This window comes from Lampetra fluviatilis, chromosome 5, assembly GCF_964198595.1.
Source record: "Lampetra fluviatilis chromosome 5, kcLamFluv1.1, whole genome shotgun sequence".
In the NCBI taxonomy this organism is placed as follows: domain Eukaryota; kingdom Metazoa; phylum Chordata; class Hyperoartia; order Petromyzontiformes; family Petromyzontidae; genus Lampetra; species Lampetra fluviatilis.
Genome location: NC_136279.1, coordinates 20,301,673 through 20,590,030, shown reverse-complemented (window position 1 = coordinate 20,590,030; position 288,358 = coordinate 20,301,673). Strand labels below are relative to the sequence as shown.

The 288,358-nt window shown below is 46.7% G+C and overlaps 1 protein-coding gene and 1 long non-coding RNA gene across 7 annotated transcripts; one reads left to right on the top strand and one right to left on the bottom strand.

Moving 5' to 3' along the window:
* Positions 1-57,657: 57,657 nt before the first annotated feature.
* LOC144932285 (uncharacterized) lies at positions 57,658-59,808 on the bottom strand. 3 transcript variants are annotated; one of them, XR_013636888.1, is made up of 5 exons: positions 59,525-59,808; positions 59,226-59,385; positions 58,943-59,083; positions 58,663-58,801; positions 57,658-57,763 (listed from the first exon to the last, which is right to left on the bottom strand). It is a non-coding gene; the product is annotated as an uncharacterized LOC144932285 (long non-coding RNA). The 3 variants fall into 3 exon arrangements; XR_013636889.1 differs by having other exon boundaries at positions 59,292-59,385; XR_013636887.1 differs by having other exon boundaries at positions 58,943-59,385.
* An 18,356-nt stretch (positions 59,809-78,164) lies between these two features.
* Positions 78,165-278,930, top strand: LOC144932749 (roundabout homolog 2-like). 4 transcript variants are annotated; one of them, XM_078857153.1, is made up of 30 exons: positions 78,165-79,315; positions 143,111-143,437; positions 217,932-218,089; positions 221,832-221,952; positions 222,769-222,907; positions 224,695-224,822; positions 227,340-227,464; positions 228,051-228,222; positions 231,095-231,300; positions 233,843-233,924; positions 237,316-237,484; positions 240,316-240,482; positions 242,014-242,135; positions 243,203-243,434; positions 243,648-243,772; positions 244,507-244,678; positions 247,366-247,557; positions 249,109-249,135; positions 251,258-251,300; positions 251,844-251,998; positions 255,176-255,433; positions 256,108-256,212; positions 259,445-259,589; positions 263,883-264,047; positions 267,448-267,686; positions 269,942-270,046; positions 274,212-274,334; positions 274,931-275,074; positions 276,860-276,997; positions 277,392-278,930. In XM_078857153.1, exons 1-30 carry the CDS (start codon positions 79,141-79,143, stop codon positions 277,394-277,396), a joined length of 4,464 nt encoding a protein of 1,487 aa, XP_078713279.1. In that variant the 5' UTR covers positions 78,165-79,140; the 3' UTR covers positions 277,397-278,930. The 4 variants fall into 4 exon arrangements, with proteins under 4 accessions (XP_078713279.1, XP_078713278.1, XP_078713280.1 ...); XM_078857152.1 differs by having other exon boundaries at positions 274,209-274,334; XM_078857156.1 differs by lacking the exon at positions 78,165-79,315 and adding an exon at positions 124,510-124,934 and having other exon boundaries at positions 274,209-274,334.
* Positions 278,931-288,358: the final 9,428 nt, after the last annotated feature.

Sequence of the window (288,358 nt, the reverse complement as noted above, 5' to 3'; positions counted from 1 at the left end):
TTTGGGGAGCGGTGGCGCATTGGTTAGCGCACTTGGCTACGAATTTGATTCCCCTCCATGGCTAACATCAGTGGCGGTTATTTGAACCGGGCCTCCCCTAGGTTGACCCGGCCTTAAATTAGTTTCCTGGTTGCAGTGTGTAACCATCAGTTATTAGGCTGTACCGGCCTTGATAGGTGTTCGCCAACAGCACTTGCTCCAACAGTCTGTGTCTATAGGCTTTCCGTGGGAAGCTTTTTCTTAGATGAAAAACAAAAATTCGCGCAGCGCGTGCAGTCGCCCCTCACCACCAATGTAGTCGTGAGCCAGCAGTCACAGCCCGCGTGTACTCGCGGCCAATGCGGCCGTCAGCAGATCCTGCGGGCCCACAGGGACCCCCCCCCCCCAGTGGCATCATTGAGAAGAGGTACCCAAGTGACACGTGGGCCGGGCTTAACAGCAGAAAATAGCAATTCTCTTGCAAGGGGTTTGACGTATGCACAGTAGCTTAGATGGCATCATTATGAGGATGGTTGAGGGGAAAGGGGGAGCTGACCGATGGTACCGACTGGGCTCCCCCATAAAAGCCTGCTGTTGCACCGATAAGCATGGTCGGTTACGTACGGTGCGGAAGAAGTTCAGCGTACATACGTAATATAGACCACTATATATATACCCTCCAAAGTGGTTTAGTGTGTGTCCGATTCATCAACAACAGTCATGATCATCCTCTGTTATGTAAAGGTATCCATCCCCAAGCTGTTGCCATCTTATCGTTATCTCGCCATGGCCTGTATTTGTTTAGCACCCGTGCATGAGCTTATTTCATTGTTCCATCTCTACAGTGGGTGCCTCTTGGGCATGTTCTCTCCATAATTAGTCAAGCAAATTACCCATTAGTGTGTGCCATTGTGGTGCACCGTGTAATTGCCACTACCTTAATGTCTCAATCATTCTTAAGAATGCGAGGCCTCTGCGAACATATACGCCCTCCCAACACCTTACAATCACCAGAATATTTTTTCCATTTCAACGTTTAAATGTTTTATCATCTCACTGTGTCACCATGCCTCGCTGTAATTGGTTCAATTAGTGCTCTGTTGGCCAGTGCGGCCTAATTGATCCTTCCAACTTTTTTGTTTTTTTTGGTAGAAAGGAACATCGATTTATTACGTCCCGACAAATTTGCCCTCTACTTTATATGCCGGCAAGATTTTTTGCCCAATTAACACAGTAACCAGGGAACATAGCTTATTTAATGAGTAGCTCAGCGACCTCAATAATTAGCATGGTGTCCTTATAGTACACATTGCATGTAGGTCCCTGATTAAATGGATGAGCTATTCATAATAATTTTTAAATTACTGTCTAAAATGATTAATGGCACTTCTGGTGCTTCGCAGTATTGCACATTCGTCGTAATTTGGTGGCAACCGGAGTAAGGATCCCTAATTAAAATATATATTATAACATTTATAACGTGTTCTTGGTTCTTTCGGTAAAGTCACGTAGAAGGGAAATAATAAAATAATAAAAATAAAACATAATTAAATAATTCTCAGAAGAACAGGTCTGTCGGAAAGATAGACCTGTTCTTCACCTGAGCACGGCTGATTGCGTTGTGGCCGAAACGTCGTGAGAATTATTTTATTATGTTTTATTTTTATTATTTCCCTTCTACGTGACTTTACCGAAAGAACCAAGAAGATGAATCCCTGCAGTCACGAAAGCTTTAAATCGAAATTTGTAACGTGCACAATATTTCTTGGTCATGAATGACGGTGACTCTGCGGCACGGAGCCAAGTTCAGTGTCGCTCGAATACGATGGGCGAGAGAGGGTGCGGGGGGTGGGGGGCGTTTAAGTAGCCTCTGAACAGTCGGTGTGGTTTGAATGCTGCAAACCCTGCTGCAGGATGGCATTTCAGACGGCGGGGGGCCGCCACGGAGAAACGACACCCGTGCAACGATGGTCTTGGGCTGTCGTGCAGGGTGGCAGCAGAGCGACGAGAGAGATATTCTGCCTCTGGTGGCACAACCAGAAGATCTTGTAGCTGACCCTGCCGTCAATGCGAAGCCAGTAAGATGGAGCGAAGGAAGGCAACGGGCATCTAGTCGATGATGATAGGTGCCGAGGACCATTGCAGTTGCTTGAGGTTACTTGATGAAGATAGAACAAGGGCGGAGTTGCAGTCGTTGAGGTGAGACTCGAATATTTATGCAGGCAAGCGTTTTAGCGATGTGTGTACGTATGTTGAGCTTCTTTTGCACCGCACGTAGCCAGCCGTGCTAATCGGAGGTGCGGGGGAATGACAACGAACTCAACACAAAAATCAGTTCTAAAGAAATTAGTTTTCAATCTAGAATTAAAAGAGCATAGCTTCAGTGGCTTCTTAATATCAGAAGGAAGAGTGTTTCAGACGGCCGCAGAAGCGCATCTGAAAGCGCGCAATACGGTGATCATTTTTATTGGATGGTTATCCAAAAGTCGCTGCTGCGAGGATGATCGGAATGTGCCTTATGGCTTATGCTCCTTGACGTGATCATCAAGATCTTGTGGTTCATTTGTAGCAAGCACTTTGTACGTAATGAGTGCGACCCTATTTAATGTGTATTCGTTCGGCAACCGGTGGTGATGACTGGATGTAAATGACGGAGGGTCCAGATGTGGTAGTTGCACTATCTGACGATGTGCTTGGTATAGCTGTCGGAGGATAAGGTAATTGGAGAAATGGATAGTGGATAGTGGAGCACAGCGATTCGTGTGCTGGAATGGCGCGTAGATGTGGTCGATCGCCCTCCCCCGGTGCCCATCGGGGTGGCTTTAACATTTGGGGGTCGTGGGGCCCAGGCCCACTGGCTGCAAGTCATCCGCGCACTCCGAGAGCCTTTCGTGAATTAACGTAGAGCACACCAAAACAACGGATCCATATCGCGAGCCTTGTAATAGTGTAGAAATAAGTGTTGTTGAGCGGTGGGAGTGCTGGTGGTGCAGAAGTTAGTTCAATGGGTTATGAACCCTGAGTTTTAGTCCAGGCCAGTTATCTGGGTAAAATGTTTAAGTAATTTTGTCCACACCATGCTGCCCTTAACAGGGTGCTCAGGACACACTACTTTAAAAGTTAAAAGTATGACTATTTGTCAATCTACTGCCGGATGAAAGCCACCCCATGATGACTGAACTGCACCAGGATGACATTGCGGGGTTGATCAAGGTAGGAGTGTATGACAACAGCTTAGATAATACAAGCTTATGATATTAGCCGTGGCCGGGACTCGAACTCAAGTTTCTGGGGCTGTTGTAACACAGTGCACCACTATTCTGCCCGCGCCCATCCATACGTGTGTTCCTGTAAATATACATAATTGACAAAAGCCTGGAAAATAATTTCTCTCAGAGATTAATTTTGAGCACTTGAGTTGATATCCATATCAAGTGTCACTCAATCACACTACCCCTTTTTGTCCATCATCATCATCATCATCACGAGAGCCCCGTCACATCCCATCAGCGCTGCACTCAGGTTCCGCTACAACCGCTCATATAGTATGTATATGTTGCACTTCTTTCTCGCCGTATGTAGCCAACCGTGCTAATCGGAAGTAGCATCGTGAGCCAAATGGCATGTTTTTTTTTTACTTGTTCCTGCCTCTCTCTCTCTCTCTCTCCTGTGTGTGTGCATGTGAATGAATTAAAAATATATTGAATATTTTCACAACGCAGTTGGCAGGTGCACGCACGCCCATGGCTGCAGAACAATGTGGCCAATTCTTGGAAATCTTGCGGCCAAAATCTCCGGCACAGCCTTCTTGCAGTGGTTATACCTGCACACGTGCGTGCGTGCGCACACTGCGTGGCGCGGAGGGATTCGATTTGTTTTCGAAGGTAGAAATCAATGCCTTCAATTCTGTTTGGCCGCACAGAGCCAAGAACCCACAGCATGCAATATGCATGCAAATACAGATGAGTAATATATGTGCATAGAGTTGATAAAGTCTGTGTGTGCACAGCGTAGTGGAATGCTTTTGGTATGAATGGCGCTATATAAAATGAAAGTATTATTATTGTATCATCATCAGCAGCAGCTGTGATCAATCCACTGCTGGATGAAGGGCTCCCCAAGCCGTTACCATCTCTCTCACGGTGGTCTTTGCACGTAAAAAGCCATCGAGCAGCGGCACACACACGCGTCGATGGCATCGCTGCATATCCGCGACGAATGTCCTCTTCAATGAGTGTGGTGTGACCGAGTTTGGCTGTCACATCGTCGTCAGTGTTGACCACCAGCTGCTGGACCGGAAGCAAGTAGGTGTGCTTGGACAGGGCGTGTACACTTCGTGTGTACGTACAAGATTTATATGTACATGTGCCTGGACGTTTCCACGTCTTTCTGGCTGGACACTCCCGCACCTCTCCATATCAACAAATCAACATTATGCACGCGTTCAACTATCGTTATATAATTTCAGCGGTGACTGATAGGGTAAAGGGTTTTATTGTGTCTGAGCATACAAGGGTATTTTGAAAGATATAATTGCCTGACTGGAAAATAAACGCATCCTATTTGTAAATGCGGAAAACCATTAAATGAGGAAAAATACTCAAACGCGGGGATATGCAAAAAAAAAGTTCGACGAGCTGAACCATTGAATATTTATTGCGCTGCGTTTCCGCAGAGGATATAAAAATTAACCCTACACTGTTTCTTGCATAAATTATCCACGAGGTAGAATGATGTTTTACGGGCCTTTAAAATTGCCCCCCTTAATCGTTAATCAACGGTTTATTCATATTATGTTTTACTGTTAAGGCTCACGGTTGATCATCGTCAGGGGCATCTCTGCCACACTGGGGAATATTTGAGTTGTGTATTATTATTCTTTTTCTTCTCTTTCTGCTTACCAGGTTAAGTGTAGTGCGTAAAATGCTGACGGTGCCTGATTGATGATTTGAATAACATCTCCTATATGGAATTTCACACTCCATCGCAGTCCATAAGTTATTTTCTGCATATCAACAGACACGCGTCATTTACAAACACTGCACAGTCTTCATGTCCACTGTTAGACGCGGTCCTCCACCCACGATGCGGGACGTAGTGGTTATTTGATCATACTTCCCTAAGGGACCGTCCATAAATGATGTCACGCACCTAGGGGGGGGGGGGTCAGACATGTGACGATGTGTGACGAGGGGAAGGGGGGGGGGTTGAGAAATGTGACGATACGTAAAAATGCGCAACTTTAAATAAATATAGACAACACGTTCTACTTAATTAAATATACGTTTTAATAAATGTTTTCTCCTGCAACATCAGAGTGCAGCGCCACATTAAATAGGCACTACAATGGCAATAGCTTAAAGCGATTTGAAGCATGTTTTATTTTGGGGAGTGGGCAGAGCTTTGTGACTTCATATTTGAGGGGGGGGGGGGGGTCTGACTTTTTGTGACGCCGTGTGACGACGGGTGGGGGGGGGGGGATCAAAAATCGTCCAAAATCGCGTGACGTCATTTATGGACGGCCCCTAAGCTGGTCAGTGGAGGTTGATGAAGGTGGGAAGCAATAGTCGTGGGAGCGTAGACGCATAGTACACGTATTGATTTTGTTGCAATGCCCTTTGCTTCCCACGATGAAGGCCCCGTAGACAACTCTGCAAGGTGGTCACCCTTTAAAGCATTACCCCCTGGCTCAAAACCCTGCTTAATTTTGAAAATCTGATGGGATCGGGTGTACTCCGGGTGCTTAGGTTATAGGCTCATGTCATGTATCATAAAGCAATTTTCCCACGGAGAGAGAGCAGTGGTAAAAAAAAAATGTGATGGATCATACGACTAAAGTTTGGAAAGCTCCTAATCTGTTGAGTGAATAGACGTGACATTGCAAGGTATCGTGTCGGTGGTCATTTTTCATTGGCGATGCCACCGAGATTGTATCGATGTCAGTCTGTGTACATCCGTCCTGTAGGGCTGGCTTAGTAAGTTATATCTTTTCCTGAACAAATCTCGCTCGTGGCAGATATATTTCACGAATGTCTCTGTTGGATTTGGGTTTATTTTGTGGTCTAAAGTCTCTCTCTCCCCGCAGAATATCTTTGCTCACCTTGTGATAGATATGTTGCCAACCCTCGTCATATAGTTATCACAGTTTGAGTTATTTCTGTGGACATGTGTAGAGCTTAAGTCAGTTAAGGCATTCGGATTCTTCTAAAAATGAGCAGGACATTCACAAACAGTGGATCATGGGTTTTGCGTGAAACGATTAGCACATTCCACAAAGTGTTCAACTTTGTTTGGGAAACACACAAGTTAATTCAAGCGAAACATGAGCGTCATAGGGAACCTGACTCTTTGGTTCTTTCGGTAAAGTCACGTATAAAGAGAAAATAATGAATTAAATACTAGCATTCGACGTTTCGATTGTAACACAAGCAATCATCAGGTATCAATGAAATAGAAACACAAATCTAGTATACTTAGAAATGCAATGTAATACAACAGAGAGTCTGATAACATAACAGTCAACACCCTACCTGACTGTTATGTTATCCGACTCTCTGTTGTATTACATTACATGTCTAAGTATACTAGATTTGTGTTTCTATTTCATATATACCTGATGATTGCTTGTGTTGCAATCGAAACGTCGTATGCTAGTATTTAATTTATTATTTTCCCTTTATACGTGACTTTACCGAAAGAACCAAAGAGTAATTCCTGCAGTCACGAAAGCTCCAAATTAAGCATGGGAACCTGACGTTTAATTTATATCAAAGGGAAGCGCCCTCGGTTGAAACAGGCTCCAAGGCTCATGTGTCACGCCGGCGGATGAATTTTGTATTTCACTTGACGAACCTCACGTGAGCTGCAACGTGGCAGGTCTGTAACCTCCGGCCCATGTGACGCGATGCTGTCCAGGTTAAGGTAACCATCTTATTTACTGCGCTTGCTCGGAGCCCTAAGAGGGTGTGGGATCCATTCAACGCGGTGCGTCACGTCGTTAAAGCTGGGCTGCCTGCAGTGCCGTTTATTTGTAACCTCAGCCGCAGTACCTTCTACGGGCTAAACAGGTCGCTCGTTTCAGATTTTGCACTGCCCATTAAAAAATAATAAACGTGTTTGCGCAACACGCAAGTTCAGACTCCAAATGTTCCAATTCTCTGTCTATGAATGCCTGCTCTTCATCTATAAAATGTTAAGGATATCACCTCCATTTTTATCCTTGTACTTCAAATATTCCAGTCTTTGCACAGCATATTGATACACAGTTGCATTCGAACACCATTTAAATACAAATTGTATTGCATTTTAACGGGCGTGAATATAAAATGTTAAACAAAATTACAAGATCACAAGCAAATGTCAAAATTATACTGAAATAATTGGGAGTCATTTGTATTCCACTTTTACAACTAATTATACTTTTACATTGCTTGTGGGGTGCTGCTGCCAACTTTTTTGCTATTTTTTAAATCTGCTCACTGCTACTCCCACTGCTAATAATGTATTGGCTCTTGGGTCATTTTGCCTCTATTACTTTTTCAATAGCACATATTTCTTTGAATATTTTTCTCATATTCTAACGAGGAAGGTGTCCTTTAGATGGAGGTCTTCCATGGTTCACGATTTCCCTTCAGAAATGAGTAAGAAGTGCCCCCCTCCGCTGCCCAGCGGAGGCAAGCAGCCAGTCAGCATTTCCCATAATCCATTTAAAGGTTCGACCGCTTTATTAAATCCCTGCGTATTAACGAGGCACCACGCAGATACCACAATTCTACCCGTAATGGCAACGCCAATAACGTTTACCAGTTTGAGGATATTAAATAAATAAATAACGATTGATGTGAAGTACTATACACATCTCAAATGAATTGTGGGCGGCGTGATGAGGTGGTGGCGGCGGGGGGGTGGAATCGGGGTCCCTCAGAGGGGTGTGTGTGTGGGGGGGGGTGACGGAGGAGGCGGCGTCGGCGGTGGGCTGGGCTTAAATTCTTTCAGGCTGCCCACAGCTCCTCCTCGTGCCGAGTGGTGGATTGCAGCAGATGCTGCTGCTGCTCGCTACTATCCGTGCGCAGAGTGCATGCAGGGCGCGCGCGCGAGAGAGAGAGAGTGCGAGCGAGCGAGCGTGGGGCCCCCCTTCCCTCAAAGTGGCCACCCGGAGCTCTCCACAGGCGCAATGGTGCTGAAGTGAGTGGAGCAGGGTAAGGCCGTCCTTCTTTTGAAATCGAAACCGCGACGATCGTTCGACGCAGCATTGATGACCGTTCCGTAAATTGTTTAAACGCAGATTTGTTTAATTTGCTTATCTTGTTTTGTGCGAGCAAAGTCGGGTCGGATAAGACTTCATGTAGCGGTGCATAGCCTATAATTCTGAATGGGTGGTTGTGGTGTGGCTGTCCCCGTAAATATATCTTATTATCGGCGTAGGCTCATGCAAGCCTACGCCAATAATAATGGTCCACGTGTAAGCGTGTGTGCTCAATTAGAGAGGAGAGGAAATTATGCTCACGATTTGTGTTAGTTCAGCAAATTGATTTAATTGTAGATGATACTGTCGTGCGCTTGATATACTTTGGTGAAAATATAAAAGCTTTTTTTTTCATTTTGGTGTAAAAGGCTTCTTGCACGGCATTATTGCTTTGCGCAATGCCAGAGGGAACTGATTGTAATGTATTTTTTCCCATTAATACATTTTGACATTTCCATATAGCTGCTTGTTAAATAAATATGTACCAGAATGATGAAATTACACAGGACACATTTGTATGAAAATGTATTATCTCTCAGGTATTCTTATGCTTGCATATGTTTTAATTTTGCATCTCTTCTGCTGGGTAGTGATAAGTAATCATTGATGCCCAGCAGGATCACCGCATCCATCCATCCATTAATTTAAACCATGTTGTTGTTGCTGTTGTTAATGTAGTGTAAAATCTGTAATTGGATTTTAATCCAGGTAAACACGGGTTGTTGTTTTTTTGTTAATCCTATTTGTATTCTCACCAAGAAAAATAATGGAGTTGTGTCAAGTTAATTTGGTCCATGTGCGCGTGTGTGTGTGGGTTTTTTTTTCAGCTGCCATTGAAAATGTCATATCCTATGCGTGCGTTTATCTGGACAGATAATGCGATCAGAAGGTTGCACTGGAATTGCCGGTCAGAAGTTAAATAATCTCATCGCCCCTCCAGGGTTGATACAATGAATGCCACTTGTGCGAAATCAGAAATGTTTGTCCTTGGTAGCAGCTGACCCCTCTCCAACAAAAATGTGGAATTTCCAACACTTGTTCAACGCTATAAACAGAATCGAGTACTGCCGCACGCACGCGCTGTGGAAATTCCACAGCGAGGGTTTTGGATTTGTGTGGGGGGGGAGGGGGGCAGTAATGTAGCGGTTATGGCGCTGCGCTACGAACCCGGCGACCCGAGTTCAATTTCCGCTCACAGCCAACACCAGTGAGGATTGTCTGAACGGGTCCTGGGCCTCCCCTAGGTCGACTCAGCTGTCAAACGAGTACCTCGTGCGGTGTGTTAAAACATCGCCACTGAGGAGACAAAGGCGTTCGGGCGTGGTGTTGGCCACCCACCCCCTCGTGTACCGTGGCGGCCTTCATAGGTGCTCGCTAATAGCACTTACCCCAAAAGTCTTTGCTTTTGCCTTTGTGTGGACTTCACAGGACAGGAGTGAGACCCCCTGCTTCTTCCGTCTCAACCGTTGCTGCACAAGGATGGGTCGCTATTTGAGGGGTCTGTCCAGTGGAGTCGCCCGCTGGTCAGACTCGTCACCGTGGTGCTACTCGTGTCCCCCAGCAGCCTTGAGCATGGGACTCTTGCTGGTGGCTTCCTGGAGTTATGCAACGGCGGAGCCGAGAGGTGGGTTTGCGGCACGCCTTGACCTGTCCTTGGCTCGGCGAGTGTGCTGGTCCCCGCGTGCGGACTTTAATAGACCGCCGTCAATGTTTATGGAACAGCGTGCACCTCCGCCGATTTCCTGCTGTGTATCTACAGTGCATACGCTTTTATTTTGCTCTTAATCGTTTTGCACTATCCAAATCGGTGTTCTTTTTAGTCATTATTTTTTATTCATGCAAATGAAATTGCATCAAGTTTTTACTTTAAAAAAGGCAATTCTCTCAGGTTCCCTACTGAGTGCATTTTACGTAGCATTGCACTTATTTATGAAGGTGGTTTTGATGGATTTATTTGCTCTCTTGGCGTATGTCTATCGAGGCAATATTTGTATATTTCATACCTACGTGACTTTACCGAAAGAACCAAAGAGTATAATATTTGTGTAACTATCTGGGACTCGTCGGTTGAGTAAAGCAGCTTGCAATCACAGGTTTGCGAGTTCAAATCCTGGTCGGGGGGTTCAATCCAGCGATAATCCCTCAGGGGGCCATTCAAAATTATGATAACACTTTTGGGGAAGTCAGCAGTGGTTGTCATATGGAAAGACTCACCCTGCCATAGGAATGTGGAGTTTACACCACCGGCTGAGGACTATAAATAGGAGATGAGCACCCCCTCAAGGCTCAGGGCAGGAAATCGCTTTTTACATTTTTCTAATTATTTATAATGTCGCCACACACTTTGGCCCACGAACACACACACACACGTGTATTTCATATTTCTTCTGTGGCGTAAGCCCCTCCTTTTCTTAGGTATGGTCTACGGTGTAGTATCCTGGCTGGATGTAGTACGGTACCACACTATCTGCCCTGCGATTAGCTTGATAGAAAAAGTTACCCTTTGACCTGCTGCCCTATGATGCCTCCGGCGATGTTCCGGCCGTCCACTTTTAGCCAGGGATTAGCTACAGGAACGTAATGTATATTTCCAATCAATGTAATCTCAACAAACAAAAGCCGGCTTCGTGCAGAAAAAAAATCCAATAACTTGTGCAATGATTTTTAGATAAGGATTTATGTGCCTTGCACGAACCCCTTTGTGGAATTTATGGTCAGTGTGTTATGTTATTCCAATAACATAGGTGGGTCATGCAGTGACTGTTAAGTTTTTGGTGTTGTTTATGGTGCCTCCCCATTAAATATGAGTCAATTTGTGATCAAGGCTATACCAAGTCAAGTCTGCAACTATAAAAGGGACCATCCAGTGACTGACAGCTGAATAGATTTGTTTGTTATTTTAAATTGTAACATACACTGGCTACCTGCTGCCATCACTGGATTCCAGCAAAAATAGCGTGCAGAGGGCAATCATTCTTCCACGTAATAATCCATTTACTTAATGAATACATCGATAACATTTATTCAGGTAGCGTTTAATGTTTTTTTTTACGTGTGATATATGACAAATTAAACCAGGCATTCAAGTGGTAATATTTTAATCACCGTAGGATATACTATTTGTCATGTTTTATCTTAGCTTTGGAATTCGCAACTTCTCCGTTCAAATGAAGAGTACGTGAAAACGCGTTTCTGCAAAGAGGCCTTTGAACCAATTCAATTTCAGGAATATTTGCCCTACGTTCAATGAAGTAGGATAAACCGATGTCAACGAAGATGGCTTTGGAGTCATGTGGTCACGTGACTTCCAACTCGCACAATTCCCATTTGCTCACCAAAGGGTCAATTGCTGCTACCCACACACATGTCCAGAGATGAAGCAATGCCTCCCTCGCATGCCCCCATTTAATGTATCTTGGGGTATGTGGATGCAAGGCAGTGTCCTTGGTGGACAGACGGCAGCGGTGGCTTTGCAGGGAGCACGAGGAGGCGTGGTGTGTTGATATCGAAGTAGAGACTATCCGTCACGCAGGGCCCTGTGGAATGTCCCGTCAACATCAAAGCTTGGCCAGTGACACAGAGCTGTCATTTCTCCGGCAGTAATGGAATTGCATTTTGCTGCTTAGGATGTACGGTTAATTAAACTGGGCGGGCCTCCCCACGGCAGTAATCTTCTAACCACACAACACGCCGCAAAAACGTCTTCTTGCCACGACTTGCATCTTCCCGAATAAGCGACGCGCGGTCAATACGACGTGCCACCCCATCGCCTTGCTACAGGGAGCCGACGGGACGGGAAAGACCATCATTTGATGAGATCCTAGGGTATTAAAAGGCAAGGAGATCTTCCGCCTCCTAAGCACGGAAGACTGCTGCCTTCGAGGGCACCTTATTATTTATTCATCAGCACAGACCCTCCACGCAGTCCCTGCGACCACTCTCCTCCCCCCCCCGTTCCCAGCACACACCACCCGCCCCTGCAACTCTGTTGGTTCATCGCAGTAAGGAATTATTTATGCAGAAAAATCAAAGTGTGAGAACAACCTGAAAATAAGCAGCTTGATATCTCATATTCCAACCTTGCCGCCGTGGGGTATTTTTTGGGGGAGAGAAATACTGACTACACGTTTGCTATCATAATCCCACGATTGTAAGAAGTAATGTCATACATGTTATTTATGGATGATGTGGCACCTGTTTGTGCTGAGGTTCCATTTAGCATTTTGATTTCCCACTGTGAGAATTTGAATTATTGAATTTTGCCTTCAGGTAATGGTGCGATATTTAAGATTGGTTGTATTGTTATTTATACGTGTTGCATTACTATAATAATGTGTTTGATTACTGCTCATGGTTCACGTAACAATTATGATGCCAGTTGTTTACCAGTGGAAGCCTCGCCGAGTCTCAAGACTATATTTTCCACGAGGTTCCTGCATTGGAATGTTTGGACAATTTCTCTCGTGAGCATTTGGCATGTGAATAAAAACTAAATTGCAAAGGGCCAGCCACAGTGATGTTCTGTACTAGATTGAAAATTACTTTCTTTAGAACAGTTTTTTTGTGTTGTGTTCCTTGTCCTTCCCCCGCACCTCCAATTAGCATGGTTGGCTACGTACGGTGAGAAAGATGTTCAACATGCTACTTTTTTTCTCAGAAATGATAGCTCACGTGGAAATGTATAGCATCAGCCAAATACTCTAAACGCGCGTTGATTTTAAATGTGGAGGAAAAAACCGGAGGACCCGGGAGAAAAATCCACACGACCACAGGGAAAGAGAGAGAGACACACACGCAAACTCCAAATATACAGCAGGCATCTGGTTCTGGATCGAGCCCACGACCGCCTGTATACCAGGCGAGGTAGTTAACATCTCACCACCGGGGGAACCCGGAGTACCCAGAGAAAACCCACACATGCAAGGGGAAAATACTCAGGACTGCCAGCTTAACACGTAATATGCTTTCGCAACCAATATTATCCATAAGAGGTTTTGTTAGGTTATATCGCATGCATATAAATGTTTTGTTAAACCCTCCACCACCTTTCACAGACAAATGTGTAAGGTTTGTCACCTAAACAAAATGTGCCAACTAGTTACTAGTTCAACACACGGGTTGTGTGTTGGAGAGTAAACCCACAACATTTACAATTCGAGTACGACCTTTTGCCGGTAATTACAACCAGCTTCATCAGGCTACAGAGAATTCTGCCTCGAATTGTAAATGTTGTGGGTTTACTCTCCAACACACCGGTGTGCTGAACTAGTAACTGATTGGCATGTTTTGTGTATGTGACAAACCTTACTAATTTGGCTGTGTTGGGTGGTGGTGGTGGTGCTGGTGGTGGTTTTAACGACACATTTAATATGTACAGCGATCTAACTCAGGACTGCCATCTCCTGGCCAACTTGTGACCCCGCACCAACAACACCTGGCACCAATCCGAGGACTAACCAGACTCAACCTTGCCAAGTTTATTAAATCTGACGAGATCCGGCACATTCAGTGTGATTTGGGCTGCAGTGTTTATACTCATAATTCCTGTGTTGGGAAGACGGACAATTCATTTTAATAATCAAATATGGTTCAATGCACTGCTGGATGAAGGCCTTTCTATAACGTCGTTATCTCTGGTTGTACTGGGTTACCACAATCCATCTCATGAACTGATCTAATCACTTAATCTTCTTTTGCGGTCATCCTCTTGGCCACATTATCTCCTTTGCCTGCCATTCCATCACAAGTTGTGTCTATCGGCAGTCCATTTCTATAAATATATATAAAGCAAGGTTAGTGTGATTGCTTTAGATAAAGCCTAGAACATTGCACAAGTATGGTAGATGGATGCTTGAAACTTGTCAAAATCCATGCTTTACAGAGTCCGCGTGTATGCATGTGCATTGCCGACTCACTGAGCAAATATATAAATATGAAAATAAATGATTCACATTAATTAATATTAGCATAGAACGTGCAAATATTTAATTTATACTTTTCATATACATTTCTCCAGTAAGAATTTTACGGTCTTTTTGCAATATCACACCAGCGAATGCAGAGGTAAAGTCTGTCCGAATCCCATACCTTTGGGTAGGTGGCGGTGTAGCCTTGCGTTGAGCACAGCAACCAATAATCAATTTACATGACTAACGATTCGATTTCCACAAACTGACCAATAAATCCTACGGGGCTTTGAAGCCATTGACATGTCACCTTGTTTGTAAAGTGGACAATAAAGACCCCAGGAAAATCCTCCATAATAGTTACCCATTGTGTACCGGTATCTGGCTAAGAAATCTCTTTTTAACAAAATTATTCACGTTTTAAATTATAAAAAAGGAATAATTATTCTTGCATAACTATGTTATGTAGGTTTCACTGTGCCAAGGAGATAATATTAATGGGTTCCTTGCCATGGCCAGTTAAGCATTTAAGAACATTGCGTTTCCTGAATGGCATTTGTGAAATGTATAAGCTTTAATTAAAAAAATGACGTCCAACGCAAGATTGCAGTCAATGTTAATGTGCCACAAGATAAGGCTACATTTTGCATGGCGCCACAACATACTTGGTTGCTATTTTATTTAGCAATACTGCAAATGATGTTACAGCAGACAAATGAAAAAAATACATTACTAGAAACTCAATAGAAGAAATGTAACCTGATTAACAAACCAAAAAATGCTGCCAATCGGAAGTGAGATGTCTTGGGAGCAGCCGGCATTTAAATATCGAAGTCTTCAACGACCTACATTCGTCTTCATCTTACGGTTTTTCCGTGTTTTACTCATTCCTTCGCCATTTATCATCGGGATGTGACTATCAGCACGTCGATACAAGGAGCATTAGGTCCAACCAGTAACTGGCAGAGAATCTCCCCGGCACTGGGTTTAATTATTGGTGCAGGACACACAACAACCACCCTACACAATTGATTGACGACAGAGAGCTTGTTTATTAATAAGCAGTGCAATTTGTTGGCTCTTTGGAGAGAGAGAAAAAAAAACATTTGCATTCAGTAGCATTACATCTTGAAACATGTGCAATGAATGTAGACATCTCTGGCCGTAAACATGCGAAGCATGAAATCTGTTTGCAGAGTGCTCTGTGAAGCATAGTCTTGTGGCAGTGACCTTTTACGTTAGCAGCAATAAGCAATCCTCAAGCACAGAATTTTTGGCTTCGAACTTTCCACGTGTTACAAAACAGCATGTTACATGTCACTCAAAAGCCTCTTAGGGACAGATTTTGGTCAATTGTGGCATTTTTTTTCATTCTTCACAAGGGCTTTTGAAAAATGATCAGATGCACCGTTGATGCAAAGACGTATGAGTCTCTGTGTGCTCCCTCCCACAGTGCTGATGGCCTCGTAGATCTTAATAAAGTAGAATGGGAGAAAAACACAGTAAATCAATGGAGATGCACACTGGATTAAATCATACCCTTTCTCCACGACACTACAAATTGCCAGGCACTCTTGCCCATAAATCTGCATGGCAAAGCCACCCACTCCAGTTGATGGAGCCAATTTGTCTGCCTGATGTATTTCTTCCCTAAATATGGCTTTCTCGGGTGGGGTTTTTTTTTTTACAAGGTGACGCCATCACATCAGCGCAGAAGCTCCACTCTAATGGAAAGAGCCGCGTCGGTCGCGTCAAGTAGTTGCTGAATCAGGGTGGGTTTTTTCCACCTTTTTCCACCACTGCCCCCCCCCTCTCGCCCCCCCCCCAAAAAAAAAGGCCCCATTTACCTCCGTATAAACTCACAGTATTTCCTTTACAGTAGATCGGAGACTCACGAACGAGCACTTTCCCAACACATCACCTTAAAAGCAAGGCTAATTAATAGCCCTGAACTCTGGCATCTTCTCGGGGAGTGACGTAGGAACCTAGAGATTTCCCTGCGGCCGTGAAAACTGTAATCCTAAGCCTTCCCTCGGAATGTCTAATGCATTTTTAGACAACTGTGAAGCGTTATTTTTAAAACAAGCAAACACAAAAAAAACAGGCCGACCTGCGTATTAAACACCCTCATATTTGGCCACTACTTTCGTCGTCTGACGAACCGGCTGCCGTTGCCGTACTGCAAAGGGGTAAGTGCAATTCGGGGTTATGAACGGCATTCGAGCATCGTGTTATTGTCCTGTAACGTCTGTTTCACACAGCGCGTGGGATTTTTTGTTTTGTAAACAGAATAGTCGATGATGACAGAAAAAACATTTCATCTTGATGTAGCTTTATATAGACCATGCATATAGGGTGGAGCGGTGGCAGAGGAGCTATCACACTGAACCATGAAGACAGTAACCTGAGTTCAATCCCCGGCAACAGATAACATCGGTGTCAAGTGCAATCTGAACCGATTTGAGGCCCTCCCTTCGTGAACCCGTACTAACCATCATAGTGAGGTATGGTTAAACAACCCCCATGGCCAACTTGGCATGGGAAGGCCTTCATGCAACAGTGGAATGACAAAGGACTCTATAATATATATTGTCTTTAAAAATACATCTCATTGAGAATTCTGCGTGGCTTTGTCTAATTATATTGGGCTCAGGTGAAATATACGTTAATCTGCAAGGTTGGCTGTGTTGATGTGTGCAAATAGGAACGTGCAATGACTGTGACTACATTATAATTCTGATGAGGACCAAGATCTGTGCGCTTTAGACGCGGCGCAGTTTTGAGCAATCCGGCACACTGCCTGCTGTGTTGTTTGTGAATTAAATCATGTTGTAGCCTACAGATGATTGCGCCTTGCCAGCCCTGTACTTACACAGGCAAGACAGCAGCGCGGGAGGGGTGTGTGGGTGATGGATAAAATAATGTTTACTTGCAGGAAATAAGAACGCGACAGGCAATGTCGACGTGTCGGCCCCGAGCACACACACACGCACACACGCGCACACACGCACACACACACACACGCGCACACACGCACACACACACACACACGCACGCGCACACGCACACGCACACACACACGCACACGCATACGCATACACACACACACGCATACACACACACACACACGCATACACACACACACACACGCGCACGCACACACACACACATACACACACACACGCATACACACACACACACACACGCGCACGCACACACACACACACGCACACACACACACACGCACACACACGCACACACACACGCACACACACACGCACACACACACACACGCACACACACACGCACACACGCACGCACACGCACACACACACATACACACACACACCAAATCCTCCTGCAGAGATTTCCGCAGGATGTGAAAAGTGGAAATGCTGCACTCTCATGTCGGGCTACGTTGCATCGAGAACACATCGCATGAGTGCCAAAAAATATATAAATGAGCCAGCGAAGAAGAATGAAAGCAGAACAAAAACGGTTGCAGATGGAGTTACGAAATATTTAAAATCCATTGAATTTTTTTGGGGCAAATTCGAAAAATGTCAATTTCGCAGCGAAGCCTCAATAGGATTTAATACTCTTCGTCACGAAGGTTTTGCATTTGAGATATTTGGCCTTGTGCATGAATGAGTGACTAGGAGAAAAGCAGATTACCCGCAAAAAAAACCCAACAAGTATATGATGAGGACGACACTTAAGAATTCACACAGATGGATTTAAGAATCCATCGTTTTATCGTCATTTCCTGGCCCCCTCGTTGTGGGTGTTAAATGTTGAATATGATGCACCTGTAATCAGGTGCAGAGTATTGAACATAAAGCCAATCCTTAGGTCTCATGGGCTTCACATCTGCAGTCCTCTGATTATCTGTGAAAGGTGCTCAATGCATGTACGGTACTATCCTACAACCTCATTATGGACGAGTTATTATTTTCCAGAATGGTTTCTTGAAGGGTTAATCATGACAACGCGAAGAATGTACCTCTGATGCATGCACAACAATTAAAGTACGTCCTCAAACAGTTATACATTCACCCCAAAATGTAAGTTAAATTGATCAACTCTAAGCACACGTCCAAAAGGATGTGTTTAATATGGGGAGGTCATATGGTCCAGCGGTAGCGCATTTTCAGCTGGTCGCAGACGTTCACGGTTCTAATCCAGTGGCCTTCCTGGTTAACACATTCATGCGGAGGGAGCTGGTAGGAACGTTGGGTTGCTCGGTCAATGGCCAGGGTCAACGGCGGCGTGGTGTATTCCGCAAATATGCCCGACTGTGAAGTTGGGCACCACGGGGTGACCAGCCCCTCCCCACCCAACACCATCCCTCCCACCTCCCACCCAGCCCCACCCTCCCCACCCAGCCCCTCCCCACCCTCCCCACCCAGCCCCTCCCCACCCAGCCCCTCCCTGCACGACGGAAACAATAATCCCCTGTGGGCTGGTGTAGCCTGGCGGTTCCTACCAGTTAAACTACTGGTGTATCAACTGTAAAAAATAGTACGTGCAGTCTGCTTCACAGTGGAGGTGCAAGATCCCCTGATGTCAGTTGCAAGAGTAGGCTATTGTTCGTCGGCGTCACGGCCCAAACTTGCCAAATTTGAAAAGTCACCCACAAGCTACTCAATTGAAATCTACAAAGCAAATCGTCGAACACTTGGCAAGACCCTCTTGAAAAGAGTCTAGAGACTCAGTGAGGCATTCCACACACAGACAGTTGCACACTGACACGCTCACGCACAAGATTAGAATGATGCGGTTTCAAACAAGGACACGTGCACAATGGTACAATCTTTAGAATTTAGAACCATCTAGACTACAACTTTGTCCATTCCCTAAAGCAGTGTCAAAATATTACTGGACTATTATACTTACGTTTTTGCAACGTGCAATATTTGTTTTGTGATCCAATGCGAAATGTAGCCGAGTAGTTAATACAAATATGCCTCAAATGCACCTACCATGTGCAACGTAAATATACAACAAAACATCTCACCTGCTCACCATCTGCTAATTTACGGGTTAATATAATATACTAATTTTTTTCCATGAACTTTAGTAATTTATTTCTGAAACCCCATATTGTATGTGTTGGTGCTAAAATGTTCCTGTTTAGCTGCTTCCCGGAGCTGAAATGTCAAGGTTCACTTGCTTTAAAGTTCCCTTAATATGCTGCATATATTAGCATTAGTGTCACATACTGACCATCTATTCCGCGCATTAAAGTGTGCAGATTAAGGCATTACTTGCAGTAAAAACACACTGGTCGAATCACCGTCTGCCAATGTGGCACTTGCTTTGAATTTCACGAAATGAGCGCATGACTGCAGTGTGCAAATTACGAGACAACTCATCGTGACGTAAACATTTGTGTGTGTGGGCCTGCAAAAATCAAGTAGATTTAACGACGTACAAATATGTGCATCGCATTGCATAAAAGCTCTCAGCCTTAGCTAACAAAAAAACTCAATACATTTGTGAATAACACTGCCATAAAAGATAAATATATAATAGGTGACGTGTTGGATAATGCCCCTTCATAGCACATAATGCAGAATCAGCCTTAACCAGAAAACCAGTTCAACAGAACTGCACGTACGACAATTTTGTCGCTTAGACCACCAACTAAAAAAAAACATGTAGCCATTCCAAGAACAGACAGCAGTGAAACAAATACACAGCTGTAGATCGGTGTCAACCTCACTAGGACTCATCAGTACAGTCGCCAATGTTCGCTGCTGCCGGGCGCCGTGGTGGCGAGATGTTAATTACCTCGCCTGGTATAGAGGAGGTCGTGGGTTCGATCTTGAACCTGACGCCTGTATATTTGAAGTTTGCATGTTCTCCCCGTGGTCGCGTGGATTTTTCTCAGGGTCCTCCGGGTTTTCTCCCCACATTTAGAAACATGCGTTTAAAGTATTTGGCTGCTAGAAATTTGTCACGTGGTAAGCCAATTCGAAGAGCTATCATTTGCTGCCAGGTCGCATTTGAAAAAGAGCTATCGAGCTCAGCGGGCCATACCTGGTAAAAAAATAGATCTATGTATACCTCTCATATATGGAACGGACTCACGGACCCCTTATCTTGCCTAAACAGCAACAATAATTCAACACCTTTAAATAACGATACAATCCCATCACAACAGAAACAATAAGCGTGCCCTCCATTTGTGCGGCTGTTGATGAAAAAGATGCGCAGCTGCGCTCTTCACAGCCATGCGTATCTGACGTGACCACCCAATGAACGGGCCGGGAACGCAGTGTCAGGACAAATACAATTACATACAATCCGAGCCGCTGTGGCTTCACCCACCTTCCCCAAGCGCTCCTTTCCTCCCTTCTGCTTCTCCCCCGCCTCTTCCCCCAAATAAGCCCCCCCCCCCTCCTCCTCCTCCCCGCCTCTCAACTAAATTCACTTAACGCCAGGCCAAATCTTTGTTGCCACTCTCAAAGGATCCCGCTTCACTTCACCTAATTTGCGGCGTCTCTTCACCGAATCGGAATCCCCCAAAGTCGGGCAGAGTTGCCCGGTAATGAAACACAATTGCAGGGTAATTGTGTGCCCGGAAATGAGCTTCGTCGCACGTGTTCGTCGTGCAATTAGAAAGGAGGCTCTGGCGTGCTGCCCAAGCTGTGGTGGGGAGATGTGTATATCGGTTCGTCGCAAGCCGTGCCGAGGATCAACATTCCTATGACTCCAATGCAGTAGTAACTGCCATAAGTCATTCAAATCCTTGTGAGGTCAGAGCAGATGCCAGCATCACTGATGTTCAATTTTTTTTAAAGCAACCCCGATCTCATTTGATGGCCTTAAAGTGCATTCATGTTTTTTTTTATTTAAGTGGTCGGGCGGCAGTGGTTTGGTTTGTTGGACTTCACTATCTGACTATGCATGCGTAATTGTTTACGGATGCATGGTATGCCACCGGTTTGTGCAGTGGTTTAGGCAGCTGTGTGGTGATACAAAAGGCCACCTTTAACCCCCCTGTCCCAGCTATGGATCTGTTGTGAGAGGTATGAGAGCTAAGCCTTCAGAAGAGAGAATCTTGAAAGGCAGTTATTGTCTGCAGATTGTATGGGAATGGTGTATATGGTATGCAGAGTAATTTTTTATTTCCTATTTATTTCATTTCTCCCAGCAGCAGAGAAAAATATTCGCGGAGATAAATTGTTTCGCTATTATTCAAAACATGCATCAGTATAAAAAGAAGAAGAAAAAACCCCTCCTTACATAGCATGGCATGTTGTAAAACATGGAGAGGGAATGCTGTTATAGATTTCTGTAAGGATACTACTGCATCGCAATAGATTTTTCTATCAGATGTAATCGGAATTGCAGCTTAAGCATTGCCTTAGAATGCAGTTCCCTATCAGGACTTATGGTAATAACCGCTTAACCTTTTCCGTGTAGTGTAGGTAGCAATAAAATTGAAATTATAGTAATGGAATCGCAATATCGTGTTACAAAGCGTGTTGGGCTAATGCAAACGTAGTCATAAAACTGCTTAAAATTAATTGTTCCGTGTGTTGTGATATATGCAGTACTTGCATAATGAGCAAATACCCGTGTGTGTGTGTGTGTGTTTTCATTAACATAGTCTGCAAACATGATTAATATTAATTAAACCTAATGTCGTTTTTATATATATATACAGCTTGTTTTATAACGTGAATATGGACGCACAACACGTAATATGGAGAGAGAAATAAAATTATAATTTATTAGTTGTTCACTTGTTTGGCTCGGAAGCAATATCGCGTTTAAACAGAATAACAGTTTATATATATACACAAAGTTCTTTCTTTTTGCTTCACAGAAGCTGCATGGGTTATAATAAGAATAAAATAAACCCGTGGTTAAAAGCGTTTGATTGAACAGGTAGTGATGTTTTGATTTAAAGCTTTCGTGACTGCAGGGATTTATATTCTGGTTTCTTTCGGTAAAGTCACGTAGAAGGGAAACAATAAAATAATAAAATATAAAACAATTAAATTATCACGACATTTCGATTGCAACACAAGCAATCACCATCAGGTGTGAAACCCACAGCAAGAACATTTGAAAAAAGTGTCCGTTTTTGGTGCTAACGTTAAAAAAACGCCACTTTTTTTTTTAAATGTCCTTGCTGTGGTTTTCACACCTGATAATGATTGCTTGTGTTGCAATCGAAACGTCGTGAGAATTGTATTGTTTTATATTTTTATTATTTTATTGTTTCCCTTCTACGTGACTTTACCGAAAGAACCAAGAACAGGTAGTGAAATGTTAGCTGCCTGGCTTTTTTTTCCCCCGCCACCCCGCCACCTTGCGCCTTGATGAATGCAGACAGGTGCCGACCGCGCTGAACGTATGGATTTGCCATGAATCTGCAAGGGGCTGGTGGCCAGGGCATTGGCCACCACAGTGCAAACATTGCAGTCTAATTCAAACATTGGCCCCATCAACCCCCTCGCATGTTTTGGGGTGGCGCAAGCTGTCACGGCGGGCGGGTGCTACTCGTGCACCCCCCCGCCCGCCTCCCGACGAAGAAAAGCAGAGGCAGTAGCCGCCCTGTCATTCTCGCGGTATTTGCTCAGCAGATAGGGCTTCCAATTTACCATGGAAACTTACAGCCAAGCCTGATCCCTGACTCACCCCCCCCCAATCCACACCCACCCCCTCAACCCAGTCCATCTCCCATAATGGGGGACATGGTTTTGCTTGGACCGTGAGGCCATTTTGGTTGTAGATACTCCACTTGGCTTGACAGGATTGGACACTCTGCCAATGTGAAATATCTAAAAATGTTAGCGTGGTACTCGACGCGCATGATGCACACATTTGACAGCGTACAACATTGGTTGTATTACTCAATGCAATAGTTTGCAGCGGTCAGCAGACTGGCGACGGTTGACATCGGTGGCGAGTGATATCTGGACTAATCCTGCGTCCCTCTTAACCAATCCGCACTGACCAGCGTAATGGTGGCCAACACGGAAACCATCTAGCAGTGCAATGACAAAGGGTCGTAATTAATTCGTATGAACATTATGGGGGCCTCTATGACGTATTTCAGAGAGCTGTGGCATTATGTGCACCCGTTACCAGAATGTGTGACGGCGGCCATGGGTAAAAAAAAAAGACAAAATAAATTTAGCAAAAAATTCACAAGAAAGCGTGTAGCGATGCACGTTTGGCATCATATTGAGAGACATGAACGCGTATTAGATAACATAGACCGATAAATGACAATTCAAATAATTAAGAAAAGCAAAATGGAGCTTGGGTAGGAAACGTCACATAGAACGAGCCAAAGGTCAAGAGTAGTGACAGATCTGCAGCCAAATAATGGAAGGCACCCAAGAGAGTAGGTCGACTGAGGAGACGGAGAGATGAAATCAGCTCTTGCGCAGCTTCTCGGTGAATCGTTACATCGCATGATTGTGGGAGATGGCGACAGCTTCGGGAGGGAGGTGTTCATCCAGCAGTGGATCGATCGTGGCCAACGACGATGACGAGACTACTCGTATGCATGAGAAGAACGAAAAAAGTCTCACGTGAAAGCATTTTACTGTTTTGTTATGGCACTTCGATGATACATTCCCGCATTAGGGGTCCGCAGCGAAGCATGAGAATCGTAATGTAGAATTATACGACGTCTCGTAATACACTTTTGTGATAGGGGTCGGGGTCATTTTTCCGCAGGTGCTTTAACTAATTCTTTGAATTTACAGCTAATAAACCCGCGGCATAATTTGATGTCAATCAAATTGATCTAATCCTCGTGATTCTGGTACTTGCTAATCCAATTGGCGTTGTCTAAGTGACTTTGTCAGATCGCGCGCACCGAGGTCTAAATTTTTTTCTTAAAAATGATTAATCCAGATATAATCTGTTTCCAATTTATCGTGCTAATTTTCTGGGGGAGAAAAAAAGGAATTGATATTATGCGTTCAATAATTTCAACACGTTTTAAAACAGAGCCTAATTAACAAAAACAACAATAGGTGCAATGCATGCATAATTGTGTACGGATGCGTGTTGTGCAAAATCGGTCAAATGTGATAACATTGCATAATGTTAAAACGAAGTCCCACATTTTTGTCATTGTCGTTGGTTTGTAGCACGTGAAGACAGTGGGCGGGGTTGGTGGTGAAAACATTGATGAATGCTGTGGTGGAGATGCGGTTCAATTCGGAGAGACTACGTTTAATCATTCGCTTTCCCTCACGTAAAACCAAGTGCCAAATAAAAACAAGGAATTACATATATATTTTAAAAAATGGTGAATAAATACAGCCGTATATTGTGTTTTGTTCGCCTTCTTCATTTTAATAACAAGATCAGCAGTGTAGGAGTGAGGTGGAAATAATTGCGTTTTATTGGCCTCGGTCTGACTCATTAAAGGGAAGTATTAGAGCGCAATGCTGCTGAGGATGTTTTGCTCCTTAAGCTCATAAGCAGAAGCCATGTTTAATTGAGAAAGTGCTTGTAAAGATGTTTAATTGCGGCTCGAGGTGCTGCCCTCCCTCGAGAGGCAGCTGCCGGAGGGAGCTGTGTGCGCGCACCGCGAAGCCATCGTCCTAATTAAGTGTTGGGTTCATACGCCTCCCTTCCCCTGCTCCTTCACCCACCCACCCCCACCCGGCCTTCCCATTCCCATCTCTACCCCCCCCCCCCTCTACGTAGAACACGGCATCGTTAAGTGGTCGTGTTTGCACACGAGGCATGTTAGCGTCGCCTTAATGGGTGTGCGCCAGCCCACTCGTGGTGCCCACTGCGGCAGAGAGGGGTGAGAAGGGGTGGGGGGGGGACTTCGTGAGGCCCAGGGCTGGGCCTCTGTGTGTCGTCCGTCGCCTTTCTGCGTCGCCAAACCCTCCATTAGAAGGAAACAGCACGTGTTGATGCTTAACTGCACCAAACTACTGTTAGGTGTATACCAGTGTTCTTCCCTCATTTTCAATGGGGGCACTTTCGCCGATAAAACATCATCAGTGTGAGGGTCGCCATACATTTGAAACCATCGGGGTTTGTTTGACAGCATGATGGGGTGCCAGTGGCCCTTGGGCCTTGCAATGAAGAACACTGGTTTATGCCCTTACAAGCAGTGAATCACATTCACCGGGATTGTTATACGCCCAACCTACTTGGAGTGCCCAATTCACGATACGCAAGTTTGGAAAATTAAAATTCAGGTTGCATGTCAACTCAGTCCATCATCATCCCCATGGGGTTGATGACTAAGTCGCACTTTGTGGGAAGTTACAGTGGTCACGCCCTATATCGAGAGACTGGCTCTCACCGATGGAATGTTTCATGTCCACCATTGGCCCAAGGCCGCGTGATGCCCCAATGTTTCATCGGAGCAGGGACACACTTCGACATCTGACCAGCCACTATGCACCCGTGTGTTTGGAAGCGACTGCGTGTTGGGAAAATGAACTAAGCTTCCTGAAGGTAACTGTGCATTTTCAGATACATGTCACGTTGCCGTTTGGGTATTTGGTGCAACAAAAAGTAGTCTCAATTCGTGGGTGTCTGGAAGTCTGGGCTTTCAGGTGACTGCAATTCATTCATGGGGAAAAAGTCAATAGGGTATGAGCACACAGAACATCTACAGACTCTAAGAGTATTTCCCTTGCTGATGTCAACAGTTTAACAGCTAAATAGAGCCCAGAGACTTATAGAGATCGGCACGTGCCATGTAAGGGTTCGCGTGAATGCTGTCCGTATGTTCCTTAAGTAAAGAAAATGACGCACCGCGGTAGCGACATGTTATCTCTCTCGCCTGGTATGCAAGAGGTCGTGGGTTCGATCCTGACCTCCCAACGCCTGTAAATTTGGAGTTTGCATGATTTTCTCCCCGTGGTCGCGCGGGTTTTTCTCTGGGTCCTCCGGTTTTTCTTTCCACATTTAGAATCGGCATGCGTTTAGACTTAGAGTATTCGGCTGCTATAAATATCCTCACGATAGGCCATTTCATTGAGCTATCATTTGTGGTCAGGTTACTTCTAAACAAGAGCTATGTAGCTCAGTGAGCCTTACCTGGTGAAATAAAAATTGGTTAATAGTTTTAAAATGCAACAAATTCTGCTTGTTTCAGTTGGTGGCCAACACAAGGTGGTGCAGCATTTGAGCAAAAATGGTGATATATTGGCATGCAAGGCATTCGAGAATTCCTGCTATTGTATATTCCTATTTAAGACACCATTTGCGTATATATTGATATGAATGTATTTAAACATCACGTTTTGTTACCTGCACAAAAAAGTTTTATAAATTAAGTACCGTAAAATGCATTTGCATTTAAATCCTGACATTTTCTGCAAATGTGAGATTTTTGCGTATGTATCTTGCGAAGAATTTGCACGGATATTGCCATTTTCCTGAAAATGGATTTAAATGTGTCACAATAATTTACAGATTTCAGCTCTTCTTGTGTGAGCTGTAACACAAATAGGCTTTTCAATGCAGCTGGGTGACAGTGGGTTTATTTTACTCAGCAAACCGACTGAGGAAATGTGTTTTAATTAGTTAAGTTTGCATTGGTGATGGTTAAAATGTTGTAAGTTAGAATCCTAAAGAATGCACGGACAACGGTATTACATTTGATGAGAAACGTTCATCGCGCAGCCCTGTCAGGAGCACGTGATGTCCGATTAATGGTCCGAATAGTCGCGCATCATCTTCATTGATAGATAATGTTATTGCGTTTTGATTATAGGTACTCCGCCAACACCTGCTCTTGAAAGCTAGCTATAGCATGGAGGGGGCTTCATTGGACATGTGCATATGGCATGCTCATTTTCCCTATAACCCTATATTTCTTTGCATCCCTTCTACCGCAAGCAGATTTTTCACTGACGGCTAATCTAATGTGCTCCGGTAGGCCGATAGCTGCTGGCTATTGCGCAGGCTCCCTGCAGACTTCAATGGAATTCTCAGCAAGGGCACCCCATTAGATAGCAAGCATCATATCATACAGTGCACGAGGCGTGAAACACAGATTTCGCAATCTACCTTCCACCCCCCCTCCCCCGTAGCCTCTATTAGCGAAAAGAAAAGTGGCCCTCGCATCAATCAAGTTTGGCTGTTGTCAGCGGGCGACGTTTTGCACGGGCACAATTTCTCCTGAAATTTCCCCCCCTGAAATTGTGAGCATCTGCCCACCCTGTGATGCGTGCCACTCCGCGCTACCGGCAAGCCGGAGGCGCCGGCGAATGCTGCGAATGCTCCCGGCGGCAAAAAAAAACGTCGCGCACGGAACCAGCGAGCGTGTGGCCTCGTGCGTGCACTTCGAGAAAGCGCCGCGCCCAATGTGTAATTTGTCATGTCAAAAAATAATTATTAAAGTCCTCAAATGGGGGTGTGTGAGGGGGTGGTGAGGGCTCACATTGTACATTTCATTCCATGCGACTGAAGAGAAATAGGTCTGCGTGACATGATTAGGCTGTCTGAATGAGTAAAATAGCCGACAAGTGTGCTTGCACGTCAACAAAGGGGAGCCAAAGACGGCCGCGAGACCCGGGTCCGGGTCGGAGTGCTCAGAAGTTTCCCGTATCCCACAGTTTAGCGTGACAGCGAATTGACCCGTAATTCCTCCGTCAGAAAAAAGTCAGCTCGAAGAGCCTCCGCTCGCACTCGATTTGCACCGTGGGTGATTGTTAATGAGATGGTGCAGAGGGACAGGCAAATTACTTGCTGTGTTTACACAACTGTCGTCATCGCGCCGGTGGCTCTTACGGCAGCAATTTTTCGCTAATTATTGCACAAGACTCTGGGCACATATTATTTTTTTTTGGCCGCGCTCGCTCTCGCCTCCCGCCTCTCCCCGGCCGATGTCGTGATCGTCTCAAGCAAACGCGCAGGCACGATTTAGATTGTTAATCCGACGGTGGGTTTTTTGTTGTCGTTGTATTTTATTTTCTTCTGCGGCCCTGGCTTGTTCGGCAGGCTGTTGCTGGTTGCCGGCGTTCGTGCGCGTGTGCGATCTCTGCAGCAGGGGGCGCTGTGGTCGTGTTGTTGACGCAGCCTGCGTGCAATGTGACCACCATCCGCGTGTTGAACGTGATGCGTTTAGCGTCTTAGATGCTGCGTTCCACCTAACTAATGAAAACAAATATCCATTATAGAGGTTTCTTGGGTTAGATCGCGTAAATATATAAATGTGTCGTTCAAACGCGCCACCACCCGACACAGCCACCTAGTAAGGGTTGTCACGTGAACAGAACGTGGCCAATTCGTCACTAGTACGGCACACCGGTGTGTTGGAGAGTAGATCCACAACAATTACAATTTGAGTACGACGTTTCGCCAGTAATTACAACTAGCATCATCATGCGACAGCCAGTCATAACAAATCTGGGGCGGGTTTAACGACACGTTTATATTTAATCGATCTAACCCCAAAAAACTGTATTATGGATTATGGATAATATTGGTCGCGAAAGCCTACGTGTTAAACTAACAAAATGATGCTTTGCAATAACTTGCCGATCAATTGAGTACTCATGAAGCCGATTGTTCATTTAGGGATGGCTGGATTGCCGTGCTCGGGCCCGACAACTGAAAGTGAATTTCACTTGCGCTACATTTGAACACGTGACAGTATTTGTGAACCAGGGCTTATCAACTGAAACGTGAAATGAAACGGAGCAAAAAAGCTGAAAAGTCGGCAAATAAGCGGAGGGATATGCGTGCTTGGAATTTACACCGACGAACAGGAAGAGGAACACGTGGATTAGAAAATATACTCAGGTTTAAAAAAAAATATCATATTGGCTGTAAATAAAAGTCAGTGGGCTTGGGCAGGACGCGTCACAGGAAGTCACAGTAACCGGTGGTCGAGACCAATGACGGAATGGCAGTTGAAGGAGGAAGCATGCCCAGCAGAGATCTCGCGATGAAGTCTGCTCACATGCAGCTTCTGGGTCGCTTCGCAAGACGGAGAGAGATGCCAATGACTTAGGGAGGCATTCATCAAGCAGTGGATGAATCATGTCTAACGATGATGAGAAGGAGCATTCCACAAATCATGTGTATATGTAGGATCATGACTGCTTCCATAAATATACGTTAGTGACCAGAGGAAAGGGTCTGTCAGCCAATAACCTATGCAGTGAGGCTATTTAGTATGGATAACCATTGAGATGTACACGGAATCTCATAATTTAATGTGCGTCACCTTTGGTATCTCATCTGGCTCTCAAAGTACGTTTCATCTTTGTTTTATTTCTTTATCATATTACATTACAAAACGGAAATTTGACATCTCTCTGAGCCTAACATTATAATCGAATTCTGTGATGAATTTTATTTTCACACTCAAACGAGAAGGAACTGATTGACATGTTTTAAGCTCGCTTCAGTTTGCTTTTGCTATAGTCCATACATGCATGTTCACATAAATAATTCTGAAAATATAAACGTCTCAATACAATTACGAATGATCTTGTTTTTTGTTTGTTTATTGGCTAGTCCGTTAAAATTATCTGATGTTTTTTCCAATGTATGGATTTAATTAATGATCTATCCCTTGAGGCAATGCAAAAGCGATGCCCAATATTGCCAATTTGTCAACTTCTCCTGGCACTTCTCCGTTTAAATTGATCATACCGCTCAGCTCATGTCCAGTCTGCATAACCATACGTGTTCCAAATTTCTGTAGATATATTCCGTAGTTGTATTGACCATCGTCATTCAATAGAATAGCTCTATTTTTCAACTAAATCATTTGGTGATGCTGCGTTGGCAGTAGTGCACAACCACAATTCACAAAAAACTCAATACATTCGTCAATAACACTGTGGCCCTAAATGTGTGTGTGTAATATAATAGGTGACGTTTCGGGAAATGGCCCTTTTTCATAACTAAAATAAATGTTATTGATGAACGTCTTACATTTTTTGGGGATATTTTTTAATGGTTGCTTTCACAACTATGCAGTGGCACGAATTTTACACACACACGCGCGCGCACGCTCGCGAAAGATAAACCGAACCAAAGAGCTGCCTCTCCCGATGAGAAGGCAAACACGTGTTAAAGATGAGTCTCATATTTTAGCGAGTGCTATAAATCGGGCGTGATGGGCTCACATGAGCGCACTGTGCATACAGTAAGTGGCAGTGTGTGTGCACCGGATGATAAATACGTGAACGTGAGGGGGCCGTGAGTGATGGAGGTGTGTGTGTGCGCACACGCCAGTCGCACTCGACGGCACGTCCCCCGACGTATCGCACTTAACATGCATACCCGAGCGCTGCTTGGTGCTGTCCGCTTGGACAAAAAATAAAATACCCTTGCCTGCCGCTGTTGGTGGAAGCGGAACTGCGGGTGATTAAGCAAAGTCGAGACATTCAATATTGACGTAAAGCCTTCGTGACTGCGGGAATTCATATTCTTTGGGTCTATCGGTAAAGTCACGTGGGTAGGTTCAACAAATAATGAAATCATCTTGATTTGAAGCTTTCGTGACTCCAGGAATCCATACTTTTTGGTTCTTTCGGTAAAGTCACGTGGGTAGAAGATGGTTGCTTGTGTCTTCAGAAGATGTTTGCTTGTGTGACGATCGAAACGTCGTGATCTATTATTATTTTTCTACCTACGTGACATTCCCGACAGAACCAAAGAGTAATAATAAAATGAACAAAAACTACGACGTTTCGATCGCAACACAAGCGACCGTCATCAGGTGGAGGGAAAAAATACATTTAATTTGATAAAGTGAGACATTGCCTACGTTTTCCATTGTGCGAAGGCAAAATTAGATTCACATGAAAGTTGTTTGTGGCGGGCGGGCGTGCGGCTGGCGGTGGGAGGGTATTTTCGGGAAGTAGAAGGGTAGGGGGAAACGCGGGAGCTTGCGAAACAGAATAAATTAATAATAAATATTTTATAGGTCTTTCGGTAAAGCCACGTAGATAGAAAAAAAATAAAAAATATATCATGACGTTTCTATCGCAACACAAGCAATCGTCTTCAGGTGGTTTTGCCGAAAGACCCATAGAATATGTATTCCTGCAGTCACGAAAGCTTGAAGTCAAGAAATTAGTAAGAGTTACGGATCATGTGATGCGGCTCGTATGGGGGAAAAAAACTGCCACGAAACGTGCGGTGCCGTGAAATGACCCCCCCCAGGAAAATCCGAATGCAAAAAAAAGACGCTCATTCCAAATGCTCAATTCTGGCCGCAGCCTTTTCGTTCTTGTGATTCCTCTTGCAAGCCGTTGCGTCGACCTTTGACATATTGTGGGACCGTTTTGCCACCATCAATGTATGGAAAAATGAGAATAGATTTGTTGGCATGCTCACCACGAGTACTCTGTGTGGTTAATGTAGACTTGATCCGTTGAAAAAGGTATAAATTTGGTGTTTGAACATCTTAACACCTGATTTTAAGCTTTCGTGACTGCAGGGATTCATATTCTTGGTTCTTTCGGTAAAGTCACGTAGAAGGGAAAAAATGAAATAACAAAAATATAAAACAATGAAATTCTCGCGGCGTTTCGACTGCAACACAAGCAATCATCATCAGGTGTAAAAAAACAAAAACGTCATGATAATTGTATTGTGTTATATTTTTGCTATTTTATTTTTTCCCTTCTACGTGACTTTACGAAATAACCAAGAATATATTTCTTAACACATGTTTTATTACCAGAAAGGGTAAAACCTTTTCTTATTTGTCATACTTTGGTATTTTGTTGGTAATTGTGATACATTCGGTACGCTATACAATTGTAATTAGCAAACGTGAAGGACAAAATGTAAGTCGGTGGCGTTTTTTAAATTATTTACCGCTTCCCAAAATAATGTTTACAAGTAATTGACATTAAAGTGTAAGTAGAGTAATGATTCAAATATGACGCACCCTTTAATAATTATCCGAGGCTCACACCTTCCGAAACAGGGCAATGCATTCTCGCCGCAACGACGCGCACAAGCGATGGCGGACGACTGCACAGGAATGTGGTCCGAATATTGCCCATGAGTCTCATTTATCCTTGTCATTTTGAACCCTCTTCGATGAACGAACGTTTGACAGATCTCGATGCGGGGAAGTAGGGTGGGAGGGGGACGACACCCCAATGATATCAAGCCCTCTTGCGCCGCCCTAAGGGGGTAACACGACGCAAATTGACATTCTCGCGCTGTAAGTCCCGAAGAAATGCTGGCGCGGTCAGCGAAGAGGTGAGGGGATTAACTCGCCACCGCTCGGCATTGTTCTGGCAACAGGTCGGGTGTTGGGTTTCGCTCGCTCTTAAGGCCCGCGGCTGTTCGGGAGACAGCGTACGCTCGGGGGGGGGGCTTCTGCACCCGTCAAGCAGGGTGGCGGAGTGCGCGGTGTCTGTTTATTATGAGCTGCTGGGCTTTAGTGCATGGGTGGAGAGGGGGCAAAGGGGGGGGGGGGAGAGAAGGAGGGGGCCGGGGGGGGCAGTAGGAATGTGTCGCCTTTACTGAGCCGTTTGGTGAAGAGCAATAGACGGGTTAGTGTCCAGACTTCGTATGGTGTTGGTATGAACAATAACACACACAAACTAGATTAGAAGCTTCTCTCTCTGTCTGTCTCTGTGTGAGTCTCTCTCTGCTTGTGTGTGTGTCTGTGTGTCTCCGTGTCTATGTTTTGTCTCTCCCTCAAATTTAGCAATCTTTGGAAGAACGTAATCAACCGGGTGGGTTGTTGACTGTTGTGTTGGCCTACTCTCTGTATCGCATTATATTTTCTAGTTTACTATGTTTGTATTCTCATTCATTTGTACCTGATGATGGTTGCTTGTGTTGCAATCGAAACGTCGTATTCTATTGTTATTTTATTTATTTCTACGTGACTTTATCGAAAGAACCAAGGAGTAATAACACACACAACCAATGTGGATTGTGTGAGCGCTAGTGTTCAGCCTTCGTGGACTTTAGACTTAAGTGCATTTTTGTTGTTTAACCGTGCATGTTTTTAACATCACATTAATGCACTCGAAAAAAGGACGGGCTTTTCGCGAGCCATTGCTCGATGAGGGGAAGACCGGCTAAGACAGACGCACCTGGCATAGATCTTGAAAGGGCTTTGAACTTTCGAGCCCGTCAGCCGTCACTGTGGAAGGTGCAGAACCAATTGACTCTAATTTCGATGTCGCACGCCCGCGATGAAAGCTTGAGTCGTGAGTCAGCGTTCTTCTCATCTTGTATTAATTCAACACCCCCCCTCCTCCTCCCTCCACGTCTTTCCAAGTACGGCACTGGAGAAGGAGCCCGGCTGGTATTCCTCGTACCCCGCGGTGGCATGATAAGTGCGGGAGAACGGAGCGCACGCCCACTCAGAGGCTCCCTTGATTCGACCAAATCTCGTCGCACCCTGGGGGGGGGTGGATCTGGACAGGGACTGTGCTTTTGATCAATTGGTTCCCAACCCCACCACAAATGGGTGCATAGCACAGCTGCGCAATCAGGGCAAAACCAGCAGTATGACCTCGACATTGAGACCACAAAGAGGCCATATCTAAACAGACCCAGCCAACGGCGTTTTAGGAGGGGGAGTGTGGGGGCATAGGGGGTGGGTGGAGAAATCTCAAGGTTTTTTTTTTGTCCATGAGTCTCGTTTTTTTAATCAGCAGTTCTTTAAATTATTTGTTTTAGCAACACAAACATATCTCCAAAACCATTATACTGAAGTAATACGACTGGAATTTTGCATTAAATTGAGAATGAGTTTGAGTCTGTGAACGTTATTATCAGCACTGATGTTTTTTTTCCTTTTTATATTCATGTTTGCCAGAAGGGAAACTGTGTCATCTCCCGCGACGCTTGATCAGCTGAATGGCTGAAACTACTTCTTAAATTTGCAGAAGAGGCACTGGGGTGGACGATGCGCGCATTTCAGTTTGATTAGAAGCCCGGGAAAAAAGAAAATGCACCGCCTTTGTCTCGTGATTATGAATGACAGTATCCCGGGGGTGGCTATTAGGCCGCAGCGAATAGGATAGCATTTTAAATCCACATGTAATCCATTTTTCATTTATATCCCTAACCCGCAAGGCATCTTCGGATTGTGCCTGTGATCATTGCTGCATCTCTGCCCAGTTCTTTTAATCACTGTCTCCATTCCCATCCTTCATTTATTTACATTACAGCGCATCTTTCTATCGCTCTCTTGATATTTTGCCTGCAAATATTATTTATTTCGTGAAAAATGTCATTATTTTCAGGTCCTTTTTACCTTTATTTACGTTACACGTATATATATTTTTTTACATTGATGCACCGGATACTATTTCATATACCTATTCATCCCGAGCGAAAAAAGTTCAAATGTATATTCAATTACGGCAAAACATATATATTATTTTTCACCAAGGTCAAATACCACCCTTTCATATGTTTTTTTCATATAGACTGAAAATGTGCACACTGCCATTTCATTTCTCCGCATGACTGATGGCTACGATGCCATGCATTTAAACGACCCAGGGCTCCACAGATGTTGGAAGCGCGCTGCTTTGCTCTTGGATGCAGAGCACTCTGTTAGATTCACGTGAGCACATTTGCTCTCTGTTAGATTCACGTGAGCACATTTGCTCAACTGAACAGCACTCATGCATTGCGAACGAGGAGAGAGGGCCTCATTAACTACAATCAGCATTCATGCTCTACCCACCGCTGGCTGAAAGCCTCCCCAAGTCACTGCAAATTCCTCTTGGTTCTGCAATGCAACAGTTTAACTTGCTCCCGCATGTTTAATATTGTTCCATCTCCAACTGTGGTTGTCCCTGGATTCTCGGAATCAAAAATAATAAATCAAATACCATTATGTCCAGCGTCTTCGTAGACTACACAATATATTTGTCTTGGTGGAAGTGTATGCATTAATCCAAGCACTCTGAAAACCAAGAGACTAACCTAAATGTTATATATATAGAAGTGATAAACCCATTTTCATGGATGGCACCACTACAATAACATTGCATGAAGAAAATAACAAAATATTAACGCCACGAAAATGGAGGATTTCTCCACAAATCTGGCTGTCGCCTGATGAAGCTAGTTGTAATTACTGGCGAAACGTCGTACTCAGATTGTAAATGTTGTGGCTTTGCTCTCCAACACACCGGCGTGTTGTACTCATAACGAATTGACATGTTCTGTTTACGTGACAAACCTTACTAATTGGCTGTGTCGGGTGGTGGCGGGTTTAACGACACATTTATATATTTACGCGATCTAACCCAAAGCACCTGTATTATGGACCATGAAAATTCTTATGAAATTATTCTTAACAATGTGTGGAATTTGGGATTTTGTGTCACCCTCGTATAATTGGTTTTGTGAAAAAATAACCGTGCAGCAGAGTCTCGTGTTATTGGTGTGTAATTTGATTTCATTTGCTTGTGGGAAGTTGATCGACTGCGCGACACAGCACACGCACGCTTGCAGATGGCTTTCTGAAGGCGGACGCGGCGGCGTTTGTCGTTTCATTGGCCGAAGCCAGGGAAAATCTAAAGCCAAATACGGCCGCCCTTTAACGGCTGACCAAACGCAGCACCACGTCGAAGCCGGTGACCGTGACGCTGACGGGGCAGCCTGGGAGAGCTGGGGAGGGGGTTGCGGTGGCCGACTCCACGGCTGGGGCGTGGGGCCACGGAAGTGAAAGAACGCCGTACGGATAAAGCGGTTGGTTGTGCCAGCGGTTATGGCAATTGAATTTGGCCTCTCCCGAGCTTAACGCACACAATGACGCCCGGGCCTTTACATTCAGTTTATTACATCAAACGGCTGCCAAATTGGAAGAAAAAAAATCTAAAAAATTGTCAACGCAGCGTTTTTTTTTGTATCGTGAGAATCAAATCTTTATTAGTTTACCGAAATGAAGGTGGGATGGTTTGTTACATATTTTTACACAGCTAGTCTTTTATTTATCTAAAATCCTGATTACTCTTTCTTGCAACAGCATTATATATATGTGTGTGTTTTTTTTATTCCGTGCACTGCCCTATAAAAAAAGAAGACATTTACTTGTCACGTGAGAATACAGATCACGATGTCCTGACGTATCAGTGACATGGCTTCTAAGAACACAATTTGTGCAGCAGCTCCCCGTTTGAAATGTTGTACAGACAGAGAGAGAGAAAGAGAGTTCCATTGGCACACAGAGAGTGGTTCCTTGTGAGCAATGTAACAACAGAGATTAGAAACAGAAGAGTGTTACGCAAAGGCCAGGTCTGTCACCGTTGCTGTGATTTAACAGTCGGATGCTAACTTCGTTTGCCCTTTACTGCTGTGGCTAGATGTGTGCTGGCACGCAGAGGTCCGGATTTTGACATTAATTTGTATGATTATTCCCGATGATTTGCATCTCACTGCTCGGGAAGCATTTGGAGTTCTGTTCTCGAATAAATTAACTGGCGCACCGCGGTTTAATTAGCGCGATCAATCCACGCGCGGCTCTCCGCATTCCAGCTGGATTAGATGGATCGTTTCCTTTTTGTCCGTGTCGAAAATTATTTGCGCGATCTTCAGAGCAAAAGATAAGCAATAGGCTGTGAATGTCAACCGCTACCCAAATGTCGTGACCAAACGACGGTAAAACTGGCAACGTAAATGTTCAACACGATACCGTGTTCGCACCAACAGGTAATATATAATAAATATGAGACTGATTCCTTGATTTAAATGTGTTTAACAAAAAAAAACTCCCTATGCTGTGTTGGTCATGGGGGGGGGGAGGGGTGGGTTGTTTGACCATATCTCACTACACTGGTCAGTGTGGGTTGGTGAAGGAAAGATGCTGGGACCCAGGATCGGTTCAAATTTCACTCGCCACTGATGTTGCCCGTGGCCGGGAATCACACTCAAGCGGCCGTTTCATAGAGCAGTGTGCTAACCACTGCGCCACCGATCCACCTGCATTGAAATACCCACATTAAACAACTTGCTACCATGACTCGCTCATTATATGAGTTGGTATCAAACGTGGTACGGCGTGAGGACTCCGCTCTCAAGCGCCTTATCTGCTACAGAGGCAGCAGCTAGGGCCCCTCTCGTCTATCTCAATTACCCAGATACATTGACACCTCGCAGGCAAAAGCTGAGGTTAAGGATATACTCTCTAGAGCAATGGTTATCTTCCACACACATTTATTCTACACACAAGAGACCGCATAAACCTCTAGCAAACGGCACATTACAGTACACACAAACACACGGGTTGGAGCGGTGGCACAGTGATGAAGCTCGGCGATTTTCTTAATTCAATTTCCACCCATGGCTACGATCAGTGGCGACCTATATCTGAACTGGTCCTGCCCAACTCCCACCCACTAACCCCCCCCCCCCCCCCATTTTCAAACAACACTGACCAATATGGTAAGGTATGGGGCGCCGCGGTGGCGAAATGTTAACTACCTCGCCTGGTTTGCATTAGGTCGTGGCTTCGATTCTGTCCCTAACGCCTGTATATTTTCAGTTTGCGTATCTTTCTCCCCGTGGTTGCATGGATTTTTATTCGGGTCCTCCGGTATTTGCCTCCACATTTAGAATCAACATGCGTTTAGAGTATTCGGCTGCTGTACATTTCTACGTGATGATATGCCACTTCGTTGAGCTTTCACTTGTGGCCAAGTCGCTTCTGAAATAGAGATATACAGCTCAGTGGGCCTTACCTAGCAAAATAAATAAATAAATGTTTACTCGTTTAGTTTAAAAAAATTATCACCATGACCAACATGGTATCTTAATCCAGCAATGGAATTGTTCAAAGGGTTGAACATTATTATGGCTAAAAATATAAAACAATAAAAATTCTCACGGCGTTTCGACTGCAACACAAGCAATCATCATCAGGTGCGAAATCCACAGCAATTGATTGCTTGTGTTGCAGTCGAAACGTCGTGAGAATTTTTATTGTTTAAAAAAATTTATTTTATTATTTCCCTTCTACGTGACTTTACCGAAAGAACCAATAATATGAATCCCTGCAGTCACGAAAGCCTTAAATCAAAATTATTATGGCTGTTATTATTGTTGCTGTTTTTATTGCCCCAGCAGTCTGTTGAGGCTATACGGGGCTCTTCTGTCTTGTTGTTTTTGTGTGCACACTTAACTGCACCAAATTCTCACTCATGCAACGCACAATCTGTGACCTCAAGGCCAGGGGACTTGCTGCGGCGTAGTCGTTGTGAATCTCCGGTTTCTGCGCACCTCGCTCTTGCATTACGTTCTCATAACGCAGGCGTTCCATCACAATCGTGCTTTCAAGTGCCACTGTTGTGATCCCCAGAGCGGGGGACGGAATTTTTCTTTCCTTCGGCAGAATTAACGCTTCGCCAATTGGAACTGCAGCCCTATCGGTATTTTGTAGCGCGACCGTATTTTTTTTCTGCAGTGCAAACAACTTTCAAATGGCACCTGGGGAGCACTCACGTGCGTTATTGCATGTTTGACAAGGGGACCATTAGGTTGTTGGGGGTTTTTTCCCCTCTCTCAACAAGGTCCGATCCCTTGGTGCACATTCATTTGTTTCGTGATCGACGGTGTCCTATCTGCGTCAGCCCGCCCCGGCCGTGCCAGGTCCGTGGCACCGTGCCAGCACGTGACCCACTCATTGCCATCATCCGAGCGCTTCCTCTCAACTCCAGCGGCTGCATTTGGCAGTCTGACATTTCGCTGAACTTTAATGTTTGAGCACAGAGACACAAACCACTCCTCGTCAATAATTAACGCATTTCGTTCTAATGGCCAGCGTGCAGCGTGTGCCGTAAGATGCCAAACTTGGAATGTGGAAATCAAATTGATCTTAGCAAAGCATGGACCACTCTGCATTTCCCCACGCTCCATTAATGGCCAGCTCATTTAGGTCGAGCCCTCGATGCATAATTTATTGTAAAAACGCAACCACTAATATAAAATGTGGACCTAAGCAAAGTGGCGTCAGACAGTAACCTGGCAGGGATGTTTAGATAATCCTCCCTGTCTCATATCTCCCGCGGGTGGTGCCCACAAATCGCTTTCTTCAAATACTCCCCTGTGCTTTGTCTACTTAAATAGAACCCCCTTCGAGCGGGTCTATATATTCTTTATTTTATTATCAATCTCCTCTTTACTCTGTTTTGCGTAATTCTCAGTCAGGAACGAGATAAGCCTGCTCGCAACTCATCCATCTCCTCCGTGAAAGCTTATCTTTTTGCACTTTACTGCAAGACTGAGATGTTTGAAGAAGGTAAAACATTTTTTTTTGGGGGGGGGGGGGTATTTGATGCGGTGCACCTACCTACCTCGAGATATTTGGACTGACAGGGGCAATGGCTGGCATTCTGGCACAGCAAGATGCACAACGACCTTTTCCTCCATCGCCTCGTGCTGTGTCCCCCGATGCCCGTAGGGTACGCATACGCTGGCGATCGGTAACATAAATACAAGTGCTATTTTGCTATATGTACAACTGTCTTAATGTTGAAATCTCTCTTTTCATGTTGCAGTCACGTGGCTTTCAGGGAACCGCTATTTAGGTTCGATGTGATCTCAGTGTTTCGCCAGAAACCAAGGTTTTCCCATCCGCGTGTAAACATGCTGGCTCGCAAGGGAAAATATGCTTCAGGGTTCCTCTTGCAGGGCACACTTAAACGTTGTTTCATACTCTTTGTTTTTTTCGGTAAAGTCACGTAAGTAAAAAAAATAAAATAAATTTACCTACGTGACTTTACCGAAAAAACAAAGAGTATGAATCCTTGCAGTCACGAAAACTTCAAATCTAGAAGAGAAAATTAAATTTAATTTGGTGAGTGATGCAGCATTTCCAACGTTAACTCAACAGGGGGCAGTATTACATTAATGACAAGGGTCAGATGCAAGTACTTCTGGCTGCGAATGGAACCCGGGATAGTTTAACATGGCTCTAAGGTTATTTGCATCATCATTGTCAGGAACGATCTCTCCACTGCTGGATGAAAGTATTCCAAAGTATTCGCCATCACTCACAATCATGTGATGCAACAATCCGTCTCGCTCCTGTACTTGAGCTGATCTCATTGCTACATCTCCCCGGTGGTCATCCTCTTCGGCTTTCATCATTTAATAGTTTAAAGGAAAATACAAATATGTGAACGAGAAGCAATGTTAATTGCAGCGTGGGCAATTATGATTATTTATTTTTGCTTAATTATACACGTATTTTTATTCTCATAATATTTAACTCTTATAATAATATTTTGTTATGTCTGCTATTTTAATTGTTCCAAAATATGTTGGCATTATATTAATTTTAAGTATTCCTAGAAATAGATCGACAGCAACATGTGCTGCCTACGCTTCCGCATGTTTATTGTTTCCGTTTTGCGCGTGGTTTGTGAAACGTTCGATTGTTGCGATGTTTGTTCTTTTGTTTTATCCCGAGATCTCTAGCGCAAAAGAGAATTGTTCTCTCGGTGGACACTCGCCCACTGAAATAGATTACGTTAACTGACTTATCGTTCACTCAAACAAGTGAACATATTTTCTTGGTTCTTTCGGTAAAGTCACATAGAATGGAAATAATAAAATAGTAAAAATAAAACATAATAAAAATCATTATCACGACGTTTCGCGACTCTAAGACGCTCCAAGCCTGGAGTGTTTCATTCAGACTCTGTCTTCTCGACAGACTTGTTCTTCACCTGAGGACGGCTGCTTGCGTTGTGGCCGAAACGTCGTGAGAATTATTTTATTATGTTTAATTTTTATTATTTTATTATTTCCATTCTACGTGACTTTACCGAAAGAACCAAGAAGATGAATCCCTGCAGTCACGAAAGCTTTAAATCGAAAAGTGAACATATTCTCAAGTTTTAACTAAACGCAAATAATTTAAAATTTGTATTTCAGCTAATGTCGTTGCTTTAATAATGACAACAAAATACATTGTTTGGTGACCAATTGGGTTTCGTCCATTAACGCACGATGGCTGACGCAGCTGTAAAAGGCATCAGAGTGCACATAGCTAGGACGCCCATCGACGGGTGGAGTGAGCTCAACTAGCGAAAGAAATAGGCTGTCGATGAGCAGGATGGGAGTACTCTTGGTCAACTTTACTGAATGTGAAAGACCCAAGGCAGAATATCCCTGGGTTTCATCTTCCAAGAGCGCTCATGGTCCACCCTAAGAATAAGAAGAATACTTAACGGAAAAGTATCGTACCCGTGGGCCACAGAGTGATATTCGAAAGGGTGGAACGTACCCAAGTGGATATCCGCAAAGATGGAGCAAAAATATGCAGGTGCTAGATGTATCGTTGCTTCGGAACGCTGTGATAGATGGCCATGACTTGGAGGGTGGGTGTGGAGAGTATAGAGTATAGTGAGACGGTTAATATATTTCAATGTATATTTAAGTTACGTTTACGCCCTAATATCTCCAATCCACTTCGTGGAATACGTCTGCCAATGTCCGCTCTTACAACTCTCTGTATGCAGTCGATTTATTTTCATATTACTTTTCATGAAGTCTTTGGCTTGTGGGAACTTGGCTCACTGCATGATTTCCCACTGAATCGAACGCCTTCTCGTGGCCTACAATGGTGATCCACACTCGTATTTCAAATTTTATTATTTTCTGGAATATTATCGAGAGCATGCATGTGACCCCATGGTAGAAAACCGTCCTTCTAAACCCAGTTTCCTCTACTGGGTTGGTTGTACCCTAAATTGCCCTTTATTTATATCCGCGTGATAGGAGGCAAATTTGGTTTGTAAATTTTCAAATGCGTGCCATCAATCATTTTGAAACAAAAGAATGATTAAGGCATCATTCAACAATTGAGGTATTTCATTTCTGCGCAAACGTTTTAGTAAATAGGTCAGCTAATTTTTTGCAACAGCCGGTCCTGCATCTTTAATGATTTCCAGTTGTGCCATCTAGTCCAGGAGCTTTCCTTGTTTTCATACTGGGAAACGCAGTGGTTACGTCAAGTTTGACATCTGGAAATTCCTTCTTTTTCCTTTCCGAAAGTGTATTCAAAATATCATTAAATATATATGTTGGTGATATTTAAATCGCGAATAGGAGCTCTTATTAAGCAAAACACATTCTTAAGGATACTTTTAAAAATTATATCAATAGATATTCAATATCGATAGTGAAGATTATTTGTGTTAATGTTTGCTATCACGTACATTTTCTGTAAATTGTACACGTTCTTTCTTTATTTTAAAGATGGCAAAACCTTACACGAGTAAATGGCTTTTAATTGCATTAGGGGTAATAATGTATTTTTCCATGGCTGGTAACAAGATTCCACTACTTAAGGCGGGGGGGGGGGTCCTGGCTTCATGTTTTTACAGCCCATTGAGTGTCACAAAGAATGTAAAGCACATGTGCGCTGTGGTCATCGAACAGCGTGCGGCTCCGCGCGGGTTCGCGAAGGAAACGAGCCATTCAGTGGCGGGGGAGAGACGGAGGCAGTCTTCGCTTCCGAGAAAGGGCAAGTCCATTACGTCTGCAGGGATGGGCCCTTTAATCTTAGACAAACTCTCGGTCGAAACTAAAGCTTTGGCAAACGCGCAAGGGGATGGGTTGTTTATTTTTAATGTGAGCAGCAGATTGCGGTCGTGGATAAGTTGAGTTTGACCTGAAAATAGCAGAGGTGGAGGTTGTGGGGGTTGGTGGGGGTGGTGGGTAGCTTTAGGAAACGTTGGGATATTTTGCGTGCCCGGCACGGAAATGAGGGAGCGTTGTTCTCGTGTCTCTCGCACACAAGCGGAACAGGCGCGATGAATGTTTTATGCGCTCGTGAGCACTGGGGAACCTGTGTAAATGTTAGAATCCAAATGTGGTTTCATTTAATAAATGGCTTCGCCTCTTCTCGACAACGTTGATCCAACTCAGAGGCGCAATCGTTTCAGGTGTACGTGGAATTCAATACTGGAATCAGTCGGTTGACTTCATTTCTTCCGTTAAATCTTTTTTTTCCGAATGCAGAAATCTCTCAAGTGAAGGGGGTTACATTTGGGTTGACGTAAATCCCATGTAATTCTGACCCTTTCCGCGCTCATACTCGTCTAGTCAACAGCTGATCACTCTGCCCATTCATACTAGTCCAATTTTTTTGGCGCGGGGGGGGGGAGGGTTACCACCAACGGGACCATTGTTTAAAACATTCATTATTTCATCCTTCCTTTGCTCGAATAAAATGTTTTCTACTGTTCTCTGGCCAATCCACATCACATGCTTAATTCCGATATTGTTCGTGATGCTGCTTAACCATGAAGCGGCATCAAACTGGGCAGGTGTTCTTAGAAATAACACGCGGCGTTTTGGTGTCCCTGCCATCTGGCAGAGGAAGGTTAAAGCCGGGCCAACTGCTAATCACAGATCCTGAACGTTGGACGATGGTTACCGTTTAAATAAATCCTCCAAGTTTCCTTCACAGCTGGAATTTTGGATTCGTCTGGTAAGGCAAGCTTGGCTAGAGTTACGTGCAGTTACCGTCAGTTGCAGAATTTTTGTTGCGTTTCATTGAAACGATCTGCGTAGTTATTGTTCTGACAATTTTTTGCGTGATCCTTTGAATGCAAAGCAGGCTTTAATCTCTGAAATGCTAACACATTTTCTATTCAAATGCATTTAAGTGTTTACATGTGCAAGATCTTAAACACTTGCTATTTAATTAACAATTTTTTTGTTATTATACCACATCTGGCCAATTTTGTTCACAATAGCGTCTCCTCTTGTGGTGGTGTGCACCTTTAGCAAGTGATCACGTAGAGTGCGCGTGATGACAGGACATCTCATTGGAAGCAACGTACATGACATTGGAAATGTTAACCGCGGGGCCTGTGGAAAATGGACCGTCAATGGTGAAGTTTCAAGAATTATTTCATTTTTTTTATCACGGTTACCAAGAACAAACCCCAAAGGCCCAAAACGCCAAGTGACCAGCACCACATCAAGAGACCTGTTTAAAGTGAAATAGATGCAGTAATACATACAACGTGGACAATAAAGAATCAATAATAGATCATTGTAGAACAGCATGGAAGCTGTTTCTACCAGATACAGAGCAAAGGTCTAATACTGCTGATGCAGAGAGCACTGCAACAATTTGTAGATTTTTTTTACTATTTTTATTTTACCAGGTTCGCCCCACTGAACTATATAGATCGTTCTCAGAAGCGACCTGACCACAAATGATAGCTCAACGAATTGGCTTGACATGTGGAAACGTAAAGCAGCCAGATACTCAAAACGCATGTTTATAAATGTGAAGGGAAAACCCGGAGGACCCGGAGAAAAATCCACACGACCGCGGGGAAGAACATGCACACTCTATATGTGCATGCGTCAGGGTCGGGATCCAACCCACGACCTCCGATATACATATGTACATATCGCCACCGTGGCCTTACCTGGTAAAATAAAAATAGTTTAGTTGATAGTTTACGATGTGACAATCCTCCCTACATCTCCCCGGTTAGACGTCGTCTTCTGCCCAAATAATTATGCATGTGTGTGCAGCAGTGTGGACGGGGCCTATTTGACGAAGTACAGGATAACGCATGTATTGAAATCATTAAACAATTGAATCCGAAATCTCCAGTGAAGGGTCCCAGCTGTGGGGCACGACTTTCTTTTTTTTTCCCCTGGCCTCTTTGCCCCAGGGCTTGGAAAGCCATGGGATTGCATTCAGTGCTCAGCAGCACTTCATATTTTAATGGGCCACTTTCTCTTCCGGCCAGGTGGCACAGTGGTGGAGCCAGCGGCTCGTAATCAGACGTTTTTGTCGTTTAAATGTTGGTTGTGGGTTGACTCGGCCCATCATACATATGGGAGTCAATAAAATCAGTACGACTTTGTGGGGGAAGTCAAACGGTTGTTGTCCGACGGCATTATAGGAATTCGGAATTTCCACAACTGATTAATTTTGATGTTTTACCTACGTGACTTTACCGAAAAAACCTAAGAATATGATTCCTTGCAGTCACGAAAGCTTCAAATCTAGAATTCCACAACTGACTTTGGGCTATAAATAGGGGATGAACACAATGCTCATTTGCGCCTAAAATCACTTTGACTCTTTGTTCGGTTGCGTTGGGCGCGCCAACAAATTTCGTTGTTTTTGTTTCTGCTGACACGGCAAGCCACCGGGATCGCAGTGGCCAATCTTGAATCGTTGGCCGGCCGGGTCTGCGGAGGAACATCGCTGTGCATTCCAATCCGTGTGTCCGTCTTTTACATTTGCTGCGCACCCCTCACCCTCCCCCCTCCCCCCATTTACTCCACGTGTAGGGCGTGTGAACACGCGGTCGTTACGAAGGCGCCTCGATAGGCGGATTCGTGCCGTTCCCCGGACGGCAGCTCGAAGGTTAATACCTTCCATATGAAGAAAGTGCGCGTTACTTCTTTTTGGGGTCGAATTACTACCCAGCAGGGCCGTGATGTGGAGCCCGAGTTGATTTTGTTATTTTGGGGGTGGGTGGGGGGGAGAATGTGAATGCCTATAAATATGAATACGTTTACAGTATACGCAAAGACAAAGATCCCCTTTGTGGCATGAAAGTGCTGCTCGCATGGCTGGAATGGCAGTAGAACTCCTGGCCGCATTTGTGTCCCCCTAACGCTGACATTTACACACAGGTCTTCACGACTGAGTTAACTAAGGGGCCGCGACTTTTATGTGAGCAGAGCTCAGGTATCCAACTCACCAGATTTAGGGCAATTTGTGAAACACTGCACTCCTGCTCCCCTTACAAAGACAAAGATCCCCATATAGCCTTTAAGATACTGCTGTGGCAAATGCTGTTTGCGAGCTGATGTTTATGCATTACACTGGCTACTTATTTAAGGCTATGTCGACCTACGGGAGAGCCCAGGACCGGTTCAAATATTCGCCATTGATATTGGCCTTGAGTGGAAATCGAACTCTGCTTGCCAAGTTCATTCTGCGGTGCGCTGACCACGACCCTACCGCTACCCACGCTCCCCGTCACACAGAGATCCCCCGTGTAGCCTTAACAGACTGTCGGGGCAAGTGCTGTTAGCGAGCACCTTTGAAGACCGGAACGGCACACGAGGGGGTGGGTGGCCAGCATCCCGCCCGACCGCCTTTGTCGATATTTAGTGGCGATATTTACACACCGCACCAGGTACTCATTTGAGTCTGAGTCGACCTAGGGGAGGCCCAGGACCGGTTCAGATAATCGTCACCGGTGTTGGCCGTGAGCGGGAATCGAACTCAGTTGCCGGGTTCACAGCTCAGCGCGCTAACCGATACACCACCGCTCCCCACACACACACACGTGCAGAGTTGTTGCATGTGAGCGCAATTCGGGAGGAGATGTAATCTCATCTCAAACGAATGCCCTTGTAACGTGTAGCTTCTGCGAGCTGTCGGCTCTCGCCAAATGTCACAGAGAGCTTACATAAAAAGCAAAGTTTCGTCCTGCGCTTGCGCAGGTCAGCACCCGCGCCCAAGACAACGGATTGTTCCCCCGGTGGTTGAGGTCGGAGCGCCGATGTGCAAAATGCAGGGCGAGGAAATGGAGCGCTTGCCTAAAGTGACGGTTTGTTGGTTCAGAGCTGTGTGGGGGGGGCGGGGGGGTTTGAAAGGGAAGCGCTCGGCCGAAACTCACAGCAATGACTGCCCGCCTCGGTCGCGTGCGTGCGCGGGTTTTCTTCCCATATAGCTCGTGGAGTAATGAAGCCCCCCCCACCCGCACCCCCCCCGCCCCCCGTCCCGAACAAAGCCGCCTTAGAAATGTGTCAATGCAGCACAACTGTACGAATTGTATTGCTGGAAGAAGAAAAATGCATTCTGATTTTCCCATTGAAAGGCAACGGAGGAAGGGCAAATCATGCGATTTGTGATGTGAAATTTCAGGGCGAGGAGTTGGCAAAGTTGATTATTACCGTCGTGAGAATGTTGCGGGTGGCAATGCACATTGTTTGTGATGATGATTCTAAGGCTTTCGATCCATCTGAAATATACAAGATGAAACGTTGTACGACTGCACTATAAAGGCATAATAAATAAAAACGTAACGGATGGCTAATACAGCATGTCATCTTCATGTTGAGCATGGGCATGGCTGCTGTGAAATGTAATTGAGTATTTATAGCAAATCGTGCCATTTGCCAAATGAGGACCCAAAAGTGTAAACAGTTACATTTTTTCCATGTTCGTCAGGTTTCATTACACATCGTTCGTGTTATGTATATATTTATCTCATGGGCGTATACCGTACACAGTGTTACTTGTGAGCAATAACCCGTGGCAATTCCACTGGGGTTGAGACCAGGTTATACCATGACAACCACTTTATATATCTGCAGTGTTGTGTGTTCATTGTGTGTTCATTTACAATACTGTGCTGTATGCTATACCCAAACGCATATTACGGTCAAAACTGGTCAGTCAGCTGAAGACGGTTGCTGGCGTTGTAGCCGAAACGTCGTGAGAATTATTTTATTATGTTTTATTTTTATGATTTTATTACTTCCCTTCTACGTGACTTTACCGAAAGAACCATGAAGAGTCAGTGGTTTGTTTTGTATTCGTAGTTAAACATTGTTTTATTAATTCACGTGCCTACGTAGCATTGAAGGACACGTGTTTGTCTTTCCTCTCTCGAGTGCACTTGAACATGTATTGTCTGCATCCGGTGCCGACGCAAACCCGGAGCAGACCGAGGCACGGATTTGCTTGGATGATCTGCTGAATCACCTGTATCCCACACCGATGTTGTTTTGATAGAAACAACCTCACGGGAATTAAATTGAGCCATGCGGGGGAAATTATTTTGTTTTCCAAAATGCCGGGCCTCCGTGGAAAATTGACGTACGAACATTTTCTGACCTTAATTCCACGACTTGCTGCCGACTCGAGTATTTTTCTACTCTGAAAAGACCTCTAAATGTCAAACATGAAACATGTTGTTGTTATCCTGCCATGTTAGAAAATGGGAGAAAACATTTAGTTGAGGACAACTATGGAATTTACAGCGAGCCATTGTGGCCGGCCAGTATATTTACGAACCTACTATACACAGCAAAGTACTTATTTTATTTTTTATTTTGTTTACAAATTTAAATTGTGAATATCGTGCTTGCTATCAAAATTGGTAACCAACATCCCCTTTGCTAAAATGGTTACTTGTTTTCAAGGTGGTTTGTGCTGACGGAGTATTAATGTGGTAAATTCATACATGGACTCGCACGAACACTCATTGCACATAAAGTGCTTGCCACAAATGAACCACGATTCCTTGCTGATCTTGTCAAGGAGCATACATAATCACGTGAACTCTGGTCATCATCGCAATGGCTTTTGGCTGGCCATCGAACAAAGACGGTCACTGCATCGCGCGCTGTCAGACGCGCTTCTGTGGCCGTCTGGAATGCTTTTCCTTCCGATATTAGGAAGCCACTAGAGCTATGGACTTGTATATCTAGATAGACAACTAATTTATTTAGGACTGCTTTTTGTGTTTAGTTTGTTGTCCTTCCCCCGCACTTCCGATTAGCATCGTTGGCTACGACCGATGCGAAAGAAGTGCAACATATGTACATACGTACTAACGAGGAATTGAAAAGTTGCTAGATTTGATGTGCTCCACCATTAAGCTTCGGCGATAATGGTTTCTGCTCAAATTCGAGCACATTATCTGCTGAGCATCAACGTGAGACGTAAACGAGAAACGCAATCAATACTGACACACGCTGCCATGCGGCAGGAAATGAAGCATGATTCTTTTCGGAAAATGTATTTCTCTGCTCGCCTAACAACTGCCTAATTGAGCTCAGCAGGAGGGAGAAATGTAGTGGGGGAGGGGAGGCGGAGTGGCGCTGGTTATGGGATGGGGATGGCAGAGAGAAAAAAGATGAAATTATCTTCATGCTTTTCACGCAATTTTGTTCGTTGCCAAGAAGCCGATGTGGCTCGTTCGTGAAGTTACGCAGCGGGGGTTAAATGATGAACATTTTCATCGTGGTGTAAAAAAAAATGTCATTTGGAAAAAAGAGATTTAGAAACAATGCATAATTTAAAACGTAAGGAGGAGTGTGGAGGGTCGTGGAATCGCTGTGAAGCGGCAATTGTGTGCAAGCGGCGATAGCTGGCCACTAGGGGTGACCTTGGATAACGGCTTAAGTAGAGGAACGTGCTGCTGCATACCCTCACATGTGTTCTACCGAGTGCGGGATTAAAGGAACTAAAAGTTGAAAGTCACGGCCATTCGAAGCATTTCACGTGGTAACAGAGTGTGTTACTCCCTATGGAAAAGGAAAAAAAGGACAACGCGCTTGAAGTGATACATTCCTGTTGTTTTGATAACATGAAATAATGCAATCGCTTGCAACCGTGAGTTCTATAAGTAGTCGTTCAATGTCTTGACGAGGCTTAAGAGATGACCGTCCAACAATGGATTCTTGAATATATCTGTGCAGATCCCGTTCGTGGCATGGACAGACATCGCAGTACATAAGCCCTCCTCACAGTCTTGCGATCCAGCAAGGCCTTCCAGGGTAAATAGAGGGCCTCGTTATTATACTTTTTGGTTATTTCAGTAAAGTCACGTAGGTAATAGAAAAATATATATATATATCAAATAAATAAAAGTAAATTAAATCACGACGTTTCGATTGCAACACAAGCAATCATCATCAGGTGTCAAATCACAGCTAGCAAAATGTTCTAGCTGTGATTTTTTTTTTACCTACGTGACTTTACCGAAAGAACCAAAGAGTATGGATCCTTGCAGTCGCGAAAACTTCAAATCCGGCATCGTTATTGTGTGAGAAAGTCGTTGAAAGAGCACTTTTTTATTGTTATGGCCTCAACGCCACTGGTTGGCTACGTACGGTGCGAACGAAGTTCAAGAAACTGTACACGCATACACTGCCGCTATTATAAATTATAAATGGTCAAGGCTAAATGCGGCCGTGAATAGTAACCCTCTGGCCCCTGAATTGAAGATGCAATGCTTATTAAAAGGGAAACATGGTAAAGGCGATTTCCCGAAATTGCTGCCTCTCACCCTTACTTGTAGTCGGGCCTCCGCTAGAGGGCGCTCTGGGGAGCCCCTCTAGAGAGCATGTGGCCTCCTCTTCCATGCTGGCTAGACGATTTGGAATAGGGAAGAGATGGGGGTACCCACAATTTACCCCACCGCATGAAGTTTGCCAATCAACTAACCATGGTGTACCCATTTATACTTTTTTTTATTTTACCAGGTAAAGCCCACTGAGCTATGTAGCTTTCTTTCAGAAGCGACCTGGCCTAAAATGCTAGCTCAACGAAGTGGCTTACCATGTGGAAACGTATAGTAGTCAAACACTATAAACGCACGTTTCAGAATGTGGAGAGAAACATCGAAGGACCCGGAGAAAAATCCACGCAACCTCGGGGAGAGAGAGACACAAACTCCAAATATACATTATTATTATTTGGTTCTTTCGGTTAAGTCACGTCTAAAGATAAAATAATAAATTAAATTAAATAATAAAATACGACGTTTCGATTGCAACACAAGCAATCATCATCAGGTATAATGAAATAGCGACATAAAATCTAACCAGAAAACTATAGACAGACATATTAGCAGACAGATATCACCAAGATACATAGAGAGAGCAACACAGGTAAGATCCAAATATACAGCAGGCGTCAGGGTTGGGATCGAACCCACAACCTCGCGCATACCAGGCGAGGTAGTTAACATCTCGCCACCGCTTCTGGGTAGACAGAGGCAGAGGGATTAAATAAATGTCGAATGGTTCGACTTTCCCCGACAAGAGATCCAACCGGAAATCTCTGGATTGCAAGTTGAGTGTGCTCACCATTACACCGCAGCAGCAGCCCATTACTCATCACAATGTGCCAAATGTAATTGTTAGCCTTTTGGCAATGTGCGTCACCACCGCCATTCAAAATGTGTAGATCACTCATTAAATGTATAGATGTATAACCCCCTGCCATACAATTGAAATATTTTCACGCGGGATAAAAATGTGGTTGTAGAGCGTCGGTACCACCAGTGGTCGTTAGTGCGCGGCGCTGTAAACCTGATGACCTGAGTTTGAGTCCAGGCCACGGCTAAAATCAGTGGCAGGTGATCTCTGACACAGCTCTGGCCCCCCCCCCACCCTTTTCACCAACCCGCACTCACCAGCATGGTGAAGAATGGTCAAACAACCCCCACTACCGCCACTGTTAGGCTTTACATGAAGCAGTGGATTCATAATGGGTTGAAAATTTAGAATGATTTAGTTTCATCATAAATCAATGTTCACATTGTATGTAATTGTTATAACGAACTATTTTACATGCATATTTGTAAGTTCATCGCAACTAAATTATACCGTTTAAAAATCTCCCGAAGTCACTGCAAATCTACAATGAGTCTTATTATATCAAGGACTTCGAATGCATACGTGGGGAAATGGCTCGTGTCTGAGCACATTGAGACCACGAAATACCCAGGTCAGTCCAGTATTGAAATCAAAAATTCCGGGCCCTAATTTTCAATTGGGCTATAACATTAATGCGCTGTGGATAGTGCGGAGCAGTCGTCGTATGAAGACATAGCGCGCCAGCGTGTTAATTATTTTAATTATTTTTTGGCACTGCAAAGGGCCTAGTTGTACAGTTTTATATAATTCATGATAAATATTCCCCACATCGCAGTGCACATATTCCCTTTGATTTAAAATTACAAAGGGCTGTGATTTTTTTATTTTTAACTCCTGCTAGAATTATATCGCGCTCGTTCTGCGCAGTTTATAGATGGTGACGCACCCTAATTAAATTCTACCTCGCAGTTGCACCAGCAGCAAACCAAAAAAAAATCCACGTTTTGCATTTTTGCAGTCGCGTGAATATTTTTTGCGTTGTTGTTGTTGGGTGTTTTCACTTTCAAGCCGTGTTGCTTCAGCCCAAGTGGCAGCGGCCCTCTTGTCAACGCCGTGCAGCTCCCGTGTACTCTAACGGAGTAAAAAAAAAACGACACAGGATTCATGGTCCCCCACCCCCACCGCACCCTCTCCCTCTGATGGGTGGCAGCATATTACGATGATTTGTTCACGTGTGTGCGCGCATGCACATTCATGCGCGCGTCCGCGGGATACGTCTTCCCAGCGACCGCCAGTAATAAAAACACCGGCGTGCCTTTGCTATGAATGCGTTTATGGGTTGCATCATGACCCGCATACTGAGTGGACATATTCCGTTGATTTATAATGGGTTTGTGACCAGATTTGTGAGCCGTTCAATCCTTCGAAACGTATGTACAGTGCATTCATACGTGTGTCGAGATGCATCTGTGTGTCTACACATGCAGTGGCATGGTAGTTGCACAATCGTTGGTCGATGTATTCAAGACTTACAGCCCTTTGTGTAATCCGCTGCTGGATTAGGGACTTCCGTGCGCCGCGCGGGTCGTCGGGAGTTATTTGACTTTGCTTCAGCAACGTCGGTCATTTCGTGGTGGTGAAAGGTGGGCAGCGACATGTGGGGAGCATCGAAATACATTACAGCAATCGATATTGCTCCACTGCCCTCTGATGCCCACACCGTGACCGCACGTGCGCGTTCCTGTTATCATCACAGTGGCCGTCGGTTCGATTGTACAACACACGAGTGCCAATTGCTGTCTGAAGCTGGTTTAGGGCCCCCCCAATAGGTTGTTGACTCAGCTTCAAATGCATTGCCTGGTGCATTGTGTGGTACAGAGACACTGCGGAGACGAAGCTCGATGGGCGCAGTGCCAGCGATGCCACCCCGCTGTGGATACTTACCACGTGCTCGCCAAGTTTCACAAGCTTTCTAGAAAGGCCGTAATTATAATATATATTGGGGGGGACACACCCCCCCCCCCCAATATTCAAATATGTTAAAAATGTCCCCCCCCCCCAATATATTGCTATAAACAATATTAAAAAAAGAAAAAGAAAAATTTGCTAAACCTTGGCCGCAATATCTGTACTTGTTTTCATATAACAATGCATAGATTTCTGTTCATATGATTGTGGTTATGGTTGTATTTTATAAATCCCTAATCTCTGTCATTACATACAATGAAACAAGAAAAGGTAAAAAAAACAGAGTAATGTAATACAATACACTATTTGACATTATTGTGAAAAAAAATCCATACCACGTGTTAGTAAACTTTTTAAATATTTTAGGCAGGAAATAGCAGGAGATTTGTTTTCAAATTTCTGGGGGGGGGGGGAGGGCTAGACCCCCTGGAAGATTTGCCCCCCCCTCCCAATGTTGACTTCATGGCTATCATGACTACAGCCTTGCTTTCCATCGCCAGAACCTAGAAGTGAACCCAGTTCCGACAGACGACAACTTCACTACGCTTGCCTGTGTGCCGCCCTGGCGGCTTACTCGCGCGCATTCATGCACGGACGTGCGTGTGTGCGCGCGCATTTTTTGCGATTCATCTCCAGCGGGATATTCCGACAAAGCCGGCGCACGTGACACCATCGGTGTTGATGCAAACATTGCGTGGCATTTTCGAATGTAGACAATGTGCGTAAGTGCAAATTGGTATTTTTTCTTCTTCGATGTATTTTTTTCCCCCACGGACGATGTGACGACGGCATACAGGGCTGCATAAATTAGACTTCATCTTGCAACGGGGAGAGCGCACGCTACGCGGCATCTATCGTTCGACCTCGTGACCCAGACGGTGCCAAATGATGAGCGAAACATCGTAACCGTTGAGCCGCCGCCGCTGCTGCACGCGTTTTTCCTTGCGTTTTCGTACCTTTAATTGTCACGATCTGGTCCACACGCTTAAGTCTCACGTGTGCGTGGCCGTATTTATTTTTGGGGGAGGTGGGGGGGGCGAAATAAATAAATAAATATCAACAAACCGGAGGGCTGAACTGCGGTCTGCGATGTAACATTTCAAAAATAAATAGGCAGGCACACGGTTGTGTCTGATAAACCACGTGGGGCTGCGGCAATTTGGTGCATGGGTCTTCTTTCATTTTATCTGGTCTAGATTTACAGTCCTCTGCGAGCACATTTTTAATACCGCTGTTATATGTGCGGTTATTGACGTACATAATTTGATCGTGGGGGAAAACAAAAACACAATTTGCTAATGCAATGCACTGAACGCGTCTGCTGGTGATAACATTCGCGACATGGAACGACTCGCTGTGATCGTCAAGGATCATTGGCGAGGTTGTGTTGATGAATTTAGTCCAATGCTGTGTTTACCTTTCCGACACTTGAGCCGTTATACGTGCAGTGCTCGCCACTGCTTTAAGTTTGCCACGCATGTCGCTCCCTGACTTACGGTTGACTTGTCTGTGTAACATTGATGCAAGGCTACCGCTGCTACTGCAGCCATCATCGCGAAAACACGTGCTCTTCTTAACAACCAATGTGCAAGTGTAACGGGGCACATGTTTACAGAACGAGCTCACATTGTGTGTTGCAACAGTTTTTTTTTTAACAATGCTCATTTAACAACGACAAAATGTGTTTACTGTGCCGCACATCTCTGTGTCATTCAAATAGTATGGATACAATTCATTATAACATATGAAGTTAATGAATAATTCGTGACAAGTAACGTCCGCGAGGATATCCAGAGTTCAGTTCATGTGCAGAGCGTGAGTGGATTGTTGCATTGTAGGATGTTGGGAGGTGGCGGTGGCTTGGGGAGGTCTTCGACCAGCAGTGGATGGACCATGGCTGATAACGATGATTGGTAGAGAATATACAGAATGCTCCCGTCCATAAATCATGATCTCACAGTGGCTGATAGTACACTATAAGGTACGGTAAATACGTATTTACACGATCCACATTCTAAATATTTCCCTGTCTCCTTCAGGCAGCAATATTCCAAAATAGTAATGTTTATTTAACAAAAAATATATATTATTTGTTTTATCTCACAACACACCTTGAATCTGCGCCCCATGCACTGCACCCCACTCCTTCAATTCGGGCTCATATCCCCAGCCCCCCTATTTTGGCCCACGGCGATAAGGCAGATGCTTGTCATCTCTTTGAAAAGTTTGGATGCTTTCAGCACTGCGATAAAAAATGGTCACACTGGCAGCTCAGGGATGAGGAACCTCTTGGGCTAATGATCCATCAACATCAGCATTGTCATCGGTCTTTTTTGCCATGCCTCTCAGGATTCATGAGGTCCTCTTAATCTGCCTCTGCCACATGACACGGTCTTCGGATGGGTGTTTTTTTTATCCATATCCCATCACCTTCCTTCCTATTTTCCCTTTCACGCGTATTCTGTTCTTCCCTATTTTTCCCCCTCCGCTTTCTCGTGTTCTTCTTAACTCTCCTATTCTGGTGTTGTCAGATCACAGCTCAGAAATACAACTTATCTACATGTGCACCTCTGTCGTGTATTAGCATATACTCAAGCCCTGTTTGTACTGTTGTTAAAAAGCATTAAATAAAATGAAAAAAAAATTGGGATTTTTGTTCAAGTGTCCAGCACCTTTATTGCTTCGACAATATCAGAATCAGCAGTCCTAAATTAATATAGACCCATATGTCTGGGGGCTAAATTGTATGAATATATACATTTAAAATATATATGTGTGATATTAGGTAACTCAGGATTTTGAGCACACAGTCGACACAGTCGAGATCCTACATTCGAATTTGGGTAGGATAGCCACTGGGTTGTCAAATTTAGTGAGGTGACGTTCTATCGCTTAGTTTTGACAACCGTCCTGCTCAAAGAATTAAATACTTTGGTCTAACTGTCATGCGACAAACATATATCTGTCACGGGGCATTTTGCATGGATAATAAAGGCCACTCGAAGGGATCTCATTGATAGTTTTATAACATTGCCTTTGCATGGTTAAACTGCTCTGCAAGAGTTCCAAATGATTACATCATCACATGGCATGATGCTGATGGCATAATTGTAAGAAAGTTATGAAATATAAAAATTTGAAAATAATCAATGTCTAACGATCTCCCTTCCATTCTTGATCAATGTGCAAATTTTGGCTCCAAAAAACAAGCGCCCAAAGACAAAGATCTCCCGTACAGGCTTACCAGACTGTTGGGGCAAGTGCTGTTAGCGAGCTCCTATGAAGGCCAGCACGGCACACGAGGGGGTGGGTGGCCAGCACCACGCCCGACCGCCTTTGTCTCTCCAGTGGATATGTTTATACACCCCACCAGGTACTAATTTGAGGTTGAGGCGACCTAGGGGAGACCCAGGACCAGTTCAGATAATCGTCACTGATGTTGGCCGTGAGCGGGAATCAAACCTGGGTTTTCAGGGTTCGTCGTGCAGCACGCTGACCACTGCACCACCGCTCCCCACACACACATGAACACACAAAGACATGAACAAAGACACACACATGAACACACACCGAGCACTTACGCGCATTGCTTCAGGAAATCCCATGGACTTTGCTGGACTCACTTAAAAGGAGACGCGATGAAGAACCAGTAAAGCTCAGGTGGCTATTAAAAATGCACCACACCTGTTCATGTTTTGCGAGGATGTTTTGTTGCTGGTGAAGGTAAAAACGTTGCATTGGATTTCATGAAACATTTTCGAGAGGTTAATGAAAATGCTGCAAAACATTGGTTCACTTTCAACGCATGTTTGATTTTCGCACGAAAATGGAAACATTCAACACCCGCCAATATTTGACTTCGATATTGTTCTGCACATTGTGTTTTGCCCATGGACACACACAAACAGACAGTTTCCCATTTCGGGCTCAGAGACAATTGGAGAAATTTGTTACCCTCAACCAATGATTGGCAGTGTAGCACACAAGCGGGTGATGCAATACTATGCCAACACGGCAATGTGTACACTGCAACGCCAGATTTCGATTTTAGGCCGAGTCAACCTAGAGGAGGGACAGGCCAAAATCATAAACTAATTTCCGTCGGTTTTGTGCGTGCGTTGTCAAGGAACAAACTCGGATCCCAGGGGGTCATAGTTTTGGTGTGCTGACCATTACAACGCCACTCAACACACACGGTGTTCTAATTACCATCACTATACTTTTATTGCTATTAAAAAATAAACACTTCTGCATGATTTGTCGTGGTGGCTGGTGTGCAAGGGGCCCGCTCATGACTTGCGAGAGAGCGTCTGGTCTTCTCATTCGTCACCGGAAATACAGATCACACCAGGCCAAAGGCCTGTGCGCCCGGGGTAGTGCTGAAGGCATGTCCGATTATGGCTGTGACATTTCAATAAAGCTTCGGGTTTAGATGCATCATGGAGATCTAAATCCTTTGGAGTGGCGACAATAAATCTGAATAAATCCCCTCTCGTTTTAGCATCGTTCAGGAGGGCCGCGCTGTCGAAACGTGTTACTGCAGAATGGAATGTATTGTTTCTGAGGACTTGCAGGGAACAGTAACCTGATTGTACGTGTGTAATTAAAAGTAATTTCGATTTAATAGGGTGGAATAATATTGTGATTACATGGTCATAAAATTGAAGCTTAATTAGTGTCTGAAGCCTGCGTGTGGGACTAATAACCTGTTATTGGCGCGCGTTCATAGTGTGCTCAGCAAATACTTTCTGTCTCGGTGAATACCTGGCCGAGCAGGAAGGTGGACTTCATTTTATCCATCTTTTTCTGCTCGTGCCTTGAAATGTCACACGGGCTCCTTCACGAGGGGGCCACACCTTGAAGTCTGTAAATTCGAGTAGAAGGACAACAAGTTGGAGTGGGGAGGGGGGTGACATTTTATCCAGTGTCAGTGGGGGTACATTAATATTTAATAAATGCCTACGTTGGCCAGCAGGCACTTGGCCTCAGCTGGAGGTCAAAGGTGTCAGCATGTCGGTGGGCCACATCTGTGCGCAATGCACCGCCATCGCTTGAATAGACTTAGCGTGGCTTCCTTGAAAATACAGGGGGGCCCAAAGTCAGAACGCCATAGGGTTATTATATTTATTTAAACAAAAGCACAGAGGTTTATTTAGTTTATTTTATCGAATGTTCAAACTGACTTCCATTAACATTAATGGACGCACGAATTTCTCTTTTGAAATAACTTTGGGACTTTTTGTTTAGGATTACACGTGTAATATTTGAACATTCGTCAATTATGTTTCATCTCAAGTCATTCTGGGTTCTTGGTCGAATTGTGTAAATGATGGATTTCAGGTGACCCCCACATGGAATAATACATATATCAATAATGACAATAGATACAATAGTAACTTAAAGAATGAGCAATTGAGTAAATGTAATGCCAGTGTTAAAATAAATAAAACATCCCTGTGTTCTGACTTTTAGGCCAACATGTACCTGCCTACACAGAGGCGTCTTTAGTTGACAGCCACGCGTTATCATCCGCAGTGATATTTATTAAGCACCTATCATGCAAAGGGTAGAAGCGAAACACGCGTTGTGCTACACACGGCCACAAACACGTCGCTGCGCGAACATGCTCGATCCGGCACAATTCCGGAAGCTAAGCAGGTTTGAGCCTGGTGATTACTCGGATATGTGACCACCAGGGCTTCCCAGGTGTTGTCAGCATTTGGCTGTGAGATGTGGCCAGGAGAGTGCAGTGTTGAGTCTTACCCCAAACTCCGCGTGGTGGATTTTCTCTGAGTTCTCTGGTTTCCTCCCACATGAAGCCAAACTCTCATGAATGTAACTGGCCAAACTTCGCTCATGCAAGAGTCTAATTGGCATTATAAATGAACGAATGTACTGTGACCTTCACAAACACACATACAAACAAGGCTTCATTTAAATAATATAATCAATGCATCTTGGATACTAAATAACATTTGCCATTTATAAAAACAAAAATATGTATATAAATTAATACTGTTTTCCGGTTAGAGGGTTTTCTTACCTTTGTTCATATGCTCAAAGGAAGCTCGCAGATAACAGGCTAATGACAGTAAATTCACAACCAAGTTATCTGTCATTCTTAACCAAATCTCACTGAGGACCTCCAACGAATGTCTTGGGTTTCATGAATGTACCTGTTTTCCTATAGGGGGAAGTCATCGTCAATGAAAGCATGACATATATTATTGTGTAAATGTTGATGATGATTTCGTATGGGATAATGGAACTGCATTGTGGGGTGTAGAGCAGTGGTGGAGCGGTAGGTGCACTGCGAACAAAGATACCCAAGTTTAAATCCCAGCGAGGAGCCTGTCATGGGCACCCCCCTCACCTCGGACCCCTTCACCAACCTGCATTGACCAAAGTGGTGAAGTATAGTCGTTTAACCCCCACGACCGACACGCCGTGGTGAGGTTTTTATCCGGCAAGTGTATTGACAAAAGGCTGAAAATAAAATGAATTACATTTTTTTTCAGAAACAGTCACTTTTCACGTTTGTTGGTCACATGACTGAAGCTTGCACGCTGCCGGGCGTTTTCGTTTATATCGCCGTGGGTCGAGTGGCACCATGCATCATGCTTACCCGACCGTTGGGCTCCCAGAGTTCTTCAGCTCAATATCATCCCCAGTCGAGCCGGTGATGGACTTAATCTCAGTTCCTTTTTGTTTTCTTTCTGGGGATCATTCACCTCCTGCAACACACCTGGGAGTACTCAATGGAGGGGGGGGGGCAGCGATTATTGGGGAGAGTGGGCCTTATTCTGAACCCAGACAGCTTGTGGCAGCTATGTAGCGCCACACTTTACCCCCTCGCGTCGGTGTGAAATTGGCAAACGCTTCACACCGAAACGCTTGAAAAATTCTGCCCTGTCGCACCTGCGACTTCGTGAAATATTGATTGATTTTTTTTTGGAGAGCCTGAATTGTTTTCAGTGGAAGCTAAATGAAGCAAACTGATATGATTACCTTTTTTCCAAACAATGTATCGTATCATGTTTGGCAAAGTATTGTACGTTGTTATGTAATTTATGGGGTAGAGTGGTTGGAGCAGTGGTTAACGTATTAGACCATGAGTCAAACAACCCGAGTTAAATTTCCGGCGATGGTTACTATCCGTCGTGAGTGATATTTGAATCGCTCGGTCCCATAATGACTATTGTGGTGCAGTATGGTGAAACAACACAACATGGTATAGGAAACCTGCATCCAGGTGTGGGCTGATAAAATAACTTTAAAATAATTTTTATATTCTAAATTATGCTGGTAAAGGGCTTATCAATAGGTGCTGTTGAAGATCCTGGAAAAGCTATCATCTAACCTTCCCTCTATTGCATATTACTATTTATAATCTTGGTATTGTTACAAATTTCTAATGTAAGAATGAATTGTTTACCATTGATTCCAAGGATTTTGTAGTCAAAAGCGTATAGACTATTTCATATTTAGCTAAATTGTTCATTTAAAAAGGATGTCATATTCCTCTATGAGTGAAAATACCAATTCTGGGTATGATTTACTTGGTGACTAAAACTTGCCAACAATGCCAATGGAAAATACGGTGCCAAAATGTACCATCAATATTCAATTTGTCTACATTTAGCTGCCACTTTGTAAATATGTATATAAACATATATGTTTTAACATATCAATAACAAGGTCATGCAAATGTTCTGATGAAGGCCTACAGTAAAATAACATTTTTTGTTTTGCCATTCTGGCATTTCACTTACACCAACTTTACCGTTATTTATTTTCATGAACAGAGTTTTTATTTTTAAATAGGTTCGTGGTATTTAAATGGGCAGGTTCTCATATCCGAGACGGTTGCCATTTAATTAGTGCTCAGCATGTTTGAAAGTTGGAGCTAATAAATAAAGCATAACCGTTAAAACTGCGGCACTAATTACCGGCGAATAACTTATGACCTTCTTTGAAGATGAAGGCCTTTCTCTATAAAGCCATGTTACATACCCGCAAAGATATGCCTAATTTAGCCAACAGACAGCCAAACAGTTCTGTTCATTATGCAAAACATATCGTGCTGCGTGAGTGGATGTTGCATGCAAAGTACCTTTCTCTCTGCCCGGATCGCACAAGTACCTGCAGCACAACAGCGGCATCAACACCCGATGTAGAAACACAATTAGCACGTAAAATAATTGTGCCCGGCAAAACAATCAACACACGGCACATTCGTCGCTGACTTAAGCACCATTATAACAATTACAAAATTTAAATATCAAATATCTGTGCGTTTTAGAAAATGGCGTTGCGTAATGTAACAGTATGTCGCACTCAACGCATAGTTCTTACCCAAACATTAAGTTTTCTGGTTCAGAAGCAAAACTGGCTTCTCACTCTTTCATCAGCTTCTGCTTTGGCATCGAATTTTCATCACCACCACTGCTGGCACCACCACGACCCTATATATATGATGTTGCCATCCCCACCGTCCAATTGGCCAAAGAAGGTCCATTGTCAACATCTGCTGTTTTATCAACATTAAAGTGTCACATGGCAGCCCCCTCCACCATCGCCGTCACCTCGTCACCCTCCGTCCCCCACCCCGCCCACCCTCTTTGCTCTCATTTCTCAAAATAAATACTGTGGCCTGTCTTTGCCTCGATAAATGATCATTTGGCTCATCTGAATAGCTTGGGCCAGCTGATCACAGTCCCACGTGAGCCCTGCAGAAGGGAAGCAGCGTCTCTTGCATTTCCCCCATGAGCCTTTGCTCCAGGGAATAACATGCTCCAGTGATCAGGCCTGACGGGACCCTGAAATTAAGCAGTTTATAATTTCTCCCCCCCCCACCCAACTCCCTACCACAGCTGCGACGTCTCTGCAGCCAGGCAGCTTGGTTAACTCAAACTTTTGGCTTCGGCTCTCTATGTTTTATAATGAAAGGACACGTGTGTGTGTGCGCGTGAGAGCATACATGTGAAGCAGTGCACAGTGGTGAGTGCACTCCACTCTGACTCTAGCGACCTGAGTTCAATTCCCCACCACGAATGATATCATTGGAAAGTAGTATCTGAACTGATCCTGGGCTTCCCCTAAGTTGACTCAGCCTTAAATGAGCACATGGGAAGCTAAGGCAGCCGGGTATGGTGCTGGCCACCCACCCCCTCGTGTGCCATTCCGGCTTTCTTAGGTGCTCGCGAACAGCACTTGCCCCGAAAGTCTAAGGCTTTACGGGGGATCTTTGTCTTTGTCAGACGTGAAAACATGCTTTGAGAAGGATGGGTGCAGAAATGCTTTTCACATGGGTGCATTTGTTCATGTACACAAACTGCATATAATGTTTCCACTCAATGCAGAGCCAAAATAAATCCTTGAAATCATTAGCTTCTTTCAGTGACATTTAATGCACCTTTCAAGTAATGCACACTTCATTGCCAAACCATATTTTACTTAACCATGCATTATGTTTTGTTTCAATTCTGAAAATGTTCCAAGCGCCGGAGAAAATAGGACGCTGCGTGTGTGTTTTTTTTTCATCCCGGTAACGATTGCGTGATATCAAAGGCAGACTTTCACATCCGTCAGAGTCATTGCCAAGTGGTTTTATTTTCAGTACGTTGCACTCTGTTTTAAACTTTCATCCTCTCACTCGAATGCCTTGTTTTCACGTGTTTATTGTGCTATAATAATGTATAATTAATTCCATACCCAATGTGTTGTCATGTGCAGAGCAGCATGGCGCGTCGCGGTGGTGAGATGTTAACTACTTCGCCTGGTATACAGGAGGTCGTGGGTTCGATGCCGATCCTGACGCCTGTATATTTCGAGTTTGCATGTCTTTCTCCCCGAGTCTTTCAGGTTTTCCCTCCACATTCACAAACGTGCGTTTAGAGTATTTGGCTGCGATGAATGTCCACGTGATGATTCGCCACTTCGTTGAGCTATCATATGTGGTCAGGTCGCTTCTAAAAAAGAGCTAGATAGCTCTGTGGGCCTTTCCTTTTTGAAAAAATAAATAAAAAGCATGGGGCCCTGCAAGGATGCTTGCGTTTACTGTATACAGTCATAATAATCATTATTATCGTTAATAATTTCAACATGTAACGCACACAGAATTCGCTCACTCTCGTAGACAGTGAACGACTCAGCGGCACGAGGAACCACAAACAAGTTGGAAGGAAGCCAAGCGATGAGCAGCGCTTTCACCCTCGACAATTTATTACAGGACGCATCATCTGAACGCGATGCGTTGACCCAAAGTGCGTTAAATATTATTTCTACAATCCCCTTACGTAGCTGTGCTGTGTCGTTACGCCGTTTTAACACTGTTATCAAAATTGAATCTGTATATGACACCTTGCGCGATTTTTAAATTCACGCCTGGTTGTTTGACTCCCCGATACGCACTGGCGATGCTTTCTATACGGAGATATGATCTCGCATACCGCCATGGCAAATGTCCACGCATGGGAAAAACTGGAGCACAATTTACGATCACAGGCCATGAAACTATTTATTTTTCACTGACTTGGCGCTTTCAAATATTTCCTTGAAAGCGAATCGTTCGTTCGGTTAGATTTTCCTCGCTATCGCAGAGCCATGTGCACGTTCCAATAAAGCATTTAGGGAATATGGTGGTTTTTTTGTCGGTGGTGTTTTTTTTATAAGCGTGTATATTTAAAAGCGTGTGCTCAAAATAGACAGGGAGATAAAATAAATAACCAAGTAACATTTAAGGGGAAAAGCAAACCGCAGTGGTTATCGGTGTTCCGTGGGCTGCAGTGTGCAGTTATCGTGAACAGATCTGTGCTAGTTTATACAATAGTGGGTTGAAAATCTTAGTAAAATTAAACAACTCGCGTTCATCTTCGCAAATTACGTGTATAATCTTTGTTTAACTCGGCACGTTTATTAAAATTAAGATGTTTCCATTCTGACATGCTTTGGAATACACGGACGTTGGTGTTTGTACATAGTCGACTGTAAAATAACTAACTACAATAACAGGATAGTATTATTGTGCTGTAACACATGCGGTGTGATGTCACCACAATGGGCCAAGAGGCATGTGTAATTAACTCTGTGTGGGTTTTTTTCTTCTTCCCAGTGAGTTTTGGCCAACCCTTTCATACATTTGCCTGGTTGGCCTGCAGCGAATGTACGCATGTGAATGTCCACAACAGCAATACAGCTTCAAAATAACATTTAGTTACTCCTGGATCATCTTCACGAAAGGTTTTAGTGACGACTCCTTCACACGCAGACAGACGGGCGGATGCATTATTAAAAAAAAATAAACTTTCATTTTATAAAAGCGTTAAAACAATGTTGCTACGTCACATAAGATGGCTCCAGCATATACGTTGTACGAAAAATAATGCTTTCATCCTGAACGCACAAAAACAACGTACATGTCAAAAATTGCAATTAGAAAATGCGCACAGGATAGTATTGCGATTTTGTTTGGATGCGTGCAATGTTTCGTACGACACACTGTTCCGTGATAGAGCAAGACGTGACACTGCATTAGCAAATATATCATAACATTGAAGTCGTGGCACAAGGCTCATTAGGAGAAAAAGAGATGAGGGAAGGAAAAGCGAGAAAAGATGAATGACTGAATGAGGAGGGTACTGGTGTGTGCGTTCCTTGGAAGTAATGATTGCAACGAGCAAATGTGTCATTTTGTATGTTAATGCACCATTAGGCATTATTAAACTGTGCGTTAAACATCCATAATAACCATCTCGCTTTCCCCTTGTAATTATCTTTGCACGGGCTGCACGGCTGCGGGCTGTGCAGCTGAGCGAGCCCGCACGCGTTACAAATGAACGGGGATCTGCCTCACTGCCGCCATACAAAGGGCTATGCCCCCCTTCCCTCACACCAGCGGGGGGCACAGCTCAGAATAATGTGGGGGGGGGGGGGTTGTTCTTTGTTGCAACTAAGCGATTACGCTGGCCGACAAAACCTGCTGCCCGGAAATAATGAGAGCGTGGAAGCTCACAATTCTTTCAGTACGACTGTGTTCGCAGGCGCAGTGTTAGACTTTAATAACGTCGTTCGGCGGGACATGTAATTACTTGCATAGATGCCTCCTACACCTCATCTCCCTGCTAAAGTACTTCTGAAACGTTATCATTGGTGTGCAAAAGTCATGCGAGGCTCTAAAAGTCTTTCAGTAAAGCGACGTCGATATGCTCAAATAAAATGACAAAAAACGACGATAAAACGACGACCGCTTGTGTTGTGATCGAAACGTTGTAGATTTTTGTTATTTTATTTTAACCTATCTACGTGACTTTGTCGAAAGACCCAAATAATATGAATTCCTGCGGTCAGAAATTCATATTCCTGCGGTCAGGAATTCATATTCAAAGTACTATTTGTATTGCAACTTATAAGAGTAATTTTTTTTCCTTGGATATCTTGGCGTATTATATTGCTCATGTCAGAAAATTGAGGTGCTGTTGCTGTGATCCGAGCTCTCAACCCCTCTCCTCCTCCCACCCAAGAGCAAAATATAGGTTGTCATATCTTCACTAGGACAATCACACAATGACTGAGGCCCCCAATCACTCATGCTTGCACAGAGACCACATCATAAATATTAAATAAAAATCATCGATCGTATGCTAACTTCAGTTCCATCTACATCTGAGAGATTAACACCATGACGCATACACGTAGCGCTTCGTAGGTATGAAGCAAAGCGCTCACCTTCATCGCACCACCGATGAGCACGGTTGGCCACGGGCGATGCGAAATAAGTTCAACATACGTGCATACATGCTGTGAATTGGCTCTGTTTTTTGGGGGGGGGTGTTAAGAACACGACTACTACCATTGTGAAGGGGCATCGCAAGCACTTCTTCTGCCGTGTTCCTCTCAGAGTAATTTGCCAGCGTGGCTTAAGGCCCCGGTTGTCTGTGGGGCATTCTAATAATAAAAAAAAATTGTTCCCGTCGTTCTTTGATGCAGGCAACACACATCTTGAATAAAATTTGACACGAAAATAAAAAAAGGCTTTTTAAATTCATGGAAACAATATCAATTGGACCGTTAGCGTGTCTGCCTCGAGGAGATTTTTCTCAGCGGAATATTTCACGGGCAGGGGGGGAACCTTCTTCTTGTTATCTTTCGGTTATTGATCGCATGTTGTCACAGTCGGGAACGAGGCTACCGTGTGACCACAAATGTTGATGTTCTGAAGTTGGGCCCCTGGCACACGGGATAACATTGTGCTGCTTCTGCTGCTGCTGCAGCGCTGCCGGCATTGGCTCACGACACAAGGACGATGAGTGACCCCCCCCCACCTCCCACACTTTTTTTTATTGCTCGCAAAACAACGCATTTAGAACCGTTCGAGCCTTCGGCTTCGTTGTGTACGTGGGCGCAAGGACATGTTTGCGGTAACGGTCTGATTAATTGTGGCAGCCAATGTGACCAGACGCGCCGGTTTAAAATCTGCTCAATCTGCTAGCGTCGGTCGTGCAACAGTCTGTCTCGTTTCCAAAGAGAGAATTGCAGTTTGCCAAAATATCGTCTTTGCCAAATTATTCACTTTAATTAGCAACATATTGAAATCGTAAGCAATGCAAACTGACAAAAAGGTTTGTTATCATTGTTGTTGTTGTTGTTCAGGTTTCGTCAAGCACCCAGAATGCATTGCTTGTGTAGTGGGTGCGCATTTGTGATGAGCTGCTGATTTCACCGCAGAAATTCCAAGGTTGCTCCGCAAGCACCACGCCATTTTTCTCAGCTTGAAAAACGCGTTATTATTTTCAACAGGATTTTTTTTTCCAAGGGGAAGGACTTTGAAAATGTGGCACAGCGTGCATTGCCAAGAACTGTATTTATTTTGTGAACTCAACAAATCTGTGAGTTTGTCACGATCACAATTCGTTCTCTACGGCTGAGACACATCTTGGCACACTCACTGTGACTGCTCAGTGAATTAAAAACCCCCTTCATTGGGCCCCAAGTTCATTGAGCATTGGCTCGTAACTATGCAGCTCAGTGGAATGATATTTGTGTTGGCAAGAACTGCTGAATTAATGGTTTTGAAAAAAGATGACAGCAAGAAGGATGTGATGGTGTCATCGAGAGTTTTAGCTACCGTGACCGAATTACTTTAATTTCAAGTTAAATTAAGCCAAGCGGTTTTTAAAATTTATTGTGGCTTATGTTATTCCTTTATTTCTCATAATAATTGTCATAAATTTGCAGATCTTTGTCATACTACTACTGGATGAAGGCCTCCCTGAGTAGTCATCATCTCTCACGACATCGTGATGCAACGATCCATCTGGCTTCCACACGCCAGCTGATCCCATCACCCCATCTCCGCAGTAGATGTGTCCTCCTCCGTGTTCTCTCCTTTGGCTGCCACTCTGCCGCTAGTCTTGACCACCGGTCTTCATCCCTTCCAGCAACGTGCTGTATTTTTAGGATAGTGTTTATAATATCACTTTATGTAGATATCCACATTTATTTAATATTTTCTTCTGCAGTTTTGATTGAAAATGCAATATTTGATATCTCAAAAACCTGATGTGATAGACAAAAACTGATGCCAGATTTGGAATCAGCACCCCAAAATTACATTAAAACCGTTGGAACACCTTATGCCAGAAAAAGTGTGTTGACCAGTGTTATTATTATTATTAACGTGCATAATTATTTATTTGTACATATATCGGCGCACCTCCGGGACAACTCCCGAGTACAGTCTTGCCCGCTCGCCCCGCGCCCCGACGGCCGATGCAGGGGAACTCCCCCGGGAGCACGTGGCTACGGCCACTTCCATCGTCCGACGCTCTTTTGCATTTTTCGCAAGTGCATCCATCATTGTCGTTAGTAAGTGGGGGCGGCGTTTGACTCCGTTGCGGTTCGCCGCCCCCTACTCCTCGTGCTCTAGGCGAAGATAACGAACGCTCGCTGCCCTTGCACCCTTACCCACACTTGCCCCTGTGCGTGGTCATTACGATGAAGAGAGGTGGGGGTTGGTAGTAGAGAGGGGAGGGGCTTTGTTGTGGATAGCAGTTCCGCACCATATGGTCGCACAAAAATATATGTTTTTTATTATAAACCGACCAAATCAATAAATAGGTGCAGCAATACACGATGCAAGTTTTCGATTTAAAGCTTTCGTGACTGCAGTGATTCATCTTCTTGGTTCTTTCGGTAAAGTCACGTAGAATGGAAATAATAAAATAATAAAAATAAAACATAATAAAATAATTCTCACGACGTTTCGGCCACAACGCAAGCAGCCGTCCTCAGGTGGAGAACAGGTCTGTCGAGGAGACAGAGTCTGAATGACTTTACCGAAAGAACCAAGAAGATGCAAGTTTTGTTGAGTCTTTTCAAAGCTTTTACAGCAAATACTGTTTCGCCATTATCATTAACGAACGCTAAATTTTGACGTGAGATGAATCGGCACTTGGTAATTTCGACGGGAACGGAGTGACAGCGCGTGACATAGAACCTCACACTTTTGTATCACAACATTTACTAAAAGCGTCATATGAGCCGTTTCAGTTTTGACAGGGCAGGTTAATTCGATATGTATCAGAGCCCTTTGCATCACCGTGCCCAACGCATCTACAGCGTTCCTTGCAATTATAAAACATTTTTTTTATTTTCGCAGGTAAGGCCCACTGAGCTACAAAGGTGTTTTTAAGAAGCGACCTCGCCACAAATGATAGCTCAACGAAGTGGCTTATCACGTGGAAATGTATAGCAGCCCAATACTTTAAACGCGTGATGTTGATTATAAATATGGAGGCAAACACCGAAGAACCCAGAGAAAAATCTGCACGGTCATGGGGAGAAAGACACACAAACTCCAAACACACAGGCGTCAGGGTCGGAATGGAACCCACAACATCCTGTATACTGGGAGAGATAGTTAACATCTCGTCACCATATCTATGCTGTCCAGTAGTCAAGCTAACATTACTGGCGAAACTAAACAATGGACTTCGCGAAAACTGACCAATTGATGGGCATGCTGGCCAATTATCTATAGAGCCACTTAATTTTTTAAATTATAATAACATTTACTAAAACAAATAACGTGGCATGAAGGGATTGTTTTGATTGGAGGCAAGTCATTGCCTTCGCATTATAAATGTTGTGGTTATGGAGGAACCCTTTTGTGCTGTAATCTTGCAAAGTGCGACTGTTCAGTATGCGGCACTAGCAGATGACATTTTTTAATGAGGCTGCGTTTGGCAAAAAAAATGAGAATGACGGCACAACTCTGTGCAAATACGAGGCCGAATAACCTTTTCTGCTATGCTGTGCAATGTGTCCAAAGCACTTGCTACCTCCTGCCTATTTTGTAGCTTGTTTTGGAGTTTCCCCCACCCCGCCTCACCCATCAAGACATTTAGTTTTCCTTTACACAGCTTTGTCATCAACAGTTGGATCTCTTACAATCGACGTGCTTGTGTTACACAAAACATCTGGATGCTTTCACACGACTTTGGGAGACAGAAAAAAGAAGAAAGCTGCAAAATTACATTTAAATGCACAATTAGACCCTCGCGGCTATTATCGGAGACACAAAAATTACATGCCTGCAAATTCCCGAGGAATAAAGATCATTTCACATATCATTAGGGCAGCCCACTCCTGCATGTTAAGCATCCCATTAAAATTTCTCATTTTCATGTTGCTGCAACCGTTTTTACTTTTTTTGGTGGTGGCGGGGGGGGGGCGGGCGGAGGGTGTTTGTATTTCTTTGTTTCATCATTACTCTGACAATCAGTGTGGGCCAGAGCGGCACATTTCGACGCGAAAATCAATGAGAGCTTTTGTGTTTCACGTCGATTGTACACAAACTGTGGTAACCGTGCCAAAAAACACGCAACATCCCGCGTCGAACTCATGCAGATTCATGCGCCAATGACGGAATTGCCCCCTCTCCCCCACCCCCAGTACAAGGTTGTTATTTTTTTTACTGACCATTGCGGCCATTAGTGTAATGACCAGAGCAAGCGCCAAGAGTGGTCTCGCGGTGAACAAAAAAAAATTCTCTCCACGCTCCGTTTTTTTTCTCGGCCGGAACCAGCAGAGACCGAAAATATATAAATCCTCGCAGGAACAATCGAGAGGCAAAGATCGGGCGCTCTCTAAAAGCGAAGCTGTGTAATGCCGCCGTAATAAGGAGCCTCCACTTTGTTGTTTCCACTGTGCGAGCACCATAAAAGAGTACGTTTTATAATATCTCCCTGCTGTAGAATCACAACGTTGGGAATTGCAAACACGAATTGAAAACGTATGACCAAATGCCATCCAGCGGCTTTGTATTTATTTTAGTGGTGGGGAGGGTGGGGGGAGCAAGACTAAAATCATAATCGTATTTGTCTATGCTTGCATACCGCATTACACTTGACTCTTTTCCCTTTGAGCAGCCAGCATGAGTAATTGCCTCTGACATCAGCTGTTATAAGCAGTTCGTACTCGGGCCGTTCAATGTATCCTGTGGCCAGCACGACGGATGACATGCAATCACAGGCAAACACAAAACACGCGTGCGCACGTCCAACAAAGTTTGTCACGAACGGACACATTTTTGAAGTCATATTTCCTTTCTTACGAACGGCATGCACTTGTTACCTGCACGGACGGCCCAAAGAGCACGCTCGCAATGAGGGCAGCGTAATGCATTTTGAAGGTCACGGGATCATGCTCAAGATCTTGTTCAGAGAGATTAACGCGGCGCGCTGCGCAAGCCGGCCGATGGGTTGCAGAGCACCAGAATCTACTCCTGCAGCTCGTCAACAGAGTGCAGAGGGTGTCGTGCCCGGTGTTTGATTTCAGCCGGAACAGTCCGGAAAGTCGTTACATAAATACATTTTTGCAAGCTTCCCGTCATCTCGCCGACAATAACAGGTTATTGTGGATAATCGGTAGCTTGTAGTGTGGTGGTAGCACCTAGGCGCTGATGACACTTACCCCAGGCCAGTACAAGCAGCGTCCCACAATATAACGAGTGATAAGTTAAGCCCTGATGGACGATTTACTGCACGACGATGGCATTGGGTTCTTCTCTCCTGGTGATTGACAACAAATATATGAACATGTTTTTCATTCTGATCGAAAGAAAAGTTCATCACCTTCCACCGCCCCCACCCCCCCACGGGTTTTTCAACTGTGCAATATGGCATCACGCTATTATGAGACAAAGATTCAATTGAGAAACCAATGCACCCCATGTACCATAAAGTATGGCTATCGCAGAGATTGTTGACAGGAAGTTTATAAAAAAAAAATCTGGTCAAGTGTCACCTTTTAGCGTTTATAAATCAGTGTTTGTGTTTTCCCATACGTTCTTCTGAGAGATTTCCGTATGACAATAAAACTGATATTTTTAGTTATCACAGCTGAAATTTTCCCAAATTGAATGTACATTTAATATGCTAACTTTTTTTTTGCGCAGTTATTGGTGGCCAGGCTGAGACCATAAACTCACATTTGAGAACAGATTTTAACCAGTGGGTGGCTGAAACCTGGACTTGAACCCAAAGGTCAGCAGTGTGAGGTCACCCAGCCACCGCAATTCATCACTTTTTTTAAAGCTTACTCTATTGAGCGATCTTCAATCCCCAGAAGCCACATTGCCCACGTTGTTGTAGACGAGCCCATCCATATCTTTGCTTGCACACACCGAAAGAACGTCACTAGGATGGCTCAGGTGTCGTTGCCAGCTGCGATTCCGGGGTATGTGCGAGACGCTCTGCTTCGCCTCGGTAACAGGAAACCTTCCTGCGGTGGCCCTCGCAGACGTGAACGTGGTCGTGGATGCTGGTTACGTTCAAAACCCCGTAGCGAATGTCTACATCTGCGGCTGCCCTGGATTCCGTCATGGTGGTTCATGAAAATGTCACTGCCATGGATGTGGGCTTAATGCCCACATGCCCACTTTGGCCAGGCATTCTCGAAGCGTGCTTATTTTTGAAGGATTCACTGCCATAGACAACACATGAGGACACTGAGGAAATAATTTTCTTTGGTTGGACACGTGACACTACCGTGGAAATTGTTACTCTTTTTTTTAATTGCATCTCCAAGGCTCTCGTGAAGCCCAACTGAATTATCTTGCTCGCACACTTGTCCCCGCTTGTAACCGACGTTACCTTGTCCCTTCAATCAACCGAACGACGTCAGATGACTTAGATGGCCGTGAATAGCAGCAGAATTTGGAAGTTGAACAGCTTTTTATCAATTGAGCCCAAAGCTCCCTTATTCCCAGTCAAGCCCTCTTAAGCACTTGAAGGGGAGAGGAGAGCTGAAAAAAAGCCGATAAAAGAATCAATGCCGCTTTTGTGGGCAGAACGTGAGAACGATTCAAAGGCACGGTCGCCAGTGGCTATGCTTGGGAAAAGGTCGCCGGGCATGCGGATGATGGATGGTACATGGTGGGGATGGATGAGTGGCCAGACGCAGTGACGGAGAACAGTGACGGGACTCGCAAAGGGTTCAGCTGCCAATATGTGAATAACTGCGAATCACTTTCTTTGTAAAAGCGAAACCGAGTGTGAAAATATTCCTAATATGAAAAAGTTGAAATTCGCTGCGTTCCGTTTAGAGTTCCCCATAAATCAAGCGATAGATTGGTGTCTGAATAAGACGTTTTTTTTTAAATATATGAACGGCCCTTAGTTCTTGCTGCGTTTCTAAAACAAGCATTAGTTGGGTGCTCATATGCTGTAATTCTGTAACTCAATTAGGAGGGTAAGTTTCTAAAACTATACCCGCTATCAGAATCAGAATATGCAATTATACTGGAGGAATCCGATGAGCTATGAAGCTCTTTTTATCACAGATGTCCAGCAGGGGCGGGTAAGCACGTTACAACAAACAGTACAAAATCATGATAATGTGCAAAGTACAAGAAAGGTACACAAATAACCCAAACACATACAACTACAACTATACGATCCCCATCCTACTAGGCAAGGCCCACTGAGGTATTAACTTATGGATGTACCATGCAAGTAGAAAGTGTGTCTTGTCACTATTTTGCTTTGTTTGAAAGTCTGTTACACTGTAAGGTTTTAAAATTCAACAACATACTGTTTGGAGAAAAAAAACTTTTTTTCAGCCAATTGTCAATCCACTGCTGATGAATGCCTTCCCTGTGCCATCTTGGTCATGGGGTCGTTTAACCATACTTCACCATGCTGGTCAATGTAGGTTGGTGAAGGGGAAGAGAGGCCCAGGACCAGTTCTGATATCACTCTCCAATCGTGTGTGGCTGTGACCAGCAGTTGCACTCATTTTAACACGCAGGCTTTCGCGAACAATGTCATCCAAAATAGAGGTTTTTTGGGTTAGATCGCGTAAATATATAAATGTGTCGCTAACACCCGACACAACCAACTAGTAAGGGTTGTCACGTAATCAGAACGTGGCCAAATCGTCACTAGTACAGCACACCGGTGTGTTGGAGAGCCAAGCCACAACATTTACAATCTGTACTCAGGTTGTACTCAAATTGTAAATGTTGTGGCTTGGCTCTCCAACACATCAGTGTCCTGTACTAGTATACTACACTATACACTACACTATACACTACACACCAGTGTGCTGTACTAGTATACTACACTATACACTACACTATACACTACACACTAGTGTGCTGTACTAGTATACTACACTATACACTACACTATACACTACAATATACACTACACTAGTACACTACACTATACACTATACTATACACTACACACCAGTGTGCTGTACTAGTATACTACACTATACACTACACTATACACTACACACTAGTACACTACACTATACACTACACTATACACTACACTATACACTACACTAGTACACTACACTATACACTATACTATACACTAGACACCAGTGTGCTGTACTAGTATACTACACTATACACTACACTATACACTACACTATACACTACACTAGTACACTATACTATACACTACACACCAGTGTGCTGTACTAGTATACTACACTATACACTACACTATACACTACACTAGTACACTACACTATACACTACTCACCGGTGTGCTGTACTAGTACACTACACTATACACTACACTATACACTACACTATACACTAAACACTAGTGCTGTACTAGTATACTACACTATACACTACACTATACACTACACTATACACTACACACTAGTGCTGTACTAGTGACGAATTGGTCAAGTTCTGTTTACGTGACAACCCTTAATAGGTGGCTGTGTCGGGTGGTGGCAGGTTTTAACGACACGTATATATTTACCGGATCTAACCCAAAAAACCTCTATTATAGTTGAACTCATGCCCTCGGGATCATAAGCTCAATGCTCTGGCCACCTGCAAAAAAATATAACAAAAAAGAAAAACGTATACATCCTTCCCCAAAATATATCGGACGTGTGAACAAGCTAAGAATATATATATACCGTGCAATGCATTTAAGTTGAGATGTATTTAAGTTTGAATACGTCCTATTTTGCTGGACACCACCCAATCGCAGAGTTCGAGTCAGGATGCTGCTCGAGAAAGAATGCGTGAACCACACACTCAACGGTGAAAGTTCTTTAAAGCTAAATTTCAATTTAAAGCTTTCGTGACTGCAGGGATTCATTTTCTTGGTTCTTTCGGTAAAGTCACGTAGAAGGGAAATAATAAAATAATAAAAAATAAAACATAATAAAATAATTCTCACGACGTTTCGTACTGTAAAATAAAACATAATTAAATAATTCTCACGACGTTTCGGCCACGTCGTGAGAATAATTTTATTATGTTTTATTTTTATTATTTTATTATTTCCCTTCTTTAAAGCTATTTTTTTTAATAAACAGTGCAGTTCTGATTTGGATACGTTGACATTTCACCTTTCTCTAAAAGGAAACCTCGTGAGAATGTAATTATGATTTTTTTTTTTATGGAAATTGCCCACATAATTGGAAATGTTTGTCCGTTACCTTGTCCTGCACTGAGATCTTGCAAGCATCTCACCTAAGACATGCCCACACCGCAACTGTTAGCCACCCAAGGTCTCCATAACCAAACTTGGCCAAAAAGTCATGCCTGTTAAGTGATTTACATTTCCCCTGTATATTTTCACATGCATTGCTCAAAACGTCGTCAGTTATATATTTGATTTCCTTTTCATGGCAGTGTTGTTGAAGAGTGTTTTGAGTCAATTTTGCCAGTGCAAAAGCAACCTTTGAAATCGATGTGTCATGAGAATAATAACGATCAACAATGTATTGAAGTGATGAATGATTCATCGCGTTGGCTGAATTTAACATGAAAACAAGAGTATCGGGTGAAACAGTGGCGGATTGGTGAGCACACTACGCTGTAAACCCTGACAACCCGAGTTCGATTCCTGGCCGTGGTGGCAAGTAGTATCAGAAGCAATGATGCCCTGCACCCCCCCCCCCTCCTCTCCTTCACTAACCCACACTGAGCAGTGTGGTGAAGTATGGTCGAAAACTCCCTATGACCGACGAAGTACACGGGTGCTTTCTTCTGCTGGTGGATTGAGAATGGCTTTCAAAAGAAAATGCAATAAAGGGTAGCAGGCACAGTTACAGCAGTGTCATTTTGCACCATTTTTTTACGTCATGTATTGCTGTATTCCTGCAAAGAGAGACGAGGGAAAAATAAACTGGTAATTCAGAAATCGGAAGTAATTCTGAATGGTCTATTTCTGTAAAAAAAAAAATTGATGGCAAAAAAATGGAACAAAAGCCCATGGATAACCATCAGTCACTCGTTAATTACTGTTGTGATTTGTCGTGCAACGTAACAAACGAATATATAACACTTGCATTAATCTTATTCACTATAAATCTGTAATATATTCATTATGTACCACATTAATAGGGTCCGCGGGGAAATAAAGTAATGAATTCTTAATCAAGCATTATGAAACAGTTACTTAAATATTGTAATTTAAATGTAAGAAAAATTACACGCTGGCTTTGACTCGTCACTTGCACAGACCGCGGTCGAAATGCACCTTTATCGTGAAGCGAGCTTCAAAAGCGATTTAACACGTCGCACGAAATGTGTCTGTTACACATCTTTGCTGAACGTAAGCGTCTCTCTCTCTCTCTCTGTCTCTCTGTTTGACTTGACGAACGCGTGGCAGTGGAGCGAACCCTCCCAAGGCCCCAGGCCTGTTCAGTCCCTGTGGCCATTGTCAAAGCACAGGTGCATCCGTCTCGTGTGCCCAGCGCTCCTCATTGCTTTGGTCGCGTGTGCAGCTGCGTTCGTCGAAATGAGACTCTGGGTTTGGTGGGCGATGCGGGGACCCGGGTCCGGCCTGCCCGTGGCAGTGCAGACGTCAATTAGGTGTGAGGAGGTTTCTCAGTGTTGGCCGCCCCGGGGCGGCTGGGGAGCGCTTCTGTGCAGCGAGATGCTCGTTATTCGCTCCGAACGGCCACTAAACTTTCTGTCACCGTAAATTCGGAGAAGAAGTTAGAAAACGGGACGACGTTTTGCTTGGCTATTGCGACGTTTGACATTGCGCACACAACGTAAAATGCTTATTTAAAAAAAAAAAATCACGACGATGTTCTTTGTCGAATTGAAAAGCGCGTAAATATGTAAAGCAATTGGTCGTAAAAGTTTTCCGTTCATTGTGAAATATTCAACAATTTTGTGCCTTTTTATATACATGAAGAAAAAACACAATCTGGGTTAACGCATAACACTAAAGCAATTGTGCCGCCACTGTTTCTTTGCTAATGATTTACGTTGAAAAGACTTGGCCATTATTAAACATTGCACATCACTATTGTCGCAGCTGCTTTCGAATGTGGCCGAGTATCATTTTCCCTCACGTCGACGCCGATTCTTTGTCTGTTCCATCCCTGGGGCACCAGGAGGGTGCGCCGAAGGGCGCGTGTCAAGATTAGTCTCCAGTCATCTGCTCAGGACTGATGACCGTTGACTTAATAAAAACTTTGATAGTCCAAATTGGCTCAATTTAAATCCCACCGCAACCACGTCCCAGCTGGCAGACCTCATCACCAAACTTCACCGACGTCCTGGGAGACATCCCCCACCAATTAAGAGCAGCTTTGAGCGAGACCGACTCTGCGAGGTTTAATTTCGGGCACCGGGGAACACAGATGAGCCACCTACCTGTTCAACGTGCCCCGCCGACTACTCCGGCCCCAGCTCGGCCCATTAGGCGGGTTGCTAACGGGCCCTCGCTCGCCAGCTGCTCGCCTCCTCCGACCCCCCGTCGGTGGAGGGGGTGGGCGTCGTCGGTGTCCGGACACCTGGGGTCACACACACACACACCACCCCCTCCCCGCCCACTACCACCACCAACAATGTCCGCCCCCCGCAAACACGATTCGTTAACGCGGGCAGTCAAAAACCCCGCTGATGGTTTAATTCCTCACATTTGTCCGCCTTGTGACCTCGAACTCGTGCGCGTGCGGAGGGTCGGCGAGGAACACGAAGGCGCGGTGCCTCGACTTGCGTTCACTGCTGATGTGGTCGAAGTGAAATAATGTATCGTGTAAGAGTCATATGTGTAACGTGTACTGTTATTTTGGTAATCATAGGTGATTTTAAGAGAGGGGGGGTGGGTGGGTGGGGTTGGGAGATCAGGTGTTGGGGAAACATAGAAGAATGTTAAAAGTTGTTTTTTATTCCTCATGAAAACACATAAATGTTACTCTTGACAAGCCTGTGCCAATTTGGAGTAATAACTGCAGGTTTCTTTGGTGCCAAATTCCACCTGTGTTTAAAATGCAGCGGATAATGAGATGTTGTGCCGAGAGCTTGTGATTGTGAGATCGGCATTGGCGTTAACCGTGCGATGCATTCCAGATTTGGTTGTAATTCTAAAGAATTTATGAAGGTGCCCAAATGAATTCGTGCGTTCGATATGCCCCACGGCAGTATCCACACACAATATGATGCATCCAAGTAAAACTGCATGGAGAGCAAGGGAGCCAGCGGTCTGTATTTCACTGCAGAAGCCTTGTCTGTATATTAACTGTGGGTTGTTTTTGCCACAGCATCAGCATTGCAGAGTTGACTAGCGACGTATTAAAATCTGGATAGGCTCACGATTTAATCTACCCCGTAGCCTGTGTTTCATACACATCCGAAACCCCCCGTGGTATCCGAGCAGATTATCATTGCAGGTGGCACTTTCTGCCGTGTGTCACTGTCCCAGCGTGAGATGCTGGGCAGGGCGAGCGTCACGGTGTGCTCTGCCTGCACCAGCCAGGTGCTAAGGCCGGCGTCGGCGCAATATTCTTGGTGAAATGATAACCCAGCTTCGTGCCGCCACCGCCGCCGCTGCTGTGTGTCTGCGTGCTGCGTTCGAGGAGGCACAGAGAGTCACCCCCCACTGCAAAGTGGCATTTTTTTTTATTGTTTCGTGTTTCTTTATGCACAGCGATGCCTCCCCGGCAACTCGCCACCCCTCCCACCGCCATGGCCTGCCATGTGTGTGTGTGACCCGGGATGGAAAGGGCTCCCCTAGGGATTGTTATTAAGCTTGTAATTAAACATTTATTGGGATGTGACACCTGGTTTATCCTGCCGGCGGTCCCAGAGGACCATGCCATCAGCCGGGTAGACGTGTGCGTATGCAGAGGGGACCGAAATAACTTTACCCTGTCCTGTGCTGGGCGTGCTAAACGCCTGCACGCCGCCGTGCATCACACTCGGTGAGGCGCGTGCTCCTGCATTCCCCCGAACCCCGGCCCTGCCGGAATCTCCTCTTCGCCGGAGGTCTTCGGCATGCCAGCACGTCCTGCCATCACCCGAGCAAGCCCGGCTCCCTTTCTCTACGTGCTCCTGCTACCACCCGAGTGACTTGAACAGAGGAAGAAAGAAAAAACAAGCCAACAAAACAAAGTGTGAATTAATTTTTGTTTTAGAAATTCAGACAACGTCAGGCCTATTTCAGTGTCCCCTTTGTGCGTTTTGAGGACATCTGAGAAATCTAGAGATCAGTCAACAGTTCTTAGCCAAGCAGCTCTGAGGCTGGTGAATTGTGCATTGCATGGGCCCTTTCTGGCTCGCCTCTCTTCTGGACTTTGCTGGTCCTGCCGCTTCTTTGCTGTGACGCCGCTCGCGTGCATGAGCCGAGCTGAGCAGCGATTCTTGTTGGGACCAAACGCTGACCAGGCTGGGACTCTCCTCTCGTCTTCTCTGGGCAGCGACGACTCACACCGGCCATCTGGCTGACCCAAACAGCCATGCTGCTGCACTACCTGCTCAAAACTCTATTGCAGCTCAACCTCTTCACGGACATTTACCCGACCAACCCTCCCAATGGAACCCTGGAAGAGGGCCTTCTGAACATCTCTTCCACCGACCTGTACCTCTTTGGAAATTCCAGCAATGTTTTTGGAAATCTCACCGGCGATGCAGGTACGTTCCAGGCTTTCTTTGAAGCTTTTTTTTTCAGTTGATTTTAATACAATTCTTGTTAACTTAATGGCATCTTAATACAGTCTTACTTTGTGATGACTGTTGATGCCCTTCACAACGGTTGTAACCACTGCAATTTAAAAATGTAATTATATACAGCCCTTTTGTTAGTTCACTTCTGAATGCCGACATCAACAGTCGATGTTGGTCATGGGGGTTCTATGACCATACTTCACCATGCAAATCAGTGTGGGTTGGTGAAGTGCTGGACCAGTATCGGTTTCAGGAATCGCTCGCCACTGATGTTTGCTATGGCTGGGAATCAAACTCAGGTCACCAGGTTAAGAGCAAAGTGCTTGAGCCCAAGTACCATTACTCTACACCGTAACAATGTTTGGGAATTATAATGTTTAATGAATAAAATATAGTACATGGCATTATTATTCCGTAAACTTCTCAATGTTTTTACTTAAAATTCGGTGTCGACGTCTGCGGATGGCAGCCAAAATTCCACGTTGCTACTTGATTCAATATTTGTTGTGTTCAAGTTGAAGTTATAGTGTAAGTTAAGAGGGACTTAAAACAGTGTATGAATTCTGGCATGTGATACTTGAAAAAGGATCCCATGGTGAAATGCTGGTCTTGTGATGAGCATTAAATAACTAATTTACAAATTGCTTCTGTCACTTTTACACTTTTGTCATGCTGTTATTCGTTTTTTTGTGATGTGGAACCTTTATTCAGTAACGCGGTTTGCAATTTCGCAATGTTCTTCTCGACATGACTTGTAGCACTTGACTTTTTTTTCACACCGTTGCACAAAGCTTCCGGAGTAGGAAAAAAAAACTGTGATCCGTCAAGTCACAAATACACACCGATGAGTTTTAAGCGGAGTTAAAATTGAGTAACATTGGGCATTGCATAACACTGCAATGAAGGAAAGTGTAATTGCACAGAAATACATGAAGCAGTGCTTGTTAAATTACTTTATGCAGGTCATGCATATCACAGTGCCACGGAGCAAATAATAGGATTAAGTTTTGTAAAAAAAAATTGTACGTGCAATTTTTACAGTCTTTGGAAATACTTGCGCTAAAACTCTTTTTATGCTGGGGGAGGAGGGGGAAGAAGAAAAACATCTGGGGTTTTTCTCTTCAAATCAGCCACAAAAATCACGGAACAAAAACGTGCTTGTGCAAGGTACAATAATGGGACCTTTACTCCGAGCGTTGTTGTTCTTAATGTAATTGCAATCAGGAGAGTGCCACGGTGCTATGATGCAGCGGTTACTGGATGGAATGCCAATTATGCGTCGCATGGGTATTGCAAACAACATATAATACGCGTGCTGTTCGACTTATCAGCCCCTGACTGCTGATGCAGCCGCTGCTGCTGCTGAGCAGCAAAGGCCCTGAGCATCTTTATGATTCCCGAACACCCATTCAGGGAGCATTGCATGTAAATCGAGTGGCTTCAGAAGTCCCGAGTTACAGGAATTGCTGGGGCAGGAGGTCTGATTTGCAAACCCAAATCAATTACTAGCGTCGCTAATGGATTTTGCTCAATCTTAACATAGACTCATCTCAGTTATACCCCAATGTCGTACCTCTTGAATTCCTACTTTCGCCTATCTCTCTGCACCTCCCAACTGCCTCCCGTTCCTGCCTTCTCTGCTCCGCTGCAGTGTTTTCCACGTTGCCATGGAAATGTGTGGTGAGGAATACGAGATTTTGGCTGTGCGGAAAAGCTTGTTTGGGTTGGGTAATTCATTTATTTTTTACCTCTCCCAGAGGGTCCGATTTGACAAAGCACACGACGGGCGGAGTCGGGGAGAGGGTGGCCATCTGCTTGACTTCTTTACGGAGGATTCTGCTCGGCAGAGAGAGAGAGACAGCGGCCCTGGCAGGCGCGCAGAGTCAAACAAGGCCCCACGGCCAATGCACTCAAGGGCAGATAGGGCTCGTGATTGGCGGCCGTGTTTGAACAGAGGAAAGCATTACGCGGTATGACTCTGGAGAGATCAATAGCTCCCCAAAATGGTTTCGACAGAACTCTGTCTAAATAAGTGCCCATGTGAATGGTAATGTTAATCTAAACATCGCAAGGGCTTGCCTCGTTACAGCTGATGTGACTTTCTATCGCCAGGAGATGTTTTTTTCAGTGAATGTTACGCTGCGGTTAAAAGATTCGACCCGTGTTTGGTCAAACTATTTACGCAGCCTGAAGGTTCAATTACAGCGGCTTACTGAGCACCAATTAATGGTGTGATATTGATGCCAAAGTGATTTGGGCGCTTTATACCATTTTCAAGTTGACGCAGTCATATGATAATCCAACTGATCGCCTTAGTTTTGTGAACACAATGAGGTCCCAACTTGTATTGATTGCAGGTTAGAAGAGGACGGCAGAGCTTGGGCAATTATTGGTGTCGCCTGACTGCTGCATTCCCACTTCTAGAAAGCAAAACGTAAACGAATTAAGCCGATGTAAGCTCCGGTGCAATTATTGTGATCGAAGACTTAGAAGAGAGAAATACAATCTCACAGTCGATCCTTCCCAACCATTTGTCAGCCCCCTTGTCAAGCCGCTGCTTGGATGAAGACCATACTTCACCACGCTGGTCAATGCGGCAGGTTTCTGAAGGTGAAGGAGGTCCAGCCAGGAACCGTTGCGATATCTCTCATTCATGATGCCAGCCATTGCCTCGATTCAAACTCAGGACACCGGCTTCGTGGCACTACCACCGTATTAGAGCTCTACCACCGCCCAATTACCATGCCAACACTGGGTTGCCGCTCGTGCGGGCCCCTGAGTTCCATTGTGCGCTTCGCAATCCTTCTAAAAAGTATCCACCGCACTGCTCCCTTCACAGTCAGCCGGCTAATTAGGCACATAATCCTGCAGCCGGCTGGCTTATCCCCCCCCCGCACCACCGCATGGCACCGTCCAAGCTGACATTTGCAGCCGGTAATCCGCCGACTCCCTGGCATTTGGATCTGAAGCCATGCATAATGCTGCTCGGCGGGCGTCGGAACTAAACTTCATCGAGTATGCACAGGGACCAAACGGAGGCAGGGGACGGAGGGGGCCGACGAGGCCGAGCGAGGGATGTCTTAGAGACGCTGCGAAGGAGCCAGAGCCAAAGGTTACGGAGGTAACGGACAGAGAACAAAAGAACAGGGGGGGGGGGCAGGGGGGGGGGGGTCAGCGATTGAAGCTGAAGCTTGAGCCAAATAGATGCGTTAAAAGATGAGACGAAGGGTAAAGTGGTATTGTGATTTGTGGGGCCAAAAAAAAAAAGATCGGCGGATGCTTCTGCTGCCGATGGTAGTGTAGCATGGCTTACTGACATCAATTTCATCGTCGCTAAATACGACCAGCATCTGAAGATGTTGCAAAGTAACAGCGGGTATTTTTATAGAGGGTCGAAGCAAGATGTAAAATAACAGTGAAACCCCGTTATAAAGTTGCAATTGTAGGGTTACTACTGAAATGTGTGACATGTCACTATAGCTGGTGCCGGTACGTGCACTTTTAGTGAGGTTTGCATGGGGCCACTAACGGCAAAAACATATTTGTTGGGAGCAGATTGTATACAACAGCTGCTTTCGATTACCATTCTTAAGGGGGTAACATATTTGCACTCGTTCCACGTGATGATGTTTTCATGTCGTGCGACCAAGTATATGTCCACACTGCTATCAAACACAAATATAAAAGTACTCAAATAGCAGTGCTTCTGCTAAAACAACCGAATTGGCAATGTTGCGTTGGCAGTGGTACGTGAGCACAAACGGCTAATTTCAACGCATTCATCAATAACACTACCTTAAATGTAAAAAAAAATACTCCTATAATGAGCCAATAATGTGTTTCTGTGTAACGCACGTGACGTCACTCCACATGCCGCGCCCCATCATTAATATTCATGAGCAGGTGACGTCACTCCCCATGTAGCACCCCCCCCCTCATTAATAAGCATGAGCAGGTGACGTCACTCCGCATCGAACAGCCCCCCTCATTAATAATCATGAAGAGGTGACGTCTTCCAAATGGACACCTCCCCTTCATTAATAATAATTAGTGGGTGACGTCACTCCACATGGGGGCGGGGGTTCCTCCTCCCCCCCCTCCTCAGCGTCAACTTACAACTCTCACTACAAAGGCAGAACCCTCACGTCACGTGATCTCCGCAACGCTGTTGAGACATCGAAGCAAAAAATTAACCCGTAAAAACAAAGTTTTTGACTATAAATCCTTTATATGCGTGGCATCGGTTTTATTTTATTATTCATTTCTGTTTTTATTGAGTAAGAGTTTCATTTTTATCACATTGGTATTTTAAATTAAATATGAAAAAAAAACTTTTCTAAAAAGTGTAAAATTTAGGAAAAAATTTTGCACGAAAATAAATTGTCACGCACAACGAGTCTGTGTGAAAAATGTCAGCTCGATTGGATCACGGGAAGTGGGTTAAAAAACGACCGAAAGATTTGCACGGTCGTAAGCGCGCAAGCAAGCAAGCAAGTGAACTTAATATAAAGGATTTAAAAAGGACGTCATGATGAACAATGGATTATAACCTTAAAATGAAATAGGTCTGTGTCACCGCGACCTTACAAATTGCACACGAATGCATGCAATGAATATCATCACGTCGCGGTCTGCTTTTCGCTTGCAAGTTTCAGATTTACTGCAATACACCCGTCCTTGGACGGGCAAAAGGCTAGTGGAAAATATTGGTTGTGAAAGCCTACTTGTTAAAATGAATGCAGTAAGTTCCGCAGAATACGATTTAAATTTTTAAAGATATTCCAAAAGACAGTGTGCATAGTTAGTTTTTGTTATAACAACGTATAACTTTTGAATAATGTGAACAATGTGTGTGTGTGTATGTTGAAGTTATTTTGCATTGTACATAGCCAGCCGTGCTCAATCAGATGTCCCGGGGAAATAACAAGGAAACTACGGAGTGTAACTGCACATTAAGTGATATTTATACCTACAATACCATTACACTTTCATATTTAACTGCAGATGTAGTTCTGTCGTCTTTTGCATTGCCCACTTGAATAATGTATTTTGAATCGGACCCTAATCAAGACTGTCACGACAAAAGGCACATGTTTGATTCTTGGCATTAAGTGGAATGCAAATGTTGGTGTCTCTAATAGGCGTATGAAGCAGAGTCCTTTATCATTGATGAAACGCGATTAAAATATGTATTCAAAGATCTAGTTTACATTACCATAGTCAAGCATACTTTGGTCTGCATGCACTCGTACAACGTTTTTTTTTGCAAACGTGCAATATATTTGCATAACGTTACAAAAATATAAACAGTTCTAATATGCAGGTTGGCCAAAAAGTTCGGACACAGGGTCGTTATATTTATTTTAAGAAATAACGTTGGGTTATTTAATATATGTTTTAACAAATTTTCAAATTGACTTCAGTTAACATTAATGTATGCAGGAATTTTCTTTTGAATTAAATGTAGGACTTAAAAAAATACAGCTGCGTCCCTTCGCATACATTAAAACTCAAGTGAACTCCTCCGTGTTTGGTCAATCATCTTTCAATGAAAAACATATCTGCAAAGGAAGAAGCGAAATAGATGCTAATAATTAAAATAGATTTAAGAAAAATACTTTTTAAAAAAGCAATTGCAATGTTTTAATGTGAGTGTTGAAATAAATGAAATAACCATGTGTGTCCTGACTTGCGGGCCACCGTGTAAACTCATCTACATGATCATCAATGAATATTGTCGCTGATAAAGAGGCCGAGACACGAAACAAGAATATTCTGCTGCCGTGTATTGTAGCAGGAACACTGCCGCTAGAACACAGGCACATCAGCGCTGCGAAGAAGCAAAAGACACTGCTGGTTCATACCTCGGCTTATCTTAAAATGCAATGTCCAGCCTTCTTCAAGATTTTGTGGCTCACCCTCATCTTCCATCTCCAGGGTTTTGCAAAATACAACACCACGCATGTCTCCTTCGGCAAAGCGCCAACGTGAGGTTCACGCTGGCTAAAATGCGGCAATAACTGCATTAAGTACTCGGTACTCGCTTTTTTTACTTTATTTTTTCTTGTTGTTATTATTATTATTAAAACACCCTCGTGACAATAGAGTGCACGAAACATGTGCGTGCATTATTTATTCACTTAGATGTGTGTCCGGGTGCATTAATTTGATTTTCTTTAAGAATCGTTCCCCCCCCCAAGCACTTTCCCGTCCTGGCGCTGTCGAATATATTTTGCTCTTGTGGCATTTCCGACTTTGTCCGTTTGTGTTTTGTGCAGCGTCTGATGATTGCGGTAGCTTTTCATCCCGCCCGTCTGGCTTCCACAACGTGTCATCTCCGCCTCGTGTGTATGACTCCCCTTCCCATGTTTACACTGAAATGATAAACCACTTAGCAGCAATGTCTCTGCCCATAACCACGTGTGCGTAAAGCAGGCCTGCTTTCTCCCGTCATGTGAACGGATCATTATCCCGGCTACCACACTCCCAGCCACGAGCCATTAGGTGAAAAGATGATTTTTTTGCTGTGGCACGTCATTTAGAAATGACTTTATCTCGATTGTTCATCCTCGGCATCTCGAGGCTGCCTTCCACCAGGACTAAGGGGCGTTATTGGATTTCGGGAGCACCTAAATCAGTGTAATTGACAACCTAATTAGGCTGTACGGCATGTTTGTCAGAGGAATTACGAGCGCCTGTCCAGAGATTACCCAGAGGATCAGGGGCTCTACTTGGGACCTTTTTGATCAAAACACTCGCCACCACCGGGTTGTTTGGGTGTCAATAAGACTACAGTACCGTATATGCATTGTCACCCCCCCTCCCTTGGTAATAAGGTTGCGTAAATCTATCGAGGCCAGCTCTTAACCGCAAAGGCTGAACATCAGATGTTGCTAATGCATTTTCAGTGGGTACAGGCCACAATTAGAAAATGCTGGGCACTTTCTATAGTTGCTGGGGTGGATGCTTGCTGAAAAAAAATGTCTGTTGGGTTTTAGTATGTTATTTTAGTTTGGGTCAGCCCTGCCGCTCCCAACCACAACCCAGCTCGCTTCCCTTGAAAGCTGGAGTTCACGTTTCCCAAGTTTGGTGAATGAACTCGCACAGACTGCGCTCGCAATTTGTTCTTGATGCACAGTACTGTACATACTGTGGTTCTGGGGTTGTCTCATTCAGAAACCAGCTTATTAGCTGAAAGGGTACTCAATTTAGATGGATTATGTGTGGGTTAGAGATATTTCGAAGGGTAAAGGCAGCTGTCACTCTAACTGCAGCCCTAATATGTGCTTACGAAGCTGCCTTGATTAAAAAGCCAGGCAGAGTGATATTTCTGCGGCAGAAATGCACAGCGTAGCACAGCATGTCAGCGCTGTGTGTAATGCTATCGCCTCAGTGTCGCATAGGACCAGGAAGTGAATGGTAACTCTCACAACGACTGCTGTAGGAATCTGCCCGTACATGCGCAAACATACTTCATATTTGTTAGTGGCTCAACGGTAGATCGAGTAACTTTCAATCGCAAGGTTGCGAGTTAATCCCTCTGGGGTCCTATGGAGAGACTAGTCTCCGCCATATGAATGTGGAATTTCCACGATGGGCTCAAGACTGTAAACGGGAGATGAACGCCACATTAATGCTCGTTTGAGCAGAAAATCACTTTGTCTTGACTTCTTAGGTGTCCAGCCTGGCGTTAGGCCCACATCTCAATCAGATTGACCCCTTCCCTGCGAGGTTGGGGCCATGGGCTGAATTTTGACCCCATTTGAATTGGGCTGACCCCATCACAAATAGGATAGGCCCATAACTGCCTGGGTTTATGGTTATGGCTGAATTAAGGCCACGGGGCCTGGAATCCAGGTGGGTGCAATTGGGGGTTGGGGTTAGTCACACAAAGATTAATCTAGGCTATTTTATGCGTTTATAGAAAATGTGTGCGTGCATGCGTGTGTATTGCACGTGGGCACGTGTATCAATCATTGCACACTTTTTTTTAAACAGCTGACTAGCGGGACCCAGGGTCATAATTCTGGCCTGTTGAGGTGGAGTGGGATGGTGGGTGTTTGTTCCCAGATTACTAATCCCGCCCCCACCCCCACTTTAATTACGCCCATGATGGCTTTACATGACTGGGGTCTATTGGTCTGGCTCAGTGTTACAACTCTGCGAAGCGGACAGTCACCGTACAAACCTCCGATTGTCACTAGATGTCGCTAAATGGACCTTCCAATAGCACCTTGCGCCAGACGATTTACCAAGCACGCATTTACGCGTAGGAAACTGGCACAGGATAGCGAATACCATCCACAATATCCACAATCATGTCCTCGTCACGGGTCACTCTGAGGAAATGCTGAAACCCAAGAAGTAATTCGGTCTAGCGACAAAATCCTAAATTCACAACAAAGGCTCCGATTGGTTTTCGATGTCTCACAACAATAGTGAGGAGGGCGAGGGGAGAGTGTGGTGGAGCGCGGCGAGGAGGCGGGCGCGGGCGGGGGGGGTATTTTATATACCGCAAATGTTCACGTGGTGGCGCCATGGAGCTAAAAAGATTTCCACACGATGAGGTTAAGAATCATTAATTGGACGCCACCACAGCGTCGCAGGACACAGTCGTGCAGATTGACCTGGCCAATGCGGCGCAGTGCATTGGCGGCATGAAGGAAGTTTAATAAACCGCGCAGAATATGGAGCAAGGGCCCTCCTTACACGTGCGACTGCGCAATGCGTTTCTAATGCCATTTGAAGGCAGTGGTTTGTGACATTGCTGGGTAAAGTCGTGCACAAAAGACATTATTGCCTTGAATGTAATAAGTCTAATGCCGTACAATACACGTCTGGAATTGTGGCTAACCCCTTTTTATTCCGCCGACCTTCGTGCTTTTGTTGGAGGGGTTTTTTTCAGCTGTCCATGTTGATTGGAATGTCAGACTATTTGAACGTAATTTGTTTTGGTTTATTGTGCATTATTTAATTGCAAATTGGCTGCCTGCCCACAGTCTTGCAAGGCGGGGGGGGGTAATGCATGGATTGTGGGGAGAGACGGTTGGCCATATTTGGACAGAATTGTTGCGTTTAATCAGCCAGCGCAGATGGTTTGAAATGAATAGGAAATTGGAGTAATGGCTATGCCCTCGTGTGTTGAACGCCTTGGGGGAGGGAAGGTGAACACAACGGTTAAATTCTTCTTGGGGAGGGGGATAGGGGGGGGAGACAAAAAATTGCTTTCTCCGGTGACACATGCAAGGAACTGGATGGATTTTCTAGCCTGAGAGCGTCCGTCTTGCAGACTCATTACTGCTAGTTTAACCACATTTGGGCATTCCGAGGTGGAAGCTAATGCTGTTTAAGAGCCATCTTCGTAAGCCCAAACTTCCAAATGTGATTGTTTTGTTGGCCTGCCTTGAGAAATCACCTTGCACCAGATTGTTTTAAAAGGCCTTTGAATCCTATAGAGTTAGTAAAGGGGCTCGTATAATTTAAAGCATACTGCCTTTGTTTCACTATCCTGCACTGACCAACATGGCGAAGTATGGTCAAATCATTTAACAAGCTTCACGACCCACAGTGTGAGCAGCACCACCCCCGCCCCCGTATCCAACAGTGAATTCATAGTCGTATATGTAAAGCCATTGCAGTCGATCATAATGTGTGTAAGTCGGTGTAAAACAGTGTATGCACACGGCTGCATGAACTTTAAAGTAAATAATTTCTGAAAGTAAGCGGTCAAGCTAAAAGGTCAGCGATGTCCTTGTCAAATCAGCATTTAGGCGGCACGCATGTCTTCTTCACAGCCCTGAGCCAGCTGTGGAAATTCCACGTTTCTATGGCGGGGGGGGGGAGGGGGAGTCTATTCATAGGACACGCGCTGTACACCTCCCCACAAAGTGGTACTCGTTGTATCGACCACGGAGGTAGGGATGATGGGCGGAGTCAACCTCCAAACCAGGATGTATGCTTGCAACGTGCCGAGTGCGATTCGGTCCACTCCGCCGTTGAGCCGCCAGGCCGGGATGTTTAATTAAGTAAAGTGATGAGGCACTCAGCAGTTTCGATTTAAAGCTTTCGTGACTGCAGGGATTCATCTTCTTGGTGCTTTCGGTAAAGTCACGTAGAATGGAAATAATAAAATAATAAAAAATAAAACATAATAAAATAATTCTCACGACGTTTCGGCCACAACGCAAGCAGCCGTCCTCAGGTGAAGAACAGGTCTGTCGAGAAGACAGAGTCTGAATGACACACCCCAGGCTTGGAGCGTCTATTTAAGCTGGGATGGAGGGGGGAAGAAGCAGTGGCCACGAATAGAGGGCCCACAAAAAAATGCTAAACAGGTCAGCCAGTTACATTTTCACTCATGACCCCGCATGTGCTATACAAGAGAATGAAACACCGATGGCCTACTCCTCAATGTGGATGGGCCTTGCATATTCTCCGCCGTACGTACGTGTTGTGTGCTCTCACAACACAGCCTCGAAAGACCTGTGCTTTTACACCTTTCCACTCACCGTACCACTCATGGACATGCTAATTTCGCTAACCTCTCCCTCTCTCTCCACCCCCGCCCCCCTCTCTCTATTTAAGGCCTCGACACAGAGGCGTGATTTCTCTGTGTGCCTATGTTTGTTCTCTCTCTATGTATCTCTGTGATATCTGTCTGCTTATATGTCTGTCTATATGTCTCTGGTTCTGTGTTTTATCTCTCTCTCAAATTTAGCATTCTCAGGAAGAACGTAATCAACCAGGTAGGGTGTTGACTGTTATGTTATCCGACTCTCTGTTGTATTACATTACATGTCTAAGTATACAAAATTTGTGTTTCTATTTAATTTATACCTGATGATGATTGCTTGTGTTGCAATCGAAACGTTAATATGCTAGTATTTAATTTAATTTATTATTTTATCTTTATACGTGACTTTACCGAAAGAACCAAAGAATAAGGTGCCTCGGTGTTAGATGCACTGCCAAATCCACAGGGTGGCGTACGCGCGTAATGGCCCCAGGAGCTTCATGGTTTGACCTCGACGTCACGGTTTGTGAAAGGGTACCTGGGATTGGAATCTATTAAAACAATTTTATTCCGACGCTCGCGCCAATGTGTTTTTCGAATTATGTATCCACCGGTATATTTGGTGAGCAAATGAGCCCGGCTGCCACGAGAGGTCGCTATAACCACCGCAGTCATTTTTCAGCCATGATCAATCCACTGCTCGAGATTAAGGCTTTTTTTCCTCAAACTGCAGGCCACCTTCTCACCGAGCACCTCACCCGCATGAACAGGTTTAATCGTTGCTTCTCCTCGGCCTACGACCCCTTGGGATGTCCTCTTATATGCTGTACAAAAACATCGAAGAATCACGTTCCGAACTTGTCGTGAAATACCAAACTCAACGTGGTGGATTCTCCATTCTGATCAGCATTCCGAGCTGCGGTAGCAGTTGAGGATAGAAGATTATATTAGATACAATGTCATCATAGGGAGTCGACCCCACAGCTCTTTATATACAGCACTGTACACATATTCCATTACAGTATGAAGTTCACATAACAGACGATTATATTTGTGCGGTGTGTTTATCTGCCACCGCCGCTGCGTTGTGTTTCTCTCACGGAAATATCGATGGAAGTGGTGGGAAAAGCCCGCCGGCAAAATTGCTCTTTCTCATCCTTGCAGAACACAAGAAGGCCTTGTTTGCATTTATATGGGTTGGGGTTTTTTTCAGAGGTGTATCAAGTCAGGGATATGAGGAAGCATGGAGCCACAGACTACTACAGCCTTCCATCTTTCAATAGACAAGCCGGTCGGTAATGCACAGGCACTCAAAACGCTAAACAGATTTCTCCTAAGCAAATAAATCCGAATGCACATAATGGCAGTGGAGCTATCTGACGTGCGGTACCCATCTCCCCTCCCCGTATCCTCACGCAATGAATATCCGTATTTATATTCCCAGTTGTATTGAACCGAGTTCTGTTTGCATGATTGGGGAAAACACAATTTCTGCTTTTAAAAAATATACACACAAGTGTGATACAATCTAGTGGCGTGCAGCAACACTTTGTTTTATGGCATGTCATTATGCTTGGTATAAATCAGTGTAACACAGTTTTTTCTGGGCACAATAACGCCACATGAATACACATTAACACAGGGCACGGTGCACTAAGAGTTATTAGTGGCTATGGGTGGAGAGGAAAAATGTGCACAGAGCTTGACAAATGAAATGACAATCTTTACTCACAGGCTACCAACATTTAAAGTTGCTGCAAAAAAAATGCAATTTTCTCGTGAAGGATAGCAAAGATTATCATTACTGTGCAATGAATGTCAATTTTGAGGTGGCTGCCTTGCGTCTGGGTCGAATGCACAACGGAGCATTTGCAGTAGCTCCTTTTTAGATCCTGGATGAGTGAAAAATCAAACCGGGTGTTTTTTTCTTCCACCTGAAGGGAGGACGATGGCCAAAAAAAAATCACGATTCTACAATTTATCATTCACATGTAATTTGGGAAAACTTAACACTCTGAGTGTTTAAGAATCAGCAGATAAGAAGATTCGTATCTGGTTCAGGTGTCAGTGAAAGGTCATATTAAATAAATTGTGCATTGATCTGAATAAGTAGGAGTCATGTAATCCTCCAATTCAGTGGCTTTCGAAATGAAGGGCATGCCTCCTCGGAGGATGGGACATGTCCACAGAGGAATGCCAAATTGTCTGCTGTAATGATGGTTGGATAGTTTTATTGCATTTGTATATATATAGTATAATACTAGTTCCCATAATTAAGTTGTAAGAATGGCTCGCTGCTGTCGACTTTGTACAACCTCCACATTAAACTGCAGTTCAATGTAATACATGCTGGACTTGTACTCGATGGCATTTAAATACGATTGCATCTCAAAACGCTGAACACAAACAGTGGGCGTATTTATTTTATATTGAGGCAGTCAGTCACAGGCAGAGGAGAAGGGCACGGTCTTGTGTCTGTGCTAAAACCGTGGTTGGGAATTAACGGCATGGATGGCTGGGCAAAAACTAATTTCAGACGGTCAATGTGAGCAGCAGAGGAGATTGTGTGAGCTCCTACTGAGCTTCACTTTTGAAAGAATGTCGAAATTATAGAGCACAATTAAAGAGAGGGCAGGGGGTTGAGGAGCAGAGTCGGAAGTTTGGCTACATGGACATGGTTTTAACTGGGGACCATGCACATCTATCGTCACCAGGAATATCACAAATAAAACCGATTCGTTTTGGCACTCATTTCTGCCTCTGCAATAGATATGTGTATATTTTTGCTTAACTATATGAATGCAAAAATACGCAAATATACTGTACATGATGCATGCAAATAACATGTTTGAAGTTTAACAGTGTGCTACGGTCACTTATTTGATGGGGGGGTTTTTTGTACACATATATAAAGTTGAAAAACCATTTAAAGATATTACTAAATTCAATGCAATCTTTTATTTACGTAATTTATATTGATAGTTTTAAATTAGATGTTTTAAAGATGCTATATAGAGTACGCTGTGCCAAAACACTAATATTCTAATTGATTTGATTTCAAGTTAATGGGGTTTTTTTCCTCCATCAATAAATATAAAGGAAACCATGAAGTGTTTTCCTTTTATTGCTGGAAATATGCCCAGAAAGCCAACAAAACTTCCCTGACTTGTGTGTTCGTACCGCGCAGAGAGGAAATCTGACAAAGGACACAGCAAATACAAGACAAAGACAAAGGTCCCCCGTATAGAAGTAACAGACTGTTGGGGCAAGTGCTGTTAGCGAGCACCTATGAAGGCCGGCACTGCGGCACGCGAAGGGGTGGGTGGCCAGCACCACGCCCGGCCTCCTTTGTCTCCCCAGTGGCGATGTTTACACACCACACCAGGTACTTATTTGAGGCTGAGTCGACCTAGAGGTGGCCCAGGACTGGTTCAATTAATCGTCACTGGTGTTGGCCGTGAGCGGAAATCGCGCTAATAGTTACACCACCGCTCCCCACAACAACAACCGCCATTCGCCACTAAGTGGCGGTGATGTCACCACGACGCTTGTGCCAGGCCATGTGCACCTTGAGGCCACGTGAAGTGTCGAACGCCCGCTGGCAGGAGGTCACGGGGCATACCCAGGTGCCACGGGTCGACTGACTGAGATGACTGCCTGATGCACCACCTGTGCCCCCTACTGTGGCAAATTGCTGTTCTTTAGCCACCCGGCGCTCCGCTCGTTGTTGTGAGCGTCGCTCCTCCGCCCTCCGTTGTTGTTGGAGGGCGACTGCCTCCAACTGTCCAGCAGCAGCGTCCTTCACGAGCCTCCTCCACAGAGGCCGATCTTGACACCGCTGGTAGCTGTCATTGGCAAGTCCACTCAGCTCCACGTCCTCCTGTACCACATCACTCCATCTCTTCTCTAGCCCGTGCCGCGCCCGTTTAGCCCCCTCGATCCGGCCAAACAAAAGCTGTTTAGGCATGCGGTGGCTGGACATGCGGGCTACATGACCCAGCCAACGCAGCCTTGCCTGTCAGAGGAGCTCACCGATGGGACTTTGCCCAGATCTTTCAAGGATTTGTGAGCTCCTCACACACAGTCACATACATACAGCGCAAGTTCTAACCAAGACCCCCCCCCCCACTATGCACTCAGCCAGCTGCGGAAACGTTCTCTTCATTACCCCCCTCCACCCCGCACCCTCCCACCACGCGAGTTCCTTGCTCTTTCAGATAACCACATTGGACATCATCATCATCACACAGGCACGGATCAACAAAGGATGTGGCTTAACTTTTGTGAGGTTTATTTTCCAAAAAGGGGATTTCTATTCCCTCGATTGAGCAGGCGAGCGAGATGGGGTTCTGCTATGAATTTTACATGAGTAGCCGTGTGCGAGCTCGCTTCTCTCTGTTGTCCTGCTTACGCCATTCGTCTGCATTGACCGCTTTTGTGCTCAAATTGTTGTCCTTTATTCATCTTATTGACTTGCTTTCAACTGCCGCAGACGCGGCGAGGGGCCCTTTATTTTCTCGAGAATAAGCCACAGATATTCCGCCGGTGGAAATTTTAATAAGTCGCGTGTGTGAGCTCGGGTTTTAAAAGATTGCTCTGTTTTCGGTTGTGTGGAAGTAAAAAAAACATTGTTTTTTTGTTTTTTTTACCGCGTCAGTTGTTTTACATACCTTCCTTCCCGCCATCAACGACATTTATGATCTAATGTGGTTTTTGTTTCATGGCATTTCTGTAATGTACTTTAACATCCTTGACAGATATTTGTGTAAAGTTTGCGCTGAGTTCGAGCACAAGCCTGTCTGCATATTAAAAGAAGCAGTGTATTGCTCTTTGAATTCAAGTACCCCCTGGAGTGCAATGCTATTCAGCAGACTCTTCCCAGTGGCTTACAGGACGCCACTTTGGATTATTACACTGATGGACTGGGAAAACATTCAAAGGATGAAGTTAACAGTAAACTGCAAATCGGCGAAAAAAATGCCGATTTTTTTGCAATGACAACATTTAAGGCACAGTGTAATCTGTAAGTTCAATAGAAAGTGCAACATAATGTATATAAATATGTTAAATTATTTCGTACATTTGAATTCCACAGTGTATTTTGTATTTCCTTTTTTAATTCAGAATTAATAAATTAAAGATGCTATCTCGCCGTACGGTTACAACCCAAATGCACTTTTTGGCAATGTATAGAGGATACGTTTGAAACATTAACGCTGCGTTTCATCATTTATCAACTACCCGATAACGGTGGGGACATTAGCTCGGCTGATCCTCTGGCATTAAGATGGGTCGATGAGAATGCTATTTGCCATATTAGGTGGGGCCCCTGTCGTGTCATTCCCGTGAACTGCCCACGGTCGCGCTGGGTCCTGCACACAGTCGCCTGGGCCACGTGGTGGCGGTCGCGTCTGATTTTGTCGCTCAGAGTGTGCTGCCCGTCAGAGCTCTTGCTGATCTTATAACACTGGTCAACACACTTTTTCTGGCATAAGGTATTCCAACGGTTTTAAGGTACTTTTGGGGTGCTGATTCGAAATCTGGCATCAGTTTTGTCTATCACATCAGGTTTTTGAGATATCAAATATTGCATTTTCAATAAAAACTGCAGAAGAAAAATATTAAATAAATGTGGATATCTACATAAAGTGATATTATAAACACACTATCCTAAAAATACAGCACCATATTTTAACACTAAAGTAGTCACTGACTCGCAACAACTTGCAATCATAAGTGACAGAGTTAATTTCGGGTAAAATCAATGAAAATGGGGTATGCCGATAGCATAAAAATGAGATGTGATAGAGCAAATCTGAGATCAGATTTAGAATCAGCACCCTGAAATTAGTCTAAAACAGCTGCAAAAGTCCAGGCCAGAAAAAAATGCTTTTTTTTTTGACCAGTGTTATTATTTGCTATATCATTATTATTACGATGATGCTTGTTCTCAAGATGTTTTCTTCAGGCGGGTACTGCTATTGTTTTTTTATGAATAGGGGGATGATATTGCTGTGTGCAATCCCAAGTGAAGAACCTGCAGGGTTATTTTGAATCAATTTTGATATTTGGTTAATATCAGTTGCATTGCATGTTATTATGCTATGGTAAGAAAGTGGAGAAGCCGGGTGAAATACATACACAACAGGAGGAGAGGTGAAAACGTACAAACTCCACAAAGAAATGTCGGGAATAGAACCTTCTTGCTCTGAGGCACAAAGTGTTACCACTGTGTTCCACTCTGCCACAAAATTCAGAATGCCACTGCATACGTTTTTGCGCTCATGTTTAGGGTTATATTTCTTGGACATGTGAATGAGGAAACAAGAGACTGAACATGATGTTTTGACTGAGAATATAATTTTTTGTAGAAGAAGCCCCGGCAAGACATAAAATGAAGTGCATAAGCACCTCGCATAAATTGGATGCAACTGGGAGTATTAAATGCAAATTTCTTGAGTAAATGTCATGGACGGAGCTAAATGGAAGGCCTTGATTGCCAATGTCTTTGAGAAAGGACTTGGCTCATAGAGCGCTGTGCAACACAAAATCACAGGAATAGTGGCAGCCAATTGGGGGCCGACCCAAATAGAGATTATTTCTGGGTGTATCATTATTGCTGTACTCATCAAGAAGCATAAACCATCACGTAAACTCAGGTCATCCTCGCAGCGGCTTTTAGCTGGCCATCGAACAAAGACGGTCACTGCATCGCAGGTGTTCAGATGTGCTACTGCGGCCGTCTGGAATGCTCTTCCTTCTAATATTAGGAAGCCACTAAAGCTATGCTCTTTTAAATCTCGACTGAAAATTGATTTATTTCGAGCTGCTCTTTGTATTTAGTGTGTTGTCCTTCCCCTGCACCTCCTATTAGCATGGCTGGCTACATACGGTGCAAAAGACGTTCAACATACATACACACATTACTGCAAACATATCCTAGACCAGTTACAAAACTTAATCATATTACGCGCGTGAAATAGTTAAGTGAATAGACGTAATTCCAATTAAAATAATTTCAAAAGTCTCTTTAGTTTGGTTTGAGTGGTTGTTGAGGAGTGTGATGAAAAGGGAATCGTGAAGTTGGCAAAGGCCCATATGGCGGATTATAGATTGGTAGCGTGTGCTTAAACAACATATGAAGTGTATTGTGAAATTATCACGTTGTACAACACATTTAAACCATACACTTTGAAATGTGTCAGTTAGCTCGACCATAACCACTGCAATCTCACTCACCCCGTTCTTATGTCCACATTCGCAACTGTCAACGATTTCTCACCACTTGTTGTCTTCGCCGCACAAAAACTTTAATGTGGTCTATAATTGCTGTATGTACGGATGAGTTTCGGATTGAATACAATAGGATTATAGTTTTTAACGAAACTCAATGCCTTGCGAGACCAGTCTTAGCAGGAACATGGCCGAATAGACATCGTACTGGCGGCATACTTCCCTTTATAAATAATCCAGTGCAAAAGTGGTCCTTTTTAGATCGTTTAAAACGTCATTTAACTCGGCCAGATTTCGGATATTTTGCATAACATTTTAAAATTGGGAGCACATCGCTCGCGTGAAATCTTTCACATCTCTGCACAAATCGATCACACATCGCGTGCCTATATCTTATAACGTAGCAACTGTGCGTTATCATTGTCAGGGGGACTGAGAGTTAGATCTGAGTCAGTGAACCCAGCAACAAAGCAAGCTATATAAACGAATCACCAGGCAACCATTAAACCACCTCTTGGGTAGCCTTACTGAGGGTAATATTAAAATGTAAAGTACATTGCGGTGAAACAAATTGCATTTCTACTGCAAGTGATACATTTGAAACAAGCAGTGAAATGGCCCTTAACCAATGCACTGCACCATCGTCACGGACGGTCAATGTGTGAGTTATGCTGTTGCATCTAAGTAAATGGTGGCACAGGTTCCACATGAATGTTTTGCCTGAAATAAGGTTGTTACCTACCAAACACAAAACCTCACAGGTATGTTGCAATGCTTACATTTTCTTTTCCTGCTCTCTGGATGTTAACGGTACTTGAAACAATTTCATTAAAGGCAAAGTATGCTATAGGCTGTCCGAATAATTGTAAATATATTATGCCATGCCATATAACTGGTGACACATTTCCTTTTTGATGTTATGATTGATCACGTGGGGTCAGCACCATCAAGGGACTCGTGAGATCTTGCGTTCGCAAGGGGCCTCTAAATTGTCTCATCCGGTTTTGAGCTCAGCCTGTGAGCCCTGTGACGCTGACGCCTCTGATATTCAGATTACCTAACTCGATCTTTCCCCACCGTGTGCCTTGCTATTCCCATGTCGCCTTCATCGCAGGTCTGCTCCATGCTATCTCATTGGGTACTCGCGTGCTGAAATGAAGGTCAGAATTTGTTGGTATAACGGTGGTACGTTGCCTTCTCAGCAGGAGCATCACGCAGACCAGCGGCGTAGCTATCGGTGTGTAGGCGGTGCAACTGCACCGGGACCCACGGGGTTGGAGGGACCCAGGCACGAAGGCGGTGGTGGGGGGGGGGTAAATAACTTTGTACAGGGGGGCCCCCTATTTAATTACTTGCACCAGGGCCCACGCCTTGCACAGCGATCCTACACCGCTGATTGAGTCCCGCGCAGCCTTTGCCGTGTACCCAGGCTGCCTAGGGTCACCGAGAATTGACCTGCCTGGGGAGATGGGGATGAGCCCGTGCGACGTAGGCTGGCGGCGAGCGGGGCACGATCGCGCAATGACGACGGCGAGACGCGTGCTTTGGCGCAGGGGGCAATTATTTACCGGAGATAGATCAGCGCGCGGCGCGTCTCACGGAGTTTGATTACAACAACACGGGCCCACACACACACACGCACGCGCGCGCGCGTCACCGAGGGCTTAAACCTCGGGGATCAACAAACAAGGCCGCCGGCTCGCGGGGAAGGGCGTGGAGGGGACGTGGGGTACACGCACGGCCCCCTATCGTGCGGCCGCCCGTCAGCCCGCCCTGGGAGCTGCCTGACAGAGCCGCATCGCGAACCAACGAACCCCCCCCCCCCCATGTCTGCGCGGAAATCATTAGATCGTTGTCGCGATACGTTTCAGTAACCCCCCCGCCCGCCGCCGCCACCTGCTTCGTTAAGTGTTAACCCAGCAATAGGTAGGACACCTCGGACACAAACCAAAACCCAGAAATATGGTCAATAGAAATCCAGTGATTTTTTGGAATGTTTAAATGTGAACACCTGGGGGTGCGGTTTTGCATTGCACTGCAGATATGGATGGGCACTGGTACCTATCTGGCTTTTTATTTTGTTTAGATTTAGCTCACGATGCAATTCGTGTCGTCAACAATATCTCAGCGGTGAATATTTAATACGGCGATCATTACGCGATTCTATTTAAGGCTACAGCCGTGTGTGTGTGTGTGTGCGCGCGAGCTGATATCATTTGCAGTGTACCTGGCACTGACGTTGAAATAATAACAACCGACTGTGGATAAAAGGGATGAATGGTAACAGATGAAACAATGCAACAGGGATCGTTGGGGTAACGCAGGTTATTGCCAGATGTTGAGAGAGAGAGGGGAAAAAACCGCCCTCTGTGTACAATTTCATGGAGTTTGGCAGCAAGCATCTTGGAAGCACATGCCTGAAAGGAGGAGATACCTTTTTTTTGTTATTAGCAAATACATCGTGCCACAAATAATAATGGCAATAGATTTACAGCCTGACTTAAAGCTTTCGTGACTGCAAGAATTAATATTCTTTGGGTCTTTCGGTAAATTCACGTAGAAAAAGGTTCAGCGAAAATAACCAAGAAATGACAAAAAAACTACGACGTTTCGATCACAACACAAGCGATCGAAACGTCGTAGTTTTTGTTATTTTTATTTTCTCTGAACCTATCTACGTGACATTACCGAAAGACCCAAAGAATATAAATTACAGCCCTTTGTCAGTCCACTGCTGGATGGAGGGCCTCCCTGATTCCATGTCAGTCTTGGCGGTTGTTTGACCATACTTCACCACGCCGGTCAGTGCGTGATGGGGGAGGCGGTGCTCTGAATGGATGCAGATATTTACACGCCAATGATGTTAGCCGTGGCCGGGAATCGAACTCTGGGTGTCTGTCGGGCTGACCGCGCGGTGCACAAGCAATCCGAGGCGCCATCGCTCTATCCCAGTGCTTAACAAACTGGTGACATGTATAATAAACTCTGAAAAGGTGGCAATTGCCTGAAACATCAGCCTTTTTTGGGGGGGATGGGTACTAATCCGCTCAGCCGTTTAGTGCGCGGGCACGTGCACGTGGCAGCACGCACGAGTCCCGTACTTGTACACGAGTCATCCGCACATGGGGAGTAGCAACGGGCCAAGAGGAATTGGGTATCTGGGAAGGATCATGACCGTGCATAGCGACGCCTGTGAGTGAGTGAGTGGGGAGCGGTGGCGTAGTGGTTACCGCGCTGCGCTACGAACTCAAAGACCAGAGTTAAATTCTCGCTCACGGCCAGTACCAATGACGGTTATCTCGTAACTGTCCTGGGCTTCCGCTAGATCGACTCAACCTCAAATGTGTACCTAGTGCGGTGTGTACATATCGCCATGAGCGAGACAAAGGCGGCCGGGCGTGGTGCTGTCCACCCACAACCTCGTGTGCCATTTCGGATTTTATAGGTGCTACTCGCTAACAGAACATGCCCCAACGGCCTGTTAAGGCTATACGGGTGATCTTTGTCTTTGTGAGTGAGTGTGGCTTTGCGTGTTCATGCACGCGTGCGTTCAGGACTCCAGCTAGTTTTACACGGCCTATTAGATGCTATGTTTAGTATCAAATGAACAGTCGAGATCAACGGGACAATGCGGCACTGAAGCAACAGTTTTTTTTTTGAACGGTCACTAGACAATGGTTCATTACATCCAGAGCTGGCCAAGTGCGAAGGCAGAGTTGCTGCTTCGGGATCCGTACCAGTTCCACACCCGCTCCATTCTCTACAGATCAAATAGCATCACAAGGCTGCAATGCTTGCTCGTGCAATGCACACAACCACGTGTGAGATGTGTGCTTTATAAACCATCGTAGTGAGGCGTGGGAGGGGAGGGAAGGAGGAGGTTGGTAGATTGACTTCAACATTTTCGCGGAGCACACAGTTCGAGCAGGAAGAACACGTGACGTGCGGATTGTGTTTTTTGTATTCTCCGTTCAAGATGTAGTTTCTCACGTTGTTTTACCAACCCGGCACAACAACCGTTGGCTTCATTCGCGTCGAGTGGATATTCGGTGTAAAAAAAGAGTCACCAGAACCGAGTGTTTACTTTCACTGCTTCATATATTTTTTTTGGTGGTGGGGTGTTGGGGGTTTACCCCGGGAAGGGGTCTGTGCGCAAATATTCCCTATTCACCCTTACAGACCGTTCGGGGTCAGTGCTGCAAGCGAGCATCTATTAAGTTTGACACAGTTCACCACGAAGGGCGATGGGGTGGCCTGCACCATGCCCGGCTGCCTTTTACTCCAAAGCACCAATGTTTACACATCGCACCAGCTACTGATATGAAGCGTGGTCAACATAGGGGTAAGCCTAAAACATGTACCGATAGCACTTGCCACTCTTGTCTGTGGACAAGGAATTGAACTCGGGTCGCCAGGTTCATAGTGCATTGCTCCAACCGCTGGACCACCATTATGCACACGCGCAGAGACAAAGATCCACACTTATATACTGAACAAACTGTTGAGGCGAGCACGACTCGTGAACGCCAATGAAGGCCAGAACTGCACAGGAGGGGGTGGGTGGCCAGAACCACTCCATTTCCATAGTGGCGATGTTTACACATCACGCCAGGCATTCACTTGAGGCTGCGTCGACCCCGGGGAGGCCAAAAACTGAGTTCAGATAATAATAGGGGTTTTCCCCCCTTTTTCTGGCTACAAAACTGAAACCTTTTTACGAGGATTCATGTCTGCATTAACCACAATACTTGCAGTCAAAATGAAAACAAAAAAACACACTATGATAATATATGCATTGTCCTTGAAACTGATTGCTCCACCCTATTATTATATTTTGGTACTGGCAAAGGAGGTCTAATGATGAGTTCAGATAATTATCACTGGGGTTGACCGTATATGGAAATCGAACCCTAGTCATCGGACTGGGGGCGAGGCACGCAAACCGCTACACTACCGCTCCCCGCATATGCGACACACACACGCGCGCGCGCGCGTGCGCACGCAAACTTACTCGCGCCAGATAAACACATTTTCCACGGGGCGTATGCTGCCTGCCAGCATTTTCTAGGGTAGATCAGGTGGGGGTCCTTGGAGATGTGTCAAAGGATCTGCTCTGTTACGGGGCTGCCGTACGCACGGAGGCACAGAGGCACACGTACGCAAGTGTTTGAACAGCCGAGCAGATGTCTGAGCGCTCAGCGCCTCGCTCGCCACGTGCATTCAGGTGCTGCCATTCCCCGGTTATGTCTGGACTTGCCCGGGAGGATCTCCGAGGGAGCTGCTGGTTTCGCATTCACGCACACACCTTTCATCTCCGTGATGAGAAATTCAGACTTGGCCTAATGACATGGTAGCCCTGGTTGGGGATTTGAGGGGTTTTTTTTAGAGGTAGGGTGTTGTTGGGAAGGGAGAGTGGGGTCTGGGGGGGGGCTGATGATGATGAAGGTGGATGATTGGGTTGGCACGATGCCCAAGAGGGGTATGTTGAAAGTCTTTTTTTTTCACACACACCACATGCACGGAACATTTTAGTTGCTTGGACCAATCAATGTAGGCACAGGTCATGGTGTTTTAGAGGAAGGTGCTGAATTTTCTTGGGCCATTGGTGAAGCTACACGTGGGTAACATGTTTCGTGGTGTATTGGTGGTCTCCCAAAAGTTTCACACTGACCTTTCATTGTTGTGCGTGGCTTTTCCCCGTGACCCAGGGGAACAACAACTCAAGTTAATCCACTGCTAAAGGAAGTGCCCTTCCAACACCGCGAGTGTGCAGGTATTTCGTGGACAGCTGAATCCATATGTGTGCGTGTGTGTGGCTACCACTCATGAAAGAAGCAGGCACGAGAGCAGATGAAATGGGATGGGAAAATAAGGAGTCTTTGATGTTAGCTGGGTCATGTTTTTGAATTCCTTGGTTTGAAAGAGATGTTTGGGTATTTATATTGAAGACTTAAAATCTAATTCCACCAGGACGTTGCGTGTGTCCTTAAACACTTTATTTCTAAGCGCGACGTGCAAATTGCACTTTCGAATTTTATTCCATTCTTGAAACAGAATTTGATATCCACATTTCTGAAGCAGCACGTTCGTTTGTTAACAGAAAAAATAACCAACTTAACAGCCCTGCAGCACTGCCGTGAAGCTGGAGTGTGACAGTCAGGATGTTGTGCTGCGAATGACATACATTCCCAAAGGCTTCTCAAAGTCGTGTTTGAACGCCCTTGCTTTGTAGCGTTGTGAATTCTATACTTTGATCAAATATGGTCGCTGGGATGATGTACGGAACAGCTGCGGTAAAGTTATCCACAAGGAAAACAGTAAAATCACCACGGCTTTCGTCACAATCAAAATTTCCAGCTGAGAAACGTGTTTATGCCTCGCCACGGCGTTCTCTTCCAGGGTAGGTTCCTGGCCTTCATCTCGTCCGCCTCACAATATCTCCAGACAGCGCAGATGGGAACCCAAAACATAACGCTTTGGGTCCCCATTCAAGGAAACAACTTGCTCCTAGAGCAACTGGCACGACATGCCTTCTGCTCGCCACACGCCCCTTGAGAGGTCATGTTATGCACGCGCCTGCGGAGGTCATGTCATGCACCACCTGCAAAGCAAGAGACACAAACAATCTGCGAGATAGGGGATTAGAAGCCACCAATCTTATAATCCTCCACCTGCATACAGTCACGTGTGCTCTCATCGTCATCATCAAGTGGCACAGTGGTGAGATGTTAATTACCTCACCTGGTATGCAGGAGGTCGTGGGTTCGATGCCGACTGACGCCTGCTGTATATTTGGAGTTTGCATGTTCTTCTCGTGGTCGCGTGGATTTTTCTCCGGGGCCTCCGGTTTTGACCCTCCACGTATAGAAACACGCGTTTTCGAGTATTTGAGTACTATACATTTCCACATGATAAGCCACTTCGTTGAGCCATCGTTTCTGGTCATGTCGCTTCGGAAAAAGAGCTGCGTAGCTCAGTGGGCCTTACCTGGTAAAATAAAAAAAAATAGTTTTCGTCATCATCATCATCATCACCCGTGATCTGCCCCAAGCTGACACCATCTCTCATGGTCAAGAGATGCACCAATCCATCTAGCTCCTGCACATCAGCTGATTTCATTGCTCTATCTCTACAGCGGACATACTCCAGGACATATCCCATCCTTTGGCTACTACTCCGTTGTTAATCTCCACCACCAGCCATCAGAGCTTCGAGCTTATGATGTGTAAACCCACTCTATTTTATGAGCTGTCAAAATTACGTCTTTAACTTGCGTATACTTCCATATGTTCAATCTTTGCGTGTCTCTCTCCATGTAATTTCAAGCACGTGTCTCTTTACATGGTACTTTGCACACTTGGAAGCTTTGGTTCCATTTTCCGTGTCACACACACACACCGATTATTAAGTTATTATTCTTTAAGCTCATTGGTATGTTGCCTTCTTATTATGAAGTTTAGTTTTACAAAAAAAGCACATTGTTATCCCAGTCTATCGTTATCTTATAAAGATGTATATACCGCCTTATTCCAAGGCGCTTTACAATAATTGTAAAAAATGTCGTAAGGTGATAGATGCGATGATAGTGGTTGAAATAAAAAGTGGGGTTGTTATTAAAATGTGGTGGTGGCGTAGTTACGGTGACAGTCGGGATAAAAGGGGGCAGTGGTTATGGAGGAGTTGGGTTCGGCCTGGTCGTATTTGGGGGGTTGAGACAGAGAGTACTACTAGGGTGATAGGAGTTGGGGTAGTGATAGGGGTAGTGATAGGGGTTGGGGTAGTCGTAGGGGTAGTGATAAGGGTAGTGATAGGGGTAGTGATAGGGGTTGGGGTAGTCGTAGGGGTAGTGATAGGGGTAGTGATAGGGGTAGTGATAGGGGTAGTGATAGGGGTTGGGGTCGTGATAGGGGTAATGATAGCGGTTGGGGTAGTCGTAGGGGTAGTGATAGGGGTAGTGATAGGGGTAGTGATAGGGGTAGTGATAGGAGTTGGGGTAGTGATAGGGGTAGTGATAGGGGTTGGGGTAGTCGTAGGGGTAGTGATAGGGGTAGTGATAGGGGTAGTGATAGGGGTATTGATAGGGGTTGGGGTCGTGATAGGGGTAGTGATAGCGGTTGGGGTAGTCGTAGGGGTAGTGATAGGGGTAGTGATAGGGGTAGTGATAGGGGTAGTGATAGGGGTTTGGGTCGTGATAGGGGTAGTGATAGCGGTTGGGGTAGTCGTAGGGGTAGTGATAGGGGTAGTGATAGGGGTAGTGATAGGAATTGGGGTAGTGATAGGGGTAGTGATAGGGGTTGGGGTAGTCGTAGGGGTAGTGATAGGGGTAGTGATAGGGGTAGTGATAGGGGTAGTGATAGGGGTTGGGGTCGTGATAGGGGTAGTGATAGCGGTTGGGGTAGTCGTAGGGGTAGTGATAGGGGTAGTGATAGGGGTAGTGATAGGGGTTGGGGTAGTGATAGGGGTAGTGATAGGGGTTGGGGTCGTGATAGGGGTAGTGATAGCGGTTGGGGTAGTCGTAGGGGTAGTGATAGGGGTAGTGATAGGGGTAGTGATAGGAGTTGGGGTAGTGATAGGGGTAGTGATAGTGGTTGGGGTAGTCGTAGGGGTAGTGATAGGGGTAGTGATAGGGGTTGGGGTCGTGATAGGGGTAGTGATAGCGGTTGGGGTAGTCGTAGGGGTAGTGATAGGGGTAGTGATAGGGGTTGGGGTAGTGATAGGGGTAGTGATAGGGGTTGGGGTCGTGATAGGGGTAGTGATAGGGGTTGGGGTAGTCGTAGGGGTAGTGATAGGGGTTGGGGTAGTGATAGGGGTAGTGATAGGGGTAGGGGTAGTGATAGGAGTGGTGATAGGGGTTGGGGTAGTAAAAGGGTAGTGATAGAGGTAGTAATAGGGGTAGGTGTAGTGATAGGGGTAGTGATAAGGGTAGGTGTAGTGATAGGGGTAGTGATAGGGGTTGAGGTAGTAATAGGGGTAGTGATAAGGGTCGTAATTGTGGGTGGGGGGGGGGTGCAGGGAGTAGCAGTAGGATGGGCTCGGGAGAAGAGACGGGCTGCCCGCACGTGATCTTATGTACACAAACTCTACCTGTTTCCCAGTTGCGTTCCCTCCTGCAGATAATTTCAATTGTCAGAAAATTATCTTAATTTACTGCGGAGGTATTTTCCTGGCAATATCTTGGTTCTCTGACCCATTTCCCTCTCCAAGCCCAACTTCCATCACCGCATCTCGTGCGACGTAATAATGAATCATGCCCCCCGTTGCCTTTCTAGTGTACGGCAAGTGTATGACGCCATCGTTTGGCTTTTCTTAGCCCAAGGCATTGCCATTGAATTGGGGAGAGAGAGAGAAAAAAATGGTAAGAAATGAGCTGTGCGTGTATGTAAGCAGCAGAAATCCATTATTCATTTTTTTTCTAATTAAGAGCAGATTTTTAGATGGATTGGTCGTGTTCAATAAGGAACAAGATTGCATGCTTGCTTTGAGCCATCAAACATTTGCGAAATAGAAAATGAGAGTGCGCGTTTCGTGACGGTTATTTATTTGTTTATACGTTAGTTGGCTGCGAAATGTAATTTAAATGCAAATGTACACATTTAACGTGATGGATATTTGTGCTAAAACATTAATACTTGCGTCGTAGATAATAAAGCACTAATGATTTCAGAATGCATTCCATAACAATGTTATCATCACATGTACACTATGCGTATTTTTAATTAGTAACAGTCCCCGGCAATGTAACGCATTGTATTTGACGGGACACTTGTTAAGCGCACCACTTTATCTGCGTGCCTTGTTGCCGCGAAACAAATCGACCCAGCAGCGGCGCCACCGGTAAACAAAAAAAATGACAACGGATCTTGCGCCCCTGCGGATAACTTCGTTGCATCTCCAGCCCCACGGCCACATCTCACAGCCAACTCCCCTTCATTTCCTTCCTGTTCTCCTCTGCTGCCCGTGTGGTTGCGGTCCCCCCCCCCATCCCCCTTCTGCTCGCAGTGGATCAAAGGTCCCCTGTTCATTCTCTTCCTCCTTTGCAGACGGCGGTGCAACGTCGTTTGTCCGCGCGTCCGTTTCTCACTCCCGCCACTCCATCTCGCTTCGCCACCTCGCGTCTGCATCATTGCTCGCCACTGATAGTTTGTCGTTTACTTCATTCTGGTGCATTTTAGTTGTATTATTATTGTTTTTTTGGCATCACCCCCCCTTCCCCCCACCCCTCTCTCTTATTTTTTTTACATTTCACGCGCTATTTTTTTCGTAATGGTTGTTGTTGTTGTTATTGAGCTTTGGTCAGTGTCATAACATCTTTTCCTACATATCGGATTCCTCCAGTATAAATACACATTGTGCTTCGGAAGTGTAATGATGGTCAGTGTCTGCTCAACAGACATGTCCAGCCCCGACATCCATCCGCCTGTCTGCCAGGCGCCACAGTGCCGAGATGTTAACTACCTCGCCTGGTATACAGGAGGTCGTGTGTGTTCGATCCCGACTCTGACGCCTGTTGTATATTTGGAGTTTACATGTTCTCCTTATGATCGCGTGGATTTTTCTCTGGGTTTTCCCTCCACATTTATAAACATGCGGTGAGAGTATTTGGCTGCTATACATTTCCACATGATAAGCCACTTCGTTGAGCTATATTTTATAGCTCGGTGAGCCTTACCTGGTAAAAAAAAACATTCGTTTCATAGCTTGTCGGTCGGGTTGGGCTGCATCCTCCTCCTCTGCCATCATCACTGGAGCTTTCCATTCCCACATCCAATTCGCTCCGTCAAGCAGAGACGGACGCTAGAGCAGTGGTTGTCCTGGGGGGATCGTGTGCACATCTTTGTCTTTTCCGCCTGCCACTCTTCTCTCTCCGAGCGTGCCCACGTGATTTATAGCAGCGCAGAACGCGAGGACGCGATATTGTTTTCAAAGGGAATGTTATCATTGCACGGAACATGCGGAGCTCGTTGCTTCTTGGTGAGCGCATTGGCTCATCGTCGAAATGATGATACATGCACCAGAGGCAAAGTGACGCTGCGTTTACCTCAGGCTCCACAGCAACAACAAAAAGAAAGCCGTTCAGGCCCAGCAAGAGCAACATTGAAACGCATTTGTCGTCATTGATAGAGTGAGCGGTTGGGATTGGCGGTGCTGCAGTTAGCGCGCTGCATCACGAACTTTGCGTCCCGAATTCGGTTCCCAATAATTAATCAACCCACGCTCGCCATGCAGGGCAAAGTAAAGGGGCCAAACGATCCAGGCGACGGACGCACCAACTGGGGGGGGGAGGGAGGGACACTTCACTAAGCAGTGGATCGACATAGCTTGTAAATTATCATTATTATCGTGATGTAATGACGGAGAGACAAATCAGTTACACACGTTGCGAGCGGAAAGACCGATTGGCTTGCCAAGTCTGCCAGCGCCATCCCCAGCGGACGGCCCCGTTGCCTGCGTAGATCTGCGGACCGTCTGTCAGCGGCCTTCATCCCCGCCGTGTCAAACATTTGCGCGAGCGCTCGTCATTACCCGAGCGCGAAGCAGGCCGATGTGTTGGGGGCGGGGGGGGTGGTGGTGGTGGGTGCCGTGCTCACATGATACCTACCGGGTGTTTGTATCCCTCCCGTGCCCTGTGCTCAAGCGATCGAGCGCCTCGATGAGAGCGTCGTGGCCGACGTCTCCCGTTTCATCGCCCCTCGTTGCGCCGTCTTGCAGCTGTTGGTGGGCCGGTCGCCCTGTTCGTTCCACGTGCGCGGGCAAAGGCCGGCAGCTGCCGCGAAGCGCCAACGCAATCCTCGGCTTTTCCCAAATGCAATTAGCGCACAGCCTGACTGGCTTGCCTTGCCTGCTACCGGTGGACAAGGAGGTCGTGGGTTCGATCACGACCCCCGTTGCCTGCTGTATTTTTGGATTTTGCGCGTCTCTCTCTCTCTCTCCCCGTGGTCGTGTAGATTTTTCTCCGGGGTCACTTCGTGTGGTTTTTTTTCCCCCACCACGTTTAGAAACGTGCGATTTGAGTATTTGGTTGCTATACATTTTCATGCCAAGCCACTTCATTGAGCTAGCAATTGTGGCCAGGTGGATTCTGAAAAACAGCTAAAAAGTTCAGTGGGCTTTACCTGGTGAAATAAAATAAAATGTTCAATAGTTGGTACGGTATTGTTTTCGTCGTTTGAAAGTTCTTTATATATTTTTTGTTTAAAACGTGCTTAATGCAGCTGTGTGCTTTGTAAATTCCCACAAACGGTTCTGTTTGTAAAAAAGAAACAACAGCGCGATGCTTATAAATGAACAATCTCGCGCAGACAAGTTGATCAATAACGGGCTCCAGTAATGCGTAGAGAATGGCTTTAAATTAATAACAAAATGTAACACGATACGAGGAATGGCCTGTGTTATGGTCAAATTAACTCCCATTGTCAAAATAGGATTTCTTTTGTGCGCGTGTAGCTTACCTCATGTCTGCTGGATATGATTAATTAGACCACACACACTTAAACATGTGTACACGTACGCACATAAACGTGCGTGCAATAAAAATATATATTTCGTTTACAGAACACGAAAAGGGGAGCGAGCAGCAGCGACACAGTGGTTTGCACATTGCACTATTTACCCAATTGTTTAAGTTGAATTCCCAGCTATGGATAACATCAGTGGGTGAGTGATATCTAAACTGACCTCCCTTTGTCTATTCAGCATTGACCAGCATGGTGAAGTATAGTCAAACAACTTCCACAAAATAACGCAGCATGGGAAGGCCTTAATCCAGCAGTGTATTGACAATTGCCTGTCCATTATGAGTATTAATTACTTTAAAGCGCAAACGTAAATATATTCCAAGTCTGTTTTACATTTAATAATTCGTAACAATAATGTCATTATTCATCACTAAGAAATTACGTGAGTTCAAAATGAAGGTACAATTAGATTAATGCTGCTTTGGTAAGGAATCCAGTTCTCAGAATTTGAACGGCTCTTGCACACACACATGCACATATATATACACTGCAGGAACGGAAGCCGTAACTGGGAAAATGGGTAGATTGGTGGTGTGGGATGATGGATGGTTTTCGGCTCAATATTGGTAGTCCCGGTACTGCTCCACATGCAAGCCTCCACAGGGACCCACACAGCCTGCTCTATTCTAACCCCATGGCAAATCAGAGGGGGGTGGGGATGCAGAGGCATGAGTGGTAATGGTGAGAGGTACGGGGGTCCAAGGGATTTGTGGGGTCGGAGTCGTTGGGGTGGTGGGGTGGGGTAGATGAGGAGGGAGTTAGTGCAACAGAATAGGCTTCTGTGCTTACAATGAGCTTTATTTTATTACTCGGGGACTAGCCAAGAAAGTGCAATTCAGCCCACAGTCTGCAAACTTTATTGCAGCCATTAGTGGCAGAGTGAGACAAGACGTTCACTCTTTCCACCGGGGCACAGAGAACTACCTCTAAGTAGCTGTCCAATAGCTGGGAGCCATCCGAAATCTGCATGCCAAATCTACGCTTAACAGCCTTATTGTCTCGAGTGTCCTTTTAATTTAAGGCTGCAGATGAATCCAAGTTTATGGAGCGGGGTGGGGGGGGGCGGTTTGTTAGATATATAACTTTTTAAATTGCTCCCAATAAATACGCAAAAAAACATATTATCCCTGACGCGCGCTCGTGAAGACGTTGCCACATTCGAGGAAGAATTGTGCTGCTGGATAGAAGCAAAACGAAACAGAGTCACGCGGAACACTTCATCGTGCGCGCCGCTGCTGCCATGCTGGGAGATGCTGCAGACGGCTCCTCTCGACGACCAACTGTTGTGAGGATGTGAATGTGGGCTCCCGGGAAGCGGGTGTCTTCGATGGCCTTTTTTTTGTTATCTGGAGCTGAAGGACCCTCGATTTGTAGTGAGGACCACCACCCACCCCCAGCCCACCCCCACATCGTCTGATGCTGGTGGGGCCTTTACTTATGCGGGCCAGCAAGCACGAAATGAAATGATGGATGACGCCGTGGAACTTTCAGCTGAGGGAATCCTAACGTCACACTTTTCCAAATCCCCGGGGGGGGGGAGGAGGGGGGGGGAGAAAAAATGTGTTAAATGCTAGACCAGCAGCCCGAACACACTCTCTTCGAGTTTTTTTCTTCTTCCAATTAAATTGGCTGTAAAATATAACAGCGAAAACCTTTGGATAGTGTCTGCGTACGAAACGTGTGATTAATATAAAATTGAATTTGGGCATTTTATTACCCTCCGACAGCATTAACTTTTAATGAAGTGTCAGCTCTTGCTGTGTTGGCAAAAACAGCTCCTTTTAATCAAAAGCAACATATTAATGCAGGTGTTCACCATGACTGCATTCAATTTATTCTTTCGCCTATTTTTTTGTAATTAACCCTTTGCATGTCCTCGCATTATAGTCTTGCTAGGACCCACGTGAAACTCGCAACGCGCAATTACTCTATTATCACACACGCACGTGGCATTGAGTTTTACGTCGGTTGTGCCACGGGATGTGTTTGGGACTCGTCGGCATTCCGCTTGCATCAAATTAAAAGTCGAGGATTATGCGATTTTGGGTTTTGCCAGCGCATGTGGAGGTTAGCCTCAATGCTGTCTTCCACGTGCTCCTCCGTGTGCAGCCAGCATTTCTGGAGTCGATTAAATTTTAGGCAGCTCATGCAAAGCTGGGGTGGAGCGGTGGCGTAGTGGTTAGCACCTTGTGCCATGACGAAGGTTCGATTTCTGGCCATGGCTGAGGCCAGTGGTGAGTGATACTTGAACCGCTGCTGGGCTTTCCCCTTCACCAACCAGCAACTGATCAGCATGGTGAAGTATGGTCAAATAATCCTCGTGACCAACGTGACATGCGAAGGCGTTCATCTGGCAGGGGATTGACAAATGGCTGTAAATATATATGCATGCTGAGCTATTCCACGGAGATATTGCATCTTGTATGCAAAGGTGATCATATGTCTATTTTAAATTAATGCATTATTCATTGGTTGTAAATGTCAATTTAATACAATTTGGATAATGACATTTGGAGACAAGGGCTTACTTTTGCAACGCTTATAATGACAGTATTTAAACATCCACTTTTCAGCCGACAGCATACTTTAATTACAACACCTCGTGGAATTACTGTGATGCAAATTGTGTTAAATTGGCAAGGTCTCAATGTAGGTCGTAATGAAGAACACGTGAATACGATGGCACAAAACGACGGACTCTGCTGTATGGAAAAGAATGTAAATTTCTGTTTCACTGCTTTCCCCACAACTACATCGCAAATGTCAAAACGCTAAATCATCTCAGGACAAAAATGGGTTTGGTGGTGACATAATTTATCTACATTTCCAAAACGCTTGGTTTCACGGTGAGAATATTGAAACATTCCTTTGCCATTTGGATATTTGTAATATCCACACTTTCCCAAATGTCTGCTAATTCTGTTTTAGGAGGGAAGTGGGAGTTGGTGTCGGGTGGGAGGTTGCTGAAGCGAGTGGTGGGGGGGGGGGGAAGAAAAGAAAATTTAAAACAAGGACTGCTCTGTTTGCCTTGCTGCCTTCTTGCCTACCTTCCACAAAGCCTAACTCACATGGAGAGTGGAGTATTTCCAGCATTTCCTCTCGCTTAGTGATCCTACGTGTTATGCAAGCGGTAGAGGAGAATAAAAATAGCCCAGGGAGAAGTGTACATTTTCAGCAGGTCATTTTGAATCTTTGCTAACAAATAAAAGGGTAAATCAAATAAACATACAACGAACTCCAAATGAGCGCACCACCGGATGTGTTTATTAGTGAGATGTATGGCAAGGGAATCTCACCGATCTGGCGACGAGGAACACGACCGTGTGATGGGTAACTCATTTGGACAGGCAGCAGGAGAGGCAGGCAAAACGTCCGCATTGTGTGCCCTTGAATGGTTCTGGCCACAGTCCAACATCCCATTAGTAGGCCTGTCCTCTGCAGTTAAAATGGGAACCGAAGAGGAATTGCTCCATAAATCCTGGTGCTGAAGCCGAAATGGAACGGCTGCGTGGAATAAAGAGGGCGCCCTTTGTTTCGCATAAGAGCTGCTTTTAACTTTAGGGTGGCACTTGTTGGAAATGCATTAGCATTCAACAATGAGGCCAGCCGTGGTCGTCTCCCAGTGATAAAAAGAGACTTGGGGTGGCCACGGCACTGGCGTCCTCGAGGCTGGTTCGCTGACAACAGCTGACCCATCCAGACACCCAGGCCTCCGGGAATCTGCGTCCCACACTGAAGGCCCTGTTGGCCAGGCACCGCGGGGTGACCTATTGAACGTAGAGGTGACCGAGGGCCAGTCGTGTTGCTCCGCCGCGCAGGAAGCGGTAACTGCTGCCAGCGTGGGGCTCGTGGAGTAAGAGGGTAACTTGTAAAAGCTGAGACCTCCTCCCCCCTCCACAATAATAAGTGATTCCCTCTCCATTTGTGCCCCTTGTTGCTGAGAGAATCGAGGTATTTACGTGCAATGTTTATCATTATTGAGAGAGGTTGTGCCCTGTAATGTTAGGCCATCCCCCAGTGGCTTTCCTCACCAATGCAACAGCCGATAATGGTGTTGGTCGGGACAAATGCACACGAGCAGCTCTGTATTTACATGCGGCGTGTGTTATTTGTTCAGGATGGATAGATGCACGCCTGCATCTTCAGTGCACATCAGTTGCAGCTTTTCACGTGGAGTTTTTGTGACATTTGAATTTTGATTCATCTAAAATGTGTGTGTTCCTGACAGTTGGCCAGATAACTCTTTGATCAGTTTGGCCTGCCAAGTTTTTAAATTCAGTTTAAGGTTCAACTCTTTCACAGAATTATGAAAGCATGCCATCAACTGCAATGAATGCTGAAGACGGCGATATTACGTACAAGTGCAGGCCATGGCATGGTCATATCATATTCAACGTAATCTAAAGTCTTATAACATTTCTTTAATATCTCCAAACTAATTTTCAGAAAGCAATTAGCCAATATTGCAGAGAATAGTCTTGGTGAGAGCGTAGCTACTAGTGAGACTCCTCTTCTGATTTGCAATTTGTTACTTTTTGTAGTCTCAGTGTAGCTGTTCCACCGTCGTTGCAAATGTCCCCGAGAAACATAAATGTAAGATAATATTAATCACTTCAGGTTTGCTGGAGGGCAATGTCATAACAAACAATCGGAATGAACAACAGAAAGGCATTCAATGAAGGCTGCAAGGTCAGGCTCGAGATGAAAATGAGCAAAACATAAGCCACGTACGACAAGTTCACAAGACAAGCGACGGGAAATATTTTAGGGACACTCACGGACAAGAGAATACAAATACCTAGAGCAACTGTTGAAGGCAGATCAATGATCAACGTCATGAAACGAACAGGCCAACGGGAGCCAGATGGAGCACTTTTGTAAAACTGTATTTGATGATGAAAAACAACATATCAACGTGCTTGAAGAATCAAGTTTTCATCCTGTGCATATTACCTGCCATGACATAGATCAGAAACATAGACGCTGACAAATAATGTAACAAAGGCTGAAAACGTTTGCAGAGGAGCTAGATCGGTGACGGGCATCGCAGGACTACAATGGATTGCATTGGGTGTGCAGAAACCTTAGACCAGCAGTAGATCGATAATGGGCGATTATGATAACAGCTTCTGCCCTTTGTCAAGCTACTGCCGGCAGAGGGCCTCCCCAGGCTGTATCCATCATGGAGGAATTTTTGACCATATTTCACCACACTGGTCGCGCATTGCATGTTGATGAAGAGGCAGACAGAATTAGTTCAGATATTATTCACAATTGATATTAGCTGTAGCTGGGAATCGACCTCAGGTGGACCAGATTCACAGTGCAGTGCGCTCACCAGTGCTCCACATATTACATCACATTAAACATCTGAAATTTGAATTTAAAAAACCCGAATTTATACTCGTTTTTTTAAACACACGTATTTTTTTTATTTATGTATGTGCTGTATTTAATTTATTACCATACTGTACTAAACAAAAAAACACTGCCAGTGAAAATTTTTGTGAAAAAAAGAATGATCAGAGATGAACAAATATTTGTGATGTCTCCTCTATAAAAAGAGACCGTGATTGATTGGTTATATTTACTCTCATCTGTTTTCCGTTAAATTAAGGGATTTTTTCTGCTTTGATTAATATTCTAATGTAAATATATGGAAAGTTTATATTCATTACGTTTAGTTCCGTCGCAGTGAATGGTTGAGATGTACTACTTTTGTTAATTTTATTTGTTTGGGAACCGAGGTCTACCTCGCAATATAGATTTGTAGCCTCAATGAATCAAGTAGATTAATAAATCAAAATCCTCCCATAAATCAACACCAAACCATTTAACTTCAAAATAAACCTAATAAACATATTCGTCAATGACACTACTTTAAAAGAAAAAATAATATAAAAGTTGACGTTTGCAGTATCGAGGGAGGGTCATTGCCCGAAACGTCGTCTGCTGAATGTGCCGAGTTTTGTTATTGGCACCCACTGCCAAAGTAACAGCAGCAGCAGCATCACCAACTAATTTATTTCGTGCACATATTTTGACGCCAGAGGTCGCTGTGATCCCACGGTAATGTTTGATGACGAGCGATTCACAGCGGCAACTGGAGCGGTAATTAAGCACGCGCGCGTGCACGCAAACCGACAAAAGCACACACGCGCACGCGCGCGTGCACGCACACATTTAATGTGCGTTTATGTAAAAAAAAAAATGCCCCGTAATTTAACTCACATATCTCACCCATCCATCCATCGCACCCCCAACCCCTCACCCCCCACCTCCCCCCAAGTGGAATTATTATCGGAGGAATGCTCTCGGTTATTGCGAGAGACGGCATCTGGAGTGAACATCTGGGCTAGATTCCGTGCCTCGTGCGTGCTGCATGACAGGAGCTGGAACGCCGTGGCTCGTATTAGTGCAGAGTTATTAGTCCATTAAGCGGAGCCGTAATGGTCTTCAGCCTCATTTCACCGCGCCACGCGTCACATTTCTATTCTCTTCCCCCCTATTGCTTCCACCGGTGCGACGAATGACTTAGGAGGCGCCCAAAGAGTTCACGGTGAGCACGCAGGCATCGAAATGTTTCCCTTTTTATTGGATTTTTTTTTTACCCCTTTATTTTTTAACACTCACGATTTGTATTCATGGGTGGCGCTTAAATACCTCGGCGACTCAAAGCGCCTCACATCACCTATCACAGCAGTCATTCCCAGTGCCTGGCTGTGTGACGATTTAGCCTAAGTGGCGTCCCTGTGCGGCACAAGGTGTACGTATCGGTTGCTGACAATACATTGGAGAAATCGATTGGATTTAGATTTTAAAGTACGGCACATTGAATTTCGATTTAAAGCTTTCGTGACTGCAGGGATTCGTCTTCTTGGTTCTTTCGGTAAAGTCACGTAGAAGGGAATTAATAAAATAAGAAAAATAAAACATAATACAATAATTCTCACGACGTTTCGGCTGCTTGCGTTGTGGCCGAAACTTCGCGAGAATTATTTTATTATGATTTATTTTTATTATTTTATTAATTCCCTTCTACGTGACTTTACCGAAAGAACCAAGAAGATGCGGCACATTGGTCGATCCGCTGCTGGATGAAGAATGCTTCCCCACTCGCACTGACCAGCAGGTTGACGAGCAAGCTGGTCAGTGCGGGTTCCGTGAAGGAGGAAACCGTGACAAGTTGGGTTCTCACTCGCCACTGGTGTCAGCCCTGGCTGTGAATTCAAATTCAGGTTTTCCGGCTTCATAGCGCAGAAGCGCTGCGACGCAGCCCCCACTCCGATGATTCAATTCAGACACACTAACAATTGTCGCTTTCGTCTCAAACCTGAAATCCTTAACAAACATCTATAAAGTGCAAAAATCAATTGTACTGTTTTGTTCTGGGATATCATGAATGTGAGTCTTAAAGTGAAGCAGTTTGTCCATTGTTATTTACTTAGTGGTGTAGTCATAAAACGTTACGATTTAAAACGGCACTCGCGTGATTAGCGACTTTATCTACCTATAAACATGTTTTACCGTCATACGCTTTTATTTACAGAATCTTACAATTTCAACTGGAGGAATCCGATGAGCTATGAAGCTCTTTTTCATAGACGTCGTGGATGGGCGGGTCAGCAATTAGGCATGTTTGACAATTATAATAATTATACTTATTGACCAAAGAACGTCTCAATAATTCTCAAGGCCATGTTTGGCCAAATTCCATTAATGAGCCTCATGTTGGACGACACCAATAAAGCCTCTTAGAAAACCCGCAGGATATAAGAGGAGGTGACACTCAACATTTCCCATCTTCTGGTCATGCTCAAAGTAACAACAACAACAATAATTCTCAACCAATTTTCCTCGCCATCCCGCAAACCAACATGCTTTCTGCCCCACCGCTAAATAATTTTTCGAATCACAAAGTGACTCGCGTTTACTGCAGCCCACCTCAGCCGATCATGAGTTGCTATGACGCGGACAGCATAACCCTGAGTGGCTGCTTTAGTGCCATTGGTTTGTTAGGGGGGGGGGGGTTAGTGGGGAGGTGGGGGGGTTACTACCCACTTTAACAACCCTTAATCCATCAAGGTTCCCACACTTCATCGTGAAGTGCCTCGCCACCAATGTGGATGCATTCTCGGGGTGAAAAATCCGCGGTCCGTGAGCGTTCTTCGATGAACCCGGTGCAGTGACTGTGCCGCACCATTTGGGGCCACTGAGAAATGATATTATATTTTTGTATGTTATATATATATTTACCCCTCCCCACCCACCGACCGTTTCGATTCATAAACTTCCAATCGGGACGGCGGAAGTGGTGTAGACGTGAGATCGAGGTGTATCGTTACGAGAGAAGAGATTCAGATGAGACGGGACAGAAATTATATTGCAATGAGAGATGTAGACGCGAGACAAAGACGGCCTCAGACGGGAGGAGAGCGATAGAGACAAGATAGGAATGAGAGATGTATTAGCTTGCGCACATTAGCATCTCATGTTTATTCGGATTTAAATTCGAACTGATGTTTAGTTCACCCGATATGGGGGGGTTTTTTCGTCACATTAAAATCTGGAATTGACCTCGTGAGCTGCTTGCGGCCACATCGCGCTCTGCCAACGCCTTAAAACCACCGCTGAGGCAGCGTGGGCTGGAGGAATATATCGGCCGTCGGAAATTGGCGCTGGGTCGAGAGCCACAGACACTAGGAGGCACAGACGGAATGCAATTAAGTCGGTGGAGGGCGCAGTTGTCGTGGTTGGAATATTGCGGTGACGGCCAAAGAAGTCGCCACGTCCGTAGCCCCGCAATGAATGCATGCTCTGAATTTTTAAATTGGCCCCAGGCATGCTGAACAGCGGAAGCATATTCGGCAATATATATTCAGTGTGTGCATTATATTGCAATTTGCGCGTCATGTATAGATGTGTGTGTGTGTGTGATTGTATTTATTTAACGAAGATCCCCCGTATAACCTTAACATACTATAGGAGTAAGTGCTGATAGCGGGTACCTATGAAGGCCGGAACGCCACACGAGGGGTGGGTGACCAGCACCACGCCCGGCCGCCTTCGTCTCCCCGAGTGGCGATGTTGGCACACCGCACCGGGTACTTATTTGAGGCTGAGTCGACCTAGGGGAGGCCCAGGGTCGGTTCAGATAATCGTCACCAGTGTTGGCCGTGAGCGGGACACTACCACTTTAAATCACGACCGATAGGACAGCCCTCTCAACCTGTACACTGCACGTTGAATAGCCTTCATATTTCATAACTAGATGGTGTAAACGCTATATCATATGTACAGTACTGTGTGAAAATGTATGAAAATATGAAAAAAATTCCCCCACCATACTCCATCAGGATACTGTGGCTTAATGTAAGGAGCTATTCCGTCTAAAAACATACCCGGTTCAGGGATGCGTTATGGAATTTTTTTATTAATGGAGATGAAAAGTCTTTTTTTTTTTTATCAACTTGTCTTTCATCCGAAGAACAAAGCTTGGGTGATTCTCGTCTGAACACGAACAACACACTCCTCTCGTCGACGCGCATGGGATGTGCATATGTTGCATCATTAGAGCGCACAAAGCTGCAAAGATCAATGGATCATTTCAATAATTGATTCCCATTCATTATTTAAAGTCAGGTGAGACTTCATTATAAATGGTTATAAATAAGGGAGCTATTGTACCAAAATAGTGATTTAAAAAATAACTCAACGCATTGGTAAACGTTTGTCCTTGTTGCACCGCTGTGCGCAGCATCACCACATTTTTTGTTTAAAATAATGATAATTTACAGACCTTTATCACTCCACTGCTGGATGACGACTTCGCCCGTTTGACCATACTTCACCACGCTGGTTAATTGGTGGTGGGGAAGATTTCAGACCGTTTCAGTTAGAATAGAGGTTTTTTTGGTTAGATCGTGAAAATATATAAATGTGTCGTTAAAACCCGCCACCACCCGACACAGCCAACTAGTAAGGGTTGTCACGTAAACAGAACGTGGCCAATTCGTCACTAGTACGGCACACCATTTACAATCTGAGTGATGAAGCTGAGTGATTAAGCTAGTTGTAATTACTGGCGAAACATCATACTCAGATTATTCATTGTTATACTGTACTCTGCTCTCCAACGTCTACACTTTCCACATTCACAAACCCGCACTGACCAGAGTGGTGAATATTGTCAAATCACGCCCTCGCTCCACATGCACGGGGTCAGAAACTCCTCATTCAGCAGTGAATTCATCACGTGTCTGTAGAATATTTAACCTCTTTCGACGTACCCGGTCCCCAAACAACCTCTAACGTGTTCAGGGCGTGCACAGCATGAGGGAATGTCTTCTTACGGGGCCATTTGGAGCCTGCCGATGTGAAAATCCACAACGTGAACTCTGCAAGTGCCGTCTCACTGCAGCGTGCGCCCGCTTCTCATTGCAACTCGAAACTCTACGAAGCGTTATTGAGACGGGGTTAGTGGCAGAGTGGCTCGGCTAGTGGACGTCGGTGATTAAACGAGCTTCATAGCTCATCGTATTCCTCCAGTATATATACATATTCTGGTTCCGATTGTGGGTGGCTCGCCGATGCTTAACACAGGCGCTGTCGACGTGAATCTGAGAGTAGCCGATGGCCCAGTAGATGGCAGCAATAGCAGCGGGCTCAATCTGCGCACAGATTGAATGGACTTGGTCTGTACGTAAGGAGGACTTGATTCGCACCGCACGTAGCCAACCGTGCTAATCGGAGGTGCGGGGATTTATGAATCTATCTGTGCGGAGTATTGAGTGCCCCCACTGCTTCGTACGCGTAGAGGAATGTTTCTAATGGGGGGGGGTCTCCGATTTCCTCCCACACGAAGCCAACCTCTCATTAACGAAATTGGCCAAACTCGGCAGCACAAGACCCTCCGGAAGAAAATAAAAAAAACAGTCTTCATCCTTAGGCCCTTCCTCGGTAAATAATTGGTATTAATAATACATTGCTGACACGATGGCAACGTTTGTGTTAATCCGCTGCCCGTGTCCACCCGCGAATATAAACGGGCAACATTTCAGTGAGTCGATCGGCAGGTTGTTGTGTGGTGGTATTGGTGGTGGTGCTGGGGTAAAGTGTGGGTACTCTCATCTCTTGCAAGACGTCTGGCCATCGTGGATGGAGTCGGTCAGACATATCTCTCAAAAGAGGGTCTCTCGAGAGCTCTTTCTCTTTCTCTCTCGCGTTGGAGAGTCCTTCCAGCAGCAACCTTTCAGGTTGGCTACATAGAGTGCATACATACCTATCAAATATGTATCGACGTTATATGAAATAATTCGCATTTTTGTTATTATTGTTGTTGTTGTTGTTAAGAAGTGGATGTGTAGTAAGTGAATCAGTGGCGTAACTACATTATCAGCTCAGGGGTGTGCGGAAATCGGTCAGGTGAGGGCCCAAATATTTGGTTTGTCTCGCACGATCGCACCCAGGCGAGAGATGTTAACACCCTCACTTGGTACGCAGGAGGATCGTGGGCTCGATCCCGACCCTGACACCGGTATATTTGGAGTCTGCGTGTCTCTCTCTACCCGTGGTCGCGTGGATTTTTCTCCGGGTCCTTCTGTTTTCCCCTCCATATTAAGAGTTATGCGTGTAGAGTATTTGGCGCCGATTAACACGTGTGGCCAGATCGCTTCTGACAAAGGGCCACGTAGCTCAGTGCGCCGTAGCTGGTAAAATAAAACAAATAGTTTGTTTTGTTTAAATATCGCGGCTCGTCTTGCCTAATCATATCATCACGTGTTTGTAATTTTACACTGTTATTGAACACGTGTCTCGTGGTGGTTGTCAAGGGGGCCCAAACTCGTGGCTTTGGGTGAGAGTGGCCAGGCACCCCCCTACCTGCCCCCACGCTCGTTACGCTCCTTGCTGCTCATCTTTGCAGATTTAGGAAGAGCGCGACTGTGGGGAGGGGTTGGTGGGGTGGGTGGACGCCGCTCGCGTGGCTCCCACAGCCGCGAATTAACAACCCCCCCAAACAAAAAAAACCCACCGCGACGCTTTCGCCCTCGGTCCTGCGCTTTCTCTCCGCGAGTCGTAAATCGTCGCGGACGAAAATTCCAACGCGTGCTACGACGAACGCCACGGCACCACGACGCTCCGCACAAACGCTCGAGTCGCATTCCAGCCCCAGCTGCTTTTGCCCCACGATCAGACGAGAAGAAGGTGTGTTGTTGTGTTAGTCGAACAAAATAATATCGACTGGCCCTTTTATATCCCCAGGAGGGGGGGTGGCTCCTGATTTTTTGGGGGGTTGGTTTGTTGTTGTCGTGGGAAAGGTCACGCTTGCTGCATTATCGGGGGTGTTTGTGAAATTCCGTAAATGAGAGAGTTGGGTTTGGCCTCGCTTCCGAGGAAACTTGAGCACTTGCGCCTGAAGAAACCCCACGGCCAACCACACGAAAGGGTAACGCTCATGGCTCCGCAAGGGTAGATTCAACAAATTCCGTTGCCGTACTGCGTTTGCCGACGCCCTGACCATATTGTAGCCCACGCACAGAACGCCTGACATATAGCCTGGCTGTCTCCGCCGGCGAACGTATTCTCCAGGCCCACGCCTGCTTAGCGGACAATAACGGGCTGGTTGATGTTCTCGTATGTTACAAGGCGTGTGTGCTGCGTCCCTAGGCCGTGATGCTGTACAGCAAATGGTTAGCAGTGGCGGCCTTTTCTCGGTTTCTATCGGCCTTAGCGTCGCACTCAACGGGAGGCAAATTCGCTAATGATTCGCACGAGACTCAAAGCGAACACCCTCCTCTGTGAGTGAAACCAACCAACCTTCCCGGCCGTACTCTTCGGGAGCACAAACTCCAAAATGTTAAGGGGTTTCCATATCTCTATAGTTACAAGTTTAAAAGTCTATAGTTACAAGCATACCCGATCGATGTGAAAATCTTTCTCTTTGTGTCCACGTTATAACATATTTCACCAGACACGATTACGGCATCCTCCTGATAATTGTGAGACGCACCTTTCCCCCCCCCGAATTTCCGAGCAAAAGTTGGGAGTGCGTCTTATAATCCGGTACGCGTGTCTGTGCGTGAGCGCAATATTTCGTGCGTACCTTTGACAAACCGGACACGGTAGGTGTCTCATAACGCGCAGAACACTGTAGATGGCACGCGTGCTTATTAAAGTCCACGTGCGCGCCTGGCTAGTCGAGGTAGGATGGATACGTTATCGTCGAGCGTCCCGCATTCATTAAGCACAATATCTGTCCCATTAAGGAGCTATCGCCCAGGCTCAATGATATACGGGGAAGGTGATGGAGGCGGGGGGGGGGGTCGGATGTGCGGTGGAACTTATGAACAGCGCTCATTTTTCAACTCGCCTCTTCATAAAAATGCCTCTGCTTGGTGGCCTGTAATTTAATGCGGATGGTTTGCGTTGGAGGGGCGAGAGAGTCACTTCAAACCGCGGTCGGCGAGACCCTCGTTGCGTTTTAATTTATTTATTCTTCTTTCTTTCTGTGCACCACCGAAACGCAATAAATTCGTTGCGAATTGCGCAACGTGCACGCCCGAAACATTTTCTCCCGAGGAAGGCGATGATGGTCTGACCGTCATTAATGAGGTGTGCTCGGCTCTTTTTTTCCTTTGGGGATGGGGGTGGGTGAATGCTTCCTTAATTAATGTTTGAGATTGATAAACAACGATTGTTTGGCCGTGGTCACTATTATCGCATTATTCAGAGAGAACGTGGCGGGGTTTTTTCGGTTGGCGTAGTTTCTCCAGTGCTGCGTTTTTTTTTATTAAGTGTGTATATCGTGATTGCTAGACGCTTGACATTATCATTTGTCTTTCATCAGCCGTGCTCAACCCACTGCTTGATGAAAGCTTCCCTATAATCAGCCGCAGTTAACTCTCACGATCCTGCGACGCATTTTGTTTTTGAAAGTGAATTACAAAATACGGCTTAGACACAAAAAAAAACCCACAACAACCACGTGCTGCTCATAAATAGGTGGGGACAATTGCGGCGAAACGAGCTGTGTCACCGATGTTCACGAGCGATCGCTGTGGTGGTGGTTCGTGGTGGTGGTGGTGTTGATGTTGGAGAGGGTTGGAACACCCCTGGTATTTTTAAATGGCACAATCGGGACGGACCGCGAGCGGATTGGTTGATGCGCAACAATGGGCGGAGCCATGCGCCGTCGGGGGTGGTGGGTGTTGCGTTTGTGTTGGTGATGGTGGTGGGGGGACGAGGAGGAGTGGGGGGCGCTAGAGGAGGAAGGCTGAGCGCCGAACGCCGCTCTTTTCAGGACTCAACGCAACAACCTTGCTGTGAGCCATTGTGATGTTAAAAGAGCGCACATCAAAGTTTGCGGGACGTTCGACTCCAGTGAAAGGGAGGGGAAAACAAAATCCCGCTTAAACAGTGACAGCTCTCCAAACTCCAGCTGAAGTCTCCTCTCTCTCTCTAGAACGTATTTCGAGCGCTAGCGGAATAGCAAAAGTCGCGTTTTGAAAATTAGCGGAATATATCTATCTATCCAGTACACATTCTAGCCCATCCTAGTCCGTTCTTCGAGTGAGTGGACGCTTTCCAGTTGTGGACGCCTGCAGCTGTGACCCCGGTGGGCGTGTATTGAGCAACAGCATCAGCAAGCAGCATCATCATCATCAACAGGAGCAACAGCATTGAGCATCTCCTGGGAGCTCGAGGAACACTTGATGCCACACGGGCACGCAGCACAAGAGCCCTGCTGCGCCCAGGCTCCCAGGACCGCTCCGGCCGAGCGAAGGAGACGGAATCTCCGCGGCCAGCGCTGATCTGTGGGAGCTGAGGAGCGAAGACGCTGAGCGTTGAAACAAGGGGAACGGGGGGGGCAGGGTCGCTCGGGGGCGAGGGGGGCGAGTGCGAGTGAGCTCTCTGCCCGCGCAGCCGTGGTGCCGCCGCCGCCGCTGTGACTGGTGGTGCGGTGGCAGGAAGACGTGGAACATTCCGACTCTCGACCTCGGCTGCGTGATTCAACTGGATGATGATGATGGTTGATGGTGGTGGCGACGGTGATGATACGTGCAGCTGCTGAGGATGGAAGCGTGAGGTCGCATTGAAGACTTCTCCGACCCTTCGCCGTTCTGCAGTTGGACTCACTCCTCTTTCCAGCTCTGCGCGTGTGTGTGTGTCTCTCTGTGTGTGTGTCTCCCTCATCTGACTCTTATCTACTCGGCGCCGACACGCGCCTGCCGCTCGAAGCCCGAGGATTAAACAAAAAGTAATGCCAAAATGGACGTTAGGATAGCCCTGTTGGTGGTGATCTTCGGAGCTGCGTTCCAAGCACGGGGTAAGTTTTCGCAGCACCGAGACGGAGATGATGGGAGAGCGCGTGGCTTCCCTCTCTCTCTCTCCCTTCCCACACACTCTCTCTCTCTTACCCCCTCTCTCCGCTTACGTTCGTCGGCACGCCGCTCTTGCTGTGTCGCTTTAACTCTTGCCAACTGCTGCTGCTGCTGCTCGGCACCGTAACGCTCGCGAGAGAGCGAGAGAAAAATCTGCTAAGCGCAGAATGTGGAGGAGGAATTGGACGGTGCGATGAATTTGCGTCCATGGCTTGAATGTATCGCAGCATGCATATTCATGCCAAATTGTGTAGCACAAGAACGCCTTACCGGAGGTTCTTTACGACTCCAATTATCAGGAGGAGAGTGTCGGTTTGGCGATGTTTGGCCAGTGCTATTCAATGGGTGTTTGACTTGCGTGTGGGGAGGTTAAACCAGAAAAAAACCTACTCCAGGCGTACGAGGAGGGTGACACTCAATATTGTCATCTTCTGGTGACACCACGTGTAGATCCCCCACGCCTACAACACCTGGCAAGCCCCGGTGGCGGGTCCCCCAACCAAGGGCAGGAGTGCAGGCTCAAACCTGCTTGGATTTCTGTGGAGGTCGCGAGTAATTCAGGTTGATTTTGCCGTCCGTATCGTATACGTCGTAAATGTTCTATAAGGGCTAGAAAACTGAAATTCTACACGAATGTGGTCGAATCTTTGCCCCGTAACGAGGACAATCAGAACAACCAGCACACTCAAAATATCCAATTTGTGCCGCTCACAAATGATAGCCCGGAGGTTCGATGGTTGATTGGTTTCGTTCTGAAATGGTTGAAGCCTCGTGCCTAACGCATACTGAGTGGATCAAGTAATTCGCCTACCGTGGAGTGGAGAGTGACTCAATGGCGTTATAAAGCGGACCGGCTACTAAGTACTGCACGTGCTGCGAACTGGTGCTGTACGAGTGTGCATGTGGTGCATAAACACCTCGTAAAAATTGTAGCAGCTTGCTTCAAAGCGTGCAAATTGCATTACAGGACACGTGCAGTACGCTGTATACTGCATGCGTAGCGCATACAAGACAGCCAAGCGTATCATAAATACAAGGACATGCGTATGTGTGTGCGCACATGTTTTTTCCATGCATGCTGAGGAACGTTTGTTGAGTCAGAATCTTTATTTAGACTGGAAGAATCCGATGAGCTATGAAGCTCTTTCTTTCACAGATGTCCAGTAGCGCACGGCCAACATCCGAGACGAATATCTGAAAACCGTATCTGGGGCCCTCCCCTAGGTCAACTCAGCCTTAAATGAGCCACATGGTGCGGTGTGTAAACATCGGCACTGTCGGGAGACAAAGGCGGTCGGGCGTTGTGTTCGTCACATCACTCCCCTTCGTGCCCCGTTCTCATGGGTCCTCGCTAACAACAATACCACTTGACCCAACAGTCTACGGGATGGCTATGCGCGCGGGGGTGGGGTCTTTGTCTTTGTATGTTGCAGTATATAATTTTAACAGCATGTGCTCAAATATGTTTGGTGGCTCCGCCGCGCGCCCTTAAGGTTTATTTTAGCGGGGGGGCTGGGGGGGGCAGGCTGGGGGGGAATGACAGGCGCAGCGTGGTACGCGCGTGCGCTACGCTGTGCGCAAACGCACATGTGCTTCGGCGCGTTTGAAGGTTGAACAAGGAAGGGGGAGAGGAGGGAGGAGGGAAAAAGAGGAAAAACACAAATCAAAAGCAGAATGCATCTCGCCCCGGTGACAAATGCCTCGCCACGGTGACCTAGATTAGGTAATGCTCTGAATGTATCAATCAGTGTCCACGCACGTAACGGTTGCATTCGTGATGAGATGCATAATTAAGATTGCGATGGAGGTGGCGACACAGGTACAGAGGCATGGAGTCTTTTTTTCTCCATCACCTTTTGCCAAGCGCTAAGGCGGGTTGGAATGCAATTTCCCGACAGCGAGAAGTACTCGTTGACAGCTTGTCTTACCTGACAGCAGAATTCATCATTGTCTGCAAACATGGTGTATCAACTGCTGGATGAAAGCTTCCCCCGTGCCGTCATTCGATGGCCACAATTTCTACTCGTGCACACTGAGCTGATCTCTTTGCGCAAAATCTCTGCTGGGGGGTCGGGTCTCTCTCTCTGTCTCTCTGGCGCGTTCCTCGCCTTTGGGTGATATTCCATCGCCAGTCTTGTCCATGGGTTTTCATTCCTGCCATCCGGCATGTGGTCCGCCCAGGCCCCACTTTTCTTCACAACGTGAGATAATTTTCGCACGATACCTGACCCATGTTTATCTTTCTGTTTCTCGATGCAATTCCGAGCATGCGTCTCATCACGCTCCTCTGCGCACTTTCATCATGTGTGCCCATTTATCTTCATCAGTGTTGATGTTACCGAATCATGCGCGCCATAGCGGAGCAATGTTTCACCGACAGCCGAATGGTTACTGTAGAACGAGTGTAAACACATCGCATCGCAGGGACGGCGAGAGATGGCGACTGCTTTCGAAGGGCCTTCATCCAGCAGTGGATGGATCATCACCGATGACGATGATGAATGAGTGAAAGGAGATGAGGCACGATGCGTGGAAAGTCTTCATCTTCGCCTTATATGGCATACAGCGGCATGCGGTCGGCTCTGAACAGGGTCATTGCTCGAAACGTTAGCGCAGTACTGCGGCAAGTACACCGTGTCATCGTTTTTAAAAAGAGAGAAGCGCTTCGGTTTGTTGTGTTTGCTGCTGAAGTATTTCAGCAGAGGGGAGCTCACAATAGCTTCACTCCCTTGTGTGTGTGTTGTTTTGTTATTCGCGAGCACACACGGTGATGTATTGGGCACCGCACAAACTGCGCACAGAGGTCAGTGCAGGCAGGCTCGAGGTGGGGGGGGTCGGTAGGATGGAGAAGCGGGGGAGAGGGTCAGGGGGGGGGGCAGGCGGAATGTGTGCTGTGCCGGGTGCTGGTCCCCACGCAATGGACGTGGTGACACGGGTCGCTGGTCCTGTTGCCATTTGAGATTAAACAAAGGAGAGCGAGGTGGTGGAGGAGAAGGAGTGGGGAGTGGGGTTGGTGAGGTCGGTTGGCATCGGCTAAAAAGGAGTGCGGGACCAGAGTTAACAATGCCGACCAGGGCGGTGGTGGGGGTGGAGGCTGGCCTCGAGTCATAGCCAAGAAGTTGTTGTCGCAACACCGAACACTCTCCTGGCCCCTTCGCAACGAGGGGTGGCGGGTTCTGGAGAGAGAGAGAGAAGTGGGCTGGTTGGTGGGGGCGCCCTGGCCTGTCAGTCGGCTACAGTTCTAAGGGGCCGGTCTGAGCTGCGTTCGTGTCTTTGCCGAAACCCTTGAAATGGAACAGTGGCCACAACCGAGCAAGGCGCCGCGCGACTTAGCAGGGCACTGTCACCCCGGCGTTACACGGTAGCGAGCGTGGTGCCCTTGATCAGGTTAAAGGGAAGATCCCCAGAGCGCTGCGAATGGGAGCTTCGTGAGAACAGCAGGCACGCACTCCACCCTCCAAACACCTCCACCGCTTCCCCCGCCCCCCCCCCCAGCGGCTTCTTCTTGTCCTCCTCTCAAAGTCCTCTGGACACGACGCGGGGAAGGGGAGGAGGGTGCTAGCAGGAAGCAGACAAGAGTCTTGCACGCAAGTGGAGCCTGCTCGACACGATGCCTCTCGCCAAACCAACCGTACAGATGTCAGAGTTAGGGTGCCCTATAGGGGGAAAAGAGGGGTGATTGGAGCGGTGGGACACAGTGGCCTAGCGTACTTTGATAGAGCCCCGTAAACAAAGACATGAGTTTACCGGCTTCTGCATTGCCTGGGGTACCGCCGTGTAGACGGAGCGCTCTTGCCAATAACATCTGGCAACTCGGCAGCATTAGTTTAGCAAACCTAATTCTGCTGATCAGACCCATGAGGTCAAAACCGGTGCAGTGTTTCCAGTGGTGGTGCTTGCCAATTGGGGGGGGGGGGGGGCGGCTAAGCAGATTTTATTTTGGACTTCTCTTTTAATGTATGTAGTTTTAGTGAAACGAAAGAAGAGACATACACAACATTGGGAGCGAGATAAGGGCACCGTAGATAGAAGTCATCGCACAGATGTAGTGAGACGAGAGAAGAGACATGCAAGCAACGCAGAGACGAGAGTCATTTACATGAAATAGCTTCTTGCGTTTATTAAGATTTTAATTCGAGCTGATATTCGATGCAGCCATATTTTGTTCTCATTACTCCGTAGCCTCAGTCTCTTATTGGGGCCGCCATACGCTTTTGCTTGGCTTCATATTTACGGCTCATATCTTATTTTAAATACACGCCGCTGCTTCCGTGACATTGGTCTGGAGAAGCCCATGGGCTGATGAACAGCAAAAATAAATATTTTATTTCCGCGTGGAGAGACGAAGGATCTATTTATTCGATTTGCTGTGATGCCCGTGCCTCCTAATGCGGTTATTGCGCGTGGCGCAGCGAGGCGTTCATTAAGGCTCCATCAAAGCGGACTCCCATCTCCGCAGCCCCCATCCTCCTCCGCCACGCACACACATCATGGGGCCTTTGGGTAACGACTTGTATGTGACACAGCCTTTTTTGTCAATCAACTGCTGTATGGGGGGGGGGGGGTGGGGGCGCTCTCCACGCCGTGCGGTTTGTGGTACGGAGCCCGGGGATATTATTTAACCATTCTTCAGCCCGCTCGTCAAGTGCGGATTGGTGGTAAAGGGGGAGCACAGAAGTACAGTACAGTAGAATGATAGATGTTTCCACTGCCCCTCCCCCCCGTGGCACAGTAATGGGATGTCGAGTCTCAATATCATACGGGTGTCTCACGGGGCAGGGAAGACGAAGGCGGTTCGATTTCGTGATTTTCGGGTGGCGTTCACGGCCAGGGGCTGGCTCTGTGTAAGATGAATGGCTGATGCCCATCACATGATCCGCAAGCACAATGACAACCTCTTTGTGCACGGTCGCAGTTATTTGCCCATCCATGCACTGCCCAGGTTCAACCGCTGTGCTTAGCTTCTGAGATCGGGCGAGAGATCCGGCACATTCCGGGCGATTTGGTTATACTGTAACTGATAACTAGAGATTATCACAGATCCGTTTATAAAGAAAAAAATGTGTCTTCAACAGGCAAAACATAATAATCGCAACTTGTTTGGCATGGCAAGGTGACATCAGCATTATTGCGCGCAATCTTACCGCTTGTCTTTGAGTAAGTCCACCTGGTTTTGTGAGCCGAGATTGTGGGATTTAAAGAAAACATAGGGCATATTCTTAGGTTTTTTTCGGTAAAGTCACGTAGGTAAAAAATTAAAATTAATAAAAATAAAATTAAAATCACGACGTTTCGGAGGCAACACAAGCTTCCGTCTTCAGGTGGAACCGTCACAGCACGCTTGCTGTATCAAGTAAATGAAAACATAGGGCAGGCGCAACTGTACAGATTTCATCTGTCTTAGGACCCATCAGTGGGCTACAGCAGATAGACAACTCTCCTATGTTGCTGCTGTGTGTGCCTTGAGGCCAATGTTGATCCGACCGCTCACGCGTTCCTTGAATTCGGACCAGAACACCCTCGCTCGCTTCCTGCGCGCGCGTCCCGATCGTTATTTAACTTACTTCCCCTCCTTTTGATGCCCTGCGACTCGTTGTTTCCCCCCCCTCCTCTTCCCTCGGTTTGTTGTGTGAGTAAATAAACGCGTCCTGCCGGCGGGAAGCCCATTCCCGCGACGATAACGATCAGAATTGGGTGCGAAGAAGCGACTCGGCTTTTTTTGTTTGTTTTTTTACCCTCGCCGTTCCGTGTCTCCCACAACATAAATATTGTCTTAGTCCATCGGCCTATCGGCTTTCCAGACCAATATTATGCGGCGGCGGTGGCGGCGGCATTTGGTTAAGCAAGCAAACTCTTGGGCCTTCAGTTAGGCGTGTTAAACAAATGCTGCGAGATTTACCGATATTATTAGCAAGAGGGCTTCGTCTAGAATACGGTACCCCCCTCACTCGACGTATAAAGCAACACCGTGTGCAGCATTGTAAACAATTCTACTGCTGTCAATCCACTGCTGCCCAGAGGCCTCCCGACGCAGTGCGCGGCTCGTGCGTGGCTTATTTGACCATACTTCACCACGGCTGGCAGATGTGGAGGACTTGGTGAAGACGGAGGATGGGGAGGGGGGGGCAGCATAGAAGCACAGTACAACATTGGATGTAGCTGCACTGCCCTCTGATGCTCACAATGTAGCCCCGCAGCAGCAGCAGCAGCAACAACGGCCTATAACACCCACTGAGGGTCATGCATCTAAGCGCCGTCCAGGAATCAAAATGCCGATTAACATTGCCGAGATCCGACGAGATCGGGGGCCGCATTCCGAGCGAGTTGGTCGCAGGCATGAACAGGACTCGATTAGCAGCAATTGATGGAGTTGCTCACACGTGGTCATCCGAAGCGCAGACGGAATAATAATGCAAGCAAGCGCAGGAAGGAATGATAGAGTAGTGTGTGAGCGCACGTTGGTTGATGTGTATGGGCTCGAAATGGAAGCCCCATCATCATTTCAACCGGGCTCCCACCACCCGAGCGTGTTAATATTTTATTCATTTATATCATCATCATCGTGTTGTCCTCGTTCCTGAGGTCCCACAGAGCAGTAATTACAGGTTTCCCACGTGTTGGTCCCAGTGTGGTGGCAAGTGTTAAGGTGGTGGTGGTTGTTGTTGGGGAAGAGGGGAGGGGGGCATATGTGGTTGTGCGGGGCATTCCTTGTGGGATGATGAGTAATCGGGCGATTGCTTGAAGGTGCAGCAGTAAGGAGGCTCGTGTTTTAATAACTCTAATTCATACACAGAGGCGGGCGGGACCCAGAAAGGGTCTCGCCTACTGACTAGGGTGCACACACGGCGATGGAAAAGTGAAGCTGGCATTCTTAATGGAAAGATAACACGGAGGTCGTGGTGGATTTCCATCTATTCACTTTCACAGTGGGGCCAACACCACTTGGTAATTGGGTGAAGGGGTCAAAATAAGTTCTCAGGCGTTTGGGCTTATGGAAAAGTTGTGCTATAAAAACTAGCATTGCCATGAACCTCTGATATGCACGTAGAACATTTCAAAACATGTCATCCTGAACGTAGATTATGACGCAATACGTTTATCAAAACCGACTTATAAGGTCACCAACGTTGCCTGTTTGTTGTAGTCATCGTATGTTTGTTTATTTTGCTGTCCGTTTAGAATTAAATTTTCCTGATGTATCCCTGTGATCTTTCTAGGATTCTTGGTGCAGTTTAGTAAAAAAAAAACGTGTTTACATATTACGAGTACGTATGTATACATCTCCTGCATACATTGCATGCAGTATGTGTATAATTTCAAGTCTCCTTTGAAAAATAAACACAGCTATTGTATGTCTGCCCCTCCACTCAATCCGTTACACTGCTTACAGACGTTGAATTTGTATGCATTGTTTGTGTAAATATATATGGCATTATAAACAACACTGTATGCTTTATGCAAACAGGGAATGATATTGTCATTCTGGTAATGAATCAATTATTTGCATACTCTGAAGAAAATCAGCTTGCAGGGAACTTTTTTTTAAAGAATAAATACTCTCGAGTTCGAATGAACACGCTATCCTTTGTAGTTTCTGGACTGGCAGTTTGTTTACAAAGTGTAAACATTGCAGTTCTCATTTTTTTTAAGGTCGTTCCTTCTCTGACTAAAACTGAGCCTCCTTATCAGCTTCTGACGATAAGTCACAAACTTGTATATATGGGCACCGATGTTCGTGAATGGTTATGAGGGGTTTGGGGAAGGTGGGGAGTATACGGGTTATGTTTTGTCTGGTTTTGATTTTTTTTTCTTGCTGATGTGAAAAGGAGTTTGGAAGAGGCGTGGGGAGGTGGGAGGTGAGGGGGTGGTCGAGTTTGGTTGGTGGTGTAGGGGAGTTTTTTTTTACAGTAACACGGGACGGAACTGCTCTGTGTACGGGTCGGACTTCCTCCGTGGGAAGAAGGAGGCAGCCAGCGGTCAGTAGACACGTGATGGATGGCACCAGAGGTCAGGAAGGGCGACTGCGACAAACAAAAGGTGGCATCTGATTTAAAACCCCCATAGCGGTTCCCCCCAATCATGCATTCCTCGCTGGCACATTAGAACAGATCAGCTGGTTTGAATTTTTTTGAAAGCACAAAAACGGTTTTTTGAAGGTGCTGAGGCATATGAAAGGCACGTTTTGTAATGGCCTGCTTGGAACTGTGGTCAAGCCACACACTAGTGCAGTCAAGTCTGACAGATGCTACTTTAAAAGATCAGGGATCTGGTGAGTCTGCACTGTGGCACAATTTCTCCCAGACCCCCCCAAAAAATAAAAATAAATGTTCAGCTTTAAAACACTTGCAGTTTAGGCACCTTGGCTATTTGTATTTATATTTAAGTAATCATTCGTCAATAATTTATAACCCATTGATACAGAGGGCCTGACATGCCAATACCAAGGTCAATGAATGAATCAATACAAATTCAGAAGGGATGTGAATTGGTTTAACCATGTGTGCAACATGTTATTTCTAAAGGAAGTAGGCAATTTCCATCAATAACAGCTATTGACAAATATGTGGCCTCATGCGCAAATAATATACAGTGTACTGTGCAGTGTGCATGGTGTATGATACACACAATCGCTCATATTTCCGAGTGCAATTATGACATAATTGCTGCAATGTAGGCGGCTTGTCTTCTCAATTCAGGGACACCGCTTTAGCCATCTGTGGCGCACAGACCCCATGAGGCCTGTCCAAATGATTTTTGAGATCTGGCCCTGGGGCTGTAAGCCCATGGGTGAGACCAAAATACCACTAAAGACGCCCATATAGCCCAGAGAAACTGGACGGTTTCAAAACCACCTGCAATGAAGGAAAATTCACGGGCCAAAATGGACCCACCGCTGGTGGCCTTGGACCAAGTGGCACACACGAGGCCTCGGAAAAATGAAGATAAAGATTCACGCATGAAAAACAGGAGGCGATCGTGCAATAACACTTGCAGACAATGTCCAAGCGAGATCGCCGATTTATGTTTCAGGTGTCAGGCACAGTTATTGATTGTATTCATACGAACCAAATATCGGCTCTTCTCTGGCCTGCCCTGCGGCATGAGTCCCACAGGCCTGAAGCAGCTGTTCACTGAGCCAATTTCTGCCTAATTGGCACTGGAGGAAGCAGGATATTTGAGGGAGGGTAGTGAGGATTCTCATTTGGGAGTGGGAGCGATTTGGGGCTGGTGATGATGGTGGCAGAGATAATGTAGTTTTGCATTCATTTTTTTGCCAGCACAATTCAACCACCGTTTGACGAAAATAAATCCTTAAAATTGCTAAAGTTGTGTTTTTACGTCTCATAAAACTGTAATGTGTATAGAAGCAATAAAAGCACAGCTGAATATTGCAAAGCATGAATACTGGCATACCTAAGGCGTAGTGACAGCCCTGTACTCTATCAGATCTGCCAGGCAGCCTGGGGGTTAATGGTATGCATTGTATTCCCAAACATGTCAAATGTGGTCAAAATATATTTTCAGCAGCGGAGCAAATATTGTGTTCACATTGTGAATGCAGCCATGGCAAAACGGTTCTTGCTAATGGACTGAGCCTGAATGCCAATAGCTGTGAAGCGTCTCGTGTAACCCCCCAGCTGCATTCCTCGCAATTGAAAGCAGCAAGAATGTTGTGCAAGGCCACATCTGATGTAATTACAGGTGCAAGGCAATATTGAGGCATTACCATGAAAACCTATTAGGGGAGCCCAATAGATTGATTAGAGGTATCACAATCATGAGTTGTTTGTGGCATGCGCCTTCGGGGAGTATGGCCGGGCGGGTTTGGCGTGGGTTGGAAGACCCAGAGATTGGGAGGATGAGCTGTGCTTTGAGAAATTGGAAAGTGAAGGCTAAAAAGGGAACCCCGTTGCATTTTGGCACACCCGAATGGGTGTCAAATGTCGGCCGCCCGGTATCTTGTTAATTTGCAACCATCAGGTCATGCCAATGTTTGCCAAGTGTACGTAAATGTTGATTGTTGATATTGGCGACCACCCTGTGCATAGGCAGTCGACTGCGGCAGGCTCCCTGGCTGACTGCCCTTCTCCCCCCCCACCTCGCTCTCCCCCCTCCCTTACTCGTCTGAATTGGCCTAATGCATTTCCATTAATAATTAAATCAATCATTCTTCTCCTGGCTCCCACGACAGCGGAGAAAAGTTTATTTCTGCAAATATGAAGAAGATAAATAATTTTCATTTCGGCTAAATTAAATTGCCCCAGGATGAAATGAAAGCTTTTTTTTCTCTCTTCCCTAGAATACAATAAAGCGTGAGACCCGAGGGAACCCACTGGCGCATACGAGGCACAGTCAAGAAGTTTTGAGAACGAGATACTAAAAGCAGTCACGGTGGCAGTGGTCGGCTTATTATGAAGCCTCAATCTTAATTTAGTGAAACGCTGTATACAGCAGCGTGTACAATACATTATTGGTGGCATCTGAGATGAAAAAACGTGGCATTAATGGTGTGTCATCGTACTTGCAGCATCTATTTCATTGAACTTTTTTCGCTGTCCTTCGTACATTATTTTGGCCTGGAGCGATACGATGACAGGGTGCGGAGAGCACAAGTACCGTGCCCCCTGGTGACCCCGTCACAAGCAGATTGAATTATAAATCAAAATCTGATGAAGGTAGGAACACAGAAAATCAGGCCCTTGGGCAAAATCTAGCTTGAAAAATAATAATAATATCACACAATAATAACTTAAGCATCCATCCACGCCCGAACGCAATTTGGGCTGAAATGTTGCGACAGCCCTAGAAAGGGCCTGGCCCCAGCATCTCGTGAAGTGACGATGCCGGTGAGAGATGAGGCTCGTGAAACGCCCCCCCCGCCCCCCACCCCCCCGTTTACGCGAAACCGGCGGACACACAAAGATTCCCTGCGGTGGAAAAAAATGGCCGATAAGGCGAAGTGGTTTTGTCGGGGCGAGGCGCAGAAGCCATCGAGAGCGACACGCTCGGCCTGCTCCCTCCTCCTCCGCCTGGGAATGCGGCGCCACTCTGCCCTTGCTTCTCCTGCACCACTCAATTCATTACACTTGGACGCAGATGTTCTCATACTTCTTCCCCCAATGACCCCCCCCCCACACACTCCTGCTCCTCCACCCCCCCCCCCGCTTCTATTTAAAATGTGTATTTCTAATTAAATTAAACATAATCACATTTGCCTTGGATTATTGAGCTTAATAATATTGCGTTGCCCCTTTCATTCAGAGGCATGTCCTCTACCTCTTTTTTTTGCCGTGGTCGCTCACATTCTATCTCAATTGCTCGCTTCTTCGCCCCTTTCTCTCCCTATCTTGCTCTCACTCGCTCTCTACTCTGCACTCTGTCTCTCTCTTGGTGGCTGCTGCTGCTGCTGCTGTGTTTGCTTGTGTCTCTCTCCTTTTCTCACCTTTCTATTTGTGTCCAGATTCTCTCTGTAACAACACAGACCATGCTATACTTGTGTTTGTCATTTTCCGCTCTTCATCACCATCCCATCTCTACATTCTCTCATCCAATCTCTTTGCTCCTTTTTACCGCAGCAGCACCGGTCCGTGTGGTTTTGTCTCGCCCCGTGTCTTTCATTTTTTTTCCTTTCTTGCGTCTTGTCGCCGCCGCTCACCTCCGCACTCTGTCGCACGCCAATCACGGGTCATGACGGCGCTCTGCTCTCCTGCCACTGGGGCATGGAGCGGCGGCGATTGGAAGTGACGTGCGGTGTCACGGCCCTGGGATGGGTGCTTATGAAAGGCGCATGGTTTTTCTTTGCTGGTTTTATTAGTGTTTCGATTGCGTGATTAGCTTGTCATCGGCCTGCCAGTGAGCATTCCGTTAATCCCAGTATTAACCCTGGCAGATGGAAGGCGACAGGCCTGGAGTTTTCTTGTAAATGAGAGTGATTAACAGATTAAATGGGATTATAAGTTGCATGGACCATCCTATCTCCGGGAAACAGACTGCGTCATGTGTCCTTTAATCCCTAAGTCTGGCATTAGCAGTTCGAAACAATTGAGGTGTCTGTGTTGGTGCACGGTATTATATATATTTTTTAAACAATATAACACGTTTTTAATTCGAAACTGAATTTGACCCTAAATTTGAACGTCATTAACTTCTGAAATTACCTGTGATATTTTAAGCCCAGTAATTACTAGCCTATACTCAACGTCCTTCTTGATGCCTTCGTATGGATAGAGCCAATAATGCAGTGTGATCTTTAACACACAACATCCAAAATATATTTTGACCACCAAGAATATGAATCCCTGCAGTCACGAAAGCTTTAAATCAAAACATCCAGGCCTTTTGGAGAAGAAAACTATTCACGACTTTTAACCGTACACAGCAGCAATGAGAATCAAATTACATCACCACGCATGTGCTGTTATGTGTAATGAAAAATATTATTTGCTGGTCCTCCATTTGTCTCGCTTGCAGAGAGGCTCCTTGTGTTGTACTGCAGTAAATCAAATGGGCTTTTTTCCCATTCGTAAAAGCACTTTCGAAGGGCTGCTTGTTAATGCAATTGGTGCATTTGCTTTCCATTGGAGCACATTAGCTATCTAAATAAAAGGTTGGGTCTCATCGTAAGAAGAGCGGGGCGATATTATACAGATTTAAGAACAAGTCTGCCACTTGGACAACAGTCAGATCGGCTGCAAATCCGCCAGTGCCCAACGATGGCACAGCTTTTCGTGAGCATCGTGACACAGCAAAGCAGAAGCCCAGGAAGCTGAAAGCCACTTTGTTGTTTTAAACTTTTCTTCTGCAAGAGATCGCATTGCTCGCCGCTCCATGGGCATTATTGCTGCTGACTCGCAATGCAAATCTGTCCTTGATATTTGTTTTCATTCACGTCCCCATGGTTCACAGAAGGCTCGCAGCTTTGGTGGTGCCGTGGTGGAGAGGTGTTAACTACCTCGCCCGGTATACAGGAGGTTGTGGGTTCGATCCCGACCCTGATGCCTGTGTATTTGGAGTTTGTGTGTTCTCCCCGTGGATTTTTCTCCAGGTCCTCCGGTTGTCTCCTCCACATTTAGAAACGTTCGTTTAGAGTATTTGGCTGCTATACATTTCCACATGATGAAGCCACTTCTTTGAGCTATCATTTGTGGCCAGGTCGCTTCTGAAAAAGAGTGATATATCTTAGTGGGCCCTATCTGGTGAAATAAAAAATGTAAACTTTTGAGACATGCGTGTGTTACCGCTTTTTGATATATCAGCAAAGTGATAACAAATGAATAAGGTAACATTTATTATTCCACTTACTAAAATGTAGTGGCGTATTTCTCAGGTTTGTTTTCGTTTGAAAACATATACAAGACTGCACTGACAATTAAAACAAATGCTGATGCCCTCTTTCTACCGTTCCAACAGAACAGGATGTTTCAGTAAACCGTGGAAATCTTGCACAAATTCAAGTCCATTTTCGAGCCAGAATGGTGACTTCAAAACTGTCCTCCAGTTATGTTGGAGCCACGTAGTGAGCTGCAGTTCCTTTAAAGGTGACCTTGTGTTGCCTTGGAATATGAGGTTGTAGCAATAATAATAATAATGCAAACGATATGTCCAGGAAAACCATCACTGAATCTTAAGACTTTCAGGAGGGTTCTGCATTGGGATGTTTGGCATCACGTGAGAGGCACCTGGAGAGCCAGGAGAAGCCCCATGCGTACAATAGGATAACACTCAGGAGCGCCATGCAAATATATTCAATAGAAATCCCGACTCAGTCTGGTGATTCAACTGAACCGATACATGAGCCGCACAATTTTAGCCCTGCTGCAATCCACTGACACCTCGTAGTCTCAACAGCCCCGTGCCTATAACACCTGAGACACACGGGGGGTGGTCACCCACCTGAGCACTAATCAGGCTCAAGCCTACTTAGCTCCCGAGATGCAACGAGGTGAGGGTCACAGGCATTGTCTGGGCAGTAGCATCTGGCCATGTGATCGTGACAACAGGCATCTTTAGCCGCGCATTAAAGACAAAGACAAAGATCCCCCGTGTAGCCTTAACAGACTGTTAAGGCGAGTGCTGTTATCGAGCACCTATAAAGGCTGGAACGGCACAGAAGGGGATGGGTAGTCGGCACCACGCCTGACCGCCTTTGTCTCCCCGGTGGTGATGTTTTTATTCACCAGGTACTTATTTGAGGCTGGGTCGACCTAGGGGGAGGCCCATGACGGGTTTAGATAATCACCACTGGTGTTGGTGGCCGTGAGCGGGAATCGAACTCGGGTCGCCGGGTTCATAGGTGCAGCGCCGCTAACTGCTGCGCCACCGCTCCCCACATACGTACACGTCCTCCGACCAGCTGATCTGGCAGCTTTTCCTCTTTACGCGATTAAGAGCGCTACGAGCACCACGTCCGCGTCAGGGCGCAAGTATTGCCAGGCGGCACTAACGACGGATTAGGGCCAGACCCCAGGACCTCCCGAGGGGAAGAGATAATGCGGGCTTTGCTGTATCGGTGGAGGTTTGTCGCGTGTGCGAGTATGCAATCCTGTGCTCGTAACGTGCATTTAATAATGTCACGTTGCCAACTTGGCATCCGCTGCCAGGGGGGCACGACTGCCCAGCCGCTGCGCCCGCAGGTCACTCTTCATTTGCCCAAAGTCAGCTGCGTTGAATTGTCATAGCGGACAATTTACAAGGCAAAGTGTCAGTGGCAAAGAGGCAACAATATATGTGAATCATCTTCTTGGTTCTTTCGGTAAAGTCACGTAGAAGGGAAGTAATAAAATAATAAAAATAAAACGTAATAAAATAAAATAATTCTCACGACGTTTCCACCTCCAACCCAGCTTATATATAAGCTCCTAGCTTGGCAGTGTCTCATTCTTCACCTGAAGACGGCTGCTTGCGTTGTAGCCGAAACGTCGTGAGAATTATTTTATTTTATTATGTTTTATTTTTATTATTTTATTACTTCCCTTCTACGTGACTTTACCGAAAGAACCAAGAAGATGAATCCCTGCAGTCACGAAAGCTTTAAATCGAAATTTTATATATGTGAAGTTCATACAATGCAGAAAACGTTCCATTAGACGGCATCCGCAACGGTTGGCCGTGATAACCAAACTCACGATGAGCATTGCGTTGCATTTCTTACATGTACATGGAAAACGTATCAAATAATGAATTCGTAATTTATAAAACTATACATCACGAAATGTGTTTGGTAAATGAATACACCTGAACCCTTGGCCAGAGCCTCACGCCTCGTGACCTCACGTGCTGGTAATCGTACGAATAATAGTCCTGTTATTTACACGAATGGTAATACATCCTTTGCGAGACGGCAAGTTTACTGTAAGGTCGTTTGCTAGCCTCTTGAATGGCGCATTATATATATATTTGTTTTTATTGCCGTCCGTTGCAGTCGGTCAATCGAAACAACTGACATTGTTCCTCGGCGGCCCGGTGCTTTCCTAGGCCACGACTGAGGCTTACTTTAGAAGGCAGGTGCGCCAGTTAGCTTTTTCGGAACACTCCTCGTGAGCTGGTGGAATTCCTGGGCTGTGTTTGCTTGGGGCATTCAAGAAGCTCAAGGTTTTGGTGCGAATGGGGGGGCGGCTCTTTTTTTTGTGCGTGCGTGTGCAAAGCCAAGAGTGGGCACACGGATCACGAGCCAATGCGGCATGGGAAAGCTCGGTCACTGTGTTTATCCAACAGGTGAAGTGCTGAATGACAGCAAGTTAAACACTCGCAGCTCTGAAAGCACTTCTACCAGTGTTTCTATTTGGCAAATTGAAACAGCAACGGAACAGCGGACGCCAGGGCAGCTCCTCACGACCTAAAATGTTCGCCACGTGCCGGCTGCAAACCAGCGAAAGCCAGTGAAGTGTAAAAAAAAGCATCGACAATTTTCCGTGGATCTCAGTGAAATTTTCTGAATGCTTTCTTTGTATGTACATCAGTCCACTCTCATTCATCTTCAGGATGCAGGACCATCGCTCAAAGTGTATTTCACTGAAGCCGGATTTTGGAAGGTGAAATAAGTGTGTGGTGACATTTTTCTCCATAGAGGTTTTTTTTTCTCTCCCACTTTACTAATGGCCTGTCCTCTTAAGAGTCACTGCGTAAACTTTCGTATGTTGCTGAGCTACTGAATTCCAAAAAGTGCTTCGATCAAAATACACTTCGTGACGGGTTGACTGTGGTGTAATTGGCGGGGGCTTCCCCCCTCCTCCCCACCTTTCCTTCATTCTCTTTGGCAACTCAATGCGCAATAACAGACAAAACCACAGCCTTGGGAGAGGGCAAACTCGCAGAAATGGATTATGTCAAACAAAACAAAATCCACGCCGACTGATTAGATTATTTCGAACTGGCAGCGATCCATCCTGGCCCAGCGTACAGCGGGCACACGCCCACTTCGTGCCAGGCTTCCCGAAGAACGCCTCGTTTGGAGGGCACACTCCGGCTTTTCTTTTTTCCATCAGCGCCCGTTCACATCACAATCTCGGACTCAGCGGGCGAGCGGGGCCTCTGACAGATGCAGCGCTCGTTGCAGGCCTCGTGCACGTGCTTCAAAGTGAGGCTTGCAGCTCTTCACTGAAGCCAATGCAGAGTGGCGTTTAGTGACTAAAATTGGGCTCGTTAAAGGAATACGTGCTTGTATATTTAGCGTTTGAACTATTCCCTGGCCGCAATTCAATTGCAGATTCAGTTTCCCCCCAAGCTCTCCCAGATACACACTGCTCATAATTGGCTTTCGGACTTTTTTCTTTTTTTTGCCCGGTGACTGTAAATAAGGGCAAAGCTTGCCATGGGCAAAGACAACAGCATCTCTGACAATCATCCTGTTTAGTGAAGAGTTTTTAAAATGGTGTTTAATTGAAATTCTAACATCAATAATTATCTCTTTGAATCCCACACCAAGGAAATTAGAGTGCTTATCCATATTGATCTGACAGTCAAGGCAAGAGTTAATGGAATATAAAGGAGTGTGAATGATCAAAGAGAAGCTGCACTGTCAAGCCAACGAGATATCTCAAGTTTTCATCGGTGGTTATTAATTCAAAAGCCACCGCATGGGTTTGGTTTGATGGTCAAAATTCTATCACATATCATGCGAGAGGACTTTCAAAGATGACTTATTGGATTGCATCTCTTAATTAAGCCGTCAACCCGGTAACGGCTGCTTCCAGCACTTTTATTTGGTGTGATCCGTATTCTCGCATGCATGGATTGTCCAGTCCAGCCGATTTTTATTTACATTCTACGCGTTCATCGAGGCCTATAAGAGTGTTGGCGGGTGCAGCATTTTACAGTTGCTCACACACCAAATGGGCTTTGATCAAAGTGCAGTTTATGCTGGCATTACTGTGCCATAATTGGCAACCCATTTTGTGCCCTATGAATGAAAAGCATAACAAACAAAACCACAGCTAAGCGCAGATGGATATTACAGTCGAACGCGGTGATTGATGATTTTTTATTGAACCAGGAGCCATACCGCAGGCATCGTACGTATGTGCTTGTGTGCGTATGTGAACGTGTGTCAAAGTGTAGCGTAATAATATTGAAGAAAACATTGTATACATCTCTCTGATCCAAAACAAGAGATCAGATGTTTCTTCAAACAAGCCATGATCAAAGATTATATGTGAGAACATCAAACACCAAATTTTTTAATTGAAATGTATAGCTTGACATTTTCTGGTAATGCTCAATTATTTGTGCGCGGGCCTTAATTTCAGCCAGAGCAGTCTGGGGCTGCCCTCTGGAATAATTATTATATTTCCCAGCAACCCCTTCGTGGAGGATCTTCCACCAACAGTGGCGTGAGAAAGCGATTGCAGGACTCTTAAACGCGATGAACTCTCATGACGTCGTCGAGAAGCATAAACCATCACGCGAACTCCGGTCATCCTCTCAGCGACGGCTTTTGGCTGGCAATCTAACAAAGGCGGTGACTGCATCGCGCGCTTTCAGATCTGCTTCTGCGGCCGTCTGGAATGCTCTTCCTTCTGACATGAAGAAGTCACTGGAGCTATGCACTTTAAAATGTAGTTTGAAAATATTTTTACGAATTGTAGTGTCACAAACACCCGCCCGCACTCTATTCCCTTCCCAGGGTCCCGCTTGCGCCAGGAGGACGCGCCCCCGCGCATCGCGGAGCATCCATCAGACTTGATTGTGTCGCGCGGCGAGCCGGCCACGCTCAATTGCAAGGCGGAGGGGCGCCCGGCGCCCACCGTCGAGTGGTACAAGGATGGCGAGCGCGTGGAGACCGACCGCGACGACCCGCGCTCGCACCGCATGCTGCTGCCCACCGGCTCGCTCTTCTTTCTGCGCATCGTGCACGGCCGGCGCACCAAGACGGACGAGGGCAGCTACGTGTGCGTCGCGCGCAACTACCTGGGCGAGGCCGTGAGCCGCAACGCGTCGCTCGAGGTGGCAAGTGAGTACTCGCGACACGTCGGTTGTGGCTTGCGCGTGGGGGGGGGGCGGAGGCGGTAAAGGGGGGAGGATAAAGGACCCAGACGTGCGTCGTTCGTTTTGTGGTGGTTTGTATCACTCGGTCGTTGGTAAGCTCCGCGCTTTGAAGCCCGTTTGCCCGCGGTCGGTGTTTTAAATTCCACGTCCAGCGCAAAATGAAGCTGGGAGGATTTTTTTGCCGAAGAGCATTGCCTTTGATGATGCACGCTTTAATCACTACGGCGATTATTTACTCAGGAGAGCATCACTGCACCTCTAGGTGATTTTTCAGGAGGGTGCTGATGCATTGGGATGTTTGGCCAATGCCATTTAATGTTTGTTTGGTTCGATGTGGGAGGAAACCGGAGAACCAAGAGAAACCCCACCACACATCAGAGGGGGTGACACACAGTACGTCCATCTCATGGTCACTCCTCAGAGCCCCGCACCTACAACACGTGGCAAGTCCTGGTGTTCATTAATCCAAGTGTAGTGACGCATATTGAGTCACTGTTGTGTTAGCACTAGCCACTGTGAGAAGAATGCAACTGTGCGTCTTAGAGCCTCTCTCTGTCACCAGAGTACGCATGGCATATGGGACAGGCTGGGTGAACCCGAGAGGGCACGTGACCAGGAGAGGATAAGGAAGGGGGCCAGAAAGGGGACCGAGAAGACATGTGATGTGAGGTCCCAGAACCTTCTGGGAAGACCCCGAAGGGGGCGTGGCCGAGGACGGAGCAAGGCCGTCGTGCTACGGTCTTCGCTCTTCGGGCACGACATCGTGGACCAGGCAGCGCGTTAGCTGATCTGGTCCTATTAGCCCGTTAAGTGGTTAAGTAGTTGCCCGTGGTGGTTACCGCCCTATGTCGTTACCCCGCCAGGAGTGTATATAGTTATGTAGTTACCCTGTTGGGGTGTATAAACACATTCCTGCGGAGGGAGCTGGTAGGAACGTTGGGTTGCTCGGTCAATGGCCAGGGTCAACGGCGGCGTGGTGTATTCCGCAAATATGCCCGACTGTGAGGGCGGGCACAAGCCGGCGTGAGTAGGTTAAACGTTGAGTTTTATAAGGGCACCACCCCCCATCCAGCCCCACCCTCCCCACCCAGCCCCTCCCCACCCTCCCCTCCCAGCCCCTCCCCACCCTCCCCTCCCCACCCAGCCCCTCCCTCCCCACCCAGCCCCTCCCTGCACGACGGACGGACAAATTAATCCCCTGTGGGCTGGTGTAACCAGGAGGTTCCTACCAGTATTAATGTGTTGCCTCCAAGTTAGAAGTGTCTGCCTCCGTGGAACCCACTACACAAGTGCTAGCAAGGCTCAGCTTTCCCTAGCTGCTGGGATCTGACGATATCGAGTGCAATCATGATGATTTGGTCATAGACTAAATCATAAAAAAACTACGTGACGTTGCAAGAGGAGACCAGCAGTTGCATAATGCAGCCAAAAGCTAAACTATCCTATGAGCACAATGCTGCATTTACATTCACTTCCTTTTACCAATTCCCAGGTCTCGTGGAAAATAATTATTTTATCTCATTTAGTTATCTATTTTCGTAACGGCGGAGAAGTTCTTGCCTTGAGTGCTTTAAAAAAAAAATCTTCCGAATACCATGAACAAAGAGAGACACGTGACTGCTTTTAAGTTTATTGAGAGCAGCAAGCAGGTCCACATTGCAGACTGGTTTTAGCCTTGAGGAAGCTCCGTGGGGGCCAATTTATATTTTTAAAACAAGGTCTCGGGAGTGTGAAAACAAATCCCAAACAATCGGCTGGAATTGTGGACCTTATTAGCCACCTACCTGGAATTGAGTTGGCGTGTCAGCCCACATCCACCGTTACCCCAGCACCAGACGTGTACTTACAAAGGATCAGGAACAATTACCGGAACATGTTATTTTGCATGAATGTACAGTATCGTGTCGACCATGACCATCGCACCTGCATCGACGGTTTACCCCACGTCAATATGATGATATTGTCCGCATAATATAACAGTGTCTCAATGGGTTTCCATCCCGGTTACAAATAAATTGACTCCTTGTTGAGGCACTCATTTGCCACCAGTGAGCTAAGCTAGGCATTAAGGCAAAATTAATGGCCACTGGTGTGCGATTTGTCCTTGCGTTGTCTTTTCGACATTTCAGAACATTTTACAACAGTGGTAAAATATGATAATGGTAGCTTATGGACACTCGATTTTTTCACCGCAACCAAAATGTGCTGTTTGATAAGCTACAACTCCCCCGCAGGTGCTGATTATTCAGTTTAATGTGATTGGGCATAACTGGAGGGCCGCTGGCTGCGGCAGGCATGATTGATGACTGCGCGTGCAGGTGCTGATTTCAATGAGTCTACATTAAGGAGAGATGCACTGGCCAGATATGGCTGAGTGTGTGGCTCTTCGTGTGAAAATGAATGCCTTTTCTTTCTCAGCGCTCAGGTGGAAACAAGCCAGAAGATCTTTCATGGGTACTTTAAAAAAAACGTCCACTTTTTTATATGAATGTGTCAAGGTTGTAAAATACATGAGCAATTTTTTTTAAGGCGCTTTCAGCATGACACCAATTAGGTTAATCTACCACTTTCTGAGATGCTGGGTGTTTTAATTAAAGCATTAAACGATTGACTTGGTACATCAACGCGACTTGATTTCTGCCTAAACTGTGCGACATATGCTATTTGGCGGGTGCACAGTTCCAATGCCCAAAATTCCAACATGAAAGGTTCTGCAGGTACAGGTAGGCTTCTTGAAATCTCATCCCCTGCAGCCCCCCGGCGCATGACGATTGTAGGAATGTGTGATTACGTCTCGAAATGAGGACCCCCCCCAGCAACAGCCACACCGACGTTCCCGCAGTTCTTTTCCCCGACGAAGAGGGGGGGGGGGTTCTGCGTAAAAAATTGGCCGCCGAGTCGAACGTGCAGCTTCAAAGGCGGCCACTGAGAGGTAACCGAAAGGGGAGGACGCTTGCAGCTGTCGCGGGGGAACAAACCCCTTCGTTGCCCCCCCGTTCGGAGAAAGCAACGGGAGAGCAGAGGCCCGCGCGCTCGTCGTCAAAACCCCCGCGGGGCGCGTCCAGCCCTTTGGAGTTCCGCCGGCGGCGGCGGTCGTCTCGAGAAAGCCCCATGCGAGGGCCCCCCCCCCCCTTCCCCAGGAGGCGAAGGTTGGCCACGTTGGCCCAGTACGTCGTGGCTCACGGCCCGCGGTTGGGAGTGAACTCTTCACCGCTTGTAGCGGTGCGTCACATCAAACGGACTGCCGGGCCGTTGGTTGGCGTCGGTTTTGGCCTCCGAGTCGAGCGGAGCAGCTCCCAGCACACGCGTCGGGTTACGGCAGTTCACAAGCTTCTGCCAAAATAAAAACCAACTCGCATGCTTGGCAGGCCCTTTCGTGTCATTTCGGATTAGAAAACGCTCATACGAACAGTCAAAAGTTTCCCGCGCGCGAGTTGAATAAAAAACAAACACATCGGTCTGGCGATGCTTCTACATTTGGAATAGCATTTGAACGCCGCTCACCTATAGCAGCTGTGGTGGGGGGGGGGGGAGATGCACCATAGCTGGAAGCGTGCGCCACACAAGGCAGCTGCCGGGGTGGGGGCCTGGTTATTGAGGCCGGCGAAGGGTGGAGGCTGCGGGACAGTGACGTCGCCGGTCTGCGGGGGTTTTCGGGAAAGCCGGCTGACAATTAGATGTAAAATCAACTTAGCGGCGACTTAGCATTTGTATGTATGCATCGCGGGTCAGACCGACGGCTGCTGCGCTTGCATTATTCTCTGGTGAGCCATTTTTATATTTAACATGTGTTAGGGTTTTGGATCTGGGGTCACGGTGGCGGCTGCCCTCTTCAAGCGGCACTGTTCCTGACAGCTTGATCTATTGATCAACGTGAGGTGCTGACAGTGTAAATGAAAATTCATGAAAAATTGATGCACTCCCTCGATCACCGTCCCATCTCCTATTCTTCCACGGCAAATTATGGCCGGCCAGCTGAGAACACTCGTGACCTTACTCTTGGCCCGTGCCCTCGAGCCCCCAGCATCCAACAACGCCGTTCCATACACCCCCCCCCTCCCCACACTGCTTACACTATGCGTTATTCCTACCCACCCGCCCACTCACCCACCACATTCTCCATGCTTTCCCCCCTCCCAGCTCCCATCTCCAACCCGTTTTGCCTCCTTCCATCTCCTCCTCTCCTCTCCACCCAACAGCATCACCCAACTTACCAAGGCTGTGGGGGGGGGTGGACCTGGTTCAGAGGTCAGGGTTCATCAGGCACTTGTGAGGCGGACGGTTGAATTTCAGATATTCATGGTGTGGGGAGGGGGGTGGGGTTGCGAGGAGATGGATACATGACCCCTGCTCTTTTTTGGGGAGACACGCAGTTCTGCAAATTTAACCAGATGTATTCTTGATCAGTGTTCAAAAAATTACTATGCTTCATGTGCAATGAATGGGTGCCTGAGTGTGTGTGTGTGCGTTTTGGTGAAGCGGTTAGCGCCGCTACGCTACGAACCCAGTGACCCGAATTCGATTCCCGCTCATGGCTACCAACATCAGTGGCCATTTTCTGAACCGGTCCTGGGCCTCCCCTAGGTCGACTCAGCCTACATGAGTACCTGGTGCGGTGTGTAAAAGCATCGCCACTCGGGAGACAAAGGCGGCTGGGCGTGGTGCTGGCCACCCACCCCCTCGTGTGCCGTGCCGGCCTTAATAGGTGCTCACTAACAACACTTGCCCCAACAGTCTGTTTAGGCTATACGGGGGATCTTTGTCTTTATACATGCGCACACACACACACAAGCTGCTATCAAAGCATTTTTGCGACTGAGATTCCAAAGATGTTGCGCCAACCTAATGTCACCGCAGTTCCGATAGTTCATTTCTAAGCCACTTCTTATGATATCATGGTGAGATCAAAGGGTTATGTATGAAAAGAAGAGTAATATGAGTGTTTGTACTTTGATGACCTTGTTCTCAACAATTTTTGACCACTGCCCTGTGTGCGTGTCTGCGTGTTTGCGCGCAAAATGTTATTTTTTTTGGTCCCGTGTATTTCCTTCCTGGGGTGGGTGTTTAATTGTAGGGTCGGACAGATGGCAGGTAACTCACGCCCCAAAGGGGTGCAGGAGGTTGTGATTTTGAGGCAGACGCGTGGCACAGACAAAAGCCCACGCAGGGGGGTCGGCACACGTCTGATGAAATTACAGAGTGTCAGGCGTTGAGACGGACAGCCAAGCAGGGCAGATAGATGGACGGGCAAAGGACACAATGCACGGGTCGCCATGGAGACCTGTGGGTGGGACGGCGACAAAAGAGGCGGTGGGGGGGGGTCCCTTTTAAGAAAATGAAACATTTTATGCCACCATGATGTTTGGCAGGAGTCCACTGGTTGGCAGAGTCGCGAGAAATCCGCGTTGTCGGCTGCAGGAGATTTGTTTCCCAATTCGGAGCATTGCACCAGCAGCGTAAGTCCTGAAACTCTCGTTCCGTTGGCACGGGCGGAGCGTAACATTCTGCAAGCGCTGTAAATATTGTGGTGGGCATCGGGAGAGCCGCGGGCATCACAATATCAAGCTGGGCTTTCGAGAGACCGGTGGGGTGCGACACATGTGACACGGCGGGGTGAGATCTGCGGACAGATGGCTGCTTGGGGAAGGAATTAGCAGAGCCAGGAAGGAGGCATTGCATCTGTCCCCTTGTGTCACAGTATCGGGGACAGGGCTGATAAAACAGAGCACTGTCAAAGCCTCCGCTATGATTCATGTCACCGCACTGCACGCTCGCCACAACGCGTGCACGATGGGGGGGGGGTTATTGTCCGGAATGGAGAATTGTAGATTTTCCACAAATCTGCGCTGCGATCGTTCAACGTGGGGCATTAAGGGCTGAAAGGATGACAAAATATGAGTCGCAGCTGTGAAGCCCTGCAGCAGGCCTTTGCCATATCCCTCTCAACCTGACTCTTCCCCTCACACCCTCGTGCTCCTCAAAAGTCTTCCCTTGCATCACAATCCACCCTCATGCCAAAGGTGTCTCCCCATAAAGGACGGAGGAGGAGGAGGGGATGGAGGGAGTTGTACTTTAATCAATACCTTCTCAGGGGTTGGGACCTCCCCGGAGCGTCCCCTACAATTGGGCTCCGTGCTGTCCGCGACTACGATCGTAACGTTTTCTGCGCAGCAGGTGAAATGCGAAAAGAAGAAGTGAGAAATATTGTGGTGCTTTTGATGTGTCCATTGCTGTTAATCGTGGGGAGGGGGGTGGAAATAGAATGAAAACAAACTTTTTTGTGGGTTTTTTTCCCTTTGTGTGACCGAATTCTAAAACATCCCCCCTTTTTCCTAAACATTGGATTATTTTTGCCGATACAATCAACGCCTTGGCTTTGGCAACAGGGTGTTAAACTACTGAAGCAGAACGATTGGTTTTATAATGATTTAGGGATAAGGATTTGCATTTATCTGGCACTGAATTGCAACTGCATCTTGTTTATAGTTACTTGTTAATCCACTACTCGCTCAGACCTCCTTCTATGGTGTTAGTCATGGGAGTTTGTTTTTTATCATACTTCACTTTGCTGTTTTTTTCCTGGATTGTTCTGTTGCGCGTAGTCACTTTAAGATGTTCTTTGTTCATGTTTTTTGTTTGTTGCGGTTGCACCCGAGTCAAGAGCCGCATTGCTCACAGGGCTATACCTAATAAATGAGACTGAAAACTGAAACTCTCATACTATCACTCTCCCACTCGTGTTAGGCCATGGCCGGGAATAGACCTCAAGTAATCGGGCTCGTAGTGCAGCGTGCCACTGGCCACCTGGACCATGTTATACAGGCTAAATAACACAACAAAAATCCTGCTACGATCCTTTTTTTTTTGCAAAAATATATGATTTAATCAAAAAAATGTACGGTTAAACGAATGTTAAACATTTTAAGAAGCTCCTGGTGTGCATATGTGCATACGTGTGTGGCTGTGTGTGTGTATATACATGTTCTATACCTGGAGATAAACAAATACCAACAAATTATTTCTCCCCCATTTTCTCCCAGCAGTGCAGCTCTCGATAAAATTGGTTACGGAGTGTACCTAATTAAGGAGTCATTTGGAAAATTGCCAATGGAAATTCAATACGCCATCATCAAAAGCATTAGAACAACGCACATGATAGGCACTCGATTCTTTTACAAGAAGACGCGTTGAAGAGATCTCGACGCCTGCATTTGCCAGGTCCTTTTTCTGCTGCCGGTCGTGCGATTTGTGCCTCCTCTTTCACCTGGTTGCCTGTCAGTGGAGGCTAAGCAATGTATATTTAGACATCGCATCGTGTGGCTGTTTGTCTCGCCGAGGTAACAATTCTTGCACCTCGCTATCACGCAGGTTTTGACTTGTTGGCTTTGCTGGAATATTTCCAAGTGGCAAATGCAGTCTTTTTTTTTTCAATTTAATAAATTGGTCACAGAATGCCAAGGCACACAAATAGAACGAGACACGGATGCATCCCAATAATGTAATACAGTGCTCTCCAACACCGCACTATTGATTATTCTTTCTCTTCCTTTCAGCCTAACATGTTTAAAATTTGTGCAACAACGGACATTTAATTTCCGCGTGAGTTACTATGCAATTAAGCGCACTTCTATCGGCCCCGCTGGTGCAGCTGGAGAGAGTAGTGCCTGAGCTCCGATTGGCTGAAAAGCGCTCACACGTGTCAGTGCGTCCGTGTGTGTGCGTGTGTGCATGTGTGCGTCCGTTGGTGCTCGCTAACAGCACTTGCCCCTACAGTCTGTTAAGGCTATACGGGGGATCTTTGTCTTTATCTTTGTCCGTTGGTGGTGCAGCGATTTCCAGCCTGCGCTACGAACCCGGCTATGCGAGTTCGATTCCCACTCACGGCCAACACCAGTGACGATAATCTGAATCGGTGCTGGGACTCCCCTAGGTCGACTCAGCCTCAAACGAATGCCCAGCCACCTACCCCCTCGTGTGCCATATTGGCCTTCATGGGTGCTCGCTAAAACAGCAATTGCACCAAATGTTTGTTAAAGCCTACACGGGGGATCTTTGTGTGATGTCCAACAATCAGGTCACTTCACTCACATTGCCTCCTCCCAAAGTCACAGGCACCCAGACACAGAGCAATCGAGCTGCTCAATCTGCCAAAAATCACGAAGTTACTGCGGAGTTTAATCGCAGTCTCGCTGTTTATCTCTCCGAAGCGGTATCGGCCTGCACAGCGTGTCGTTGTTGCGGCACACTGTCCGACGTTTCGCTCCAGATGCCGGGAGCCTCTTCAGGAGCTGGGATGTCACACTGACAGTCGTAGCCTCCCAGCCCATGGGGGCGAGATGTCGGACATCGTGCGGACGAACACACGGTGACGGCCTGAAAAGCGCCCAGCAGAACTGGGCAGCCGTTCCCATTCAGCTCTCGCTCAGACACAAGAATTGCGGAAGAATTTTTTTTTAAAATAATAGTAAAAACACAAATTTTTTATTCGCAAATAAATGCAATAAAAATGTAATGAGAAGCAAATACAGGCAGTGATGGGTTTTTTTTTGTGTTCAGTCGGAAATACAGCGCCGTGGAAAAGGACCCTTTTATTAATTCAAGGCACTTTAAATAAAAATGAAAGTGCTGCGTCGTGTTGTGCGCTAGGGGTGTTGTTTAGTGGAACACGTGCTTCTTGATGGCTTTGAGGAGGGTGGGGAGAGGCTGATATGACTTGGCACTGAGGTGGTGCCCTGTTATTTATGAATAGCCTGAAGGGCCCTTTTTGGCAATTACTAACCTTTCACTCTCTCTGCTGTATTATAATGGACGTTCTGCGTTCTGCATTAGGTTCCCAATTCCTAACCAAAAGAAAGAAATTTAAATAAAAGGATATCAAGAAACACACACCCGTAGCGTGCATGCTGCTTAACATTTTTTAAATATAATACATTTATATAATAATACAAAGTGTAACACCTTTTATATTTGCTGTTATATGTCTATACATTTTCAGTGATACAAATACTTTTCTTGAACGCATATACTGTTTATCAAGGAGTGCATGCGATTGTGCAGTTGTTAGCACACTGCGCGATGAGCCCAGGGACCTGAGATCAATCCACGACTACGGCGAACGTCAGTGGCGAGTGATTTCGGAACGACTTTGAGCGCTCACCCCCGCTATGATGTGCATGTGTATGTTGCACTTCTCTCGCACCGTATGTAGCCAACCGTGCGAATCGGAGGTGCGGGGGGGGGAAAGGACAACAAACTAAACACAAAAAGCAGTTCTCAAGAAATTAGTTTTCAATCGCTATTTAAACGTGCATAGCTCCAGTGGCTTCCTAATATCAGAAGTGCATCTGAAAGCGCGCGATACAGTGACCGTCTTTGTCCGATGGCGAGGCAAAAGCCGCTGCTGCGAGGATGACCGGAGTTCACGTGATGATGTATGCTCCTTGACAAAATATAATCAAACAACCCTCAATGACCTAAAGGGCCTCGGGAGGCATTCATCCAGCAGTGGATTGACAAAAGGGCTGTACGTCATTCAATTAGAATTTAATAGTGCTTTAAGTTTACATAACATATAGGGTGGTGCAGGTGGAATCAAACAACCCCAACTGTTCATTACCACACAATCTCTGGCACGAAATAAGGAAATGTGTGGCGGTTGTCATTATTAAAAACCAATTAGACATCGGGGCCAGTGGCAGCAGGAGGGTATGCGCTCGCCTGTGCGGTGTGTGCGCCCTGTGTTGATGAACACGACATCGTGTGATCGGGTCGGTGGAAGGACGCTCCCCGTGCATTCCCTCTCTGGAGTCGAAACTCGCGCGACTGCCACCCTCCTGCCGTCCGCGACTTCACGTTCGTCCGGTGGCTTGGGCTGTCCTGCCGTACTCGCCGTGGCCCTCCTCGCTCTTTACCGTCCGTGTGCTTTTAAGAGATCGACTTGCGACTTGCGTCTTTATGTTGTTGGGGGTTTTTTTTGTTGCCGGCCAAGCGACTCTGGGAGCCACCTCTTTAGCCAGGCGATAGCTCAAGAGACCAGGATGAGTCTCATTTGCAAGAGTGACCTCGTGTCTAAGAGTGTCTAGTTTCATGGGATTTTAGGTGGCTCGTCCGTAGGGCAAGCGAATAACAATGGGAAGGTTGGGAGTTGAAATCCTCTTTGGGGAGTTTACTCAACACATCACACCTTTGAGATCAATAAAATAAGTAGTACTTCGTGGTGAAGTCTTCAGTGGTTTGTCCTTTGGACAGATCCACCACCTCCACAGGAATGTGGAATTTTCACCACTCTATCAGGGTTGCAAATAGAAGATGAGCATTGCCTTAATGCCATTTGAGCAGGAAATAGCTTTGACTTGGATAATTTTGTTTTTAAACAATAAGTATATGAAATAGCTATTTGTGTACGTAATAGTGTAAACGGTTCACCCCTGCCTTACGATTCATTCAATTGTTGCAATTCAGCATCGTTATTTGATTTATGATTGTATTATTTGTGTTAATATTGTGGTGAATGTAGAGGGCTATAACTGCTGTAAGGGTCACATGACCCCATTACATATAACACATACAAATTGAAAAACATCGATTCTTACATGTGCGATTTTATGCGTGCATTTCGAGCCTAATAATCCATGTTAATAGATTAATCGATGCATTTCTAATGTGTAACTATTAACGTGCATAACGCACATGCGATATGCATTGTATATAGCTGCATTTAAAATAATATGGCATTGTTTATTTTTCTTTTCCCAACTCAGACACAAAGAAACACATGACTCGATTTACTGGCCAACCAATCTGTGCACAGATATAATAATGCCATCGGTGTTTGTACGGCAAACACGATATTAGTCAATGCCTTTTGTCTAACCCGGTGTGTATTATGAGTGCGCGCATGAAGCGCATGAAAAAATAAAAACCAATTTATTTTGTAATTACATTGCACATCAAATGCATTTACAAATAATTCATAAATTAAATGAACTCATTAATAATTGATCCCACATCCCCCATCTGCAGATTCACACCTGAAATTTCTGCCGAGTGAATTATTATCACCGACGTTTCCTCCACCGCCGGCTTCGTGCGGCTTGAGCTCTGGGGTTTACGTGGATGCGCGTGTGCGTGCGGTGTGCTCCTTACCCACGCCGTCTGTTCGTGGCAAGTCGGAGCTTGTTTGTTTTCATTTTCTTAATTGTTATGAAACGTTTTACCGCGAGGAGTCGTTGAGCCACACGCTGTGTTTTTAAGACTCAGCCACCACTGCCCTGGGACTGAGTGGCTCAGAGCACATGGAGTGGCCGCTAGGAAGCTCCTCCCACGCTGCCTCTCCGTGGGAGATTCGCCCTAGAATAGGTTTTAATTTAGACTTAAATACTCATGAGGTCTATCCCTTTCTTCAGAGTGCCGGCGAGCATTTATTTTTTAAAATATATATTCAAAGCATCCATGTGTGCAATAAGTCTCAGGAAAACTCAAGTAGCTTGAACAAAATCTGTTGTTGACCACTAAGACTTGCTGCAATCAAGGTGCTGAATACGTTTCCTACAATCAAGGTGCTGAATACGTTTCCTGAATAGGCCATTAACTACACCATAGTGTACTGCACGCGCATACATATTCGTGTTATTATATACACTGAATTACATGATTACATGTTGTGTTCCGAGGCCCAGCTTGCGAAAACCACTGATCTAAATGCATTACCGTACAATGGTTATCTTGTAGCGCAGAAGCACAGGAGAGGCTGTAGCAAAAAAAAAAATTGGCTTGTGAGCAACCATGTCCAGTCACAGACTTTAGATTCTGATCATCATGATCAGCTAGAATGTATCCACTGCTGGACGAAGGCTTCCCAAAGCTGTGGCCATCACTGGCGGTCTCATGGTGGAACAATTTGAGACCCTGTGTGTGCATCTGTGATTAATCTAAGGTCAGCAGGTTCACCAGTGTTGCCAGTCCACACTGAGTCAACTGTTCAATTCACAGCAGCCCCGGCCTTTAATTTCCGCCGGAATTATCGGAGCTCACCATCTGCTGTGAAGTGGATGCTATGGACAGTGTGGTGTCATCATCATCAACAAGCAGAGCATCGTATTTTACCGCCATCATAGCCCGAATCCCACATTTGAAACTGCGTTGTTAAAATAATAGACACAATCTCTCCCTGCTCGTCTGCTTGTTCCTCAAATATTCCTCTTATAAAAGAGGTTGAAAATCCTGACGGCTTCTTGCACGGGTAAAAACGACGAACATCAATCACCTCGTGTCTGTGGAAGTCACCTGACCCTGTGCTGCTCTTCAACCGATGGCAGGTGGTGCACGTTCAGATGCATGCAAGTCACGCACGCACGGGGCCAGGCCATTGAGACTTAAGCATTCTAATGGAGAGGCCTGGAATGGCCTTATCGAGTATGATCGCAGTAATTGATGCACTAATCTCCGGGCTTCATTAATCGGGTTGGCTGCAGAAGCCTTCTGCTGCGTGGGCGTGCGATGTTCCGTTCTGCTGTAGCAACCCACCCCACAGGTGATGAAATTCGAGTTGAGCCTTAGAGGAAAAATGTAGACGCTATCTGTGTGGCCACTTCGCCGCGCGCCAGGGAGGTGTCCGTTCCAAAACCGCTGCGGCTTATTATTTTCTTCCGTTATTATTGTTATTTTAATCTCCTTTTCCTCTTTACAACAAACACAGCTCGCAAGCATCTCAGAAATGTACGCAAGATAAAAGTGTGACACGCGAGGAGATAGATTCGGCTTGTTTCTAGACAATCGGGTTTTTAGTTCTTGTATTACATCTTGTACTGCTGCCCCCTGGCTTCAACGTGTCCCTCCAAGGGCGAGTATACATAACCCCTGCTCGGTCGCTGAAATGAGAAATGTTTTAACTTGGAATACTCCGTGAAGATAAAAGGGAGAATGTTGAAACGAGTAATCTCGAGAGTGTTATTTGTTGGGATACGAATTCATTATTCCTCTTTGGTCTGATAATTGCGAATTCACTCACCACTCCAAAGACAAACAATAAAAAAAAACAACCTTTTGCTGTATATTATTCAACACTTTTAAATGTTCATACTTTTTGAAAATGTGCATCTTTGCCGTGGAATTCCCAAACTCTAAAACCCATCCGTGTTTTACTTGAAAACATTGAATTAAACGATAATTTACAGCCAATTTTAAATCAACCGCTGGATGACCTCTGATCATGCCTTTCAGCCATTCCTGGGGATTTTATTTTACACCATACTTCACTGCACTGCCAAGAGCAGGTTTGTTTACGCTGAGGCCCAGGACTGGTTTGGAGATGACCTGTCACCAATAATGCGTCTGGGAATCAAACTCAGGTCTCGCTGGGTCAACAGCGTCAGCGCGCTAGGCACGATGCTAACGCTCTCCCTCAAAAAATCGTTCTGGATGCCAAACCAGAGGCAATACATTTCTCTGCAGCTGACAAAACTCTCGAGTTTGTGTTTTTTTTTGTGTGTGTTCTTGGCAAATGTGAGACGCAGTCCATGTGAACTTCATCCCATTTTCCCAAAACGGATTTTGGAAGGATAATTTGCCCTCTTCACACGAATAAAGTGCCACGGATAATGAAGCTAGTGAGATATAACCGCTGTTATTTTCCGCTTCCAATTGCTTTATAAACGTAAGCATACTGTTGGAGATACACAGTACTTTGGGCACGATTTGCCATCTCACGGTGAAATCACAAGCACGTCAAATTGTATTTTTAAAAATAGGTAGTTTCCAGAATCTTGAATTGTTACTTCTGATTTTTTTTGTACTTGTATTGCCTCTCTTCTCTTGAGTCTCCGTTATTATTGTTGTTTACCTGTTATGTGATTCACATAGGCATGAGAGAGACCATTATGTACATTTGTAGCATACACACGTGTTAATATTCGAGTTCATTGCCGTTGAGAGAGAGATACCAAAAAAAATGTAATCCTCCATTTTGCAGGAGCTTGGAACAAATATACTCCCAGGCGAAGGTTTAATTCAGGCCAAGATGGAAATTAATGAGCGTATCTGGTCCTGAAACCATACGGATGATGAAAAATTAAATATTAATATCCAAAAGAATGTATTATGCACATTCCAATCTGCTACTGTCAAAATCACAGCTCCGTGTTGCTAGTACCTGATTCCCTCACACCCCCTTTCCATTGCAAAAAGATTGGCAGTTAATAATAATCATGAATTATGTATGAAAAGTATTACTTGCATAACGTAAATATGTGTAGTGCACAGTTGTACCCTCCCTTGGAAGTGGTTTTAATGAGATTGTTCTTTTGTTGAACCAATTGCTGAAAACTCTCTTTATTTTGTTTCATACTTGAAGCCCAGCAATAAGAAACGTTGATTGCCTTGCGCACTTAACCCCAGCCGCGTAAGCAGCACCAACTTCACCTCGGAGCTGTGGCCCTCCGCTTGACAGCAGTCTGGCGACAGAGGTCACGCCTCTCGCTCCGTGCGGTAATGACAGCCCCTGTCGCATTTTGGCGCCCCGGCTCGAGGTGACGTCTGAATGGATCGGATGCTGTCCAGCCACTCCAGGACGAATTCCTGTTTTCGTCCCAAAACATTTCATAATTAAGGGTTACTGCAGTTCCAAGGTCAAACACGGCCGCCTCTCACGTCAAGGACAGCGGAGCGAGCGCCCTAGCACCGTGCATTGTGCCACGCGGCTGTTTGGATGGGACGGTGGGGAGGCCGTTATTGACCAGCGGCAGCCTCCCCCTCATTTTAACAATTGCCTTATCACTGCTCTGTCACGCTAATGGTTTTTATAGCTGGACCATGCCTCTTGCCAGCCTCCGTGCCAAATCGTCTGCCATTCTCCATAATTTGCTGTAATGGCTTAATTGCTTCATCAAACGCAATTGTCGTCTTGGCCGCCCGGGTCCAGAATAAAATATTGGAGCTCGATGCATGGTGGAGGTGGTGGTGGTGGAAAAAAACCCGCTGAATGAGACGAAGCAAACGTCTGAAATGTAGCCTAAACTGCACGTAATGTTACGAGCATTTTACGGCTCGTTTTGTTTTTTCCATTTCTTTTCCCAGCTTGGTGGGCCTTGCGTTGTCATTTTTTTTTGGGGGGGGGGGCTTAGAAAGCAAGATGGGAGGGACTGTGGGGCAGCGGAGCAACAACTGCACGGAGCTCGAGAGGAGAGCAAACCCCCCCACCCACCCACCGTGAAACATGTTCGTCAAGTCCTTCCGCTGAGGATTTAATCCCCGAGAGAGCCCAACAGAGCCGTTTAAGCTTTTAGCCCCCGTGTGCCGTGTGTTCCACGGATGCGATTTCAAAACCATCCTCCAGGGCCGAGTGTTAATTGTCGCGACCGGCTCTTTAAGGTAAGCGAGGCTAGAAGGTTTCACGGAGATTACGGTCACGCCGAGATCCAAGGATGTGGGACGTCCTGTCTTTATTCCCCCCCCCCCGCATGCAAATTCCCCGGCCCAGTGCCACAGACGCCAGCTTGGCGTGGCTCCCACCACAGTTGACAGTTTGTCATTGGAAATAAATTCTGCCCGTGCCAGTGAGCAGACCTTGCCGAGGGTGATGGTGCATTGTCAGTTGATCCCCCTATCTTGGCCAGCACGCAGGGGAAAGAGGGGTTATTTGAGGTGGGGGGGAGTCTGGGATTGGGCTGCACGGAGGAGGTTTGTTGGAGTGGGGGGGGGGCATTTGGCCTGGGGGCCATTTGGTTTTAGGTCGGATACCCACAATGCTCCACTAAAACAATTCCGGAAAGGTCATTCGATAGAGGTGAGGGACGCATCGTTTCGTGACGTGTTCCTGGGCTGGAGTGGAGTGTAGCGTAAAAAAACAGCAGCGCAATTTCATTTTATATATACATGTATATACGCACACGAGTCACACGTTAATGATTTTTGAATAGGTTGTAAATGTACAATCTTGTTAATTCACATATGCTGATTTTCTTTTAACCTGCGGTCAGGGAACAGAGTACAGATAATTATATTTCTTGGGTTTTTTTGTTGCCAGTTTATTTGTGTTGCATTCGTTATTTGCTCTCACACCAAGCTTTTCACTTCTTTGGCAGTTTTCGCCAAGGGCAAACAAACAGCGGGTCTGCAGAAGGGGCAGTTTTTATTCACGAGAATCTGAAAGAAAATTGTCGTTGTTACCAAAGTCATTTTGGATAATTCGAAGTTATTTTCATAACACCTGCCACACGCTCTGAGGAGGAGTCTGACGGGAAGCAAAGCGTTGCTAGGGACATCCGGTTTGTCTCTCAAATTGTTTTCGACGAGGTCCTCCTTTGGCAATGAATTAAACGGAGGAATCAACCTGAAGCTAAATGCTTCTCTCTTTCAATCCTGACCCCCCCTCATCCCATGTGACCTCGCTCGGGGAGTGCACACATATTGCCTGCTGAGGCACCAAATACCCCTGAACGTGCCCGGATCGCATTAGATCTGAGAAGAAGCAATGCAGGTGTGTTGAGCCTGGTGAGTACAGCAGTGCAAGGGCTGCTTGGGAAAACCAGGTGTTGTTAGGGCTGGGCTGCAAGGTAGCCCAGGACATAGTGACACCGGTAATGTATTATTAAATCTATCTGTGTGGAGCTTTGGCTGTTCATTCCTCATGGGCATGGATTTTTTTTTCTCTCCCCGGTATTCCTGTTAACTCCCACACACCAAACGTTCCTAATTGGAATTGACCAAACATCCCAATGCAGGACCCTCCTAAAATATACCCTCGAGACTCGATGAGGCTTTAACTTGAAAGAGTTCAAATACTCGCTGTAAACTTACGCGTGTTTCTCTATTTCATCCTGCAGATTATTCTGGAATTTTGCACCACAGCAGTTATGAAAACACTGAGCGTGCATTTTAGTTTAATGTATAAACATATTGATGAGTGGGGTTTGACTGCGGAAGGCAATGTGTGGTGTTCATCTGATGATTAAATAAAGTGTCCTTGAATTAGGGCTGGAATTTGATAAATACAAATATCCCTCATATAGCCTTTACCGACTTTTGGGGCAAGGTGCTGTTTACGAGCACCTATGAAGGCCGGCATGGCACACGAGAGGGTGGCCAGCAGTACTCCCGGGCCCCATTTGTCTCCCTAGCGGCGATGTTTACTACACACCGCACCAGGTACTCATTTGAGGGTGAGTCGACCTACGGGAGGCCCAGGACTGGTTTAGATAATTTGCACTGTTGTTGGCCTTGAGCGGGAATCGAGCTCGTGTCGCCGGGATCAATTCGCAGCCCGCTAACCGCTACGCTCACCTACCCACCGTCCCAAAAAAAAGTGCCCTTAATTTAGGGCTCCAGGATGAGGGCACCCAGCGACGAGCGAGAAGTCGATATCTCTTTAATAGAATTCCGTTTTGTAAATTGTTTCCCAGAAGTGAGGACTCTGAAGCTCATCAAGCCCTCCTAATGGCATAATTTGCGTGATTTATGTAAACTTCCAGCTTAAAAACCAGCAAATGAATGTGATTACGAGCGGACGTGATGAATTGCAATATTTTCATTCGCGCGCGCCCGCATTGCGCGCAGCCACTCGACTCGCCCAGCGGAGCTACGAGCCGTGTGCGCGCGTGCGTGCGTGCGTGCGTGCGAGCGTGCCTTCGTGAGAGCATCTGTGTGCCGCGCACACGCTGTAATTGCATTGCTGCTCCTTTGTACGCGCGCTGAACCGGGGCCTGCAAACTGTGTGCGGCAGAGAAGGAGTCTGAGCGAGAGAGAGAGAGAGCGAGAGATGAGATATGTGTTAAGGGTGGATTGATTTAGTGAGCTATTGGCACAGTAAGATGGATTCGTGCAGGCACTTAGCTGACCCGCCCAAGGCTGTAATTCAGGCTGCAAGTTAATGGTTTTCTGTTTGTGGACGTCGTTTAATTAGAAAGTGTCGGTGTGGGCAGGTTAGCGTAGGAAGGAGGGAGGTATGTTATTATACAAAAAAAATAAGTGTCTTCTGATTTGTGTTTCTCCCTCCCCCCCCACCGCGGAGATGCAACGCTTATCGTTTAAAACTGGCGCTGAAAGAGCACGTGCGTTCTTCCCGTTTAACGCTCTAACTTCAAAGGGCCCCGTGGAAGACACGAGGACGCCACGGAAGCAGCGCTGCGGTGAAACGTGCGCTGCAGAACAACGGGCGTCAAACTACGGCCAGTTGCCGGATAGGTGCGACTCGGCGGCTTGTTACCAGGCTAAGGGCCTCGGTGACAACAGATGGAATACAAATTCAGTTGTCCCCAGACGTTATGTGGCGCAGGGCAGCTGGAAAAACACGACGCAGACGCGACGCACACCGCCCTGCACACCACCCCGCCGGCTCGCGACACAAGCCACACAATGGATTGGACTCGGCCATCTATCTTCCCTTTCACTCAACATTTAAAAGAGAATCATTAAGATTAAGAGTTCCAATTAATCCAGAACGGGCTGCCAGAATGCAGATGCGAAGGCTTGACCGCTTGGCCCAAGCTATGACACATTGATGCCCATTATTGGCATCGTACACGGCCTTGCTGTCATGCAGCTCCCATCTCCAAATACAAAACGAGATCGCGAGGCGAGATTTAGAGGGGCCCCGCGTCTGTGACGCACGCTCACAATGTTTGTGTCGCCTTCGCCGCTGCTACCTGTGCCTCTCCGAACAGCTTGCCCAGCCCGAGTAATTAACGATAAAAATGCAAATGCCACTTGTTCGCTGGGTGACACCATTTGTAATCCTGTCATTTCTACACCAAGGACAAACCTCCCATTTGTTACTCACCCTGGGCTCATTATAACCTTCCGACAGATTTTATTTCTTACGCTGCCAAGAGCTATCGGATGGGAAGAAGGCCAGGGCCCCCTTCTCAGAGTCCAAGAGGCAGGCGGCATTAATTAACCTGCGCTCTAATTAGCTGAAGCCACATAGGCACTTACTTCCACACGCTGTGGCCTGCTTTATGGGGGCTTTTTTTACTTGCCCATCGCTGGGCATCTTAAGAGAGCAAAGGGCTCGTGGACGGAATGAGAAAAGAGTGGAGGCGGCGCAAGGGGATATTAGAGGGAAGGCAAGACATGTTGGTTTCGCGGTGGCTCGGCTAACCTGAGTTTGATGAGAGAGAATTCATTGTGTTGCTTTTCGAGGCTGACTGACGGCTTGCGTTACGGGCGGGGTGTGGTTGCTTTGACCGTGGTCTATATTATGTGATTTATAGACAGTTTTGTGGAAAATGATTCTATTGAATCTGACACACTTCCCCGCCTACACGGGGGGGGGGGGGGAGAGAGTGGGGTCATGATTGAGTCAAGGACTCCTTCCAGCTGAGGGTTAGGGGGAAGAGAGCGAGAGAGTGCGAGGGCTGGGGGCAGGTGCACGCAGATCCACGCGGTTACGGACACAAAGACGGACACAGATACGGGCCCGTGCCTGGCAGATGCACCCCATGAAAGGATGGGATGAGGTGGGGGCGAGGGGTGCGTGGGGGGTGCGTAAGGGGCGGCGGGTGGGGGGGGTGGGGGCTTGCTCTGGGATGGTGGATGGTGGGTGGATGGGTGGTGGACACGGCTCTCTGTGCTTTGGCAGAAACTTGGAGGTGGCTTTAAAAAAGTAAGAATCAGTTCGCAGCTCACGCACAGGAGAGTGGCACACACACAGAGAGAGACACAGACGCGTGGTGCAAGCGCGGTCTGGCAGAAGTTGATTTTTTTCTCCCCCCCCCCCCGCTTTTTCGTTCTCCGATGGTTACCCTGGAGGCAGGAATGTTGGGAATACGGCGGCGTCGTCGCCTCGCGCCCCCCTGCCCCCCCCCTCGTGCCAGGGTCGAACGTCCTCCGTCTCGCGCTGCAGCAGCAAAAGGCGACCGGTCTGGGGCTGTGCGACTTGAACGCGAAATTTTTTTGTTAATAAAATAATTCCAATCCGTAATTAGCACGGCTGGCTACGTGCGGTGCGAAATAAGTGCAACATCCAGTCTGTTCTCCGATAACGCCGTGTGTTTTCATGAGACGCGGTGAATGTATTAGGGAACGCGTTTTTTTTTTTTATATAACGCGGATGCGAATTGGATTTAGCGCGATCGAGCGAACGGAGCTACGTCGAGCGGGTCGGAATAAGCGGTCGTACGGCTGCCTCGGCGTAACATCACACAAGGTGGGATGCTGCTGGATGCTTCTAGATGCTACCCACGCACCTCAGTCTTTGTTCAGCCTGCGTAGGCACCCCACGTGTTATTGCGGACTTTTTACCCTATATTATCAGTTGAGGAGTATTTCATAATGTGTTGCATGGTCAACTCAGACTTAAAAGGGCACTTGGTATGGTACGTGAACATTGGCACCACCCACTTCTGTGCTGTGCCAAGCTTAGTGGGTGCTCATTAACAGCATTTGCCCTTACGGGCTATTGGATATGTCGATGACCTGTACATGCATATATGAATACTGTACTCCCCCATATAACCTTTATAGACCATTGCGGCAAGTGCTGTTAGCAAGCACCTATTGAAGTGTGCATGTCACATGAGAGCGTGAGTGGCCAGCACTACACCCAGCCCCCTTTGTCTCCCTATTGTCTACAGTCTACACGCTGCACCAGTTACTGATTCAAGACTGAGTCAGACTTGGCTCGGCCCAGAACCCGTTCAGATATTCGTCACCGATGTTGACTGAGAACGGGACTCGAAACTCGGGACGCCGGGTTCGTTCACGCAAGCGCACGAACCACAACGAAATGGCTCACCACTCGCGCGCACACAGCCACACAGCATCAGATACGTGGAGAAGAACGCTCACACCATCAGTGATTTGCATTCAGATGCGCAACAGTGAGGACAACCTGTAAAACGTGCGTCATAGCCGGCGCGTCTGCGGGTCTTCTCCATTTCAGTCACAATATTTGGTGCCACCCATACGGTTCCCTGGGTCCCGGTTCACTGTGAGGATGTGGACGTGTTTTGAGGAAACTGCCAGGAGTTTGATGGATCTGTGCGCTGCCGTTATGCCGAGCTGTTTGGGGGAATCGAGCATTCCCCTCCCAGATGCCTAATGGATCCGCGGGCACTCCGTTTGCTTCTCTCCGCCCGTCGATGGAGGTTAAACACGTGACTGATGGCTTGGGTCTCTAGCCTCAAGCAGGTGCCTAGGTTTGCGTTATTGCCTCGGTGTATGCCCCGAAAAGAAAAACAACCGCTGAAACAGTTTGTTCTGCTGGGTTCACTACACATAGTGGGCATGGACAACCATACCCTGGAGACCTGAGTTCGATTCATGGCCGTGGCCAGCACCAGCGGTGAACATCTGAACCAATCCCTGGGCTTCCCTAGGGCAGACTCATCAATAAAATGAGTCCATGGTGCAATGTGTAAACGTCAATACCGGGGGAGACAAAGGGGACCGGGTGATACTGCAGCTGTTGGATATGTTCACACTCATTGGGAGCAATTCCAGCTGGACTAATATCCGAAGTCGTATGCTCGTATTAGAAGAATCTGTTTCTGGTCACATAATCCCATTGTTCACGATGCCGGCCTTAGTCGGTGCTTGCTAACAGCACGAGACCCGCTGGCCTTGTTGTTAAGGCTCTAGGGGGCACGTTTGTCTTTGCTGCAGGACATTTCTGACCTCCTAAAATTTCCTGCAAACAGCATCACAGTCAATGGCGCAGGAGAGTTGTAATTGCGCTATTGTGGTAATACCGGCAATAATAATTACGATGGAAATCAATTGCTCTTGTTATTGTAGTGCCTGATTTATTTCAGTATTGATTATTGCAGGACATTGAACAAAAGCTGACCTCGCTGGCTGCTTACAGAATAAATAAAGGCTTGTAAAAAAAAAAGAGAGAAAAATACAATAGTATTGATAATAGGTCGTATAATCTAACTTAATAAAGATCAGGAGTATTTATAGGCAATCTAATTTGCGTTCACGAATTGCAACAAGAACAACAACAACAACACGTTTAGGACCTTGGATCCAGCGAAGTGCCCCGTGTCGCTTTGAGATGGCCGTGCAAGAGAAATGATCTTAAGAATAATTTTACGATTAACGGCGGTATTATTTATTGCCCCCACTCCGCTTGCTTTACGAGCAGTTTCCAAAAAAGAAGATCCTTCACGTGGTTTTATGGCCCGAGAGTGGCTGCTAGAGTCGATGTGTTTGCCAAGAGGCTTTACTACATTCGACTACCATTGTTCACCCCCCCCGCACACCTGTGTGCAGTTAGAGATGTGTCCGCCACTTGCTCGCAGACAAACTCTGTTAGGGAGAGACACATGAAGGCAGGGGCATTTAATAATTCACCCAATCTTTTGTTAGCCGGTACGAAAGTAAGGAATGTGCGCTGGTGGCATCACTGCGGCTGTAAGTTATTGCCGGCTGATATGCCGCGCGGTTTAAGGGTAAATGTCAGCAGTTCCACGTGCACATAATCTGATGGCTCGAACTTTTTTGAGCAACTCCCTTTCTTGCTCTCTCTGCCCCAAATGAGTTTTCATTACAGAGCACGGTAGATGTTTGCCCAGGCTCGATGGGCACGTTCTTTAAAATGATTCACATATGCAGGAGTGACTCACTGCAATAAAATAGTCATGAGCGTATGTTTGAGGAATGTTATATATGTTTTGCGAGAATTACCAAAGCTTACAGATACCATCGTGTGTGCTCCTTAACATTCTCACCTCGAACCACATTTCTCACCAGCTGCCATAGATCTGCCCACCACTTTGTTTCTTTACAAAAATTGGGTCTTTACTGGTAAGTGAAACTAAGTTTCGTCGTTATACAAATTACTCGGCGATGGTTGAGTTGGTAGTGCTGCACAAGGAGAAGGAATGACACATCAGCCTCAATTCCTCTGTCCAATAACGCCACGGCCTTCAAAAGAAGACCAAAAAGTGTTTCATCGGTGAAGTTTTGGCCAATGGGGGCCCTCCACCACATCGAGATTCGTCATCTCGTCTTAACAATTCACAATTAAACCGCCATAGATTTATATTAATTGGTATCTGAGGGTGCTTTGTTATACATAGTTTGAAGGGTAAATGTTTAAACTTGTCAACGTTTGCGGGTGGTGTATTTTCAGGACTATGCGGGAAGGAGCTTTTAATACAAATTGAATGCCAGTGTGCGTGCATAATGTGTGTGTGTTAGCATGCTGCGCTACGAACCCGGCGACCCGGGTTCGATTCCACTCACGGCTACCATCACCAGTGACGATTCTTTGAACCGGTCCTGGGCCTCCCCTAGGTCGACTAAGCCGCAAATTAGTACCTGGTGCGATGTGTAAACATCACTACTCGGGAGACAAATACGGACGGGCGTTGGGCTGGCCACCCACCCCCTCGTGTGCCGTTCCGGCCTTCATAGGTGCTCGCTAACAACACTGTTAAGGAAACTAGATTCGAAGCTTTCCTGAATGCAGGAATTACTCTTTGGTTCGTTCGGTTAAGTCACGTGGAAAATAAAATAATAATAGAATACGACGTTTCGATTGCAACACAAGCAACCGTCATCAGGTAAGAATGAATGAAAAAAAACAAGAATGGCGTTGGAAGGAGTCTGTTAAGGCTATACGGGGAACTTTGTCTTTGTTTGTGCAATAGAATGTGTGCACAAGGTTCTGGAGTGTGCATTGGTGCAAATGTGTGTTTGTGAGTCGGTGTAGGTGCGTGCGAATGTGTGTTTACACGAGACGCGGGAGTGTGTGTGTGTGTCTAGATATGGGAGTGTTTGCCGGTGTGCAAAGTGTCACCTATTTAACCTTTGTGGCTCCTGTGCTTAGGGCACTCGGAGCAAATTGTTTCAATCTCGACTTATGGGAGTAATACGAGTCTCAAAACCACACGTGTGCAACAGCTATTGCATCATACAGTAGGCTCGTGTTTTCCAACGTGTGGGGAGGGAGGGGGAGGGATGGATTTGAATTGTATTCCGAAGGTGCAAGGAGAACTTTTAAAGGCTTTATTGTTTTTCGATTTAAAGCTTTCGTGACTGCAGGGATTCATCTTCTTGGTTCTTTCGGTAACGTCACGTAGAAGGGAAATAATAAAATAATGAAATAATTATTATATTATTTTACTTTATTATGTTTTATTTTTCTTCTTGGTTCTTTCGGTAAAGTCACGTAGAAGGGAAGTAATAAAATAATAAAAATAAAACATAATAAAATAATTATCACGACGTTTCGGCCACAACGCAAGCAGCCGTCCTCAGACGCTGTCTCCCCGACAGACCTGGTCTTCACCCGAGGACGGCTGCTTGCTTTGTGGCCGAAACGTCGTGCGAATTATTTTATTATGTTTTGTTTTTATTATTTTATTACTTCCCTTCTACGTGACTTTACCGAAAGAACCAAGAAGATGAATCCCTGCAGTCACGAAAGCTTTAAATCGAAATGTTTTATTTTTATTATGTTATTATTTCCCTTCTACGTGACTTTACCAAAAGAACCAAGAAGGCTTTATTATTGCTCGAGTCATGTTGGGAACTGGGCTGTCTACGATGCACCCACTCCGGGAGCATCGAGTGCCCTCGGCGCGTTCTAATTACCGGTGCAGTGTCGGTGTCGAGAGGGCTGCGGATACCCAGGGAACTCTCTACGCAATTAGGCAGATATATGTTTTTTTCCTGGCCCTTCTTTTTCTGGGTTTGGGTCATTGCTCATTAATAATGAATGGTCGCGAGTCTGTGATGCATCCAAAATCATTAGAACGGAGGGGCCCCCTTCTCTTGCCGCGACGACGACGACGCTGATTTCGATGAAAAGCAAACACATGGCTTTTTTTGTTCGTGGCAATTCAAGCGTGGGGGTGGGGGGGATGTTTTTTTTAAGTGACTCACAAAATACACTATAAGCACAATTGATGGCGATGGAATGTGTGGCACGCAAACAATTTAATAATATTTTTTCCCGTCAAGTTTTCATTGATCTCGGTATGTTGTTCCTGCGACGTGAGTATGTTTGTGCAAGGTTGAGTCTGTGGCTGTGCAGTGTGATGGTCCGTTGCACCTGAATCAAATGCAATTCTCGCCCCCCCCCATTCCACCACCTCCGCCTTTAACTGCTCCAGACCCATGGCGCCGTGACAGCTGTGCTGTAAAACCCGTCCATAAAAAGCCGCGTCCCTTTTCTGCCGGTGCTCACCGCTTCGTTTTCCGGGATGCGGCCAAATAACACCGCGCCTCACGCTGTTTTTCTATGACTAACCAACCTTTACGCAAACTGTATTTCCTTGAAATTAAGAAACTATCGGATTGTGACACTCTTGAATATAAGCCCTCTCCCCCCCCTCCCCATTTTTTTTTACCACGGACACGATGGTCCCTTGCAGTTTGTTCATTTGCATTTTGAGTGTGACCCCACACACGGACACAGTGCTGGTATTTAGCGGTTGGCTTGCTGCCAACATCTCTCTATCTCTGCTCTTTGCGCCCTGAGAGAAACGACGATGGCGCACCACGAGACCTTTTTTTTGGGCGGGCGGAGGGGGGGGTGGTCAGAAATTTTGCGTGCGGTTTGCAGGTCTCCTTGCCAACCCTTCCCTCCTCGTCACCACAACAACGGCCGCCCGCCCCCCTCCCAGCGACAGCGAGCACGAACCAATCCGATTGTATTTCCCAGCCAAAAAAAATTTAATTTTCGTAAAATATAAAAAAAAATCGCTCCTCTCCTGCACTCCCCCCCCACCACCAACTGTCGTCCACCCAACAACTTTTTTCGGCCGGACACAAGGGAGCTTGCTGGGGAGCACGTCGCTTCTGTTTAGCGTGATAAGTTGGAAATGTAATGATTGTAAATGGCGCGCTCACGCTTTACACTTAGAGGAGACCTTGGCAGCCATCCACGCTGCTTTGGAAGTTTAAAGTTAATTTGTAAAATTACCGGGTGGCGTTAGCTTCGAGTTAAAGCAATATTAATACATCTGCGTTGCCGTGCATGTCAAGCGGTGTCACGTAGAAAAAGAAAGAAAAAAACATGAAGCGTTCGCTCCCGCGCATGTTGCATTAACAAACAAAAACAAAACAAAGTGAAACGAGATTAGTGCGGGATATCTATTCCGGTGCCATTACGAGAGTGGTGGGCTCTGCTCATTTAATATAATCCGTTGCTCATTAGTCTCACAAGATTAATGGGCGCTTTTAATTGAAAACGCTGCTGAAGCGTGGTCCTTGCGCTCGTGCGTGCGTGTGCGCGCGTGTGCGCGCGTGACACTCGTTGGAGGGGGGCCCCACCGAAGAACGCCGTGGCCACCGCTGCTGCTGCTGCCACTGCTGACGCCACTGCCGGGCGGGAGGTGGCAATTTGTCCCGCCGTGGCGGTGCGGTGGTCGGCTCAATTAGTCACCGTCCCCTCCTGCCAACCCGGCACTGCCCTGGCACGTCGGGTCCCGCCAGATTATCCCGGAGACCGCTGCGCGGTGGCCACGCGCACGGCTCCCAATTTGAGGATCTGCTCAATGGATCGGTGTGCCGCTCGCCGGCTGTCTGACGTGGAGACTAAAACACGAGGGGCGGTGGAGAGGGGAGGGGGGAGAGGGTGTAGGATGGGTTTTTTTTGTGTGTGTGTGGAGAGTTTTAATTTTTTTTATTCCAAGGAAAACTCATAACCACACGAGTCACGCTGCGCTGACAGGGGTGTCAAAATCACATTAAGACCGGCACTAGGCTGCGAGCACCGATTCGGGTAGTCAGCATCGCTACTGACAAGTGCTGACAATGCATTCGAGGCATGGAGTAAACAAGTGTATCTCAAGGGAGATTCTCTCTCCTGCCCTCCCCACCCTGTAACCTCCCATCCCCCCACAGCCATCGCCCCCCCTCGCCTGCCACATTGCCCCCCACCCACCCACCCCTTCCCTTCGCCTCCACTGTCTGTCATTGTTCCCGCACATCCCATTACCCAGTGTGCAGCAGAGACACCATCCACTTCCCCTCCCTCGCCATTCTCCCTTCTTTGTCCAGCCAAATTAAATATTTAATGTCAGGTCTATTCAGCTGGCCGCGGCTTTAATTTAAATGTCGTCGTTTAATTTTTTGGCGGTGGCCCAGGAGGGTCACCGCAGTGGCCCCGACGAGGACTCATATTGACAAGGTCGCTCGGTAGCGGGGGAGGTGGGTGCCCCCCCCCCCACCAGCAGCGCGGGGTTTCTTGTCTTCGTTGAAAGAGCGACGTGTAAATACGGTGCATTCACGTGTAATCTGCAGCTTTCATGTTGCTTTCGCCGAGTGTTGCTGTACTTAAACACAGAATTGGAAAAAACGCGTGTGCCGTTTGTAAATCATGGCGACGAAACCTCCCACGTAACGCCCGTTCCTCTCTTCCCCACCGCAACCTCTCCACTGCTCGTCTCCTCCAAACCACTGACCCCCTGCCTTCGTGCCCGTGGATCCACGCTAATGAAAGAGTCTGCGACGACACGCGGGGTTGTCAATAAAAGCGACGGTCTCAAAAAATGTGTTTAATTCATCGTGATGAATTAATCCCTAAAAAAAAAATGTTTCTTTTTAATCATTAATGCGGCTTCAGGAGAATTGGCTAATAAAGCTGGCCAAAAAAATTTATCCGTGATGAATGGATATTGAGTATTATGGGGTTTACAGTGGTCCCAGATAAGAGATGGGGAGGTGAATGGGAGGGCGGGCACAGGGCCTTGATGTAGTGCAATTCACATCCCCTGTGCCGGAGAATGCATGAGGACGCGATGCCGTACATCTCGCGTGAGAAGAGATTTATATTTTATTATTCCTTGGGACAGGGTTGCGGGACAGCTCTGTTAATTGTGCTTGATTTATGAAAGGCTTTTCCTGGGATTTGCACAGGAGCACTTTAAAGAGGGGCTGGGTGGTGTGGTGGACACGGGGGGGGGGGGGAGGAACAGAGAATGAGGGAGGGAGATGCCAGCATGGCCAAGAGATAACTTGCCTCCTTCCAATGCCAAGGTTATACTCGTTAACTCGAGCCCCATTTTAGACCACCCTGGTGATATGTTCTGAATCCATAAAAAAAACGTACGGGTCATTTGCTTGCTTGCGGTTATCAAGAACCCCGAGGACTTCTGCGAGTATAGGCAATAATGTGCTAGTTGTCACGGCTGGATAACACCTGCAGTACACTGGCCTGCGAAATATTAAATGACATCACAGTGTTGTAAAGAAGTACATGCAATCCAGTAATGCTGCCACGTAAACAAAACAATTATATGTAGTATTTAAAATAATATAAGCTCTTTTGTTTGCTGGATGAAGGCCTCTCTATGCCATGCCAGTCATGGGGGGCTTTTTTAACCATACGTTAGCAAGCTGGTCAGTACGAGATGGTGACGCTGGGGGGGGGGGGGGGACTTGGGACTGGTTCCGATAATCATGCACCACGAATGATAGATATGGCCAGGAATCGAACCCAGGTCGTGAGATTCATAAGCACAGGGAGCTAACCGCTCCCACCATTGCTCCATCAAATGATACGTCAAGAGCCTATACACACAGGGAAGAGACCGGGAAGGAAACAGAAACAGAGAAATCTAGACAGAGGAACAACAACAAGAAGCAAACACCAGGTGACAACAACAAAAACACACGTTAATAACGCCGTGTTGGATGAGGTTTTATTATTCAACCACATTGCACTGTAATCGCTCTACTCCTGCTTCCTCCACACCCAGATCCCTCGAGCTTCCACTTCACCATGGAGGTGCTCTCTTCGCTGCGCCACAACGTAGGCACGGATCTCCGTTGGCGTATTTAATTGGGATGAAGATCTGCGCTTCGCATTACAATGACCGAAAACAATCATGATTTACAGTCTTTTCGTCAATACACTGCTGGATGAAGGCCTCCCCACGCCGTCTCGCTCGTGGTAGTTGCTTGACCATACTTCACCACGCTGGTATAAATGCAGGTTGGTGAATGTGGAAATGCTCAGCACTGATTGAGATATCATTCTCCACTGGTGGCAGCCGTGTCCATGTAATCAAACTCGTGTTGCTGGTTTCAAATTAATTATAACTGATTAAATAACCGTATAAAACACACTGCAGATGCAGAGGAACCATCCCACGTGTTATAAACGCACTGACTTGGGTTAGGCTATCATTTTTCTTAACCTTCTGCACAATTATGTAAAAGAACTGGAATGTGACAATCTTGTTTATCTCCCTTCGTATTGCCTATGTAGGGCCACTATTCGAGATTCAGTTCGAAGTGATTTAGTCATTTATTTGCTTTCATCTGAAGTTGGTGGTGAATTCCAGTGACACTCCCAGCGCCTTCACGTATATATTTTGTGGCGGCGCAAAGCTACGTGTTCCACGGTTTGGAGTTCGTAGCCGCGGCCAGACACGGGCGGGAGATGCGTCTTGTTCAAACTTGGACGAGAGGAGCCCCACGTCGGCTGAGCGGCGCGAGTCGTAAATAGTTTTGGGGGCTAACTGGCGAATTCAATTGTGCGCAACCCCGGGCAGTGGGGCATCGGCGGCTTCGGGCATGTCATTTTATCTGGAGCTTTGGTGTTGAGCTGTCGGCGTTATTGCCGCGATGCCTCGCTGGGGAGCGCCTCTCTCTGCCTGCAGCAGCAGCAGCAGGTTTGGTGGACTCTCCCGAGAGGGGTGATTTATCTCAGCGGTGGAGGCGGTAGCAGGGCCAAGCAGCGCTGGTTACGGTCATGGCTCTACCCCCCCCCCCTCTATCCCGGCCCTGACCGCAGAAAAAATGGATTTGGTCGGGAAAGGGGCGGGGGGGGGGGGCAGCGCGTTTTGCCAAACATATGCTTGCAGCAGGTTGACTCCCATATTGACGAATGCGATTTTAAGCCAGGGAAGTGGGAATTTTTGCTTCTCCACATCGCAACACTGGTAATTACGGGGTCAAAAGCCCTTTTCAGACACACTGCAGCCGCTGACCACGTGAGGAGTCGGGAGTGCTGGCAGCGAGGCCCGCGTCGCATTTGTGCAGGGCCTTGCCCCTTCGATGCACTCCCATCGACACCACTGGCAGAGCCAACGATTGATGGCTTCATGTGATCCCTAAACCAGATGGTCCTGGATGCTACGGTTGCGAATACAATTGACGTGAGGTGTTCAAACAAGCTTTGATTTGAGGGAATTGTGTTTGTCGCGCGTGCATTACTGCGGCAGGGTTTAGCCGAACACAATCGTTACTGAAGGTGCACTCGCGAGAACCAGTTGTTATTAATAAGGTTCTTCATAAATATACATACGCGCTTCAGGTGATTTGCTTATATATTCTTTGACACTGTAGACGTTAATGCTGTCACTCACTTCTGTGTAACGTAGAGATGGATTTGCCCGTTATGGCGTACACAATGACATTTTATTGCGTGAAGCTGTCCGTGTCACACTCATTACGTGGCACAAAATTGGCACGGTAAAAAGTCATGTTTTAGCCACGGGAAATGTTGCAAGACAGGTGTGTGTGCGCGCGCGGAGATTTCTCCAGCGGTTGCCGCACGTTATTTCTCCCGCCACGTTTGTTTTCACAATGGCTTTCTGATGCCCCCTTCCAACACTGCGGGTGCTCCTCAGCTTGGTAATGCACGCGTAATGTCGCTGCGCCGCACCAATTCTTATCTTCGTTTCCATCGAGTTTCCCCCAACGGCGATCGAGCAGTGCTGTCAAAGTGTACATCGTGACCCTGGGTGATCCATCGACCTGCGTGCGGGTCTGCTCCAAGTAAGGTTGCAAGGGGTTAGGGGTGGAGGAGAGGTGAGGTGAGGGGATGACCTGTGATGGAATTGACCTTTGCCCCTGTGACCTTATCCTATTTCGTACCAACGAGCGCGAGCCCGGATGGGCTCACTAAAGCCGTTTAAATGAAGTCAAATCAATGGTGCACTTCTCAGGCAAAGCCGTCCATATTTTTTTTGTCTCTCTGTGCTGTTCAAAGACCTCGGTTTGCTGATTGGGCAGTCAGGGCACGGTGCTGTAGTGGGGGGGGGGAAGACACTGGCGCTGGGTTTGCACTCTGTAGGCGATCCGCGCGAGATGCTGGCGCTATTGGCAGGCCCAGAGGAGATGGGCGGTAGTGAGGCCTCTGGGGACAAGAGCCAAGGCGGGCCGTGAGCGAGGTAAATTTGGAACAAGCCCTCTCTCTCTCTCTCTCGCCCGCTTGCCCACCCACCCCGCCAACGCACGTCGACCCAGCCGGCCGTCTGGTCGGCCCTGGGGAGATGTGGGCTGAGAGGCTTCACACAGCAGCGGAAATGAACGGGAGCGAGGATAAATGCAAAGGATGAGCAGAGCCTGCAGGCAGGAGCTGGGATACAAACTAGGTACATAACACGACAAGTGAGCAACGTGTCCATAAAATACGGAAATAAATAGGCAGAAGGTGAGGTGACTACAGTTTTAAGCTTGTACTTTGATCCCTTTACAAAGGTGTTCTTTTTCGCATTTTTGAAAGCTTTGTTTTGCAGCACGCGCCTGCGTTAAGTGAAATAACCTCGGTGTTTAGGTCGGATAGAATATTTCTCACTGTTCAGGGATTGCTCGTGACACACTTTGCCTGCTCTCCAGAACCTCTTGTTTTGCCTACACCCCCCCCCCACACACACACCTCACCTCTGCGCCTCTCCCGGTTGTCAACCACATTTTCCAGAAATCCCATCCACTTCCCCCCGGACAGAGCTGCATGTTTTTTTGTCTTTGTGACGGTGGCACAGCGAGGAGCGGCTTGTAAGCTGCTAATGTGTTTGTTACAATGCCGCGCGTCCGCATGCTCCGTAAAGCCTTAATTCATTTCCTGCCTTTTGTGAGCACACCGCTAAAAAGGACGCTTTTGATGGCAAGGTCGCGACGAAGCTTCATCTCGGAATCATCGCGCACATGTTTTTTTTTCTTTCCGCGAGTGACCGGGATAGAGTCGCCCGCGATTTTGGCGGTGGTGGTGGTGGGGGGGGGGAAGATGGAATGAACGTAAATGGGTGCTTCGTCTTTGAGAGGTGCGAGTCTGCCACGTTGGCGTGTGCCGTTTGCACAGAAGATTTGCACGGGAGAAAACACCGCGACGATATTCGGAGATGCAGGATTCCGGATTCCCCCCTTGCAAATAAGCACACAACGTGTGTATTCTTTAAGCATTAGCAGCAGGTGATAATTATAGAAATGCCTTGTGTTAAAAGTGCAGTTGCATGTTTCTGCACCTCTGATGAGCACGGTTGGCTACGTATGGTCCGAAAGAAGTTGAACGTACATGTTTCACGGGGATCCCAAAATTCACGCTCTTTTAACCAGTCACGAAAGCTTACTTATCTTAAGCCATTAATAATTCCATGAAAGGCAAAAAGCGGCACAGCTGGGTTTTTTTTTATTCTAGACAAGCAGGCGAAGCTCATCTTTACACAATTTGTTGACTCTACGGAGAGCTTTGGCTAACAATCCCCGGGCAGCTAGCAGAGTGTGCAGATAGACTTGCGCTCACCTCCTGTTTGTGTATGCTTTGTGCTAGTCACAATTGCCTTGTTTGTGTTTGCTTGTTGCATTGACTTTGCGGGCTTTTGGTAGGAGAGGCGTGGGTGTAGGGGGGGGGTGAGGTGAGGGGGGGAAGTGAGGTAGGGAAATTCGCGCAGGCTGGAAACACTGCCACTCATATTTTAGATTTTTGCCAAACGCCCACGGCCACCAGGTCCACAGCGCACAAGCTGGGGATTCTGTAATTTACCGGCGAAACGCAGCAGTGCGCACAATGTCCAACCGCACAGCGCACCCCCATCGAGCCTTTGATAGCATTGATCAGTTTATTTAACGGGGCCTACCTTTGATGGTGGATCCTAGGTGAGCTGAAAAGCCATCCAGCCCACGGCTTGTCATCTGGTAACGTTAGCATGTAGGAGATGTGAAGGTAATTGGAGCTCTGCATTGACTGTCCCTGGTGTAACGGTTTCTCGAGCGAAGGGGGGGGGGGTTCTGTCAGCTCCTCCGCAGCATGCTGAACTGAGCCTTTGTGTTTACTTGCAAATGCTTCAAGGTCCGATCGCACGGTTAGTTCCTTTAAACTCGGGGAACAGAAATCATCGAAGTGATTTCCTTCTCAAATGAGTATTGAGGCGGTGCTCATCTCCTGTTTACAGACCTGAGCGAGTGGTGGAAATTCCACATTCCTATGGTGGGGGGGGGGGGGCGGTGAGTCTATCCATAGGACACAACCACTGTTGTTGGCTTCCCCAAAAAGTGGTAGTCATTTCATCGGTCCTGGAGGGATGATGGGCTAAGTTTCAAGCTCGAAACATTCAGATTGCCAGCAGTTCTCCCACTGAGACTCGTGAAACTAGAAACTGTTAAAAACAAGGCCCCTCTCGCGCCTGATTAAACAACATTACATCGAAGAGAAATTCACCGTGGAGGGTGGTGTAATTCACGTTAAGTTAGCAGTGGCTCTGGAGGCTGGAGTGACGTGCGTGTGTGCGTGCGTGTGTGCGTGCGTGTGTGTGTGGGGAGCTGCGGTGTAGCGGTGAGCGTGCTGCATAACAAACCTGGCGACCCGAGTTCGATTCCCGCTCACGGCACAACATCAGTGACGATTACCTGACCGGTTCGTGGACCTCCCCTAGGTCGATTCAGCCTGAAATGAGTACCTGGTGTGGTGTGTAAACATCGCCACTGGAGAGACAAAGGCGGTTGGACGTGGTATTGGCCACCTACCCCCTCGTGTGCCGTTCCGGCCTTCATTCGGTGCTCGCTAACAGCACTTGCCCCAACAGTCTATTAAGGCTACAAGGGGGATCTTTGTCTTTGTTTGCTGAACGCACCAAAAAAAATCGTGACTCTGAGGGGTTTATGACCCAGTGCACTCGTCCCGCACAATAGAGACAAAGTCACACTGGCCCAGAACAAGTCACCGATTGAAAGACATTGTGGTTAGTTGATAAGCCGAGAGGGACCACCCTGGCTTTACGATGGAATGGATGCCCCACGGCCTTCCCATCTTCTTGCGACCTCTCGCAAACGGTCGCCGCCCTGATGGTGCTTGTAGCTGTCGTCTTGCTGTTGAAACTTGCTGTTGAAACGCGGACAATGGCATTGTTATGCATCGAGACCGAGGGTGGAGAGATCTGCTCTCTGACCACACCGTGAATGAGGAAACAAATTGTTTGCAGATGTTGAATTTGAAGGGTAATTGCTTTTCAAGTTTTTTTTTTGTTGGGATGAATATATTTTTTGTACCTTTTGTGTCTTTTGTCTTGATTCGTGGGTGGCTTTCCTTTTTTTCAAATTCTCCTCTAGTTTTCTATTGTACAGTTGCATGGGCATTGGCTGTTTGAACGTGTTTTTTTTATTCATGCTTTCTCATACGGATCTGGCTCAAAACGCACGTAAACTGGCTAATATTGTTTTCACGATGAGGAAACATTTTATACGTTTTTATTTAGATTAAAAAATATATATTGTTACCTTGTACGAGGTAGAATGAAAATAATGTATTAAGGAATTGTGCATAAATTATTTCTGAAAATGTGTCAGAGAAAATCGTCATTTATTTCAATAGCCAGTAAGATACACCACACCTGTAGTATATCTCCTGCATGGGGCACCACGAAATAACAAGATGAAGAGCAATCACTATGTTTAGATTTCACAAAGTCCCATTTTAATAACAGCAACTTATCCTGTCAGGTGGGACAATGCATTTTTTTTCAAACCAGTTCGCCCTCTTATACGTACGCACGCAATGCTTTTCAGGGGAAATTAGACTCTGTACAAATTATTATCATTGGCGTGTAATTCACAAACGACTGCTTGACCACGTGATGACGCGGCGCGCAGTAATGGAGCTGAATGGCTTCTACTTGTACGAGGTGTTATTTAGCGATGGCAAGTCGGGACGGCATGCGGTTAGATTGACGCGGCGTCAATTGTCACCGCTGCCCTTCAACAATAATGCCCCACTCCTGTGGTGGGCTTCACCCAGAGCCCGTTGTGTCTTCGAGTGTGTTCAGAGACTACCGAGAGGAAAGAGCAAAACGGGGAAGAGAGATTCCGTCGTAAAACTTTGTCAGGCAAATGCAAAGCCGCTGCTGCGGAACAGAGTCTGTTTGCACGCTGCGTGTTCTGTTTGCTGTCCGAGGGTTCCTGTGTTTATGTTCTATCTGGGTTTTTTGCACAGTTGCGCCCTCCGCGCGCGTGTCTCTGGTTAAGAACGTCCAGGCCCCCGCAGCGCCGTTACTGTCTGTCACCGCATCTCCTGCCGCCGTTCTGTTTTATTTATTCGTTCTGTTTCCATTCCTCGTCCCAGCTCTGTGCCACACGCCGACCCCAACGGTGACCCCGACGGTGACCCCAACGCGCTGACCTCCCAAGTTTTGACCCAAACGCATGCAAGCGGCGACCGCGCACCCCTCGCACGCGCGCGCGTCGGCGTGACTGTCGTGGCCGTTTGTCGGTAAAAATGCTCGGAATGTTGCCGGGAGCGCTTCCTCGGGAAACACGATATTGCTCGGTGTCCAGTTAGGCCTGCTGACCTGTCTGTCCGCCTTCTTGTCCCCCTCTTCACTCTCTTGCCCGTCCCTCAGCTGTGAGCTCTTGGGTTTCATCGGACACCCGATAGCCCTGTACACGTGAGCCGTGAGCCATGGCCGTGGGGCGGGGGAGGCAGCGGGCGTTCGTGAGGAGGTGAAGAAGGGGTACAGGAGGGAGCGGTGCCTGTTTGGGGGACGCAGGGAGGATGCCCCTCAGGGCGCCGTGAGGGGGACCCGCCATGACAAATGATTGACACGTGGCTCCTCCGGGACATTCTCCAGGAAGAGCCGCGGTCACGGCAGTCATGCACCATGTTACGTGCCCTTTATTCTGCCTTATTGTGCCTTCATGCTTTATTGCTCGCAGCCTAAGTAAACCACATGCGGCTTTCTGATGGCGCCATTTATTTATTTACTTTCAAATAAATCAACTTGCTTTGGTGTGTTCAATTGGGTATTGTTAGAACGTCGTCGCAGCCTCGTGAATCACGCAATTGTTTGAATAATGCCCAGCTTTCGCGAGCAAGCTGCAAGGTCTCGTGGTTGTTGTTGTTGTTGTTGAAGTGCGATTGGCTCAGAAGAATGAAGCGAAATGAAAACGCTCCTGGCTTCACATCCGCAGCAGCTAAAGAAGCAGACACCCCGCCAGATAATAACCACATTCATTTTGTTGTCGTTAATCTTGGGGGGGGGGGAGGCGGGGGGGGGCCGTTGCTGTTTACTTAAAAACCATGAGGTGACGATCTGAGCCCAGACTTAATGAGTGCGGAGCGGGTGGGGATTTGCTCGCTCTGATGTTCCGTGCGCACAGGCAAGGAAGGCAAGGAAGGCAGGCAGGCCTGCTGGCCGCCTAGTCAGTGGGGGGAGGCCTGAGTGGTGCTAACAGATGGTTGGTTTATGGCTGTGTGCATGGTGCGCCTGTGAGCTAGGCCGACCATACGACGTTGGGGCCCAGCGGGGAATAGCCCCCACGCCCCCCCCCCCCCCCCCCCCGGGGGAGAGGGCAAGAGGTTGCGGCACCACCGAGCGGCGTGACGCCCGTCTCCCTCCCCGGCGTGATGCTGCACTCTCACTTCCCATGGCTCCCGGCGCTCGCTCTCTCGGCCTCTGCTCTCTCTCCCCGCTGGAGTCGCTCGCTCTGTCCAGCCCGGAGCCATAATTAAGCGGTCATTGATCAAAGGTGGGGATGCTGGTGTTAATGCGGGTTGTGGCAGGGCAGGCCACGCCAGACAATAGCCGAGGCAGCTGAATATTTATACGGGGAGTGGAACCCGTCCCGTGGGACGTTGTCCGTGGGGGGCAGGAATGGATTAGGCCCGGATTAGCTGGTAATTACAAAGGGAAAACTTTCATCCCGTCTGTATTTCGCCGTTATTTATTCACAGGAGAGCCTATTCTCATCATGTATACACAAGCACATGTTAACTAGCATGTGGTTTGCGCGTGTCTCACAAAAGGATGGCATTCTAGGTTATATGCCCTCGTTGGAGGGGATTTAGGCCAAAAAATTGCACGATGTTGTGCCAGCTGCTTCTCAAAAGCATCATCAACATTCGAATAATCTTCATTATCACCACCGCCATCATCGCCATCGTCATCATCATCGATTACATGCCCTTCCAGTCGCCGCGTGTAATGAACATCATCATCAGTCATCGTCACGAGTCAACATCAATCATCAGTCGCCACGTGAACGGTGCCAAAGAGCAGCGCGCATGGCCAATTTGCCACATTACACACTGACATTAGCGAAGATTCTGATGACGTTATTTAACGCGGTGCGTTCAGCATCTCGAGGTCCGTGTGTGAGAAGGCACCGCGGTGTCGAGCGAGCTCTCACGCAGCACGTTGTCACCAGCCCTCGCAGGATTTTACAGGTGCTGATTTCTTCCGCAAGGAGTCATAATTCCTGCGGCGATTCGTACACGGTAGCCGCGCCCTCCTCTCTGCACCCATCCGTTTGTTTCAAATGTTAACGGGGGCTTAACAGACAATGCAGCATCCGATAAAAACAACCATTTTTTTGTATTTCTTCCCTTCGGAACAAAGCAGCAGGCATGAAAAGAAATGCAAATTAAGTCTCCTTTGGCCTGATCCAGACCCGCTGAATCGTGTCTCGTTAATTTGACTAATTGCTTGAGTCATTTCACGGGCAGTGGGGGCAAGTCTTGCCGTAATTGCGACCCGGTGCGATTCGGCGCCGGGTCGAGGCGGGCGGGCGGGGTGATGGCGAAAGGCAAAAAGGGCACCCTCGGCCCGGGTGCATGGAAGCCCCCCCAAGCCACCGCCCCCCCCCCCTCGCACCATGCTTCGTCGCTTAGCTTCACAGTTGGGCGGAATTGCACGGGCCAGTGTCTGGTGTCGCGGAGGGCTCGCTCGGCAATTTGACAGACGTGTCCTGTTTACCCATAACACGGGGTGGGGGGGGTGGGGCGGCCGGCTGATGCGCACGTGTAAATGCGAGCAGGTGAGGAGCGATGCAGTGATAAACGCTTTGTAAGCACGTGTTCGAGACGTTTTCGCGAGCGGTGCCCCCGTAAGTGCTCTTGTGTTACGTTTTCCAGCTCTTCGCGAGAAAAGTCTTTCGACACCTTTCCCCGCGCGCCGGGCTTTAGAGGCGCAAGTCCCACCCACCCCTTCGTGTCGTTTGTCAAAAAAAAAAAGTGCGGTTGGTTTTTTTTCGGCCGCGCATCAACAATTATAAAAAAAAAACAACGTTTGGTTTTTTTGTTATCATTAAAGGACGGCGATCGGGTTCGTCAAAAGGTTCTCGGCCCACAATTTGGCGTGGATCAGATTGTTCTACCTTTGGGTTGCGGAAAACTGACTTGGGCTCAAGGTGTTAGGCACCTATGTGGCTATGAGATGTCAACTACCTCGCCTGGTATGCAGGAGGTCGTGGGTTCGATCCCGAGCCTGACATCTGCTGTATATTTGGAGTTTGCACGTCTCTCTCCCCGTGGTCACTTGGTTTTTTGTCCGGGTCCTCCGATTTTTCTCTCATTTAGAATCGACATGCGTTCAGAGTATTTGGCTGCTATAAATGTCCACGTGATAAGCCACTTCGTTCAGCTATAATTTGTGACCAGGTCGCTTCTGATAAAGCTATATAGCTCAGTGGGCTTTTTCTGGTCAAATAAAATTTTTTTATGGTTTTTAGTTTAGTTTAGAAATCCACTTTCTTACTTGTCTTTAAACTTTTCTAGACCGACGCAGCCAAGGCTGGTACGCAGAAAATCGCATGTAATTGCTCTCTCCCTATTCTTTCGAGCTCAGAAACTTCTATGAGACAGCCGCACGTTTGAAATAAGCATGCGTCGCACATTAAACATTTACGCAACCAGGGCACTTTCAAGTTCGCACTCGCTGATGTGAATGCACACACACAGTTATGATTGGCATACTCTTCGCATGACGTGCGCACACACGGAGAGAGACGCAGCCTACATACGAATGCGCGGGCTACGTGTTGGCAAACGTGGTGCTGCACATATGTATGCATGTTGAACTTCTTTCGTACCGTACGTAGCAAATCGTGCGAATCGCACGCACACAACAGGAGCTCACGGGGCCCTCGTCAGTGAGCGCTCATTCGCGTGCGCATGAGCGCGCGTGCGCGTGAACGCGTACCCTCTGGCGTGCGTAGCTTCCGCGGAGAGACGCTGTGGGAAAGGCAAGAGCCGTTTCGGCCCATTCACATGGCCGCGGCCAAAAAAGCCGCTGCTCAGCTGCCGCGCATGTGCTGCTCACCCACTGAGAGCGTGCAGCGGTGCGCGCCGCACGCGAGCTAGCGGGGCAGCCCCCTCGCATCAAAGCGTGGCGTTCGGGGCAGGTGGCCCGGCCACCCCCACCGGATTCCGGCGCAGCTGCCTCTGCCGTGGCCTCTTCCCAGGCCCTCTGCTCGCGGCTCCTCCTCGCGCCGACGCCGCCCTTCGCATTTCACACATGCTCGAGCGGGCGGTCCCGCAGCAAGCTAGGGGAGGAGGGGTTAAGCTTTGCGGAGGTCCGAGGTAGCGTCAGGAAGGCGCTGCTGCTGCTGCTGCTGCCTGCGCCTTCCAATGCGTCCGTCAGCGAGTAGAGTACCCGCGTCATTTATTTCTGGCTGTATTGATGAGTTTGATGGATTTTGACGTTTCTCCGTTAATTGCGCCCTCCAAGTGCCATTGCTACACGAGCGGCATAGTTTTGTTTTTTTCGACATGCGTAACGCAGAACATAAATCTTTTACATCATGCAGTAACAATTATATTTAATAGCAGTATTTATTTGCGCATTAGCCTTAATGTTAGCCTATTAGTACAATGCACGGTGTATCGCGTGTGTAAATCAACTGCAATGATAATTTTGTTCATTACTGCAGAGTGCATCTGTCGTGGGAGAGCACGGTGCCCCCTTTATTACTCGGTTTACAGCGGCGTTCACCAAGTCACCAGATCATCGGCCGAGCGTTCACCCGGGGGTGAATTGAGCTGCCAAGATGGTGTGGAATCAGATCCAGCGACGCCGTCATCCCCGTCTCCCACGCTCTCTCCCCTACACCCGCCAGACCCAAATTCCCCCTTTTCCTGCTAGGGGAAGTCACCTGGGTTGTACCCTCGGGCAGGTCTATTGATGTTAAGGCGGCAACGGCAGGTGACGGGTGACGTGCACGCGCACGCAAAGTCTGCCGCGCGAATTGCCGAGAAATGAGCAAGAGGATGACGCGTTTGGTGAGCCGAGCTCCTGGGAGCTCTGGAAATCCACGCCTGATGTCCGACCGGAGAGAGGTGCCACGCTCCTTTCATTGTGACCCCCTTCATTTGCCGCGCGATCATGTGCATGAAAATAAGCGGGGGTGCATGTGATCCGGCTGGGACTGGCCATCCGCGGAGCGTCGGATTATCCCGGTAATCTTCGTTTAGCTGCTGTTTTATCAGTGGAATGGAAGATAAAAAAAAAACTGCACTGGATGGAAAATGCAGGCCAGGGTAATCCTCTCGTCATAGCATTAGGGAATAGAGCTCAGGACCTTTCCTTTTATGTTATGAAGGCTGAGATTTGGGTCAGTGATTTTAAAGACGACACCAGCTCCGGTTTGGAGCAGCGGTAACGGTTTTTGTCTCAGCCCACGGTAGCAGCGAGCTCCTCGCAGCCACCGTAAAGCCAGATTGACCTGCAAGTGGATAACGATTGAGTCCCCTTGCTTACGTTTCACTTATCCTCCCTAACATATTGTCCACATTCCCAATTATCTGACAAGCTTATTAGATGCGTTCTGAGGAGCTCCGTGCGGTAAAGAGGTGGCATCCTTTGCACCGGGCACGTAACCCAAACCTCATCTGCTTTGCGCACATTAAAGATCCCATGGCGCTGTTTGGTGAAGAGGCACCTCCGGGTGTTAACCCTGGGGTTTTGGCAGCATCCCATTGCCATAGAAGTCAATAACGGATCAGGCCCGGGTGAAATTCCCCATCCCTCACTAATTTCCATGTAAGTGTTGCCCCCTTCACTCCGTAAACGGGTGCTTGACATCACTGATTTTTCTGTAAACATGTAAACAATGTTACAAGCATAGAGTTATCCCGTGGATAGTTAATTGCAATGAAAATAAATTGTCTGCCAGGATCCTTGATGGCAAAAAATGTTGGATAGGGTTCATTTAAGCCGGCTTTAAATTCTGCGAAAATACAGGACATCCCTATCGCTCTAAAATCAGTAGTCTCGGCTGTGTCCTATGATGTGGCCTCGATTAGGCTAGACATTTGTTGTGATTAACTGAAGCATGGACCATTTAAAAAAAATTGGGTGGGACCACAAGTGGGGCGTGGATGCTTAAAATGTTGGTACACATTCCAAACTCTGTCCCCCTTGTATGTATCGACACAGGTGGGATTTTTTGAGCCAACTCACAAAATGAAGCGCGCTTATCAATAACACTGCTTTATTAACAGATACCTATATAACAGGCTGATGTTTTCGCAATAGCCCTAATCACAGCAGTGCGGAGAGATGTTTTTGTATTGTTTGTTGTTGTAACTTTCTGACCCCCCCCCCTTACTGGACATCTTCATAGCTCATCGGATTTCTCCAGGATTCAAATAAACATACTTATAGTTAGATGTCACACTTTACACTGTGTGTGGCTTTGAGAAAATTAGGACATTCTAAAGAGTTGGCAAATGAAGGGCGTTTCAGTTAATATTAGGAGACACATATCTATAAAAATAAATTTGGAAGTCGCCTAAATTGTTTAACTCATGTAAGCTGGATGGTAATAACTTACATAGTGAGATTTTAGCGCCCGTTTGATGCGAACGGGCGTCAATTTTTCCCGCGAACCTCCCGGTGTGGCCAAGTTTTCAGCTATCGAAGGACACTCGCCCCCGTCGCGTGCGGAGCCCACACGACGAACACGATGGAGCAGGCGGAGGAGGTGGGGGGCGATGGACCACGATGACAAGGCCCCTCCGGGGAGGACGGCGTTATTGACAGCGTGGCACACCTGCGGTGGCACAGTGCCATTCTCAGCTGTCGTCTTGCGACGCCGCGTGTTCGCGATGTCGCTGCATGTTGCTGCTCGGCCCAGGGTGGATGGCGCCCTGGGAATGCAGAGATTCGAGAGGAGCGGGGGTGGGAAAGGGGTTGTGAGGGCGAGTGGCGTGGCGGCGAATTGCAGTGAAATGCTTTTATATTTCAACAGCCGCCACAGATGTGTGGCTTTATCTGTGGATGTGTGGCTTCATCTATGGATGTGTGGCTTCATCTGTGGATGTTAAAGCCCGGTGAGAAGGGCAACGGTGGTAAAGTTGCGTTGGCCCATTCGCATGGCCGACAAAAAAAATAACCCAGTGGCCGCTTGTTTGTAGGTAAGCGCATTTGCTTGTGCGTGCACGCTCATTGTTATAAATTACATGCTGGTCCCCCCCCCGCCCCCTGTTTTTGAACGGGGGTCGAGAGTGGAAGAGGAAAGGAGAAAGATAAGGCCAGATTAGGAGACATCATGACGCGTGACCGCGGTACAGAAGGGATGTTTTTGTTGCCGTGTGAGGGAGCGAGCTGAAGCCTCCTGGCGGACTTGGCGCTCACTCGCTCGCTCGCACGCATACGCCCTCGCAACGCACGCATGCACACGCGCACGGACACATGCACGCGCCGGCCGGCTGCGAGTTAATTCTATGGAGGAAATCGGCTCCTCCTGCCGTGGAAATGAGGTCACGGGATGCGGGCAAGATGCCAAGATAACGCACTACCAGGCGGTCATGGAGGTCACAGCGCTAACAGCCATCCGAAAATAATTTGTCGTAGTCCGAGTGCACTTATTCCGATTCTGCTGAATGGCCCGCAAACACAAACACACACACCCTCACCCTCCCCTCTGGCCTAAAGTTTTGATCTGTGATTTTGTTGGCAATATAATAAGCTGCATTTGTGAATGGGGGAATTCTTATTTTTTTGGCAAACAAGTGCATGCCTTGCGCTTCACACTTGCTCATGCGCTGCGACTGCAAAGCGTCGCAGTTTTACACATTTGCCAGGAATCATGTGCATGATGCACTGTGCAAAAGTAATTTATTATGGAAATGTGCATTGCTCATCCTGCACACAAGCTTTGAACATTCACCGTTCCCATGTGCCTGCAGGTGTAGTTCTGATGTGAGTACATAATAAAAGCATATTCTTGGTTCTTTCGGTAAAATCACGTAGAAGGGTAATAATAAAATAATACAAATATAAAACTATAAAAATTCTCACGACGTTTCGACTGCAACACAAGCAATCATCATCAGGTGTGAAATCACAAGCAATCGTCTTCAGGTGTGAAATCACACCTGATGATGATTGCTTGTGTTGCAGTCGAAACGTCGTGAGAATTTTTATTGTTTTACATTTGTATTATTTTATTATTACCCTTCTACGTGACTTTACCGAAAGAACCAAGAATATGAATCCCTGCAGTCACGAAAGCTTTAAATCAAAAAATAATAAAAGCAGTTCTCAATTAATAAGAGGCAACTAGCTGCCAATTGTTATGTAACTGAAAATGAGTATGTTTTGGAAGGGAAGGGAAAACACAAATATGGGAGGCAAATTAACTTAATTTACCAATTATAAAATTACTGCTTGGAAGTGAAATGTTGCAATGATATGGAGAGGCAACGGACGTGACTGCTGCACCTTGTGAACAATAGCAGATGTACGCAAAATCCACAAACTCGGACCGAGATATGTCAGTCATTGGAGTTGTCTGACCATATTTCACCACGATGGTCAGCGTGGGTTGGTGAACGGGGCATGATGTATATAAGCTATATAGAGAAATATCACTCACCACTGTTTGGAGATCAAACTCAAGACATGGGGATCAGTCCTGCTTTCCTTCACATGAGTTTGGTCCATTTCATTACTGCAATTGTGTTGACTCAGCCCATATTCTCTCCGGGGCCAATACAATGCTTACCACTTTGTTGGGAAGTCAGCAACAGTGGTTATCCTATGGATGCACTCTCCCCGATAAAGGAATGTGGAATTTCCACCCCTGGCTCAGGGCTGTAAACAGAAGATGAGCACCAACTCAATTGCTCGTTAGGGCAGGAAATATCTTCGAATTCACATGTAAGCGCTACTGGACGATTGGACATCTGTGAAAAAGAGCTTGATAGCTGATTGGATTCCTCCAGTATGAATAAATATTCTCATTCGGAAGCTCCTCGATTCGAATCCCATTTGCAAAAGCATGCATGATACATCTCGCGCTCGTATGAGTTCAAATACCGGATACCAAATCAAGGAGTGTGTTCTGTTCAAGAGGACTTAAAGGAAACCCTCGTCAGAAAATATTGCTAAAGTGAAACAATCATCTTCACTACCCTGCTTCTGTCCCTCCCTTAAGGCAACCCCCATATCTTCTGCGACTCCCTGGCCCCCCAGCTATGACCAGGCCTACCCCAACCCCTGTCACTACCCCTATCACTACCCCTGTCACTACCCCTATCACTACCCCTATCACTACCCCTATCACTACCCCAACCCCTGTCACTACCCCTATCACTACCCCAACCCCTGTCACTACCCCTATCACTACTCCTATGACTACCCCAACCCCTGTCACTACCCCTATCACTACCCCTATCACTACCCCTATGACTACCCCTATCACTACCCCTATCACTACCCCTATCACTACCCCTATGACTACCCCAACCCCTATCACTACCCCTACCACTACCCCTATCACTACCCCTACCACTACCCCTGTCACTACCCCTATCACTACCCCTATCACTACCCCTGTCACTACCCCTATCACTACCCCTATCACTACCCCTATGACTACCCCAACCCCTATCACTACCCCTACCACTACCCCTATCACTACCCCTACCACTACCCCTATCACTACCCCTATCACTACCCCTATCACTGCCCCTATCACTACCCCAACCCCTGTCACTACCCCTATCACTACCCCAACCCCTATCACTACCCCTATTACTACCCCTATTACTACCCCTATCACTACCTCTATCACTACCCCTATCACTACCCCAACCCCTATCACTACCCCTATCACTACCCCAATCACTAGCCCTGTCACTACCCCTATTACTACCCCTATCACTACCCCTATTACTACCCCTACCACTACCCCTATTACTACCCCTATCACTACCCCTATTACTACCCTATCACTACCCCTATTACTACCCCTATCACTATCCCTATCACTACCCCTATCACTACCCCTATCACTACCCCCATTACTACCCCTATTACTACCCCTATCACTACCCCTATCACTACCCCTATCACTACCCCTATCACTACCCCTATTACTACCCCTATCACTACCCCTATTACTACCCCTATCACTACCCCTATTACTACCCTATCACTACCCCTATTACTACCCCTATCACTACCGCAAGCCCTGCTTAACCTCTCCCACCATGTTCTCTAAACTGTCACCACAACTACACCGCCACATTTAATAGCAACCCCTATGTACAATTCTATAATTGTTATACAATAAAGCACCTTGGACTACGGCGCTTGAGACCAACCTACGCGGGATAAGGACAAGAAACGCGTACGAATTAAGAACAAAAAATACACGCGATATTGGCACGACAACTTGAGCTAGTCCAGCGGCGCATCGGAGAGGCGAGATGAACTGTCGGGAGCCAGGCTTTGCGTCCATTCTATCAAGCGGGCCAGCGCTGCCTTGCAAAGGGGAGAAGGATCATGAGGGGCTTGCGACTGCCGTGGCCTACGGCAGTGCCGAGCACGAGGAGGTGAATTCGTCTCCACGCGGGGTGCGCTTGGCACGTTCGCTCGCACGCTCCGCTCCGGCCCGGCAAAGGTGAACGGAGCTGTTGGGGGCTTTGCACCGCGCTCGGCTAAGCAGAAAGAAAATGAGTTGCACTCCCAACGTAAATGCGACGATTTATTAAACGGGGCGGTCATGCCAAGCCTAATAATCCCTGCAGGAGGGCCAGGCTGCGTTTAAAATGTAAGGCATTTCCACGATACGTTTCCGTGCGCATGCATCTGAGACCAGATTGTTCTTTTTTTAATTTTTTACTCAGCGTGACTTCATTTTTTATCCCCGTTTCCTTTCGCCTGAACTTTCCCGTTGCCGTGGAAACCCCGTGCTCCTGGGAACTCGTGGAACCAATCAAATGCTGCAGTCGGCGGGGTGAGAGTCAGTGCCAACCTACATAATTAATTGGTCACATTTCATCACGGGGTTGCAATGTCTTAAAGGGTGTCCGTTATATGAACTCACGCAGCCGGAAAGTTTATCAGGTGTTCTATTGCAAGGGGGGATATTACTGATGTAGGGACTTTGTGTTAAATGATGTCAGTTAAATGGATCTAAATTGTGTGGAGGAGGGCAGGAGTGGTGGCGCAGTGGTAAGCGCACTACCTTGTGAACATGGTTTGCCGAGTTCGATTCACGGCTACAGCTAGCCTCGCTGGTGAGCGATACCCATGCCTATATGCAGCATGGTGAAGTATGGTCATTTACCTCCCATGCCTGTAAAAACATGTGAAAGTAGTCGCATATATTTGTGTTATTTGTGCCTATGTCACTTAAACGTGACACTGTGAGGTTACCAGATTGTGAAATGGTGTATGTCAAAGCAATGGCATGAGGGGGGGGGGAGGGGGATGCAAATTTCAACGCAGACCACATTAATCACGGGACATCTGGAAATAGAGCTTCGTGACTCATCGGATTTCTCCAGGATAAATAAAGATTCTGATCTGACCCATTGCCATCATTAAATTGTAATGCATTTGTCACTCAGATGTAGATAATGCGGTATAATCTTAATGAACTGAATTCTATCTTCCGAACTTGTACTCCCACTCTCGTGAGCCTTTAATTAGGTGTACATTTTGCACTCTCAACCATGGCCACCGCTCATTACAATTCAATATTTCACAGGCAGTTGTGCTAATTCCACTTGCAGTGAACACCGAAACCGCGTCTATAGCATTACCGTTGCCGGGTGCTTCACCTTTTATTACCACTGATGGACACGCAGTGATAGACATGGGGTTTATGTCGGGATGTTAAAAAGAGGTTCGTAAAAATGAACACCTATCGATGTTGGAGCCTAATACCTGTCCACTGTGAAACTTTCCCAGTGTGGCCCGGCTGCTTTTATGAGGCTCCTTCTTGTTCTGCTACCCCCCCACCCACCCACCTCTCTTCTCCCCGACCGCCTACGGAGAAACCTCTCCCCCTGAGCCTCCCATTGTCACCCATCCTTCATCGTTGCGTCTCGCAAAAAAAAAAGTAATCTTTAAAAAAAAAAATTTAAACACGCTTTAATTAAATGTACTAGTAATGGCAGAACTCCACGACTCCAGGAAGTGACCCCGAAGCTTTCCATAACGTAAGGGGCCGTGCTGATTTACAGCCAACGTGAGTTGAGCGTGGACAATTAGACCCAAGCCGAAACATAACATAAAAAAATAATGTTTAAAAATATTTTTCTTTTATTTTCAATGATAGAATATAGTATTGTCATCAGTATGACATACGTATACCAAGTTTGCAGTCGATACAATATTGGTAAGTGGGTTAAAATTGAGTTACAAGATTTGAGGATACAACAACAACAGACAGAGTTCAATAAAATCGTGTAATAACAAAACACAGGTGCTGGGTGTCCAACCTCGCCGCTGCTATCTTTTTCCTCCCACCCTACGCCTCCCTTCTGCGGATACTCAATCGCTCCCGACACGTTCTTCCTATCTCTCTCTCTGCTCACTCTCCAAGCATTCTCTCACTCCCACCTAGACGCCCGACAATTCGATGTTGCTTGTATAACACACACGTGCGACAAACGCACCACCTCACGCACAGAGACAGAGATTCCCCCCCCCCCCCCCGTGTAGCCTTAACAGACTGTTGGGGCAAGCGCTGTTAGCGAGTAATAATAATTCACATTTATATTGCGCCTTCCATCCTAGGGTGGAAGGCCGGGCACGGCACACGAGGGGCTGGGTGGCCAGCGCCACGCCCGACCGCCTTTGTCTCCCCAGTGGTGATGTTTACACAGCGGGTACTTATTTGAGGCCGAGTCGACCTAGGTGGAGGCCCAGGGACCGGTTCAGATAATCGTCACTGATTGTTGGTTGTGAGCGGGAATGGACCTCGGGTTTCGCTAACCGTTGTGCACTCTCGCTCCCCACATAAACATGCACAAACAAGGACAGTGCCAGAGGGTCCCCTAAGGGAGGGTTGAGTGAGCAAGGGTTCTATAAATTCTGCACAGGTTGGCATAACAGATCTGAGCAACCTTTGCAGCTTGGCAGCATCAGGTGTGGCTAATTAAATGTGTACGCAAGGCATTTGCCAGTACAGTACATTATGTCGGTGCGATTGATTAAACCATTAAACGTTTACCTCATCTCCACAGTTTGCAAAAACTAAGGTGTGGGCATAACAGGTGGGAGAGGAGAATATTTCACTGGCCGGATTCTCGTGTTGTCTACGAGCCATGAAATCTATGTTTTTTTTGTATTCGTGACGACGCGTCCCCATTCTAAAAGGATGTTTTTTTTCCGGATCCCCTGTATCGGCCTTAATCTGCCGGTTCGCAGGTAAACATAATAACAGTCTCAGCCGCCGTGCGCTGCACTGCAGGCCTCGGGCATGTCACCGCGTGTGATACCGCATATCCCGCACCGCTGCTGATACTCGCACTGGCCCTTTGAGAATTCTCTCCGTGTGTTTGTGGATCTGCTGTCATATCTCGGACGAGCGAGCAGCCTGGTGGTGGTGGGCCTTAAAACGGGCTTGGTAGCGAGGAAGTCACGGTTTTTTTCGCAGCTTACGCGGAATTCAGCCGTAAACAAAAAATTCCGTGGTTCGTCGTGTCCCCCCGCCCCCCCCCCCGTTTAATCATCTAAGCCCTCGTAAATTGTTAAATGGTCGTGGGGCGATGGCGCGGTGGTTAGCGGCGCTGCACTCTGAACCCGGGCGACCTGAGGTTTCAATTCTCGGGCCGCAGCTAACGTCGTGTGAATCCGGTCCTGGGCGCACGCCTTCAGCAATCCGGACTGACCAGCGTGGTGACGTACGGTCATATAACCCCCCACCACCACCGCCACGACCGACATGCCATGGGCAGGCCTTCATCCAGCAGCGGACTGTCAAAACGGCTGTGAATGATTAATTTCACGACATCAATTGTGAAAGGAAGTGATGGTGGTGGTGGTGTTGCGTTAGACCGTGGTGTGACTCAAGTGCCTTTCGTGAAGAGTTTACCACCGGTCATGATTTTCAGGGCTGCTCGGTGGAGAAAAAAAACGATGATGTCACCTTCCTCCGAAGCATGCATGATGTCACCAGCGTACTGGCCGCCAGGGAGGCTGGTCCTTTGCGCCGCTCTACCGGTGGATGATGTCAGCACGGACATCTCTTGTCGAATTTATTTTTAAAGCCACGATTCCCGATATGCCACGCTTCACCGGGTATCTGGGGGGGGAGGTGTGGATTGAGAGGCCCAGGAAGCAATGTAGGAATAAGAGATGGAGAAAAGTGAAGAAGGGAAAAAAAGCATAAATAATAAATACATCAGCAACCCTCGAAGCAATTGTTATTGTCTCTCCAGTGCAAACTGTGAAAATGCGAAGGTGCGCGTGGCTTTCAGGTGTCCTCGGTAGACGGACAAATATTTGGAATGCTGATGGTCGAGAACCCACTTCTTGACATGGCAGTAAGGGGGGTGGCGAGCAAATTACTTCCAAACAAAGGTAATGTTTTCATTACTCCTGAAATTGCCGGCCTTTTCAACGAGCCCTTCAGCGCAGTGCTAATCGCAGCCAATGCAAGGGACCACTGAGAGACGGGAACGGTTGCGCTTTTGGCCTGGCTGCCGTCCTCGGAGCAATTTGCGAGTCGCCGCATGCCACCCGAGAGGAGCTGTGCTGTACATGCGTGTACATACGTTGAAACTTCTTTCGCACCGTACGTAGCCAACCGTGCTAATCGGAGGTGGGGGCAATTGCTGATGTATTTTGAATTTCTGCTTAAGAGTCCCAGGCGCCCAAGTGTGCGGCAATATGTTTCTAGCGCGCTACGCGCTGTGATCCTTTATCTGCGTCCAGCACTCGGCTCAAATTGGCGCGCACGTATTTTGTCACAGGGCAGTGAGATGGAATATTGCAAAAATCTATGCTGGATATCTGAATTATCATTCAAGCTGGCGACTCTGTTCGTACAAATCCATCGCATATAATAGAGCTGAAAAATTGATGTCCCAGTGACACGGCATAGGTAAGATGTGACACAAGCAAGCCACCAACAGTTTTTATCGGGAAAGCAAAAAAAAAATATCCCGTGGGATCTGCAGCTTTTCATTTAACCCTCTCGGTTTTATCAGGGTAGGGAAGTGGCCGCCTGGTCAATAGACTCTCTACCCATCCCATGCATCCAGGTTTGATGCCAGCATTTCTTGTCTTTGAGGGTCCACGGTTGGGTCAGCTGAGCCCGAATTTATATGCACAGCTGTGTGAGTCAGTGGGAAGACTCCAAGAATATTGGTCACGATACTAATCACTCGGTACCTTGTCCATTCAGCACATAGATGTTCAAGATCTGAACAATAAATATACAGGGCTATGAATGCAGAATTCATATTTTTCCCTTGCCTTCTCCAGGGGAAAAAAAATCATATTTCAGCTGCATGGTCTCATTTTGTGCCATAACTCTGGCACACCACAAGAGGGGATAGGATGCTGACAGTGATCAGGGCAGGTCAAGAAGCCAGACAATCCAGTCTCCATCGAGAAAATGAGGGCAGGAGATAAGGCGCATGAATGGGCGTCGCGTCAATTCGAGCCTTTGAGCGCAGAATGAATGAATGTGAAATGGCTGCCCCACGCTTGTGTTCAGCTCCTTTCAGGGCATCCCTCCCGTCCCCATTCAGTGTCGTTCACCAGAGGGCTGCCTTATCTTTGCCCAAGAGGAATGGTGAAGAATTGGAGGTTGAACAGAGGGTGGGAAGGGTGAGGGGTTTAATATGTGGGAACAGGCTAGGATTGCGATTGAAAATAAATCATTACAATTTGATGCTGGGTGCACTTGATATCACGACGAAAGTAAAAAAAAAATCGAAAAGGTCTGACAAGTGAGACACGGGCTGATGTGAATGCCAATTAAGGCCCACATAAGGAAGAGAAAACACAAGTGCGTCGGTGTGCGTGCACGCGCGCGAAAAGTGTGCCCATGTGGTAGAGGTCACGGACTAAAAACCCAAAGAGGTGGCGAAATGTGAGCATTGCCAATTTCACTTTCATTTCGATGGAACGTGTATGGGAAAGGTTAAAACCATTTACCTACCTGTCCACAACAAAGCCTTCGGGGACGAAAGGCACAATGGCCAGATTGGATTTTATTTTATGGAGACGATTTCTTTCCCGTATTGCATTACAGACCTCGAACCCTCCGCGGGTAATCAATAATTTTCTAGTGCCCGCCCGCCTCTCTAAAAGGAATTTTAAGACTGCAATCCTGTTTGCGCATACAAAACACAGCATTGACATTTACTCGCTGCGAATGTGGAAAAGTATTCGCATGGATAAATGCGGTGGCGATAGTGCGCGCTATCTTTCTTACTTTGCACGGTGCCGTTTAACTCGTGCTTGGATCGATGCCGGGCAAATGCGGAAATAAAGTTTCCTTTCCTCGTGTGTGGAGGATCCAATTTTTCTCTCACACTGATCTGATCTCACCAACTATATATTAAACAAAAAATTCTACTTTACTCCTATCAAGGAAGTTTTCTGCCAAGACGTCTGTTACAAAAAAAATAACATATTGAAAACGCTCACTGAAATACATGATTTCTTTTATAATGATAAGATCACTGCTAATAATAATGTTTCGACTGTTGTTTTGAGAGGTAAACCCAGGCAAGTAGAAACATCTTGCCGCATTGTCAAGTGTCAAGTACAATCCTACAAAAGCATCGACAAGTGCAAGGAGAAAGGCCCGAGGCAGCCTTGGAGATAGCACGTCCAGCTGGCTCTGATACTGCCATTTTAATCGGGGTTCTTTTTTTTGCTGCTGTGATCTTATCAGCAATGATCGTCAGCTCCCCGTCTGTCAAGAAAAGGTGGCCTCTGTGGGACCCCCACCCCCCCCCCAGGCCGGCGGTTAGCAAAGTCACTCCCCCCCCCCACACACACAACCTGCCGAGGCGTATGTGTTCCGTAACTTCTCATGACACGTCCGTCATGTTTTGTATTTGTCCCTGTGGCTTTGATTATTGTAAACCAGCAGTTGAACATCGTTATAGCAACCTGCTTACATGTTGGACAGCGAGAATATCATTTGATAACAACGCAGCAACAACAACAAAAAACACTTTCTCGAATAGACTTATGGAAATTAGCTTTGTGATGTAACAGTGGTTCGGTGGTTAGCACACTGCAGTACAAACCCGGCAAGCAGAGTTCATTTCTCAGCCGTGGCTGACATCGACGGCAAACAAAGTTTACACGCGACTTATTCGAGTTGATACCAAATTACGTTGGCGGCACGCTCTCCGAGAACGATGTGATCTGCCTTGGCTGCCTGCGCTCACCATTGCGTGTGTGAAACGTGACGGGGGGGAGAAGTCTCAGTACAACTCGCAGAGTGCACATCACAGCTCCTTAGGGCGCTATCCATCTGCACGGAAATCCCGGACGGTCATTGATAATGGCACACGGCATCCGCACGTTGCTCAAGTCATCACTCTTCCCTGCCAGGCTGCATTAGGAGTTAAATGTACAGCAAATGGGAGAGAGTGTTGGACCACGACACGTACTGCCATTAGAGCCGTGAGTCACGCAATGTGAAATACACCTTCCTTGCAATGCCACCCACTGATTGGCATGGCAGAATTACATTATTAGAGTAACCTACGTTTTTGCAAGTGATTACATGTTCCTCGTATCAACACACTAATTGGAAATCTCACAAACTTAATGGCTAAATCTCATGTGACGTGTTAATGAGCCTGTTCTTATCTCCTTGCAAATTTCAGCCATCCCTTCCCTGAACAGGAAAATAAATATGTAAAGAGTGTATGATAATTATAATTTATAATAATAATTTGAAGCCCTTTGTCAGTGCAGTGCTGGATAAAGGCCTTGCCATGCTGTGTTTGGTCACAGGATCTGTTGGGCCGTAATTCACCATGCTGCTCAGTGCAGGTTGGCAAAGAGGTGAGGGGGGAGGGACAAAATTGGTTTAAATATCACTTGCCACTGATAGTAGCCATGGCTGGGAATCGAACTGAGGTTGCTGGGTTAACAGTGCAGTTCATGAACACCTGCATCACGGTTTCACCTCCCCTTATGTAAACTCTACATTGCGATAATTCGTTTTTGTTTGTAGACGTTGGCAAAATATTCGCAAGTGAGAAATACGTGGAAACCAACACAGCCATTCTCAATAAATACATAATTGCTATATTTTGTATCTTGCCAGATGACAGCCCACTGAGTTCCACATCCATATCTCAGATTGGCCTCGCTCCACCACTGCTGAAAAAGAAAACTCAACACATCATCAATAACCACTGCCTTAAGAGATCATTTTGTAAAAGGCGACGTCTCGGGCAATGGTCCTTCTTCATAGCAAAATAAATCGTATCTTCCTGACAAAATCCCTTTGGAAGGTTCCGCATGTGTTTTTCAACAGATAAAAAAAAATGGAAGGACACATGTGTAGAGTGGCTGAGCCCCTTTACATAACAACACAGCATTGCATTTTTTCCCTAGAAGCGTGGTCAGAGCCTTTCTCGTGTTGCCAACAAATCAATGAAATGCCATAATTGATTTCGCTAATCCACAGCTCCCTCACACTGCACTGGTGGTCGTCAACGTGATTGGGACAATGAAAGAGGCTGTTGGAAATGTGACCGCAGAAATCACCATTTATAGATTCTTGCAAAGTAACATCGCATTTATTCAATGTGGCTGTGTAAACATGAAACACTTGCAAAAACTGACAATTACTCTGGTTTTTGTTGTTTGTTATTAGCTCATTTTATATTCTGATTCCTTTTCTTCTTAAAAGCAGTGACCAGAACACTGGCCAGTAATTTACTTGTGGCCACATGAAAGATCCATAATGTTTGATGATTGCTTTTTGACTTTTAGTCAATATTACTTCTAAGGTATCCGGAAATTGTATTAATTTTCTTATCCACCACTTCACAATGTCCGGACATTGTGGAATGGATGGATTGCATTGGTGTTTTCTGCTAAGGGAAACATTTTTGTCTAAAACTTAATGACCCCTCCCCCCCCATCTCCTTCCCCACCGTCTCGTGTTTATTCTAAATAAAGTAATGCCAGTCTCGATTTAAAGCTTTCGTGACTGCAGGGATTCGTCTTCTTGGTTCTTTCGGTAAAGTCACGTAGAAGAAAAATAATAAAATAATACAAATAAAACAAAATAAAATAACTCTCACGACGTTTCGGCCACAACGCAAGCAGCCGTCTTCAGGTGGAGAACAGGTCTGTCGAGACAGGCCGAAACGTTGTGGCCGAAACGTCGTGAGAATTATTTTATTATGTTTTATTTTTATTCTTTTATTATTTTCCTTCTACGTGACTTTACCGAAAGAACCAAGAAGAGGGGTAATGCCAGTCCTCAAACATTCCAATCATAGGCTCTGTATGTAAGGGTGCCTAGGAGCTGCCACTTTCGGCAGTATGTTTATTGTTGGAAGCGTACCGCGCGTCGGAAAACACGAATTACATTTTTTTTAACATGATTGATTAATTCAAATTTACTGCTTTGCGTTTGTTATTTTATCTACGAATGTTCGCACATACCTCTGAATCAGCCCTCTGGAAGCAAGGGTTGGTGGAGTTGTGAAACTCTCAAGGACACTGGGCTGCAATGAGGTAACAAGATGGCAGTACAGCAAGTGGGTTTATGTTCCACTAAGTGCATAGCTTCGAATGTATCCCCCCATATGTGTGGGCTTTCCCTGAGTACTCTGGTTTTATCGCATATGAAAAACACTCCTTCATAAGGAATTGACCAAATGTGCCATTGCGAAAAATCCTCTTGTGAAGAGTCTTGAGGCTCATTGCGGCTTTCTTGGATAAAACAAAATAACGTCAGTAGCATGAATATTGCACTTACGGTGCACGATCGGCAATTTAGACAATACAGACATGAACCGTTAAATTTGGATCAAAGTCCCTGCACCAAGGTGTAAAAGGAATAAAAAATTGCTTGAAGCAGGGATCTGGGAAGTAACATGCTTGCGAAAGCTGAAGAATAAACACATGGCCTGGGGAATAAACAAGAATCTGGGGGACGTCACAGTCCCCGTTAAAGAACTCCAGGAGATCCCAGCTAAAGGCCCTGTCGCCGTAAGGAATGACAGACAGCTGATGGCCAAAAATGGTGGCGACGAGGCAGCCGAACAGAGGGAATTACACAAGCGAGGGGTGCGCAAAGGCAAGAAGGGTAACACATACCCGGAAAGTTGTCTTCATCAGCGAGCCGTAAAAGGAGTCTGGGCATGCCTCACGTGTCGAGATAGCATCACCGTTCCCGTGCTCGTTGTTGCGCACAGCCCAGCGTTGACCTCTGGTGCCTGCGAGATGGGGGTCATAGTCGCAGAGCACGGTCGGTGAGGCCCACCACCTGCGGTGTGTGGCAGCAGGCCCCATGCCCAAGCTCGTATTTATTGCGACAGCATTCCCTCGTTGATAAAGGTTTTTGGGGTTGATCGCGTTATTTATAAACGTGTCGTAACCCTCCACCACCCGACACGGCCAATCAGGAACAAAGTGTCACGTTGACAAAAGACAAAATAGTTCACTACTTTAGCCCAACTGTGTGTTGAAGAGTGAATCCACAACATTTACAGTTTTTTTAGTACGACGTTTCGCTGGCAATTACTGTAAATGTTGTGGATTCACTCTTCAACACACCGGTAGGCTAAAGTAGTGAACTATTTGTCTTTTGTCAACGTGACACTTTCTTTACTGTTGGCCGTGTCGGGTGGTGGAGGGTTACGACACATTTATAAATAACGCAATCTAACCCAAAAACGTTCATTATGGATTCCGTCGTTTGTTCGCAAGGCATGCCTTCCAGAGGCTTTCGTGAAGAGCAGATTTCGTGGATAACGATATTGGCCTACGAAAAGCAATCTTTATAAATGAATTACCTTAAATAAATATGTAAGTAAGCTATTAAACACATCACAATTATTATAACGCAACAAAATTAAACTTGCTTATTATCAACATAGAGTAAATACAAATTTATATTAAAGTTTTAGAAAATTGACTTAAAGCTTTCGTGACTGCAGGAATTCGAAATACCCAAAGAATATTAAAAATATTTTCATAAATTAACTTACCCTAAAATATGATGATGCGAATCTTATCGCTTTATCTCATCACACTTTCTCTCTCTTTCTCGTTGCAGTCGTGTAGAGTTCCAGATGCGATTCGCGGATAGCCAAGTTTGCAAATAACGAGGGAATACTGGACTAATAAATCAGAGATGTATTAAACGCATTCTGTCAGTGTTTCAAATGAGTGTAGGCAAACGAACATGGGCAGAGTAATCGAGTGGGCTTTCGACACCTTGATATGTATGCGTAACAGATTGAAGTGATTTAAAGTTTTTGTCCCCGTGGCTAATTGTATGGATTTTCCACAATATATACACATTTACCAGTGACAGGGGTAAAGCCCTTTAACACTAGATAATGAAAAAGACCAACCCTTTTACGCAGCACATAAACCTGAGCTTTAAGAAGTTTATTGGATTATGCCCTCAGAAAGCGGCATGATGAATAGTTCAATTTGAGCAAAGTGTTATTTAACAAGGAGAGGCTGATCCGGCATGATGGGTCTCAGGAATATGTACACACAGGCAGCAGAATGTGCTACACTACATCACAATTATATGCATTAATTTGGAGCCCCGTGTCAATCCACCGCTGGTTGAACGCCTCCCCGCGCCTTTTGCTCGTGCAACTTGTTTGACCATAGTAATGTAATTTTATAGAGGCAGAACGGGGATGGCGAGAGAGGAGAGAGGGTCAAGGGCACGGTGGGGGAGGGGGCGACCGGGCGGGGAGGGGGGGGGTTACTGGAGCGGGTTCAGATGACCACTGTCGTTAGCCGTGGCTGGAAATCGAACTCGGCTTGCCTCGTCCGTAGCTCAGTGCATTAACCTTCTGCTCGGTCACACTGTGCAACTATGCATCTGGCACACGCACACTTTACGTGCCTGATTTGTACGACCATATCATTCAACCTTTCCACTTTACATTTCGCGCGATTTCCTGCGGTCAGACCATTATAGCAATGTAGTCAATTTGTTCAACTCTCAACGTGAAGTTAAAATGTACACTAATCCACTTTACTCATTAACGTATTTTTTTTTTCTTTTTTAACGTCGCGTTCCGGTTATTAATAACGATTTCGTGCAGTGGTACTCATCGTGTACCTGTGTAATGTTGGTCGCGCTCCGCGGCGTGTTGCGCGTGTGCGCAACGGGAGATTTATGGCGGCGTTCAGCTAATAAGGATTTGTCTCCTGTCCGGACAGAGTGCAGTTGCAATCTGAATTAGCAGGGTTCTTACGTGCGTATTTGCGTAGGCGTGTGTGTGTGTTTATAGGGGCGCCGCAGTGGCGAGATGTTAACTCCCTCGCCTGGTATGCAGGGGGTCGTCGGTTCTACCTCGACCCTTACGCTTGCATATTTGGAGTTTGCATGTTCTCTCTCCCCGTGGTCGAATGCATTTTTCTCCGGGTTCTATGGTTTTTCCTCCATATTTTTTTAGTATTTGGCTGCGATAAATTTCCACGTGATATGCCGCTTCGTTGTCGCCAGGTACCTTCTGAAAAAAAGCTATGTAGGTCAGCGGGCCTTACCTGGCAAAAAATATATATATGGTAATGGTATGGTCCGTCAGTGGCCAGTGAAATCTGAACCTGTCCTGGGCCTCCCCTAAGTTGACTCAGCCTTAAAATGAGTACCTGGTGCGCTATGTAAACATCAGCACTAGGCAGACAAAGCGACCAAGCATGGTTCTGAACCCACCATCTCTCATGTGCCGTGCCGGCCTTTATAAGTTGTCGCGAACAGCACTTGCCTTCACAGTATATGCAGGCTACACAGATGATCTTTGTCTGTGTGCATAATATGCGGTGCATACGTGCGTGATGGCTGGGAATTGTGGTGATGTGTTTTGCTCAATGCACCACGATCTCTTCGACCTGGGTGTGATTTCTGTCCACACACACCCCGTTGGTGATTGATATCGTCACCTTGCCTGCACCTTCCATGGGTCAATTCATTAAAAAAAAACTGATTCTATTAGAGCCTGATGCGATGTGAATTTTACTTATTCTTCCTGAGTTCGATTCCCTGCCATGGGTAACATTAAGTGCTGGCCAGCGCGATGAAGTATGGTCAACCTACCCTCCATAACTGACACGGAGGCCTTCATCAAGCATTGGATTGGTAAAGGGCTCTAAATTATTATAATTAGATTCATTACAAAAGTGTTCCATCAGCTGCCAAGTATACATTGAAGCTCCTATGATTGCAATAGTGATCACAAAACCGTTGGGTGCCAATGACTAAGCTGACAGGGATTTAAAAATGTTCTTGTAATGGTCGTATTTTCCAAATTTTGTTCCCCAAATCCACCTTTGTTCAAACACTATTTGACAAAACCCTCGCGGTGTACTGTGGACGGTTTCCGGGAGACACATTATCTAAGTGATATTTGTGTCCATGCCACCACATAAACGAAAAAATCGTGTTATTTCATTGGACCATTAGGCCCTGCCAGATCCATGCTAACCAGCAGCACTTATTTGAACGTGCCATTCGGAAGTGCATCTGGCAGACCAGTAGTAGTATTTGTTCAGAACACCTGACTGCTGATGCGCTCCATGAGGGCGAAATCATTCCAATATTTTGCACGCTTACACAATTACTGCTTGGCGGCAGTTGTCAAAACATTTGGGGTAATTGTATCTTTATTTGCTGCTTCCTAGCCTGAGAGGAAATGAAATTTCATGAAGCGCTCTGTCTTTACTGTTGTTTGACTTGTAGTGTCATTGTTATTATTTTAGTGGTAATAGCGTTAACTCCCAGAACCCGATTATATTGAACGGAATCATAATACGGTGCCCGCGATTTTTCATGAATACTTCATTGACATGCAACGGAAATGTCTAATTTACATAATTGGCTCCTCTGAATTACAACGTGCATTGTAATGAATGTCTCTTTAATGCACTGTAATTGTAGCCGCGTTTCGGCGTTGCGTTTTCCGTCGTGGTGTAACGACGGCTCCTGTTATTTTACGAGTCCCTATAACGCTGGCAGTACCTCCGGTGCGGTAATTGGCAATTGTTAAAATTCGCTTGCAGCGGCCTTCCTTCACGTTTGCTCACCTCGCCGAAGATGCTGACATCATTTTGCCGCATGATGATGTCTCGACCGCGCGAGGCTTGCTGTTGCTGTCACAACGAGACCTAATGAATTGTGTTCAGCACCCAAAAAAAAAAACGAGATTCTCCCGCGACGCAATTGACCTGGTCATCTTTCCGAGCCCTTAAAACCCTACTCAAGAATTGCTTCAATTCGAATCGACCCTCTCCCCCCCCCCCCAACACACGAATCCCTATTGCAATACCCCCCCCCCCCAAGCTGTGTGTGCGAGCCAGTCCTAATGGCTTCCTACAACGTGACTCTCATTTCCTTGCGGAGAATGTTACGGCTTAATGGGGGAGACTGTACCTTGCAGCATCTGCGCTCCTGTAATGAGCCAGAAGATAAGGGCAGGTGCCCAGGGAGATAAGGTGTACCTGGCTTTCGTTGGATGCACCTGGAGGAATCCCCATTGTCTGTCCTTACTTGAGTAATGCACCGGTTGCCTGAGTGCGGTGGAGCCCATTCTCGTCTTTCTCTCACAAAGCAAGCGATCGAGCGAACGAGCGATCCCGCCGGGATCAGATATAGCCTACTTCTTGAATGAACATTTAATTTTAATGCTACAAAACGTGGGCAGCTATACGCCGAATGTTCTCCTTATCTTGATTAACATTTGTCACGTGCGTGTTATCTAATTCACTTCATCTTTTGCGCATTTCTCTTCCTCTTTTTTCTTTTTTTCCTCTTCTTGCAAAATGTGTCCTTCAAAAAATCTTTCGATCTCAAAACAAAAAATCCCCTCGAGGGCTCGGCTGGCTGGGCGAGGGGCGTTGCGGCCGTAATGGTTATTGGACGCTTCGGTCAGATGGCGCGAAACTTTGTGGCACAGGAAAAAAAAAAAGGTTTAAATTGAATTGCGCAGGTCATTGTGCACGAGCGCTACTCCCATCGCCCCGTCTCCCCATCGCCCTCCGCTGATTGGTAAACATCGCTAACAGCATGCTGCTGCTGCTGCTGCTGCTTCTCCTCACGGACAAAGAGCACGAAGCAATTCCCCCGGGGCCTTAGCACTGTCACCCTCGTGAGGGACAGCCCTTGCTTGGGGCGGCAGAGGCTGGTTGCGTGATGAGATTGTCTGGGGCGGGCATGAGAGTGACACTTGTGCAAAAACAGGGGGGCATTACGATAATCTGGAGCCCGACTGCCTTCCCAGCCCACCCAGTGCATAAAAATGCATATGAGACGGAAGGATTAAATGCATCCCTTTTGCCCGAGGAGTACTCCAGGAAATTAAATGGGAGTAGATTGATGGGCCGAGCAGCTAGGCAAGTGTTAGCCTGCTTCAACCAGCACTTACACCCTTGTAAGGTCATTTACTGCCTGCTCTTAGCCGGCAGTAAAATAAATCAGCGAAAATATCTCGCTATCTGTAAACGGCAGTAAATTTATCAGCTCTAAATCTGTCCTCATCTTCCGAATCCCCCCTTCATGGGTTCCCATATCAGGCCCTCCAAACCTCGTTATAAAGCCTGCGTCCCTGCCTCCCCTCGCCCCTCGCGGCCTACCTTCCGATCACCAAGTAACCACAAGCCTTCTCCCCTTGCCCCCCCCCCCACTGCCCCATCTGCTCGTAACCCCACAAATCTATTTTAATTTAACCTGCAAACCGTCCTTTTGTGTTTCGCCCAAAATTGAATTCTTCGGCTTCATTTGCTGCCTGACAGATGGGGTTTTTTTTCGCTTGCAACATTGTCATCTTGGTCTTCCGCTCATTGCGTTAAACCCGCGGGTTGCAACTGAGGGGGCCGCTAATGTTCCGGCAACAAAATACGACCGAGGACAAACACTTTGCCTTGAAGGAGAGGGCCTCTTTGAAAAAAGTTCACACCTAGAGCTGGCACTCCGGCGCTATCCACCTTGGGTGTGACTGTATGGCCGGCTTGATTTATCCGATTTGGGCCACGCTTGAGCTGGTGATGTTGGTGGGAGGCGGGGGGGCTTGGGGCAGCCCGCCAGCCCTAGCTGCCGCGCACGATGGCCCACAGATATGACTCCACAAAATGTGACCTGTGCTGCAGATTTCTGGACAAAGATAACGCCATTGGTACCTCATTTGCCAGTAAAAAATATGATAATTGTTTTTTTACCCTTCTATCTGGCAACAAAACTGACACCTTTTTTACAAGGAGTCATGTTTGCATAGACCACAATACCTGCAGTCATAATGCAAACAAAAAACATAACTCTGATAATGTTGACTTCAAGGACAGTGCATACATTATCAGAGTTATGTTTTTTGTTTGCATTATGACTGCAGGTATTGTGCTCTATGCAAAAATTACTCCTTGTAAAAAAAGGTGTCAGTTTTGTTGCCAGATAGAAGGGTAAACAAACTATTATCAAAGATAACGCCATCGCAAGAAGCCCTGCCACGATTTTTCGTCGTCGCACGGGCAACATTCTTTTTTTTTTGCATCCCACGCGAGCCAGTCCCGCCCGCTGTTTAAAAACACATTTTTAGTGAACCATTTCGAGTGGAAATGTGAACTCTCTGCGCCCCCCGTATTGCGTGTGCTTTGATTTTTTTATATCCTCTTTCCAGGCAAAATTACTTGTGAAATTAATGCAAGTATCCGGGGTATGAATTCATTTTTAAATCGGAGGGTGGTGGGGTGGGGTGTGGAGGGAGCGGTCGCATGGATAGCCATGCGTGAACTCGCCTCGCACTGACGTGCAAGGGGGGTAATTGCGGTGCAGATTTAATTGACCCGGCAAGTTTTTTTTTGCCCCCCCCCCGTCCCCTCCTCCGCTTGCCACGTGTTCAACGTCAGATCACTCGCAACGGCGCTGAAGCGTGGCCCAGCTTCCCCCAGCCCTTGTCAGCTTCGGCTTTTACTGCTTAAAAAAAAACCCCCAGCAATGCCGAGGCTACGGCCGCTCATGGGCCTCCCCCTCCCACTGGCGCCTTCATCTTTCGTGGAACAAAAGAAAAAAAGTCGTAACGAGCACCGCGGTTCGCGTGAACACTGCGACTCGTGCACTCGTTTAATTTGCTCGGCCTCTCCCGCCCATATCACCGCTATCATTACCAGTCGATAACGGTCACAGTCAACAAACATGTTTTATTTTCTTACGGCGCTAATCCGTCGTGTTATGAGCAAGTCAAACAAAAGTAATGTCGCGTGGCTGTGTACACAGGAGAAGGAGCAGGGCTGGTAAGACATGAAAACAAATATGCACGTTTCCGCAGCACCGTGTCTGTAACCAAGTCAAAGTTGGCCTTCCTGCTTACACACCAGCAATGGGGCATCGCTCATGGCCAACTGCAAGCCAGTGGTGAAAATTCCACATTCCTACACGTGTGTGTAGAGGCCATTCTCTTGATAGGATCCCACTGTTGTTGATTTTCCATCAAGCGTAGTACCTCCTTGCATGCGCGCCCCCATTTGGGGACGGTGCTCCTATGAAAGATGCTCTGGAATGGTGCGGTCTGAGTGTGTGAAGGGACACATATTTTTGTAGTGGCAACAGTGTTACTGTGCGCGACGATTTGATGTTTTTCTCCCTTCCGCCGCCACCGCACATTTCTACTGCGGGGCGATGTTATCTCAGAATAGTCGCTTTGGGAGAGGAGGCAAAAAGAAAACACGGCACATAGCTTGAGTTTTTTTATCGCAGCGGCTGGTTTCCTATGGGCAATCATCGACGACGAGCAGGTTTTCGTCGGCTTCGGCCTGTGCCACAACATAGTCCCTGCCTAGGAATTTAATTTCCTCTCATTCTTATCGAGCCGGCGTAAAAAAAAAATGAAAAAGTAAGATTCAGTTTGCAGGTGTCTCTGCTGACACTTGATATTGCACTTGTATAGAGTGGCTGATGATATCGCTGTGAGAAAAGAAAAAAGAAACCATAAACAATATTGCAATCGGATAGTTTTTTTTTGCTTTTTTTGTATCTGTACGTTGAGTTTTCAAAGTAACATTCCCCATCCTATTGTGTGCATATGACACAAACTCAACGTGCGACCACAAATGAGCAGATTTCTTCCACCGCATACTCACACGCGAACATTTCCGTAACGGAAGCGCTGTCCATTTTGCACGGTGCATCTGTGGGAAATCAGCGGGCAGCAAAGCGGCATGGGTGTGTCCACTGAGACACCGTGCGTGCATTTAAAGCAGACGCACCGCATCACCGACACGTACTGAGGCCAAGGGGGACACGGGCATGCATCCATCCAGCAGTTGGTTGATCAAAGCGGCTGAATTGGGTGCGGGGGGGTAGGGAGGCAACGTGACTCATGTAACTGCATTTGTAAGCGTGCACCCCTGCTTGTCAACTCGTCCTTGAGCGTTTGGTCTGGATGTGGAGACGCCACTCGGAATGGGCCAGAGCATCGCCGTCGGTCTTCGTTCCGCATGGAGACTGGGATTGGGGTGTGGGGTGGATTACAAAGAACAGGGTTCATAACGGCAATAATGGGGTGCCGCGGTGGGAAGATGTTAACTACCTCGCCGGGTATGCGGGAAGTTGTGGGTTCGATGTCGACTCTGACGCCTGTATATGTGGAGTCTGCAAGTTCTCTTTGTGGTCGCGTGGATTTTTCTCCGGTTCCCTCCGGTTTTTCCTTCCACATTTAGAATCAAGATGCGTTCAGAGTATTTGTATTTTTTTCTATCTACGTGACTTTACCGAAAGAACCAAAGACATTGGCTACATAGCTCAGTGGGCCTTACCTGGTAAAATCAAAAAAATCTAACAACGGAGGAAAAACCAGAAACAATGATGCATGGAACTTAATGTTGTTGCAGCTGTAATAGTTTGGCAGAGCCGGATAAAAACATGTTAAGCTAAGGAGAAAAAAGTCTTATTTAAATTATATTCTCTCTCTCTCTGAACTGAGTTTAAGCAGCTGCCACTGCATCTCAAATAAAATTAAATGTTGATACTGTGTTGGCAGTGGTGCACAAGCAAAAAAAAAGATTCAACATATTTGACAATAACACTGCCCTATTTAAAAATGTTATATTTGGTACCCCTCATAGCTATGTGATTTGAAGAACAGCCATCGCCTGTAAAAAAATAGATAATAGGTGACATTTTAGGAAATAGCTGCCATAGCCCAAAACGTAGCCTATTATATACACAACCACACATATATATTTACTCTATTGTATAGCATTGTCGGCTGGCGCAATTGACTGAAAAAAACCTGAGCTTCTCAATTCAATTTCTGAAGAGGCTTCCAGCGAGCGGAGCAAAACGTCGGACATCGCCCCCATCGCGAGAGCGGTACAGCGCGAGCACGACAAAAACCTACACGGTCGTAAAACGAACGCCTTGTTTTCTCTCGCTCTGTCTTCGGCGAGTGGAGAGCAGAAAGTGGATTTGTGGACTTTCTTTCTTTGGTCGAGGTGACCCTTGACCCGCTGAGGCTGCTAATTGATAGTGGCGTGCGCCAGGCTGCCCCTGAGAGTGGAGATAGGGCCACTCGCACGTGCCCCCCCCTACCCCCCCCATGGGTGTGAAAGGAGTCACCATTGTCACTTGATTTGACGCCCGCAGCGGCTGCAGCTGCCTTGACAAAAGGGCGACCGGGCGCACCACAAAAGGGGGAGAGAGAGAGAAAAAAGAAATAACATGATTGCAGAACAACAACAAAAAAAACGACGGCATCTCAAAATGCACCGTCAAAAGGAACCGCCGCTTTGGCTGCAACTGACGAAATGTGGCCTCAGTGCATCTCGCTATGGGGTGGGTGCTAAATTTTTGACATCCATGAGAGCGGCCCATCGTCAATATTCCTCTCCGATGTGTTTCCTGGTTGAGCCGCGTATCGCTCTGCACGAAATTTGCTCCACGTGCTCGGAGCTTCTTGGAGTTTCCGACTCAGCATCGTTAACGTCACTTCAAATGCGCGCCGAAAAAAGAAATCGTGTTGGTTTGTTTTTCTCTCTCTCTCCACCGTAATAGGCGATGTGTTCACGTCCCTTGATGGCGAGGTTTGTTTGTGGGCATGATGGCGACGATGTCTGCGCTTTCAGCAGGGAGGGGGCGGTGGGAGCGAGAGTTGGAGGGGTGCTGCGATTTTGGGATGGGAGTGGGGGGGGGGTGCACAGCGCATGTCCCCCGGACCCCGACGGAGCTCACTTCTCCCAGCCGCGCGCGTGACGCACACATCAGCATTTATCACTGTCAAGCTCGCTTTGCCTCGGTGGTGACGGCACTTTTATTGGCAGTGGCAAAATCCAAAATTAAACCATTAAAGATGCGTTATATCCTTCATTGATGCCTATATTAAAATGTGTGAGCCAGCCGAGGGCTCGTGTCTAAGCCTGCACCGATAATTGTGTTTTCGCAATTTTACGGCGAGTGGAGCGGTTTTTCCGCGAAACCGACCGCGCTGATTGTGCGATCATTATTCCAAATTCTCCCATGAATCGCCCTCTAATGCAAACATATTGCCTTTGCGAACTTGACCCTGTTTGTTCGAACAAGCCATGACAGAGCCAATTACGGTGAGCGGGCTGATACCTGGCGGGAGGCGGCCGTGCGCACGAGTGCGCGCGTGCTCGGGCCCGTGCATGTGCGCGCCCGAGTGTGTTCGCGTCCGGTGCCTGCACACACACGCGCGCACGCGTTCGCAAGTGCGCAGGCCATCCGGGGGGCAATTTGAGCAGCGTTGTGCCACAAACGAGCAGGGGGAAGGCCACGTCAATTACGCAAAGTGATCTGCACCAGTAATGTCACAACACCTCGCCGCTGTTCGCGGGCGTTGTCTGTTTAAGCGGTTGCACGGCAGTTGAAGCCGTGGGCCATGGCCTGGTCGATCGGGAGGCAATGACATTCATTTATGCACCAAGATTTTTCAGCTGCTCACTAGAGACAGTTTGTGATCTAATTTTGAGCAGCAGCATCTGGTTCATTCGCGGCCCGTTTTTCGCAGACACTTCATTTGTAAGGATGTTTATTACCGTTCTGAATGTGAGTTTATTCAGATGGCTCCGTTTGTATCCACGCCACTTATCCAGCGATATGTATCGCTGCAGAGTGCGGACACATTCTCGTGGTCTTCTGTTGTGCAGTGTATCACAATGTCTCCGGTGTCCACAAGCAAGCAAATGGGGACCGTTGGACTTAGCGATTGTGTACCCGAGGACGACAAGCTTATTGATTATATTTCCACAAAACATAGCTGAAAGAGACAGCCATAAATGGGCTCAACTCCTGTCCTCACGCCAGACCGCCGGCTATCTCTGGCCATGTGGTGCTTTCCAGAGGTTGCGTACAGATTTTTGCGATAGCTCTTTGCAATGCCTTTTTTTATTATTATTATTATTTTGTACAAAGAGAGCTGACGTGTCACGTAAGGTTGAGTGGCGACACGGCATGGAGCGCCAATGCACGCTTTTCTTCCGGAAAAAAACGGTCACATCAGCTGCTCTTGTCACGTACACTCTTTCGTTTCGGTCAGACTTTTTAAAGCGCAGCCTGTGCTTTTAGTTGGGGGTGGGTGATGGGGATTTTGAGCGGGTTTTTTTTTATTTCTTCTATAAATGGCCTCTCACAACAAGCCATTAATCTCGTGATAGATTATTTCAATAATAATAAAAAAATAACGCGTTAATTCGCCAAGAAAATCCTACACAAAGTCACAAGGTAATTTTCAGGAGGATCCAGTTTTGCGTGTGAGTGGATCCGGAGTACCAGGAGATCGCTGGCGCACGTCAGGGGAGAACGAACGTGAAGCCGTGGAAAATCCCTTATTGTGCTGCCTCCTACAGGCAACGTGCTGTCAACCCCTCCAGCCGCCGTCTCGCGAATCGTATCGCAGAAACGTCATTGCTTGATCCACCAACCCTATCCTCCCGCCCCGTCCCTTGGTGGCCGCCGTGCCCTACACGCGTTTGAACGAGCGGTGTACGCCGACGCCGCCACATTTGCATGCAATAAAAAATGTCCCCCCGATCACCGCGCACACCGTGTATCTGCCACCATCCTATTTGTCAACATGGACACATAATTAAAACTCCTCATCTGCCATTTTAGGTAAGTTGATTATACAATGGCACAATGGCAGAAGAACAGATTAAACTCCGCTGATGGATGAGCGCTGTCAAGGGCCGCTCGTCGCAAGAGCCTGGTTGAGGCCAGAGATGTACCGCATGTTTGGCAAGCCCCACTTTCTGGCCCCATATTAGAGGCACGTACTTCGCGTGCCAGATGGTCATCTCGGCAGACAATGCGACCGTCCTCGGATAAATAAGTCTGAGCCAATTACCAGCTGGAGTAACGCACCCAAAGGCACGAGGATTTGAGGCCTCAGCATTGTGAACGAGCTGCTTCAGTGCATGGCCGCTGGTATTTAAATGTTCAATAACACTGTAACCTAATTCCCTCCCACATTAACCAGACGTCTTGGGGGAAAAAAAACCCAAATTCAATACTTGGCCCTGGATAAGAATTTTAATGTCACTTACTGCTGGCTTCCAAATGAGCTTAACACACACCGCTTACACATTGTAATCCATTTGATAAAGGTGTTGATTACATTTCATTTCAAACTTCCAAATCTGGCCGATTGCAAGAGTATCAAGCACGTAACTGGATGTCTTGTGTCGGGCGGCGAGTCATGCGGGCCAAAAATTCTCAATTTTTTGTTCGTGTGCGCATCAGGCGTGCCGGTATCCGCACTCACCCTGGATCATTCTCGACAGCCGATGGGAGAAATTCTCGACCAAAACCAACGCCCATCCGATTGAAGCGTGTTTTTCTCCTGTCACCATCGCAACAGGGCTACCCAGTATGCTTTTCTGCTCCCAACAGCTGCTCAGACAGTCTGGGGCGGCAGTGTGGTCGGACATGGTTTGGTGATGATTATCGGTATGGTGGCAGCTACACTTGGGGCCCAAACTGGAGATGAATTGACCTGGGTTATCAGGCCACTACTTCAAAGCTAATCTCCAGATTCCGTATAAACTACAGCCGTATGAACTAGGCCCACGGTGAGGTTCGTGATTGTAAAACCAGTTTTGGGTTGTGTGGATTGTTTTTCTATTCTTTTCAGTGTTTCTTACGAGAAGTTGATTGCAAGAATTGATTAAAGGCGATGGGGGTGGTGCAGAATGTGGGCCCCGGGAAGCAACCATCAGTGATTGTAGCAACGTTACAGGCATGTTAGCACAACTACGGGGAAGAGCACTCCAACAAAATGCCTCCAGGATAAATGCTGCCTTCCACAATTAACACCGAGGCGTTATGCACGCTCTGGTGGCCGCAGTAATGTGGCAGGCACAGGTGCGAGCTGTGGTCAGAGAGGAAGGATCAATAACCATTGTGGTGAAGCGTTTTTTGCACGGACGCTCCGAACCCCGATCTCCTCCCTCCCTGCCCCCTTCTCCCATCACAAACACAACTTTTCGGACACTGTAACCTTGTTTCCCGCCCACAGGAGGTTTGCCACAAGGGGGGATGGCACTTGATGTGGTTAAGCTTTCACAAAATCTGAAAGAAAAAAAATTGGTAAAAATGTCTTTTTATCGTACACACCATTTGTATATCATCCCACTTATTGAACTGCGCTAAGACGCGCTACTGGTTTTTATGCCCCCCCCTCCTCATTGCACCACATGCCCGAAATAAACGAGCGCATGTGCTGAACACCCTGGCATCAGACCAGGATTCCACTCAACAGCTTTGTACAACAAGGTGCTCCGAATGTCAAAACACCTAAAAAAAATAATTTTTCAGGGGGTTTAAAAAAGAAGGAAGAAAGAAATTGTCATCACTATAATTATTCTGTCACACACTAAACGTGCATAATATGGGGGAGGGGGGGTTCACATTCAAATTGTCGCACTCTTTTCCACAACCATGACTCGGTGTCACAAATTCAGGGCACAGAGAGGCAGCCCTCTCACGCACACTATTGTGCATCGTGTTAACCCATTCTCATACATCTGTGTGAGGTTTTCACTCTCTTCTCCTGGCACGGCAGGAGTGACCTGGTGGCCCAATTGTTCTCTTTCGCCCCAGTAGAACATTCTGCATTTCCACGAAAGTTAAATACCCATGGCTGGAGCCGTGCCAAACTGTTCTTGCGACTGCCCCTGACATGGACTAATTTCTTGTCCCGACGCTTCATGACCATGTAGCGCCACGGACTCGGCTCCCTCCCACTCCAATCTTTGATCTTTCCACGACGCTCACGGTCCACCCTAAACCACATCAAGCACTGCACAAACCGTGGCAGCAGATGCGGATACCTGATGCACAAATGGAAAATGTAAAACTGTGCAGTGTTCGACTGTGTTCATCCAGAACAGACCGTACAGCTTATAACGACGCAATGCCCTGATCCACAATATGAAGGAGACATCACAGTGATACACTCCGCTACACCTGATGCGGTTGTCTGACTTGACCACCTGAATGTGAAATTGTAGTTGTCGCCCTGCATCTACATCAGCCATAGGAAAGAAGAAGAAGACTCTAATCCCTCCCCCAACCGAAGCTCTCACCCCCCCTCCTTTCCCTAACATTTGGATGAGGCAACCCTAGCCCAAGCAAGCATCGAATGAGCTATCGTCACGTTAGCGCTGACCCCATGACGTCCGTGGCTCAGGTACTGGGCCCGATCGCATGCTTCTGGAAGCGAGGAAGTGCCGCTGTGAACCTGCGTCGAGTCAGCCCAGGCAGGCTGCCGTGGGAACTCAGTGGCTCAGTTCCAAAACTGGGGCTGGCTCGCTTCAAAGTGGCCGTGCAAACGTGGCAACAGTCTGGTCAGCACTGGCCGCAAAAAAAAACACCGGTGGGGTCAAAACTAAGGGGATTAACCCCAACGCATGCGCCCCAACGTTACTGTTGCAATGTGAGACCCTGGCACCCCTGCTTAGGATATTTTTTGATCGGTTTAATATGTCTAAACAAGTGGGATGGCATTCAACCATATTGCTGTGGATACATTCTATGAATGTTTGTGTGTGTGTGGGAGCGGTGGGGTAACGGTTAGCGCGTTGCGCTACAAACCCGGCAATCCGAGTTCAATTACCGCTCACGGCCAACACCAGTAACGATTATTTTAACCGGTCTTGGGCCTCCCTTAGATCGGCTCAGCATCAAATGAGTGCCTGGTGTGGTGTGTTAACATCGTTCACTCGGGATTCAAAGGTGTTTGCCACCCACCCCCTCGTGTGCTGCGCCGGCCTTCATAGGTGCTCGCTAACAGCACTTGCCTCAACAGTCTGTTCAGGCTATACGGGAGATGTTTGTCTTTGTTTTAAGCAAGGGGCTGTAAATCACCTTTTAATACCACACGGTTCGTTTTCCGTTGTATAAATGGATATTGATATGAGATTTCGAAGGTCAATCAACTAACATTCTTAGTTCATTATCATAATAGTGGCTGTTATTTTTATGAAACCTGTTCACAATCACTGTACGTAAAGTAACCTTCCCCTGGCCTTATGTTACTTCCCTATATCACGGCTGGGCAGTGATCAAAAGGAAAACGGATAATTTTTTTTAATCCACATGCCACCATCATCACTAGCTTACGTAGGCTTACATTTAAAGCATTGCATTAATTCTCGGCTGGAGCATGTGGCAATGTTCACACAACCTGCACTCGTGGCATTGCCAGGCAGAAGCTTTCACACTGCAGCCCCGCTGCTCCAGATACACGTAATTACTTATTCATTAGCCCCGTTGAGTCGAGTACATTAATGTGTCAGCCACTTGTGGTTATGGTATTATGCATTCCTGCAAGGCTGCCCGTGGTGACGTCTGTACCCGGTCACTTTTTTAAAGGCGCATTACATGGGTTTGTGTACAACGGTGGATGAGTCAAAATTGCTTGGGTGAATGATCACTTTAAAAAAAAAATCTATTTTCATGTTCATCTGTTGTTTTATTAAAGATGACACCGGCAGCTTCCCAGAATTGTCTAAATTGTGCAATTTAACTTTGAATGCAAGCTTGGGATTTAGAATTGAATGCAAGCTTGGGATTTATAAGAAATGCATTTTGTTGAGTAGAGAGGAAGTCTGTATGAGCAACATCATGTAATGCGAACACGAATTGAAGGGTGGAGGGGGAGGGAGGCGATTGGAGGCGGGGGGGGGGCATCGGCGAGCATCAGAGTGGTGAGCTGAGTGAAATGACAAGGTGAGGGGAGTAAAGGGTGGACGAGTCAGCCAGGGGAAGGGAGTGAGTTGTTGTGGTGGGACCCCCCCCCCCCCCCCCGAGATGGTGGGGAGGGGAGTGGGTTGGGCAGCGCTGGTGCTGGCAGGACCCCCCCCCCCCCCCGCAAGCCGTGGGTAGTGAGTGCAATGCCATGTTCTTTTCTGACCCACCGTGGTGCTCGCCGCCTACAGCCATCGACCGTGAGCCAAGTGCACTTAGCGAGTCAAGGAGCTGTCTTTTTAGAGAATGTGAAGTAACCAACACAGTTGTGACCATTACTCGACTTTGCAGGGAAGTGCTCAAGCACCTTGTGCAATTTTAAAACTCGGCCAATGTGACAAATGCGTCTCCTCCGACTTCAAGGGCCTAAAGTTGGAAAAGTATTTTTTTGGGTGAGTTTCAGTTTTTTATTCTCCAAAAGTATATATTTTTTTAATGAAGACTAATATTCTGAGGCGCACCAAACAGTTTGACGTTCCAATGGCATTTTCACTTTGAAAACTACACTTAATATATATTTAAAAAATGTGGGGTGTTTTTAGTCCAGTGAAAGTGTTCATGTAACTGTCCATCAGAGGTGGAGTGAGTTGGGTCAGTGGGCTTGGCGAGTTTCTAGGCCCTCACTCTGCTGGCCTCTGGCGATAAGCCGACTATCGCAGCCTCCCTCGGACCAGCTTGCCCCCTCGGTTTAAATTCAGGTTCGGGCGGAGATATGCCCGTGGGTGGGATTTACAACCATAATAGCGCATCATTGCTGATCGTATCTCCCCTAATATTGCCTTTAGTACATGACATTAGGCGTATGTGTGGCGGTAATTAGCATAGAGGGTGTGAGCGGGGCTGCGACTCGGATAATCCCACCCAGCACCTGCCTAATCCCGCCCGCCTTCTTGCGGAGCCTCGTGGTATAATTAATTAGCTATAAATAAATAATCTCTGCCTGGTGGCACCATTGGGCGGTGGTGGAGAGGTCCATCTGTGACCCCCCCCCCCCCGTCATTTCTTATTTTTGCGGTGAAGGCCGCGTGTACAGCCCACATTTTGAACTAATCTCATTTGGATTATCCTCGCCATTAAAAAGATGCAGCCCGCCGCTCTTGTCTGCGGCGGTTGGGTGGTGTGTTGTAGCGGGGGGGATCGGGGGTCGATGGGATGAATGTGAAAATTGTAATGAACCGCATTGAAATCGGGTCGCACACACACACACATGATGTGGCCGTGCGCGCGCGCGTGAGTGCGTGCGTGCATGCGGCATTCCTAGCTCCGAGACCCGACCGCCCACAACAGGGGTTGTTCCACTATCTCCAAATGACATCACGGCATTATTATTATTATTGCACAGGCTTCCTATGCGTGCCTTTGAAGGCGATAGAAACTTGGCCCCATCACCAGACTCGGCGTGCACTTCCAATATTTTTCCTCCCGCCGTGCATAGTTTTTAAATCAAGCGCGTACCTTTCGAGGTTATAAGGTAACACGGGGCACGTTTAATTGTGCGCACAACTATGGGTGCCGGCCGCTGACTTGCGCGTGCACGCTTCTGCCCGGGAGGGAACAGGGAGCGTGGTGTCAGCGCCCTGCATTGGAAATGCACTGTATATATTAGAGTTGCTAATACACGCAAAGCCCGAGGGCCCTTGGAGACTGCACTTCTCATAAAGAGCGAGTAATGAGAAATGGAAAGCGGGCCTCTCACATTCAACATCGTTTAAAGGGGCCGTTCAGCATTCCAAATGGGCCGTTTTGAGAAGAAGAAGAAATCCCAAACGTGATTTCATAAAAGTTTTTGTTTTTATGGAATTCGACGTGAAAAATTCGAGCGCATTGCTCTTACGGCGCTACCGCGAGCTGATTTTCACGCATTCCCTTGAAACCTCTTGGTCGGTGGGGGTTCTCGGCATTGGAGACCACCGTGAGATGCGCCGTGACCCTCGGATCGTGTCCAGCGTGGCCACACAAACGCGGCGCGCACCAGCCAGCCCCCCGCACCTCGGCGCGCGCGTTCCGTTCGCGAGCTCCGTCGACTCCGCGAACTCCTCGGGCTCTGGTGCCGTGCCGGGTGGGCTCCGGGCCCCCCGTTCCGGCCGCGTGGCCCGACCCCGGTTTATCGCTGCGCGAGAGACGGGCGGGCGCTTCGCAGCCCTCAGGGCTGCAACTCGCCCCCACCACCACCGCAAAACCAACAACAGATGGGCTCCAATAAACCGCCCCGCGAAACGTTCAGCCTCGCGCTCATCCACCGGCCCGCATCCGGCCTGCAAGCGCAGCCAACAGATGCTCGGAATCTTTAATCAATGACTCGTGCCGCTCAGTGCCGCCGGGGTGAATCCCTGTTATTAGAGGCCCTAATCAGAGGATGAGCCTGTCACTCGCGCGCTACACGAGACTCCTTTATTGTTGTTTTTCGAGAGGCTGTCTGTCAAATGGCTCGGGGCAAGTCACCCAGGATGCGGCTCCGTTATTGCACATGTATTATTGCTGTTGTTGTCCTCGTCGTTATTACAGTGGTGTTTTTTTTATGGTGGTGGGGTAATGCCCCCTCCCCCCCCTTCTATCTGTGTTGGAGTTTAAATGCCCTCGGAAGTGCTCTTGACCTTGATGAGTCGATTGTGATCATAACATCGCGGCTGCTTTCATGGGCTGCGCTCATGCTCCATGGGATTCAATGTAACTACGTCCATGACCTTTGCCTTCCTATCACATGCGCGCATTAGGATGTATCATTTATAATGGACGCACACGGGCAATGTGACCACTTTGTAGCGACGGTCAAGTCACACTTTTCTCTCCGCCAACTGACCCCGCACCCCCCTCACCCCCCCCCCGATGACGAGAGCAAAGGTCACGTTTTCTGAACGCATCTCTCTGTTTCTTCTCTTTCTGCATCATCGTAGTTCTGCGAGACGAATTCCGGCAAAACCCATCGGACGTGGTGGTGGCAGCCCGGGAGCCGGCCGTGATGGAGTGCCTGCCGCCGCGCGGACACCCCGAGCCCACCGTGTCTTGGAAACGCAACGGAGTGGCGCTCACGGATAAGGACGAGCGTGTGACGGTATGGGCACAGCGGCCCCGTGGGGCTAGAGAAGGGGGGATGGGGGCGGCACACACTCGCGGCATTAATGCGCTTATCGACGCAGAGTCGGGAATTGTCAGCGAGCGCCAGCGCAGAAATCATAAGGAATCAATGTGCACCTCACTCGACCGGAATTCCCACGGCGTCGTATCGAGAGCGAGGAGTGCGGACAGATTGGCCCGAGCAACAGCTAATGAAGCCAGTAAACAACAACAACGAGGAACGCAACTTGTAAATAACTACAAGAGCACCAGGTGACCGGGGCTGGTTAATCACCATCAGGCATGTATACGTGTCGATGCACACAGTTACCTTCCGTGTGCGTACATGTCCCAGAGATTGCCGTGTGTCTCAGGAATATGGCCCTCGAGGAAAGATAGAAATTGACGCTCTGAATGGAGCTGTTTTCAGGGTTGTGCGTTTCCGCTGACACCCATCTGCTACTAATCATGACAATAAAGCAACCGCATTTGTGGGCAGAGAAACCACAGCAGGGCTATAATCCATTTCGACATTGATTTTTTTCACTTTGTCTCACCATTAATGATGTCGTAGAACTCTCGTTGCATTACTGAGGCTCAATCTTTCTCAACTCCTAAACCCAGAAGAGCTTTGTCTGCAGATTGGGCTCTCTAATTCACCATACAAAGCACGTTTTGGCTTCTGAATTCATGAAACACTTTGTTCCAGAATAAAAGTAACACGTAAGACAGTAATTGCAGGCTACATACTCGCGCTAATCGCATACCTTGGAAAAATGATTCCAACAAAGCAAGTGCTATTTTTGCGACCATTTTTATTTTTCCCCTCCCTTTAATGAGTTCACCGGTGAGCGTGTTGAAACCGTGAACCTCGCCGGCGCCTTTATAAAACATTCCCAGACTGTGGAGACAAGATTCATTTTTCATTCGTAGCCCCCGAGACTCGGATCCCAGCTCCCTGGAGCTTTAGGCTCGGGGATATGCGGGGCCACTGACAGACGTCAACGTTACATCCTCGTCGCACGCCGGCCGGCCGGCAAGGCAGCCACCTGAACCAGGAAGTGGAGCCTAATTAAACTCGCACGTTTATTGAAGTGAAAACACGGAGAAGTAAATTTACATTACACCGGGGGACGGCACTGAAACGAAAGTGCCATATCTGTCATCGTGGCTCCGGTCAAACGCAGGATATGGGTAAGGATATGCTCTCTCAACCCAGACTGTAGCAACGTGAGGATTGCATCCGGGCAAGCGGATGCATCTGTCACGATCGTCGGTTTCACGTACCTTCAACGTAGGCACTCTTTGCTTGCTATTAAATTACCATCATCGGCAGCCATTATCTATCCACTGCTGGATGAATGCCTCCTCAAGCCATCGACGTCCCTCACAGTTTGATGATGTTGCACTCCACCAAGCCTGCTACACGAGGGCCAATCTCATCGCTATATCCCCACGGGTGGACACGCTCCTAGGCCTGTTCCCTCCATTGGCTGCCACTCCACGGTTAGTCTCAACCACTGGCTATCATCCCGTCTCGGCATGACTCGTCCTGCCCAAGCGCACTTATATTTCTCAACGGTCAATATGAAGCCTCTAACTTGGGCATGTTCATTGATCCACGTGTTCTTCTGTCTGTCTCTCGGTGTAATACCAAGCATGCATCGCCTTTGCGCATTCATAGCGCTCTTAGATATGAATATTTTATTTAATTGTGAGGACAGTGGACGCCAGTGAGAATTGGTCTATTGTTAGGCAGGAGTGGATTACACCTTTCTTCTGCAATGAAACCATTGAGGGATTATTTTTTTCCGGACCACCTGATAAGAGCAGCGACATGACCTCTTAATGGGCAGAGGTGTGCATTGTCTGCTTAATATTCCAATTTGCTTACCTGATTAGCGAAGAGAGTAACGTTTTAATGTGGCCGTTAAGAATGCACTTTACGAATTAAATTCCAAGCTTATTTCTGCTGCATAGAGGCCATACAACGTGCCATATTAGTCATGCGATGTGCATTCGTGGCAGTTAAGGAAGATTTATTTCCTAATTACATTTTGCTGCCGATTTTCAAGGTCTGACCATTTGGTTCGTGGTGCAAACGCTCGACATGCTACCTTGACAGATGTCACATTTATTTCCCACGGGCAACATGCAAATATTGCAGAGCAACAAATAGTTGGTCGCATGGAGACTAACATAGCGGTGAGTGGACCACGAGAATTCCCAACCACTAATCATCTCAAAACTTTTGTGACATTTACCCAATCCCTTTACCGCGAGCATCTGTGCACGTGCGAGTCAATCGCAATAGCCGAAGGAAAGCCACGCATGCAAGGAGATACATCTGACAGCGAGAGCTTGTGAGACATGGGCTGAACGCCCTGCCTGGCACAGGCGCCGTGGTGACGTCACCGTCCACTTAGTGGCAAATGGCGGCTGCTGCTGCTGTTGTTGTTGTTGTTGAACACCGCTGGAACCGCAGTGTGAGGTTCCACGGGGGAATGTGTCTGAGCTGTGCTGGGCCGTTGAAGGAACGTTCCTAGAACGACTCGGTACAGCTCAGGCCTTATTCCAACATGGGTTCAACGGGCTCGGTGCAGTGTTATTGACGAATGTCAAGGCATGTCAAGTCAACTTTATTTTTGTTTACATACATGGCACCTTTCTGGCACGGAAGCGCCACTCAAAGTGTCATCGCATTAATCCTCAACATCGACTTAGAATATTCTGAGCAATGAAATATATATTCACATACCATCTGCAGTTGTTTCATGTATACAATAGAAGCAAGTTGTGGCTGTGAGTTAGCTGAATGTGTTGACATTTTTTTTTCATTATTATTACCACCAAGTAATTAGTTCACCGCTGCTGAAGGAGCTACATAAGTAGGCTACATGACCTGGCAGAGCTTGCAGATCACTGCCGTGAGAACCTAAGCTCTAATAGCCCATTTGCCTGGATTATGAACTTGGCAATTTGGCTGTTAGGTGCTCATGGGAACCTGGCGTCATTGCTCCGCTATATTCCTTTACAGTCAAAGTAAGCCTTACCTCCAAATGTATTGTTATTATAGGCATAGCATTGCCAGCTGAAAGCATACCGCTCTAATGCATTATCCATGCAGATTGTCCAGTATCATGCCTTTCCAAAATTGCACTTTATCCGTGCCGTTGATAAATATTGATGCAGGGAATGCTGTTTTATGGTTTAAAAAAAAAAACTGTAAATATATTGAAACAAAATCTTGGCTCATTTTTTTATACCACAAAACTTTGATCCCCTGGGGTACAATATCCAATAAAATATCAGAGTTAATTTTCTTTCCCCACTCTGACGATGAATTCTCAGTGAAACAAACAGAAGATGCTTTATATTGACCCAGACAGGCCTGACAGACCTGGCGTTAGAAGCTTGTTTGAGAGGAATGGCTCCATTGACCCGTTTTTATTGATTCCCTTGTTGGCAGACCTACAGAACACAGGGTTGTTTTTTTTAGAAGTTATAAGCTGCACCTTGCAATCTTCAAAACATTCACGAAACTTCTCACATCAATCAACCCCAGATACTCCAGGGCTCTCTTGGGCCAGCGTTTCATTTCCAAAGAAAACTCCAGGTTCCACTCCAGGTAGTCTGTTACCACCTTTTGCAGCATGCATGTGCCTTTTTTGGGATGATTCAATTGTCCCCACTCCTGCAGTCCACCCTGTGATCTTGTTTTATGGATTACTTCCTTGCAGATCCGCGGAGGCAAACTGATGATCTCGAACACGCAAAAGGCAGATGCGGGGATGTACGTGTGCGTCGGAACCAACATGGTCGGAGAGAGAGACAGCGAACCGGCGGAGCTCGCTGTGTTCGGTACGTGCCACCAACCCCTCCGGCCAAACACTTCTTGACTCTGCAGCAAACTGCTGGGATCCAGAACACGTGCTTACCGCAAATGAATCACAATACCTCGCTCATCTCGTCAAGGAACACAAACCATCATCGCGTGAACTCCGCTCATCATCACAGCAGCAGCGGCTTTTGGGTTAACTAGCTATCGAACAAGGATGGTCACTGTGTCACGCGCTTTCAGATGTGCTTCTGCGACCGTCTGGAACGCTCTTCCTTCTGATATTCGGAAAACACTGGAGCTATGCACTTTTAAATCATCTCCATTGAAAACTAATTTCTTTCGAACTTCCTTTTGTGTTTAGTTTGTTATCCTTTCCCCGCACAGCATGGTTGGCTACGTAGGGTGCAAAAGAAGTTCAACATACATACAGTGGCATAGCTATCGAGTGAGCAGGCGGTGCAACCACCCCGGGGCCCATGGGACACAGTGGCCAGGGCGCTGGGCTGCAGTCAGGGGTGAATGCAGACATGGGGCCCTAATTTCCATCCTTTCACCAGGTCTTGGCTGACAATCCAGCCACTGAGGCTGGTTCTCACCGACATCGAACATCATTTGCATTGTACCTACCATTCCTTGCGTGGTACAAATGAATTGCCCATGCATCTATCACCTCCCAGAATATGTAATGGGAATTTAGAATCCTTCAAAATGCCTCCACTTCTTCAGAACCAGATTTTCATGAATATTTAACCCTGACCTTTAATGACCTGAGTTGCTCATCCGTTCACTGATGCTCGTCCCGTCCCTGCGTCTCACCCACCCGGACGCGTCCCCAGAGCGGCCTACGTTCGCGCGAAAGCCGATGAACCTTGTGATGCTCGCCGACTCGGACGCGGAGTTCCGCTGCGAGGTCCACGGCGACCCCCCGCCGACAGTTCGGTGGAGGAAGGAGGATGGAGACCTCCCCAAGGGCAGGTAAGATGAGGCACAGGAGGATCTGGGAATTTCCATCGCAACTCTCTCTCTCTCACTCTACCCTCTTTTGTCAACCCCGAGCGGCCGCACGGAGCATAGAATATTCGCTTTGCGTAAAATGTCGCTCGGCTGTAGAGCAGTCACTTATTGCGGTTGTCAACTAAAAAAAAACATGCTTTCATGCAGTCAATGTTGCAGCTTTTTCTTTTCTCTTCTTAATTACATCGCTCTGCTTCCTCACGTCCTTGCTCCTTTTCTCCTACGCCTCCCAGCCAAAGAGATTGGCAGCCTTTTTGTTGACGAGTCCACTTTCTCCAAATGCACATTCAGGCCTTGTCCCAAGGACGGTGAGGCGATAGTTGTGGGAGAAGGAGGAGGAGGAGGACAGGGGCGGGTCGGGGGAAAATATAATATTCTTATGATGTTTTGAGCCAATCCAAAACCGCTGACCCGTGCGGGGCGGTATGAGAAGAGGGCGACGTGCAAAAAATCTTATTGTCGGGTTTCCCTTGTCATTGGCGCGAAGGGACAGGAATGGGGGAACAACTTAAAGCACCTGCTCTTATTAAAGTGCTGCCCGGGGGCGATTGAAAAGGTTAGGTTAGGAATCTTATTGCTGGCCACTCTGGCTTACAGCTTTAAGGACGAGGGCTCTCCTCGGAGCATATGCATTGAAATCACTCCTCACGGAAGAGATGAAAGTGCTCCCACGGCATTGCAGAGGTACCGTCTCTCGCTTAGCCGTCCGGATGGGCAACGATGGGGAATTGATGGTGCAAAATTAAACCTGGGCGCGAATGTATCTCTCACCGACAGAGCAGACATAGCTGCAACCTATTTTTGCCATACTCGCGCAGCATTGGCAGCCCATGAAAGTGAAGCGGATATGTGCATGAGTGGCTTTGTGTGTAAACTGAACATTTAATTGGCTTATGTAATGAACTATGAAATCAGTGGTTCATGGTTAAAACATTCTGTGTGTATTTTCGTGATATTTTGCAAGACGTTTTAAAATGGTATTTTTTAAATCTTGGTCAAAAGAGAATAAGGATGCTGGTAAAAAATAAAATTAGAAAAATAAACACTGGAGGATATTTTACTTTCTTTCAGCTTTTCATTTGGCTGGCCTTCATTTCATTACCATAAGTTTAATTGATCTACGTTTTGACCATATAATAATAAAAAATAAATGGATTCAATGAAAATCCTTTCAAACGCAACAACAAAGCCCATGTTTAAAGCCATGAAAGCTCATTGTTTGAGATGAGATGGAACGGATGAGTTGAGTCTGAATATGGCATGGAACAGAATACCATCGTGTTTTGTATATTTTTTTATGCCTGTTTAGCCATAAAAGCCTAACCGAATGTTGTAAATGTATTCACGAGGGCCCTGCTAAGTTTTTTTTTTACGGTTGGGGCAATGATTGCTATGTTTAATCCCAAATGAGTAATTTAGGTGGTAATAATTTCTTCAACTGTGGACCATAACACTGGCACACAATGCCCTACTCTTACAAATGAAATCGTGAGATCTTAAACATCCGCTGCTACGTCGAGGCCACATCACCGGTGTGACGTGGTATTCCGCCGTGGTGTGGCGTGGCGTGTCATGATATGGCCTTGCCTTGGGTACCTTCGTGTATCGTGGTGTGACATGGTGAGTTGTTGCATAGTATGTGGCGTGGATTCTCCATGGCATGGTGTGGCGTCGCGTGTTGGTGGCATGCTACACCACGGTGCGGTGTGTCACGGTGTGACATGATGTGCCATGGCATGGCGTGGCAGGTTTGAGATCCAGGACGACTACACGCTACGTGTGGAGCGTGTGGGTGGCACGGACGAGGGCACGTACACGTGCGTTGGCGAGAACCGCGTGGGCAAAGCTGAGGCATCGGCATCGCTCGTGGTGCACGGTACAGCTGATCCCCCGCCATCGCCCCAGCCCTCCCCTCCAACTCCCCCCCCCAACTCTAAGCACACGTTCAACCACATCCACACGCCGCCCTGGTGGGTACATCTCACCAGTGCGGCACATGAGTGCACCGCTCAGCAAAAGCGGCGATCACTCAAACGCAAGCTCGCGCATCCACACTACCAAGTCACAACATCTCCGTGCCGACACAGCCACACTCCGCATATCATGTGGGTTATTGGACTTAACATTTTGTGCCATCATTTAAATGTACGGTGCTTTTGGCAATCTATTTCTGGATAAAGGCCTCCCCGTGCCGTGCTTTATCATGTGAGATGGGGTTTGACCGTTTTTCACCACGCTGGTCAGTGGGTTGGTAAAGGTGATGCCCAGGAAAGATCTAGATCACAATCGCCTCTGGTGTTAGCCATGGCCAGGAATTTAACTCGGGGTCGCCAGGTTCATAGTGCGTAGCATGAACCATTGCACCATCGATAGCGTTGGAAAATTGTCGCCTATTGGTAAACACTGTGCACGAAAAATCAAAAGACTTCACATGCGGACAAGTACATTGCCTACACGGTAGATAAATAAATAAATATATTGGCATTTCTTACAAATTCCATGCGCTGTCATCGAGCCATTTGCGTTACACGAGCGCCAGAGTTTTGAGTGATCATAACAACAGCTGACCATTACAGAGGACCTATCTGTGTTCGGCACGCGCGCCGTTTACTTGTCACCAACCTCGCCATCAACTTTTTGACGCAGACATCGACATTATCCATTACCCATTGTAATCATATCTTCCTTTTTTTGTTTTTGTTGTTTTCCTTTCCTCCCCCTCTCTCTCTCTGTGTTTTGTTTCCCTTTCCCCCTCCCCCCTCCTTCGTCCACCCAGTCCGTCCGTATGGTAAGTGACCATTTCCATTTCATTGTCCACGAGGAGCGACGTCCGGCAGTCCGGTGTGTGAGCGAGATAAGCCAGTGGGGTCGTGGCCGCCCAACATTTGGCGTCGTCCTTAAATCAGGCTGTGGCCTGCACCTCCCAGGAAGCCCTGTCGGCGGCTCACACATCTTCCCTGTCACCCACGGCCTCCGTAAATCAGCAAAATTGTTTTTTTTTTCCCAATTGCACGCGCGCTCATTTATAGGTGGAATTAAACCAACGACTATTCGTCATTCCCTTTTGTGCTTTTCCTATTAATGGTATCGCCCCAAATTGCCGGCCGTCAATTTAAGGCATGGGATTTTGTAATATTTTGAATTCACCGTATAATTTACGTGTTTTATACAACCGAAACAATAATAAAAATCATAAAATATGGGCAGACATATACGGTACTGTATTAGTATATCTACATTGCGTAGTGTGCAGATGTGATACATGACTGACATAAACATGATATATGAACGTCAGATATATATGTACGATATACAACTAATGTATGCGGCATGTGGGAAGTGATATACGATACTTGATATGTACACATTAAATATGACATGCCGGCACTGCAGTTTATGCTAAACGTACATAAACACAATAATTATACCCAGTGTAAATAAGGTTCGTCACAGCTGTGTCTCATTCATTTCTCATTCACTTTACAAAGTATTTGGCCACTGGCTCACGGTGATGCCCTCTGTAATGGCATTCTTCACTCAAGGCTGCATGTTCCCCCTAATCAGTGCGCTGTTAATGTGCATCGGTGGCGTGGGGTCGCCGTCAGAACGGGGCCTCCTTTATCCCGGGCATGATCCATATTCCGTCTCGCTCCCCGCGGAGTCCAGGGGGGACAGGGGATGTGTCAAGCCTGGCCGGGGCGAGCATCAGATGTATTATGTAAATTGTGTCGCGCTAATGACACGGAAAGAGCAGGGATGGTTTTGTTCCCCGTGTAAATGGCTTTTATCATTTCGGCGCACAAACTGGCGCCCGTGTGTGTGCGTGTGCGAGCCGCGTCCTTTCATCCTGCACGCGCCGGGACCCTTACACGTGTAAATCGAGCACTCGCGCTAATGTGATTGCTCTGCTTCCACGATTCATTAATTAAATTCTAATGTCTGGCAATTAACATTAAAATCAGCCACTGAGTGAGGAACAGCACTTGAATTCATCTGCGGAGTGGCCTGCGCGAATGGCTTGATTGTAAGTGTTTCTCTTGCTGGTGTGTTAGTGTTTTTGAATTAGCTCGAGTGCCTATAATGTGTGCTGTTGCACAAGTGTCGTGCACACTTCACTCCGTGCTCATCTGCATGCGATAGAAACCGCAAGCGATCACGAAAGCAGTGAGAAGCCCAATAACTACTTTTTGTTCATTTGTAAATGTGTTCAGCCTCGTGCTCAAATGACCCCTTGCGTCCAGCAAGCAAACAGTGTGTGTTTTGCGTGCGCATGCACGTCTCTCTGTGTCTGTGTTCTGCATGTTTCATTAACCCATCCCCACGTGTGTGTGTGAGTGTGTGTCCACTGACCACTTCATTTAGATGTTTCTTTTGAACCCGTGTGTTTGCGCAGCTCCGCCCCAGTTCGTGGTGCGTCCGAGGGACCAGATCGTGGCTCAGGGTCAGAGTGCCACCTTCCTCTGTGAGACTACGGGGAATCCACCCCCTGCCGTGTTCTGGCAACGGGAGGGCAGCCAGGTAATGCGGCGCTGGTGCAGTTACAATACGGAAACCGCAATTAGGCGCAGGGAGCATAATTCCCGTCGTAAAAAAAATGTGCGTCGAACTGAAATTGAACGAATTTTGTTTGAGGGATACATTTCACGTAATTGTTTGCCAAAATCTGATTTCGTTTTCTGAAAACGATGCCAATTTATTCTCTTGGGGTGTTGTGTTTTGGGGAATTATGAAAGTGATATAATTAGGTGGGAGAAAAACCTGAGTAATGAACGTATGAAAACAAAAGCGTATTAAATCTTGAAACCCAATGTGTTTTGCGGTAGTTGCCGAAAAAAAACACGAGGGAAGGGATTATGGTTAAGCTGTTTCGGTTTTCTTTTTATGTGAATGGTTTGAATTAATGAAATTGAATCCATGCGATGCTTTTCACACCATGTATTAATTCCCACACTCAACGCTTTTCTGAACCCACAAGCCTCATTTTTCAAATCGTGTGACCTTCCATCACGAGCCGCAGTTAAGCTTTCACTTGGTACAAAATGCAGCCATCCACATGACCCTCATGCAATCACCTTCCTGCCTCTACCCACCAAACACCCTGCAGAATCTGCTGTTTCCAAACCAGCCATCCCAGCCGTCGAGCCGATTCTCGGTGTCCCAAACCGGCCACCTCACCATCACGGACGTACAGCGCTCGGACTCGGGCTACTATACGTGCCAGGCGCTCAGCGTGGCCGGCAGCATCCTGGCCAAGGCGCTGCTGGAAGTCGGCGATGGTGAGTGACCTCACACTTTTTCTTCTTGGTTCTTTCGGTAAAGTCACGTAGAAGGGAAGTAATAAAATAATAAAAATAAAACATAATAAAATAATTCTCATGACGCAAGCAGCCGTCCTCAGGTGAAGAATGAAACACCACCAAGCTTGGAGCGTATGGCTCCAAGCTTATGGCTCCAAGCTTGGTGGTGGTTCATTCTTCACCTGAGGACGGCTGCTTGCGTTGTGGCCGAAACGTCGTGAGAATTATTTTATTGTTTTATTTTTATTATTTTATTACTTCCCTTCTACGTGACTTTACCGAAAGAACCAAGAAGATGAATCCCTGCAGTCACGAAAGCTTTAAATCGAAATTTGACCTAACACTGCTCGGCTAATGTCTTCCCGTATGCACGAGTGTGTGTGACGATTATCGGAACTGGTCCTGGACCTCCCCTAGGTCGACTCAGCCTCAAATGAATACCTGGTGCGATGTGTAAACATCGCCACTGGAGAGACAAAGCAGCCGGGCGTGGTGCTGATCACCCACCCCCTCGAGTGCTATGGTGGCCTTCATGGGTGCTCGCTAAACAGCACTTGCCACAAAAGTTTGTTTCAGGCTATACAGGGGATGTTTGCATTATTATTTGTGTTTGTGTATGTTTGCCTGCGTGTGCTGGGTAATGAAATTGATCCATTCATCATTCACACTAGTCTTGTTAACCCACAGCAACTGGGTTTGTTCTATGACTGTCCGATTCCACGTTGGTCTCCACATACACCTAGCCTGGCGCAGAGGCAAGTGACGATGTCGTTGCCACTTAGTGGAAAATGGTTGTTGTGGTTGTGTTGATTCATGTGCGATTTTTGACCAAGTACAAAACCATAGTTATTCGTGGTCTTTGATACCCAGCTCATATTTCTTTGTAGTTCTGCCATGTATCGTTAAAATACAGGCTTTCTATCCATGCAGCGATGTTGAGTGCTTGTGTGTGAGTACATTACTCCAGTTGCACTTTGGCGGGCTACTTTGGTCACATTTTAGAGCACTTTTACTGTTAGACGGGCGTAATGAGAATAGGAAGAGAGAAAATGTTTCGTGTGTGTATTTCCTGCTCATTTCATAGAAAAACACACCCATGCTTTTAACATCAATGATACCTGTAGTGGTACATGGCAGGTTAGAAGCCCTGATGGATCGTCCGGCGAGCATGACGCGATACTGATGAAAAATAAACACGGCATCCTTTTAGCAATCACCATGCATCCAGTATTCGGAGGCAGCTGCCGCAGCTGCCTCCGAATACTAAACGCAGGCACTGTGAATGAAACATTTAAATTCACGGAAAGTGCACAGACATTATCAAAGGACACTTCACACGACCCGCTAAAAGCGCTTTGTGACGAGTGTATTTTTTATTTAATGTAGAGTGGATTACTATAGTTATGTATTTTTTTGCTTGTATTTTTTCACTCGCTGTTGAAATGCGGATACATTTCACGGGGTGCGATGGAGATGTGATGCGTGATTAATAGTGGTCATGGGGGCGGCAACGGGTCATGTGATGTTCTGATTTGCTGTTCAGATATAGAGTGGGCTTCGCGTGGTCACTCACAGGAAATGTTCAACCGCTGCGATTTTACTAAAACAAACTGGCAATGTGCCACTGCAAAGACGACAATTAAAATAAAAATACAAATTGTGTTTCCACGTAGATCATGAAATGATACAATCTAACAAAAAAATATATGTTTTCAAAGCTAAGTAAAAAAAAGAGAAATAATGGCCATCCAGAGCCCATGTTAAGATACTGAGCCACTGCCAACAGGGATTTCACGAGGGTTGCTACCTGTCCCAGGAATAGTCTGTGGCAGTTTCGCCGTGGTCCTGGGATCGCTCTCTTTTCCGCTTAGACAAATGAAACAAAACAATGTTCCGCACTCGTTTAGAAAGAGCTCTCATGCATTTTGAGTTTTCATTGACTCAGCTCACTCACAAAAGGAGGCTGTCACACACTTGGCAACTGCAGTTGATTTGGTTGGCAAGTTGATGCGCTGGAGAGAGTTCCGCGTCTAATTTGCTTTTCGTCATTCCTGATCGCCACTTGCTTTGCAATGGATAGCAAAAAAAAGTTAGACCCATTTTTTCCGTTATACATATGTGGTATAACTGTTCCACTATAACATGTAAATATGTATTTATAGTTGGGATTCAGGCTCTGATGTAATCACGTAATAACCTAATCCTGAAAATCTTTACCACGTAGCATGCGTAATGTTCAATTCGCAGTAGATAACACGATTTGATAGTTGCCCACATTCGCTATGAATCTAAATAATAGCCCTCTAAGAATGGATAAATTCATGGATTAAAATACATTTTTATGCTCACAATACAATGCGTCCAATCGTGTGTGAAAATCAAATATTCAAAATATTTTTGTATGCAATTGATTAACGCGTCCCCTGCAGACACTTGAGGTGCTACATACACCACAACGTTAATAACAATTCAACAACGTTGATATGTGAATCCAGTTGTCACCCTGCATCACGACTATTCAACCGAAGCAGGGAGCTTTAGTTGCATTAAAACCGCTGGTCACTTGAAACCAACCGCAACCATCATTGTACTTTGGCACATAGTGCTGCCCTTTTGTCAATCCACTGCTGGATGAGGGCCTCCCCCACGCCATGCCTGTCACGGGGATTATTTGACCACACTTGATCAGTCGGTGTTTGCGAATGTGGCGAACACAAAAGTGGGAACACAGAACTACTAATACGGCAAATTATTTTTTCTGCACTGTACTCTGCTGACGACGTGACCGCCCCCGCCACCCCCGAAATCGCCTTCACCGGGTGTCTAACCAACGCTGCCGTCCCTCCCGCAGCCCTGGCAGACAGCCCGCCGCCCATCATCCGGCAGGGCCCCGCCAACCAGACGCTGGCCGTGGGCTCGGTGGCACTGCTGGCCTGCCAGGCCATGGGCATGCCCACTCCCAGCGTGCACTGGCTCAAGGACGGCAGCAAGCTCAGCCTGGGCAGCGCGCGACTCGCCTTGCAGTCGGGCGGCACGCTGAGCATCAAGGACGTTCAGGTAGGATAACATTCGTTGTCCTCTTTAGTGTGTTGTCTTTCAATCGCACCTCCAATTAGCACGGTGAGGAGCCTCCATTGGAAGGAGCTCTACGGAGCCCTCTAGGGGGTATTTTTGGCCTACTCTTCCACGCTGGCCCAGACACCGTGGAAGATGAGGGAGTACCCAACTTTTACCGCTCCACACCTGACCTGCTGATCGACTAACTGCGGCGTACCGAGCCATGCTGCTGGGTGGACAGCGACGGGCAGACAGGATTTAAGAACCTTGCCCATTTGGAGAGCCAACTGGCAATCTCTTGATTGCAAGTCAGACGTGCGAACTATTACACCACGGTAGCATACCATATTAAGAACACTAATGTTTACAATAATAATGTTTTCTCATCAATGTGGTGCGATTCCAAGCATGCACAGGACATGCTAAGCACATACATTTGACTGTGAGGAAGAGTAAGTGGGCTGATGACCCGGAGGTAAGAATAACTACTGAGTGACAACCGAATGACGTGGACACGTACCACACTTTCTTGTGCAGTTACTGAGGAGGTGGTCTTGTTCTTCCTCTTCATCGCAAAGAGTGCCTGGGATGTTGTGAGTGGATGAAGGATTCTTAAAAGCACTGTGGGATGAATTGTGCGGTACTCTGCTTGAGCACTCCAGTGCGCCACACAAGAGGTGTGCATTTACCAATCGACTCGGACGAGAGTGACGTAAATGTACCCGTGTATAAGTATACAGAATTACTTAACACCAAAGTACACTTAGGCGTGCTCACACTCTTCAAAAGCCAATGCACAGAATGATGCAATTCAGACGTGAAAATCCATTGCAGCCTTTTCAAATGAAATGAAAAGTAAATGCGGCCCTCGAAGTGAGTGTGTTCAAACACTAAATTTAAACAGACCACGTGCCACTAGCCTGATGACCCCCGCCTCCCCCCCAACCAACCCAGCATTGCGTATATGCCGCGACTATTATGGGATGTTGTCGGCGAGTAGCAGGTGTGGTGGCGACCGGTGAATGGCGACGTACCACAGGCTATGATTGAATGCAGAGCTACAGGTGATTAACGTTCGAGCGGAGGGAGGGCAGGTTACAGCGGGGGTGGGGGGGGGGCATGTGGGTACACGACCGCCTAGAGGTGACTGTCGGCTTCAATCAGTCACTGGCGGAAAGGCCCCGCCACTTTTTCCCTTGCAAAATTCGGCCACACGCAGCCACCTCTGCCGTCCGTGTTGTGGATAAACAAAACGAATTTTTAAGGAAGAAGCGCATGAAAATAATGATTGCTGGCACTGCTTGCCGGTAAATGTTAATCGATGGCTTGGAGTTAGCATGTTATCCTGTTAATGTAATCATTCTGTCACATTGCTGGAGGCATAGCTGGCTTTCAAAATGGATCCGTCACACGTCGGGCCATAATAATGATGCACGACAACATTTTTTCAGCCTCTTAATTAGGATTGCAGTAAGGCCCAGAAGCAGAGCCCGCGTGGCGAAAATGGATATCGATTGAGAGAGAGCGAGAGGGTGAGAGAGAGGAAGAGGGCGGGGAAGAGATGGAAGTTTAAAGAAAAAAGAGAGATAGAGCGAGATGGTTGGATAGGGAGAGATATCGCGGGAGAGGTGGCTGGAGGTGTAGGTCGCTACATTTTATTTCGCCCTCTCTCTTCTTCTGGCAAGCCTTTTACAATATCCCCCTCTGGTCCAGACCCAGCCTTACACACCTAGCCCTTCGTACCGCACGCTTGCTGAAAGCAAAGCGTTTGTGTTCTGTTGGAATGTCAGGCCCAGCAAGTTTGAGTGATTAAGACGGGAGACCTTGCTCGCAAAAATCGAACTCTCTGAAATGCATTGGCCGTCTGGTTTTGATGGAGGTAAACCTGCACTGTTTGTGATATTTTTTTTTAACGTAGTTATTCCTTTATTCAAAATTTCTTTTAAAATAACCTTGCACGTTTTAAAGACAAATTGGAGCATAATGGGACGTTGAAGCTTCATAGAGGGAAAATAGAATTTTGATTTATTTCATCGGTCTTTTTTTTTTGATAGCATTGCCTTCTGTTTAGCAGGACAAAGAATAAATAGAGCCACATTTGCTAATGAATATAAAACAAATTGCTTTGTGGTGTGCTGATAGGATTTCTCATTGTAGATCTGTACATTAAAGCCGCATCAACCTCACACATCAACAGAGTGTCTGTGTTGTTTCATTTCTCTGTATGATCTCGGGTATGTTTTTTTGTTTCTTTATTTATTTTCAAGCTTTTTTGCGCTGCTATTTTGGGAAGCAGGCTATTACAGAAGCCAATATTGGTTTGGGAATATTACAGGAAAGTCGATAGCCTTGTTCCTAAACGGGAGACTTGGAGGCAGCGCATATCTCCTGGCTATGTTCGCTGTAAGCGCACACGCTGCTTTGTTGGGCCAGGGAGCACTTTAGCTGCAGGGTATTTTTTGATACCTGTGAAATGAGCTTTTTTTTTTGCGGCCACGTAATTGCGTCGCTAAATCTCTCTGTCCCCCCCCCCCCTTGCCAGCTCATGGATGCCGGCCTATACACCTGTGTTGCGGTGAGCCCCAGCGGGGAGACAACGTGGAGTGCCTTCATGGACGTTCAAGGTATTCGTTGCTTTTTAGCACAGGGGTCATGGGGAATGTGTGCTGTGTTAACGGGAACAGAGGAGTTCAAGGAATAGGAGATCGACTCCTACCTATGAGCTGCTGTCAACGCAAGGCCTGTAACGGTTAAGATTTCGGGGTGACGATTCAACACTAAAATTGATTTTTATCACAAAATTCACATCGTGGTGCGTTGTAGTGCAGCTCGTGTCTGCAGAGGTCACATGAACTAATGAAATACAATGTATACAAATAAAAAAAATATTCTCACATGCATGATTCAATCCTTGTATCCTGAGCGTAAGAATCGATCACAAACAATACATTAATACCTAATTCCACCCTGAGTTAATACCCTCCAGAAAGAAGACACTCCTTGGCATTAACTTGGCAGATATTGTATAAATCTCCTGCCTTGTCTTTTCATTGCCGTTCCACGAACACTTTGTTTACAACCGCACTTCTGAAATGTGAACCGTGACAGGCCGCTGTTGGCATAGTAAATTGTGCTGTGAGTGCTCCGAGCCAGACAGTGCGATATGTTGGAATGCGGTGGAGAATTTTGATGTGCTTTATTACCGCTGGGCCTCCTGCATCGTACTGCCATGCGAGCGACTCTCCCACCATCTCCAAGCCATTCCCCCTCCTGTTCCCATAATCTTCTTGCAACTTCACTCTTAAGCGCCCCCCACCTCCCCCCCATCTCCCTCAGAAGAAAGAAGGAACTTGGTTTCTCTGTGCGGTTGTGCTGTCGCACCGCGCGCATTAATTGGCCAAATTAAATTCAGGCTGCCTTCCTGATCGAGTCAGGGGAATTATCCTCCCTGAGCTCCTAGCCCTGCCACGCGTACCTCACTAACCAGCCCTCGGCTGCCACGCAAGTTGGAAATGTCATCTTAGTGTGCCGCATCAAATATTCATGCATCTCTGCCTTGTCCCCCCCCCACCCCCCGTGAAGGCGGGGATGTGGGAAATGGGAATACAGGCGAAGCGCCACCTCCATTTCGCAATTTGTAAAATTAGTTTTCGTGGGCAGCTTTCACGAGAAAAAGGGGAGCAAGGGCTCTGAGCTGACCAGCAGACCTCGGCTTTGGTCTTGGGATGGAGACGGAGGGGAAAATGTCGCTGGGGAAAGTGGGAAGGCTCGAGAGGGAGACGAGGATAGATGGTGGGCCAGCGAGAGGGAGGATTGTGCCACGTAAATTAAAATGACGACACACGCTTTCCAAGCAAACCGTGCAACTGCTCTTTTTTTTTTACCCTAACAGTCGCGAAAGCCCGCATCGTCGTCAAAAACGAGACTCTAGCAGTTCTAAAAGATAGGTAAATTGAGTTAATTGCATTGAATGTTAATTTTGATCAGGCAGCTGTTATCTACAACAGTATTACGGAACAGTTCCATTCAAGTGGGAGGTACTACTCCGGTCCGGTCTTTGCTGTCCGATGTCATGTCAAATGACGATCGGAATGTCTGCAACCACGTTCGTGGTTATGCCGCACGAACAGGGCCCATTTTAGCACCTCCCACGGGAATGGAGCCCAAGTTGACGTGTGCTGTGTCTTCTGCTACTGTACCACCACTTAATCTAGAGGGTCTTGCACTACACATACCAACACGAAGATGCCTATGTTTTAAGTGAACAAGGGGATAATCATTGTAACCTGGATCGACTGCAAAGCCAGGTGAGTAGCTATTCAAGTCAATACAGAAGCACTTGTAGGTTCGGTGAGGCTTAGTGCATCCAGAGTTGATTATGACACGTGGCACCAGGTATTCGATTAGGCTGTCAGCCAAAGGGCCAAGTTCACTAAAACAGTTGTCACTGGCATATACGCAGTGACCGTAAATAAGCCCACGTCGCTGATATTGTAGCAAAGCACACAAAACCAGTGCGGAGACCAGAGGAATACTGTATGCAGCGCTTAATTTCACAGTCGATATTTTCCGCAACACGTGATGTCACATGAGTCATGTGATTTGATGTCGCGGGCATTTGAGTGTCCTTATTAAAGACAGTTTATCTAAAGGACCCAAAAGTTAAATGTAAGTATCGTACTGTGTTTAAGGGCATTCGATCACCCCAAGCCCATTTCATTCAAGTTTTTACGCACCCACCACCGCAGTGTCATAAGGACACAATAAGGTGAGATGGATGCAGCCTGCCAAATTAATTCCTGGTACGGCGTTCTGGACTGCTCTAAACGATATCAAGCATTGCCTTATAGCCATACTGAAGTTTGGAGAATGTGCTGTTCGGAAGCACCTATTAAAGTTGGGACAGCATCAGATCCAACCACCATTGTCTCCCCAGTGCTGAGATATAAAGCATCAGCACTCGTTTAAGGCGAAGTTGACCTAGGGGAAGCCCGGTACAGGTTTCCTGTACCACTTGCCACTGACGTTATCTATGAATGGGAATCGACCTCTAGTAGCGCAATCTACTAACACAGAACGCTAAGTACTCAGCCACAATGTGTGTATTTGTGGCTGCACACAAAGAGACAATGACAAATACACTTGTTAAATTCACTATCAAGAACAAGGTGCCCTTTTGACAGATGTTATAAACAAACAAGCATTGAGATGGATCAATCTGGCCTGTCCATCTGACACTGAGTCTATCCTTCACAGGTCACACTGCGCAGCTATGCCAGGTCTGGTCTGGCCGGGGCAGTCCCGGTTTCAGAAAAGGTTGTCCCAGTGTCCTGGAGAATTTGAAATAAAATAAAATAAAAAATTCCAACTTTTTAATGTTCTGACCTCATGCTCGACTCCCTGTGTGGGTGGGGCTGGTGACTGAGTGGGCGTGGTTGTCAAAGTAGGCGGGTCCAATAAAGGAAGGGGATGACAGTTCACGTGCCAGGTCTCCAGGTTGAGCCTCCGAGAAATGTGGTTGGTCATGGTGGCCAAACATCTCATGCGATTTAGTTTATTTCTTTCTTTGATATATATATTTGCACTACTGCTGTACTTTATTAACATCATGCTAATCTCTCACATTAACATAGCCACTTCCGTACCCAGTTACATGCTAATTTCTCACATGAACATCACTAGATCCAGCCACTTCTTTATGACCCTTGGGCTACACCCATTTCAAACCTTTTAAAACAGTCTGCATCAGCAGCAGACCATGCTTTCCCACCTGATGACGGACGATTGTGTTGCGCCCAAAACGTCGTGATTTATTTTATTTTATACCTACGTGACTTTACCGAAAGGACCAAAGAGTATGGATTTCTGCAGTCACGAAAGCTTCAAATCAAGATTGCACTTTATTTGTTTCACTTTTGTCATTGTGACAATCTTACCCTGGTTGTCCCGAGTTTTCCCCTGGTTACACCAAATCAACTTGCCTTGAACTTAACGCCTCTCTCTCTTCCGTGGCAGAGAACGGCGTGCCGAGCCAACCCCAGCCGCCAGAACCATCTTCACTGGCCGCACCTCCGTCCAAGCCGCGGGTCACAGACGTCACCAAGAACACAGTGACGCTGTCCTGGCAGCTGCCTGAGCCGTCAGGCCCCTCTCCCATTTTGTACTACATCATCGAGGCCTTCAGGTAGGCCTCCGTTGTGGCTGCATCGGGCTGGCTTTTAGATTGACACAATATGAGGTGCAAAAAGCCAGGACACATCATGAAAATAATGGTCGCTAAAAATAACAGAAGAGGGGATAATTACACGTGAAAGTGTTGCCTTGTATTTTGTAAATTGTTATGCAACTGACAAAAAAGGGCACTTTTAACGTTGTGGAAAGACAGATTTCTCAGGACAAGTACCTCAAAAAGAGAACAATCTTGGGAAAACCAGGACAGGCGGCAATATGCAAGCGGTCTGCAATTTAAAAACATCGTGGTTTGGTTTCCTTTTTTACATGTTTTGATATTCGTTTTGGTAGAACTGGATCATTGTCGGTGAAGCTCACTTGAAGTAGCTGTTTGCGAAGGGATTTTTATCCTATTTCGGCATGTAAATGAGACATTAAGGACTCCGTGACAATTCATAATACAAAGGTATTACGTGCTGGTGTCATGAAAGTTTAAGTAATTGTATTATGCATTTGCCAGGGTTACAAGACCCTGCATTAGGCTAGGTATTTTCCCCCACAGAGCATTTATTAAATAATCGTGTGTTTATTATGGGAAGATGTAATTTGGCGAGATGGTAACTACATTGCCTGGTATACAGGAGGATGTGGGTTCTATTCCGACCCTGATGCCTGTATATTTGGAGTTTGCATGTCCTCCCCATGGTTGCGTGGATTTTTCTCGAGGTCCTCTTGTTTTTCCCTCCACATTTAGAATCAACTTATGTATTAGAGTATTTGGCTTCTATACATTCCCACATGATAAGCCATTTCGTTGACCTATCATTTGTGGCCAGGTAACTTCTGAAAAAGAGCTACAGAGCTCGGTGGGCCTTACTTGGTAAAGTTAAAAATATGTAGTTTTGTTTATCGTTCAGTTTGAGAGATTACAAGATAAATAGGTCAAAGGTCAATGTGTAGCCCTGCAATTGCTTCCTCACGCCACTGCTCAAGGAAGGGCTTCCACTAGGGGGAACTCTTCAGAGAGCCCCTGTGGAGAGTTTTTTGGCCCAAAGTCTCGTAAGAGATGGGAGTACCGACACTTTACCCCAACACACTTTACCCCACCACACTTTACCCCACCGCACTTTACACCACCACAATTTACCCCACCGCACTTTACCACATCACACTTTACCCCATCACAATTTACCCCACCACACTTTACCCCAACACACTTTACCCCATCACACTTTACCCCGCCACACTTTACACCACCACAATTTACCCCACCGTACTTTACCCCGCCGCACTTTACCCCAACACACTTTACCCCACCACACTTTACACCACCACAATTTACCCCGCCGCACTTTACCCCGCCGCACTTTACCCCGCCGCACTTTACCCCGCCGCACTTTACCCCGCCGCACTTTACCCCACCACACTTTACCCTGCCACACTTTACCCCACCACACTTTACCCTGCCACACTTTACCCCAACACACTTTACCCTGCCACACTTTACCCCACCACACTTTACTCTGGCGATCGACAAACTCTGGTGAACACATTTCGACTGCTAGGTGGACAGAGGCGGAGGGTGGGGGGGGCAGGGATTTAAGATCCTTGCACCGTTGTTTCATCTGTCGTGCCAGGAGGTTGAACTCCGCGACCTCTTGGTTGCGAAATCAGTGGCGGAAAGCAATTGCAGCACCCTGGCAAGATACTATCACTAAATGATACACGTAACTTTTATTTCTGTTGTTTAAAGAAGAGGTTCTATGCCCACTTGTTTTGACGTGCCTTTGTTTTCAAATACATTAGCCACTGCTGAAATTCGGTTGATGAGATAACTTTTGTGTATTTAAAATGTTACTTTGTTTTTATACAATGTAACTGCAATAAGCAATATACTGCATTTCACCAGTTGTTTGATTGAAGAGTAAACACGAGCGGGTTTAATGATAGGAAAATCCGTTCTCATTAAAAGCTTTTCTTTAAGAGTTGCACACATGGAAATTGCAACGCAATTCTCTGATGGAGACTGTGATTGCAATATTGTGCCTCGTCCACAATAGGCCCAGAGAAATTGTTCTATTTTTTGTTGCCACACGATCGAAAAGGATGCGAGTTGAAAGCCTGCTTGGAGGTTGACCCAGCCGATCATCCCTCTGGGGTCGATAAAAAAAAGTACCATTTCGTGGGGAAGTCAACAGCGGTTTTTTTATACAGATAGACTTCTTCTGCCCCCAACCCTCTGCAAGCATAGGAATTTACAATTTCCCCTACTGGCTCAGGGCTGTATCGCCTCGATGCTCGTTTGAGGAGTAAACCACGTTAACGCTGACGAATGCGCATCTGCACATTGGACTGCGTAAGTCGTAAGTGCCATCTGAGTCTCAAACCATGTTTAAATTATAATTTACTTACAGCCCTTTGCCAATTTACTGATGGATGGATGAAGGTCTCCCCCACATCGTGTTGGTCACAGGGGGGTTGGTTGATCGTACTTGAATATATCTTGATGAAAAGGACAAACAAAACTCGACAAGTGAGAGGTGAAAACGGGAGGGACAATATTAACGAGATGGCATAAACGAGACAAAAAAAATAGGAGAAAATCAAGACCCTGAATCATTCGTCAAATTTATGGGACAGTGCATCATTACATTCCTGTGCGCCAATCAAGATCTTAAATCCCTTCCGAGTCTTCTTTGTTGTTCAGCCGGTGCCATCACAGCGAACCCTTCGCCGGGTGGATATTGAATGGCTCGTGATGAGGACGACGGTGATAATGACAACGCCGTCTGAGTGCTTGCTCGAGAATAATCGGTTTGCCTTGTGTCCTTTGCTCGGGGACAGCCAATCGGTGAGCACGAGCTGGCAGACGGTGGCGACGCACGTGACGCGCGATGCCTTCACGCTGCGGGGCCTGCGCCCCAACACCATCTACCTGTTCATCGTGCGCGCCGCAAACGCACACGGACTCAGCGACCCCAGCCCCGTCTCAGACCCCGTGCGCACGCAAGGTAACCGCCCGCGTATGCCGACACAAGCCGTGCTGTTCGCGAGCACCTTTTTTCAGGCCCGGCATGGTGCACGAAAGACGGGGCAGCACGGCCCAATGGTTACGATCGGCAAACCTTCGTCTCCTCAGTGCTGACGTTTACGCACCTCAGCAGGTATATTTGAGGCTGAGTCGACCCCATGGATGGGGAGGCCCAGGACCAGTTGAGATATTTTCCACTAATGTTAGCCATGAGTTGGAAATCAAACTGAGCTCGCCAGGTTTATAGCCTGTTCACGAACCGCTGTGCCATCGCACCATTCATACTCATACACACTCACACGTATAGGTACATTAACACTCACATGCGCACACACACACCAGCAATAACATCGGACACAATAGCCCAGGTGGTGACATACATCATCGTGTTATTTGTTCTCGTTAAGGGCAGTTTATGACAACTGGTGGTGTGAAAATTACTGGGTTCTATTTTTACAATGTAGTGCATTTTCCCTGTTGGTAAAATGAACATATACAGAAACACACAAGTGTACACACATTCACGCATATGCTGACACGTACATTTGCAAATGAGTGCAGTGTTCGTGAGCACCCATTAAGTCCCGGACGACACGTAGGTAAGTGGTGTGGCCGGAATAACGCCTCTGGCCGCTCGCGCCTTAAACTGGACACCACCACACTAGTTAGTCGTTTTAGACAGGCCCAGAACACGTTCAATTACCAATTGCCACTGATGTCCATCATCATGGGCAATAATTTATTAAGGTTTGCTGTGATTATATTGCTGTGTGCAAACCGCTACGACACCCATCTACTCGCGCACGCACACACACACACACAAATTAGCACAGCACAGGCACACGCACCCTTGGGATGCTGCATGCTTTATTCAAGCTGCCAGGAAATATTGATGAATGTGAGGTCACACGCAATGCAAAGGGACCGGTTTGATTGGCAATTTTGCAACACGAGTCATTTACGAATTGTTTGCGCTTTACGCATCGTGTAAGCAGTTGGAAGACCATTGTTTTCACGCGAGCACACAGTCGCTGGCACGCACGGCGTGTTTGTTCTCGTGTCAAGCCCCCGCACCCGCGCTCTGGGTGAAGGCGCCGCGTTTTACCGCGCGCGCGAGGAGCGCGTTAGCGCAGCTCCATTATCTGCCTCCGGGCCCGCTGTGGTCTTTTAAGGCAGCGGTGCGCGACTCGGGTCGATTCATCAGCTACGATTGCCCCAAGATAACCTCTGTATATGTGCTAAATGTTTCAAGCATTGTGCGAGTGCTGACGCGGTCCTGCATCCGCGTGGCGCGCAAACTCCCCACCCCTGCCCTTGCCGCGTCTTTGATTTATCTTTTTCTCTCTCTCTCTCTCTCTCTATCTTTTTTTCTCTTCGCACCTTTGGACCCCTTGCTAAACATGTGACTTGCCGGGAATTGTTAGAAAGTGTAACAGGCGGAAACGTAGATCCGGCGATGAACGTGCGGGTGCACTAAAGCTTTTGATCGACCCGCCGGCTGTTTGCGACAGACATCAGCCCCACGGGCCAGGGCGTCGACCACCGGCAGGTGCAGAAGGAACTGGGCGACGTGGTGCTGCGCCTACACACCCCGCTCATCCTCACCTCCTCCACCGTGCAGGTCACCTGGACGGTGAGCCACGATGGTCGCTAGTCGTCGGAAACATTTACCCATCTTGATGTATTCTCACGTCTGTTTGCCTGCACGTCTAACAACCGTAAACATTTTCTTATTTTACCAGGTCAGCCCCACTGAGCTATATAGCTCTTTTTCAGAAGCGACCTCGCCACAAATGACAGCTCAGTCAGGTGGCTTATTACGTGGACATTTATCGCAGCTGAATACCCACCTAGCTACCTGACCACCTGCCACCCAGCTCTCCTGCCCGATTTTGTTCTTTGACATTATTTTTTCCATTGGAGTTGGAATCTTTCTGAATTGACCCCGGTTGGAATGTTTGGCCAGTCTCTTTGAGTATGCTCTTTTCACGTGAGAAGCCAACACATGTCGGAGGATAACATGCCAACTCCACAACAGATAAGTCAGCATTACTCATAGTGGCGTTGCCCTTCGTAAAATGATCTTCGAGATAGCTCTGTGATATCCGCTTCTGCGGGCCAATCTCCAACACGATGGGTTGGTCTGCTTTGTGAGGAACGTGAATGGATTTTTCGTCTCATGACATGACTTCAACACTATCGGGATAACATTGGGGGAAGATGTGTAAAGACAAAGATTGGTCGGCAGCGTGCCTGCAGTGCTGCTTCAGTGCCCAGCAGCTTGCATGTTTCATGTACAAGGCGCTGGGGCTCTGGCTCGGCACAATCCATATCTGGGCGATGGTCTTTCTGCCACTATACCTTGCGTGTTCTGTATTGTATTTGACCTGAGCTAAAATAAGATTTTCAACAATGGATGAAAGCCGGTTTTGGACTCGGTGTCAGCGCACACAGCTCTATTCCCTTATTCCCCATGTTGGAAATTCCTCTGGGCACGGCCTGCCGACCTCCACAGCTCGCAAGGAGGCTGCCACCACAGCGACATCATTTCCTCCCCACTTAACTCCTTCTCTGCCCTAACGACTTGCAGGGAGAGGGGGGGGGACAAAAAAAATCACTCAGCTCACACCACAAACACCCCCCTCCACCCTCCTCTCGCTCCTTCCCTCGGGCATTTTTTACCCTCCCCTCTCCCACCAGGTTGACCGTCAGTCCCAGTTCGTGCAGGGCTACCGGCTGATGCACCGGCCGGTGTCCGGCACGCAAGCCCTGGGCAGCTGGCAGATTCTGGAGGTGAAGTCTCCGACAGAGCGCAACGCCGTGCTCACCAACCTCCGCAAGGGGCTCAGCTACGAGATCAAGGTCCGGCCGTTCTTCAACGAGTTCCAGGGAGCTGACAGCGACGTCAAGTTTGCTCGGACGCCGGAAGAAGGTTTGCAAGAAAGAGCTCACTCGATTTCTTTTTTAGACAAAACTGTTGAGTCGCATTAGACCCATTTTGTGGTCCGCTGATCTTAGCTGCTCAGTGCCTTTTTCACACACGGATGTTGCCCGACGCATTTGGGGGGAAATGTCTCGTGTGTCTGTGTGCGCCTTTTGTTTAACATTCAATTTGTGCGGCGTCATCCACCCCTACCGTCAACAGCCCCAGATGCACCTCCTCAGGCCGTGACGGTCAACACAATGGGAGGTGGCAACAGCACCAGCATCTCTGTGACTTGGGATTCCCCCCCTGCCGAAAACCAGAATGGACTCATCCAGGAATACAGGGTATACGTTGAAACCTTCTGCCTCAGTGTCTGAAGCTACCAGGGTGATGTTTCAATTTTTTTTGTTTCAACAAAAAAAATTATGCATGTACCCATTAGCAGCCGGTTTGCTTTGTCACCGGTGTTATCAGTCGTTGGTTAGGCTGGTTTGCTCGAACATGAAGCCAAAAAAATGTACGTGGCGTTACTGTGCTTTCGTATCACGCTTCATATCCCACGCTTTTTTTCGTGTTTGCAAAGGAAAAAAAACGTACAAAATTAAAAACCTCCTCCTGAGGAAATACAATTACACAGGTCTGCGGATGTCAGTGGACACTCCCAACTGGTTAAACGAAGGAATCTGCTCGGCTTATTAAATTGCAGCACCTACGGCGCCCCCTTTCACGTTAAACGGCGCGGATGAAAATTTACGCGGTGGCTTGAAGTAAGCTTCACACGCATCGACGGGACGCGGAAGCCGCTCTATCAAAAATTGAACGCAGCAGGTCTTTGGCAAATCCCCCGCGGGCTACCACGTGCCAAACTTTCCTATTGTCAGGCGATTTTTTTATATATATATATTTATAAATATGTGTTTTGAGTGTTTGGTTGCTATAAATTTCCACACGATGAGTCACTCACTTGAGCTATCATTTGTGACCGGCTCGCATTTGAAAAAGAGCGATAAAGCTCAGTGAGCCTTACCTGGTGAAATATTTATATATATATATATATCCCCCACCCCCTAACGGACAGGTGTGGTGCCTGGGCAACGAGACGCGCTTTCACGTCAACAAGACGGTGGCTGCATCCGTGCGCTCGCTGGTGCTCAGCGGGTTGGTGCCGGGCGTGCCGTACCGTGTCGAGGTGGCGGCGGCGACCGCCGCGGGCGTCGGCGTGCACAGCGAGGCCCGGGCCATTCAGCTCGGTGAGCAGCCATGACACACAAAGTGCTTTCCACAAACGAACCACAATACCCTGGCTGATCTCGTCAAGGGGCGTAAATCATCATCACGCGAACTCCGGTCATCCTTGCAGCAGCGGCGGTTTTTGGCTGGCCGTCGAACAAAAACGGTCACCACGTCGCGCGCTTTCAGACGCGCTTCCGTGGCCGTCTGAAACGCTCTGTCCTTCCGATATTAGGAAGCCACTGGAGCTATGAACTTTTAAATAATCTCGATTGGAAACAGGTTTTTTTTTAAACTGCTTTTTGTGTTTAGTTTGTCGTCCTTTCCCATTTGGATACATACGGTGCAAAAGAAGTTCAACATGCATACATCCACGAAACCCTCCAATCGCAACACTTCCGCGCGAACGATGCTCGTGCCCCGAATGCCGGCACCGTGCCTGCACAGGAGGCGTTGGGAAGGCATGGCCCGGAGCACCATGATAGCAGCCGTTCTGTCCAGCGTGGAGATAATTTTATTTTGCAAAATGTATCATTTTATTTGGGGTGCTTGGGGTTGCTCTAAATTTCTCATTGATAAGCCACTTCGTCTCACGATCATTTGTGGCCAGGTCGCTTCTGAAAAGAAAGAGCTATATAGCTCAGTCGGCTTTACCTGCCAAAACATTTTTATATCTATAAAAAATGTTTTTTGTCGTGATTCGCGATTTAAGAATTTAACGGCATGTTTTCGTACAATTCATTGCTGAGTCTTGAAGACTCGCATTCACCATTGTCCTGCCTTGGCATATTTCACCAATTTTATTTCATGAGCGGCTTTTACCTATTTTGTGGGTTGGTGAGGAGAAATTGGAGTGACCAGAGGAAACTTGCACGAAATATTGGGGGGGGGGACCCTTAACTCTACACGGATAGGTCAGGAACCTGATTACTGTGCTTTCATGCATGAGCCCTCTCTGCATGGTTCACCAATCCTGCCTTCAGGTTGCTGGAAGATGATGATTTGTTGAAAGCGTTGCAAAAGAATTTGCCTGTTTTATATAGGTGGTGCATGATCACCAATGTCTCAGCATTTATTTTCAGTTCAGTTTCTATAGTTGCGTGCATATGTTTCGTGCATACAGGAGGTTTTGTTTGTTTTGTTTTGTTTCTTAATCTGGTTTTAACTCAAGCAAAAAGCATCGCACCTGCAATTTAAAAGAAATTTACTTGGCTTTCATGTACGGCCACCGTGCCTTCCCTTAATCAAGACAAACATTCTCTGGTACAATCTGTGACACCTGGCCATATTAGGTGGCCAATGTAGACCCGGATAAAGATTACCTTCCCGCCAGCAATCAAAGCGTGTATAAATCTTCCATGGGTCTTAAGAAATATGCTTTTTTTTTATTCGGTGCCAATCGATGGAGAGTTGAAGGCTCATGTCGGCAGCACCGTTTTTTGATTTACGACACTAACTTCACCGGTAGAAAGCCATGCGCTCCAACTGATCACCGCCGGGCTTGAAGCACGGTACGTGCACCTGAATTGAGATTTCAGTCGGCGTTTGTGTATTGGGGTTTTTTTTGTGTTGTTGTTTACGTCTCTTTTTATGTTTGGAAATTGGGTGGTAATAAACATTTTTTTGCCGTGGCCAAGTGACCCAGGGTTTCCTGTCGCCGCCACCACCGCGCCTGGACATGTGCAGTTTGCTCTGCCGTGAAATTGATTACTTTTTTTTTTGGCGGGTGGGTGGCGTGGATATCATGAGGTGAAATTATCCCGCGGATTACGTGAGCGCACCGGGGGGAAAGGGAAAACGATTTATGTGCAAAAATCAAAGGTGAAGCGTTGGCTATATGGGAGCACACGTCTGTGTGTGTGTGTATATATATCGTGTGTAGGCACCCACTCGAGTCTTTATACATTTGAGGTTTGCTTGCCTCCTGCAACGACTCACATTTATTGAAATAGATTTCCGTGGTGGTTATCAGTGTAACTACAGATGGGGCATGAGAAGAATGGATAGGGATTTTTCGGATGCACTTAATTCTTGAGCCAGAACAACAAGCCCTTTCGAAGGCAAACTAACGATATAGATGCACACATAGGCAGGCAGTGGCAAGACTGGGGCTCTGCTGCCTGCCACTCCTGGTTGCAATAACCTCTCTCGTTTTTTTATTTTGTTCACTAAAAGGGAATTTAATAATAGATGTGCGCTGTAATTAAGAGGTGGCAGTAAAGGATGGCAGGTAATATTAGAAGCACACGCAGTTGTGATTAGACATTCTTGAAACAGCGCACGCTTGCCAATTTCGTTCTGTGCACAGTAATTGTAACATAACAACGCAGTTATTCTGCTGGTTTATTCAATATGCCGGTAATTTGCCAGAATCTTAACACTTGCAGGCAAAATAAGAAAGGGGCCTTTTCAATGAATGTTTTACATTTTGTGTGCTCATGTGTGTGTGTGCGCACGCGTGCGCGTGTGTGTGTGTGTCTGTGTTTCTTTGTATCTTCGTTGTGTTTCTACGTCTGTGCGTGTGTTTCTTCGTGTATATGTGGGTTGCATAATACGGGCGAAACAAAGACAATGGCGGCAGGACATTTCACCCGGCCCCAGCGTCGCCTATGAGCTGACAGAAGCTGACAGAAGGAACAGGTGATGATGATGATGATGGTGTGTGTGTGTGTTTCCCCGCGCCGCCCGTGCTATCGCGGGGCGACAGAGCCCGTCGGCGGAGGCATCGTCTCCATGCAGCCCGGCAGCAACGTGAGCCTTGCCGGGCAGATATCCGACGTGGTCAAGCAGCCCGCGTTCATCGCCGGCATCGGCGGCGCCTGCTGGGTCATCCTCATGAGCTTCAGCGTGTGGCTCTACTGCCGGCGCAAAAAGCGCAAAGGACTCAGCAACTACGCCGGTACGCCTTTTGCCAGGCAGACCCGGTCCCGTGCATGCGCGCGTGCCACCACCGCGTGGTGGGCTCGTGTGCGGGCGGTGGTGGCACGCTCGCCCTTTCAATCACTGCACTCGCATCCCATAACTCTGAGCTTTTTGGTTCTGCGCTGGGCTTGCCGTTATGGCCACCCCTTCTTTGCTGGGATGTTGGACCGCGTGTGTAATTTTGACCGCCAGCCCACCTGCCTTCACCTTGGCAAGCAGCTGTTACGCCCACTCCAACTTGCAAGCGTCTGCCCGAGCTCCTCCGGTTGCATTTTACCAGAGTTGCGTTTTAATGCACTTCCCCATTAAAATATTTGCCACATTGATTTTTTAAATGACTAGTAATATGACTTCCTCAGCATAAGTGGTAGCTTAATGCGGCAATAATAACTGCAATATTGAATTATTTGCTGTGCACTTCTGAAAATGTTCAACAAGGAGAATGTTCTGTATTGTTTTATTTTCTTAAGTATCCCTGAATTGTGCTTGGAGTGTAGCTGAATTGGTAATACAGCAGAACTCCCAATCGTGCAACTGTCTGTGAGTTTAAATCCTATTAAGATGCTGGAAAGGGTCACCTCAGTCCATTCTCCTCTGCGATCAGTCATTTGTCCTGTGGATATACATGCCCTTGCCAAAGTAACGTAAGATTTTTCCTGCTGCCTTTTTAAGACCTCGAAATGAAAATGGCCATTGCTCAATGGCAATTAGATCACGAGTGCGGTGCCTCTTTGGGCCTCAAATTGTATTCTCACAAAAAATCCATTTCAATTATTATCAATATTGTTATTGGCCACGAGCTTCTTGCCACGCATAATGTACCTAACGGGGCCTTATTCGACGAGCACTCTGCATGTGGTTAAGCTTGAACCCTGTTAAGCGCTTCGGAGGGCGGTCACGGTTGGAGGTCAAGCCGCGAGTGCGACGGCGGCTAAAACGCGTGCCGCATGGCTCACCACCCTTGACCCGTGTTCACACCCAATATCTTGCCGAGGAAGATTTATGTATGCGACAACTCTTCCGCTGCAGCACCGCAAGCGGATAAGCGACCGGCCGTCCTAATTGTTGTCGGATGCGGCTCTCGGCGGGGAATCTGTGCAGTTGGGCCTCGGGTTGGGACTGGGCCGGGGGGGGAGGCGGTCGGTTGGTCGGGAGCCAGGGGGAAGGAATGGAAGTGGGAGTGATGTGCCGAGCTGATGTATGAGGCAGCAGCAAAAAAATCAATGGTGCGGCGTTATTGCCGATAAACCAAAAAAATGGCATGGTCGCCCCGTGCAGCCGCACCTGTCCCTGTTTATTTGCAGCCTGATCCTCTGCCTATCTTCAGCCCGATGTCCAGGGCCTGCTGCTGATCTACTTTATGTTTAAGAGTAAAACAATCTCGCTTCTTTTAACCGCCGCCTGTAAGAGCCGACTCGCACCCGTAGCTGCTTTCTAACGCTTGATTCTTTTTTCTTTCTGCTATTCTGTCTCTGTGCTTCTGCCCCCCCCCCCCCCTTCTCTGTTCACGCTGGGCCTGCTATTGCAGTTCGCTCCTTCACCTTCACGCCTGCAGGTATGGGCCTAAGCAGCATCGCACGTTCTAATTTCAGTCATTTTACATGTTTCCAGCCACGGACGGGAGGGCGGAATTACCGTTCGCAAAAAACACCCGTGATGACAGTGCGCTCGCTCGCCCAAGTGGGCCCTACACTAACCCACAAGTGTGGATTAAGCTTAATGCATATGCATGGATTAACCCATTACATATTGGTACTTTTAAAAGAATAAAACTGCTGCTAGAAGAGACAAATATTTCACCTGTATCTCGTGTGCTTGCTGGGGGTTTGAACCGGTGATTCCTGTTGGGGGTACGGGGTGGGAGGGAGGAGTGGGCTGTAAACCTTTTGCACCCTCCTCCCCACTGCCATAGCTTGCTTCTTTTAACGTGCCTCAGATGCATGAGACTGATTGACAATTCAGTGTCGCGAATTTTTTACCTCCCAAATTTCGGTTGGCTGGCAAAAGGCGATCGGTGCTAGTGAAGTTAATGGAGCTAATAGGCCTAATTGCTTTACAGGGATAACAATGCGAACACTGATACCAATCAGTTGCAAGAGGTTATTGGCAAGTGTGCACCCTTTACAGGGAAGAATTAGAAACTGCTCGACAGCAGATAATGTCAACTGATCTGCGTGATGGCCTCATATTTAGAGCCCCTTTCCCATCCAGGGAAGGTGCATTGCACTCCTGGGCCGCCCACTTCTGCAGAAATTGCCGAGCTTGCTGCCAAATGGGTGATTGAGATCGTGCAGATTTTTTGAGGCTGCCGCTGTTATGACGCAGAAATAGAAAATAAAAAGAACAGAGGATTCAAGCTACGAACATTGTTATTGACTGGATGCCTTAATCAGCCAGATATAAAGACGGGGGGGGAGGGTGTTTGGGGGAAATGCTTTCATCTCTTTTTTGGTGATGCGATATTTGATTTTTCTTGGATAATTTTTTTTTCATTGAGCAATGGGGGACTTGGCCCAGGGTGCTCCGTCCTCACGAAATGTGCCACTGTCGTGAAATAAAATCCATCACGGATATGAAGGTCATCGCCGAACCGCCTCGGGATGGGTTGCGGTGGAGGCAGGAGGGCGGTCAGGACCGGGCTAAGGGTTACTGATGACAAAGAGAAGACAAGAGACCCCGTGGCTTAAATTGAGGCTACTTGCTGGGGGAGTTGGGGGTGGGAGGAGTGAAGATGTTCGAGCCACTGGGGCTCCTTATTAAACTTACTCGGTCAAAATACAATGCAACTGTGTGTGTGTGTGTGCGCGTGAGGTGCGTTCATCATCCGTGTGCATGAACATGTGTGATTGTGTTGTGTGCATGAGCATTTGTGTCTGAATGTGTGTGTGTTTGTATGTGGTCGACTCAGCCTCAAATGAGTACCTGGTGCAGTGTGTAAACATCGCCACTGGGGAGTCAAAGGCGGTCGGGCGTGGTGCTGGCCACCTACCCCCTCGTGTACCTTACCGACCTTCATAAGTGTTCGCAAACAGCACTTTCCCCAACAATCTGTTAAGGCTATAGGAGGGATCTTTGTCTTTGTGTGTATAGAGAGTGACCCAGCCAAACCACCTCCTTGTGGACCATTCCAGCCTTAATAGGAGTTCACTAATAGCCCTTGGCCCAACAGCCTCTACAGGCTGTACGGGGGATCTTTGTCTTTGGAGAATGATCTGTGGTTAATTCCCGGTATCTGATTCTGGCCTGGAGCCTTCCCGTAAATTGCGACTAAAATAAAGATGATAACAATTCCAACTTGTTACGCCCCGCGCACACGAGGGTGGGGGGGGGGCACCAGCCAGGTGGTGACCCGATGCCAAAAAATGAGTACTTGAAGTTACATCGTTGGTCACTCCCCCACCCCTCGTTTGCCACGCTGGCTTTCATAGGCGCTTGCTAACAGCACTTACCTCGACAGCCTGTAAAGAGATTATTTCCGCGTGCACGTGTGTACGATGGCGTTGCTACTGACTGTGTGTGTGCGTGCGTGCGCGCGAGCGAGCGCGCGCCCTGTGTGAGTGTGCATGGGTGTCACACTGGTAAATGGCCCATGTCATGTGGGTTGAAAAATATCGCTGGGCTGGGGATCTGCATTCGCCGCGGCACTGACTCTCGCTCTCTCGCTTTTCCCATTACAGTGACCTTCCAGAGGACGCAGGGGACAGTCATGAGTAATGGACGGTAAAGAAAACGCTTTCCCTGTCTGCGCTTTTCTTTCCTGTCAGCCGCGCTTGTCAGCAATACCACCACCACCACGCGCTTGGAAAATGGCCAAGTGGATTTTTTGGACACAATTAAGAATGGGCTTCTGTGATCAGCGCTGATTATGGCAATCGCTTCCCATTTTTCTCTGCAACGCACGAAATTAGTTCCTTTGTGCCATTCCATTGGCTGTTTTGAAAACATTCGCGACGCCGCTTGCCACGTCGGTTGACACCCCAATGCGATTAAAAATGTAAATATATAATTGGAGAACACGTCACGTGATTTTCAATTGTTATGATAATCGAGCCGAAATTTTTGTTTGAGAGGAGGGGTTGGGTGCGGGGGGGGGGGTGGCGGCTTCTAAGCAAAAAAGGCGTGTAACAATTTTGTCAAAGGGAGGCCTTCCCGGCGCGATGGCCGACGCCCGCAGTAGTGTGGTGCTCGCGTCAAGTGGCCGTGCCGTTAAGCATCGGCGTCGTGCGTCATCGTCGTCATCGTCGTCGTCCCCCCCTGCCACAGGCCGGGCGTGTTGAACCCCAGCGACCCGACCTACCCGTGGCTGGCCGACTCGTGGCCCTCCACCGCACTGCAGCTGGGCTCCGGGGCCAACAACTGCGCCGTCAGCTGCTGCCCTCACCCCACGGAGGCCGCTGACCAAGGGTTCTCGCACGCAGGTGAGGCGGCTGCCCCGGCCAGCGTCTTTCATCATCCCGGCTCTTCCTCTCCTCCCGCACTTGCCCCCCCGTCAAGCGACCGTCTTGTAGGTTGTGGTGTCGCAAAGCAGCGAGGGGTGGAGCGCGGCGAGGGAAGACTTTGTCCAGAAGTTGGTAGCCCGATGATGATGATGATTTAGCTGCGCACTACTCACACACGCCCGTAATCGAGCGCTGATGAAGCGAGGTATGGTGGATCACAAAAATGTTCTGAAACTCCCTTCCTGTGAGCGTTAAGGAGATGCCGCAAAAAGGCAGTAAAGCAAATGTGAAATCCACCTGAGTGTTGTTGCCTCCTCACACGTCTGGGTTTTCTCTGGCTGCTCCGCTTTCCTCAGACGTGTAAATACTCCTAAATTGGAAGATAACACCTGAATATGGAGAGGACTACAGAGCTTGGAAAATTGGTGCCGGCTTGCCACCTGGATGCCTTTCCTACTTGCCTGTGGCTCTTCGCGCCTCTTAAGTTGTTCTCTCTCTCTGCGAGAGTGAGTGAATGCTTTGCGTGTCAAGTTGAAATTCAATTTATTTAAATGACTGTTTAAGGCAGTATGTGTTTTTGAAAAGTGGAAGATATAGTGCAGCCCTTTGCGGAGAGGATTTTGAATGAAATGGATGTCATTAAATATGTATACTTCGCCGGCGAATCACGACTCTACATATTTGGAGGTAGGCCAGATGCCAAAATTATTAATAGCTATTCAGAAGGTCCAACTCAGCCCGTGGATGAGAAATACTGGCTATCAATGATAGAGCAGCCTGAGGCCTGCTGCAGGTGTGACACCGCTAGTTTGTTTCATGGAACGATGACAGCAAAATATGGTGCAAGCCTCTGTTTTATGAGCCTCCCTGTGTAGTCTGCAACAAAAACAACGGGGTTTTTTTCATCCTCTGCTAATGCTCGAGCTGGGCATACGTTGGCCAACTTCAAACGGCACAACAGCTGTACCTGTGATTCTCCATGCTCGACTTAATGAACATCATTCATTGTTATTTTGTCGCGTTGATGATCAACATCATTACAGGCGTCCGAGGCACAAGGCTCTGTCTCAGCGGCCTTAGATGGCAAAGATTAATTTACAAAAGCAGAGACATGTCTGAACATTATATTAATTATTTATCTTGCTCAAGTATAGTCTTTACATTGTGCGGTTTTGTTAAATGTTTTGTTGAAAAGGAATATTAGTGGCACATCAAATTTCCTCCACGAGAAATGTTAGTCCTATGGTCTTCTCATGCTTAATATCTTGTCATATTGCCACTGTAATTGTTGTTGTCATTTCATGAATGAAAACATGTTGTGCATGCAGTAAACAAATATATAAGGAGAAATAATCAGAATGGCAAAAGGCAGCTTTTTAAAAGGTCAGGGGGAATGATAATGTCAGACACCAAACAAAAAATTGAGCACGAAGATATGAAAGCTTTGGTTCTGGAGTGAAGTGGAATGTGCTCATGCAGCATGGGCACTGCAGAAGGATGAGATGAAAACACGAAGCAGGCTTGAGATGCGGTGCTCCAGCATAAAATAAATCATTGAGTTGGTGCGACGAGAATGAAGTGAAGATGTACTGGCAGAGAATTGGCACAAGCAGGAATTACTGAGTAATCTGATGAGAGGAAAGGTGGCGTGTGGGGAGCATATTTTCCGATGGGTCAACTGGAGCTGTGACAAATATGATACTGCAGTGGGGGGGGGGCGGGCGGAATGGAAGCTAAAAGGAGTTGAGGAAGAAAATGTAACAGTTGTCAGTACAATGTGGGCAATTTGAGAGGACTCCATGGGAGATGCTGACGATTACAAATGGCGGAAAGCCATCTGCTGTGGATATCGACACTCGGCTATCAAGATGACATCTGATCGAAAGGCTTAGCACAAAGCAAACTCTTGCCACCATGAATCTCATACGATAACTCCGAGTTCCAACTTTGGCATCTAAATATAGAATGATTTCTTGTGTAAGAGCATGTCTTGGACAACACTCATTCCACACCTCTCAGTTGAAATAGTAAATGTTGTTATTTTTATGCCACTTTTTTGTCTTCAAACGTTTTGCAAAACGCATTATAGTATTCTGAATGATAGTATTGCGTCAAGCCTACAGAATTTAAAAAAAATCAGCTTTTATATTTAGGCAGCAAGAAAGGGCACGCATGAAGTGTGTAGAGATCTTGCAAAACTGGCATTAGGGGGTAATCTGCGTGTGCGCGTGGAATTAAGCAGCTCGGTCTGTTTGCTTCTGTGGGTCACTGGCCACAACTGCGAATGAGAGTCGCAACGATTTCCAGCCAGGAAAAATGTTCGTCATTTCCACGGGAAGCGTGAAACGAGACGTGAGAGCCATTCTTTAGTTTGCATCGCTGCTTCCCACCCAGGACCCCCTGCCCACGGAGCGGGTAAATGGCTCTCAGACTTCTAGGCTCTCGATGTATCTGCCTTATTTCTGCGCCGGACGAGGATGGACGTCAGCACGGCACGCCCACCTCCTGGTTCCCGTTAATTTACTCGGCTCACCTTGGACTGCAGGTTGACAGCGTAATGCTTGTCTTCTGAAATATTCTCATTTTGGTGCGGCGCCCTGGGTGTGTTGGTAAATTGCATCTGATTGTGTACTATTTCCATTGAATTCCCGATGACAGATTTTTGTTTTTATCTCCGAAACACTTTGGGGGTTTTTGTCTTTGTGCTTATCACACGGAACCTTGCCATCCTGTTGTTGACATGGCTTGCTGCGCACAAAATGTTTGTGTTCTTCCACCTGAATGTTATAATACAAAATTAACATTACAGTACTAACTTCAAAAGTATTTTTGAAGTCCACCATCAAACTTGAGGATGTTTAAATTACAAAGTTAAACTGTTTAAGTAAGAGTCCTTAAATATATTGGTCATGAAACCAAAGAGCCCATAAAAATGATGTCCAAAAAAACTCTCCTTTTTTTCTGAAGCAAATTATTTTTTTGCCTGCAACAATTTTTTAAAATCTCCAACTATCACATGTAAACGTGGAAAATATGAGATCCTGAAGAAATGAGCAGTGCGTGGCGGTGTGCAGAAAAGCCGTTCAAACACCGATGTGAATTTCACACCGATGCGAATTTCACAACGCTCGCCGTGCTCCTCTCCCCTCAACCCAGACGCCAGTTTCTCAAATATTGGAGCGGAGGGTGCCAAGTCGGCGACGCTGGCGTCCGACGGAGCCATCTACAGCAGCATCGACGTCAGCCGCGAGGCGGCCTTCTACAGCCCGGGCGCCACGCCCCAGGCCACGCCCTACGCCACCACGCAGATCATCCAGCAGAACATCGCCAACGAGATCTCGGCCGAGCGAGGGGCAGCCCCTGCGGGGCCCGCGGGTTTCGGCGTGCCGTCGGAGCAAGCGCGATTTGCCAACGGTAATCCCCCCCCCCCCCCCCCCCGTTCATTTAAACCTGTCGGTGAGAATTCCAGATCCTGTCGTTCACCCGTGACGCCGGATGGGCGCGCATTTAATCGTGCCCAAATGAGGGTTAACGGAAGGGAAACTTGAAGAAGATGAGAGCAGTGTATGCCCGCGGCAGATAATAAAAAAAAATATTCACCGTCGCAATAATGAAGCTGTGACGACGATGCGCTCTGCTTGGGCGCCAGGGGGGACAAAGGTGACGCCACCACCGAGGGGTGTTTGTGGTTTTCACATCTGATTTTAATTAGCGCAAGGCAACACAGCAGTCTTGGGAAAAACAAATATTTTAAATATAATAAATCACAGGAACCCCTCCCGTCCACATGCTGCTTTTTAATTTGCTTACCAAGCTCAGTTTTTTTTGCTGTGAACATGAATATATATTTTGATTAATTTGATCCCACGTTGCGCTTAATTGCCTTTATTCATTATTTACCCTTTGATTATTTTTTTTCTTTCACTGGTGGTTGTTTGTCTCGCTTTGTGTTGCCGCTTATTCAATTTTTGTTGTTGTTGTTGTTGCTCCCATTGCAAATTCTGCCAATCCCCCGCAAAACGGCCTCCTTGCCACCCTCCTCAATCGTGACCTCCGCCGCGACCCCTGCACGACCTCGTGACCCCCAGAACGGCGTGGGCCGCAGTGCATGCTGGGCGGTGCGGGTGGCCCGAGCCAGGACCATGGCTCCCTGGGTTCACGCCACAGCACCGATCGCAGCAGCGGTTCTTCAGGTTGGTCAGAGTCTGGCAGGGAGCAAGGCGAGCGACCAAAGAGACAAACGAGTTAATAAAGCGTACATTTACTGACCATTGATTTATTGACCGATTTTTTATTTTCTGAGAAATCAATTATCAGATGGATGGATGAGTTTGGATCGTGGGTGAATACATTAAAGCAAATGACTAGGGAACGTAATGAGTTGCTATGGTTATCATGCCTAGTGTAATAACAGCTCCTGGTGTAGTAGCAGCACTCGGCGCTGTACATTTTTACTACTTTACCCTGCATATATATGCTAAATAATGCAAGTAATTAGTTTAATTGTTTTCCAGACAAATGTCTAAGATAATTGTGCCTATGGATGCGCCGCAAGTAATCCATTTATGAATAAGTAGAATCATAATCATTTACAGCCCTTTTGTAAATCCACTACTGCAGCAATGACTCGCCCCTATATTTCAGTCGTGCGGGTTGTTTGAGCGTACTTCACCATGCTGGTCAAGTACAGGTTGGTGAAGGGGGAGGGGGCCATGGGCAATTTAGATGTCGCTCGCCAGAGACGATAGACGGTGGTCGGAAATTGAACTCGGGTCTCCAGATTTCATGGCGCAGTGTGCTAACCACTGTGCCACCGCTCCCCCGCCCCACCCCCCTCCCATTGATAAGCATATATACATACGAGTATGTATTTAACAAAGAAGACATAAGCTGCAGTCAGATTACTTTAGATAAATGAGGAAGATCCTTAATCTGCCTTCATTAAGGTAACACAATTAAGGGGAGTCAGAGTCTATTTAATGCATCTGCTTGAATGTGTCAACTCAGGGTCTGTAAACATGCTTGTCTGTCATGCGGTACATTAAAAAAAAAGCACACCTATGCCCACGGGAATGCATGCAACATTGTCATTGGTATGCGACACTGCCAAATTTTGCCAGTGACTAGCAGGGTTACGGGGGTTAACATTCAAGGTCTATTATATTGACCCATCACGTGGAGAATTTGTCTTACGTATTCATAATGCTGTGCGTTTTGTTTTATTATTTTGTTCAAAAGCATTCCGGTTGTGCTATTGGCGTCATGTTTTTTAGATGAATCCATTCAGAAATGTCACCGAGCATTGGGGCCAGTGTGGCTTTCAGCAAAAAGGCTCGAGAATAGCATTTTAACACAATTTCTCCCCAAAATATCCTGTACTTTGCCTTTTATTAACAGCAGGCCTCCCACGTTCCCATGCACTCTGGTACGAGAGACTTTTTTTTATCTCACGACAATTAAACAGTTCATTTGTAGATCTGGAAGGCGCCTTACGAGTAAATGTAAATTCTTATTAAATTGTGTGAAAATACATCTAAAAATGTTTCCCCCCCACTAATTGGTGATGAAGCGACAATTCTTAAGAACCTGGCTTAATCACGGTTGGCTGAACCAAAGGTTTCGAACCCAGTGTTCCTGACTCGGCACTACGACCCTGAACCACCCGGGTGCCTCATTCTTTTCTTTTCAGTATCTTGTAAGTTTAATTGGATTTCCTTGTATCATGCATGCATCCATGTGTAATTGTAGCGAACATCGCTGACCTGTCGTAGTACGCTATCTTTTTTTCTGTTCCCCCAGCTTGTGTAAAGTTAAAGAGAAATCCGTTTTTAACTGAAAGCACGGATAGCTCGTGCTTTGAAGTATCACTATTTTGGGACTCATAACCACATATGCCATGGGTATGAATTTGCCTTCGTCGATTGCTAACATCCATCCTCGATCATAAACACTGCCGCTTGCACCCACAGGCGATGATTTCAAGCAATATTCAGCAATCCTTTTTTTAGAACATTTTCAGTATTGAAAAGGGACCTCTTGGGAAGACGCCGCTACAGCTACTGTTGTTCGGTTCAGAAATAAAACGAAAATAAAAATTGCACACGCAGAGAGCGGCAGTGAATGGGGTGAGCAGACTGCTACAATTCGAGCAACCCGAATGCAAAGAAACATTTATTTACAAATCAAACGAGAACTGTATGTATGATTATGACAGTAAATATGGTGATATATCGAAACAAACAAAACTCTTCCAGCTGCAATTCCTGGCAATGCATATCACCGGTAGTGATTCGTACCTGAATCTAGTCTAAGCCTCCCCTAGGTCAGCTCAACCTTACATGAGCACCTAGTGTGCTGTGTCCGGCATCAGCAATTGTGAGACAAAAGTGACTAAGCATGTGTGGTACTACGAACTGTAGCACACATTAGATCCCATGCCGACTTTAATAGGCTCTCGCTAACAATACCTGGCCCAGCAGCCGGTCAGGCTAAGTTGGTGGTACAATCAAAGTGAGAGTGTATTTGCAGTGCAGGTGGTCAAAACGATTCAGGTCAAATCTCACGAAAGAAGTTCAACATACATACACTGATCGCTTTATTTTTACGATGAAGTACAATTTTTTTTTTTAAATTACGCGCATTTTGAGCATGTGAAACATCGGCGAGACGATGGGCCCTCTGGCAAAATGCGTCGTTGGCCCGGACGGAGGCATGCATGAGCGCACCGAACGGGCACCCCGGTGAGCGTGCCAGTGGTGGAGCGACGCGGCACCAAGGGGTTGCCGTGGCGAGGGGGCCAGGCAACTTGCAATTTAATTTTTTTTTAATACTGTCGGCTCGTAACCACTCAGCGCTGCTTCACTCAGAGCGCCTGGACGTATTCCCACTGAGGGTAAAACCTTCACCGCACGTGTCAGCCCGCGTCTCTGTTTGCCTTCCAAAGCCATGTGCCTGTCTGGAGTTTTAATATCGCACGAGTCGGCGGCCAGATCTCTGTTGGCAGACTCGTACAATGCGGTCAACTTGACAACCCAAGCCTGTGTAATGCCTGCAATATATTGTTTTGTAGTTATTTTATATTCTCCGGGCTTTGCTGTTGTCGCAGCGACAATGTAATTGAATTGTGCCAACCCTGTTGTGTGCACGAGAACAATCAACAAGCGGAGCTATGAGGTCGTCGCTAGTTGGTTGTATGGCAACTACCTTCCTGACCTTTCCAATAAAAAAGATAAACTCTTGAATTTTGTACTTAGCGCGCAAATAAACGGTAGTTACGAAAACAAATCAGGAGTCGGACCTTCAGTGAGGATTTGCTGCGTAAATCAACTGCGTTGTTCATATTATATTGCAGCGTTGTGTTATTGACGTTGAGCTCGTCGATAAATACCGCCGTTGTCAATTTGAATTTGTTTCTGCTCACTGAAGGTGGCCGCGGGAAAAAGAAGTCCAAGAGCAAAACGAAGGCGGCAAAGGCCCCCGGAGTGAACTGGTCCGAGTTCCTCCCACCGCCGCCGTCTCACCCCCCTCCGGGATGCAACATGGATCAGTCCGGAGGTCTCCAGGAGGACGGGTGCGTTCATGTGTGTGGGGCTCCCATTAGTGGATTTGCTCGAATGCGCTGAAAGCATAACGCACCAACATGCTTTATTTCACTCGCCTTTGTTTGTTTCGTTGGACAGCGTCCTATTGAATTTTAACCGTGAGATTGAAAGCTACAATTACGGTCTTTTTTTTACATATATACTGCTGCTGTAGTTGGTAAGAAATAGATCACAACTACGGAGGATAACGTCAGTCAGTTATTATTGAGAAATGCATGGAATTATGGGAGATTGCACGTAAGTGCAACATTAAATAAACAATTGCAACACTAAATTACGGCAACTATTTGTCACCCGGCCTTTTGACCATGTTTCCAAGCCTCTTATCACCCAGTATGTGAGACCACGTGACTTTAAACCAATTAATTAAACGGTATGGTGTGGCGTAGCAAGGCTTCTATAGGTCGGGCATCTTGCTATTCTGTGGGGTAATAATTTTTGGCGGAAAGTCCTCTTGCGAGTGCACATCGCCCACTCCCCCCTCCACCCGTAGTTTATGGAGCGTGTCCGTGGGCCGCATAACCCCGCATGCAATGCAACGTGTACAAATTCCCATTAATCTAATAGCCTGTTTAATAGAGTCCTACCATCTCGGCAGTGAACATTATCTCCTCCTCCCCAGCCATCCGGCTAAATGGGAAAAAAATTGCAACCCCACCGTGCCACGTGCCCAGCACCCACACTTAATATTCATAGCTTCTCTTTTCAATGTAGCTTTGGAAATGTCTTCAATCATCGCCTTGATTTAGGGCATTTGTCTCCATTTTCCCTCTAATGGAGTGATTCATACGTATGGGGTTTAGCACATGAGGCAAAATACGGGATGGCACGTTACGCGGTTCGATGGGATGGGCCCTCGCTTGTTCACTTGTTTATTTATTTTCCCCCAGTCGTGCTCGTGAGGAATTGAAGGTATGAGGGGGTGCAGCGGCGTATAAATTGGAGCTTTCGATGTAAACACCGCCGGAGCAGCGATGTCACCCCAGAGGTTAAATCTCGAGATGTAGGGATTTAATATGGGGGATATTGGCATCATGTTTACTTATATTGGGGTTATGCTATTATAGAGGTGAACATTACACTATTTTGATAGTTTTTATTTCTTCCTGGTTTTGCTACCTAGAACAGTTTTAATAATGCCATGGTCCTTGTTTTGGAAAATTCTCTTCAATAGCAGCTGTTTATTATTATCTCCATTTGAAGTATATCTTTTTCTCGAGCTTTCAGTTGCAATTTTTTGTAATAGTATTCTATAGAGCAGGCATTGGAAACCTTGTTTCTTTACTGAAGGCCAAATAGGTCTTTCAAATAATGTACATTAACATACACCCAAGCGCTATCCAATAAAACCACAACACATCTTAGGGCTCACCATTAGCGGACTAAATTAGAAACAGTGTTGCCACGTTGAAAACAATCCCCTCTCTTACCTGATTACTGTGGCCATGATAATTGCAGTGATTGATAAATATTGCTAGCGGGCCATTTAGAAGCGGCTACGGGCCTCATGAAATGACCTTAAGGGCCGGATCCAGCCCTTGGGCCGTGGGATCCCCACCCCTGGTCTAGAGGTATTTTTCAGTTGGAGATTTTTTCCTGCAGTAAAAATGGGGGGAGTGGGGGGGCATGCCACAGTTCGTTGATCGTCGGTGCACATGATGTGGTGAGGTAAAGTGTGGGTACTCCCACTGCTTCCAAGATGGTTGGCCAGCATGGAAGAGTAGACCAAAATACCATCCAGAGGGGAACTCTGTAGAGCTTCCACCGGTGAACATCCATCTGCCAGCAGAATGTATGACCGAGTAATTGCAGGACTGCACCTTTGCCTAGAGGTATTCATTCCCCAGGGCTGGCATCAGCGCTGTGGAGAGGCTGCCTGAAAGAATTCCGCTTGAGCTCACTGATCCGCGGGCTCGCGTCCGGCAGCGACTTCATACGGCGACTGCGCGATGAATTATTAAGAAAACACATCCATTTAACCGGCTGTCAGAGGCATCAACCTTAATTTGTGATTTTTTCTTTGCCCTGCGAGGGAAGTATTAGTGCACTAAAATGAAAACGGGACGAAATAAAATCCAAATTCTGGCGTGTACAGCGCCGCTTTTACGTGCGTAGCGCAGATGGTGTCAAGTGAAACTAATTGCACGTTAAGGCAAAGCGCCTCTCTCAGAAATGGGGTGTTTGTGTGACTGCGCGATGCAGTTGTATATTTTTATCCCTTTTCTGGAACGACGAGGGTTATTGCCGCCACCATCGTCTTTGTGTCCCCGTCGGCTCCGATCTGCAACTCACGGCAGCACACGGGGGTGGGGGGGTGGGGGGTGAGGGTGGGGGGTGAGGTGGGGGGGGTGAGGTGGGGGTAGTGAGGGGGGGTTAACGGCTGCATCAATCCCAAATTAAGGCTCCTTTAATCATATTTTTGACGAGGAATCTTATCCCAGATGACAAATGGAGCCGCTTCTCTGGCGTATTGGGTTGGGAGTAGAGTAACGGATTTCTGATCACTTAGGGCTGCGCCCTGTATAGATTTGCACTTGGTCAAGTGATTGGTGTGCGGGTGTTTTCGGTTTTGCAAATCGGCATGGCCGCGGGTGCAACTTTGTCACCTTTAACACGTAGGCTTTCGCGACCAATATCATCCATAATAGAGGTGTTTTGGGTTAGATCGCATAAATATATATATGTGTGACGGATTGGCATGTTCTGTTTACATGACAGCCCTTAATAGTTGGCCGTGTCGGGTGGTGGCGGGTTTTAACGACACATTATTATATTTACGTGGTCTAACCCCAAAATAAACCTCTATTGTGAACTTTGTTTGTTGGTACACCGCGAATTTGTTGTGTGACCGGCATCATCGGCGGAAACGACAATCACAACACCGGCAGTGTGACCTAAACAAAGAAAACCTCATGGTCCAAACGCATCACAATTTGGATACAAGAATTGGAAGCTTTTTTTTTATTCCCGTCTGTCTTTTAATGTTGGTCAACAAATGTTTCTCAGATGTAAAGCATTCCACCGATAGCAGAGGTTGAAACCAGTTGTGAGTGTCATTTTTGTTCTTTTTTTAAAATGACAGTCTAACTCGTGGATACTGTAACGCTTAGGGTTCTTGTCCGAAATGCTTTGTGTGTTTATGAAGCAGCGTGTGTTAATAATGCTATCTATTGCACGGGAAATCTGGTAACTCTAGCTTTGAAGTGACTTTTAAAAAACAAATGTCAAATTTTTGAGTCTTGACACCAAAATAAATGGAATGCTGATCTTAATTATGTCACAGTTTTAGTATTGAACATTCAAAACGAAAGCATTTTTTATTGAGCTTGACGCTTTCACTTAAATAACCCCTCACATTTTATTTGTGATATTTAAATTTAACATTCTTTTTTTATTATCGCAGCTCTGGATGCTCGCTGAGCTCTGCTTCCATTTATATTTATATATGTGTGTACGAAATTCTGCTGCCAAGAATGTGCAGGCATGCATGCCACAGGCTGACTGCTAGAAATGAGGATGCCTCAGCCTCGAGGTCAGAGTATCCAGCCTAGAGGTCAGAGTATCCAGCCTAGAGGTCAGAGTATCCAGCCTAGAGGTCAGAGTATCCAGCCTAGAGGTCAGAGTATCCAGCCTAGAGGTCAGAGTATGTGTCGAGTCGACTGTCAAGGCAGTGTGGCGGCACAGCTTGTGTATATGAGGCTTGTTGTTGTTGTTGCTGAGTTCCAGTTGCTCCATTTCAGGCTGTGCAACGGTGCTGCTCTCTCTCTCTCTCTCTCCCCGTGTTTCCCTGCCCTGACCCACCCCCACTCCCCCCCCCCAGAATCCCCCCTTCTTCCCTAATGTATTTTTTCACCTTTGCACGGCGTCTTGAGATACAGTTGCATTTAGACGCTATATAAATTGAAATTGTTTTGGTGTCAGGTAAGCGGTGGGTAGAAGCTTTGGACCAACAAGGAGCGCTGAGAAAAAAGTGGCTAATCCTCAAAATAGTTATGGATTAGCCAGGACAAAACTTGGGGGGGGGGGCACAAGGCCAGAACAACCTCCCGAATGCCCCCCTTTTGCCGCTGACCCTGGCACAAGCCTCGCCACCCAGCGGTGCTCGCCTTCCAGCGTACGGGGGAGGCGCGAGGGTTAATGGTGCATCTCTCAGCCAGAACCCCATCGCTGCTTCAGCGCTCGCTTCATCACGAAGGGGGAGACCCGAGCCACGCGGCTCGTAGCCAATTCCCGTCTTCTCCTCCCCATGTGTCGCCTCGCAGCTACGACAGCGACGACTGCGGACCCCCGCTCCCCGTGCGCATGTACCTGCACGGGGACGGCGGCGAGGAGGGAGAGGGCCCAAGCGGCGGGGGCAGGACGCACGCGGTCACAGGCGTGGGCTACCTGGGTTCACCGTCGCCCGGGGAGGCAAGGCATCCGAACAGGTACGACTGCGCAGATCGCCGTTGCAGCCCCGCATTGGGCAGATGGCCCGTAGGTGTGCACTGCACGTTTCCGCTTTTGTTTCCACTTTCCTCTGTCTTGTGTCAATGTGCTCAAGTAGTGGCCACATCTTTCTGACACCAATCTCTCTTATGTCGTCGTGAAGCCATTCTCTGTTAGGTCTTCCTCTCTTTCTGGCTCCTTCCATTCTTGTCAACAACACACTTTTCATTTTCCTGTTGTTATCCACCCTATATATGTGTCCAAATAGGACCAGTTTCCTTCACATCATATAAAATACTTTATCATATTTTCTTTCGGGGTCGTTCCACGCGTCGTTTCAGGCGTGACGTCCGACGTTTTGCTCCGCGTCCACCGGGGAGTTTCTTCATGAACGGGAAGAAGCTCCTAGCACGTGACGCAAAACCTCGGACATCGTGCCAAACGGCACGCGACAACGACCTAAAAATGCGTGGCGCATCACAAAGAGCAATGCTGTCAACCCGGGCAGCTGGCACCGCCGCCGTTTCATTGCCTGTTGCATTTGCCCTCATCAACGATTGAGCATCGCTTCACTTCGACTTGGGTTGGAATATGGCGACTACAGTTGTTGCGATAAAATTAAGTGATTTATTTTTTGACGAGTGTCATAAATACAATGAAGATACCTATTCTTCGGTTATTTCGGTAAAGTCACGTAGGTAAAAAAAATAAAATTAATAAAAGTAAAATAAAAATAAAATAAAAATCACGACGTTTCGGAGGCAACACAAGCTTCCGTCTTCAGGTGGAACCGTCACAGCACGACTGCTGCATCATGTAAGTACTTGAAGACGGAAGCTTGTGTTGTCTCCGAAACGTCGTGATTTTTATTTTATTTTTATTTTACTTTTATTAATTTTAATTTAAATTTTTTCCCTACGTGACTTTACCGAAAAAACCTAAGAATATGAATCCTTGCAGTCACGGAAGCTTCAAATCTAGAATGAAGATACCGTTCAACGACTATAAATATTCCGCTGGCTTTGCTGTGAACAACAATGCAATTTGAAATCAAGCATGGAGGGTTTTTTCCCAGGGGAGAATGAACGTAGAAGCACAACATACAAATGTATGCAATTACAAATGTATGCATGCGATTAAGCTACGCGCACACGAAAGGAGATCAATCATTACGGGCACGTGCAAGCGTTAAACGTCATAGTTACACGTGAGATTGAAATATTAACCGAAGTTTCAGTTCATTTCCATTAAAAACAAATGTTTCTCATGGTCACTCATTACCCCGCACAGCTCGCGAGGGCCCAGAGTTGCGACGAGCACTCTGTACGTACGTACGTTGAACTTCTTTCGCACCATGTATAGCCAACTGTGCTAATCGGAGGTGCGGGCAAAGAACAATAAATGGAACACAAATAGCAGTCCCAAAGAAATGAGCTTTCAATCTCGATTTAAAAGTGCATACCTCCAGTGGCTTCCCAACATCGGAAGAAAGAGCGTTCGAGACGGCCGGAGAAGCGCAATCTGAAAGGGCGCTTCTGCTGTAACCATCTTTGTTGGAAAACGTTGACCACATACGACCGGTGTCTAATTCTGAATGCTCAACGTCACGCCTGACCGCACATCGGGTGACAGAGCTGTAAACGCTCGACTCCGGCTAAATCGAGCGTGCGCCAGCGCCGACGAGGGGGGGGGGGGACGCGGAGACGCAGTCTCCTCCTCAGGGCCAAGTTGAAATTGCAGGTTCGAAGGCCACGACAGGGATCTTGAGCCATGACGGGCAGGGGTCAGGCAAAGGTCACTGGCTCCAGGCCGCTTGTGCCCGTCCAGACGGAGCTGTGTGCGTGTGTTCGTGCGTAAGGGCACAGCAGCTGGCGCTGCAGGAGAAGCAGGTTAAGGCTGTGATGTATGGTGGCCCTGGGCTGGAGCACTTATCGCCAATCTCCTCACATTGAAGGGATGGTCCCTACGGCACTTGCCAGTGTTGCGTCGCATTCGTCTTCAGTTCTTTTCCACCCGATCCGCCCCCCACCCACCACCAATTCTCTCTCTCTCTGCTCTTTTCTTTACTGCTACCGCCTAGGAAAATTGCTTATCGCGCCATGCTGTTCGTGTCGGCGTTCTGTTCGGTGTTTAACTTTGTGTTCACATCTCTCCCGGGCTTCTCCCCAAGGAACTGGCCCCAATGTAATTCTCTCGTTTAGAGCGGACAGGTGATGGCCAACGTAGCACGCAACCTCGAATGAATTTGATTTAAAAGCAGCGGCATTCTCGCTGCCCCCCTAATGATGATAATTAATGCGGAATGAGCAGCCTTCCTAGCTGCTTGCGTGTTACCGTTTCAAATGTGCACTCAATTTGCAGGTGTGTGTGTGCGCATGCGCACGTGTATATGTGACTGTGTGGGAGCGGTATTGTAGCAGTTGGCTGCGCTGCGCTATGAACCTGGTGACCCGGGTTCGATTCCCGCTCACGGCCAACACCAGTGACGATTATCTGAACCGGTCCTGGGCCTCCCCTAGGTCGACTCAGCCTCAAACGAGTACCTGGTGCGGTGTGTAAACATCGCCACTGGGGAGACAAAGGCAGTCGGGCGTGGGGCTGGCCACCCACCCCCTCGTGTACCGTTCCGGCCTTTATAGGTGCTTGCTAACAGCACTTGCCCCTACAGTCACTTAAGGCTATATGGGGGATCTTTGTCATTCGTCCTTTAGAGTGGGAAGTGGTGGCACTCCTTTCTGGAGACCCATGCTAAGTTACTCCCCGTGCACGTCGATGGCAGGTGCCACGTGTACCTAGCCAGGGTTTGCGTGTGGGTCCACTGCACCTGAAATAAGTAAAGATTTTGCTGTGGCACGAACATCAGCACTGGGAAACAAAAGTTGCCGAGTTTTTTGTGGAGTTGGTCCCATCACCCACGCATGTGCCATTATCAGCCTTAATAGGTGCTCACTAGCAGCACTTGCCCCACTATCAGCGAGGCCAAGCATGAGACTCTGACTTGTTTGTAATTTTGAATGTGTATATTTGGGGAGTGGTGGTGCAATGACTCAGACACAGCGCTACAAGGTCCCAGGAAATTTAGTTTAAATCACGGGCATGGCTATCATCATTTGCAATTGCCATTTTATCTTGTGTTATCATACCAGGCCTTTCCCTGTTAAACTCAGCCTTAAATGAGTGCCTGGTATGCAGCGTAAGCATCAGCCACTCAGGTAGCTGCGTGTAGCCCTGGCCACACCACTCCCTCGTGCGCCGTTCTCTCCTTAATGGGTGCTCGCGAACAGCACTTACCCCAATTGTATGAATGCACGTTGAACTTCACTCGCACTGCACGTAGCCAACCCTTGCTAATCGTAGGTGCGGGATGACTTACAGGGAATCTTTGCGTGTCTTTGGTAGGGGCGGCGGTCAGGGCACGTTCGTGCCCATCCCCAGGGCCCCATCCATACCCCACCTGTATGGTGGCCCAGCGGTGACGTGCACCTTGCCTGGCACAACGCTCCTGTGCCACTCGGAGCCGGAGAGGCTGGAGGACGTGGACCCAGACGGCGAGGCAGGATCCAGCGAGCAGCAGCCGTTGCGCAGCATGGAGTACACGCTCGCAGCAAACGGCGACCATGCCGATAACTCCGTGCACGGTAAGAGCCGCCGCGCACAAACGTACGATTCGCATACAATGCAGGCGGTGGTGGCTACGCACGGGGCCTGTGATCCAGCACTGCGGAGGCAACGGGGGTTGGCGGATCGCAAAAAATGTTGGGAAACTCCCTTCAGTGGGCGTTGAGGAGGTGCCATACGCTGGCGTACCAGAAGAAGGCAGTAGAGCGAAAAATGTGGACTCTACCTGTTCCGTCTGTATGGCATAGAGTGTTTCCCCCTCGCACGCGTATGGTAGTCTCCGGGTGCTCCAGTTTCCTCCCACATGTAAACACCCATTAAAGTGGCAAATTGCAACTTAATATAGAGGACAGCAGAGCTTGGGCAATTGTTGGTGCCGGCTCACCATCTGGCTGCCTTCCAGCTCGTCTGTGGTTCTTCGTGCCTCTGAGTCGTTATCCCTCTACGAGAGTGATCGAATTCTGTGCGGCCGCATTACAAGTTGAAAATAACATTATTATTCTTCCAATATGGATCTAAACAGCATCTTAATGCCATCACACGTCAAGATGCTATACAGAAAAGGGGAAAGCCGACCACAGACTGCTTGGGGAAAGTGCTGTTAGCGAGCACCTATTGAGGTCAAAACTGTACACGACGGTGGTGGTGGTGTAGCCAAGACCACGTCTAGCTGATTCTGCAAACCCACAGTGCTGGTGATTACGCAGTGCAACAGGTACTTCTTTAAGGTTGAGTCGACGTAAGAGATACCCAACACCAATTCATGTAATTTGTCACTGACACCAGCTGTGGCTTGGAATTGAACACAGGTTCTTAGGTTCATAGCGCAGCGTGCTAAACGCTATTCCAACTTACACAAATATCCATATACACACACCAACATGCATGCATGCACACGCACACACACAAGTCTCACCAGCCACACAAATAGTAGCATTCATCACCAGAATGTCATTGGTTTCTTGTATTATTTATTTTATCCTAAAAGAGAAAATTCCAATTTCTTCATGAAATAGGAGATAGTCAGGGACATTACTTTGCAAGTACTGTCAATCTCGCCCTCTCTTCATGTCCCTTTCATGTTTAAAAAAACACACACACACTTCACTTAATACATCATGCCAGCTAGACCTAAGGGATTAGCAGCCAATCTTTATAACCTTGCTTAATCCCACGCAGAGCCCTCACTGCATTTCTGGATGCTCTTGCTGCTCAGAGAAAATCCTCCTCGCCGAATGATCAGCCTCACACTGAAGTGCCCCTGGCTAGACTGGCCGGCCACTCAGAGGGCCAGGTGTCAGTGCTGCCATTTTGCCACTCGATTTGGAGAAAAATCAGTTATCCAAGGCATAAGCGGTGCCCGAGGCAGCATCTTGACCTGGAGTGGCTTCGCATTCTGTCAAACTCTGTTTGCCGTGGCTACGTATGGCTTCTGGCGACCTCTCTCTGCCAAGTTGCCATCAGTTGCTTCCCCGACGCGCATAAAAGAATTTCAACCTTGCCACATACTTCCAATTGGCCACTAATAGATGTTTGTCGTTTGACAGGGCCCTTGGGCTCTTTAACTGTTCTCGGTGACTTGTCAACGACAGCCTTGGGAGGGCACGTTCTGCGAGCCGTTGCATGTGCAGTGTGCAATTCTCTTACATGTTGCCCCCATTAGAACGGATCACACGGCCTCGCTCCCGGTTCTCCTTCCTGCGTCGCTGTCTTTTCTGCAGTGGCCATCTGATCACCACAAGGGCATCAGTGACAGCATGGGACCCTGGGATTGGTCAATTTAAATTTATAAAAATCGGAGTGATGACAAGGAGCTGGAGGGGAAATAATGTCATATAACAAGGCACAGTCAAAGAGATGTCTGTGAACAAACTTGTATTTATATATTTCAATAATAACCACACTTAATCTTTTTTTTTATATATAACCACTACTGTTGGCATAACAAACAAAAATATGACGCTGAAACTTCTCTACTGATGGGGATTCCAAACAAACAAAAAACATGTAAATTATATTTAGAGACACATGCCAACAAAATACTAGGCTTATCAGATGGAAAGTTTAAATTAGCCTAACATAAGGTCATGATGCTTTTTCATACGAATTAACTCAACAAAACCACATTTGTTTGAAATCGCAAGCCAGACAGCCTTGGTCATTCCACGCAAAATGCCTCGTGAACCCAACCGGTTCCCGGTGGCCTGTGACCTCCTTGCTAATCCCCGTTATTTGAACTCCCGAACAAACTGCCATTTACACTGTGGGCCCACAGGCTCCGCCAATGGATGGGACGCGGTAACAGACATGGACGGGGTTTGTTTCGGCCAGAACGGCTGGGCTCGGGGATTCTCACCCGACATGCCACGCAGCCAGGACGGTAAGCCCTCGTGCATTGCACCCAAAAAAATATCTGGAGCCTTTTGCAATTTTATATGGATTTTTTTCTTAGTTTTTAAAGAAATTGAAAGAATGAGAAATATAATCCGAAAAATGTCATCGGCAATTTCATACATCCGTACTTTTACGAAAGCAGTGTAGTGTCATCAGTGGTTTTGCGCTTCAGCAATTGTTTTTTTTATGTTTTGATTCCCACGAGGAACGTGGGAGATATTTGTTTCGGCCGAGTTGAAAACGGGCCATGTGTTACAAATAAGAAAATGTGAATAACAATATGAAGGCCCCAGGAGGCTGCAGGGGTCCCATGGCAGGAATGCACAATCCCCCAGGAAGAGAAAAAAACCAACTGGCACCGGTTTGCGTAAGCTGAGAGGGCTGATGGCCGGTAAAAAAATGTGACACGAACGTCTATCGGTCGTGCACAGTGAATGACACAATTAAGTCTGTAGCGGACCCCATTTATAATTGGCTTTCGTCGGCTTATTCGTACCAACAGCTGCAAAGGAATTGCAGTGCAGAGCTAATGCAAAACTTGATATTGAAGTGCTAAAAACGAAGATTCATGCACTGCGACACGGGTGAAAACAAGCTATTTTAATACAGTCGTAATGTAATAACCTTAGTTGTGTTCACGACTGGCAAACATGTTTCAAAATGTCACCAGTGTAATTGGTTCTTGGAAACCTATATGTACCGTTAATGCACACTGCTTTATATTTAAACTGGTTTTGGCTGCACTGCCAGATGTAATGTGTAAAAAAAAACATGTGACTCATGTCACTTGTAAGCGAACCCCAGAATATATGTTGTAGGGAAGAAAAAAAAATGTTTGTTATGGTGACACCTTCATCAGAAGAGTCGTTCAACATAATTTGCATGCATGTGTGTGTGTGTATGTATGATTGTGCATACATACACAGACCGTACAGACTGTAATAACTACAGGGGCATCTCACTCCTCAGTGTGCCGGGAAAGGTCCTGGCAAGGATTATTCAGCATCGCCTTGCCAGGCACGCTGAGGAGAGGCTTGCGGAGCCCGCATGCGGTTTCAGGAAAGGGCGGTCCTGCACAGATGCCATATTATCTGTCCGTCTGCTACAGCAGAGGTATAGGAAATTCCAACAAAACCTATGATACCATCAATAGGCCTGGGCTCTGGGTTGTTCTTCATGCTTTCGGAGTCCCTGACCCGCTGGTCATGATCATTAAGGACCTTCATGATGGTGAGCGGGCCCGGGTATTTTGTACCATCGGACACTCCACCTCCACAACTCCCAATTGGTGATGGACAGTTGTGGAGAGAGTGGAGAGTTTCTCATACCTGGGCAGTGTGCCCATGACCGGCTCCGGTTTGACAGCAGAGGTCTCACTCCGAATCAGTCGAGCGGCATTATCTTTTCATCAGTTGTGTAACGCTGTGTAGAAGCTACCTGGTCTGTCGCTCCGCATGAAGCTTCAGGTCTTCTCGGTCACGGTCATTCGCTCCCTTCTCTATGCTTGCGAAACGTGGACCCCCCTAATTGAACATCTTTGCCAGTTAGAAACATTTAGGCTGGCCTGCCTACGATCCATCCTGGGTTTAACCAGGCTGGATTGTCTGAGGAGCTCACAAATCCTTGAAAGATCTGGACAAAGTCCCATCGGTGAGCTCCTCCGGCAGACAAGGCTGCATTGGCTGAGTCATGTAGCACGCATGCCCATTCACCGCATGCCTTAACAGCTTTTGTTCGGCCGGATAGAGGGGGCTAAATGGGCGCGGCATGGGCTAGAGAAGAGATGGAGTGATGTGGTACAGGAGGATGTGGAGCTAAGTGGACTTGCCGATGACTGGTACCAGCGGTGTGAGGATCGACCTCTGTGGAGGAGGCTCGTGAAGGACGCTACTGGGCAGTTGGAGGCAGTCGCCCTCCAACAACAACGGAGGGCGGAGGAGCGACGCTCACAACAATGAGCAGAGTGCCGGGTGGCTAAAGCACAGCAAGTTGGCACAGTAGGGGGCACAGGTGGTGCATCAGCCAGTCCTCTCAGTCAGTCGACCCGTGGCACCTTGATCTGCCCCGTGACCTCCTGCCAGCGGGCGTTCGACACTTCACCTGGCCTCAACGTGCACATTGCCTGGCACAAGCGTCGTGGTGACGTCACCGCCACTTGGTGGCGAATGGCCGTTGTTGTTGTATGTGTGACTCAGCCTCAAAGAGTACCTGGTGCAATGTGTAAACATCGTCACTGGGGAGACAAAGGCGGCCGGGCGTGGTGTTGGCCATGCACCCTCTCGTGTGCCGTGCCGGCCTTCATAGGTGCACGCTAACATCTCTTGCCCCAACAGTCTGTGAAGGCTATACGGTGCTGATGTGCTGTCTTTTCCTTGAAAAGTAATCAATGTCTCTGTGCATGTGCAATAAGACTGCGCTTGCGCATAGATACAAATAGGACAGTTATGATGAAACAAGTACCTCTGCAACTTCACCTCCCACCGAAGTTACACGCAGTGCCCGTGGTGATTAACTACACGTGGCAATATGATGGATTATTCTGAAAGCACATGGTAAAGACTTGGGGGTTGATGCAGGCAACAAGACATCTGCCTCATGTAGCACAACTTAGGAAGGCTTCTCGTAATATTTGTATCATCATCATCATGAGCCACGGCCTGTCCACTGATGGATTAAGGGCTTCCCATGCCCTTGCCATCCCTTGCAGTCCTGCAATGCCACAGTTCTTCTGGCTCCCGTAAATGAGCTGATCTCGCCGCTCGGCCTCCTTCCTGGCTGTCCTCTCATGTGCTTCCTCTTTTCTCTACGCATATATATGTAATTTAAACTTATTTCACAACATTCATAGCCAACTGTGCTTGATCAGAGGTGCCGTACTGTCACCAGTCTTAACCACGAGCCATCATAACCTCTATCGGTGATGTGTCCTGCTTAGGCCCACCTATTATCCTTAACAGCCATTCTATTGTCTGTAATTTGTCTTCCATGTGTGTCTTCTACTCAATGTAATTCCAAGCATGCGTCTCTTCACGCTTCTCGGTGTACTTTTCAGGTTATCTTACATTTCCTCTGGGATTAACTTCAATTCTGATCCGTATGTCATAGTTGGGTAACATGCGCTGATTACATTTTTCATTTTCACACCACTCATTCGTAATATTTTCCCATGGAAAAATGTCATTTGCAAATGGCAGACTCGGCTCATTCTCATTATTCTACTGGAAACCGGCGGCACTTTCTGCTCTCAGGATTCGTTCTGCTCGACACCCTCAGTATGGCATGCCTTGGGTACACTAACTCAGGTTCAACCTCGCAGCAGCAGCAGCTTTTAGCTCGCCGTCGAACAAAGACGGTCACCGCATCCCGTGGTTTCAGATACGCTTCTGCGACCGCGTGGGACGTTCTTCCTTCTGATATTGGGAAACCACTGGGAGCTTTGCATTTTTTAATCGTCTACATTGAAAACTCATTTCTTTAGAACTGATTTTTGTGTTTAGTTTGTTGTCCTTCCCTCCACACCTCTGATTAGCACAGTTGGCAACGTACGGTGCGAAAGAGGTTTAACATACGTACAACAAGGGCATAATGTTCTCATCGTGAATTTGGATGCAGAAAGAAGGAAAAACCCAATTTCATATTTAACCTTCAGACTCCTGTGTGCTGAAAGAAACCCCCTGGGGGGATCTACTGTAATTATTTGAGGCAGGGATAAGTATTCTGCCTTTTTATCTTGAACATTAGCAGATTTCTGCAGCAGACAGTTTATATAAATGCATGGCACGTGCAGTGTGTTTCGTAGATTTTGTCTCAAGATTTATATTATGGCGAACGACCATCGACCCCTTTAAAATAAGCTACGAAGCAAAACCGAATTTAAGCATATGGTCATAAATTGCGTTTATATACACACAAAAGACTAAAGCAGATGGTTTGGAGCATCGGCCATTCTGCGGCTGTATCTACAGCCTTCCTTGACCAAACACCATCATGAGCTTCTAATTAAGTAGCTTGCGATAGAAGATCCCAAGCCGTCCTCCATCGAGCCTCATTAAAGTATTTTTGAAAAACAAAAGGAGGCGATTCATCTGCAGGAGGGAACGGTTTGAGCGTAATGGGACTAACTGAGGTGGCACTGTCGCCCTCCGCAGCAGGCAAATCCCAGAATGGCGGGAGGCAGCGCGGACGGCCCCCCAGCCCGGTCTTGGCGGACGGAGGCCCAGGGCAAAGGCCTCGCGCCGGGAAGAAGAGCAAGCACGGCAGCAGCAAGATGGACGGTAATGTCCGCAATGACCCCGCTCCCTTTTATCTCCCGTTCGTTCGTGATCTCTCTCTCTCTCCGAATGCCACGCTCATTCCCTCTCGCTCTCCCTGAGTTTCTTTCTCCCGAGTTCTCTTTCTTTTTGGCAAAAGAGTCATTCACATCGCTGCCACTGTTAAAAAAAAAGAAAAAGACAGAGGCTAGACAGCCAAAGTAGTTTGGGGTTTTTTTTTCGGTTTATGTGATGTGGCTTTGAGCCTTTTGGCGCACAATCTAGTGGGGCTTTTCTGCGGATCACATTAAGGTTAACATCAATCTTTTTGAAAGCTAAAGTAAAAGAAATAATTAACATTTAAATAGTGTTGAAGTCATGACTCACAAAACATCGCAATTCCGGAGTTTAGCCGTAATTGGCTACAATAGCTCTTACAGAAACGCCCCATGGGGTCCCATGGGAACCCCGGGACAATTTGGTGAAATGACAATGGAAAAAATCACCATTTCCCAATGAGCAGCACCATGGGACAGTCCTGTGCAGAGAGGATAATTTGTTGAAAGCTAGCTGTTTTAAAATGAATGCCAAACCGCTGGGCTTCCCCTGCACCGTTACAGACTTGCCACCACCTCCGCTGCCTCCTCCCATGGGCACGACGCGGCTGATGAGCCTGCAGCAGCAAAAGGGCCTGACAGGCTCCGACCTGGGCCTGGCGTCTCGTGAAACCAGGGGATCAGCTGAACGTCTCTACCATGAATCGGGTAAGGAGCTGCGATCACCTATGGATACACAAGACATTTAGGAGGTCTCAAAGAGCCGCCTGCATGGATTCTCAGAGCCGCAGCTTTGTGATACTTTAATTGTTTTATTTTTGGCAACCTCGGAATTCAGAGTTTTTTTTGTTATTTTTGGAATCACGTCAATTATTTAAAAGTTTTTTGGCAAATGTTATGTAATTGTGTTGATTTAGCACCTAGAGAGGGCCTCATTTTGCTTTCTGCCAAGTACTTTTGAATTGCTGCCAGATTATTTGAGTTGGTTTCAACATGAGACCAGTACATTGGCTCTATGAACTTCCACTACAATGGTAAATACCACTCTGGACACGGTGCCAGGTTGGTGAAATAGATCATCCGAGTTCTGCCACAGATGAAACAATCAACGGTTTGTTCGAGGAGCACTGTGCAACGTCATCAGTCTTGTTCCAAAAAAAAAATCCATGCTCAAAAGGGCACACATTAAAGGCAATGAGCAACAAGCCTGATCACGTCCCAGATTAAGCAACACGAGTCCTGGCACTGTCACTGCCAGCAGTTGTTTTAACGTTGATTGTGGTTCATATAGATTTTTTTTTCTAGTCGTGGAACGAGGTACTATCGTGGATTACAATTTGAGAAAACTTTGAAGTACCCTGTGGCATACGTAAATTTTCCTCCAACACGCTGGCAATTGATAATATTTGTAGTTACAATTTTCAGGACTTGAATGTACACATGTTTTGTATTGTACTGTGTAGGTATTCTAATTAGTGTATATTTTATCATACATTAAGTTAAATACGTCATGTATGGTTGACTTAAAATTGATGCTAACATCGGAACTGTTAATTGATATGTACTTTACATGGATTACATACAGATATTTATTTCTTGGCATAAGTTGTATAAATTAGTTGTAGTTAGCTGCAGTAAGTAATTACATTGTAGCAATTACAATTTCAGCTTTTTGACATTTTCATTATTAGGGCAAATATTGAGCCCTGGTTGGCATAAATTGCAAAAAACATTACCCTTGTCAGTCTCCAAACTCGGATGGCTCTCATGCATTATGAAGGTTTAAATGTGAATACAGTAATTTAAATAACACTAATATATTTATTTGGATATCACATAGAACTGCACATTTCCGAATAAAGAGTGTATATGTGATATTGTTTTTACATACTATCATTTCAATTTTCAATGGAATAAAACTATATAAATGTGATTTAATTTTACATAGTAATTAGTAAAATAGTTGTCAGTTACCGTTATGTACAATCATTCACACTTGGATATAAGAAAAACCAAATCGAGCGATATTTATATCGAATTTTTTTTAGGTGTGTGCATTCACAACATACGCTGACGACATATTCGCTATAAGGCTGAATGGTAATGGACTACAGGAAATTACTGAAAAGCATGACAAATGGTGAAAAGTGGGGATAGAGGTGCATACATGCATACAAACAAACAAAACAAAAAGTCATGGAAAACATATTGGTTAGTACTTGGATATGTGACCACGAAGACTTGCTTACCAGATGTTCCAGGCATGGGGCTGGAAGGTATGAACAGGAGAGAGATTGCAGTGCTGAGTGTCTCTGGATACTCTGGTTCCCTCTCATATGAAGCCTAACTCTCATTGATGGAATTGGCCATAAACCCCAATCTAGTGGAACCTTCCTGGAAACGACTTCTCAAGACTTAGAGAGTGTTTCCTGGGTGAATTATTGACCCTCACATGAAATGGTCTATCATCTCGTTGTTTGTTTTTCTGTACAGATGAAGGCGAGGGAGATATTATGCCATACTCCAAGCCGTACTTTCCCAGCAGGGGACACGTGCCTGCTCACAGCTCCTTACCGGGCCCCGGAGGAAAGGGCTCTGCCAACGGCAGGAGGGCAGAAACAGCCAGAAATGGTGAGCTCCCAGGCAAAAAAAGTAGCGATAGCGTAACCATAAAATCAGCACCCAGCTGCCCACGTCGGCAAAATTCCTCATCCTAACAAAGCATTCTCGTTGCAGAAAATTTCCATTTGTCATTCGGAGTGACGATGCCATTTTCTCTATTTTTATTAACCCAAAACAAACCTGCGTGGGGTCTAACAAATGACACCGACAGTCATCGGATTTCAGGATTTCGTTTTCAGTGCGCTAATATTATTTGTGAAACTAGTATTTCATCAACGTGATGGTGGTGGTGGCGTCTAGATATAGTTGCGTTTTTCTTTATGTTTGTTGCCGCCTTTTCTCTGCCCTTTCCACTGCTTGAAAGCTGAACTAATCCCTTGATGCCTTTTGTGTCTTTTGGCAGAGTGAGCTGCACTCGAGTGGATGGCCATCTGAGTCGCGCTGGCCTCCTGGATACGGCAGGGGGGGGGAATAATGGTGCAATTGAAGTCTCCTACTTGTTCGGCGTTATTTAGCGGCTCTAAACGGCCGTAAAAAAATGTTCGGCCACAGACAAAGGACCTGGCTGGCAACCCTTACGACGATATTTAAAACAAACCGGATTTTTCTGTGTTACAAGCCATGTGGAATCTGGTAAAGCGTGGACTCTGTTCTAACTGAGGCCACCGTCAAGTTTTCCCGTCCTTTTGTTGCAATGTCCATGTCTTCCCGTCACCGCCACCGTCTACGTTGGCAAAAAAACTAATGTTTTGGTTTGTGGCGTTGATTTTCATGTTTCTTTGGACTCGTGCCATCGACATTGATTTTTGATTAATCACTGTTATTTAATGTTTGCACTGCAGATAGATTATAAGCACAATAATTTTGTTCCTTTTGCTCCTGTTATTTTTACCCGACGTTCATTCGGTTACAGTGACATTCTCTGTTCGTATCGTTTTTGTTAAAAAAAAATTAGTACAAGCCAGATGTGTGGAGGTGTCCCTGTAATTGGTATGCCAGGCAGCCTGTTGACTCGTTGCCTTCGTACCGTGTGTGGGGGGGAGGGTGACCGTTATAAATTGTGAGGATAGAATTTTCACACACAGAAAATGAAAACGTAATCTGTACAGTAAAAAATGATGTAATTAAAAAATAATGTAAAGGATGTGCGACAACGCAAGGCCTCTGCAAGCAATGGGTATTTCCATCTCATTGTAGCACCCTCTGTAAATACGTTGTCCGTTAAGAGCACGTTTTAGGCTCTCCCGCAGAGGCCTTGCCGGGATTATTCCAGGATGCGCATGTAAAATGATGCTGTAGTGTGTTTCACTGTTTTACAGGCATGTTGTTGCTGGCTAAGCCGGAGGTTTTTTTAAACTTTTTTTTTAATGAATCGTGTTTTTGACAAGCAGTATTTTGAAGAGCGGGAACACATAATCCCCACCCCCCATCCCCTTTCCCGACATAAACCCCCGTTCCCTAAAACGTTAAATGCGCTCCCGTTCGCTCTCCGTTTGCTGTGACACTTAGCTGACCATTGTTACGTATTGCAAGAGGAACATTTTGACGTGCAGAGATCACCCATCACTGTCCGTACCCACCACTATACATGTGGCTCATTCACTTAAGGCCTCTCATGCACCAGGCTACGCGGTACCTGCTTTTCCAACCTCAATGTACCCCATCGTAAGAGGAGCCGTAGCTCTACTGTGGAGATCTGTGCAGCTCATGGGCTAGGCCGGCACCCCAGCGATGACGGCTTTGCATCTCAATAGATAAACCTTTTCGGCCAATGTCATGACGTCACACCGCACACGTGTGCCTCGTAATGACGTCACTTGTGACGTTGCGTGTGACGCCACGTCGCGCGCCATGCGTGATGGGATCTCTTATTCATATTCTTAGGTTTTTTCGGTAAAGTCACGTAGGTAAAAAATTCAAATTAATAAAAGTAAAATAAAAATGATGGGATCTCGTTGACCAGGGCTCAAAAATTGTATCGCAGTCTGCACCTGGCACAAGTTCGCTGCGAGAAAATGCACGACACGGCCCTGTCAGCCAATCAACATGGATACAAAACCTAAAGTAACATCTAGAAGATGCAATTACAAAATGTTAATAATACGATAAAACAAAAATTCAAAGCTGCGTAGAATTTATTATAAAATAAAAGATTGATTCATAACGCTTCTTTTCAGACATTGTGCGTTTCGTTATTTTGAAGTGCCATGTTGCTTTTTCCCTGTTTTTCATATTCCATCAAGGTCACAGTGCTAAGCGATGACGTCAGTTTGATGACTGAGATGTGCATTATGATAGGCGGTGAGGTCACACGACCCCCCCCAATTGCAGCTAAAATTCAAAGTGGCGCTGTACATGCCCCCCCCCACACCCCACACATAATCCTGTGTGCAGCCATCGTGCAGAGCTGGGTACGTTAAACTGGGCCCCAAAGAGACCGCCCCTGAAACCAAGTCTGCAAAAACAGCTCAAGCGTAACATCGTGCATCAAAGGCCTTTAGGATATTCACTCGATGGGCACCCCAATTCATGGTTTCGATTTGCTTCAAGCCACGAATGCAAATAAATTAAAGTTTTATAATAAAGACAAGACGGTGTGACGGGCTCTTGAATTGAGTGTGGGCTGATTCTTATTTTAAATGCGAATTATTGGTCACACGTGGCCACCACCCCAGCACTCGCGCGTGTGTGTGCTCTCGCGAGATAATGGAGGGTGGTTTTTTTTCTAGCCCAACAGGATACCTTGAAGTCGACCCCAAGGCATTCCCCCCCCCCACCACCACTCCCCCATAACCATCACAAATCAAGTGACGGCAAACTTTCTCTTGACAACGCACACACAGGTCACACGGCTCACGCATACAAATGAAGCGGGCCTGGCACCAAAGCAAGCGTGTGACCGGGAAGTCCCCCTTTTTGGACAGGAAGAGAGGAACACGCCCCAGGTGTAAGGAGTTGAGTCGGTTGTGTGGTGATTACAATCCAGTCACCGGTGTTCTTGTGGACCCAGTCTGGTGGAGGATGGGGTGGCGCTGGGCAGATGCAAACCAAGAAATATATTAGGGTCCCAAGGAGCTCAAGGGACCCCCCCCCCGATTTAATAAAAAAAAAATAGGGTTGTACTAAATATGAGCTAAAATTAAGATCCGTAAAAGCCAATTACAGTAAATCACTCATCTTTTGTCTGCATCGTGCTTCTCTCACTGCACCTCAACTGTTGCCTCCATGACTCTCATGTTCGCCACATGTCATCTCTTTAGAAATTGCCTAAATTGTGAGGAGGATGGGGTGAGGGGGGGAAGCGACAACACGATTCTGCTTAGCGCCACCCAAATGGGTTTACACTGCCACTATGTGGACCCAAATCATCGGGCCCCACTTCTTCGTAAGTTGATGTTCGCGCTTTTGTGTGATTTAACAAGACGGCATAAGCCAGTCGCGTGGGGCCTGCTCGCACACACCGAAAGAGTAATTGTAGCAATTACAATTAGATTGATTCAATCTCTGCCGTAACCAGTTAAAGCTAAGCCCCCCCCCCGAATGCAATTCCATTTTCCAATTACTTTTCTGTGTGCTCTCCAAAGCGTTGTTATTTTAAGGATTGTTGATAGTTAATGGAAATTCCTATGGCTCAGAGGACCCAATTAAGAATATATAAAAGGAATAAAACGGCAATTAGCAAGCACCCCACAACCTGTAGGTTCGTCACCACTGTAAACACGTAACCGCCGAGACGAGCATTCAACAGCAAAGATATGACACTTGTACTGGTAGGAACCCACTGGTTTCACCAGCCCACAGGGGATTATTGTGTCCGTTCGTCGTGCAGGGAGGAGCTGGGTGGGGAGGGTGGGGCTGGGTGGGGAGGGTGAGGGTAGGGAGGGGCTGGGTGGGGGGTGGGAGGGGTGGGGCTGGGTGGGGAGGGGCTGGTCACCCCGTGGTGCCCTTATACAACTCAACGTTTAACGTACTCACGCCGGCTTGTTCCCGCCGGCACAGTCGGGCATATTTGCGGAATACACCACGCTGCCGTTGACCCTGGCCATTGACCGAGCAACCCAACGTTCCTACCAGCTCCCTCCGCAGGAATGTGTTTAAATCTTGACTTAAAGCTTTCGTGACTGCAGGAGATCATATTCCTTGGGTCTTTCCGTAAAGCCACTTAGATAGAAAAAACAATCTAAATAATAAAAATATCACGACGTTTCGATCGCAATGCAAGCAATCGTCTTCAGGCGAAGACGGCAATCGTGAAGACGATTCTTATTTTACATGCACACTTACAGCGATTGTTTTTTTTTCTTTGCAAACTAACAAATTGCGTTGCCATGTTTCACGAGTAGAACGCTTGACCGATTTGCCATTATTTGTTTATTTCGGGCCACAATTAACAATTGTGTTGTAATTTGCAACGTGTAATTAATTAATTAATACACGTGAAGTTTTGAACAGAACTGCAGTTTTAAATCCTCAGTCCCAGCATCTCCCGCAGTTGCTTCGTGCGATGGTGTTTGGATTCTGACAAGGTCTGTTTGCTGTTGTACAGAACCAAACTTATGATCTGAGAAATATGATTTAGCCTGCAAATACCTCATTCGCTTTTTCCTTGGTACATTTGTTAAAACAAACTGAAAAAAAAGTCAAGTGTTCAGCGTGTGGATTGCAAAGTAAAGGCATTTCATTTAACTCTTCCTCCCAGGTCCTGTATATATATACAACGCTTGTGTCAATCCACTGCTGGATGAATACATCCCCAACGCCATGCATTTCGCGGTCGGTATCTGACAGAGGTGGGACAAAGTCATTGTTATGCAAGTCCAAGTCGAGTCGCAAGTCATCAAATTCATGACTCGAGTCTGACTCGAGTCCAAGTCACATGACTCGAGTCCACACCTCTGGTATCTGACCATACTTTACTCAGCTGCTCAGTACGGCTCGGTGAAGTTGGGTGAAGCCGTAAATGCAGAAGCATCAAGGTACAGACAGCACTGCACAACAATACATTGTACTGCACTGCCCACGGCTGCCCACCCACGTAACATACGAACAACCTCTGCGCGCGTGCGTGGTGCACTCTCGTTGCGAAGCACGAGCCAGGCGCAAACTTGATTAGCTTCTCAGATGTGACGAGATCGTGCTCGATGCGCCGTAAATGTATGCAAATTAATTTCACCAGCGGCTCCAATGCAAGCCCCCCCCCTTTGCATGCATTTGAATACAGCAGAGATAAGCCATGTGCGCTCACGTTCGCATGTTGCCATGCCAACGGCCAATTTAAACTTTTGCGAGAATAATTGGAACATCAACTATCGTAAGGGGGAATGCTTTTGCTCTGAAAGGGCGGTAAAGTGGAGGGAGTCACGTTGCATCTGTAATGTTTAGCCTTACGAGGGCAACGAGGTTGCAACTGCATTACAACGTTTATTTGTCTCCAGTTTCATTGCGCATATGTGTAAAGTAGTCTTGAATTGATGTATTCATTATTTGGCACGAGAATATTGCGTGCTGATGTTAAGAGATTAATTATTTAAGAATATTCACTCCCCCTTCTCAATTTTACAGGTTTGCAACGACGCAACACGTCACTACTGTACTTTTATTTTTTAAACGTAATTAAAATCACGTCTCTTATTCTTTATCAGAGAGAGAAATGCTTTGGAGTTTTGGGTGGCTGACCTTCGACAATAACACTTGTCGTATAATTAAAACCATCACGTAACTCTGTATTGTACGTGTTTTCTTCTTATTTATCTGTTGACTGGTCAGTGAAAATATATACTGTACAGCACAAACGTCAACCAAAACTTAGGAACCGTATGATATGGCCTCACCCTAAATGTAATCTCTGGCATGACATACAACTACATTTTGAAAGTAGAGTGTGTGTGTGTACTCGTTGCTTTGGTTTACCACAGTGCAACAACAACACAAAAATGAGAACTGAGTTTGGTTTATGACTGGTGGTGAGATATAGTCAAGGAGGGCTCAGACTGTTTTCATTGCAGTAGAGCAGACTGAGAGATCATTCGGATAAAGCCTTTTTTTATTGTTGTTGTAAGCGAGTCCAATGGCATTTGCACACCAAAAAAACCCCCACGTACGGTTCAAATAATACACATGGTAGGTCTGGTTGTCTCGCCGTATAAAAGGATAAAAGATGTAATAAAAAAAGGTTCATCTGGGAGTTTGGGAGGCAATTGTCTTCACAACGAGCTGTAGATCTTTGAAATGGCCTTCCGAGAAGTGCCTTGTGTAGACAGTGCACTGAATCGTTAATAAAACGGCGTTGGGTGGTGCCGAAGGATTGTATTGAAGCGACAAAGGGATACAACTTCACGTTTATGAAGTTCCGCCTCTTGTGAAGAGTGAGCGAAGGGTGAATGAAGGGTTGAGCATAGAGTGGCTCTATGCACACGCTAGCCATAAAAAAGCCGACTTTTATTTTGAGGTTATTCCACAAAATTCCATCGTACGCTTTAGAAACTCGTGCAACACCGAGATCTGAAACAGCCTCATACCACACAAGATTTGAATGGCTGATTGTCTGCGCCTCCTGTGTTGTATTCATGTCGTCACAAGTAAACTTTACTTTGTTTTGCTTTTATCAACACGATAAATCGAATATTTTATTTAGCTTTTCAAAGCGACGATCCAGTAGTTTCATAACATGCAAGTTGTAGAACCATCATACATACCACTGCAAAGAAAGGGAAATACAGCCTTCAGAATAGAGGTCTACAAATGAAAATTCCACGTTAGGCGTCAGGATATAGGTCGTTTGTCAGAATTGAAGTAGGGAAAGAATTGCAGTGATGTGTGGCCTTGGTGAAAAAAAGCTTCACGTTTTTGTCATCTCCATGAACAGGGAGCAGTCGTGCATGTCGCGTGTGTATGCGTGTGTGCATAAGCATCACAAATCAATGATTGTGCAGAGAAACTTGCTTCAGCTGGCAATACCTCCCAGGCTGTTGAAATTTGTGGGCCGAGTAGATCATCACACAAAAAAAAACGCCGCTATTTTGCTTTCGTGCTGCCTTTCACACCTGGTATTCATAATCCCTTGTGCGGACGTTCATCTGTGAGAGCGAAATTATACGCACAACAAAAATAGAGAGAAAATGTTTTAACGTCGCCTCGCTCCAGGTTCCAAAAATCACCTCGTAAAAGCACGACTACATTTTTTGTGAAAGTTATTATTTGCCCGTGAAACGTCGGAGAATTGCAGTGGTTTTGTAACAGAGCGTCTTTGTGCTGAAAGCAGAGAGGCAGGCGTCATGTCCTGTGCTGCTAAATTACTTTCTAGTTCATGTTTCCTGCCGCGATAACAGAGATCCTAACTGTAACCTCTCATTTAGCCTATGTTACTCCCTCACCCATACATTACATCACATCCGTAGCACTAATAATAACAATAATAATGCCCTTTATTTATACAGAAAAGCCTCACTGAGTTTCAAAGCTTATTTTTTTCAGAAGGGTCCTGCAATGGAATGTTTGGCCAATTCCATTAAAGAAGTGTTCGGCATTTAGGAGGAAATTGGACAGCCCAGGGAAAACACAAAGATATGAGGATATGACACTCGAAATTCCACACAGATTTAATCCATTGCTGCACTGCCATCTCCTGGCCACCTCTCAGCTCAAGTCTACAACACCTGATATTCCAAAGCGGTACAACGTAGCCTATAGTCTTACACATTGCACCCAGAACCCCACTCTTCTCACATAATATAAACACAGCCGAAACTCCACCCCACGCCTCTCTCCCCGACACAACACGCACCAAGGCCCAAAGCCATTGAACGCCACAGCTCCCACCCAGACAGACTGCCATGCCATGCATACGCAAACAAACATAAATCTAGGTATGCCAGCTGGTCCATGGTGTATTATCGTGCTGCATGTGTTACCAACGCACGACCAAGCTGAGCAGTTATTTTTCATGAGCTAATAAAAGAGCCACACTTCAACTTTACATATTTTCAGCACACACAGGTCTTCACACTCAGATCAGACCGCCTTGCATCTTCACTATCTATCATTCACACGTGTGCATGGGCATCAGCTAACCAAATCGTCTTTGGCTAGGTTTGAACAGACTGGTGTGTGGCTAGGGGGTGTCTTTGTATGCTAATTTGGCACCGTCTTGGTGTGATGGCAAACCCTACAACACGTGACTGTGGAGCTGCCAAAATGACAGTCGTCCACATTATTGAGGACTCTCTCTAAGAACGGCTAGAATGTGGAATGAGAATTTCTGATTGAACTGGAATGAAGTGGTGATAATGTGGCCGAGTGGCATGACTATAGATGATTGAAAAAAAAACGCAAGAAGGAGGTCTTCACATTGGTCTCCGACATGTGCCGTGAGCTCCTCGTTTTGAAGTGCGGGTGTTTAGAATGCGATATGACAACAAACAACAACGTTGCCCGATCGATCTCCCACAAAACGCAATACTCGCAGTGTTTGTCTTGGGTCATCGCTGCACTGCTGCATTATTACACCTGGAAAATGTGAGTAACTGGGTTTTATGAAAGGTTTGGCCTTAACGTGGCATTTAAGTGCCACGTTAAAGTCCCGGTACTGGTACAGCTGCTGTTGACATGAACGGTAAGGCAGATTACGGGAGTGTGCAATAAATCCTGAATAACGACGACATTGTGAAATCAAGTGCAGTACATTATCTTTTGTGTAGAATTAGGACTAATTTCTTTCAGAAAGGGTCTTTGCTTTTAAACATCGTGCAGTTCACCAGCATTGGTTCAAGCAAGCCTGACTACTGATGATACACTCAATGTCAAAACCAGTCACGATTTCCTTGTATCCAATGCTGCTGATAAAATGCCCTCCAAGAAGGCAGGCAGCTGATGGTTTACGTAAAATATATACTTTTTGTGGGAAATAAGCATGATTTGCTTTGTACAGTACATGAAATAAATATTAAATCGTTTTGTAATTTCATTTTCCATAAAATGTTGTCAAGCTCCATGTTTAGCTTTCATACTAACAAGCCATTACCACAGCCCAAACCCATTCAAGTATACAACTGGAAAGTATTCAGATGTGGGTTTGGCATCGAATGAAGAAAATCAGTAATGAGAAAGTTCTGGAGCAGAAGCAGGAGAAGTCTAATTGTTACGATGCAGAAAGGGCTAAAGATGTGGATTGGACACATTCTCGGAGGTGAAAGCTTGGTGAAGGTCGTTGTGGAAGAATGCTGGGAAAGGCGCCAAGAGGCAGGAGGATGAAGATGCCACGATACTACTTGAAGGAAGGAGAGGCCATACGGGGAAGTGAAGAAGAGAGCTGACGATCGAAGAGGGAATTTGAGCCAAGGATCGGCCATTGAGCAGAGAGTTAAATCGGAAGGTTTTACTCTTTCAGCCCCATGTTCATGATTGGTAGCACGATAAAAAAAGATATTGTTTGGACTTCAAGCCGAGTGCATTTTTGCAAGAGTTTATTTTGGTGCTTGCGACAAATTTACAGCCATTTAGAGGACCTTGCGGCTATGACCATGCGAGCGGCGTGCAGATCTTGTCGGCTAAGTCACATTTTACACTCGGACAGCCTGCGGAACACGTGTCTGTGGCACTCACCTCCAGTATTGTAATTGGCCCTCCGTGTAAAGCCACCCCGGCCACATGCTGCTCCCTCCAATAACCAACGATCTCCCAGGGAGCACTTCAGATTTTTTTTTTCATATTTCCAGATACTTTGTAGGCGGTCATGCTCTTCTGGGAACTCGTCATTGCTGCATGCGATATGGCCTTATGGTGGTTGGCGAATGGTGTAATGGGTGATATTATATAGCATACTCGTGAAGGTTATGGTGTGTGCATGTCTGCATGATATGTAGCTTAATTTTTTCTGTCCACGAGTCTGTCAGTCATAGCACTTGAGTATATTTTGCCGATACCCGAAGGAGCCACTACCGAAGGTTATTAATGATGCGCCAGATATGACCTATGACATTTGAACTGTGTAAAAATAACCACGGTGACACTACATTGCAGGTGCTATACATCTCCGTGAGAAAAAAACACTCCTTCAAGAGAATGGAGCACGTACATATTCATGTAATCATCATCAGCCCATTTTTATCGACTGCTGGATGAAGACCTTTCCACACCATTGCCACCTGTCACAATCCAGTGCTGCTACCATCCACTCCTTCACGCGTGGTGGAAATCCTCTTGTATGCGTTCTCTCCTTTGGCTGACAATCCTTAGCTTATAGAAAGATTCACCCCCCATCCATAAGCCAGGCGAGTACCGGCTTGATTACCATGTATGGTTAGCACACTGTGGTACAATACCAATGTCCTGCGTTGAAATCTTGAACGTGCACAATGACAACTTTTATCTGAATCTGGACTAGGCCCCTCTCAAGTTGACTCAATCTAATAGGATGCTATGATGAGGTGGTCGAGTGAACATCTGTTGGAGTCAAATGCTGTTTTGCTGGCTGTGTGGCACTGCCTTCTTCACGTGTTCGCCTTGTCCCCAGCAAGTCCGAAGGTTAATTTGGCAGGAGTAATGAGGAAGTTGGTAGTGGTGGTGGTGGTAGGTGGGTGGGTGGGTTTGGTAAATGTAGTTTGGCTACACAAGCACGCGTAAAACACGACGCTATGTGGAAATTAAACTCAATTTCCGACTGCAAATGTTTGCGGGAAGTGAACAAAATTAATAGAATGTCACAAGGGCCGTGCACAGAGCAGGAGAGGTGGCCGCGTTTTGATGTGACTGCGACTTGCGAAGGGTAAATTATGGACGGCAGCGGGGGGAACTGCTTCGCTAATGGAGACGTATTAAAATTCCCTCTCCTAAGAATGTCCTATTAGCGTTTAGCGAACACGTCTTAAACTCTAGAGAGAGAGAGGGAGAAAAAGGCCCAGGGAACTGGTTTTATGCGGTTTTGCTAAAAGTCCGGTGGGACAAGGCACAATGCGAAGTCATTCTGCACTTCATTTTGAGTGACTACACTTCGTGTGCGTTACATTTTAGTGCTCAGGACCTGCTTCGACACATTTATATGCTGCTCGAGAAGTTGTTTTAATTTAAACGGAATACAAAACTGGTGGTTATCGGGTAGATCGAGTTCCATGTAAAAATACCAAGATCTCCGACAACTTTAACTGCGTGCGTTCTCAACGGCGGCTCTTAAAACCAGTTGAGCTTATTTGGAAGCCCCATCTCTTTGCGCTAAATCACTGCAGCATATTAAACATCCCTCATGCATATACTGTGCTGAAAAATGTAATGTCAATCCACTGCTGGATGAAGGCCTTCCCACACTTTTCTGTTATGGAGGTTGTTCGAGCGTACTTCACCATGCTGGTCAGTGCGGGTTGACGAATTGGGTGATGA

Excerpts from the sequence above, each read along its gene's own strand:
- LOC144932749 (XM_078857152.1), top strand. The coding sequence starts at position 79,141 with ATGCTGCTGCACTACCTGCTCAAAACTCTATTGCAGCTCAACCTCTTC. Across the intron at positions 143,438-217,931 it reads CGCGTCGCTCGAGGTGGCAA|TTCTGCGAGACGAATTCCGG; the intron begins GTGAGTACTCGC and ends GCATCATCGTAG. Across the intron at positions 256,213-259,444 it reads TCGCAGCAGCGGTTCTTCAG|GTGGCCGCGGGAAAAAGAAG; the intron begins GTTGGTCAGAGT and ends TGCTCACTGAAG.